The sequence below is a fragment of the Ictidomys tridecemlineatus genome, chromosome 3, assembly GCF_052094955.1.
Source record: "Ictidomys tridecemlineatus isolate mIctTri1 chromosome 3, mIctTri1.hap1, whole genome shotgun sequence".
NCBI lineage: Eukaryota > Metazoa > Chordata > Mammalia > Rodentia > Sciuridae > Ictidomys > Ictidomys tridecemlineatus.
Window position 1 is genome coordinate 107,758,709 of NC_135479.1, and position 288,358 is coordinate 108,047,066.

Below are 288,358 nucleotides of genomic sequence, written 5' to 3' on the forward strand. Positions count from 1 at the left end.
GAAGAGGATTCTCCCACTCAGCCATTATCTCATGCTGCTCCCTCAGCATCTATGGTTCAAAGTTTAAATCACAGGATTTCATCCTAGGTACAAGTGAATAAGGGGAGTATATTTTTTTTTCCCACTTGGATAAGTGGTGCACAATGTGGAAACTATAACCATATAAAGAGGTGGCTCCAGAGATCTGGGGCAGATGTGAATTATAGGTGGCTAAAAAATGTTTTATTATTCTATTGTTTCAGAAGTAGAATTCAGAAATTGATACTCAGAAATCTGGAGGTTCAGATCTTATAAAGAACATCAGGCCAGACCTGAAGTTGCTAATATACTAATATTTTAATATTTACATTTTCTGCATTAAGATCACTTGGGAAATTTCAGAACTAACCAAGCTTATTTCATATATTAAAAATACTAATTTTAAAGTGAAACCTGTTTCATTTTAGTAGAGATATGCTCATTATGTATCCTCAAAGGCTAGAAGAATTCTTGGCACCAGGGCAAAATCAGTTGGCTTTAACGCCAGCAAGAGAGAGAGAGGAGAGAGAGAGAGAGAGAGAGAGAGAGAGAGAGAGAGCGCAAGCAAGCCTCTTGCCAGAATGAAGTTATATTTTTAAAAAATAATAATTTTATCTACTAACAATAGTATCTGCTAATAATAGATTTTATAAAGAGAAAAAACACAAAAGCCCAAAGTCCTCACAAATTTCTAATTCACACACTCAGTAAGTATTATTTGCCAATTTTGGATGATCATATACAAATCTCAAGTTCTTACTATTTTCTCTCACAATTTTTTTATACTACTGTGGAAAGATGGTCACTAATGTCTTCTTCTCCCTCTAGGCTTTGTGAAGTCATGTTTCCAGGGAAAGAATTCAGTTCTGGCATTGTAGTTGCAAGTGAATCTTTATCTTCCAGTAGTGGTTTCTTGGATACTCCAAGGAGCAGCCTGGGAGTTACTTCTTTGATAAAGTCAGCCATCATGTTTTTATTGAAATTATAAAGTTCTATGAAGTGTATGCAAATATCTTTTGTAGGCATATTTACCTCTGGTTATTCCTCAAACACTTGGATTTCATCATTAGCAGGAACCCAACAAAACATGTTTATGCAAAAAGGAAATGTTGTAATTCATGAAGTCTGGGAGGGTGTGAAATAGTTCAGAAGAGATTAAAGAGTCTCATATATTGAAATCAGAGTTTAAGTGCTACCAGAAATCTTTTTGGAGTAAATCTTCCCAAGATAAAGGACTACTGTTCAAAACATAAACAGGAGGACACCATTTAATCCTATTTCTCTAGCCTGGAACAACAGGCCTAATAGTGATCATGCATAAGCCAGTGGTTGCAAGCTTATGTCTGTGAACTGAGAAAGTCATTTTTTTTTTCTAGTTTGTTGGAGAATAGTTTTTAGAGGCAGAGAAAAACCGTGTGGGTGACAGTAACAGAATACCCACTATATGAAAGAATATCAAAGATGAGGAGAATTACTTTGTTACTTTCTTCTTTTTCTCTAATACCTAAGTGCATATAAGTTTGAGGTCAGTTCAAGGAATAATAGTATTATTATTGTTTTTCCCACAAACAACACAAGATTATGACAGGCTTCCTTCTTTATGCTCTCAGAGCACTATTTCAATTATAATATCCAAAGATGGATAAAATTAAGTTCATAGAACTTCTTGTAATGTGTAGCTGTTTACTCCCTACTAACTACATGAAGCCAATCTAATTTAACATTGCATACTAGTAAGGCCCCAAATGAAGTTTAAAAATAGATATTTGGGCTGGCATTGTGGCTTAGTGGAAGAACACTTGGCTAGCATGTGTGAGGCCCTAGGTTCAATTCTCAGCACCACATATAAATAAATGAATAGAATGAAGGTCCATCAACAAATAAAAAAATATTAAAAAAAGAAAAATAAAAAATAGATAAAGCTTTGAATCCTTCTCCCAACTTAAAATAGTATGAAGACTTCTCATGGATGTGTCTTATTAGGCTTCATGTCCTATAATGCAGAAATGGTAGAATGGTGTAAATTTTTCTTTTTCAAAAAAATGTATTAGTGGTTATTTAATTACTAGATATTTTCATGTTTTAGTAACATGAAAGATTGAATAATATTCAAGAGTTAATAATAGGAAACAGGATAATGAGCACTGTTGTAATGAGGACCCTCTCCCTTGTGTGTGCATAAGTGCTTTGTACATAATATATACAAGTCCACTACCTGGGAATTATGTAATCATGTGTATACATATTAGTTTGCTGTTATTGTCCATTACAGACTATGGACTTGAAAAAAGCAGATTCTATTTATTTGATTCATAGACATTTAACCCAAATATATGAAATTTGATCAATACTTGATTATTTCTTGATCTATGAAACCAGCAATTTTCATTTGGATCAAGGAGTTTTTTTTAACTTTATTTATTGATTAATAATGTTTTGGGCTGGGGATGTGGCTCGAGCGGTAGCGCGCTCGCCTGGCGTGCGGCCCGGGTTTGATCCTCAGCACCACATACCAACAAAGATGTTGTGTCCGCCGAGAACTAAAAAATAAATATTAAAAATCCTCTCTCTCTCTCTCTCTCACTCTCTCTTAAAAAAAAAAAAAGTTTCAATTGGAGTCATAGCCTCTTTCCATAAAGTCTTTGCTTTCAGCTATTAGTAATTCCTTTCTCTTTAAAAAAAAAAAAAACAATGTTTTAACATATTTCGAGGTACAGAATGATATTTTAATTCATGTACATACTGGATAATAAGTTGCCACTCATTAGCTAAGAAAGATATCATTTTAATAGATCAAGATTTATACTTTAAAAATGAAACAGAATAGAGAATAGAAAATATCAAAGGGATCATGTTATAAAAATAAATATTGCTTTTGCAGAACTTCTTTTAGTAGCAGATGTATACATCCTATCAGTTAAGACATTGATTTGGATGTTTAACTGAGAACAGATAGTGGTGCCTTAGACATGATAGGTCTCTTCCTTTCATGCAAGTCTGAGCTTGGTTGTCCAAAGCTGAACCATAATGAGGTTCTTAGTCTTTGGTTGTTGTTGTTGTAGTTTTTGGAAACTTATTATAGACTCAGTACCCACGGTCTTTACTGGGAGTTGGTCATATAGAAACTTCTGATTCTCCCATGTCAAAATTCCAGACTCCCAGAATGAAAGTGTCAGTTTGTCATGTATTTGTGCAGTGATACACCCTAATCAACTAGAGACAGTTTTGTGCCAGTTTAGGATATTACCAGTCAAGTTCCTAGGTGCAAACCAAGGACCAACTTTGAAGCAAAACCTTTTCATGTTAGCAGCCTGAGTCCTGCATGTAATCTCTGTTCTGCACACAGATCCTATCCATTCCTCTGTGTACTACCCCTTTAATCAGCTTCCTCTTATGAATGAATATACATGTGTATGGTGAGTTATTATTTTTCTGATTGCCATCATGAACATTTTTTTTTTTGTACCAGGCATTGAACCCAGGGCACTCAACCACTGAGCCACATCCCCAACCCTTTTTCATTCAATATATATATATATATATATATATATATATATATATATATATATATATATATATAGAGACAGTGTCTTACAAGTTGCTTTGGGCCTTGCTAAGTTGCTGAGCCTGGCTTTGAACTCAAGATACTCCTGCCTCAGCCTCTTGAGCCACTGGGATACAGACCATGTGCCATCATGCCAACTCACCATGAATGTTTTTATTCTCCTCAAATAACTTTGGGGGGCACAGTGTATATTTTGGGATGTTGAAAACTGTTCTGGAATTAATTATGATGGACTACTGTGTGTCTACACTGAAAATTACTGTGGTACTCTTTAAATGGGCTCATTCTAAGGGATATGAATAATATCTTTTTAAAATTGTGCCCCTTTTTTTCAGATCTGTTTGAAATTTCCTTATTTGTTCAAATATTCATTTGTTTTCACAGTGCTTGTCTCATAACAATTCTATTATATTCCCCCTAACTGCAGACTAAATGAAGAGTCCCAGTCTAAAATGTTTTGTGGAAAAGAGTATTCATGAAGTCTTAACACTGGTTACACATCATTTTTGAATTTTATATTTTACCCAGGAAGTTTATAAGCAAAATTATTTCATTTTATTTCTCACAACAACTCTCTGTTCATCAGAAACTTGAAGGATAAAAATACATCATAGATTTATTTGTTAATGTAAAAGTTTGTTGAAGGACTTGACAAGAAGTTTGTAATTTACAGAGGTCTTCAAAGTCGGATGCCAGGATAGGTCTCAAACTTCGGACAGAATTTGTGTGAATTGCTTTAGATTGGATTTCTCTCAGGTGGAACAGGGTATCCTGGCTGTAGAAAATGACATAATGTGTTCTGTCATTTATTATTAATTGCTGTATAAAAAACTACCTCAAAACTTGGTTACTTAAAATAACAACCATTTTTTTTTATTTTTTATTTTTTTTTTATTGTTGGTCGTTCAAAACATTACACAGTTCTTAATACATCATCTTTCACAGTTTGATTCAACTGGGTTATGAACTCCCAACTTTACCCCGTATACAGATTGCTGTATCACGTCAGTTACCCTTCCATTGATTGACATATTGCTTTTCTAGTGTCTGATGTATTCTGCTGTCAGTCCTATTCTCTACTATCCCCCCTCCCCTCCCCTCCCCTCCCCTTTTCCCTCTCTACCCCTTCTACTGTAAATCATTTCTTCCATTTGTATTATCTTGTCTTACCCCTCCTTTCCTCTTATATATCATTCTCACTCCCTTTCCCTCCCACCTCTCATCCCTGTTTAATGTAAATCTTCTTCTCAAGCTCTTCGTCCCTACCCTGTCCTTGTTTACTCCCCTTATATCAAAGGGGTCATTTGGTATTTGTTTTTTAACGATTGACTAGCTTCACTTAGCATAATCTGCTCTAATGCCATCCATTTCCCTCCAAATTCTATGATTTTGTCGTTCCTTAATGCAGAGTAATACTCCATTGTGTATAAATGCCACATTTTTTTTATCCATTCATCTATTGAAGGGCATCTAGTTTGGTTCCACAATCTTGCTATCGTGAATTGTGCTGCTATGAACATCGATGCAGCAGTGTCCCTGTAGCATGCTCTTTTTAAGTCTTTAGGGAATAGACCGAGAAGGGGAATAGCTGGGTCAAATGGTGGTTCCATTCCCAGCTTTCCAAGAAATCTCCATACTGCTTTCCAAATTGGCTGCACCAATTTGCAGTCCCACCAGCAATGAACAAGAGTGCCCTTTTCCCCGCATCCTCTCCAGCACTTATTGTTTGACTTCCTAATGGCTGCCAATCTTACTGGAGTGAGATGGTATCTTAAGGTAGTTTTGATTTGCATTTCTCTGACTGCTAGCGATGGTGAGCATTTCTTCATGTACTTACTGATTGATTGTATGTCCTCCTCTGAGAAGTGTCTATTCAGGTCCTTAGCTCATTTAATGATTGGGTTATTTGTTATCTTATTGTCTAATTTTTTGAGTTCTTTGTATATTCTGGTTATTAGGGCTCTATCTGAAGTGTATGGATTAAAGATTTGTTCCCAGGATGTAGGCTCCCTATTTATCTCTCTTATTGTTTCTTTTGCTGAGAAAAAACTTTTTAGTTTGAGTAAGTCCCATTTGTTGATTCTAGTTGTTAACTCTTGTGCTATGGGTGTCCTATTGAGGAATTTGGGGCCCGATCCCACAGTATGTAGATCGTAGCCAACTTTTTCTTCTATCAGATGCCGTGTCTCTGATTTAATATCAAGCTCCTTGATCCATTTTGAGTTAACTTTTGTGCATGGCGAGGGATTCAGATTCATTTTGATACAAATGGATTTCCAGTTTTCCCAGCACCATTTGTTGAAGATGCTATCCTTCCTCCATTGCATGCTTTTAGCCCCTTTATCAAATATAAGGTAGTTGTAGTTTTGTGGATTGGTTACTGTGTCCTCTATTCTGTACCATTGGTCCACCCGCCTGTTTTGGTACCAGTACCATGCTGTTTTTGTTACTATTGCTCTGTAGTATAGTTTGAAGTCCGGTATTGCTATACCACCTGATTCACACTTCCTGCTTAGCATTGTTTTAATAACAACCATTTTATATTACCTTACTATTTCATGGGCTGGGAATTTGGGAGAAGACTGAGGGTGTGATATTTCTTCATGTGACACGACAGAGGTAATTCTGTGCTATTCAATTGACAGCTGGGCTCAGATAGAAGGTTGCTGTCAGTTTCATTCCATCTTGTTGGGAAGAATAAAGATGGATCTTAAGACCTCTCCATCAGAGTAGTCTACCATGTTGGCTCAGAGCTCCAAAAGACCAAACAAAAACTGTCAGTCTTCTCAAATGCTGGGCCAATGCCTTCACATTATTTTGCTTGTACTCTAGTATTTGAGGCCGTCACAAACCAGTCTAGACTTAGGTAAGAAGGACAACCACTACCTCTTAATGTAAAGTGGCGAAGAATGGGGATCATCTTAGATCCATAGCATTTATCCTCAGAGAATTTTGTGGCTTCATTGATGATTTATTTGGGAAGGAATCTTGATACCTATTCTAGCTCTTCAGACATTCAAAAGCAGTCTGAGACTGAACACACTAGGACTTTTCTGGTGGAGACAATGTAAATAGCTAGGACATCTCCTGGACAATTGCTCATATGTTTTTCAGACCACCCATTGCTATTTTTCATTGTTTCATGTAAAAAGTTTTATGACAACCTTGCAGTGAAAATTTAATATGCACATTTTAATTCCTGTTTTTTTTTCTAAATATCTGAGTTAAAAATGAAAAGTTGGGCGGGGATGGGGATGTGGCTCAAGCAGTAACATACACAGGACGCTGGGTTCGATCCTCAGCACCACATAAAAATAAAATAAAGATGTTGTGTCCGCCAAAAACTGAAAAATAAATATTAAAAACTCTCTCTCTCTCTCTCTCTCTCTCTCTCTCTCTCTCTCTCTCTCGCTCTCTCTCTCTCTTCTCTCTCTCTCTCTTAAAAAAAAATGAAAATTTCCAACAGGTAAAAAAAATACTATATCAATGAGTTGCTCTCTCCTTAGCAAGTGAGGAGCTGATTTAACATGTGATCTCTTTGGAGCCCCAGAATGGATGAAGCAAAGGAAGTGTATGCTTTACGTTGGTGAAGAAGGTGAAGCATAAAGATTCAGAATTCAGGAAAATGGAAATAACTCATGAAGAAAGAGAAGGACTTAATTCTATGGTTTTGAGTATAGGAAATATTTCTGAAAGAACATCATTAGAAAGAAAGACAAATTTCATTTACTTACACTTTTAACTGGGACGTTCTCTGGCTGTAGTTGAATATAAAACACTCTGATTTATTTTAGACATTTAACTGCTCCAACTTTCACATTAGATAAATGGGAACATAACCTTCAATTCTCTCTTACTTTAGGGTTTTTGAAAGCTTCAATATCAGTGAATATTTTTTAATTGTTGACCCAACTGGTCTTTGACTATAAAATATACTAAAATATTTTCCAACATTGACTTGTTGGAAAAGGATATTTCATGCTACAAGTACTAATTTGCTTAGTACTTACTGAACACTTACTATGTGCAGAGGCCTTGGACAATTAAGTTGAAACTGGGAAATAACACTATATAGGTCATAAACACTATTATCTTTTTCTATTTATCCTTGTTTGTTTTTAGTTTTGAAATGGAATCAGACTTTAAAAAAAAAATTTATGACCTTCCTCAGGAAGTCTCCTGTTCATTTGAGAGACCTAGACTTCATGACCCATACCTGGGACTAAAATATGCACTTGCCTAAGGTGCCAGAAATACCATCATGCAGTGTTTGTTGGCTTTTAAAAATAAACACTGTCATGTCCGAACAAGTGGAAAATATAGCTACCCCTGCTGTACTTCCAGTTCCCTTCTCTGTTTGCTGTCCAGAAGCTCTGCCTGAGGTTGAAACACTGAATGGTTCTCAGATACGACTAAATGCATTTCTTGCTGTGAAGCAGGATGGAAACTGGATGCTTCTCATGGTCTGAATTTCCTTGTGATATTATTAACTTTTTCAACTTTTTCTCCCAAAGGCCATGATAGAAAGTAAACAAAGAAATAAAGCACATCTTTTGGCATGCAGCAAGTCTGCAGACTTTATTTTCCACTTCTTACACTGTGGGTTTTAAAGAATCTTCTTACACAATACAGTCTTTTTCTGAAAAGTTTTCCTTTATGTATCATCTGAATTTTATTCACTCAAGTTCTACTGCAGTATTCTACTTCATGCTTCATGTACCACTCTTAACAATATTTTTATCTCCTCTGTTCCAAATTCTTAGAGGGCACTGAGTTATTATTTCATATCAGCTTTTGGTAGTTGGTTATCTGGAAAGCAGAGATGCAGAGATGATGTTTTCCAAGGAACATTACAGTACATTTAAAAACAGTTTCTGAGCTAAAAATATGGACACTTTCAGAGATAATTCAGAAGTCTCTTCATCACAAGAATCGTATATATGTTAGGGTTACGATAAAAATAATGGGTTAGTGGTTGAAAATGTTAAAATCTCTATTTGTGTAAAATCTAACAGCAAAGTAATTCAAGGATGGATATTTCATGCTACAAAAGTTAAGGCTGATGTTATGAAATGTTTGAGGATTCTATAGGATGCCTAGTCTCATTTTCATGATTCCTATCCTCAGACCCCCCAAAATAGATTTGGAACTAATTGTAAATTCTGAGAGACTATGAATATTAATTGCAATGATCTATACACTGGTGTGTTAACACAATGTTGGGGATATAAGAAGATAAAGAAAGGGGAAAGAAAGCAAGTTTTCATGGATAAAGTACAGCAGGATAGAAGCAACATCGTTTTCTGAACCCACTTTACATGTTCTCCTGAATTACCCATATCTATAGAAACTAAGTTTCAGAGAGTGTCATAAAGCTCCAGTTCAATTTCAGACATGTAACAACATAAAAGAAATAGCTAATTAAGGAAAGCAGTCATGAGTGTGACCTTATGATTTCTGGAAAGTTGCAAGACTCTTTATCAAATGTAGTTAATATTATTTATTGAAGAATTTAATTTGTTATGAAGCAAGAAAGACTGGGTACCAGCTGCAGTTTCCCAGAGAGAGAATTTAACCAAGGTGACAGTATCCACTTGAATTCCCAAAATATAGATTTAAAAAAAAACTTGTAGATTGTCAAAAGGCCCAAGGATAAGGAGTCAATGATTTTAAAATTTCTTCATATATTTGTTGTGGTAGGTACTATGCTAACTAGGCACTAGAGATTAAAGTAGTAAAGAAAATAAAACTGGTTCCTATCCATTTAATCTTACAGTCTCATGGGAGACGTAGGCACTGAAAATATATAGAGATAGATTACAACTTTAATATAGGATATGAAACAAAAATATTAAAAGCTATCTGAGACTATGAAAGAAAGAGGTATGTTTCTTCTCTTTTTCTATCTAACCAAGGTAAACCAGGGAATATTAATAATGCCAAGAAATACCATAGATACATTGCTTCTCAGGTGCCAAGTCCTAAGACTTCCCCTGGAAGATGCCTTTGTCTAAGGCTCATTTGCAGAATTATTGTGCAAGTGAACAAGATTTGCTGGATGTTGAAGAGCTAACCATGCAATCACTGCATGATGGATTTAAGACTGAAAAGTACATCATTGATAATCACAAAGAAAATCTGAATTTCTCATAGAGAACATGTTCCTAAGATATAAACAATGACTGCAGTGGGGAGTGCTTCCTTCAAAGGGTTTTGTTATTCTCCTACCCCCAAATTACTTCCTGCATACCCATACCCACTCCCTTAGAAGGGATTTAACCTTTAAGGATGTTCTACCACCGAGCTACATACCCAGACCTTATTTTATTTTGCTTTATTATTATTATTATTATTATTATTATTTTCAGACAGGGTCTCATGAAGTTTTTGAGGGCCTCACTAGGTTGTTGAGGCTGCCCTTAAATTTGTAATCTTCCTTCTTCAGCCTCCCACATTGCTGGGATTAGAGATATGTGACACTGCACCTGGCTTTTATTTCTTTTTATTCTGTCAGCAATACTCACTTTCAAGTCTGTTTATCTTTTATGCTTTATTGCCAATGATAAATAACTTTCTAATGATTCTGGTGCATTCAGAAAATATTCGACTTTTTTTTTCTGTTAAAAATATTGTTAAAATTATGACCTCTGTTAAAAGTTAATTTCTAAGACAATTTTAAGATCAACACAGCTGTTAAACTGTTTAAATAGTTATCATCACTCTCTTAAGTTAATCCAAAGTGCTTTTGGGGTTAGAATAGTAGCTTTGTGAATGCTCTGCACCTCTATTTAAAATGTTAAGGCAATAAGTTTGAGGTACTCTGTAATGTAATTAGCACATAGGTTAAAATTTTAAATAAAATAACGTAAAAATATGCATATTTCTCCCCTGATATATGAAGTTTCAAAGCCATCATTACAGCCATTTTTTTTTTAATTCTTCTTTTCAGTGTGTGCAATTAACATTTCCAGCTGAACCGGGAATAGGAAAATGTCTTGGCTAAATTGCTTCTTGTTAACTCACCTTCCATTACAGTGTGTATAGAAACATCTCAGTGTGCCCAATCATCCCCAGGAACAAGAAGCACTTTACTATGTTTTTCATTCATTCTCTTTCAGACTCTTGCTTTGATTATCTTAAGGTGCCTGAACATTGGTTTCAAAGCTGTTTCAAGTATCTTCTAAGTCACTGGGACATAAAAGTAAAGTGTATAATTTCAAGCTTTCTTAAAATGCAACATCCTGATTTTAGAAGTCCCAATAGTTCTTTAGCATAACTGCTATTTATGTGAGGTTCAGACATCTCTAAAATCCACAAATAAACATGGTTAGACTAAGTCATGAAACCATCGAAAATAAGCATTTTGGGTCTCCTTCCTAAGCTATATTTACTGTGCTTCAAGTGTTTACTACTAAAATATTCATCATCAATTGGTGCAGCCAATATTGAAAGCAGTATGGAGATTTCTTGGAAAATTGGGAATGGAACCAGCATTTGACCCAGTTATTCCTCTCACTGGTCTATACCCAAGGGTCTTAAAAACAGCATACTACAGGGACACAGCCACATCAATGTTTATAAGCAGCACAATTCACAATAGCTAAACTGTGGAGCTAACCTAGATGAATGGATAAAAATATGTGGCATATATACACAATGGAATTCTACTCAGCAATTAAAGAGAATAAAATCATGGCATTTTCAGGTAAATGGATGGAGTTAGAGAAGATAATGCTGAGTGAGGTTAGTCAATCCCCCAAAATAAAATGCTGGATGTTTTCTTTGATATAAGGAGGCTGCTTCATAGTGGGATAGGAAGAGGGAGCAAGGGAGGAATAGACAACTCTAGATAAGGCAGAGGGGTTGGAAGGGAGGCGGCATGAGGTTAGAAATGATGGTGGAATGTGATGATCAATATTACCCAAAGTACATGTATGAAGACACAAATTGGTGTGAGTATTCTATGTATACAACCAGAGATATGAAAAATTGTGCTCCATATGTATAATAAGAATTTTAATGCATTCTGCTGTCATATAAATTTGAAAAAATTAAGAATAAAATAAAATAAAATATACATCATGAAAAATGCTATTATACTAATATTTAATGGGAATAATTTTTTTCAATTATACAATTAAGTTTCCTATTTTAATCTATTTTAGCCCACATTCTCCCAGAGCTGTGTGCCACGTATTTGACTTTGCTCAACTTTATCAATCCTGGCTCTACTTGTCTCCCTCTACCATCATTAGCCAGGTGACTTTAGGCAACTCTGTTAACCTCCCTGAACCTCAATTACTTTGTCTGTATGAAGAAGGAGTTAGACTTTAAGTCATCTAAATTCTAATCCAATACTAATGTTCTATGACGAATGGCAGCCTTTCAGTTCACAGTAAAACTCTCTCAGTGCCTGATCCTAAACAATTACTGTACTAAAGTTTATTTGAACAAAATGATCACAGCTTGACTGCATGGTTAGCTGCATGGTAGTATTTTAAGTATAGTTTCATATATCTCAGAAAATTATAAATTAGGGAACTTAGTAAACTGCATTAGTTCATTAAATAAGGTAATTGTTCAATATTCTGAATAGAGGAATTGTATATTTCTCCATGAAACTAATTTCTTAACATGAATGATGGGAGTTACTGGAGAGCCAGTCATTCACCCTCTACTCCAGAGACTGAACATTTGAGCAATATATTAAAGAGATAAATGAGAATTAAATACTGTGGGCACTTCATTGCTCGTAAAACTGTATTTAAGAACTTGCATGGGCCTACAGCTGAAGCTTTATGCATTTCTTAAAAGGTGAACATTATGACTTGCCAATAAGGAAATGTTGGGTTCTTAGAGTTTAACTAGTCAGATACCAGGAAAATGACTTGCAGTGATCTGTCCTATATTGGAGAAAAAAAAAAAAAAAAAACTTTCTCAGTGAGGCTCTAGAGTGAGGCAAGAATGGCATAATGAGAGAGAGCAAATTTACCATGTTACAAATGTAGACATTGCAGCTCTGAGAATGCAATGATTTTTATGATAGTAATATTAAGAAGGAATAAGAAAGCTCTGGTTGGTGCTGAATCTTCACTCCCCCTCTTTCTTGCCCTTATATTATTACTTACCAAGTGTGTCTTATAGGCAGAAGAAAAATACATATTGATGTCTATTTATCAGTTGTCGAGTCAGTCACAACTGTGCACCTAAATGCTCCCTAATTCTATACAAAGAGAACAAAAATCTCACCATAAAATTCCCTTAAGTAATCATATTGTGACTTTAAGATGTATAGGTTGTTGATGTAAAGAGAGCTATACTAAAGGAGAGAGTGCTTGACTTTTTGGGGGGTCATAGTTTATGTAAAATATAAGAACGAATCTATTTTGCAGTAAATTTTCATGTGGGATTTTGCATATCAAAACTCTAATTTGAACTGTAATTGTCTTCTGATAATCATCATTGGGGGATAAGGTGGACCCTCCTGGATCACCATAACACTTTCATCAAAGGCCTCTTTGGATGTGCCCTATCTTTTCCATCTTTTACCCGACTCCAGCAAACAGGTTGGCTGGAAGGCATAAGACCTCTGACCAGGGTTGTGACTAGATCATTCTGAGCTAAGCATAGACCAACGCAGAGCTGCAGTGATTTAACTGCTTGTTGTGCAATTCCCTGAACAAGCCTAGGAATAAGTTCTATGAGGTTCCTTTGGAAAGTACAATAGTTGTTGCCTGAAGCCATACAAGCTGCCGAGAAGGGGAGGACAACATTGCTTACCAGGTGAACAAGCACCCCCCCCCCCCCCCCCGCTTTATCAAACTGAAGATGGGTAACCATTGCAACTGAAGCCAGGCTTTCATGAAATCTCTTTACAACACAGACATTGACTTTATAGAAGTGCCAAGATAAAATGAATTGAAATTCAGTTATATTTCTCAATGAACAATGTTGTAGCACTCTTGCCTCAGAGAAATGTCCCATGAAATATGTGTTTAAAATAAGAGTGGTTTTGTTTATTTAAAAACCTTTCCCTAGAATTTATATATTTTAATATATGTACATGCTGTATTTATGTTTACATATATATATATTATATACATATATATAATATATAACTTATTTAATTAACTACTTTGAAATTCTATAATAAATTAAGCAATATAGCAATCTTGACATTAGTTTATTACTATTATGTCTTACTAGAATATAGAAAGAATACAAGTAGTGTGACCATTAGAAGCAGTAACAATAAGTACAAAGAGAAGAAAGAAAAAAAAAAGAAAACACCCTTATTTATATTAGAATTTTGTCTGGTTTCAATTTTTGCTTTGCTTTTTTTCCTTTAAGAATGTCTTGATTTGCATCATCTTAATAATAATTAAGAATGCCTAAAATAAAGAAACTATGATAAGATGAAAGTAACAGTGTATTTGAGTGCCAAGGAGGATATTTGGAACAGTCTAGATTTTAAAATTGCATTTTAGGGAATAGCTTGGAGTGGCTCACTCTTGCCTGAAGAGGTCCACTTTAACTGAAAGGACCATTAAATTCCTGTTTTCTTGCCGTCAGTGCTCATTATTGCTGCTCAGGTTATATTTTAATATTGTAAACTTTAAAAAGTTTCACTTATATGAAAAATAAAATTGAAAACTAATTTTTTCTGATCATCCTTTTATTTTTATTATAGAATAGAAACAAGTTAGAATGTATAATTTCTTATTTAGCAAACACTAAAAATATGTTAGATATGCAAATAGTTAATAGAAAACAAAATGATTTGATAAAAAGTTATATACTTTTTATGATTTTTCCTTGTAGAGACTAAACAGTTACTTTTTCACAAAAACTACTTTTCTCAGAAAAAAAAAAACTATTGATAACCTAAGGCCCTATCGTAAGTTGACATAAACTATCTATATATTCAAGTTCATATATCATTTGATATGAAACACAGAATCACAAAATGAGATGAAATATCTGATATCCATCAATAATTTTATTGAAGCATCATATCTATTCTTAGACTTACAGGAAGAAAGATTTGTTATTCAACTAATGCAGCTTTATTTGAATGTTATTTTTAAGGAGGTTTTTCTTAATATTTATGCTAAATATTTCTGCTGAGGAATGTAATATTGAAATAGTAAAATTTCCAATGTAATATATTTATTATATTTGAACCCAGATATTATTGTTTCAGGTAGGCAACTACCTGAAGTTTTTTTTTTAATCCAAAATAATTAGGGCAGTGTGAAGGGAGATGAATCTTATCAATACCAATTGGTATCAATTGGGGAAGAAGAGCAGAGGGCTAGCTCTTGAAAAGCATAATATTGATAATGATTCCCTGGAAGCAATAAAAATAACATCAGAATAATTTCCATGGGGCTAGTTCAGATTGATTTAAAACAGCACATCATTCCCTATATCGAAATACAAAAATTTGATCTGGAAAATGCGCAGCACAGCGTATCCAGGGTCAAGAAAGATGACCTAAGGGAAGCAATAGATGGAGATTTCAGTGTTGAAAGAATGAGAATAGAAAGAAGGCTTTGCCATTGCTTTGCTGATATTATTATTTAATAAATATAAAATCTGAGCATGTGTATTTTGAGTTCTATGGGTGGATGATGCAGGCCTTTGCACAAGCTCAGAAGTAACTGAGTACAAATAAATCATTGGCAGCATGTTCATATTGCTTTGACTCCTCTCCTAGCTGATGTCAGTGAACACCTAGGCTCCTTTGCTGAGGAAAAGCAAATTTTCACTTCCTTAACAGGGTTCATGAGTTCAATTGATGATTGTGACAGCTTGATCTACAGCTGACTCACTCATTCTATCCCTTATAGAAAGAGGACCAGGACACTCATAATCAGGTAAATAGAGGAATTGTTAAAAGTCCAAGTTGCTTCCCAATACATTAGAGTTCTATGTTCTATGTAATTCAATATGCTACTATAAAGACAGTAACCATAAGACCTTATATTATACCTGAATGACATTCACAATTATACCATCCAGAGACTATGTAATTTTGGTTTAAATAATTTCAGTACTTGAATTTATTGACTCTGAAGCAGGGTTATCATACTTGAACGACTGGGAATATTTAACAATTCTTCTATATTAGTGCAAACAATATTTCCCTGTAACTTTAATCTTGATTCTAATTTAAATCCTTGAGTCCAAGCAGAACAACTCCAAGTTTGCTGTGGGAAACTATCCCATCACCCAGAATTTACCAATGTAAGTAAGAATCTCCAGTCCTTCAAGCAAGCATTTCGTATGATTGTGCTTCTATCCCTATCAATATCTTTCTTGCTAACATCTAGCAGTTATTGTTTGATTAACACAGGATACTTTGGAGACCTATCATCTCTCTATATGTCTATATTTACATGCAAACATGTGTATGTATATCTATGTACACATATATAATATGTCTAGACTTATTAAATATTGAGTGATATATTAATATATGAAATTATATGTACATATTAACCATGTGATAGATATTATATATAATATTTATATGATTATTGCTGTTGTTTTGTTTGGTGGTTTATTTATTTAACAAAATAAATTTTCAGCAGCAACATTCTATTTGTAGTCCACATCAACTATAATGAATGAACTCCTTTTTCTTTCTTATATTGTCTGTTTCTCATCGATCCATAAAGGTGGCAATGTTTTCCTTAGTAATCGCATAAATAAAATTTTGTCACTTGAACTATATTAACCCTTTTAGACAATGATCATATTAAATTCCTTTATTTCTTCATCTATATTGTCTGAGTCTCAAAAATTCACTCTAATCCTAAATTTTTCTCACCCTGAAAATACATAGTACTTCTATGCTCTACATCATTCAAGGAAAATAGTAAACAGGGCTTTATTGCTTCATTGAAATTATTGTACTAATATGGCCAGTGATTAGACATAAAGGAAATAACAATCACTGTTTTTCTTCCTTTTGAGATGGAAGCATTCCTATCCAATCATCTTTTGTGATCTAAGCTCATTTGACCTAAACCCTTTTCAATCAAGAGTATATTTAATGACCAAATGAAAACATAAAAGAGAAAATATAATTTTTGTGGTACTAGGTTTATATCATAGATTGAATGCATATCCTCCTCCCCAACTCATATATTGAAATTTCAACATCAAGGTGATGGTATTAGGAAGTGGCTCCTTTGAGGTAATTATGTTATAAAGGTGGAGCCCTCATGAATGGAATTAGCGCCTTTATATGAGACCAAGGGAGATGGATTTTCTATACAAGAGAAGACAGAAACTGTAAAGTTTACAAATTTATATGACTAATATACCATCTTTTGTCAAATCAAGCATTAAAACACTATTCCATAATATTACAAGATATTAGACTTTATTATTGAGTAAGGTAGTTATAGCCTTTCAATTATAGGTATGGAACATAGATCATATTTAGATTATACAAAAATTAATTTCAGAAATAATGCATTTAAATAATTTTCTGGAAGGTAAAATTGTTTAAAACGCCAGTAAAATTTAAAAAAAACTAAAAGAATGTTAGACTGATGGGAAGGAGGGAAGCTTTGTAAAAGATGGTTCTAGAAAAATATTTATTAAATTAGTAGAGAAACAAAAGTACACATAGGCTGGGGTTGTGTCTTAGTGGTAGAGCTCTTGTCTAGGATGTGCATGGCCCTAGGTTTGATCCTCAGTGCCACATAAAAATAAATAAATAAAATAAAGGTGTTGTGTCCAACTACAACTAAAAAAATTTTTAAAAAGTACATATAAACCCAAATGACAGTAGAATTAGCAATATAAATATTGAATTTTCAACTACCAGGAAGTAATTAATGAGATAAACCTAGAAGCAATGATAGAAGGCTTTATAAATTTGTGAAAATGGAAAACACTAACTAATTTAGATTATTTTGTAAAGTCATATATTTGTATATTAATGCCATTTAAAGATTACAATAGAACAACTGTTTCATCTATACACCAAAAATAAACAACAATGTAAATTACAATTTACATTAAATATAATACAGTGTATAAATTTATTTCAAATTTGATTTTAAGAATAATCCCTTTTCCCCAGCTATATTGAGATATAACTAACTGGCAAATAAAAATGGTATATATTTATTGTTGTCCATATTCTTTTTTTTCCAGTTTTTAATTTAATTTTATTTTTTTAATTGATTTTATTATTTTTTTAAAATATACGACAACAGTGGAATGCATTACAATCCTTATTACACATATAGAGCACAATTTTTCATATCTCTGTATATAAAGTATGTTCACATTAATTTATGCCATTATAATGTACATTTTTTGCATTACAATTCTTAATACACATATATACCACAATTTTTCCTATCTCTGTTTATATACAAGGTGTGTTGACACCCAATTCAAGTCTTCATAGTGTACTTTGTATAATGATGACTATCACATTCCATCATCCTTGCTAATCCCCTTCCCCCTCCCTTTCCCTCCCACTCCTCTTCCATATCTAGAACTAATCCTCCCATGCTCTCCCTCCCTACCCTACTACGAGTCACCCCCCTTATATCAGAGGAAAACATTTGGCTGTTGTTTTTGGTGGACTGGATGACTTCACTTGGCATTATCTTCTCCAATGACATCCATTTACCTGCAAATGCCATGATTTTGTTCTTTTTTAATGCTGAGTAATATTCCATTGTGTATAAATGCCACATTTTTTTATCCATTCATCCACTGAAGGACATCTAGGTTGGCTCCACAGTTTAGCTATTGTGAATTGTGCTGTTATAAACATTGATGTGGCTGTGTCCCTGTGGTATGCTGTTTTTAAGTCCTTTGGGTATAGTCCAAGAATAGGAATAACTGGATCAAATGGTGGTTCCATTCCCAGATTTCCAAGGAATCTCCATACTGCTTTCCAAATTGGCTGCAGCAATTTGCAGTCCCACCAGCAATGTATGAATGTACCTTTTTCCCCACATCCTTGCCAACACTTGTTGTTGTCTGTCTTCATTATAGCTTCCATTCTGACTGGAATGAGATGATGTCTTAGAGTAGTTTTGATTTGCATTACTCTGATTGCTAGAGATGATGAGCATTTTTTCATATATTTGCTGATTGATTTTATATCCTCTTCTGAGAAGTGTCTGTTCAGGTCACAAAAATATGCCCATTTATTGATTGGATTTTTTGTTTTTTGGTGCTTAGCTCCTTGAGTTCTTTATATACTCTAGAGATTAGTGCTCTATCTGATGTGTGAGAGGTAATAATTTGCTCTCAGGATGTAGGCTTTCTGTTCACTTCACAGATTGTTTGCTTTGCTGAGAAAAAAACTTTTTAGTTTGAATTCATCCTATTTATTGATTCTAGTTTTTAATTCTTATGCTATAGGAGTCTTATTAAGGAAGTTGGGGCCTAATCCCACATGATGAAGATTAGGGCCTACTTTTTCTTCTATTAGACACAGAGCCTCTGGTTTAATTCCTAGGTCCTTGATACATTTTGAGTTAAGTTTTTTGCATGGTGAGAGATAGGGTTTCAAAAAAAAAAAAGAACATGGACAAAAATAAATGTTGGTGAGTATATGGGGGAAAAGGTACACTCATACATTGCTGGTGGGACTGCAAATTGATGCAACCAATCTGGAAGCAGTGTGGAGATCCTTAGAAAACTTGGAATGGAACCACCATTTGACCCTGCTATCCCACTCCTCTGCCTATATCCAAAGGACTTAAAGTCAGCTTACTGTAGTAATGCAGCCACATCAATAATTATAGCAGCTCGATTCACAATAGCTAAACTGTGGAAGCAACCTAGATGCCCTTCAGTAAATGAATGGGTAAATAAAATGTGATGTATATAACACTATGGAATATTACTCAGCATTAAAAGAGAATAAAATTATGGCATTTACAGGTAAATGGATGGAGTTGGGGAGTATCATGCTATGCAAAGTACGCCAATCCCCCAAAACTAAAGCCTGCATGTTCTCTCTGATAAATGAATGCTGATCCATAAGTGGCAGGGGGAATGGGAAAAATTGAGGAACTTTGGGAAAAGGGGAGGGAGGGGCAGGGAGGAGAAATGAGGGCAGGAAAGATGGTGGAATGAGATAGTCATCATTACCGTAGGTATATGCATATGTATGACTGCACATATGGTGCTATGGTACATCATGTACAAAAATGAAAAGTTGGCCTGCAATTGTGTGCAATGAATCAAAATGCCTTCTGCTGTCATATGTACCTAATTAAAATAAATAAATTTTTAAAAAGAATATAATATAGATCAGATCTGAAGATTTTTAATTTATTCTTTAATCATTAGTTATACATTGATTACTGTTTGAAATAATGTTTTGAATATACTGTGTGATTAAAATATATTATTTTAATTAAAAAATGAACAATAAATTCTTCATATCAAATAAAAAAATTAAAATGGTATATATTTAAGTTTTACAGCATGGCATTTCCATACACATAGGGAAATTATTATAGCAGTCAATTCATTGAAAGGGTTCTCAACTCTGATAGGGGATAAAAGCAGACCCACTACCACCACAGTCATCACCTCTATAATTTGTATTCTTAGGTCTAGTCTGGTGAGACCAAATATTTGCACAAATCAGGCAAAGCAACTTTGTTACTCATAGATAGGTAGCAAGAATCAACAGAAACTTAGATTCACAGAAGCCAATTCTCCAAGGCATAATCCAAGGCCTACCCCACATCACCATATCACAGACCAAAGAACACTGCTCTGTTTGGATCATTAAGCCAAAGGTTGCAGGACATTCAGTTTTAGGAAGGTGTAGGACAAACTCCTACAAACGGTTTCTATTTCATTTTAGTATAGTGAATTCTTAGCACATTCTACAATTTTTCTGAAAGCTACAAATTGCAGCAGGGGCCTGGGATGGCCAAAGTCATCCAGGGCCCTGTCCTCCTGCATTACACCTCTCCACAGGATCCTACTTAGCAAAGCTAGTCCATTTCATAAGCACATTGACCCATTTGATTTGGAAGCAGAGTTTTGTCTCCTCAGACATAACATATCAAATGATATAATGTCAGTGCAATACAATTTCAGAATACATTTTACTAGGCCCAGGAAGACCACTACCACAAAATGCATAATCAGGCCTCTCTCGAACTGAGACTCACCCAGGATCCTAGTGATCCAGGTAAGTTGCTAAAGAAAGATCCTTCAGATATTTCCACTATCTGCAGTCAGAGGGCCTCCTTCCAGGTCTCCTCTACTTGGGTTTCTAGAATACCTGAACTATTTATCCAGGTAGCACAGCCAAATGTATTGGCAATAATACACACTTCTCTAAATTGAACTAAAGAATCTAGGGCAATTCTATTGTTTAAATAATTTTCCTGAGGGAGTTGAGGAATATCTGAGTTGCTAAGAGCAGTTGAAATGGAGATGTCAATGTTTGCCATGGTCAGAGATAGGTATTCTTTTTTCATAAGAACTAATATCATGTTTAGTACCAAAAATCTCATAAAGAACTTAAATTTACTCAGAATCAGTTATACCACCTGGCTGTTCATTAGCAAGCCTGAGGTACAGGGTTGGGCTATTGGCCCAATGGCACTTTTCATTTTCATAGGGGATGTGATATTCAGGGGCATCCTAAGCACACCTAATGTGCAATATCCACCACGTACCAACTTTCTAAGTATCAAATAGTTCATCCCATATTTGAGTGAAACCTGGATTGCCCTCATGAGCACATCGCACCTTTTCCTCACTTAGATGTTAATGACACTGATGATCATCAGCTTAGATGCATTAATATCATTGTTGCATGAACTTAATTTCTACCATACAAATATAGGGCTGACAACAGTATGTTCCTTATTTTCATGGTCACCTGGGGATGCTTCTCATTAAAAGTACTACATCACCAAGGTTTTGTTAGTTGTGGTTGGTTTTATGGGTCAATTAAGTTATAACAGGGCACCTCTGGCTCCCTCAAATGCAGTAAATGCCAGATCTCCCTCATTAATTCACAATTCACATTTTGGTGATAGTTACTGTAGCATTAGGAACACTGGCGTAGTTTACCACTGGGCAAACAAGAGAGTCCCTGTGGTCTCTGATAAAATGAGGTCTGGGGTTATAGATTTCAACACTTTGTCAGTTTTCCCATGATGCCCAAAGCTTTACAGAACCTAAGGAAGGCATTATGCATCCTGGCTCTGCTTTAATTGGTGAAGGATCAGCTAACAATTTTGTTTTTTGTGGAGTCTCCTAGTTTCTTGGTGTCCTATCTTAGCCCAATTTTGAACTTACCATTTACATTTGATATTTCAGCTCTGTTGAACCTGACCAGTTTTGTTGGTGGTTTTCTTTTTAGCTCATTGAGCTACTTAAAGAGGAGTATTTTTGAACCTTTGTCGGGCAGTTTGAAGATATCCACTTCTTTAGGGTTGGTTACTGATATCGTGTTCTTTTCATGTCGCCGTTTTTTCCTCAACTATCTGTGATCCTGTGACCTTGAATTGGTGCCTGAATTTTGAGGAGGAAAGACATTCTTTCAGTGTTCATAGAATGACTTCAGCAGGCAAATCCCATCAACACTCAACCCATCCAGGATTTTGGGGGAGGCCAGTTGTGGTGTCCATGCACAATCTTGCTGCTGGAATTTTTGAGCAGACTGGCCTGATGCATAAGCCTGGAGGGGAAGGCCTGGAGCTTAAAGAATGGGAAAGGAGTTTTGTGGATAACATGAAATGGTTCTTACTAACTTCTTTAATGTGTCTTTTCTTATTTCTGTGTTGTAAACATCCATCTGGATTTTTACTATCTTAAAGATATCGTTGCACAAGGATAGTTATTCAAATTGATTTTTCTGTGAGGAGGCACGCACTAGAAACTACTATCTACCACCCTGCCGATGCCATTCCCTTCCAAATAATATCATAAAAGATATTTAATTACATTACATTATAAATATATCGCATTATAATGTTTAGTTCTTAACAGTAGTCAATAGACAATAATCCACGGGCTGGTCTTTTCATTTAAACATAGAATCTCTTAAGAGAGTTGCCTTTTGAAATGCTACAATTCATCAGGTCACTGTTTACAAATTAGTTAGACATATGGCAATATGGGAGAAGCTAGTGCTAATTATATGATACTGATTAAACATACAAGACTTTCAGTTCTAATGAACATTAATTTTATTCTAAAATAGAAGATGATGGAAACAGGAACAATTTTCATGTGTTTATAATGGTAGCAAAATGTTTCAGCATTGCTCATTAAATACCTGAGCCTACTTAATGCTCTTCTTTCAATTGGAGTTTACAATATTAAACTGCAAATGATTTTAGAAAATATAAATCACATGTAGATTTATATTTCTGATTCTAAATTAATGAACTTTAGATAATATTGAAACTATCCTCATCATTGAAGTCTGATTATTTCCTATTTTAACAACAAAATAAGTGTAAACTACCTATTGGAAAACACAAAATGCCATTTGCAATTAAATTAAATTTTGAGAAGAATTGATTTATACTATAATAGATAACTCATGGGAAATTTAATATTGTCATAAATACTGACAGGAGACATAGCTTTGTTGGCTGACAGCTAAGCACAAGCTTGGCTTCAGCTAGAAAAAAGAAATTTATTTTCTCCAAAGAAGTCAGAAAAATTTCATCCCAGCCAAAAACATCATTTTTTTCTTTATCTAACAATAGTTGCAATACAATTGAAGGGCATAGGGTGTATATGCACAGCATTATGCCCATCAATCAGAACAGCTGCTCTTTTCCTAACTTGAACTCTCAGAATATCCAGGTTTCATCATATTCAATTATAGTAGTTTAAAGTTACTGACTATAGGCATGTTTGTTTTTACAAAGCATTTTTGAGTGAAGTGTGACAGTAGTATTTGATATAAAGACATTAAATACAACTTGGTTAATAAAAATCTAAATTGACCCATTCAGATGTGGTTACAAATGCCTCTAATCCCTGTAACTTGGAATACTGAGGCAAGAGAATGGCAAGTTCGAGGCCAGCCTTGGAAACTTAATGAGACCTGTTATAGAATAAAAAATAAAAAGGGTTGGGGATGTAGCTCAGGGATCAAGCAACCCTGGGTTCATTCCCCAGTACCATAAAAAGGAAAAAGCTAAATTAAACAAAAATAATAAATATAAATATTTCTTTCATCTAGACCTTTTATTCCTTCCCTCATGAAATCTTACTTATCATTGTATTTAAGCAGATCTAGAAGTTATATGTATACCTACATATAATTCATAAGGAAGCAAATGAAAATGTGATTGATATAGGAAAATTTTGGTCTCTTAGAAAACTGAGTGATGAAAATAGTTTCATCTTAGAAAACTGTAAGGACAACCAAACAGGAAGATTTTTTAGTTTTACACTAAAAATCTAATGATGTCAAAGCAAAAGAAAATGTGAAGAACAAAGAGAGTGGTAGAAAATAAGAACAATGTTCTTGATGAATAACTTTGCCAGCAAGGAATTGATTACCATTCATTGTAAGGTAAAATCTGATCCTTGGGTCCATTCTAATCTAAGAAGTGGAAGGAAAAAATATATAACTAATTCATATATTCTTTTCTTTCTGGGTTTTATATTCAAAAGTCTCATTAAAGAGAGTATAATAAAGTAATAATTTGCAGATGTGTTGAAAGGAGTAATAGATCCAGCAAGGAATAATAATGGTCTCAGGGACTAGCAACTTTGTTGAACTTTTAGTAAAACTAGGGCTAGTGGAAAAGAGGAAGAAAGAGTGATTTGGAGTGTGATGAGAGGAGAAGTATTCACAAAGACCAGGTTTTAGAAGAACAGAGCCATTGATACAATTGTGGCCATAGTTCAGTGGTAGAGTACTCACCTACAATGCATGATGCCCTGGGCCTGGTATTTGTGTAAATTCTAAGGTTTTATCCAAGAGTAAAGCAGACATAATCATTAGGAATTCATACACACACCTGTAAACAGGTATGAGCACATACATGAACATGCACACACAAAACATTTAATAATGTATTTAAGTAGGAAAAAATGGGAAAAGTAGTTTTAGGTATTTTTTTTCAGAGTAGAAATTAGAAGTTTATTAAAGGACAGCAGAAAAGACTTCTCCCAGAGGAAGAAGGGGACCCAAGAGGTGGAATCCATTGAAGGGCGAATGTGTTCCCCTTTTTATAGTTTTGGTGATGGAATGTAAGGGGGAGGGGTTGGGACACAGGTGGGCCAAACAAGTAATCTGGGCAGGAAGGACTTCATTATCACTTCTTTGGGATGGGCTATAGGTATTTTTGCTATTAGAAAAAATTAAGTCTTAAATATCCTCTATTCTAATAATTACAAGGGAAACCAGTGCTACAGTGGTGGAAGTGGCAGACTCCATGTAAGAAGTTATATGGTGGAAATGACCCATGTCTAGGACAGTACTTGCAATTTCATCCACTTTCATTAATAATAAATTAAGAATAAAACTTTCTTCTGTTCTCTGAAAAGTGAATTGAAAATTAATATGATTGTTTTAGCAAGCTTTTTTGCTGCTATGACTAAAAGACCTGACAAGAACAACTGGAGAAGGAAACGTTTATTTGGGGGATCATGGTTTCAGAAGTTCATAGATAGACAGCTAAGTCAGATTAAGAAAGTTCTGGCAAAGCATCTTTCTGCATCTGTTGCAAATGTCTTTAGCTCAAAACAATCCTTGTGTCAAGATGACAAATTTAAGGTGGGATAGATAAAGATATATACCATCAGGATCATTTTAAAATCTACAGTACAGGGGTGTTGCATATATTGAAATTAACATTTTAGAAATATTTTCATTCTTCAAATCCAATATATAATAGCTGTATACTATTAAACAATAACTACCCTTTACCCTCCCATGTGTCCTTGGTAACCATCATTCTACTTTTTGATCTGTAAATCTATTTTATGTAATTGGAAACATAATAGTATTCACATTTTTGTGACAAGTTTATTTTACTAAACATAATGTCCTTAAAATTAATTCTTATTGTAGAACATGGCAGGATTCTTTTACTTTTACAGGCTGAAAAACATTATATTGTATGCATGTTTCCAATTTTTTATTCACTTATACATTGTTGGATGGTTGGATTGCTTCCACCTCTTAATGCTTGTATATAGGACTATCATGGACACAAGTGTGCATTATCTCTCAGTGATCATGATTTCAATTATGTTGGCTATCAACCAGAAGTAGGATTGTTGAAGCATATGATAACTCCATTTTTAATTTTTAAAGAAAGCTGTATAGTCTTTTCCACAGAAATTGTACCCTACCAGTAGTGCACAACGATACCAATTTATATACATCATCAGCAACACTTGTTATTCTTTGCTTTTTGGATAATAGTCATTCCAGTGGGAGTGAGGTAGCATTTCACTGAGGTTTATATTTGCATTTCTATAACGATTAGGAATGTTGAATATCTTTCCATGTATTTATTGACAATTTGAATATCATCTTTGGAGAAATTGATATTCAAATCTTTTGTCAATTTCTAATGTTCACATACAAAGGCCTATGTATGATAATCTTGGTCTTCTACTTGGCACTCTTGGAATGAATCTTTAAGAAGTTGGGCCTTATGGTAGATTTTAGGTTATAGGGGATCTGCTTCCTGGTCATAATGGGATGCTCAGCTTGCTCCATCCTGCACTCTTGTTATGATATATTGCCTTGTTATAGGGCCAAGTAACCATAGACTGAAATTTTGCAAAATAAACCTTTCCTCTTTTTAAATCCAGTGTCTCAGGTATTTTGTTAAATTAGCAGAAAGCTCTTGCTCACACATACACACATACATACACAAGGACTATTGGACTGTTCTTCACTCTTGATATTAACCTCTTATCAGATCCATGTTTTACAATTATTTTCTCTCACTGCATAGGTCACCTATTTACATGGTTGAATTTTTCCTTTGACTCACAAAGGTTTTTAAACTTGATATGGTCTTCTCAACTTCTGCTTCTTTTGCCTGTGTTTTTGGTGTCTTATTCAATAAATTTTTCTGTAATCTGATATTCTAAAAATTTTCATATATATTTCATTGTAGGTGTTATGTGGTTTTAGGTTTTCCATTTAGGTGTTGTTTATATTGTTTTAATTTTTGTAAATCTTGTAAGATCAGGGTCAAATTTCATTTTTTTTTAATATGGATATCCAGTTTTCTCAACAAAATCCCAGAGACAATTCTTCACTCATTGTGCAATCTTGGTTCCCTTGCCAAACATCATATCACCATATACATGATAATTTATTTCTAGTCTCTGTATGCTATGACATTGGTCTATTTTCTGTTGTTATGTCTGTGGCACACTGTTTTGGTTCCTGTGTTTTCAGGATGTATTTTAAAATAAGAACGTTGAAATTTCAGAAGAATTCCAGAATATTTTTTTTCCATTTTTTGGGAAAATACTACTTCAATTTTGATAAGCAACTATATTGTATCTATATATTGCTTGGAGAGTGTTTTAGTCAGCTTTTTCAATACTGAGACCAAAAGACCTGAGAAGAACCATTTAAAGGAGCAAAAAATTATTTACAGTTTTAGAGGTCTCAATTCATAAATGCTGGCTCTATTTCCTATGTAGCAGAATATCATGGTGAAAGAATGTGGTGGAGGAAAGTGGCTCAGGAGGAAAGTAGCCACCAGAAAGCAGAAAGAGAAAGCTCCACTCACCGAGAACAAAATATATGCTACAAAGACATACCTCACCTCTAATCAGCTACAAAATACCTGCCTACAGTTACTACCCAGTTAATCCTTGTTAGAGGATTAATGAACTGATTAGGTTAAAATTCTCAACTTATCTCTAAATTTCTTGCATTGTCTCACACATGAGCTTTTGGGAGGCACCTCAAGTCAACCAATATGTAGTACAAACATATGAACAAATCTTCTAATCCATGAACATGTCTGTCTGTACGTATGAATATATATTCTTTTCTTTCCATAATATTGCAAGAAAATTTTTCAGTCTTCCATCAGAGAGTATAATACTTACTGGAGAATTTTTATATGATTTTATTATGTTTAAATAGTTTCCTTCCATTCTTAGCTTTCTGTGTGTTTCTATCATGAATGTATATTGGGTTTGTCAAGTGATTTTTTATTCCTGCAACAAATGAGTTTATCATATGGTTTTAATCCTTTCTGATTTCATGTAGTGTATTAAATTGATTGAATTACTAGTATGTTGAACCATCCTTGTAGTCTAGTGATAATTCCCAATTGGTCAAGGTATATATTCTTTTTAATAGGTGGTTGGAAGTTTGGTGGTATTTTATTAAATATTTTTGTATTGATTCCCATCAGGGATTTTGATCTGTGGTTTTTCTTCTGTGTTCATCTGACTTTGCTAACAAACAGGCTAATGTTGGCCTCACAGTATGAACTTGGAAGTACTCTTTCCTCTTCAATTTTATTTTTTGGAAAAATTTCGGGAGAAATTATGTTAATTCTTCCCTGTTAAATGTTTCATACTTTGGGTCTACTTTGGTAGAATACATATGTAGTAAAAGTTTTCAGTGAAGCCATCAGATTCTGAGATTTATTTATTGGAAGGTTTTTTTAAATTACTGAGTTAATCTTATTACTAGTCATTGATCTGAACAAACTAAGTCTTGGTAGGTGATATATTTGTAGGAATTAATATTTTTCTGGAAGTATATGTGTTCACAATATCCTCATTTTTATTTGTGTCATGGTTGAAATGTCTCCATTTCCATTTTTGATTTTAGTTGATTTTTTTTTATATTTCTTCCTCTTTATCTAGTTTTGGGTTTGGTATGATTTAGATATCATTTGACTGTTTCCTTCAAAGTTTCATGTGTTGGGAGCTTGGACCTCAGTATGGCAATGTGAGGGATGGTTTGGAACATTTAAGGGTGGGGTATAGGAGAACATTATTAAATCATCGAGAAGACTGCCCTCAGAAGAAACTGATATAGTTTATATGGGATGTATATTTGTTCTCATGAGAGGGTTGTACAGAAAAACAAGGCTGTCTTCTCACATGCTTCTCTCTGGCTTCCTGTCTTACCATGTATCACTTATGCTAACATGTATCTCTGCTATTATTTCATTTCCCATGATGTGGTATAGCTAGGGTGTCCTCACCAGGGTAGATCTAGTGCTATTTAGACTTTTGATACTCCAAAACCATGAGCTAAATAAATCCCCTTTTTACATTCTCTGTTTTGGGTAATTTATAATTATATAATGGATTAATACAGACTTAATTATCATTTAATATTTTAAAAATTTCATTGATTTTCTTTATTTCCATTTTTTCTAATCTCTGATCTGATCATTATTTTCATCCTTCCTAGTAGCTTTAGATTTAATTTATTCTTCTTTTTGTAAGTTATTGAAGACTTAAGTTTAAACTGTATATTTGAGATCATTCTCTTTTTTAAAAATTATGTACATTTAGAGCCACAAACTTCTTCCCCTTTAGCACTGTTTATGCTATATCCCATAAATTTTGATAAGATATTTTTCATTTGTCTGATGTTCTTGAATTTTGCCTATGACATCTTTTATCCACTCGTGTTTAAGAATGTGTTTTATTGTTTGTGGATTTTCCGGTTTCCTTCTGCTATTGAATTGTAGTTTCATTCCATTGTGATTTCAGAAGTTGTTTTGTATGATTTCAATGTTCTTGAAACTGTAAGACTTGCTTTATCATTGATTTAGTCTGTTTTGTGATGCTACAATAGAATAACACAGACCAGTAAATACATAATATAGAAATACATGGGCTTATACTTCTGGAACCTGAGAACTTCAATATCAAGGTATTTTCATTCGATGAAGTAATTTTGTTTGTTGTTTATCTGCATCATCAAGGGGCAAATGTTTTCTTTCTTTTTAATCATCAAAAGGGAATGAACTCACTATTTTATAATAGGAGTAGTTGTGCCCATAAGTAAAAAGCTCTCATAGCCTAATTGATTCTCGAAAGTCCTCACTTTTAATATTGTTAAACTGGCTATGAAATTTCAAAGAGTTCTGGAGGGGAAAATTTTTCAAACCAAAGCAATGGTCTAACAAGTGGTTGATTCTGGAATATATATATATTTAAGAACAATGTATATTCACTATTTTGGGGTACTGTGACCTGTAAAGGTGTGTCAGATCCAATTGACCTATATTGTTTAAGTCTCTTTTTTCCTTATTGATATTCTGTATTATTTTTCTATTCATTATGTAAAGTAGGGTATTGACATTTCCTTCTTTTATTATGTTGCTGCCTATTTCTTCTTTCAATTCTTTCAAAATTTGCTTCATATCCTTAGGAACTCTGAGGTTCCATGTGCAAATGCTTATAATTATTATATGCTTTGGGTGGATTGGACCTTTTATCTACAATGCTGTCCTTTTATACTACAATTTTTTTTTAATATTTTAAACCTATGTTTCCTGAAGATTTTATAGCCATTTGTTCTTCTCTTTTGGTGACCATTTGCATGAAAAACCATTTCAAAACTTATTTTCAACCTATGTTTATCCTTAAATCTAAATTAGTTTTTCATGGAGAGTCTTATTAAGAGAAATTAAAGATATTTTTATAAAAACTACATCCCACCAATTTGTGTCTTTTTGAAATTAATACTTCAAAATTATAAATATTTTGGAGTATTATATAATTTTTTATAAATTTATATATTGTTATTATTAAAAAGATTGTTAAAAAGATCTACCTCTTCAAACATTTATAATTTCTTCATGGTAAAAACTTTCAAAAGCCTATCTTCTAACTTCTTGGAAATCTACAGTATATTATCTTTATCTATAATCACTTTACTGGGCAATAGAACAACAGACATCATCATTACTCTCTATAGGTAATTTAGAACTTCTTTGGCAACCTTTCCCTATTCTGCCAGTACCCCCACTCTCCCTGGAATTTGGTAACCACCATTGTGCTGTTAAGTTCTATGAAGTCAACCTTTGAATTCCATACATAAGAAAGATAATATGGTGTTTCTATGTTTGGCTTATTTTACTTGACATAATGACCTCCAGTTTAATTCATTTTATTATTTTTATACCAGAATATTATTTTATGGCATAAATATATTATATTGACTTTATTCATTTTTCAATTGGTGTACACTAAATTTTTTTTCCCATTTGTTGACTGTTACACATAGTGCCAAAATAAACATGAAAGTTCAGATGTCTTTAACATACTTAATGATTTCATCTTTTTTGGATGCATACCCATGAAAGGAATGGATGGATCATATTGTAGTTCTATTTTTTCCTTCTTTTAAAATTTTTAAGTAAACTGATCTCTTGCTTGCCCTTGCATATCTTGCATATGTCTGTTGAACCTTATCTCCAAATTGCTGTTTGTCTCTAATTTCAGTTGCATTAAACTCTGTTTTAGTCTTCTAGTGCTCTGAACCAGGCAAAACAGAAACCACACTTTGTAAAGCCCCTAAATAAATGAGAATGTTGGAAGTATGACCTTTTTTTTTTGGTTTCTATACCATGGGAGGCCCTTTGGTGGTCTCTTCCTTCTGGTTGCATGCACTATGCTATGTTGTGGGAGAAGCATGGGCACACCTTCAAAATCCTGACAATTTCTTATTCCTTTCTTTAGAACCTTTTGGTATTACATTGCCCTGGATGCTGTAGCTTCTTAATTGGCCTCCACTGTGAGTACAGATTAATATGGAGGTATTCTGGTCTGTAGATTGTTTTTATATCAGTGTCGGTGAGGGAGGAGGAGGGCCTGGAGTTTCTGAGTCTCCTTTATTACTGACATCATAACTACTAAGGTATAGCTATTTTTTTTTATTAAGCAGACATATAAGCATACAAATATTCTTCTTTTGATCATGTTTTACTCCATCATATTTGTTATATTATTTTTTACTTTTAGGATGGACCTGCGATTAACTTTTTTTTTGACAGAATGACTTCTAATCCAATTATGTAATTATTTTTTGTAACTTATTAAAATTTGTAAACACAGCCTTATGTAGGATTTTAATTTGCTCTATAAATAATAAATATGGCTAAATTTAACATTCAAATTTCATGATTCATGTTCTATTAAATTATAATTTTAAAAGATGCAGTCTGATGCCTAATGAAGATGAAGAGGTCAAACTTTTTTTTTTTCTTTGTCTGGAGGCATCCATGATGGAGCAAAGAAAGAGGCATAAGCTATATTTGAAATATGTATGGGTGTGGTATAATACTAGAACATATGGCCATGAATACACTTATGATCCTTTTTGGAAACAACTGTAGAAGCTGTCAGTCTAGGTCATGTGATCCTAGCTGTCTTCTAAAATCACCTGAAAAATATTGAAAACCATCAGTTCTTCATCCTTGGAATTCTGATTTGATATTATAAAAGTGAAAGATCCAACTATATTAGGGTATTGGAGAATAGGGATAAGGATAGTATTTTAAAATGCCTTGTCAATGTTTGAGTGCTATGACTCCAGGAGAAGCCCCCCATATGACCCTGTTGGGTAATAAAGTATTGCTAGATTAGCAGATATCCTAGCTTCCTATATGCCTTATTTGTAGGGATCAGCCTTTTCTGTGTGCCCATTTGAGAGGTGTGAAATGTTAACTTGATTATATTTCACATAAGATATAAAGATAGAAGGAATAGTATGGCAGAAGACTTGTGACGGATGATATTAAATGTGTAAAGGCAGGAGGAAAGTCTTCATAGTTTGGAAAATCCAGTCTAGAAAACCTGCCTAGCCACAAACAATTAAAAACCTGTGTACGAATACTACCACCTCCTTCAGCACACCTAGGCTCATATATTTTTTCTGGCACCTAGATACCATCCTGGGTACAAAGCTGTGATATGACATTAAATGTGAATTGGCTGCATTTGTACCTGAAACAATCAATCATTCACTATACACAACTGCAAACAGAGGTTCACAAATTGAAAGCTTGTCTAATCATAGCTCCTTTCTCCGGTACATAAGGAGCACAGAAAAGAGATTAGAAAGAAATAGATATTTTATTTATTTATTTATTTATTTTTTGGTGCTGTGGATTGAAGCTAGGGCCTTACATATGCTAATCACATATTCTACTACTGAGTTACACTACTGCCCCTAGCTGTATTTTTATTGTGTTATGTGTACAACATAATTTCACAATTTATGTTTTCAAAGATGATTGCCTTAATTTTATTGAATCTTGGAGTCTGAAATGGTTTTAATTCATCAGGCTGAATATAAAGCTTGTTATATTTGAAGTGCTGGCAACTCGAAAAAAATATTTTGTAAACAAAATATGCCTCACATTCGTCATTTGCTAGTTATAAGTCTTCAACTATACTCATTTGAGTTTCCTTATATGTAAAATGTAAATTACTATGCTTATTTCTAGAATCATTTTGAAAATTAAATGCACTGATATATATATATATATATATATATATATATATATATATATATATATATATATTATTGTAAACACATATTATATGTTGATATATATACACATATATATTATATGTATATAATATATTTATAGTGTTACATATTATACTTTAAATGGTATATGGTATGAAATCTCTAAATTACAGAGCACAGGGAATGACTCAAGTTGCAAACAAACAAACAAACAAACATGCAGTATAATAGTTAATAAATTTTTAGAAATTTCACATTTTCAACTTAGTAAAGTTATAAATCTCAATCATACCACATAATAATAACGCTACAGAGGGATCCACAAAGCATTTTTGTATTTGGGTAATCTTTTCTGCCAGTTCCATATATTGTTTTCCTCTCATAATCTATTTTCAAGACGTATAAAAACTTTGAGTAAGAGAATAAATTTATAGTATTTAGTGCCTTTTGAGCATGTCCACTTGAGCAGAGATAAAAATAAAAGATAACACAGGTTTCATTTATCAAAAATATTGTGAGGGTATTTTTAGCATAATATATGTTTTAATCATTCCTGTTTGACATTCAAGAACTATTTTTTAAACTTTGATTTATTTTATATGGGTTTTGATTTTTAAAGCATAGAAATTCCTTTTTTTTTTTTTTGAGGACAGGGTGAACTGTAAACTTACCACAAAGAATTGCCTTTGGCCCCAAATCCTATAAGTATATCAGATATGGAATTTCAAAAAGCAATTTGTTTTTTTTAGCCATGACTTGACCACTGTTCTTGATTTCAGTTGCAGAAGGTGGCCTCAGCATAGCTGTCAATTACATGGAGCAAAAAAAGGCTCAGACTTTTAGGATTGATGGTATTTTTGTCTTTGTTTCATTCTACAATTAGCATAGAAATATTTTAGTTTTAGGCATTCAGTCTTTATTCCCCATCTCTTCTGTCTTTTATCAAATGAAACTGTCTTCTTTAAAAGGCAAACGGAACATTTGAACAGCTCAAATATCTGCCTTGCTGATTAGTGACACATTGTTCAGCTAGGCACAATGACTATATGCCATGTATGGATTTAGATTTGGATATTTTGAACTTTAGTGCCAAAATGTTTTATGAAGAAGAGTAGTCAAAAGAAAACTATGTCTATCACCTATTTGAAATATTAGCTGCCCCTCCTAGATAAATAACTAATTCACTATAATAATTGTTTTTTTTAGCAAATGAATAAGATGATTTACATTATAAATTAAACCTAAAATGCCTATACAATGCTGATCAACATCTTTCATTTCAGACTTGAAATTGGCCTTAAGTCTCTTTAACAACACACAGAATAACTTTTTAAGAAGAATGCAAACTTTAAATGAGAGCAAGTTATAGCAAGGATTATTACTTCCTCCAGGCAAAAAGCTAATTGTGAATGTGAAGATTTCATCACTCTTAAAAATTCATTGTGACATAGCACTTGAAAAATCATCACCACTTATATCAATAGCCACATGTTTAGTGTCTGTAAATGTGGTATTATATTAGCTAACACATAAATACATAATTATAACATTTCTTAATCTTTGTTTATAGAAGTAAAATGAATTTAGCATGGTTCACTAAGAATTTTTTATTTTTTTTGCAAATAAAAGTTTAGATATGATAAATAAAGAAAATTACATTTACCAATAAATATAGTGCCATGTCAAAGAAATATGAAATCCAGCAATATCAGAAACATAAGGGATGCAAGGATGAGCCCATATAATCTCACCTAATTGACAATTAATTGTAGGTAGAAGGGTGAGGTAAAGTCACAGAATTTCTGGGTAATAGCATAAAATTTTTTTGTTTCACTTGTTTGTATATCTGTTCTTTTACTTTATGTATTTAGTACTGAGAGTGATTAAGAAATAGGATAATAATATTCTCAAGGCATTTGAAAGTGTTCACAATCATTCTCACATCTTTTATACAAGGATAATTGGTAATTTGAATTTTGCGTTATGATTCTCTAGCTTTCCAGATAAAGGAATAATAAAATGATATTATTAAATTGTGTGATGTTAATTTTGTTAAGTTTTGCAAATTTATGCAAGCAATATCATACATGTAGCATTGCTCTGAAACTTAATCATCACTCAACATATTTTTGAGATTCTAACATATTTGATATGTAGGATGTGGCACATTCATTTTTATTACTGTATAGTATTTTACCTATGGAAATATCATCCTTCATTCTTTCATTCTCCTTTCAGTGTAAATTTCAGTTGTTTCCAGTTTCTTCTTACAAATGTTGCTGCTATTATAAGTCTCATACAGTTTTTTGGTTAATAAAGGCAAGAATTTTCTAGGCTATCCACTTGATGTGGATTTTTGTGTCTGGGTGTTTGAACTTACTAAGTTTTAATAGGCAATGTGAAATTGTTTCCCAAAGTGGCTCTATCAGGTTCTTTATTTTCTTGTGGGCAATCAATGAGAGTTCCTGGTTTTCTAAATCCTAGGCTGAACTTGTCATTGTCTGACATCTTAAGTTTCCAGGTGGGTTTGCAAAATGATTTCTCATTGTCATTTTAATTGCCATTGTTTTGAATTCTAATGATGTCCAACTCGTATTACTACTATGTACAGTTTCTCCTCTGTAGAATATCTATGAATTTATTTTACTTATTCTATAAACTTATTTCTCATACATTTGAGTCAGTTATTTATTTGCTACACAAATTATTTGTTTGGTTACATTAGTGGTACATATATTCTCTTTTGAAAAATATCCATTTTGCAAGAATACAACATTCTTACATACAATTTAAAACTTCAAAAATTTTTATATTCAATTTAAAAACAAAGTGATTTATAAAGAAAATGAAATTTTTCTACAGGAAAACCTGCAGTGATATCATAGAGCCATCTTGAAATCATTAATATTAAAATTTTTCTTTTATATATTTTAAGTTATTTACATTTTAAAAAATGCTCAGTGTGTCTTAAACATTTTCAATAATTTATATTTGTAATATTTTTATCACTATATTATATACATAACAGTGGGGTTCATTATGACATAATAATAAATGCATTATAATGTAGTTTGCTTTTCAACAATACCCATATTTTCCCATTCTTTCCCCTTCTCCTTCCCCTGATTCCTTTCCTCTATTTGTCTTCCTTCTGCTTATTTATTGCATTTATAATTGTTGCATTACAGTTACACATTAAAGTGGAATTCATTGTGATGTATTCATATATGCATATAGCATAAGTAGGTCAATTTTATACCATAGTTGTTCCCCTTACCCATACCTCTTTCCTACCCTTTGATCCTTTTCTTTACTAAACTGTTCTTTTTATTTGAATGGCATTCTTTCCTTTTTTTCTTATTTATCTTTGGCTTTTGCAAATGAGAGAAAACATCTGGCTCTTGACTTTCTGAGTCTGGCTTATTTCACAGAGCATGATACTATCAAGTTCAATTCATTTATCAGCAAATGCCATAATTTCATTCATCTTTATGGCTGAGTAACACTCCATTGTGTATTTTTGCCACATTTTAAAAAATCCATTCATCACTGACAATCATCTGTGCTGGTTCCGTAATTTGGCTATTGCAAATTGTAGTGCTACAAACTTTGAAGTGGCTGAATCATTATAATGTAATGATTTTATTTGAATTTTGATAAATACCAAGGAGTGTGCTAACAGGGACATCCCACCATCCCATGTAGTAGTTACATTCCTAGCATTTTGAAGAATCTCCATAGTGCTTTCTAAAGTGATTATTCTAATTTTCAGTCCCATCAACAATGGATAAGTGTACGCCCTGCTACATCTCATCAACATGTATTTTTATTCATATTCTTGATGACTGTTATTCTAACTGGAATGAGATGAAATCTGTATATAGTTTGATTTTCATTTCCCTAACTGATAAGGATGTTGAATCTTTAAAATTTATTTGTTGACCATTTGCATTTTTTCATTTGAGGAATGTCTATTTAGTTCATTTACCCATGTATTGACTGAGTTGTTTTGTTTTTTGGCATTAAGTATTTTGAGTTCTTTATATATTCTAGATATTAATATTCTGACAGAAGAGTAGCAGGCAAAATTTTTTTCCTATTCTTTAGGCTCTCTCTTCACACTTTTTTTTTCTGTAAAGAGACTTAAAAAAGAATGGCTTTATGACATTTGCAAGTAAATGAAAGGACTTGAGACTATCATGCTAAATGAAATAAGCCAGTCCTAAAAAATCAAAGGTCAAATGTTTTCTCTGATACGTGGAAGACAACCCACAATAAGTTGGCGGGGGACAGGGAAAGAATATATTCAGTAGATTAGACAAAGGGTAACAAAGAAAAGGGAGAGGAGATGGGAATGGATCTGAAATAATTTTCCTGTGTACTTGTGAGTGAACCCCACATCATATACATTCATAAGAATGGGGTCTTACCTAGAAAAAGATATATCCCATGCTTGTACAATTATATAAAGATGAATTCTAATATCTTGCGTAACTAAAAGTAACCAATAAAAATACACATTTTACTTGGAAACCATCCCATGTATTGATTCTTAGTTTTATTTATTGAGCTTTATGTTTCCTTAATGTTCCTTAATAAAACATTAAGGAAATCTGTATCCATGCCAATATGTTGGAGTTTTGGCTCTTATTTTCTTCTGGCAGTTGCAATGTTTCTGGTCTAATTTCTTGGTCTTCAAAGTACTTTATGTTCATTTTTGTGAATATTAAGAGACAAGGAACTCAATTTCATTGAAGTCTTCCCAGCACTATTTGTTAAGAGGGCTACCTAGTCTCCAACATATGTTTTTGCAAGAATCAGATGACTGTATCTACATTGATTTGTCTCTGTGTCTTTTATTCTATTGTTCTTCCTTCCATATGGTCTGTTTTTATGCAAATAATATATTATTTTTGTTAATATAGCATGTAGTATAATTTAAATCAGGTATTGTGATCTAGCATCTCTCTTCTTGTTCAGTATTACTTTGGCTATTATGGGTTTTTTTATTCTTTCATATGAATTTTAGGCTTCTTTTTTTTCTCGTTCTGTGAGAAATATCATTAGTATTTTGATGGAGATTACATTGAATCTGTACATCATTTTTGGTTGTATGGACATCTTTATGATGCTAATTCTGCCTATCAAAGAATATGGGAAATCTTTCCTTCTTTTAAGGTCTTTCTCCATTTATTTATTCAGTGCATTGCCATTTTTACTGTAGAGGGCTCTTACCTCCTTGAATAGGTTTATTCCCAAGTATTTTTATTGTATTGTGAATGGAATTAGTTATCTATCTAAGGAATTTCTTTATTGGTATGTATGAAAGCTATTGAGTTTTGTATGTTGTTCATGCTACTTTTCTTAATTTGTATGTCAGTTCTAGAAGTCTTATAGTAGAGTTATGAACTAACTGGGTATAACTGTACTTAGGTGAGACATAGATGGAGGAGTATGTCACTGGGGGAATTTCTTGAGGATTATGTATCTTGGCTCCCTGTCTCCTCCTCCTCTAGCTGCTTCTGTATGCCACGGGGTAAGCATCTTTCTTCCAATACCACACTTCCACCATGATATTCTGCATTACCTTGAACAAAAAGCAATAGAGTTGGCTGACTATGAACTGATCTTGTGAAACTATGAGTCCAAAATAAAGTTATACTCCTCTATGTTGTTCTTCTCATGTATTTAGATCAGAGCAACAAACATGAATAACACAATGTGTTGAAATAGTTTCTATTTTTATTTTTTGTTGATTTTTAATTTCATTCCTTTGTGATCTGATAAAATGGAAAGGGTTATCTTAGTTTTTGGTATTTGCTAAGATTTGCTTTTTCCCTACACCATGGCCTATTATGAAGAATTTCCATGTACAATTGCAACTAACAAGAAAGTGAATTCAATTGTTGATGGATAAAATATTTTATAGATGTACATTTGTTTCATTTGATTAGTAGTATTTTTTAAAATTAGGAGTTAGCTTATGTCTAGATGACTTATCTCTTGGTGAGAGAGTTGTATTATTGTACTGGGGCCTATCTGAGACTTTAAGTCAAGTAGTGTCTGATTTACGCATTTAGGTGCACTGAAATTTGATGCTTAAATATTTACTCTCATTATATATTTTTTGTTGGTTTGTTCCCTTTGCCAGTAAGAAGATTGTGATTAACTTTATCTTGAAGTCAGCTTTGTCAAGTAGGAGAGTAGCTAGTCCTGCTTGCTTTTGTTCTTTATTTGCATAGAATGTCTTTTTCCAAACTTTCACATCCATTCTATGAATGTCTGGGCCTATAAGGTGATTATCTTCTAAATAACATATGGTTGGATCCTGTTATTTTATAATACACTCTGCCAGTCTTTGTCTTTTCACTGGGGAGTTGAGTCATTTACATTCAGAATGATGACTATTAATTTCTACTATTTTGATTTACATCAGACGTGACTTTCCTTTATTTAACTCCTCATTTAGTGCCATTCATATATTTGCTGTCTCTAAAGTTTGGTTTATATTTTAATCTACATATAAATATTTTTAAACTATTTTCTGTAGTTATGGGCTAGAAGTCAAGAATTCTTTTAGTTTATGCTTTTTTAATTATGACATATTTTTATTTCACTTTATTTCTGAAAGATGGCTTTGTAGTATAAGTCAAGGTTTGTTAGAAGACATTACCTTTAAGAACTTGGTATTTATTATTCTGCTTTTAAAGACTGAGCTGAGAGATCTGTGATATTTTGTATTGGTTTACCTCCAAATGTAAACTGTTATTTTCCTCTTGCAAATTTTGAAAGTCTATTCTTGTTCTGTATATTAGACATTTTAATGTAATATGAATTAGAGAGGATCTTTTTATCTTGTCTATTTGGTGTTCTGAATTATTTTGGTATTTAGATTTTGAGAGATAAGAATCTGACCATCGTAGTATTTATTTATTTTACTGAAGTTTCTCTTGCAGAAATGAAAATGCTAATTCTTATTGTTCTGTGATTAATAAATGAACAAAGCTGTCAGAGAATAATGGTTTTTGGTCATCATCAGGCTTACAATGTTTTAAAGTTATGATGTTGATGTGATAAACTTGAGTTTCCTCCACCCAGTAGCAATCTCATAAGTTTAATTATTATTTGATTGTCCTAAATTGCATTTGTAAGAGTCTATAATTTTTAATGTAAATACTTGTCTTTTTTTGCAACTGAAACCCTTAAATCAAGAAAAATAATTTTTAAATTATGAACTTTTGTAAACAAAGTTTTCTTTATTGGATTTTATTTCAGTTAGACAACAGACTACATTTTTAAATTATAGTTGTGAACAACATAGGAAAATAATTGATACCAAAATCCTATTCTGTAAATTGGGCATGTATTATATAATGCTTTGGTTAGGACAGAATATCTTTAGTGAGCTGTCTAATAAAACAAATACTGTTTTGTCACATATCACCTTGATGATCCTGAGAAAAATATTTAATTTTCCATGTTTCATTTCCTAATCTGTATAGTGGGATTAACACAGATATGATTATAGACTGGTTTGAATATTAAATGGCGTGTATGAACAGGAAATTCTGGTGGCATAGAGACTCCAGAGTTGGTTTCAGCATTGTGTCACAGTTAATAGTTTTCAAGCAAAAACACCTGGAATACTTGCACCTCAATAGGAAATGTGTATATAACATTCAATATTCATGTGAAGGACTACTGTTTAGTATTTAAAATCAAGACATTATTTTAAAATGAATATTAGGCATAGTAGAAGTACATAGTTTTAAATAGGTTAATGTGAAAAGAAACATTCCAAAAATCACATTTATATTAATGCATTTAATGAGGCAAAAATATAATCAGTATTGGAAGAATCCATGCTAAATTCCTTATGGTAGTTTCAGAGATGTTAATGAGCAAATAGGACTGGAAATGAGTGCAAATAAACCTTTGGTAATTTTGCACAACATTTTTTTTGTTGTTAAAGTTTGAAATGCTATATATATACTTCTGTACTGATAAATATATAATTTACTAAATTTATATATGTTATATATATTAATATAATTAAACATATGCATTTCATAAATAAAATGTATATACACTATGTGCTTAAATGCATGCATATTAAGAATATATGATTATGTAAGAATATATAAATATCCATACACACACACACACACACACACTCTCTCTCTCTCTTAGATATACACATACACTAAGAAATAAGGACAAAATATTTTACCTTTTTCCAGTTAAACCAAATTGGTGGGAAACAGTAGACAATCTTCTCTTCTTTTCATTTGAAAGGGCATACTTCTGAAATATATTGACTTTATGTTGCTGTATTTGGAAAACATTGTATCAAGTTAAGGAAAATATTCTGTCTATATTCAAATTGATATATTGATTTTTATCAGATTTATACCTTTTATGAATATGGCATAATTATACATCATATTTTTACCCCTTACCCTACTAATATGGGTAATTACTATACTAACAAAATCACTTTATCATAAAAGTTACATGAAAAAACATTTTTAAAATTGTATGACATGCTATCAGTTTTTTTCTTGGTTTTAACTAGAGTTAATTAAGGATTCTTAAGGAAATTAAAATATTTCTTGAAACTTGAGAATGCAAATATTTTATATTAATAAAATGACAATATGGAATGATTTTTAAAAATTCAGTGAATTCATCATTTATGTTCTCCATTTTTCTTATTTCTCATCATTAACTAGGCATAGGCCTAAAATGAAATATATTCTCATCAGTCTTTTACTCACAGGCCACTTTTATCAACTGCTTCCTGTGCTTGTATGCAATATATCAGGATGTGTGAACTTGACACTTTGATCACAAGATATGACTTCTATCCAAATGGTGTCTACTGCAGTCACAGAAACTATATACTAAAATTACAGGGGGGACTCAGATCCTGAGAGCACACCAGAGAGATAATTGAATAAAACATTGTTCACCTTCAAAACAGAAATTCTATTAGCATTCTGGAATGGAGGCCAATAAAAAAAAAAGTATGCAACTTTGTTTAGTTGGTGTCCTGATAAGAATGATAAATCAGTACTATTCTTTCAACAAATTAAAGTTGAGGTGAGGAGAGAAGCATTCTATGAATAATAGGTCTTTTTTTTCTAAACACCTTAGGGATTTTTTAATACTCACTTCTGCAAAGCTTTATTTTATTTGTCATCTACTATATTCCAGGGATATGAAACATTATGGATACAAGGAAGAATAAGATCTGTCCCAGATTTCAAAGAGTTTATAATTGGTCATAATAGACATTTAAACAGATATTAACAATTACTTTTAATAAAAGCTGTGGACTGTTTCCTCTGATTTGAAATGTGACATGTGGACATGAACTGGAGCTATACACTTAGTCTCACGAGAACTGTTTATTAAATATTTAGAAATTTTGCAAGATGCTTTTGGGAGCTTGAAATAGGCTACATTCAGATAATTTATAGGAAAACTTACAGCATATAAGTTGATATATGCTAAAATTTTGCCTACTATTTTCCTCTATCTAGTTATCAGAACATTATTAGCTATAACAGGCCCTCAACTGTTGACGCAGTCTGAATTAGTCTTTGGTATGTATCCAAACAAATGACCTTTTTATTGTTTGATGTACAATGTAATTTTTCAAGATATACTTACATTGTGTATTGTGGGATTTCCTTCCCTCCTCTTCCTCCTCCTCCTCCTCCTCCTCCTCCTCCTCCTCTTCCTCCTCCTCCTCCTCCTCCTCTTCTTCCTCCTCCTCCTCCTCCTCCTTCTCTCTCTCTCTCTCTCTCTCTCTCTCTCTCTCTCTCTCTCTCTCTCTCTCTCTCTCTCTCCTTCTCTCTCTCTCTCTCTTTTTCTTGTATGAGGGATTGAATCCAGAGGCATTTAACCACTGAACTACATCCTAACACCTTTTAATTTATGTTTTTTTTTTTTATTTTGAGACAGGGTCTAACTAAGTTGCTTAGGACTTTGCTAAATTTCTGAGGCTAGCTTTGATCTTGTAATCCTCCTGCCTCAGCCCCCTTCTGAGCCAGTGGGATTATAGGCATGCCCCACAGTGTCCAGTTTGTGGAATGGTAAACTTTATCTAATTAACAAATATAATGTCACTTATGATCAAATATTCTTAAAATATATTTTGAATAATAATTTAGAGAAACCATTGAATGTTAGCTATAAACTGAATGAGTAAGATGAAATAGTCTTGACAATCATGATCTTTTCTATATACTAAGGAGCTTGTCACAATCTCAGATGTTCTTCCATCACTAAAAAAAAAAAAAGTATTGTTGTCAAATATATTAATTATTTTAGAAGCAGTTTAATAAACTATGAGATCTAAAATATGTTGCGAATTATTCATTCTAATAATATGAGCTGTTCTGAACATGTATTTGTCTCCAAATAATTACATTTTTGATCCCATAGCTAGGGTTCAATGATGTTTCAACTTTTTTCAAAGCTAATCACCAGGTGTTGCCGGACTGGCCTGAGGCTTAGTCAGTATCCTATCAGGATATGGCAAGCCATGGCACTGTTTCATGTGGCCTACGTTCTAAAGCTGTACTGACCTCTGGCAACCCATTTTTAGCTGATAAATATTCCCAAATTTCATTGATTCTGTGTCTCCTCTTCAGGATTGCAAGAAAAAATGTAACATGATACAATTCATTGTTTATATATATAAAATTTAAAATTAACTGGCCTACTATGTTTTTATTTTCTAAATGGGGAAATTCTGTTCCTCTCTAAATTTTAGTGTGACCCCCAGAGAGATCACACAATTTTAGAAAGTTTATAAGTTGTTCAGATTTATAATAAAAGGCAGAGGAGAAGATCATATTTTAATCTGATTGTTCTCTGTGGAAAGTTACAGAAGCTTACAGGTTCACCTCTAAAAATTCTATTTAAGAATACATTTCTAGTATACTTTAAGCTTGGAAAAGGGAGGAAATACATTTTAAATTGAAAAACAATCATTTTTTTTTTCTCAGTGAGAATGTACATTGTAATCCGCCCCCACTCCCCAAAAAGGAAGAAGGAAAAATAAAATAGCCCAAAACAGTGGAAATGTATTTGTTAGGAGGAAAATCATAATATGTGATGTTACTTTTTATGAGATCACAATGTAATTCTTAGAGATTTGGCTTATTAACAATCACTTTCAGTATCTGTTAGGCTTGTACCATGAAGTTGGTACTTTGCAGTGATAGATTGCAGGCTTTTGGCTTTGTGCATCCCCATTTGAATTTTATCCTCATTTTCCATTCACTGTGTGACTTTGTACAAGTTACTTAGTATTCTGGGTCACATTTTTGTTAACCCTAAAATAAAGGTAACCATAGCACCTTACTCATAGAGCTGTAGTGGGAAATTAATGTGTATAAAAGCCATAGAACATTGCCTTGCATAGATATGTACTCAATATGCATCAGATGCTATTATTATTATTATTACCTGATAAAGAAATAATATGACTATGAACGAATGTGGAAAATGTTGAAGAATAAATACAAATGTTTATTATGTTAAAACATAGCATACAATGAACATGGTTTATGTTAGTGTTACAGTTTGGATGTGAAATGTCCCCCAAAGGCTCATGTGTCCCCAATGCAGGAGTGTTTGGGGCTTTTAGGAAATAATCGGTTCCTGAGAACTCTGACCTCATCAGTGGATTAATCAATTGGTGGTTGAATGAACTATTGGGAGGTGGTGGAAATTTGAGGTAATGAGCATGGTTGGAGGAAGTAGGTCTCTATAGACATTCCCTGGAAGAGTATGTCTCCTCCTTGGCCTCTCTCTGCTTCCTGCCTGCCATGAACTGAGCAGATTTCCTTTGCCATGTTCTTCCACTATAATGCTGTGCCTTATCTCAGGACAAACCAAAGAAATCAGCTGACAATGGAATGAAACCATGAGCCAAAATAAAGCTTTCCTACTCCAAATTGTCTTTTCCAGGTATTTGTCACTGAAACAAAATGCTAACTAACACAGTATTCATGTGTTGACCCAATGAAATAAACTAGAAGAGTCAGGTAATAAATATCCACACCGGAGCCCTAACAACTTTCCTGGAGTGTAGCTTTTGCACTGGCTAACAATTAATTGATGGAAAGCCCAACGAGCACATAAAAATCTTATTCTTTGGATGATTTTTTGAAATATTTTTTTTGTTTGTTTGGTACTGGGGATTGAACCCAAAGGCATTCAACCACTGAGCAGGTCCCTAGCACTTCCACCCCAACCTGTTTTTTGTTGTTGTTGTTGTTGTTGTTGTTGTTGTTTTCGTTTTACAACAGGGTTTCACTAAGTTATTTAAGGCCTCACTAAGTTGCTTAGGGCCTTGGTAAGTTGCTGAAGCTGGCTTTGAACTTGCTATTCTTTGGCCTCAGTCTCCTGAGATGTTGAGATTATAGGTATATGGCACTGTTCCTGGCTCTTTGGTCAATTTTAAAAGTACTATTTCTTAAAATTGGGTGTAATGTCTTGACAGATCAATACAATCTTTCATATTTAATAATATATTTATAGAAGAAATGGTTTAGAAGTATATACTATAAATAGTTTTATCTATTGAAAGTAACTAGAAAACAAAACCACTCAAAGCACAAGTTATAAATTGATTTAAGAGTAAACGAGAGGGCTTTCAATGGACATTGAAGAGTCACCATTACTCAAAGGAATCGTTTTTTAGAAAGGTAAGGATCAGCTTTTTGATCACAGGTAAATTTCTGACTTCAGCTAGGATGATTTCCACATTAGATCCATTTCTGGTTAGAATATACTATTTCTCCCTTTCTTTCATGGCATGTACACAACATATATTTAAATAGTCTACTTGCTAACAGATTACCAATACTATAGTTTCTATAACAGCAATAATAATGACAGTGAAATTCTTACATGACACGCTTATAAAAAGGGGTCAGTCTGTTTCAAGTCCTCCTCCATTCTTTGGGTAATAATTGGAAATATTTCTCCATGAGTTATGATAAATGACAACTATTGTCTTAAAACTTTTCTCTTCTTCCCCCTCTACCTCTTCCTCCTCTTCCTTCTTCTTCTCCTAGCTCTAGGGATCACACAGGGAAAAAAAAGAGAAGAAAAGAAAAAAAAAAAAAAGAAAGAGGCCTGTTTAATTCTAAACAAAAATTAAATAGATTTTAAATAGATTAGCATTATTTAAAATATGGTACATTATAGCGCTTATGAAAAATCTCAAGTTTTTCTTTAATAATTCTGAGGGTTTTTTTGCTAGTTTCATTCTCTATAATTTCCCTTCTTTCCATGTTAACCTTTCCTTTTCCTCTTTCCCCACCTTGCTTCTGTTCTGTACAAGTTTAACAGCTTTGATGAAGATTTTATTTTTACTGATTTTTTATCATATAACATGCTATAAAAGCACATAAAAGTGAGAAAAAACTGACTTTTGTTCTTTAAAGTAAAAATGTGAAGATTTTTTTTTTTTAACCTGGAAGCACATAAGATTAATTGTCCTTAGGGTCCTTCTTTTGCTACTTATTTTCTCTTTCTTTCTATTAACAAAAACAAATCTGACCCATTCTTTGTTTTTATTTTTTGAGAGAGAGAGAGAGAGAGAGAGAGAGAGAGAGAGAGAGAGAGAGAGAGAATTTTTTTAATATTTGTTTTTTAGTTTTTGGCGGACACAACATCTTTGTTTGTATATGGTGCTGAGGATGGAACCCGGGCCGCATGCATGCCAGACAAGCGCGCTATCACTTGAGCCACATCCCTAGCCCCTTGACCCAATCTTTTAAGAAGCTAATTTTTCATGGATTTAGTCTGGATTTATAGGAGACATGATACATGACAGAATACAGAATATAGCTTTCTAACTTCACAGACATATATAGAGAGATGTATATAGAGATTTACTTTTTGAAAAACATTTCTTGAGTTCCTAGCTATTTCTTCTCCATGCCCCTTTAATCATTATATTGTTCCTTCTTATCTTGAATTCAGTTTCCAGAAGGTTATCCAATGGGGTTTTGTCCTGATGTTTACTGGTGACATTTGAGAGCAGGGTCTTTGAACATGTAATCAAGTTAAGGTGAGTTCAACCAGATATGAGTGGACCTTGAATCCAATGACTGGTATATTTAAAAGAGAAAATAGAAGAATATGGAGATGCAAGCATGCACAGAGGGAAAGATGAATGCAGAAAGCTATAAGCCAAGGAGTGTCAAGGATTGCTGTCAACAATAGATGCTAAGAAGGGGCAAGGAAAGATTCTTTCTATTGTTGTGTTTTGGTATTGGGGATTGAACCCAGGGATATTTTGCCACAGAGTTTCATCCACATCCCTAAAAATTTTTATTTTGAGACAGTATTTTGCTAAATTGTTTCATTATTTGAAATTATATAGATGTTCTTCTTTATAAATATTGATGAATCATTAAATGCCATTTTAAATAAAGATGAATTACAATTAACTTCTAAAATTTTAAAAATAGTATAATGAAGAACACAGTCAATTTCACTTTGATATTATTGCTACATTTGATCAAGTGTGTATTATGTAAGATTAACATTGAAAGAGCATTGGTTATATTTCTTGACTGTCTATTTTATGCTACCATCTATACTAAATATTCCACAGAGATTGTTTCATTTATTCACAGCAACCATGTACGTTACCAGTCATTATTATCCCTTTTTTCTTATTGATGAAGTGACCTCCCAAAATGAGGTTTTGTTTTTCTCTTTAAAGCTAGTTAAATACTATTCATTATCAAATCCCAGTCTTGACTAGCATTAAGCCAGAGTGTTACACATCATACAGGTACTGTGTACTTTTTTCCTTTCACAGTAGGCATTCAATGAACATTAGAAAGTAAGAAGGCATTTTTGGTAATTATTCTTAGAGTTTTTTAAAATAACATTTATTCAAAACCACAGTTTCCTAGAACCACAAGGAAAAAGGGCTGACACTTCTGGAACTATCTGCTTGTCTTAATCACTCCCATGCCCAGCCTTTCCCAAATCTCTTCTAAAGTCCCATGAAAACTTTACAAAGCAATAGTTTTACTGACTTCATCATTTTATTAATAAGGAAAATGAGTCTTAGAGAGACAGAGGGACTTACCCACAAACACTGTGTCAGATTTCACAGAACTGAGATCAATAGAAGTCCTGCTGAGAAGGAGAAGAACCAGTCAACACTTTTTACAGCATAATTAATATGAACCATCTGGGCTTCCCATTTTTCTTCTCACTATAAAGTAGGAAGCCCAGACACGACTAAGCAAACTACCTCACATCTGCAGAAAGGACCATGAACATCTGTGAGCAATGTGCATTTTATGAAATTATGCAGATGTTCTTCATTATAAATACTGTTGAATCATTAAATGCCATTTTAAAATAAAGATGAATTACAGAGGTATTAGCTGATGGTGATAGAGAATGTGCATATCTTGGTTATGTGTAAAACATATTGTCTCCCATGTGTTACTTACTATACTTTATAAAGTACAGATTTTTGAGTCTAATGCAGGTGTAATGAATTTGCATTAAGTGCTGAACGTTTCCTTTCACTTTTTTCCCCCTTTTCATCTAATCATGGGAAAATGAATTGATATTAGAGCTTTGCAATTTGGATTTTGTAAAATTCTTAGGTCCCCTGAAATATATCAAGTTCTTTTATCATCAAGTGATTGTAAATTTCATGAACTTCTTCATGACAAAAATGTGATAGCTAGGATGAGTTATCCCTAAGCCTTGACTGTCAGGTTATCTCCTATGGTCTTACTTTCGGAAATATTATGGGAAAGAGAAGTGTCCAGAATGGGGTTAAAGCTAGAATTGGAAGATTTTGAAAAAAAAATAATAATCAGGGTAAATTGAGTTGTATATCCAGATATAGATTACCTTTAATGCTATCAGTATGTCAAGCAATCAATCTACAACAAGCAATCATTGATTTTCTTAGTTTCTAAGTCACTCATATATACATTAAGCATTGCAAATTTGTCTACACTTCCCTGAATTCTTCTGCCTAGATAATTTGAATAACCCCCTGGAGATCTAATAAGAAAGGAGGCCATTATATCCATGTGCAGTAATCACTTGTGCATCAGGTTATAGAAAATTCAAAAAAGCTCGATGTCATGCTATAGAAATCAGGGCCAATCAAGAAACTGGAGAATTGCCTTGATATCACATGCAAATTTTACCAGTATTACACTTGTAGGTCTTACCAGATCATAATTAGACATTAAGCATACTGAATAAACTTCATTTTTTTGCCTCAATATCTTAGCCCAAAGCTCCAATGCTCAGATCAATGTTTGAAAGTCCAGCTATGAGTAGGCATGAGCCTGCTCTATCTTATCTGAGCACATATCAGAAGCTTCTTCTATGCAAAACAGTAGAGTTCATGCAGAATCATTAGCCTCACATCCTGAGTTAATTTGTGTGATATTTAAACATGCCTGGGTGCAGCAATATAAGTTGAAAAGGGCAATTTACAGGTGTATGGACATCTTTGTGACTGTGGATTAAGAAAAGACTTATTAAACTGGGCCCCAAATAACTAACCATATATTTAAAAATGGTAAATTGGACTATATTAAAATTAACAATTCCTTTCATAATCAAAGTCAGTATTAATTACACAGGACAAGAGATACACATACACCCTTAAAGTAATTTATATCTAGAATTTATGAGAATAATTAACAAAGAAAAAACATGATCAATCCAATAAAAACTAGCAGATAATTTGAAGACACTGTAATAAAAATATACCAATGACCAATAAAGATATGAAAAAGAGTCCAGTCCAATTTCATTAGCAAATAAGAAATTCAAAGCAAGACTTCTAATGTGATAATCACCGAAATGGCTAAAACGGAAAAAGATGAAAATACAAGATGTGAACTTCGAGGAAGATATGGAGCCAATAGAATATTCCTACACTGTTTGGATGTAAAAATTATTACAATGCTTTTAGAAAGCATTAATTAGTATTTGCTAAAGTTGAGTTGTTTATTTCAATGATGAAGCAATTCCATCCTGAAATATATATGTATAAGATATATATATATATATATATCTTATGCATGCGCCATATGTATAACAAAAGACATGAGACTGAATGCTATAGGTAATTGCTTCAAACTAGATATTACTCAGATGCCCATTAAGAGAAGAGTATACAATTAAACTACAGTATATTGGCACAATGGACTACTATTCATAAATCAGAATCAAATGCCTACAACTAATCAATAACCTTGGGTGAATTTTACAGAATACTCTTGAGTCAGAGAAGCCAAGTGCCAAAACCCACATGGTGTATAAATACTTTAATGTATAAACATGAAAGAAACTGAGAAGTATTCACTGTATATCAAGCTACAGAAAATCCAGAAAAAGCTGGAAGTCATGCTATCCCATCCCCATGTAATTTCATTTTTCATGTAGAACTGGATTCTGCCTCTAGTAAATCTTGCATATCACTCTGAGGGCCTTCCTTAACAAGATATAAATAGCTACTACCATTAGGGTAATGCCCCTCTGTTGTCACAATTTCTGTTGGATATGTGGGCCTTGAGATCTACACTAAGCAAGGATTTTCTATGTCCTTTCAAGATTTAGTGAGTTGTACTCTTAGTTTCTCTTAGAATAAGACTAGTTCTTATTTCTTCTCTTTTATTTTAATTTTTTCTTCTCTTGTTTTAGATCAGGTCTCTCTTGTTGCCCAGGCTGTTTTCAAACTCCTGAGCTCAAGAAATCCTCCACCTTAGTATTCTGAATAGCTGGGACTAGAGGTGTATACTACCATACCTGGCTAGTTCTTCTTTCTTGATAAGTTCATTTTAGTCTTATCTAAGCCACCAGTAGCTTATTCTTGCTTTATTTCTCTGCACACACTCAAACTCACCTTTCATATCTCAAACTCCTATAGAAGAGCCTCATCAGCATAAATATATGTCTAAAAAGTTGTTGAGTTAAGTTAGTTTTGGAATATAAATTGTAGTACAGATAAAACAGGTCCCTATGTAATTATTTATATTTATTTTAATCTTATAAATAAAAATGTCACAATTTATAGTTTACCATCTTATGTTTCAATTATATGTTTATGTGTATATGTGTGTGTATGTATGTATATATATATATGAAAGAGAAGTGTCCAGAATGGGGTTTAAGCTAGAATTGGAAGATTTTGTAAAAAAATAATCAGGATACACACACACACACACACACACACACACACACAAAGATGAAGTCAGTGTAAACATATTGACCTCCTTAAATATTGATCACTTCTTTTAAAAAATATATTTCTCTACTGTGTACTAGAACACTGGAACTATTTTCTTCAATCCATTTGTAACTTAGTACCCGTTAATCAGTTTCTCTCTTTCTGTTCATTCTCTCTACTTCCCTAGCCTGTAGCAACCACCATTCTACTCTCAGCTTCTATGAGATCAACTTTTTTAGATGCTACATATGACTGACATCATGCATTCCTTACCTTTCTGTACCTGAATTAATTCACTTCATATAATGACCTACAATTCCATACATTTTATCACAAATGGCAGGTTTTCATCCTTTAAAAAGAGTGAGAATTCATAACTTCTATGACGCCATAGCAGTTATAATATATACTACCTCTAAGCATTTAGAGGTAGTATTCGTAATAATATCTTTTCTTTTATAGTATGAAAAGTAAATATATATAGGGAGAAGTTTCAAAATCTTAGGGGGATTGCTCTTCTAAGTCTTCTTTTATTATTCCCCATATTTTATATATTACAGACACTGAATAGGTTGAAAAATTAATTCTGATAGAGGAACAATTTCATTTCTTCTGGTCACTTATTTCAAACTTGTTTTCTTAGAGACTAAATCCTCAAACTATAACTGGCATATTGGTTATATTCAATAATAATGTCCTTATATTCAGATATTTAAAAAGCACTTATTTGGGGAAATTAATATTTAAGCAAAATCTTATTCTCACATTCATTTCCAGTATTCTCTTTGAACCCCAACTCAAGCTTGATCTGCTATTTCAGGACAAGCAGTAAGGAGGGATGTTGTGATCAATTTTGACCCACTTTGTTCATTTTCTCTCCTTAGCCCCTCTCCTCCAGCCTCTAATTAATGCAGAACTAAACTAGTGAACCATTAGGAGAAAAACAAAGGAAAACATCTCTCTGTTGAGTCAATAACTATAATTGAATATTAGCTGATGAAACCTCTTTTCCTAAGCAGATATTTTAATGCTTGCTCTTCTGTGTTGTAGTATTACTGGGCTCTTTTGAAATCCCCTGCCTTTCACTGTCTCCTGTATGAAAGTAGTCAAATGGTTGATTTTCTATAGGTCACCTTACAGCAGTTACCTTATGAAAATCCATACAATTCCTTTTTTTCTGGGACCCCTTTGTTCTAATCTGTGTTCCTTTTTGGTTGAGTCCTTTTACTCTGTCAGTTCTGGCTGCCTTGTGGTTTCTCCTTGGCCTTTGAGCACTCATATAATCTTGCCCCACCAATCACAGGAATGCATCTTGCTCACATAATGCTCTCCTCTCTTTCTTTGCTGGCTGCAAGAGTCATTATAGGTCTCTAAGCCCTACCTCCTATTTGTGTTTGTAAAGTTCTCCAAAGAGTCCTCTTGACTCTATTCTGGTGACTGCCCTGGAAAAGCTGAAGAGTTTTAAGAGCTCAGTCCATATCCTCTCAGGCAGTAAGATATGAGATTCTCCTCTACCAACAGTCCGCATCTTCAAAAATGTTCCCTTGATTCCTCTTGTATTTGCCTTAAAATGTGGCAGGAGTGAGGGGATCCCCATTCTGTAATGTGGAGATGAAGGAGAAACACTGCCCAATTTTATACTTTTAACAGTTACTCCATAAAAACATCCTTCCCCTACCCTTCTCCCTGTCAAATCCTCGCCATACTTGATATTATTGTTAGTTACTGAGCCTGCTTGTTGCTTTTAATGTAAGGCACTACTATTAAGAGTTTCTTGCATATATACCTCAGAGACATCAGAATTAATGATAGATAAATTCTAAAAATTCCCAGTTGACATCTTATTATCAATCTAATATTTCAAATGCTTATTTAGAACATATATCTCCATTAGTCACTACCCTATGTCATGGTTCTACTGACCAGTGCAGTCCAAAAAGAATATAAGGAAAGCTACACATGTAAGTTTTACATTTTCTGGTACCAGTTTAAAAAATTTAAAAAGATAGAATACAATTTAATGATTATGATATTTAATAATATATACCAAAACAGTTGATAAGTATACACATCAATAAGCATTTCCTATTTTTATTTCTTCTTTAAACTCTGCTAGGTATTTGTTAGAGTTTGGTCATGAGGTGTCCTTCCAAAAGCTCCTGTGTTAACACCAAAATATTCAGAGGTGAACAGATTATGAATAGATTATGAAAGCTGTAACCTAATTAGTTCATCCTAGTTTTAATGGAATCTAGGTGATTCCTATAAGCAGGTTGGGTACGGTTGGAGGAGCTCAGTAACTGTGAGTGTTACCTAGAAGGGTTCATATTCTCTGAAGCCTTTTCCTCACCTTCTCTTTGTTTGTTGGCCACCTTGAGCTGGGTAGATTTCCTCTGCTGTTGCCTTCAGCCAAAGTAGTCCAGCTCATGTCAGTCCCCCTATAATGGAGTCTGCCAACCAAGGACTGAATCTCTGAAATCATAAACCAAAAATAAACTTTTACTCTTTGCTCTTAAAAGGTATTTTGATCACAGCAACCAAAAAATGACTAGCACAGTATATTGAAAAAAAAATCGCCTTTTATTTCTGTAGCTACCTTTCAAGAACCCAATAGCCACATGCCATAGGGGCTACTATATTAGACAGTGCAATCTTAGACTATTCCTCCTGACGGGGAAGAACTGTATCTTATTCATTGCTTCATGATAGGTAACAGGAAGGAAAATCCAATGCTGTAAGTTAGACATTCAGTTGTAACATAAAAGGAAAAGTATACCAGTAATATTGATTAAATATATCTATATAAAAAAAGAAGAGACAAAATGAAATGATACCCTAAATTTATTTCATTTACTTTAGGAAGTACATTTAGAATCAGATTGTACTCGACCTATTACCACAGTGATTTGCATCAGACTTGCCTTTTCCCTCTGACTTTCTAATGCCTACTTGATGATTTTTTCCTACATATTTGTTTAAATATCAATTATTTTTTCAGCTCAAGATGCTAGATGAATATCTAGAAAGTACAATGTGTAATAAGAGATAGGAAAAATATAAAGATAATAACATGAAAACCTTATCAAAAGAATAAAACAAATAAAAATGAACTACTTAACATCACCAATTCTAACCTTAGTAGCAATCTCTAAATAAAAAAAGTAGTCGTTTAAGTGTTATTTATAAATAGTTCGGGATTTACTGTGATACGTCACTGATGAAGGGTTAAGAATGACAAGAGCAAAAATGAATTATACTATTGGACTATGTGTGGGTTAAGTTTGTAGCATTTCAACTTAATCTGCTTTTAAAAGATTGCTTGGCTATACAATGTAACATGTAGAAATTCAGTTACAGTCCTTTAAGACAGTCAAATAAATCCTTGGTTTAATCAAGGATACTATTAAAAACACTGGAAGTTATTATTTTTCTCACTTTTATATAATAATTCATATAGTATTAAGCAATCATGCTGTCATATTTTAGGATTGAGTTTTAGTTTATTATGTCTGTTGTATAATTAAAGAATTGACATCATATTAGAGAAAAAAGTTAAAAGAAGTAATATTTTAATTCCTAATCTATTTCACTGTTTTATCAAATGATTCATTTTTATGCAGATAAAATGGAAGATTGAAAATTGAAAATTAAATTCAGTAGACAGTACAAAATGATGAAAAGCTTTCCTTAACTCCATGTAACTTGGAACAGTCCCATTCATTTCGGACAGCCCCTCCTGTGTAAAGCAGTCATTTAGGAGATGTAATTTAGTTCTGTAAAAACAACTTTTAGATTATAAGTTTCTCTGACCAGAAAATATTGTTGTTTGAAACAAACGTATTTCTGAATCCCTGGGCTAGAGTTGGATTAAGGTTCTTAAGTATGAGACAGCTATGAAATATTTTTGGCATTTGAGAATTTTCCAGACATTGCTTTGGTATTAGGTGAAAGAATGGAAAGGTTTTCTTTCTAAATTTTCAATACTTTACTGATATACTGAAGTAAACTTCAAACACCAAATGGAACACATGCAATAAACAATGACACTTAGTTTTCTAGCCATAGGTTAAACCACCTGCACAGTAAGTCACTAGCACTAATTCTTTTCTAGCTAACTATGTCTGCAAAGATAACTTCTGAGGTGCTGTTATCTTTATTTCTTTGTCCTAGGTTGTTTAACTTGTTACAACTGCAATATATTTTATGTTGCTTTATCTTGAGCTAAGGAAAGGGAGGAAATCACACCATCAAATGTTTTGAGTCAATCACCAGTATGACCTAAATGTTTTCCATATGTTTCAGTATTCTCCATATGGCATTTGTGTCAGGAAGTTGCTAGAAGGAACAAAGAAAATAAAAGCAAAAATCAAGAACAAAAAAACCTTATCATACTTTCATTGCAAGCCTCATTATCTATTTCATGTCTGTTGAAGAGAGAAACTGAAATTTTTCTTGCTGCTCCAAAATGTCTCTCACTAGCAAATTTGCCTGATTAGTCTTTCTGACCATGCCTGACATATGAATTCTCTTGAAGAACATAGTTGCTCTATTACTTTATGTGAAAACTTCTGATTATTTCTCTTTATTTAACTGACCATGACTGAATCCTTCAGCTTCACATGAAAATCTTCAGTTTATTCCACAACTACTATTTCATTTTTACATGCATTACTATCAAAAGTATTCTCTGCTTTCCTGTGTATCTGTTTCTGTTCATGTTTTATGGCACCTCTATTCATCTGTCTTTAAAAATATAATTTCATTTCATTTTGAAATCTATCCTTTGAATAAATAAACATACTATGAATATAACAAATATTGCAAATGCATACAAAAATCACACCACCAAAAACAATGATATAAAGCAATAACATTGTTAAAATTTTCTAAAAATTGTGTTTATATGTCTCTAAGAATATTCAGAGAATGTAATATGACTAGATAGGCAAGGAAAAAAAGTAAGTCGCCTACACAAGGGGGAAAAATAATCACATTCTTCACAAATTTCCATTTTATTTGATGATATATTAAAAGTCAGGTCAATCATGATGTTATGGAATGAGAAATCAATAACAAGAGGTTTCAGAAAATTTACAAACAAATGGAAATCAAACAATATGCTACCATGCATATGTATTAAAGAAGAAATTGATGGGTAAAATAAAAAAAATCTTAGACAAATGAAAATGCATACCCAAAGTTAAAGCTTAAAAGCAGTTTTAAAAGGGAAGTTTATAGCAATATATGTCTGTACCAAATCATCATCATCATCATCATCATCATCATCATCATCATCCTCAAATAAGGAACATAATAACTCAGGAAACTAGAAAAAGAAAGAGCAATTTTAACATTATTAGAAAGAAAAAATAAAAATCAAAACAGAAATCAATGAAATGTATACTATAAAAACAGAAAAAAAATCAACAAAACTTAAGAGTTTCTTAAAAAGATAAGCAAAATTGATAGCACTTTAGCTTGTGGAAGAAAGAGGGAAGACTTAAATAAGTACATTCAGAAATAAAAGGCATGAATTCCAGTTGATGTCACAAAGGATCATAATAGATTACTGTGAATAACTCTGTGTCAACAAATTGGCTAACATTGAAGAAATGAATGCATTTCTAAATGCACAGAAATAAACAAGGTTGAATCAGTAAGAAATAAAATTTGAACTGACTAATAATGTATAAGGACAAAATTAGTAATAAAATCCTGTCAACAATGAACATCTCAGAACTTGATGGTTTTACTGTTAAATTCTCCCAAATAGTTAGAAGTAATACCAATCTTTCTTAAACATTTCCTATGAAATTAAAGAAAAGAGAATACTTGCAAATGGATTTTATGAGGCCGTCAGTTTCCTGACACCAAGCCAAACAAGGATACAATAGAAAATAAAATTATGGGTCAATATATTCTATGAACACAGGTAAGCTAAATACTAAGAAACTAAATTTAACATAACATTAAAAGGATCATTCATCATGAACAAGTGGGATGTAAGAATAGTTCAACGTATGAAAATCAATAACAACAACCACATTAATAGTGTGAAGAACAAAAGCTATATCACTCTCTAAATAGAGGTAGAAACCATGGATAAAATTCACCATCCTTTAATTATAAAAACTCTGAATAAATTAAGTGTAAGCGGAAAGTATCTCAACATAGTCAATACATGACATGACAAACCCACAACTAACATTATTCAGTCATGAAAAGTCTAATATTTTTGGTAAAGATCTTGAACAAAGCAAGAAAGCCCACACTTGCCACTTCTATTTAGCATAATACTGGATTATACTGACCAGAAAAGTTAGGCAAAAGAAAGATATAAAGCCATCCAAATTGGAAAGAAAGATTGTACAATTGTCCCTGCTTGCAAAGTATATTTGATATAAAAAAATTCCTAAAGATTTCACCAAAACCCTGCTATAGCTAATTATATCAGTAAATTTTCAGGATACAATATCAACATGTAAAAAGTACTAGTACTAGTAACAGCAAACTCTCCAAAGTGGAACTAAGAAACAATCCCACGTATACAAGTAAATGAAAATATATCCCATTTTCATAGATTGGAAAATTAATATTTTTAGAATGTCAGTATTAGCCAATGCAAATTATAGGTTCCATGTACTCAATGCCAATACTACTCTAACAAGGCCTGAATATAAATAAAGAATGGACATTATCTCTTGCAGAAAAATAGCCAAATATCTCCATGGAAAACAATTGCTCTTTACTTTCAAAGACAAGATTAGCCTTGCTCCATTCTTTGTCTTCTTGATTAGAATATTAAGATATTCTACCATAAAATTACCCTGCTGTCTGATTATATCCAATTCAACGTCTTGTTTCCTTGAAGCCTTTTCCAAAGCATCTCACACAAGCTCAAATAGTGTAGTGATAACTTGTTATCGAGATAGCCCACGGTTCCCCATGCTGTGAGGTATTGTTCTGGAAAAGAGAGGATATTAAGTGACAGATATTAGAATTTTATTGACAGTCTCTCTTTTTCTAGCAGGAGCTAGAGGGAAAAGAATAAAGTTATCAGACCCCATGAATCATGTCTCAATTTTTTATTTATTTTTTATATTTTTATTCTTACCATATTTCCTATTATTTAAAGTACAAGAGTTCTTTTTGCACTTTGCTTATGATCCTGTGTTTTATGAATTTTTAAATGTTTTCAATAGTGAAGAAGGTGTTATCTGAGATATTACTTTGTAAGTATCTTTGCTTTTTTTCCATTTGTAACCAGAAGTTCACACAAAGCTTCCCCAATCTTTCAACATCTCAAAGATAATACCATTCTTTTTGTGTCTTGTATAAGTCTTTAAGACATTTAGTATTTCCTGACTTGAGCCAAAATAATTTATCTTCTGATCTCCCTGGTATGATACATTTTTTGACTCTTTTACCTACATATTATAATTTAAATTATAGCTCAAATATGAGCTCTTTAAGAATAAAAGACAATATTTTATGATCCTTGTATATTATAGAAAAGCTCAAAGATATTTAGTAAACATGTTGTTTTGGGAAGAATGCATAATAATTAATTTAAAACTATGGAAAAAATAGCAAGGTCAATGCAAACTTTGAAATGATATAAAGATAGCATTTTTTAAAAAAAATAGTTTCCTCTCTTGCTTTCCTATCCCCTACTTTTGATCTTCACAATGTTAATGTCCTGATCAAAAGATACTCCTGTGCTTCCTCATGCTTATGCACAAGCTGTATTAGCACAAATACAAATGCATTCAATGTATTTTTCTGTAATTATCCATAAATGCTAATTATTCACTATATTTATACATATATATTTTTTCAGATGATTCTCATATTCATTCTCATATCATATCACTGATATTTATTTATATGTTCATATGTCAAACAGAGCTAATTTCTAATTAAATACATTTAAATAAATTATATAATACTGAATAATAGGTCAATTGAAGGATACTTAGATTCTTACTTTTTTATTTCATTAATAGCAATAATGTCAGGTATAATATTTCTAGGTTAAATTCCAAACAGCAGTGGAAATTCACTGATGCATGATTAATATATCATCTGTATATGATGTTTCTTAAACTTTTAAGGTACATAAGTGAAAAAAAGAAAATGTTATTGTACTTTGTATTTCCCCAGCCTCCAGGCATCTATTTTAAATTTTACTAATCTTTTATAATTTAATTTAAAATTTACTGAAATTTTTGCATACATTTATGTTAACTGTATTTCTTATGTATGTTGCCTATATTATTAATCTTTTTGCTTTTATAAAATAATTAAATGTATCTCTTTTATTTTTTGGTTTCTAGAGTTCTTGATTGGATATAGTCCAAAGTTCTGTTGTAAAATATTATTATATTATGTTGCAATTTTTATTAGCCTAAAATAGTTTATCTGACATTAGAAAGGATCCCATTCATCCATTTTTTTTCGGATATCCCATTCTTTTCCTCATGCATTGAACTGCCAAGTTTTTTGATTACCAATTTTCTAAAATATACTAACCTTTCTTTGTTGAATATCTTTGCTATTAACAAATCTATTAATCTATTAATAAATCTATTAATAATATCTTTGCTATTAATAAATCAATAGATTTATTACTTTTTTGCTATGTACTGAATACATACATTTATAAATAAAATACACTTTTATTTCTGTGGTTCTATAGTTTCCACAAATTTTTGAACAATATCAAATGTTAAATACGTAAAACTCATTTATTTAGTTAGATATTAATAAAATGAGATCTAATATCATGAGTTTAACCATATTTTTCTTTGTTAAAAGAGCCTCTAAGGTTAGCCATAACAGGGCACACAGCCTGAATATGAAGAAGATGTTGCAAAGAAAGTAAATGCTTGAATAAAAAAGGAAAAGAGAAAAAGAACTGTGTTAATGATCTCCATGTATTTTCTTTTACCTCAGTTTAGGAGAAGATACTATTTCCATTTTATCAATGGACAAAGAAGTTCAAGGCCAGCTGTTTAGACTTTATTTATCCTGTTGCAAACAAATGTACTGGTTTTGAATGAGAATGTCCCCCAAAGTCTCATGTGCATGTAGGTTGGTCTTTTAGGAAACTTTTAAGTCATGAGTGCTCTGAGCTCATCAGTGGATTAATCCATTTGTAGCAGAATGGTTTACTATGAGATGAGACCTAGTTGGAGAAGATGTGTATGGTTTAGATATGAGGTATTCCCCTAAATGCTCATGTGTGAGACAATGCAAGAACATTCAGAAGTGAAATGATTACTTTGTAAGAGTTCTGACCTAATCAGTAGATTAATACACTGGTAAGTATACAGGCAAGTAGAATATGAGTGGAGGAAGTAGGCCACTAGGGTATGACTTTGGGTTTTATACTTTGTCCATGGTAAGCTGAGCACTACCCTCCCTCGCTCCCGCTCTCTCCCTCTCTGCTCTCTGGCTCTTATTTCCTGAGCGGCTTTCCTCCACCATGTCTTTCTACTATTATGTTCTAACTCATATTGAAACCAAAGCTGTGGAATCGACCAACCAAGAACTGGCCCACTGATACCATGAGCCAAAATAAACTTTACCTCTTCTAGGTTGTTCTTTTAAGTTATTTTAACCACAGCGACAAAAAGCCAACTAAAACAAAGTGAAATTCTGTGGTATATCTTCAAAAAGACCTCTCCCTGTCTTTTCCCACTCTTTGGCTGCCATGAAGTGAGCAGCTTTCCTTGTTCTGACCATTACTCAGAGTAAAGGAACTGACCAGCCATGGTTTGAATCTTCTGAAATTGTGAAATAAAACTAATATTTCCTCCTTTAAGTTCTTCTTGTCAGGCATTTTGGTCACAGTGATACCAATACATCAACTCTAGACATGCTAAGCATCTACTTTGTGGGCCTGTTGATGTGAGTTGTTTTGAAATCATATCTTTCCACACAATGAATTTCTTGAGTGTCATGTAGACTTAACTACAATCTGTTTAGCGTTCCTTACAAACTGGTTGGGACAAAAGTACTCTATTTGAGATTTTGTGATATGTAACAAAAAATAGAAAGCAATGTATTTTTAAATTGCCTTCGATGTCATTGTGATGATATGACAGAAAAGATCTGAACATTGTCTCTGATAACCTAATGTATGTGTCAATTCACCAAAATACTAAAAATAACTTAGCATTTAGTATTGACTTTCTATAGGAGTCCAATACCTTCACTAGACTTATTAGAAAAGAATCTCAGATTAACTTATCTGCATAATTAAGTAGACTCCCATCTAAGGACTACAAATATATATTGCATTTTAAAGTAAATTTTAACACTTTTTAAAAATATTTATTTTTCGTTGTAGTTGGACATAATACCTTTATTTTACTTATTTATATGTGGTGCTGAGGATGAAACCCAGGGCCTCACACATGCTAGGCAAGTGCTCTACCACTGAGCCACAATACAAGCCCACAAAATACATTAATACACTTTTAATGTACTTTTTAAATACAGAAAATTGGCTTTTGTCACTCTGGCTATTTTAAAGAATGTATATTATTGTTGGAGTTTGAAACCATTATCTTAGAAGGTATTAAGCCAAATGTCATTTATTTGTATCTGAGCCAATTTCTGAACTGAACACAGAAATGCAATGTCCTCTTCACTGCAGCAAAAGATATTGAAACCCATATAATTTACTGCTTATAAGCTCTAGCTTTGGTGTGAAATATACTTTTCTTTGAATCTGGGACTTAACTCATATTTGAAAATTTACATTTGTAGGAGTTAAATAAATTAGCTTGCTTTTTCATCTTCAAAATATCATAATGCTTCTTACTCATATAATTAAAGGGTTTGCAGTACTGGAGCTTGAACCCAAGGCCTGATACATACTAGGCAAGCATTTTGCCACTTAGTTATATCTCCATCCCTTTTTAATTTTATTTTGAAACTGGGTCTTACTAAGTTATCCAGGGTGATCAGAACATGTTATCTTCCTGACCCAGTTTCCTGAGTTGCTGTGATTACAGGTGTGCACAACTGTGCATGGATTAATATATATTTTTAATAAGCTGTGAGTGTTACAAATATCTTGTTTCTTTGTCCTCCCTTATGGCCTTAGCCAAGGGTGATATGCTAAGTCAATGAAAAACATGCAAATTCAATGGTGTAGAGTCTGACACATGATCTATGTTACTTATAATTAAATATACCAGTTCATTGCAAAATGTACCATAGCCTATTATTTGTTAAAATTTGTCCTTCAGAATTATATATGTCAGTACTTAACACTATGAGGTAAAAATATATTCTAAGTTTAAACATTTTGAGTGATTTAAAATGAATAATGAAAAAAATATAGTTCACCTAAAAACTAGTTGGCTAAGTTTTTGTCTGAATCCACAAATTTATTTCTTATTTCATTGAATTAAAGTTATTTTAAAAATCTTACTAACAAGATGCTGAGAGGTCATTTAACTGCAAACTTGCTAAAAGTCTCCACAATAATAAACAAAAAAGTTGGATGTCATAAGCTCTCTTTGATACAGCTATTTTAAATGACTACAAGCTTAGTGATAATTAATTATATTTCTTGAGACGGCAAACTCATTTTCTATACTGAGAATTGAAAGAAAATCTGATATTTTATAGCAAAATACCAACTGGCATTTGTTGTTTTGTAAGTGTTGCCTGGAATGAGGTACTTGAACAGGATAAAGATAAAAGGAAAATGCCAAAAAAGATGATTTATTTCCCAATTGTTCATGCCTTTCCAATAAACAAACAGCAATGCTACACACTGAAACAATTCATATATTTGAAACAGGAAAACAAACTTGTACTTCTTTGTGATTTGTTTTATTTCTCAATATCTAAGCTTTTCATTTCAGGGTTCAAGCAAATGTGGATATTTTGAATGGCTGGGGCATTCTGCATCTCTCTGGAGCTTGTTATTATTCTTGGTACATAGAATTTACACAATAAGTGTCCAAGGAAGGACCAAGTTATTCTACTGTTAAAATAAGTTTTACCAAAAATTAGATCGTCTAATAGAATAATATGCAAATTTTTCTTAATAGACTCCTAACATTTAAGTTATTTAGTGCTCCCATTTGATCAAAATTAGTTCTAGTATACTTGCCAGAGCAGCAATTTGAAATGAATATTAATTTGAATCAATCTTTGATTTGAACATGACACTCAGTTACTTATTAAGAAAATAAATTTCAAAAAAAAATTCATGTTCTGATTCCTTTTGATTTGATCAGCTTAGATAATTTCCCTTTTATAAAAAATTTTAAACCCTAGAAACTTGCTCTGATCACTTGGAGTTGATGATAGAACTCAAATTAATAACTAGATTTTTTTAGTTCTAATCTAAAGCCTTTTTCATGCAAAGCAGAGATATTATTAATTAGCAATCTGATTTGAGATCCCTTTTCAAGGCACATTTGCTTTAAATCAAATATTCTACTATAAACAAAGCCACAATTATCAATGAAATATAGAAACATCATTGAATTTTCTCAAATTTTAAAATTTATATGTTTTCTGACAAAATTTGTTTTCTATTGTTGAAAACTTACTGAAGACATCAAATGATATGTTACAATACAATAAGAAATTTAAACTTGATCCATAATTTTTTCCTATTTAAAATACTAGATATGTAATATGTTAGTGAATTAATAATAACAAGTAAATATATAAAGCTAAACATTTGAATTTTTTTCTTTTTAATTCCAATGTGCCTCATTTTATCACAAGTGAAATAAATTCTCCTATATTTGAGTGAGATTATTGTTGAACTTCGGATTTATTAGAGCATATTCTAGGTGACTGATGAAGTCAAACAAAGCACAAGGACAAGTTTAAGAAAATGTAAAATCAAAGTTATAATTGCCAAGCTTGCCCATTTCAATTTCCTTCAAAATGTTTTATTATATGGAATTATTACTATTTATGTTTGTTATGCTAATTTCCTTTTCTCAATGAAATATAGAATGCCAAATCACTAATTTATTAATTTTACTTACAGCTTAGATGAGTTTTTCTAGGCATATGGTGGTTCCCTTAGCATGTATTAATTTTGTTCAGAATGTGTTCCCTTTGAAGTTAAAATAATAATGAAGTGTTTGGAGAATAGTACATTGAAAATGCAACCAGAAGCACTTTCTCTGCACTAATGTCATTATTCTCCTTAATGATACGGAATTTGGGAAAATCTTGAGATACAGTAGTATCTCAAGCATAAATTTTTTAAGCATAAATTATCTCATGTTTACAGTGATACCTGTTTGCCCACAACTTTGATATAGCTCTATTTTTAAGAAAGGGCACCAAATCAGGCAGAGATCTTACTTTTTTAACACTTTTAAAAATATTCACCTCTTTTTAATTTAACATTATCATAATAATCCCTCCATATCATTTACACTAGTGGGGTGCTAAAGATAACAAAAGCTACCAGGGACCACTAATGTATTTTTAAATCTATGGAAAAAAAAGACTTATTTATTTTTTTTACAATGTATGTTTAGCTGTTTAAACTTAGTCTTCAGAATGGAATTTGATAACCAGTGTTTCTCTTTCAAAATAATATTTTGTTAAATTTGTTGGAAGTGATGTTCATATTGTAGCCTATGTACATATTTCTATGAATAATACTAACACAGTCTGGCTCTAAGGCTTAGAAGCTAATGTAGAAAATATAATGTTAAAACTCACAAAAATATAAATTGATACAGTGCATGGACAAGAAATATAATCTTGAGGGTTGGACTCCATGTTTTCTTTTCTGTTTTATTCTTTAGTTAATTTCAGTGTCTTTGTCTCAAACTCATATTTTACCCTGAAGAAATTCAGGTTGTATTTGTCCATTTCTATACAACTAGGGAGATGAAGTCAATCCTTTGGTACTGACTTGTTTTTCTCCTATCCAAAAACATGTATTGTCCATACTCTTGAATAGCTTGATAACCCACATTGTTATCTTGCAGACATTTCTGCATTTTATTTTAAGAGTTGGTTTACAATAACATATGGCTTGTTCTTCCTAACTACATAAAGCATTTATACTGCTGCTTTTACAGTTTTACTGCTCCCTGTTTCCCATTATATTGGGGCAAGATATATATTATAAGATTAATATTCTTCATTATTTTTCTAGCGTAATGTTTTATATTCATCAATAGGTTTTTTTTAAAATTATTTTGATACTTTCAAAAGAGGCCAAAGCTGCTGCAGAAATTCTGATGTAACCTGGTATGCTTAGATATATGGCTGCAGGGTCAGAAGTTATTGGAAGCTTCTAAGTTGTGAGTGTGGAGAGAGGGCACATCCTTAGACCTATGTTACTCAGTTTTTCATTGCTGTGACTTGGACCTGAGGTGAGGCAGAACACTATGGCTAAAGGGTAAAGGGTATTACAGCCAAACATTGTTAAGCTTGTGGACACCAGGAAAGAGAGAAAGAGAGAGACTGCTGACTGCAAGGAGCCAAATGCAAAATACAAACCCCACTGGCACACCACTTGTGGCCAACTTCCTTCAGTCACACATCTATTGCCTCTGTACATTCCTCCATTGCCAGTGGGCCCTTTTGGGGACACCTCATATCCAAACCTTAACAGACCTCTTGGGCCATCGTCACCCTGTGCAACCTTCCTTTACAGTCTGTACTTCCCCTGCACTGTTACCATCACCACCTGGAGACATACTTTCATCATTGGGGAGCAATCAAGCAATCCTCTCTTTTAAAAAAGGGAGATTCTTCTTCATTCATGTTGTTTTTTTAATCAGAAAGTCTGGAGATTTTTTGGGTGCCAATTGTTAGACTCCCATTAAAAAATAACCATATTTTCTTTTTTTTTTTACTGTGTTTTCAGTCAAATCATTTCAATTGAATCCAGTTTTGCAAATGTATGCTACCTATTGAGACAATCTCAAAAATGTCCATAACATCCCTTCTAATTACTGAATAATTATTTATATTCTAGTCCATGCCACCAGAACACATACTATGTATTTATGCACGTGCATGTGTGTGAGCGCACTGAATTTTCCTGATACCTGTGAATATTTTTTGCTAGGGAAAACCTCTAGTTGAGTTAAATTAATTGAGCTCAATTTAGTTAAATTAATTTAGTTAAATTTAATTCAATTTAGTGAAATTGAGTTAAATTCAATTTTCTCTCTATATGTATGTGTGTGTATATATATACATGTTTACAAATACATACATATATGTAGAGATACAAATATATAACTGCATTCATTTAAAATGTTACATAATTATGATTCAAAGAGATTTTAAATAACTTGTCCAAGGTCACAAATCACTAAATGTTAATGTCTAAACCTGATATCAAATCTGCCTGTTTCTATGACACTTCTTATTCTAGAGGAGGGCAGTAGGTTGATGACCATTTGATTCTGCAGGGTTGAAACATCAGCAGCGCTTCACAATTTGCAAAGTATTATCATCGATCTGATGCTATCTGGACATCTCAAGAGTACTTCGGTCTAATATTTTCTTTTTCTTTTCTTTTCTTTTTTTTTTTTTGCTTTAAACAAAGGGAAAAATGGAGCTTATAGGGCTATGGAGGGATGCCAGGCTCAGTTAAAGGATTTTAAAGTGATATCCAACACGCCCATGCATATTCTATAGAGATGACAACAATGAAAGGATGCATGTTTGAGAAACTGTGCCACTGTAGTATGTATTAATGAACAAACAGATGAAAAAAAAAAATGGGAAGCTCTAAGTTGTAAAAATCGGTGGTTGTCTTCTTTGCACTGGATTTATTTTGTGCCTTCAACCTACAGTAAGAGAGCTCCACTATGTACAACCAATGAAAGATCTAGTGGACGAGTTTGTTTGGTCCTCCGCATTTATCACTTTCATTTTTAAGGGCTTTCTTCATAAATCATGTTGTACCATGTATTTGCCAAGACCCTATTGTTTTCACTGTGCTGGAAGCATGTTCTAGTCACCCTGTCTTATGATTAGATCTGTATTTTTTCCCAGTTCCACTCTACGTTCTTAATGTAATAAATTTGCCAATGGTACAAACATTGATTGGGTAGCATCCTCATAAGAGAGTTATGCATTTGAAAATAATTTCTAGGAAAAAAACCTTTATCAAAATATGATAATCATAATCATTATAGGTACATTTCTCAGACACTTATGATATTAGGCACTATTCTAAATACTTTGGCATTATCTTCCTTAATTTTTTAAAATCTCTAAGAATTAGGTGTGATTCCCAATTTCTTTGTCTAAATATTCTATGATATTTAAAGATTTTAGTGATTCACAAGTCCATGTAGGAAATTGCAGAGAGATCATTATAAGAGTGATTTCTTAAATATCAAAATCTATACTTGAACTTTTATTCTGAACTTGGGAGACACAATATGATTGGATTGTGACTTTATTCTCCCGATAAAAGCTCATTCTAGCTTTCTAGGAGGTTAAAAATAGCGATTCATGATAATTCAGTGAAACTATAATGTATAGTCTTTTCCTATAAACAGAAACTGTTGTTAAAATGTCAGCTAATTATGTATGAGTTTCAGGTGGTACTGGAAATATGTATTTAAGTTTTACAGACAATAAACAAACAACTGCACCATCAAGTGTCATCACACATTCAGTATAGAAGTATGGCCAGGCACATTACCAGTAGTGGTGGCTATATTTCACCCATAGAAGATCACAACAATAACACAAAGTCACAAAGGCTGAATCTAATCATTCTCTAAACGCAATCTGGCTTATTCCATGATCTTCAACTAGCATAACTATATTCTGTGTACTCAAACACTTATCTGTCATTGAAGATAAACCATTCCTTAGCCTGCACAGTCATTGAGCCTATACAAAATATAGAAACCAGATTAACTTCAATTGCTACAAAGACTCTTTGCAAGTCTTTTTTTAAAATTACTTTTTACATACATGACAATAGTAGAGTTGTTACATTCATTTTTTTTGCATTACAATTCTTAATTCACCTTTATACCACAATTTATCAAATCTCTGTTTGTATATATGGTATGTTGACACCAAATTCACATCTTCATACATGATTGACAAACATATTCTGTTTTACTGGTCATCTGCGTGCACAGATAAATGTAAATGAACTATTCTATCTATATGTCTGAAGTATTTTGTAAGGATAGCCACTTAAGAGCTGTTTCTGCATATGGTGCCCTGACTCTTCTACTTCTCTACAGCATCTCCTAACAAGATACGTAGAATCAACAGTATCTACAGCAAAGCCCTTTAATATCTGGAGTCTTTGAAAACTGGCTGCTCTATGACAATTAGGAGATGCCCTTCCCTTAACTCTTGTTGGCAGTGTCTTTCTGAAACTCTCTCTGGCCCTTTCCTGCCCTATATTGTTCCAGACATCAGACAAGTGGCAGGAGCAACCAGTTTTGGATTCACTTCTCTAAGCCTTAGGAAAACACACTGGCCTCAGGCTGTCATTGCTACCACAATATCTGATCTCTAGGCCACTAGGTTAGTCGCTGCTTTATCACACTTTGTTGTTATTTTTTCAGTGTACCCATCAACCTGTCAAAGCTTGTTTTCCTGTTTCTGACAATCACCGAGCTATGGCCAGAAAACAAATATGCATTGGGATTCTTTTTTTAGGGAAACAAACCCAGTTCTATAGACAAGCTGTTTCTCACACTTGAGATCCATACAAATAGTTTCTGTCAATGCAGCCATTCTTTTGGTTTAGGCAAACAGTTTCTGTTGCACCACAGCTCACAAAGGTTTCTGGGTGCGGTGCACTCTTCTTAAATTTATTGATATATCCTGGCACCAAATGAAAAGCTAAGCTCAGCCTCTGTGACCCTTGGAACAAGTCTGTATTGCAAATAGCCATGGAACTTCAAGCCAGGATTTGGCTTGATGACCTGCTGACACTTCTCAGATGCAGAATGTACGGCTCCTCTTCACTGGGCCTGAGTAAATAGTGCCAAATAAAGGGAGCTTGTCATTTGGTTCTTCAGGCGCTTATCTCTAACTCTTCAGTATATTTGTAAGATTATTACTCTGGGCATGTTCACTGTTTCCTTGTTCAATATTTCAGACTGAAAGAATTCAAATAATATTTCAAGTTAAAGAATAAGGTGACCAGCTATACTTTGTAGCAAATATATTCATATATATATATAATATATATATATATATATATATATATAGTGACTATAAAGATTCTAATTTTGATTGTAACATAAACTAGAAATAATAAATTGTCCATAGCTTGGAAGCAATATTGAAAAATCAAATCACATTTTTTTTTGCAGATCTTCTTCATATTTTAGAATTCAGTACCAAAATCTATTTCTGCAATTTAGATACATTGTAATAATTTTTGATGCAGTTTTTCTAAAGAACGGGACTATTGGGCCAATAAGGTCAACAGCAATTTTCTGAATTCTTCTGATATCTTAAATAATGGAATAACCATCAATGTAGGTGGCTATTCAACCAATGTATAACCATAACTGTGATAAAGAATTTTACCTGTATAAGGCAGTCCTTTGTCATAATTCTCCTGTTTGATGGAAAGTTTATTTTAGAAAGTCAAAAGGCCAAATTGAAATGAAACAAAACAAAAATGGGACATAGGTTTTTTACTCTCTAGGCAAAGGCTGTCTTGTAATGAATATTGGCTCATTTATTCTGTATGTGAATGTTTCAATGTATTTGGATGTGTGTGATTTCATACATGCATATGATTGTGTATGCCTATGATTATGCAATCTGCTCTTTACAGTCCAAAGTTATTCAAACATGCCATCTGCTTCTTAAGCATTTTGGAATAGTGTTACACTGAACACATTATTTCAGTAGTTGCCAAGGGTTTAGAAGTCTTAGATGTCCTTACTGATCATTTGTGTGTGTGTGTGTGTGTGTGTGTGTGTGTGTGTGTGTGATCTTTGCCATATCCCTACATTCTTTTTTGGCAAGTTAATCTCATTTTAATTTATATAAAAATTATTTCTTCCTCTTCTACCTCTTTCTTCTACCCTTGATGTTTAGGAAACAATATAATCTTTCTTAGCATTTAAACTTACACTGTGAAAAATGCTTATACTTTTATTTCTAGGTTGGACAGCTAGCTGTAAGAGCCTTCCTGGCTTCCATCAAAAGTGAGAGTATCCGCAAATTTACTGTAAACTTACTTATTATTTCTTTCTTGCTTATTATTTCATTTCAAGTTGCGTTGTCTACACATTCATTGCACTTTATTCACAGTACACTGCAATGAACTCAGTTTATGCACCATTCTAGATCCTTGAACGTCCTTCCTTCAGGGTATAGTACCACTAGAAAGAGCTTGAACTTCTAACGTTTGAAGTAGGTGGGTCTTGCTGCTCTTTTATTCTCTAAAACTTAAGGGTTCTGCTTTGCTGGTTAATCTCAGGTCCTCCCAATCACAAGCAGAAAGACACTGAAAGACATAAAGTGTGATTCCTGCTCCTCTTGCTTTCCACCTTCAGCTTCAGGGCTTCCCAGAGAGGGCTAAGGCATGAGAACAGCAAGAAGTGTCTGTCACCCATGAGTATGGGCCAGGCTCCTAGGCCTGCAGCTGGCAGGTGAACAGATAGAGCTTGTTGGCCTGCGAAACTCTGAATGTGTTATCCTTGCTGCATTGGCCACTTGCGTACACAGTGCCTGAACACAGCCATGGAGCCTCAATGTGTACTTCACCGTTTTGACTATAAAGACACAGAAGTCTATAGATAATTTGTTCTCCCTCTTTAACTCAGGACAATTGGTTTAGAGATATGATGCCTTCATAAGGCCTTGAAGGTGTCCCTCAAGAAAAGCAGTACAGAATGCTCATCACGATGCTTTAGCTGGTCGGTAAAGCCCTCTGTTACTTTTGTTCTCTCTTCTCTGCCTCATTAACTTTTGCCATCTCCCGCTTCCCTGAAATTGCATTCTCAAATAACATGTTTGCACATAACCTTTGCTGCAGGATCTGCTTTATATTGTTTTGAAAAACAGACTATGCCACCCACATTAATTCCTATATTTTAAGTCTTAATTCCTTTTAAAAAATGCCTTCCAACTCATTTTTATTTTTTTATTTGCCAATTTTTTTGTCCTTGAATTGTTTTCTTTTTATTGTTTTAGAGTTGGTGATTGAAGGCATGCCTTGAACATATTCTGCTATTGAACTCCACCCCAAGCCCCTGGCTCATGAATTCTTTATTTTTTCCTTGTGAACTTTTCCCTCAGAAGTTACTATTTTACTAAAATTTTGTTTTCTTTTATCATGGAACCATGTTAATGATAAATTTATTCTGTTCTGAAAAAATATCTCTATGGAGTACGTTTACTGAATTTTGTGTTTTCTAATTTTACTTTTAAAAATATCATCTATGCTTGTTTATTTTTATTTCTACTAAAATAGAGTTGAGTTTTCTGCTGTGTACCAGGAGATTATAGGGTGAGTCCACATGTGTTCGATAGGCTGTTCAACTCGAGCACCTTCTTTGTGGTCACAGAGAAAATTGCTTCCCATGGAGACTGCTCGTCTGTGTAACTTTTGTGTGTTGCTTTGCCTCTCCTGCGTCTCTGAATTCAGATCTAGGGAAACTCTGCCAAAAGACATTGTATCTTAGGTTTATGCATTTGTGTTAGAGGAGGAGTGCAGCTTTGGCAATGCAGGGTGAACCCCTCAATGATCACAGGATATTTATGAAGACAGTTGATTTCTAAAGTACCCTCCTATCAGGTTCCTTGTCACTCTTTTTGCTTCTCCCCTTCTCCATGGCTTTTGCCTGTTTGTAGCTTCTTTTGCCAGCCCTTATATATATTACAGAATGTGTGAATTACATCTCAAAACACATAGGTATTTGCCATCTGTCATTACAGACTGGCCAACTTAGAGTAGGTGTTTTTGGTATTACATAAAATTACAGGGTACACAATGGCCACTTTTATTCAAAAATAGTAATCTACATTTTAGTAATCATATTATTTAAAAGGGCAGAGATATTAAAATGACTGTATAATAAATTAATCACAGTTAAAATTTATGTTTAACATGATTGTGGGAGCTAATGTTAATATTTGTAGGACACTAAAATAGTGATGGTAACTTCACAGAGGATTACTGTAAAACTTAAAATACTGCATGCCTTCTTTGAAAATTTGAGCACTATCTCTTCTTTACAGATAAAAAATGTAAATCGGAATCTGTGTGTACATATATACAGGAAGCGCAGCCCTATGTGGAAATAATATACATTCAATGACTTTGGAAGGAAATGATTTGTTGGAACGGGGGGCAAGTTTTTCGTTTGTGTTCTTCATCATCATCTTCCCAGACCTCAATACAGTGCTCACATAAAGTAGACCCTCAATAAATGTTTGTTACTAACTAAATTGAATGAATGTTTTTGTTATAACAAAATAATGATACTCCATATTACTTCTGCCTAAAGAAATAGCTGTCTTTGTGATAGAATAATTCTTCATGGATTAATAACTTTAGGAAGATGGAAAATGGTTGGTAAGAAAAACTGATGCATATCTACATCTCAAAAAATTGAAGCTGAAAAAGTAAAGTTTGTTAAAATTTCCTGGTTCTTACAAGGACAATAAATAATTAATATGCATATTTTTTACTTAATATATAAAGACTGAGTTTTTGTATGTTATCATATAGAAGGACAAAAGTAAAATGTAATTTTTCTGTTCATTTTTTCCATTACTGCTGGTTTTCAATGGAGATTTTATAATTACTGAGGTGAGCAGTGCAAACTGGACTTTTTGTGTCTAGAGAATTAAAACAAAATCATGCATTTATTATTAATTTTTTAAAATTTTAGTGGTTCTATTGGCATTTCTCTCTTCATTATTAATTATATTATTTTTTCCACCGAAGGACCATATTGTATTAAAATTGTTCCTTTGTGTACTTGACAATCTAAATACATCTTAAATAAGCTTCATGTTTCTAGTTATGCAGAACCCTTCCTTCCTTTTGGTTGGCAATGTCTTATGTTCAAGTATCTTTTTAATCATTTATATTTTATAAAACCAAATATGTTGACTCCCTTAACTTACTGGTGTGTATCTGTGTGTACATAGTAGCAAGGCATCAAAGTCTCAAGTGCATAATTTATCAAAATGTTCATGTTAAGTCCTTTACCAAATGTCAGTGAACACTATTAAGTGGATAATTCTGTTCTCTTTAAGGGAAGAAAATGCCTTTATCAACTTTCTTTTTAAAAGATACATTATGTTAATTAAGCAGGAAATGGGATCTAATACTATAACCTGTGTTATCTATTTCCTTCAGAAGCTATAAATCACTTGTATCAGAATCTCTGAGAGATTGATTGAAAATGCTTAAGCCAGTTTGGGATGGTGTGTTCCTATAATGCCAGGTGCTCAGGAAGTGGAGGTATGAGGATCACTTGAGCCCAGGAGTTTGAGGCCAGCCTGGACAATATAACAGTCACAATAGGGCCCTGTCTCAAAAAATTTTAAAACTATAAAGCTTATTCCCATCCTCACACTAAATAAACACATGTCAACCTCACATATGCCAAACTCAAAATGAATCAAATGTTGGACACATCAGACATAAACTTTAAAAGAGTTTTAAACATGCTCTTTGAGATAAAAGGAAAAAATCTTGAAATGATAGAAAAATACATTTCAACAGAGAAATAAAAGCTGTAAAAGAGAGCTAAATGGAAGTGTCATAACCAGAAAACACAATATCTGAAGTAAAAATTTATAGTGAATGTGTTCAATAGCAAAAAGTCAGTGAACTTCATGATATCTCAATAATAAAAAAGAATCTAAGCTGTAGAACAGACAGAAAGTATCAAAACATTTAACACTTTTGTTATTTGAGTAAGATAAATGAAGGAATGCATAAAAGTAATTTAAAAAAAATAATAGTCTTGGGCTCAGGATGTAGCACAAGCAGTAGTGTGCTCGCCTGGCATGCACTGGGTGCTGGATTCAATCCTCAATACCACATAAAAAAAATTTAAAAATAAAATAAAAATATTATTTCCACTAAAAAAATACATATTACAAAATAATAGTCTTTCAACTAATTTTATAATAATAGTTTTTCCAACTAATAAAAATATTTGAAATTAGGATGATACATAAATTAACAAATTTCAGGAAAATTAGTGAACACCAAATAAGATCAACTTAAAAGTCACTCTTAGATAAATTACATGGTACATTACTTGTTACAAATCAAAGATAAAGAAATGAAATTTTGCAAAGATCCAAAAGAAAAAAAAAGTGAAAGAAAGAAAGAAAACATGTATTAGAACAACAATTTGAATGACTGAAGCTATCTCATATAAAAAATCACAGACCCTTTGGGAAACAGCATCTATACTGTGTTGAAAAGAAAAGCAATGTCAACTCAGAAAAATTTTATATGCACCAAAAAATCTCCTGGGTAAGTAACCAAAAAAATAAGATATCACAGATAAAGGAAAAATAGGGGCATTAAATGAAAACAGTTATTTTTTTAAGAAAGGTCAGAGAACTTCCTCAGGCTGAAGGAATATTTTCTTTCTTCCAGATAGAACTGTGGAATGTTGCAACTAAAAGAAAAACAGAAATTTAACTATTCAAAAAAAAAATACCAATTTTTCCTCTAAAGTTTTAAATGTGTGTATGTGTCTCGAGAAAAAAAATACTGCTTAGTTGGGTATTAATATGCATAGATACAGAAATGCGATTATTATTAAAAAAGGCATAGAGGTAAAGAGAGCATTATGATAAAGTTCCTACATTTCACCTAAAGTGACAAAATGTTAACTTGTATGAGAAAATTAGATAAGTTTCTTTCAATCTAAAGAATCACCACAACAGGAATAAAACATAGAGCTATTGTTAAATTTAAGTGCAATTCTAAAAATGTTCAAGTAATTTGAAAGAGAAAAAAAGGAGAAAAGAATAACTATGGAGAAAAGAATAATTAGAGAGAAAAATAGAAAACAAAGAGTATAATGATCAACTTAAGCTAATATTACTAATAATTATATTAATGTTAGTCTTCTAAACATATCAGGTAAAAGTATGAGAATAGCTAATGAATGTAAGATGAAACTAAACTGTACACTGCCCTTAAGAAATTGATTTTAAATATCAAGTCTTAGGTAAGTGTGAAGGAATTCATACCCAGAAAACATGGATGGGCTGTGGAAAAGTAGGTCAGTTGTAGAACACTGCGTACCTCATATGAGGACCTGGGCTTAATTGTACAATTCAGGATCGATTAATGCTTCTTGTATCAAATGTGGTATCTTGAGGAGTCAGTAACTGGAAGTTGCTACTTATGCCCCAGGCCATCTTGAGAAAATAGATTTATCCTTCATCTGGAATCTTAACATTGGTAGCCATGGGTGAGTTAACATAAAAGTGGCTGCAGACCATTGCTGTCTGTTTCTCATTTAATGTCCTCAGTGCCTCAGGCAGATGAGTATTCCACCCTACTACAGAATTCTTTGCAGCTCTTAAGTCTTGTTTCAGCAGGCCATTTATTTATTCAATTAATCCAGCATCTGTTGGATTGAATAGCAGGTGAAAAATCCTGGTCTTGAGTCCATTGTTAATGGCATGACCTGTGAAATGGGTACTTTTGTTACTCTCAATTAGCTGTGCTATGTCATAATGGCACTCAGCTGAACTAGTCCCTTAAAAGTTAGTTTTTGATGGGCTCTGTTTCTAGGGAAGGCTTGCGTTAAGTCTGTAACTATGTTCACACAAGTCAAAACATATTTTATCCATTTTGCTAATGGGACAGAATATAGTCTATCTGCCAGAGCTAAAGAGGAAGTCCCTAAATTGCTTTGCCCCTTGGTGGCTTCTAGTCATTGCCAGTAGTGCTGAGAGTAGGCAAGCATTTTGGCAAGCAGCAGCAACATCAGACATCTTAATGGTCAGTCCCCAGCGTGCCACAGCTATCCACATAGTATTCTGGTCTGTATGCTTTGATCTACGATGTAGTCAAGTGGTAGTTTCCTTAGCTGGGGCTACCTCCAGCCATCTTATCTTCACCAGTTGTAGGACCTTGACTGGAGCTCCTCTGTTGCTGGGCTCCATGGTCTGAAGTGCAGCATAAGTGGCTCACAGTTGATTTTCCAACAGTCTGCAACATTCCTCCACCCCTTCCTTAAGTGATCAAACTCCAATGTGGGTCTTTTAACCTTTAATCTACTGCCATAGTCCCTGTCCAAAGCCCTCTGGAGTGACATGGATGATATGCTCAGAAGGTTTTAGTGTGTGTTTAGTGTTCCCAGGGCTTGTTCCTGCTTTGCTGTTCAACCTGATTAAAGGCCTCAGTATGCTGGTCAGCCCAGTCCCATACTGTGTTTCTCCTACACAAATTATTTAGAGGCCCTAATAACTGAGCCAGATAAGGATGAAAGCCCAGCAGAACCCAGTAGTTCCACATATTCTTGTAATTTCTTTACTGTTTTGGGAAGTGGAAATGCCAAATTTTATAACGAATTGAGGTATAACCTTTATACTGAACCTGGAACACCTAAAAAATTCAGATAGACCACAGCCCTGTACTTTATCTGGGTTCATGACCCCTCCCTTCCCTTGCAAAGTAGTCATGAACATGCATGGATACAGCTCTATTGACTGCACAGAAAGATTCAGAAACATCAGTGTAATAAAACATTTTTACCAGCAGAGATCAGAATCATGTTTGTAAATGTTGCACTACCATTGCATGATACACGCTGAGGCTGCAGAGTCATCTTTGAAGTAACTCCATAAACTCCCATTGCCTGCCTCTCCCATCCACAGACAAACAGGCCTTGAATGCTAGGAGCTATCTCCTTGATAATAAAGGCATTAGCAAGGTCAAATATGCAATATATTCCCAATTGAGTGCTAATCTCTTCTAGAATGATGAGTATATTGGGAAAAGCTGCATAAAGTGGAGAGATCCCTTTATTTATTTCTCTGCAACCCACTGTCCTGTGCCAAGTTCCATCTGGTGTTCTTACAGTAACACAGGGGAGTTAAAATTTTTGGTTGAATTATGTTTACTTTAGCCGGTTCATGTATCATCTCCCTTATCTCTTGATGTCCACTGGGAAGCCAATATTGCTTGGTGTAGATCATTCAGCAGGGTTCAGGTAAATTAAAAGGGTGGTGTTTGGCATGCTTCCTTAATATTGACCTTATGGTTGACATATGCTTAATCTCCTGGCAACACAAACAGAACTCCCCTACTTCCATTTGTAGGCATTTAGCCCATAAGATATAAACACTTATAATATATTCAGGAATAGGACCTATGAAATCCTGATAGGTGGTGGGCAGCAGATGTTCAAGTGGCAACATGAGTGTTACTGCCTGAACTCTCAATGTTTTCTCCCTTATCCATCAATATCAGTTAACCTGCATGAGAATTTGTCAGTAGTATCATATGTTAATATACTCTCAGCTTCTGTGTCCACCAGTGTTGTGACTCTATAAAGAGTTTTTTTGAAGACCAAGGTATTTTCAATTCTATATATAGCCTCTAGTCCAGAGACGTGGCTCAGATCCCTGAACCTTGACATTTCTCTTACTCATCCCAGAACCAGGGACTCAAATTCTCTTCAGGAGGGAGCTGTAGGTTCTGCTTTTATTGCACCTCCTAATAACAGAGGCTTGTCTTTGTATCCCTTTATAATAAGAGTGAATTACTCTACATTTCTGATTGTCTCTTTTTTCTTTTCCTTATTGGGAGATAATGATTGAAATCATTCATCTTTTGACAATTGCTTCCATAACTGTACCAGAGAGGAATTAGGTTGTTTATCTATTTTCCTTTCATCTATTTCTGCTGCTAATAAACCTATCCACATCTATTTATGGAAGAGCTGAAGAGTCCCCATTTGGGCTGGGTTTAATGAACTTCTGTTTTCTGCAATAACCTTTCCATTTTCCTTAACTGTTCCTATATTCTGGGAAACTGAGCCTGAGTGTCTAACTCAGCATCTGTGGCTAACTTTAATGCACACAGATGGAGCCTTGCCACTATTGCAGTGACATTCTTTTTTCCATTCCAGGATTCCTGAAGATGCTACTTGCAAAACTTCTAGCACCCATCTTTGCATTTTCAAGGTGTCCCCACCTGTATGTGGTGGTCATCATCTCTCCATTGTGGTGCTGGGGATTGAACCCAGGGCCTTGGGCATGCAAGGCAAGAACTCTACCAACTGAGCTCTATCCCCAGCAGAAGCCACTTCAAACCACATCAAGGCTTGTGGCCAGCTGAAGATTTCCCCTCAATGTTTCATATCTTTTTCTGACTCCAAAGGCAACTCCACATGTTCCTTTTTGGGATCCTGCCTATTCTAATGATTGTTAATCCTAGGATCGCAAAGGCCCCAGCATACTGTTTGCTGATCCCAAAGAAAGAATTTGGTGGCCTCAACATTGTGAGTTTGGATATCTTCTTGCTCAAGTGTTCCTTGGCTACTGCATGTCAGGATAAAATGGAGGGCCACAGTGTGCCTACAGGAAAGGTAAATATGTATAGAATGAATTACATGCCAACTGTGCAGATGGAGGTCTTCAGATGTTTTGTTAGTAGATGACTTGACTTTACAAGGTGCTTCTACTTTGATACCCCACCTAGAGATTGGAGATCAGGGAAGTAACCAGTTTCCATTCTTCTTGTCCCTCCTCCAACACAGTTTTGAGAGTCCTTCTTAGTTCTTCAACAGAAATAACGTCTTCTAGGCATTGACTTGTGCTTAGTCCAATGCCTTGCAAGACACAAACTATAAAAACTTTCTCAAGAAGAAATAAATAGCCTATATCTTTCAAAGTATTGAAATCAATGGAGAAAAATCATCCATCAAAATAAAAAATGAGCACTGGTGATCTCAATAGTAGATTTTTCAAAACTAATAAAGAAATAATAGCTATTCTATATAATGTCTTCCAGAAAATAAAAGAGGGGAAAATATTTCCCGAGTTATTTTTAATGTCCAGAAAATAAACTAATAGCAAAATAAGACAAAGATACATTACTAGAAAAACATAACTTAGTATATATACTAATATTCCTCTTGAAAATGAATTGGGATTCCTCTCATTTTTTAAAAATTAGGATTGGAAATGTTCTTTCTGCTGATTTGTTCATAATACCTGGACATAGTAATGATTGGTAGCCATGTTTACCATTTCTCTCTCCCATTTGTGGATGTTTGTGGGAGATAGAATAACTTTGCTTCATAGGGCAGAGGTTAAAAGTTAAAAAGAGCCCATGTGGGATTCCGTATGTTCATAGTGTTTAGCAATCCTCATATTCTTCCTGGGTTCATTTACAAGTGAAAACATTTTTTTTTCTTTTGTAAGTGAGAGACAAAAACATTGTTATAGGTTATTAAAGTAATTAATTGGGAATCCATTAGGGTGAGGAAGTTGCAACTGTTAGAATTCATTATAAACAGATTGAAACAAAATATTTACAGTAAAAACGTAACTTAATCAGAAAATGCCAAATTACCTCTAGATTTACCAATTGGAAATCACCCCTAACCTCCCACCTGGAACTTTCACTTTAACCAATCAAATATTTTGTTTTGCTTCACAGAAACCTTACAAGATTTTCCTTTATAACCCCTTAGTAGAACTGTGAACCACTTGGAATTTGGCACCATTCCATTTATAAATCTCTGTTTGCTTTACCTTTTAACAATGTAATTTACAAACTTTGACTAACATCATTATTTCACATTGCTTAATGGATCAGTTAATAGGTTATTTGATTTCTGAGATTTTGAGAGCACAGCATTACTTCTGTATATTATATCTCAATAACATAGTGCCATCTTGATTCTGTGTAAAGTTCTCTAATTGCACGTATTCCTTACTGAGTATGAATATTTATGGAGTATTTTCTCCTGGCAATTTTTGAGTCTTTTAACACTAGGATTCTTTGTGATTTTTAAATCATTAATATAAATGACAAATCATATATATCCATTTTAGTACATTTCTTATGCAACAAAAATTATTAAAATAAGTTATTTAGTAAAATTGAAGGATACCAAAATTAACATAATAATTAGTTATGTTTCCTTTTCTAACACAAAGTATTTGACAAGGAAATAAAGAAAACAATTTTATTTACAATAATATCTAAAAAATGAAATAAGATACTTACAAATAAATTTAACCAATATGGTAAAAGATTTATACACTGAAAACTTGAGGACACAATCAAATAGAAAGATCTCCCTGGCTTATACATATAGAATAATGAATATTGGTAAATGTCTACACTAGTCAAAGAAGTCTATAGATTCAGTGTAGTACCTACCACATTTCAATGATATTTTTCAAAAAAATAGAAAATAAAACTAGACTTATATGGAAAAATAAGTTTCCAAATACCTAAAATATTATTGATCAAAAAGAACAAAGCTAGAAGCATTACATCACTTGACTTTACTATATTATGAAGATACAGTAATAAAAACATCATGGTATTGACATAAAAATAGTCACATAGACCAATGGAAAAGAATAAAGAGCCCAGAAATATACCCACACATTTATGATGGTCTTTGTTCATCTTAAACAAAGATCCCAATAACAAACAATAGAGAAATAATAGTCTCCTCAATAAATGATTTTGGGAAAACTACGTATTCATCTTCAGAAAACAGAAACTGGACCCTTGCCATTAAGCATATGAAAAATCATATGGAGCATTTTAGGTTAAAGACAGTTAAAACGGGTGTAAGACAATCATCCTGACTTTCCTTTTGTTTATTAAAAGCAAGAGATGAGATTTCCATGTGAAAGATTCCTCTTGTACCAGGAGAAAAGTGTTATTCTTACATTTTTTAAGGATAGGAAATTGAGACTGAGAAATCTAAATAAACTTATCCAAGTCCCTTTCACATTTTTAACATTTACTAATTAATTTTTAACATTTACTATTCTTTGTCTAACTCAGTGTATAAGTGCAATTCTAATTGTGCCTTAGAGTATTTATTTCTTCATGAAGGCTCTTGGACCTCATAAAATTTGTATCTCAATACATGTGTATGCTTTTCTCCTATCAATCTGTTTCTTGTCAATTTTATTCTTAGGTATAGCTAAAAAACAAACAAACAAACAAAAACAAAAACAAAAACCCAAGAATGTTAAAGTTTTGACACCTCTCCAACATCACAGAATAACTTTATTATTAAAAGGATTTCTATCTTTACTTTTTGAGATAGCATACCATATTTTGCAACAATAAAGCTACTATCATAAACACAAATTTAAACATGGCATTATGTGATTATTTTCTCAAAAAAGCTTTTATTCACTTACATTTTTTCTTTTTATTATAGCAAAGTGTAAATGATGTATTTTGAAGATTTTTTTTATCTAATTGAATTATTATTATTTTATAATGAAACCTAATTTTACCTCATAGAAGGAGTTTAATCATTTTAACTCAGAAAATTACTTTAAAAAGAAAGTTTTGAGGGCTGGGCTTATAGCTCAGTTGTAGAGCACTTGCCTAGCACATGTGAGGCACTGTTCAATCCTTAAAAACACATAAAAATAAAATAAAGGTATGGTTCATCTACTATAAAAATATTTTAAAAAAGAAAGTTTGGACATGGAGTATGAAATTTATGAAAATAATTAATTACGTCATAAAGTAAAAAACATGTTCCCTATATATTTCAATCTCATATATAGTCTTTCACTATAAGTCAATACATCTATTAATATTAAATTTGCTGAAATATCCACTACAGCAAGGAAATATCTTATTTTTTTATGTATTCTCATATTTAAGCATATTTCCGTTACTCAGCAGGTACAATAGGAGCCTTGATAGTTTATTGATTCTAGTTTAATTGACATTTTGTGTTGAATCCTAAATTCTTGCTTTAACTTGCTTCATACCACAGGTGTTAAATATACTGTCTTGTGTGAAGTAACCTGTATTTTTTTTAACTCTATGTCAAAAGATAGCAATCTGTCTTTCCCTTTTGGATCTAGGATGACCTTGTGATTTGCTTTCTTATAATACAAGGTGGCAGAAATGACAATGTGAGTTTTGGATCCTAGGCCTTAAAATGTTTTTGTGACTTCCATTTTCATCTTTTAAATATTGCCATTAGTTACCCTGTTAGGTTCCAGGCTTGCTTACTGGAAGATGAGGAACCACAAGGAAGAGAATTGATTCCTTCTTTAGCAGTTCCCCAATACAAACAGGCAGATATATGAGTGAAACTGTCTTGAAACTTTTAGCCAATCTAAGTAAGACTGATGCTGATGAGACTACTTGTCTGAGTCCAGGTGCAAGCAACAGAGGAATCACTCAGCTGATCAACAGAACTCTGAGAAGTAGTATTTTTCACACTTTAGGTCCCTTTAGGTGATTTCTTATGTAGCAACAGATAACTGATGTAATTGTAGCAGCAAAAATAGGTGGTAGAGAAGTTTGAGAGGAAATAATTTTCTCAATTAAGAAACATAAAGAAAATGAGCTAAAAAGGTACAATCAATAGTACATTTTTCTCTAAGGGAATGCAAAATCCAAGACTAGATAAAAATTTACTTTGTTTTGAATAGTGAGTTGGAATAAACCTAAGGGAGTACACAACATGCCTTTTGTACCACTTTAATTGTTATAAACATTATAGTGATGTAAATGTCATGAAGATAGAATTATATAGAATTATGTATATTTATTTTATAGTATATAATGAGCATTTGTATACTCTTTTATATAGATATGTATGGACAAAGGTGTATATGTTCATATGTGTGAATATGTGTGGATGTATGATAATAATCATACACAAATTTAAGACTATTATTAATATATATATATGGTTTTATATATAAAACCATATATATATATATATATATATATATATATATATATATATATATATATATATATATATGGTTTTCTGGACTCAGAAGCCAAAACCAAATGATTGTGTTTGGGCAAATGTTAAGGTTGAAGTAAGTTTTCAACTTGGTTACATTATAAAGTATATTTTCAACTGTGGGTCATTGTCAAAATACTTGACATTAGTATAAGGGTTGTCCAAATAGGACATTGAGTTTAAGCTCTTTGGCAGATGAAAAGAGAAGAAAATATAAAATACCAGAAAAAAGCAAGTTCTAGAATGGATAGTGTTGACAGCAGTTACTTTGTATTCTGGACTTTTTGTCTTCCAGACACTATTCCAGGTACTTTTAATAAAACTTTCCTACTTGTCCAAAACAATTGAAATACTTATTATTCTATATTACATACCAGAACATTAAAGATCAGTGAAGTTTCATGTTTGTTAAGTGGACAAAATTTCATTAAGTGGAAATGACTCAAGATCACATAAAACACTGAAAGTAAACTACAATTCAGAAATGACAAGGAATTCAGAATATTAAGACAGAATGAGTTGGAGAAAGCAGAAATAACCTCTATTATCTTCAGCTCCATTAAAGTCATTTGAAAATAGAGCCTATTTAGCATTACAGAAATAGTGTCACAGCTGAGAGTACTGAGAGTTTTTTTCAGAAATATGTCAAAAACATAAATTGCGATTCATAAATTTTAAATAATAAGATAATAATATTTCCATTTTTTCATAAAATTTCAGATTTATTTATGGCTTGCCAAATATTCCTTCTGTAATAGTAGATACAGTGCTGGCCTCTGTTTCAGACTAATTTTTATTTTAAAATTGGGGCCGTTGCCAAAATAATAAAAGCGAGCACAGGTATAGAGCTTACTATATGCCAAATATTATCCACGGCATTTAATATATAAAAACTCATTCTCAAAAAGCTCTAAGAGGTCATAACTGCTAATATTTATGTTTTATGATAAGGAAACAAAGTAATAGAAAGGTGAAAAAGTTATCAACTTCAAACTACCAGTGAGTGATGGAACAAAATCATATCCAGAATGCCCTAATAAACAACACAGAATGGATTCTATTCAGTTGGTCAAAATCTAAAGGTGAACTTAACCAGTATTTCCTATGTGGAAACTAAGACTTTTCATAGAACTCTATTTTTCCTTCTATTTCTAGTTAGTCTATTGTATTTTAAATGCTGACCATTATTCATTGAGCTACTCTATTGTCTAGGCTACCATAGCAAAACCCAGCAAACTGCATAGATGGAAACTACATAAATTTATCATCTCATAGTTCTGGAGACTAGAATCAAGATATTTGTTGGACCAAGGTACTAGTGAAACTTCTAGTGGAGGATCCTTCCAGGCCTTTTCAAGTCTGGTAGATCCAAATGTTCCTTGTTTTATAGCAGAAGAACTGTAATCTTTGTCTCTATCTTTACCTGGTTGTTTTCTTTTTGTGTGTCTGTGTCTATTCAGACCCTCTAAAATCCATCTTAGCTTCATTATACCTGTGAAAATCCAATTTTCAAAGAAGACCACATTCACCAACACTGGAATGCAGGGGAGGGGGTGTGGGTATGAGGATTTCAACATCGTTTTTAGAGATGTTAATCAAACTCCAACAACTAATGAAATCCAGGTCTCACTATATTTTCAAAACATAGCTTTCCACCATATTATCAAGAAGTGATATTCTTAAACTTTAAAGGAAAATAGCACTGGTGGTCCACATACTATATGCAATGCTTCCTAAATCATATTAAGTGATTTAAAATCTGGAAGATAATGAAAATTCCTGTTGGGCTTTTAGTCAAATCACCTTTTTCTTTCTCTCCCTCTCTTCCTCGCCCCCTTTCTCTCTCTCTCTCTCTCTCTCTCTCTCTAAAACACACACACACACACACACACACACACACACACACACAGTGGCAGATACATTGCTGGGCATAAGACCAAAAATTGTCAAATGGAAACAAATCATCTCTTTGATTTCCTAGTATAATTATTTCTTGGTAAACTTTATCTATCAGAAATGATGTATGATTCTACAAAATAGTAACAAGACATTTTATTTTTTTAATCATGAATTTTTAGATGAAATAAGTTATTTTAGAATAATAATTGCATGAAAAATAAACTAAAATTAAGTAAGCTTTCCTTCAACATAAATTGATTCTTATGCAAGCATTTGAATTTTTTTAAGTGGGAAAGTAACCTTTATTTTTTTATTTTTTTAGAGCTTCTTAGTTTTATATATATATATATATAATAGTTGGTTTCTTTCTGACAAACTCATACCTCCCTGCATGATCAGTACATGACCCCCCTTTCCTCTTGTCCTCCCTCCCATCCCAAGTTCTCTTTCTTCTACTCAACTTCCTTTCATTCATCTGTTTACTTATGTTAGAGCCAGACCCTTTGGTAGGCTTAATGGGTCATGCCTTTGCTTTAAAAATATTTTTGCCTTTTGTCTTTGTTTCTGACATATTACTTTCATAGCTTTTATTTCATAGTCAGCCCATCCCTCCCTACAGGTACCCATTTCCTCGCCCATACAGGATGTGAGTGACACATTTGACCTTAAAGTATCTGAGAATGGCTTATTTCACTTAGCATGATATTCTCATTTCCATCCATTTATTGGGAAATATCACAATTTCATTCTTTCTTATGGCTGAGTAAAACTCCATTGTGTGTACATGTGTGTATATTTATATTTTTATATATGATTTTGTACAGGGTGAGAGATAGGCATCTAATTTCATTTTTCTTCATCCAGTTTTCTATCCAGTTTTCCTGATGCCACAATGTCTTAATCCATTTATCTATTGATGGGCATCTGGGTTGATTCCCTAATTTAGCTATTGTGAATTGTGCTGCTGTAAACAGTGAGGTTGCTGTATCACTATAGTATTCCAAGTTTAGATCTTTGGGAAAATACCAAGGAGTAGGATATCTAGTTCATATGGTAATTACATTTGATTTCTGAGGAATCTCCATGCTTCTTTCTAGATTGGTTGTACTAGTCTTTAGATCCACCAATAGTGTATAAGTATACCTTATTCCCCACAACCTCATCAGCATATATTATTGCTTTTATTCTTTATTGCCATTCTGATTGAAGGAAGATGATATTTTAGTGCAGTTTTGATTTTCATTTCCCTGATTGCTAGAGATGTTGAATAATTTTTTTTCAAATATTTGTTGGCCATTTCTGTTTTTTCTTCTGGATATTAATCCTATATCAGAAGAGTAGCTGGTAATGATTTTCTCCCATTGTATATTGTGTCTCTTTCTGCTTTTTATCTTCTTTGTTGTGCAGAGATATTTTTTAGTTTGATGTTATTGATTCTTGGTTTTATTTCTTGCTCTTTGGGTGTCCTGTTAAGGAAATTGGTGCTAGCACCTATATGATGAAGTGTTGACCCTATATTTTTTCTAGCAGTTGCAAGGTTTCTGGTCTAATTCCTAAGTCTTTTTTCTACTTTGATTTGAGTTTTGTGCAGGGTAAGAAACAGGAATCTAGTTTTATATTTCTACATACAGTTATCCTGTTTTCCTAGCACCAGTTATTTTATAAAGACTGTCTTTTCTCATAAATATATTTTTGGCAGCTTTATCAAATATCAGGTGGTTGTAGGTACATGGATTTGTCTCTGTGTTTTCTATTCTTTTCCCTCAATCTTTATGTCAATTTTGATGCCAATACCATGGTGATTTTGTTACTATGACCCTGTAACATAGTTTCAGATTGGTGTCATGATGATTCCTGCTTTGTTTTTCTTCCTTAGTATTCTTTTGGCTATTATGGGTCTTTTAATTTTTCAACAGAATTTCAGAATTGATTTTTCTAATTCTGTGGAGGATGTCATTGTTATATGGGATTACATTGAATCAGTATATTGCTTTTGGTTGTACAGCCATTTTGTACAATGTTAATTCGGTTTGTCCAAGAACATGTCTTTCCCTCATGTAAGATTTTCAATTTCTTTCTTCAGTGTTCTATATTTTTTACTGTACCTCCTTGATTTTCCTGATTTCTTACTCTGCTGAAACACTGTTGAAATATAGGAAACTTATTGATAAATGGGTGCTGATCTTGTATCCTGTTGCTTTCCTGAACTAAGTTCTGGAGGTCTTCTGGTGGAGTTTATTTTTGGAGAGGACAGCGTATAGAATCATGTTATTGGCAAATGGATTATTTAATGTCTTCTTTTCCTATTTGTATTCTTTTGATTTTCTTTTCTTGCCTGATCATTCTGGCTAATGTTTCATACTCTGTAATTAATAGCAATGCTGAGAGTGGGAAGGTTTGTCTTCTTTCTGATTTAGAGAAAATGCTTATAGTTTTTCTCCATTCAGTATGATGTTGGCTTTGGGTTTGTCATAAATGACCTTTACCATGTTGCAGTAAGTTTCTTCATTCCTTAGATTCTCTGGTGTTTATAACATGGATCAATGCTGGAACTTTTGTCAAAGACCTTTTCTCTGCATCTGTTGAGATGATCATGTGATTCTTGTTCTTAATTCTGCTTATGTGGTGAAATTACATTTTTTTATTTATGTATGATGAACCAAACTTGCACTCATGCAATGAAACTCAGTTGGTGTTTTTGAATGTGATTTGCTACTATTTTATTTGGAATTTTTGTGTCTATGTTTATCAGGAATATTGGTTTGTAGTTTTCTTTCTTGATGCATCTTTGTTTGCTTTTGGTTTCATAAAATGTATTTGGGAGTGTGCCCTCCCTTTCAATTTCATGGAATATTTTTTTTTTTTATTGGTTGTTCACAACATTACAAAGCTCTTGACATATCATACTTCGAACAATAGTTTCAAGTGAGTTATGAACTCCCATTTTTACCCCAAATACAGATTGCAGAATCACATAGGTTACATATTCACATTTTTACATAATGCCATAATAATTTGAGGAAAATTGGTGTTAGTTCTTTTATAAAGTTTTGGTAGAACTCAGCTGAGAATCCTTCTGGTCCTGGGCTTTGCTTTTCTCTAAGTCTTTTAATTTCTGTTTCAGTTTCATTACTTTATATTGGTCTGTTTAGGTTTTCTATATCTTCCTGTTCAATTTGGGCTGGTCATATATGTCTAGAAATTACTCAATGTCTTCCAATTTTCTAATTTATTGGAGTATAAATTTTTAAGAGAGGTTCTGATAACACTCTGGATTTCTAAAGGGTCTTTGGTTATATCTCCTTTTTCATCTCTGATCATGTTGATTTGGGTCTTCTCACTTTTTTAGTTAGTTTGGCTTAGGGGAGTTCATCTTTTCAAATAACCAGCTTTTCATTCCTTTTCTGATTTTCAATTTCATTGATTTTGGGCTCTGATATTAATTATTTCCCATCTTTTTTTTTAAACAATTAGCCAGGTCAAATTGTCAACTTTGTTGACTTTTTTTTTTTAAGAGAGAGAGAGAGAATTTTAATATTTATTTATTTTTTTTTTAGTTTTTGGCGGACACAACATCTTTGTTTGTATGTGGTGCTGAGGATCAAACCCGGGCCGCACGCATGCCAGGCTAGCGCGCTACCGCTTGAGCCACATCCCCAGCCCCAATTATTTCCCATCTTTTAATGGTTTTGAAGTTAGTTTGTTCTTTTCTTAAGGTCTTAAGGTGAAGCATAAGCTCATTTATTTTAGGTCATTTATTTGAGATTGCTTCATGAATTATATTTATTGATATATGTATGTTGAACAACCTTATGTCCCTGCAATGAAACTCAATAGCACTGGATCATGTGATGATCAACATGTTCACTGATGATCTAGATGTCTGATAGATTCATATAGAATCCTGTAGGTTGTAGATATCTTTATTGATTTTATGTTTTGATGCCATATTAATGATAAGGGTATTATCACCAGTATTGTTTTGTTAGTGTCTGTGATTTAGTGTCATGGAGTTTTTTTTATGTAATTGGGTGTATTGACATTTGAGTATAAATTTTTACCACTGTTATATTTTCTTGTTGGATTGTTTCCTTCACCAGTATGTACTGTCCTTCTTTGTCTCTTTTGCTTGACTTGTGCTTAAAATCTGCTTTGTCATCTATGAGATTAGCTACTCATTCTGGTTTCGAGTGTGTGGATGCATGGCATATTTTTTTCCATCCTCTACATCATTATAAATGGAATAATTTGGGAGAAAATTTTGAGATTTGGTGATATATTTGTTTGCCTATTTCATCATGTTTTTGGAGGTGTTAATTTGTGCATTTATTGAGATGAATTCCCCTTCCTCTTTTATACACATGTCCTTTTCTATGCATTTATCTTATTTGTTTTGGGAATATGATAAGGACAGATGCCAAAGGATGGGATCTGAGCTCCTCTCTGAATGTTCTTCCTTGGGTCTGTGTTGTTGATTTGGAGCTTTTGTCTCCTCAACTCTGAGTTGGAGTAATGTCTGGGCTCAGGTGTGATAGATTTTGTGTGGCATGAGATTCAGTTTCTTAGTTGAGATGTGATTATTTCTCAGCTAGAGGAGTTCTGCTCTGTGACACTGAAGGGCTCCAATCTCTTTCCATTTCCTATTAGAAAGAGTGAGAAGCCAGGAGTGGCACCAATGTCAGCAACAAATATACAGCTTTGTAATAATTTTCAGTTGCTACTGGATGTCTATACTACTAATTCCATCTGTACAGAAATGGTGGGTGTATCACTATTTAACAACAACAGTACAAGAATAAAATACTTTAAATTATATGAGGAATTCAACAGCAGATGTCTACTGTTGTCTCATACTTTAATTGTCATGCCAATTTGAATGGGATGAAAAATATGATCTAATTGTTAGTTTGGAGTTTTGTCTCTGCTACACTTTGTATTGAAGTGTGCCTGAAAATTGAATGTCATTCATTTGAGCAAGGTGTATTCGTTTTGGGCTGAGTTTAATTCAGCAGTAAATTTTCTAACCTGTTATATTTTAGTGTACCCATAGGTTCCCAGAATCTCATAGGATAGGGTGTAATAATTAAGAGTAACAACCATTGCAAAAAATACACAGCATTAAAGTACACATCTATTTCCTACAATGGCATCAATATTAATTACCCTCCCCAAAAAAGAAAAATTTTAAAAAAAGAAATGATGAGGTCAGCAATTGGCAAAAATAAAAACAATAACCATTAAATTAGATGTGGCTTTAAAGCAAACAGCAGGTGTCAACTACGTCATCCATAGCAGCAAAGATTGCACAAGCATTAATGGTGAAGCAGGAGTTTTATAAAACCATTAGTTCTGAAAGTTGGTAAAAATACAGTTAATTTTAATTAGGAGAAAAAAAATTTGTTAGGAAGGTAGAAAAGAATTTACAATTTCAAAAAGTGAACAGAGAGGATGCAGAAAATGTATACCAGCTAATGTTTATAAGGAAAGATAGGGAAAATACAAGAAAGTAATAAAAGAAAATAGGAAAAGGGAACAGTAGAATTTGGCCATTAGTAGGAGAAGAAAAAAAGATAAAGAAGCAAATGAAAACAACACTAAACAAAATAAAAATATGCAAATCAGAAAGACCCTGTCAAAAGACAAGGCCCCCCCCCAAAAAAAAAACTACATTGAAATGCTAAAAATGAGTGGAGGAGGGAAGTATATGTATCCATATCCCTGAACCAATAAGTACATCAAGAATTCACAGACACACACACACACACAAAAACAAACACATTTGTAACAAAAAATGAAGGGGGCCGCACACATGCCAGGCGAGCAGGCTACCACTTGAGCCACATCCCCAGCCCCAGCTTTCTGATTTTTGTAAATCTAGAAAATGGCCTCATTATTCTTATATATGTATTACTATTTTTATATTAAATAAAAATTGATAATGTTTTTATTCTTTAGTTTTTGTGATTTCTTATAATCAAATGTGCACGTAAAGAAGGAAAAATTTTAAAAGTTTTTGGAGTAATCACAACCAATTTTGAATCCTGAACTTGGCAGTTGTTATCTTTGCAGCTTTAGGTAAGTTATATAACTTCTTTTAAGGTTAGTTTTTTGTATTTTAAAAGTAAGGGTAATAATGCAAAATGTTCGTAGATGACAGAATCATTAAATGTGTGTGAACATTTCTTAACCTACCACTCTACCCTTGTCTTTTTTCACCTACCATTGTCAACCTGGATATATATTTTTGTTTTCTAGCAAAGTGATTCACAGGTGTCATAATTTTCTCTATTTATCCAGTTCTGTGTTGCCTATACATTAATTCTATCACACTTGAGGTCCTCAGTAGGTTAAAAATATTAAAGCCTGAATAGATGGATACAAAGCTATTTCCCCCACATATTTCTGCCTCTTGTCTTGGTTCACTTTCTGAAAACTGGAAAAAATCACTATGTCACAGCATGATTTTTTCTCTAGATTTTCAGAAACAAAAGAGAAGCTTCCAGTTTCTTCTCACTTGCTCTCAAATTAATGAGTCTTCATAAACACAGCTAGTATTAAATAAAGTCTATGCTTAGCAGTAAACCTGTGGTACCTGATCCATTTCTATATAAGGGGATGCAAATGTAAAATAGAACAAAGTGGATCTCAAATTCAAGATTATTTTAGCAGTCAAATAGGAAAAAGTTTTAAAGAACTATGTTTAAATCATTTAATTTCCCATCAGGTTTTTTTTAGATAATTAATTCTACACAAACAGGAATGTGAAATTTTGCCACAATGTTGTCATGAAACTTGTAAAATTAATGATGTAAGAAATTACTTCATAAAAACTGTCAAGTAATGATATTTGTTACTAACTCATTAGGAATGACAGTGAAATGTTAAGCTCTAATTCAAATTCCTGGAGAAAACTATATAAAATGTTATTAAGTATTATTGTTTTCCTGAAAAACTTATATGAGTCACTTGCTCCAGATTCTTCAAGAATAGACAGGTTCCTAAAATGTCCTCCTGATGTAATAATCCTGAGGGATTATTTACACTGCATGACACTATATTACATTCATAATATTATATTAAATCTGACATGAAAAATGTTTATTATTCAGCTAATTTATTACTGAGAAACCTACATTTGTAATAAGAAACAGTAATTATAAATATAGTGTGATTAAAATATTTATGTAAGAATAATCTTTTGTTGGTGGAACTAACCAATAAGTATTTAAATTATTTTAAAGAAAAAGATGATTGCTTATTTTCAGATAGTTAGCTAACCAAAAAACTGTAATTAAATAGCAGAAATGTCACTAGAATAGAGGGAAAGGAACAAGGGGAAGGAGAAGAGAAAGGAAAAGGGAAATACTGGGGACTGAATTAGAAGAAATTTTATTACACACTTTTATAATTATGTCAAAATGACTACCATTGTTATGTATAACTAAAAAGAACCAGTAAAAAAACAAAGTAATTTTAAATATTTTTAAATTCACAAGTAAAAATTTTATGTATTCATGGAGTACAACCTGATGTTTTTATACATTGTAGACTGGCTATTCAAGCTAATTAACATATGAATTAACTCACTGCTTATTAATTTTCACTGAGAACAATTAACTGCTGTTTTAGCAATTTTCAAGTATACAAAATATGTTACTAATTATAGTTACTATATTGCACAATATACGTCTTCAACTTAATCCCTGATATATACTATATACACATTGGCTCATTCAAACACACTGTCATAATAAATATTCATGTAAATAAATATTTATGTAAAAATTAAAAATTTGGGATAAAATTTATTGATTTAGTTAGGTGAGAGGAATGGATAATCAGTGACAATTTCCTGGTTTTGATGTGTTTTAATTATGCAGGATGTTACTATGTGGACAGACTGGGTGAAGAGTGTAACAGGACCTCCTTCCACATTTCTTTGCCTTTATATTTAAATCTAAATGTCTTCAAAATAAATGCTCACTTAAAAATGGGATGAATTTGAACTGAAATGACATTTTTCAAGGGAAAAGAGTATTTAAAGGGAAATTGTACTATCACAGAGAAAACAAAGAGTATTAACTATCAATTAACAATGGACAAATTATTTCAGAAACTAAATTTGATTATAAGATTTAGCATAGGACATAAAGGATCAATAGGAATATTAAAGTCCATTCTTCTGTAGGAATCGAAAATTTCTTTTCTGTGTTTACCTGGAGTCTATGGATATAATCACAATCTAGAATTTCATGTGAGAAGCATGAGAGAAGAAATAAAAACTATTTTATTTACAAAAGCATTTGAAAAACATTTTCTAGAAAAAATTTAAAGCAGGATTATGAAACAATTATTTAATTTCCATCTTGTATTGGAATGTCCAGCTTTATCATTCAACAGTATAATATTTTTTCAGGACACTAAGCATCTTAACTCTATTTATGAACTTATAAAACAAGGTAGCCCTTTGTCTAATTTTCCTGATTTGAAAACTAGGGTAATAATATCTTTCAAATTGTTATATTTATATACTGCAGCACTATAAAATATTTGTTATTATTAATTTACAAACTTACATTTAAGTGAAATATCAATTAAAATTATCTGATAAACTATTTATGACAAATACCAGGAATGCACTTTAAAACAATACAAAAAGGTATGAAAAATTTAGAAAAAAGAATTTCAATAAAAAAAAATACTGAAGTATTTACTGGGATATGTATACTGAAGAACATTGTTTTATTCCTAAAGTAAGCAAAACAGTGAAACTTAATCAAACAATGTTGACTCCTGACCTTTATTTAAAATGTATAATAGCTATCATCTAATGAGATACATTAGATGATAGCTATTATAACAGGAATGTTATAATAAATAACATTTAATCTTATTTATTAATGTTATAATAAATAATCCATTTAATCTTTGCTCATCTCTGTATAATAAATATTATTGTAATATTTATTCCATTATGCTTTTATTTAAAATTATAATTTAATAAATAAAAAGCTATATGAACAAATAAAATAAAGTTGCATGATTCATTTGCATAGATTAATTTTTAAAAATTAAGCAATAAAACTTTATGGGAAAACACGGTGTAGTTTTATATTTTAAATTTTTACATTTTCAATATTGCTATTGGTTTAAAATAGCTTTGAAGTTTATCCTGAGTTTGAGATTTTTCAAACCATACCTGGAAACTAGCAAGATTTCCATATTGTGCAGATAGCATAGCTTATCATAGAAGAACAAGCTATTGAAGTAGTTTGTCACTTATATAATATTCCAAACTATTAGCCATGGTAACTTCTAATATGACATTTAATCTTAATTTAGATTTTTTTTCATTATTCCACCATTCTGATTATCCTGGTTAAAAATTTTAGCTCATGGAATTCAGGAAATTCAGCTCATAAACTTGATAGTTACTTGATGTACAAATTCTAATAGTTTTTTTTTTTTTTTGAGCTTTTCAGTTCACTCTGTTTTAAAACGGGAACAGCATTCTTTCACATAGAGGACATTTGGACAGTTTTGGAAACTTATGTAGACATTAATATGGAAGAAGAGTTGGAAAGAATGGCAATTGAACTGCTGAGATAATTCCCATCAGCTGCAGAGCTCAGAACTGGCTTGTGTCCATCTGACGCCTTCTGGTCCTGTGGTCTCACTGAAGGCAGTGTTCTGCATATTATCTTTGATCGAATTATGCTTGAATGATTTTGGCTGAAGATGGAACATTTTCCCACTCTTCAGAACTTCATATTATGCTTGCTACTCAAAATATGAACGTATTCATTTTCCTTTTAAGCATAAGCTAGTAGTGAATTAAAGTTTTGAGTTTAAAATTCACACTATAAATTTTTATTTGTAAGAATGGAAAACATCTATAGTGTCTAGACAGTATAACCCAATGGAATCCAAATTATTTTTTTTTGCTTTTAAATCACTAAATTGAAATAAATCATCATTATAACATATTATATTATTTTAGTCTGCTATAATAAAATACTGTAGACAGGAAAGTTAAAACAATAGAAATTTATTTCTCACAGTTCTGGGTACAAAAATTGAGAACTTAGTATGTAAACATGATTGTTGTCTGGTGAAGATGCCCTCCTTGGCATGGCACATTCTTATTGTGTCCTTACACAGGGCAGATAAAGAAAAGGTAAAAAGGAGGGAGGAAAGGAGAGGTGTGTGTGTGTTGTGTGTGTGTGTGTGTGTGTGTGTGTGTGTGTGTGTATATATATATATATATATATATATATATATATATAGAGAGAGAGAGAGAGAGAGAGAGAGAGAGAGAAAACAAACTCTGTTGCTCTCATAATAAGGGTTATTAATCCCATCATAAGGGCCTCATTCTCATTATTTCATCTCACCTTAATTACTTCCCAAAGGGCCACATCTCCAAACACCATCATATAGGAGAAGAAGCTTTAGCAAACAAATTTCTGGAAACTGTAAACATTCAGTTCATAAGATCTTTATTAGGAATCTTTTTAAAAGACATGTTATATCAAATAACATTGCATTTTCAAGGGTCCAGAAAGGCTCATACCATGAGATAGCTCTCCATTTTATTCACTATTTCATTGAAAATAAATTTTACAGTCTAAATTTTATGTAGTTGTAATTTTTGTTTCCAGAGAATACCTGAAGAGGTGGAAAGTCAAAGTTGTAATTTACAGCAATCAAACTAAGACTCAGAGAGTTGACATGATTTGGTCACCGTGTTTCTGAGAGATGACCACAGCTTTTGTGACACCAGTCTTCATGGTGGCTTCATGAACATTCTAATATTCCTGAATGAATTTTCTTCTTCAATAATAAAATTTTTTCCTCAATTTTTATTTCTCTTTTCAGTTTTACATTCATGAGCATTGAACCAATTTTGTCTAAACACTGAAAATATTAAATTTTTTTACCTTTTACTTTCCAGAAGTCATTATTTTTTTTCCTTTTATTTTTACTAGTGTTCTAAATAGTATTTCTTGAGTGATGACCATATATCTAAAAATTATAAGATTAAGTTTTCTTCTAATTTGCTACAAATGGGCAGATTCTTTAACATATTTCCCAAGATTATTTTCTATTATTATAAACAGTGGGAGGTTTTTTACTATTCTGTGGTGTGTAAATAGAGAAAAATGTGAAAGACTGGTTGAATATTATGTAAGTTCTTATATCTCATTTTAGCAGTTACTTCAGAATTCGTTCAGACTACATATAGTGATATAAATAATTAGCTAATAACCAATATTTATTATTAAAATTTTAGTACTAGATTCTCTGTTGTGAATGACATTGCTTTGGGCTCTGCATATTGCTTTCAGCCTTTGAAAATAATTATGTAGAAATATCAAGTCACAATATACAAATATCATTATAGGTAAGTGAGCAGTCAGCATATTAAAATATATATTAATACATATGTTGTTATAAATAATAAGAGAAATGGAATATATGGCTATATGAACATTTTTTTCAATGGTATGTTAAGACTCTTAGGAGATTACTGTTTCTAACCTATTACTCAAAATGATTAATGGTCATATTGAGTTTCTGCTCTAGTAGTTTTACCTGTATTTTAAAAATTTGTTTGGTGAAACCTCAACCACCATCAGTAGGTGACTCAGGATTAGAAAGAACACACAATCCTGTCATTATTTACATTCCAGAAAACAGATTGAAGGACATAAATTGCCAGCAAGAGGTATCATGCTACCACTATCTTTTCCTTATTTAACTATTACTTATGGATAACATTACCAAATGTTGTATTTAATGTCTTCAATGCTCTAAGATTTATTTAAATTTGATATTGGATCCTTCAAACCTAAAATGATTCTCTGGTTTTTTTTTCAATTTTCAGAGTTTTATTTTTAAAAGGGAATATGTGGCTTAAAATTTCAGATTTCACAAAATTGTTTTAAACTCATCTTCTTTAAGATGGAGTTTGGTTCCTCATTTGTCAGATATTCATGTTTTGTATCTCACCTGCAGAGCTTAGGAGTATACTCTCTTTCAGGGATAGGCTGCAAAGGTAATTTGTTAAATGAATTCAGCTTGAAATTGATCAAAATTGGCCTGGGATACAGCAGGATGTTATTCAACTTGACATGGGTAGAATGGAATGGAGTTGTCAGATCTATGAGCAACATACGAATTTTATGTACACCTTCCAAGTCAATTTATAAACATTAAATAAATCATTTAATGTAATTATGCTGCAATACTTTTTTCACACTGATTTTGATTTGCTGTATATTTAATGTAAAACTATTAATTGAAGAAAGCTAATAACTAATACTATTAATGAAAATATACTATATAATATATTATTATATTACTTTTTGCACATTGATCCCCTTGCATTTAAAAGAAAATATGTTTTGAAAAAACATTAAATAAATTTCTTCTTGAATTTTTTTCTTGCAATGATCAGTGACAGGAACAAAATGATTGTTAGCTAAATCTTTTAATTTATTTTATATGCTATTCTATATATCTTTTAAAATAGTTCCAACTTGAAGATTTGAATTTGAACATGTAAAGTAATGCCAGAATCAAAATTTCAAAGAAGAAAAAATGAGAAATAGAATAAAAAGAAGAAAATAGTTCATTTGTAAAATGGGTAGTTCAGGGATAAATACTAAATATATGCAAAATTATCATTTTATCTATAAACAAAACATTACTTTTGACATTTAGTGGTAATTATTTAGATGGATTTTTAAAAGTCATCTTTGAAAAATAACAATTTTTCTTTCCTCTTATGTTTCATTTTTTCCATAAATATTTAGTTTACATCTACAGTGAGCCAGGCACTGGAATGTTAAGGTGAAAAAAAAAGACAAATACATGTTGCTTTCATATATGTATTTGTTTATTATTACTTTTCATTGATATATGTTATCTCACTTTAAGAACAGACTCTTTCACACATGTACACACATATGGATGAAGTATTTTTAGTATCAAATGACTGTGGTGCTGTTTTCAGAGCTTTTTAATTTGCCTTTTCTTAAATTAAAGTCCACTCCACAATTCTTATTTTAACACATGCAAACTAAGATAGAAATGATCGGATTTTAGGAAATGCAATTTAAAAATATATCACATAATTTTGAATTGTTTTCCAAATTAATTATGATAATTTTATAAACTGGTAAATTGGCAACAATTTAAATTGTCAGACTTTAACTCTTTAATTTTTCCATCTGATGAATATTAAATAGAAACTTGCTGTAGAAAAATTGCATTTCCCCTTATTTAAAAAAGAATAAACATTTAAAAATAAATTTTTTCAACATTTTTATTTATCATTGATTTCTCAGTTTTATCATATATGTCTACACCTTTTTAATATGGCATATCTGTAAAGTATCTATACACGTATTTGACTTGTGTTTCCTTTTTTCTTATTGTATTTTCTTCTATTTGCATTTGGTTGTTAGATTATTCTTTGACCAAGTAATTCTTATAATATCTTTGTTTTTGCATTTCAACAGTAACCTTTTAACATTTTGATGCATATTTATTAAAATTTTAAATTATTTGAGAAGATCTGACACATCACAGTCTTGTATCCTAAAATTGGAGTCTTATATACTAAAATTGGAGTATGTCTAGAGCTAGCCTTTTATGTAGTATTTTCTCTTTTTTTTTAGAATTTTGAAGCTCATTTGTGTGGATCAGATTCACGTACTTCTCAAATTTATTTTTCTTTGAATTGTAATTCTCAGATTATAAATGTGATGCTTTTTTTCATTATGTTTTACTACTTCTTATTAATTATATGAGAGAAAATTATGTGTGGTGACTAGTGACTACTGTGTATATTTGTTGCTTATTTATACCCTTTTTCTAATGGAAAAAGTAACCAGTATGCAAAATCAGCTTCCTGATGTAAGCAGAAAGATGAGAACTCTAAGAAAGAATCACCATGAAATGTAAGAAGTCCAGACACCATAACAGAAAAAAAGAACATCTTGAAATAATCATCAGTAGATTAAATATAGTGTAGAAAAATATTAGGGTGCTTAATGATATGTTAATAAAATTTCTAAAATGTAAATAAATAGAGAAAAAAGAACAAGTGTCAAAAATCAGAATGTAATAGTCACAATATTTTGGACAATTACAAAAAGAAACAGATATGTATGACAGAAGAAGAAAGATAAGAGAGCAGAAAAAAATCTTTTGAGTAATAGCTTAGTAATAATGATTAAGTAATGGAATTTCTATCATTCTTAACTTAATGATTGATACCAAACAATTTAAACAACTAGCTCAGAGAACAATGAGAAAAATAATACAAAAAATTACATCTGTCCATATTATATTCAAACTCAAGAATCCCAAATAGGAAAATTTTGCCAGGAGCTAGAGACTAAAAATATCTTACATTTAAAAAGAAGTAAAAGTTATATCATACTTCTCAATAAATCATTCAAGCAAGAAGAGATTAGAATGAACTGCTGAAAGAGAAATAATACTTGCCAAGATTTCTAGAATATAGCAAAATTTTTGTACTCTGAAAGCAGAGAAGAGATATGGATTATATATTTTAAAATTGTTAAGAGATAGTATTTTAAATCTTCTCATCACAAGAAAATATAAATATTTAAGTGAAGATATTAATTAACCTAATTTGATTATTCTACAATGCATACATGTATAAAAAGTTCACATGCTACGTCTATGATCACTATTTGCTAATCAAAAATAAAACAACATTTTTAATGGAGTATAAATAAAGACTTTTATAGAAAAAAGTAAGGAAATCCATCACTTACAAGTGCCTTGCATAAAATGTAAAAAGAAATTTAGTAGAAAGGAAATAAGACAGTTGACCTGGATCTTGATTTTAAAAAATGAAGTGGGGTGGGGTGGAGTGGGGAGACTATTGGAAAAGGAAAAAAGTTAAAATTATTATTTTTTCTTAATATGAAAGAAAATTATTTAAAATAACAAACAATATGTATCATTATACCACACCTGTGAAATGTACAAATATATTGTATAGTTTTAGCAAATGGATAAGTAAAATCAATGATAACAATGTGATGAGATGGGAGACAGGAACTGAGAATACTTATTTTAAGATACCTGCTTTACAATAAAATAATGAAATATTATTTTAGACAGATTTTATTAGGTAAAATGCATACTGCAAACGCTAACTGGACAATTAAAATTTCTCAAAAATGTAAAATAATTGTGCTGAGAAGAGACAAAATAAAATTATATCATTAATAAATATCAAGAAATCTAGAAATGCAGGGGAGAAATAAAAAGTATATTAAATAGATGATGGTTACAATCACAGTAGATATTTACCCAGTTGTATTACTAGTGACCCTAAATGTGAATGGTCAAATTTTACAATTAAAGACAGAGACTGTCAGAGTGAGATTAAAACAAACACACAAAATCTAAGCCCCCACAACCTGTTGCCTACAAACAGCCACTTTAAATATAAATTTGGACTGTCTGAAAATAAAGGGATAATATAACATACCAAGACAAATCAAAAGACAAAATAGCTATGTTAATTCAGACAAAATTATCTTCAGAACAATGAAAATTATCAGGTATAAAAAGGGATGTTAAATAATGGGAAAGTAGTTATTGCACTAATTAATATCTGTGCATGTAACAGCATATCATTAAAATATATGGATCAAAAACAAAACTGCAGAGAAGTACGTAAATCCACTATGATATTTAGACACTCTACTGATGATCTTTCAATAACTGATAATTAAGCACATTAATAATCAATAAGGATATAGTTGAGTATCAAGAAATTTTTTCTAATTGAAAATAATTATAAATTTCTTTTGTTTTATAATGGTTGCATAACTTTTAAAAAACTTGAATTGAAATAGAAAATTTATCCAGTGCAATGGTAGGGATCATTATGTGGAAGTAGGACCCTTTTAAATAGAAAAATCCTCAGAGAAATGTAAGAATTTAAATGAATTTAATTTAAAATTTAATAGAATTTAAATTTAAATTAAATGTAAGAATTTTTAAATCTCTATATTGCATTATTAGTTATACTAATGGAGTTGAATAAAATTAGACATGAATAATCAAAAATTAATATTTTACACAATGATCTGTATCAATACGTGTTTACTATCTAATACTTTTGTTATTTCCCAAGAATCTTTTCAATTATTTGAAATATTTCATGATGTAAACCAAAGATATATAAAATAATATTCTTGTTTATTTATTTATTTATTTAGGTCCTCCAGAGTGAACCCAGGGAAACTCTATCCCTGAGCTACATTCTCAGCTTTTTTTATTTTATTTTGAGATAGTGTCTCACTATGCCACGAAGGCTGGCCTTGAATTTATAGTCCTCCTGCATCAGCCTCACAAGTAGCAAGGATTACAAGTGTGTGTACCTGCACCTGACTAAAATTTATTTGTAAGTAACAACATTAAGATCGTGATTGTAAAAGCAAAAATATCATATTTTTTCAAAACAAATTGCTTCTCTTCACGTATGTCCATTTACATATTTTCCCATAAATTGAATGAAGATGCATTCCAGTGAGTGTTTCCATTTAAGGAACACTATCATCTCCCTTTGATATTTTAATTTTATTACAGAAACTTTTATCACTAATTTTTTAACATATAGAAGAAAAAGGAACATTTCTGATGTTTTATTTGTTTAGAGATCTGAATGTATTATATATATTTTATATCATAATATTACAAACTCTATTACAGAACTGTGAATTTACATTTATTCAAAATAAAACTAAGAATATTAAAAACAATTTTGGTTGAAAACTGACCTAAAGTGTAAAATATTTTAGAAATATTTAGTTTTATGTAACCTGTTTTGTCTTAAAGTAAAATTAATAATCCTGATACATATATAGATGAAATTCATAATTTAAAAATAAAACTAGAGTATGATAAACACAAAATGCATCAAAATGTTAAATATAGCTTAATATCCACTATATTTTGGTAAATAACCAAAAAGATATATTTATTTATTTTTATTTCTAGGAGAATTATATGAAACATAGTTACTGATATTAAATCAGTTAAAAATTTAATATATTCTAGTATATTTTCAAGAGTAGAACAAGTCTTATAGAACTTTATAATTATATGTAGGATTTTAAAAAAGTAACATATAAAAATAATTTAAATTTTCCTACTTGAATATAATATGTCTTCCTTAACACTATTATAATTATTCTGTACATGATTCGTAATGTTTTTCTAACTATAACTTTGAGATATTTTATTCTGATTTCACTATTAGTAAAATAAGTATTAACTTCAATTTTGAGAGATGAGCATTCACTAAAATTATGAGACATTTTATGTATAACAGTTAATCATCTGCAATCTAGTCTCTAATTAAAGGACAATTATGAAACATTTCTTAGTGCTAATTTTAACTTTTAAGTAAAATTACTAACCTTTACAAATGAACCAATGTAGGAAATCAGCCAGCAAATGTCTTTTCATTTTTGTGGTTATCAATACTTTCTGCATCAATTACTGTGCAAATAATGGAGATTTCAAAAGACATTTTTTATTCTTATTATAATAAAATTTCAGATAACATTCACCAGTATTAAAGTAGCATCATTTAAATAGACATTAATGTAATTCAAGTTGAAGCTGAATTTAAATATTACTCTTCACTCAGAAGTTTCCATTACAGAGCTAGGTTTTACCCTAGGAGGATTATGGTATTACTCATTTCTTCTGTGCTCCACTATAAGGACTCTATTCCAGGCAGGTGTGGTTGAGAGGATTCTTTTCTACAACACAGTGCTAACTCATAAGGTGGTAGTTTACCATAGACACCACAGATAAGAATACTGGAGCACTCAATTGCACCTGCCAAAGCTTACAAAGAGGATGAAGTACCACACAGTGATATCAAGGGCTGCACACTAAGGGAGGAAAAAGAATTTGAAGAATTCACTAAGCAAAGGTAATAAATTTAAAAAAGACCAATAATTATAATAATATCAATCCTTATGGGGGATTACTATTAAGAGTCACTGTTTTTTTTTTTTTTTTTTTGGATCAGGGATTGAACTCAGGTGCACTTAACTACTAAGCCATATCCCCAACCATTTAAAATATTTTAATTAGAGACAAGGTGTCACTGAGTTTCTTAGTGCCTTGCTTTTGTTGAGGCTGACTTTGAACTCTCAATCTTCCTGCCATAGACTCCTGAGCTGCTGGGATTACAGGCATGGTGGCACACAGCTGGTAATCTATTCTTTGACTCTCAATGTCAATCAATAGTCAAAAGTATGAAGGGGCCCAGAGTAGCTGTCAGTTTTAACTTTCACTTTAATGGAATCATCATGTGTTTGTATATAGAAGCATTTCTTTATTTGAAATCAAGAACTTTAGATCACCAGAACATAGATTTGTGATAAAAGAATGCAAATATTTAGCTAGGTGATCATTAGGGATAATCCTGAGTTGTACTGCTCCCATTTTCTGTCCTCAACTCCCAAACTCAATGTAATATGGGCAGTGAATTCCATGAATGGGGGCAGGGGAATTGCTGAATTTCATTTGCTGTTAAATGAGTTTTTTCATCAAATGTAATGATATATAGGGTATCATAATGATGGTTAAGGCATTCTGTAGGACCACAAATGGAGTATTGGCAAAAAATTTGCATGCATGGAAAACAAATCCATATCCAGAGTAAATGACTATTCAAGAAAGAACAACAACTTCTGCCATGATGAAAGCAGTCTGATTGTACTAGGCAGTTGTTATATCAACACTGAATTTGATGAATGGATGTTCAAATTGCACAGTCTATTCAGACCACCATCTCTGCCACATGGCCACTTGGTTCATGAGTGTATTAGACAATGACAAAAATGGTTAAGGAAAAGAGGTTTGTTGAATTTCACAAAATGGATTATCCTAACAACTTGATCATCAAGTCCTTTTCTGAGTTGACTCATTGGTAATTATTAACATGGGATACAAATATCTTCACATTTTTGTTCATTTTAGAGACAGACACTTGTATATCTCTTCTAAAGACCTTGCTTTCACTAATATTCCAATTAAGTTTCTTTTTTAGAGTATTTTTATTTATATATGACAGCAAAATGCATTACAATTCTTATTACACATATAGAGCACAATCATTCAGATCTCTAGTGGTATACAAAGTATATTCACACCAATTTGTGTCTCCATACATGTACTTTGAATAATAATGATCATATAACATTCCACCATCATTTCTAACTCCATGCCCCTTCCCTTCACCTCCAACCCCTCTGCCCTATCTAGAATTCATCTATTCCTCCATGGTCCCCCTCCCTACCCCACTATAAATCAGCCTCTTTATGTCAAAGAAAACATACAGCATTTGGCTTTGGGAATTGGCTAACTTCGATCAGCATTATCTTCTCTAACTCCATCCATTTACTTGCAAATACCATCATTTTATTCTCTTTTATTGCTGAGTAATATTTTATTGTGTATATATGCTACATTTTTTTAATCCATTCATCTATTGAAGGGCATCTAGGTTGGTTCCATACTTTAGCTATTGAGAATTGTGCTGATTATGAACATTGTTGATGTGGCTGTGTCCCTGTAGTATGCTGTTTTTAAGTCCTTTGGGTATTGATCAAGGAGAGGGAGAGCTAGGTCAAATGTTGGTTCCATTCCCAGTATTCCAAGGAATCTCCATACTGCTTTCCATATTGGCTGCACCAAATTTCAGTCCCACCATCAGGCTATGAGTGTACCTTGTTCCTCACATCCTCGCCAACACTTATTATTGTTTGTCTTCATAATAGCTCCCATTCTGAATGGAGTGAGATGAAATTTTAGAGTAGTTTTGATTTGCATTTATCTAATTGCTAGCAATGATGAACATTTTTTATATACTTGTTGATTGATTATATATCATCTTCTGAGAAGTGTCTGTTCACGTCCTTGGCCCATTTGTTGATTGGGTTATTTGTGGGGTTTTTTTGTGCTTAGCTTTTTGAGTTCTTTATATACCCTAGAGTTTAGTGCTGTATCTGATTGTGAGGGGTAAAGATTTGCTCCCAAGATGTAGGCTCTCTATTCACCTCACAGATTGTTTCTTTTGCTGAGAAGAAACTTTTTAGTTTGAGAGCATCCCATTTACTGATTCTTATTTTATTCTTGCATCACAGGAGTCTTATTAAGGAAGTTGGGGCCTAATCCCACATGATGGAGTTTAGGGCCTACTTTTTCTTCTATTAGATGCAGGATCTCTGTTTTTATTCCTAAGTCCTTGATCCATTTTGAATTGAGTTTTTTGCATGGTGAGAAATAGGGGTTTAATTTCATTTTGTTGCATATAGATTTCCTGTTGGGAGCCGGCGACCGCACCCTGAAAATGGCGTTGGCCTCCTGCTTCTGATGACTTAGCGGTTAGAGTTGTTAGAAGTAAACAACTCCTTGTAAGGCTGTGGGGCTGGGCTCTGGCCTGCTTCCGCTGCGCTTCACCTATTAGACTTCTCCACGTGGTGCTAGTTCATTGGCGAGGCTGGGTACTTAAGCTAGGGCAGACCGGCCGCTTGCGCTCTTTCCTTGCTTGTTCCTGTTTTCTCATCATAATTCAAAGGTCCTGAGTAAACTGCTGAAAGAAGAATCCTCGTGTTTCCTTTGCCGGCGAGGGGTCACGACAATTTCCAGTTTTCCAAGCACCATTTTCCAAAGAGGCTATCTTTTCACCAATGCACCTTTGTCTAATATAAGATAATTGTAATTCTCTGGGTTAGTCTTTGTGTCCTCTATTCTGTACCATTGGAAAACCTTTAGAATGAATAAGTGAATTCAGCAAAGTAGCAGGATAAAAAAATCCACATCCATAAATCAAAGGCATTTCTGTACATCAAATCCTCAGAAAGGGAGACGAGGAAAACTACCCCATTTTCAATAGCCTCAAAAAATAAAAAATTAAAAATTAAAAACTTGGGAATCAACTTAACAAAAGAGATGAAAGATCTATATAATGAAAATTATAGAACCGTAAAAAAAGAAGTCAAAGAACACCTTAGAAAATGGAAAGATCTACCTTGCTCTTGGATAGGCAGAATTAATATGATCAAAATGACCACACTTCCAAAAGCACTATATAGATTTAATGCAATTCTGATCAAAATCCCAATGGCATTCCTTATAGAAATATAAAAAGCAATTATGAAATTTACTGGAAAAATAAGAGACCCAGAATAACTAAAGTAATCCTTAGCAGGAAGAGTGAAGCAGGTGGCATCACTATATCAGAACTTAAACTATACTACAGAGCAATAGTAACAAAATCCAATTACTTTTTTTTCAAGTCCTCAAGCATCCAGTCAAGCCATTGTCCATAGCACATAGAATTGGCATACACTTGCACATCAGGCATTCTTTCAAGCAAAATGAATAACTAGGCAACTACATCCACTGATCAAATTTGGCCACAGGGAGAATTTCCCATTTCCTCTATCCTTAAAAGATGTCCGAGAAAAGGGATGCAATGCTGTTCACTATAAAGTGAACAGCTAAGCCTCACTTTTTCTTCTTTTAGTTCAATGATCATTAGGAACTTGACATGTGGGCAGAGGTACAGGATGGAATATAGAAGGTAATGAAGAAGAACCATGAACATTTGGAATACTTTCAGGTAGGGATTGCTTGTACCTTCAGGGCCTGCTCAAGACTTATCTTTTATATATCACTTTCATCTGCTGAGGAAGTACCTCTATGAATACTGAACTTTATGTCTTGGGTCAGTTAGATATTATTCACTTCATAATGGACAGCTCAGGTTGCATGGAAACTTGGTGGCCCAAGATGAAGCATTCAGTCTTGCCTGAGGCCTAGTAGCCATCTGATTTGACACATAACAACACTAACCATGACAACTGGGTGAGTTTAACATACATAAATCAATTAACATGGTACACAATATTAATTGAACAGAAGCAAAGCCCACATAATCATGCAATAGATTTAGACAAATAATTGGCAAAATTCAATATACTTTCATCATAAAAACAATCAACAAATTATGAATGGAAAAGTTTTTTTAAAAGAATTTCTTAAACTGATAAAAGAGCATATATGAAAACTCACTGCTTATTTCATGCTTTAAGTAAAAAATGTGAATGTTCAACCGCCTAAGATCAAGATAATGATATCCATTTTTTCAAATATAAACATTTTACTAAATACTAGACAGAGTGGTTAGACAATAAAAATAATACAAGATTCCATACTAGGACAGAAGCAAAACAATTTCCATTATTTGATGGCATTATCTTTTATATCTATAATATTTTTAAATAAAACAATAAATTATAATTAGAAATGAATTCAGCAAATCAAAGGGTATAAGATCTATGTCTAAATATCATTTGGAAGATATTCCAAATCTATAGACACTAGCAATAAAAATTCCAAAAAGAATTAAGAAAATATTTCATTTCCAAAAGTATCAAAGTAACAATATGTTTTGTATAAAATTAGCAAAAGGAGTGGTAGATTTGTATACAGAAAACAATAAAACATTTTTGAAAAAAATTAAATATGATCTAAATGAATAGAAAAACATCTAATGTACATAGAACTATACCTAATATTGTTAAGAGGCAGTATTTCCCCATTTAATTCACAGATTTAGTGTAATCAGTACCAAAATCCCAGCTGCCTTTATTTTAAAAGTCAATAAGCTTATACTAAAGTTTGAATCAAATATAAGGGAATTTGAACAACTACAACAATATTAAAAGCAAAGAACGAATTTGGAGGACTGACATTTTCTGCATTAAGAATTTATTACAAAGCTGTAATAATCAAGATAATATAATTCTTGTATAATAAATATGCATATAGAGCAATAAGATAAAAGAAAGAGTCCAGAAATAAACTCTTAACAATTGATTTTCAATGGAGATATTAAGAAAATTCAATCAGGAAAAATACTCATTTTAAAACTAATGCAGGGTCAACTGGATATTCACAAGTGAACAAATAAAGTTGAATTCCTAATTCACCTCATATCAAAAAATAAATCAAAATAGAAGAATGGAAGGGTTATCTAGTTTTATGAAATATATAGATATTTATAGGATACGGATAAAATTATAACTTATATGTTAATGATTTAATAAAATTTCATATCTACTCCTTATTAAAATTCTTAGAAACTTCAGTAGGAAGGTAAAAATTTATGTGATGGATAATAAATACTTTCAATTAAATAAATTATACTTAACTATGACAAAAGTAACATAATCCATTTAAATCAGAAATAGGACTGGAATATTTCATGCAGTTAACAAGTTTCACTACTGATAACTTTGTAGTAGGCAGCTATGCTTTTCCTTTATGATATCTCATTTCTTTCTTTTGATAATATCTCCCAATTTGGAAAGCTCAATCAAGATTTCCTATCTCCACAAATCAAGGGTGGAAAACAAATTGAGTCACATCACTAAGATTCTTCATTTTTGGAGCTAGAATTACAAACTATCTAGTGTAATATAAACTGACAAATCACAATGGAGGGACATGAATGCACTATTATTAGGGTCCTGGAACTTACACTCCAAAACCTGTTTTGCATTTACCAATTCCAATTTTACTTCCCCCAAATTCCTTTCAAAATTTAGTGATCTCATACCTTTCTAAATTCTTGATATTGACAGAATATAACCAAGTTAATTACAATAAAAAACAAAACCACCTACTTACCTATAATAGAACTGATGAAAAAAATTTATTATGTCAATTTTGTGGAGGCAATACATTATATAAAGTGTTAATGAATGAACTTTTGCTAGGACTATGTTGATTCTAAAGAGAATGATGAAAAAATTAAATCTTGTTGGAAATTCAAATCCACATACAATCGAATTATTTTAATTCAATTATTTAGTATTTTAAAATGAGAAGTCTCTTTAAATCAATTTGTTATCATTCTTTTTAATTATTAGTAATTTTTAGCCAGGTGTGATGGTACATGTCTGTAATCCTAGCAACTTGGGAGACTCTGTAGGTTGATTGAAAGTTATGGCCAGTTTCAGCAACTTAAGAAGTTCCCATCTCAAAATAAAAATAAAAAGGGCCTAAGATGTAACACAGTGGTAAAGTATCCCTGAGTTCATTCTCCAGAACCACATACACTAAAGTTATTGGTAATATTCAACAACTTATATGGTTAAAAAAATCAAGTCTCTATTTTTCCACCATTTAAAATTATCTATTTTCAATGACTTTACATATTTATTTTCAGGTGTATTTTTATTTTTCTTGTTTTAGTATTATGAAAGACAATTGTTCTGCTACTTTTTAGAGGCTCAGTAAAATTAAATAATTTTAAACCCAGAAAATGATAAATGAAATTAATTTCAAGAACTAATTACATAAGCTCATGCAGGATTTTTTTCTATAAACATAACAGGAGAAAAACATGAACAAGTTACTTACAATGTTGAAGAGTAATATCTTATAAAATGATAATATATTATTGATTCTAGGATAATTAAGATATTACATGTAATTTTTAACATGTATTTTTCATATTTTTCTTGTTTGTAGTAATTAAAGAAAGATACTGCAAAATGGATCATTTAGTTTTGAAAATTATTTGTTAACAGAAGGGATATTGTGTTCTGAGAAATATCACTGATATTGTGTGTGTTCATTACCAGTTATTTATCTTGGCTTTACAAATTGTAGTATAAAGTTTACAAATTTTACAGTATGATATTATACAAATTTATTACATTCAATTAGATAAGTTAGCTAATCCCTATGTTTACTTAGTTCAGTTCCTATATTAAGCAAACTTAAAGCTCACAATGCTTTTTATTTTTCTCACAAATCACTATTCATGAGACTTCTACATCATTGTCTTCTATTTTTTTTAAAGAGAGAATGAGTGTGTGTGTGTGTGTGTGTGTGTGTGTGAGAGAGAGAGAGAGAGAGAGAGAGAGAGAGAGAGAGAGAGAGAAAGAGAGAGAGAGAATTTTTTTTAATATTTATTTTTTAGTTCTTGGCGGACACCACATCTTTGTTTTTATGTCGTGCTGAGGATGGAACCCGGGCCGCACGCATGCCAGTGGAGCACGCTACTGCTTGAGCCACATCCCCAGCCCCTCATTGTCTTCTAAATTGACTGAATATTAAATTTTAGTTAATGTTTTTTAAGGAACATATTAGATATGATCTTTTCTTAATGATTACATAGTTGAAGATATCCAGCTGTTTGATTCATGTTTCTAGAATGTATTTTCCCTTATATAACCCAATTTGTAAAATGTAACAAATTAAGAGAAAAATAAAAAATTATACAGTTAGAATATTTTTTTCAGAAGTTGAACATATGTGGATAATGCTTATTAAGAGAAATAAAAAAGTCCTTAATTAGCAACCCAGAACCCCTCTTACACCTTCCAATAATTACCGACTCATTGCTCTCTAAAGATATCTTGAGTTCCAAAGCTATACATCGGTTTTGCTTTATTTTTGAGCTTCTTGGATTTAGAGTCAGTCATCAGAAAGTCAAGGATTGCATGGTGTTTTGTTTATTTTTGTTTTTTCTTCTTCTTTTTACCATGGAAGCTAGGGAGAGAAAAAAAAAAAGGGCAGGGCTCTTTTGAAAATAAAAGTTAGAACACTCCACTGGAGTAGGGAAGTGAGGCACAACGAAGAAAGGAGGGGAGGGGAAAAGGAAGCACTTGAAAATGAAATTGACCAAACAATATTATTTGCATGAGTGAATATATCACAATGAATCCTGGTATTATGTATAATCATGAACCAATTAAGTATTTAATAAAAATGGAATTAGAGTCACTTGGTATGTAATCTTTTATTCCTGCCTTTTTGTTCTGGATATTATGTTTGTGAGATATGTACATGCTGTTACATTTTGCAAATTCATTCATTCTTATTGCAATACAGTGTTTCATTGCAAGAATATAAAATAATTTACTTAATCATTTAACTGTATTTAAACATTTGTATTGTTACCAGTTTGGGGTTATTATGAATTGTATAGTCAGAATTATTTCTGCATATATCTGTTGATAAACATGTGAGCATTTTCATTGAACAAGAGAATTGTTTGGGTTATGACTGTGCAGATAGTTAGAGGTGACAATACTGAAGATTCTTCAAACTGGATGAACCAATTTACCAGTATTTGCATTTGAATACAAAACTGTAAATAATAATAATAATTATTATTATTACTATTATATTAATTAATACTACTACTAATAATAATCATAATTATTATAGCTACTATCTTGAGGGGATGGTGATGCTTAATTCAATTTTTCATTTGTATCTCCACGATAACTAATGAGGCTTGGAAATCTTTCATATATTTAATACCTACCTTCTTTTGTGAAGTCCCTATATAGTAGTTTTTTTCAGATGTTTAAATTTACTTTAACAGATATGTAACAACATAAAATTGTACAATTTAGTGGAATAACATTATGTTTTGATATATCTACTTTGTTTACCAATATATTTTTCAAGCTTTGTGTAATGTGTAGTTATTTATTGTATTTTTATATAACAGCACACCAGAACTTCTTGCTCCTCTCTAACTATAGCTTAGTATCTATTATTCAATGTATCCCCATCTTTCCTGTTCCCCAGCCTGTGGTAGTTACCAGTCTATTCTCAGCTTCTACAAGATCGCCTTTTTTTTTTTTTTTTTTAAGAATTAACATCATGTGTTCTGTTCCTGGCTTTTTTCACTTAACATTATGATCTCCATTCCAACTGTATTATACCAAATGACAGGATTTAGTCATTTTTTATAACTGAATAGTATCCCATTGTGTTTATGCACCTTGTTTTCTTTATCCATTCATTGGCTGATAGACACTTAATTTGTATTTATTTGTTTGCTATAGTAAATAGTGCTACAATAAACATGGGAGTGTAGCTTTCACTTCAATATGCTGATTTTATTTGTTTGGATATATACCTAACGTGGGAATGTGGATCATATGGCAATTCTATAACAAAGTATAGAGGCTTACTTTTCAACATTACCACACTAGATTTTAAAATAACAATGATAAAACCAATACATGTAAAAATAAATAATTTTTAATTAAAAAAACCTATTACTCAAGATGAAAATATTATGTAGGATTAATAAATTCAATTTTTAATTAAAATTGTATAGATGCCACACTAACAAGGAAAAGTGAGTTGTATTTTAAGATCAAAATATTAAAATATTCTAGATCATCAAGATTCATGATAACTTATGTTCTTATGTACAGTTTCTACAAATTCTGAAAAAGTAATTTTTGTGTCTTAAAATCCTAATATAATTACAATGTTACTAAGTCAATTTATTTTGTATTATTTTTAAATGTTATATTTTCATGAGCATCTTTACTTTCTATAAAACAATTGAAATAGAAATCCTTGAAACTGACTTGTTTTCTTAAATAGAAAAAGAAATTTTAAAAGATTATTGAGTAGGATTCTCTATCAGTTCTCACCCACAACAGAATTGACCTCTATTATTACCTAACTTCACTCTGCTTAAAGATTGCAAAGTAATCAGATATTAAAACCAGATTTCTACTTTTCACTACCACCAACTGGAAATAATTTTTTGGCACTGAGCAAATGAGAACCCGAAACAGCCTGGCATGGAAGTGGAAAGTAAGACGAAAACACAGACTTACTAAACACAGACAACCAGGAGTCAGAAATTTAAAGTTCTAATGCTTCTTGGAACTTACTCTTCGAGCCAAGACACTATGTGCCATCGGTGGGTGTTCATGTCAAGTAACTCAGCTGATTGTCTCTGGCCCCAGCTCCCATTGGGGCACATCCATTGAACTTCTGAAACAATTAACTTTTCATTATTCTATGTTTGACTATCATACAAACATAGAATAAACATGTGACAAAGGTTTTATTCATCAATAAATAAACAGTAGGATAGTAAAACTAGCTCAAAGTTTTGAAGGAAGATTTTTATTGTCAAAGGATTTATGGAAAGAATTTGTTAATGAAAATGAAACTGTTAAATTTCTGATAAGCTTTAAAAGTGAAACTGGAGATATTTGGGCTTATCTTTTCTACCTGACAGAAGCTTATAAGTTAACATTTAATTTCACAGTTTAAGGATTCTAATAAAATAATAAATAGCAAAGTAAAACACAGGTGCATCTTCCTAGATAATTAAATAATTCTTGAGTGAGCCTGTTAAACAATGACATTGAAAGGACATGCAGTAATCTTCCTGCTTTATTTTCAGCTTATGGATATTTTTCTCCCAACAAAAGTAATGGTAAAAGAATCTTGCCACACATAAAATGCTTAAACAAGGTTACTCAAAGACAGAAAGCAATTGATTTTGACTTTCACAATCATGTATCAGGATTGCCAGGACAGGCACAGGGACGTATTGGATACCTGATACCAGCCTTTTATTTTTAAAATATAAACTAAATTATAAATAATAAATATTAAAATAAAAAGAACAAATGTGACTAATATTATACACTTTCAAGCTATCTCTTGATTTATTAAACAATGGTCTGAAGAAAACAGGGCAAATTTATTTTCTTTATTTGATCAGTTTTATTCCAATATTATTTGGCTGATGTATAAGAAAGGTACCCTTGCTTATAATATTGTGTTTAAAAAAAAAACAGAATGTACACAGAATTGTAAAAATGGACTCCAGTAATTATATTATCAATTGTTACTGTATTTATCCATGAACCTACATAATAAAGAAATAATTTTTCAAATAATCAATTGAATTTCTTAGAAGATACATAAAGTTTAGGTCAAATTGGTCATAATTTCTTAAAATGAGAAAAAAAAATTCAGAACTAGTTAAACATAACTTTCTTTGTCTAACACAGATTTTTCCAATCATATAGATGGCATTTTAACCACCTGCTCTTTTAAGTGATGCTATTATCATTAACTACCAAATCTGGGTATGACAGAGCTCTTATTGCCCTCTGTTGCCAAATAGCCCACCTGCTTTTAATTAGTAAAACCATCAATGTATATCTATTGCAGGACACTTTGGCTTTTTTTATGGTAAGTGTTATAAGAACAGAACTTTCATTTAACTCAATCATATTTTTCATTTGCAAATCATAATTATTTTATATATGCATTATATATATAATATATATTCATATATACATATACATATGTTTACAGATATGTATCTGATATCTTGCTATGCAACTAGACGAGAATTTCCTTTGTCAGTTGCAATTTTCTTTGATATTTTAATAGATCCCTTAATAGAAATATTAGTGAGATTTTTCACTTATGAGAGAATTTTTAAGTCTATTTCAGATATTATCTTTGTAATTTTCCTAGTATTTTAAAAAATCTCCAAGCTAATGAATTTGGAAAAGAAAATTAGTTTATTTCAAATATTTTTTCCTGAGTGGTTTGTGTATTGAATATATAGAATTAATAAGTAAATACAACAAATATTTAAGTGAAAACAAACTTTTTTTTAGAGACAAACAGCAATCCCCACTGGATACCCAAGTAATACTGTCTTTTCATGGCAGAATAAGATTTTTTAACATCATTATTACACTTGAAAGTTTTATCAGGTATCGTCACTGACAAAATTAAAAGTAAAGATATTTCTATTAGAGAACAACTTACAGTAAGTGGCTGAGGGTGTAATTTATTTCAGGGACAGAGGTGATGAGGTGTTACATTTTCAGTGTGCTGAAATTCATTAAAACAATCCTTTCTGGGCCTGGTTGGCAGACACCTGTAATCCCTGTGGCTCTGGAGATAGGAAATCACAAGTACAAATCCAGCCTCAGCAACTTTCTCAAAATAAAAATAAAAAGGGCTGGGGATATGGCTCAGTGGTTAAGTGTCTCTGGTTTAATCCCTGGTAAAAACAAACAATCAAATAAATAAACTTAATTATAATCAGTGCAATGATTTTGGGAGCAGGGGTCTTTTGGGACATTGGTTGCGTCACAAGGTTTCTGTTCACATGAAAGGATTAACTCCATTATAAAAAGAGCTTGTGGAAGTGAGTTCAGTCCATTGCCCTTCTGGCATGTGCAAGAAAGTCTTCACCAGATGCTGGTATCTTTACATATGTGTGTGTGTGTGTGTGTGTGTGTGTGTGTGTGTGTGTGTGTGTGTTGTAGTTGGACACAATATTTTATTTATTTATTTTTATTTATTTATTTTTATATGGTGCTATGACTTGCTCACGCTAGGGAAGAGCTCTAGTGCTGAGCCAAATCCCCAGCCCCCAGACATTGGCATCTTAATCTTGAATTTGCCAATCTCCAGAATTATTACAAAAGTGAAATTTTAAAAAAAATAATTATCCATGTATAGTTTCCTGTTATAGCAGCACAGCATGCACTAAAACAAGAGGGTCCCCTGGCCTTTTTGTTATTTTGTCTAGATCAGTGGGAAAACACTTCACTTTTCTGACTGTTATGTTGTACGATTAGAGAAAGGGCAAAATGCCAGCTTTGTTTCTATGATACTGATAAATGTGACAGATAAAAAAAGCAACAATAACAACTATCATAATAGTTTTCATTATTTTTCACTCAAAAATATAACAAAACTTACTGTGCACCTATTTTGGACAGCGTCTTGGTGTATGACAGTGAAGAAAATAAAAATAATCTTTTCAATGAGATTGCATTTAAGATATTGGAGGCAGAGAGTAAGAAATTAAGTAGTCAAAGAAATATTTGTCAGATATAGATAACTGTCATCAATGTCTACTAGAAAAAAATTATTATATTCATGTGAAGTTAATTTAATTTTTTATTTAGTTTGTGGAACAAAGTGAGAGTGCAAACCAGAGGTACCTTGACACTGTCTCAGAGGAGCTAATTTTTTTTTTTTTTTTTTTTTTTTAGTATTTGGGCATGTACTGGATGGCTACATATATAAATACAGCACAGGGAATCTCACCATGGTGTACACCCACAACACTGGGATTCTAATTAGAATAAGATATATTTCATGTTTGTATAAACATAGATTCTAATATCATGTATAATCAAAAGGAATAAATATAAATTTAAAAATAAAGAGGGATCAGGAAAGTGGGGGCCAGCCCTGCACTGGTACTGATTGAATACTCATTAGTTGACAGGTATTAGAAATAAACCTCAGCTATGTAGTCACACAGATAATATTAATAGCCATAGAGTTGGATAAAAGTGCCTGATAGAGAGTAAGCATAGGAAAAAAAAAAAAAAGAGGTCAGAACAAGGAATGGAACCACTATTTGACCCAGTAGTCCCACTTCTCGGTTTATGTCCAAAGGACTTAAAAATCACGGTAGTATTGTGACACAGCCACATCAATGCTTATAGAAGCTGAATTCACAATAGTTAAACTATGAAACCAATCTCGGTGCCCTTCAACAGATGAATGGACAAAGAAATTTGGTATATGTACACAATGGGATATTACTCAATTATTAAGAAGAAAAAAATTATGACATTTGCCAGTAAATGGATGGAATTGGAGAATATCATGCTAAGTAAAATAAGCTTATCCCTAAAAAACAAAGGCTGAATGCTTTCTCAGATATGCAGATGCTAATTCACAATAAGGGGGAGGTGGTTAGAGAAGACTAGAGGTACTTTGGATTAGACAAAGGGGAATGAAGGGAAGGGAGGAAGAAAGGGAATAGAAAAAATAATAGAATGAATTAGACACTACTATACTATGTGCATATTTGGTTGCACAGCCATGTACAACCAGAAAAATGAGAAATCATACTCCATTTATGTATAATATGTCAAAATACATTCTACTATCATGTGTAAGTAAGTGGAACAACAACAACAAAAAAAAGAAGTCAGATCCCAAGGCCAAGTCCCAAACAATTCATAATGAGGAGATAATAGCTGATAGGAAGGACTGTCATGTAAATTAAGAGGAACCCCCAAAACAGTATGTCCTTAAGGCAAAGGGACAAAGTGATTGTGGAAGATTTATAATTTTTTTTATTAGTTATTTAGCAATTGAGTCCAATCCTACAGCCCATTCAAGGTAAACAAAGTATGAATAGATTAGGCAGAGTTTATCTAGAAATGACTAAGATTTTTGTTGTTGATGCATTGTTTTTAAGTAAACACATCCATACTAATATTCAATAACTAATTTTTCCTTATTCAATCATTGTAGCAATCAATGAGGTTTCTGTGCTCATTGAATCTACATGACAAAGAGATGATTAATTTTCAGTGGTTTGTGGGAGGTCCTATAGTTATTAAGTGAATCACAGGGCTCACACAATGATTTCTCACTCCAATTGTTGATTTGATTAGTATACCTAATTGAAGGTATAGACTAATAATTTTGAACTATGGAAACTATCTGCAGATATTTTAAAACATGAGCCTATATCTTATGGTTAGAGTTTCTAATTAATTATATCACTTCATTGATTTAGAATAGATTTTACAAATGTCCATTGTGAAAACCACTTCTTTACAAAAATTATACTCAGATTATTTTAATACTGATACTCAGATTTATTTTAAAGAATCTCATAGATGGGGTTTGTGAATCTTGAGATGTAGCTAGCTTCCTAATTACATCCTAGGTGATGCTCTGTGATACAAAGATTTTAAAACAACAGTGTATAAAACTGAATCTCAAACAATGCTTCATATTAAAATCATCTGTGGGGATTAGAAATATCTTTTTTTTTAGAGAGAGAGAGAAAATTTTTTAATATTTATTTTTCAGTTTTCAGTAACACAACATCTTTATTTTTATTTTTATGTGGTGCTAAGGATCGAACCCAGCGCCCCATTCATTCCAAGCAAGCGCGTTAAGGCTTGAGCCATATCTCCAGCCCTAGAAATATCTTTTATGCACAGTTTATGCCACGTGCCAATTAAGTCAGATCGTGGGGGAATGACAATCAGCCTTTAGTGGTATAAAACTTCCCAGATGATTTCAAAGTGCAGCCAAATTGACAACCGTTGGTATAATGACACAAGCAAAATAAATAAGTAATGCAGGTTATATAAAGTGATTATGATGAAATTATTAGTTTGAAACATGAAACTATTATTTGAACTTTTGATATTTGAAATGACAGTTTCATACATCTTAATTTAAAATAATATAGTGTTTTATGAATATCTTTTCAGAAGAATCTATTTTCTGTTTCTTAAGTATATTGCTCAGATCTTACCTTTATTCTAGAGAGTACAGATAATAATAAAGTTTTATAGGCAGAAAAATAACACCTAAATCTGAATGCAATTTTTGCTTCACATTTATATTTCTTTTATTCTTTTTTTAATCTCGAAGTTTTATAAAATATTTTAAAGTTTTTACATTACCTTTCTCATAAACAGATCAAAATGTTGCACTTTAATATACCTTTGTATTTATCATTTTTTCAGAGTTTGAATTATATTATAGAAGTAAAATTAACTTCTCTGGTTAGTTGAGACATTTTGAGCATTTTCTCTCCTGATTTCAAAACTCACATTCTAAGGCCAAATTAATGGCAAAATAATTGAGCCCAGAGAAACTGAAAATGATGAGAATTAGTTTATCCAAGTGTTACATAAGTTCACCCCTCAGGATCCTTCTGCTGATAAATCTAAAGTTTGTACTCTGCTAAAAACCTGCCCTAAATGTTTTAGAATAATGAAGATGCCTTCATTGTAAGCACCAATGTCTCTCTGCTATAAAATGTCTTGACTCTCTGATAGGTTGGAACAGACACTTTTTTTTTTTAATATGAAGCAAGTAAGGGTTACAGTGTTGTGTGAAAGACAATGTTGATTCAAGTCAAACAATATAAAATTGATAATATTGTAGCATAAACCAGGAGAATTTTTTTGAGCTTTAAAAAATTCCAAAAGAAAATTTAATACTTAAGTAATATAATATATAAACAGAAAAAATGACTGGATTTGGCTATATGACTTCAAAGAAATTTATTAAAAGCTATTTCCATATTTTATGTAAAATCTCATTTTCATTGGCATTAGTGCATCTCTGTAAATATTCACTAGTATACATATATTTGAATATGCATACTTACCGAGATGCCATTTATATTTTAATCGTTTTCCATATGAATTTTGAGATTTGGAAATATAAACAAAAGGAAAAAAAAGAAGGGGAGGAATTCAATTAAATAATGACTAAAATACACAATGTTATTTTGTTTTATCTTTTCCTCTTAAACTGGTTAAGGGATTTCTTTCTGACCTGGTTTCCTTCCTGTTTTTGTTCATTAGTTTAGTTTTCAAATACTTTGGAATCCAGTTTAGCCAAAATTCTGTATTCTCTCTATTACCTCCTTTTTTATTTGAAGTTATTGTTTGTTATTCTTAGTGAGCCAGCTAAACTAGCTCTCAGTCTTATGGAATCAACAGACATCCCAGAAAATTGGGAGTTCAAAAGTAGACCAATGTTTGAAGGTATTAGGATAACCTACAGAAGTCAGCTCAGCCTTTTAGACTGTGTGTTCAGCAGAGATATCAAAATGCCAAAGCCAGACAGTCACAAAAATCAAACTGGTGATACAGAACAATAGTTTTCCTAGATATGAAAATAATGTTCAGGACTCTCCGAGATAATAATGGGAAAATTTCAAGTGATGAGGGCAAACACATGTGTCATTAATAAAGTAAGCCACAACTGGTACCTTTACTTTCTTCACATTGTAAAAAAATCATACCCCTGGGTGATCACATAAGATGGTAATGTGATATCCATCACATGAAGAGGCCTGCTAAAGCAGAGTGCAGGTGCAACTAAAACTCCACCCCCATGTGTCATGACATCAAAACACCAGGCCCCTGCCAACTCTGCAGATGACATAACCACTGTACACCTTTAGCCTTAATGGGAGTCAGCCTGGAATTTCTGTCCCCCACATGTTGCTTCCCTTGTGCTGGAATATAAAATCAAGAGCCTTGTTCATGTCCCAGGTGTGCTTTTATCTGAATCTTTGAACAGCAGAAAAACCCATGGAGTTGGCAACCATAGGAAAAAATGTTTTTAAACAGTTACTTCAGATATGAGGTACCTATGGCAGCTTTGATTTATTTAGTCCAATATGTTTTTCTTTAAAAATATTTGAAATGGGGACTGGCGATGTAGCTCAGTGTTAAAGTGCTTGCTAGCATGTGTGCAACCCTGGGTTCAATTTCTCATACCAAAACCAAAAATGATATTGTCTCTAATTAGTGGCATAATACATGATTGTTCTAAATATTATTCTCTGCAGACACTAGTCTAGGTGTTTTATACTTAGTATCCTACATCATCATCTTAATAATCTTATAATCATGATCTTAATAATCTTATACTGAAGCTATTATTAGCTTCAGTTTTTAGGAGAGGCATTAAGACTCAGAGTCTATATATTTGGCCAAGGGTTAATGGCTAAGGTACAAAATCCAGTTTTGAACAAATGCTTATTTGATTTGAGGGGTTGTGTTTGCATAAAATAGAAAATTTTATGCAATGAGTGTAAGGGTTCCAGACTGAAGATTTTTTACTTAATATAAAAAAATAAAAAGTTAAACTTATGGAGCAATTACATTTTGATTTAAAAAAAAGTCTGAAAAGATCAAATGTTAAATCTGAATCTTTTAAAGATAATAAACAACATATGTGTGTGTTTGTGCATGCACATGTGTGATTATACAGTATAAAATGTTTCACTTGACACATACATCTAATATACATAGTGGCTGATTTGTTATAACCTATAAGACACTTAAATTATATAATATGAGAGGGCCATCAAAATATAAAATTCTGAGGAGATGCTTGTTGTTCATGTTCGCTAATCTGATATGGACACCAGGGCAGAGAGAGAAAATGCTGCCTTTATCTGGATCATAGACATGATTTACTTAGGCTTTGCCAAAGCCTCAAAAAGGTAGCATCTGGATAAAATAAAAATAGCTGTGAGGCTTCATCTGCCTAAAAAGAAAAGCATCTGGAGAGCTGGCAAATGCTATGCCTGTTCCTTCATTGGGAACACATGCCTTTCCTGTATTATTGAGCGTGGAATGTTAAACAAGTTTGAATTTTTCTTGGTTCCCAGAATTATCTGTTATAGCAACATTAACTTGCATAGGTCAAGCAGCTAACTTTGATAGTCAAAATGCATTCTTTTCAAATTATCAAAAGTCCCTTTTTAAAAGTGATTTCATCAGTGCTCATGAAGATGTATCTTGTACATGTTTCAAAGACACATATGTATTTTTGAAGCTAAAGCCATCATTACTCTATGAAAATTAATATAAATACCAACACTATTTATTAATATTTTCAAAAAGGTAGATTCCTTAGATATGTGAGTAGATTTTAAAGTTACTTACAAAGTTTAAAAAAATCAATATAAGAGCATTAAATAGTTTTTTATGGTATTTTTTTCACCTTGAGCTAATATTTAATTTCTCTATTTGGCTAAAGATGGAAACAAAGGTTGCTTCATCTATGGATGTGGAAGAACATGACTTATCCATCCATCTATTCATTCATTTATTTATGCATTAATTTGCTGATTAAGAAAGCAGTATTCATGCCCCATTTGGTTCAAATGTATGATATGTCAAAATCATTGTATTGTCATGAGCAACTAATAAAAAAAGCAGTTACATAATGCCTAATATATTCCAATATTATATTAGAAACAGGAAATTTGTTTTAAAACAAGACCTATAGTAGAGAGTTCTGAAAAGTAATAGTTAAGCTGAGATCTATAGGAGATCAAAGCAACAATTTTAGGTATTGAGGGGTAAAATGAGTCTTTTAAATAATAAAAGACCTGAAGATTTTATGGAGAAGAGAGAAATAGTGAAAATATAACATGATAAGTAGGAGAAAGGCATGGACTGGGATATGAGGTATGTGCTGTGTTATAAGATGAAGTTAGAAAGGTCAGAAAAAAATCATGGTGGCTAATTACAAGCTCAAGTAAGGCATTTGGATTTTATATTGAGAGTCATAAGAAGCTACTGAAGTTCTTAAGCAGAAAAATAAAATTACTTGGTTTATATATTTTAAATGTTGCTATAATTGCTGTGTAGAGAATTAACTCTTTGGATTATGAATTGGCCAAGGAAATATGCTAGAAGCTATTTTAATAATGCAGATGGGATACAATTATGGTGGCAGTAAAGATAAAGTTAAGAGGATGGATTTGAGATATAAATTTTAGAGAGAAATGCCGGACCATTAAGGTAATTGATATTTGGGAAAGAGAGTCTTAGCAATGGTCCTCAAAATTTAGTATTCAGAAATGGGCAAAGATTTATATAGTGTTCAGCATGTTACACAATAGGGAAAGGCCAGGAAGAGAAATGTTAGAAGGGAAGGAAATGGAGCAAGAGCTTCAGTGATACAGTATCCTTAAAGTAAAAATGATCATTCCCAGAAAACATTTAGAGAGGAGTCAGCAGGTTCAAAACTCAGCTCAAAATTAGGAAAGAATAGAGAGAATGACATAAATAAATAGTACTATAAAGTAGTGGCCAAAGAGATGAAAGAAGATGCAGAGAAATAAAGCACCAGAAAATGCAAGAGAAAAGAATAATTTATAAACAATGAGGTGGTTAACTATATCAAATATTTCAGAAATTCAAGATTAAAGATAACCACATAATTAATATTATTTGGCAATGTTCCAAAAAATCCTTGGGGATGGGGTTGTGGCTCAGTAGCAGAGTGCTTGTCTCACACATGTGAGGCACTGGGTTTGATCTTCAGTGCTACATAAAAATAAACAAAATAAAGATAATGTGTCCATCTACAACTAAAAAAATTAAATCCTTATTCCATAGCTTTTATAAATTATTTTCATAAAAATACAGAATTTGACTCTTTCATTTATTTGACTCACTCATTCTAAAATTAATGTCTCAATAGATGTAACAAAATTTCCTTAACTAGGAAGTTTGAAAGAAAACAATAATTCGAAACATCATTAGGGGCTGCTCCTTGGTAGAGCACTTGCCTAGCATGTGTGAGGCACTGGGTTCCATTCTCAGCACCACATATAAATAAATAAAATTCAGTCAAAAACTAATAAAAAAATTATAAATTAGTACAAAAATCTTGCCTTGTGTTTAAGAACACGTTTGTATGATTACCAAGTTTAAGAAGAAATAAACCAAAATGTAGACATTAGAAGAGAAAACCTAGAAACTTAAGAGTGAAATAGTTTCTGTTATATGTGGAAGCTAGACCAAGAATTGAAGAAGAAAGAGGAGGAGGAGAAGTGGGGAGAGAGGAAGAGGAGAAGAAGGAGGAGGAGGAGGAAGAGAAGGAGGAGGAGGGAGGGGAGAGAAAGAAGAAGGAAAAGAAGAACAAGAAGAAAAAGGAAAAGAACAAGAAGAAGAAGGGAAGAAAAAAAGATAGGGAGACATACCTTCAAAATAGAAGAAAAATCAGTGAATCAGGAGAAGGGGCCTGAGGGGGAGGGATGAATAATGGGTACAGGGAATACAAAGAACAATGCAATGAGTGTGATCAAACTTTCCTATATATATCTGGATAAATCACAGTGAATCCTATCTTTTTGTAAGAACACAAGAACTCATTTAAAAAAATATATAAATAAAAAATATCAGTAAAGGAAAGGGAACTGGGGAAGGGGGGAGAGAAGGGTAGGGAGAAGTACTGAAGATTAAATTGATACAAATTATATTCTCTGCCTGTATAATTGTGTCAAAATGAACCCCAATATTGTGCATAGCGAAACCAAACTAATAAAGATAAATATAAAAGAAAAACCTATCCAATTCTTATATAACAATATAATTTGTTAAATAATTTCCTAGCAAACATGTCAAAGAGAAGAAAACTCCCAAGGTACTTTTTTTTTTTAATGTTGCTACACAGGACAAATTAGAAATAGAAAAGACTTCAAATTTCCAAACCCAGGTACACTGAGACAGAAGAAAAGAATCAAAGAATGCAGTTTGGGAGTTAAAGGAAGAGATGACAAATTTACTATTACCAAAAAGTTTTGCTAAAAAGAAAGTAATCCAGTTACCAGTTTAAAGAATTCAGTTTTTAATTCTAGCTGAAATAGTTCATTATTCTGTAACTTTTACCATGTAATGAAAGTAGCAACAGAATTCTAGGTAATCTATTGCAAAATCTCCATTTTTCAAAGTTGTCCATTGAAGACCCCCTTTGATAACTATTACGTAGTGACAGCAAGATTGTGAATTGAACCATAAATCTACAACAATTTAAAACAAAATTTGTAACTGGTAAAGAATAGAGACTGTTACTTTTAGTTCTATATAGTGCTATACATAATTTATAACAACCTTAGGCAGTTGCAACACCTGAAATTAAATAGGAAATAAAATTATTCCCGGAAGGTAGTGGAAGTTGATGTCAGGAATACATTTAGAATGAGTACGCAAATAGTTTATACTATTATCCTGTGTGTTACTTAGCAGCTGTGACCTTATTACAAATCCCTCACACATTTCTCATAATATCACTTTAACCCATTTAGTATGATGCTTCTAGCATTTGCAATATTACTCTTATAAAAATACATTTTATATGAAAAATGTGACTGGTTGCTATTGTAACAATCTATAATATCAAAAAAGAATATACAGGAAGGACTTTCTTTCTTTCTTTCTTTCTTTCTTTCTTTCTTTCTTTCTTTCTTTCTTAATTGTGATGGATTTGTTCATTCAATTGACAAATACAGAAAGTTTCTACAGTATACCAGATACCCTTTTAGATGTGGGAAACTATTAGTGAGAAAAAACATTTACCCACTTTCATAAGTTTATAAAAGATTTACATATTTGTTCATTTATTTTACGTATACATTAAAGAAAAGTTTTGAGTGAGAATAGAATTAGGAAGAATGAAGGTTGATTAAATTTTTATTAGAATCTAATATATTTTTTGTCTTTCTGGTACCTGATATTATATATTAATCCCATGGACTAATACTATATCCATCATATTATAATCAATTTATACTTCATTTCATACGAATCTACCTCTCGATCTTGAATCAATTCAGGACATAACAAGTTTACTATGTCAGGGGCTGTGCTTAGAGGATCAAGGATGAGCATAGCCAATTATTTCCCTGCCCTCTTACATGAATTTCATTGGTCACAAGATAAGAGTATGATTCACCCCCCCACACACACACAGACACAACACACTACACAGTGTGGTTAGTTTTACACACTAAATAAACTTGATGATTAGAAAATAAAAATGTTCTGCATAGCATAATTGTAGATTGTCATCTATCAAATAATTAGCATTTATGTTCTCGGACATTTTAGCAACAAATCAATAGCAGAACTATAATGATTGTTTTGTTGTGAGAGCCATGTTGCTTGATGTCCCTCAATAAGTACTTCATATCCACTTAAATGATAACTTGAGATGACTCAGATAATCCTAACATTTAATTTTCCATGATAAGAAACCCCAAATGTGGTATGTATACCAGAAAATTCTAGATAATTGATTCAAAATCAACTTAAAATTATGAACTGAAAATCATTCTAAGCCTTTTGCTAGATGCCAAGACTATAACTGTGTTACACTCAAATATTTACATATGTGAGGGCTACATATTAAGAGATGGGCACATATTAAGTGAATTCCTAATGTAGTATGAAGAGTTTTGCCTTAATTGCCAACAGGTGTTTTTTTTTTTCTCTGCTGGCACTGAGTGAGATACACTATTTTCCAGGCTGTATTACTGCTCCAAGAAGAGTGATAGTAATTGCTTTTCTATCTCAGTGATATTACACAGCACCAAAAATGTCATCAGGTATAGATATTTTGCCAATAACTCATTCTTCTTTCTCTCCAAGCACAAAATTTGTCATTAAATTTGCTATATTGGTTTTGCAAAATTCTTGGCATAATAAGACTTTCTTGTATGTCTGAGAGGAGCAGTGTTTTTGTGGTTTTGAGCTTTTCTCTTAAAAAAAATTCATCAACTTTATACTGAAAAGCATCATCTTGTCCTCGTGCTTCTGGGAGAATAAAGTTCAATTGATGCATCAGAGATAACTGTACTTTTTAAAAATAATGCAAAATTTCTGTTTGTTTCATGTTACAATTTGACAAAGTTTAATAACAGAAAATTCACAATATCCTGGGGCAAATGGATAACCCCAATAAGAAAATCCACTTTGCAGATGTTTGTCATTATACCTACTCACAATTTTTTTTTTTAAGCTGTTTGCTCAAAACCACGGACTTTTCCTAACTTACTGTATTTTATCTTTAAACCCAATGCAAGTCTCAGAGAAGTCAAAATAATTGCCCAAGGTCACAAAGATAGAGGATGCATTGAAACTCAGGTCCCTAAGCACCAATATAATTTATTTTCACTTTCTAGTATTCTAAGGGGTAAAAATATTTTTTTATCACATCCTAAACATTGCATGAATACTAAGATATGATACTATAGGAAAGACAAGGCTTAGTTTTTTTTTCCAGTAGATGAAATAAGTCACCAAGGTTTTGAAAATAAATTATCTCACCAGGATATAAGAAAGCGATTCTCAGAAGACATTTTCTTTACAAACCATAGTTTATTAAATAATCTTGTTAGCCAGTAAAGGGCTAGAAAAATATCTTGTAACTTATTTTACACAGGCTTGAGTTGAACTCATGCATCTTGTCACTTAGAGGATTCAAGGAACAAATCATTGTAGCTCACTTAGGAAGGAGGGCATGATACTTCAGTGAGAGAATTTGGTTAGTCTTTTAATTGGTATCCTGCAAATACAGACCTGGATAAAGAGTTGAAGAGTTCCTCAGACAGAAATTACTGTACTCAATCAATGTAGGTATGGAGCATTTTTCTACAATTTATCCAACCAGCATATATTGAACTCCTTCATCATCCACAATGATCATACACTTCTGATTTTAAATACACAGGCTGAGCTGCTACTGATTTCACTAATGAACTTTCAGTTCTGATATTCATCATGTTAATTAGTAAAGCTTCCAGTTGATAGCTCAGACCCTTGTAGTGTGTTCAACTGTAACATTATATTATTTATGCTTAAATATTTTAAATCAATCTGATGTAGCAGAACAGTTTTATTTGTCTTTTTTAAATAAAAAAGTAAATTTGAGGGATAAATAGTGAGAGAAGTAGGTCTTTTGAATCATCTTTTGCATATATAATTCTTATTGGGTTAGTTAATTATTTTTTTTGTGTGTGTGTGTCTTTTCCCAACCTGCAAGGGGAGAGGTATATGTGGCTTAAGCATTTAGCCACAAATCAGATATGCTAAGCACTCTTGGGCTTCCTTATTCACTCCTGCAATTTATCTTCCCACCCTCAGATCACAACTAAAAATTAAATTGATGTACAGATATCCAAGTTGTATTTGTAATGTGTAACAAATATTTACTCAGTAAAGTCTATAAAAATTAGGTAGATTTTTTTTCTTCAATTTTAGGTTTAATGGCAAAGGAAATCAAATGTAATAATCTAATTTCTATTAATAGTAAAATAAACCAAAGCTTTTATTATTTTTCTGCTTTTTGTTCCCATAATGTATATTTTCTGCATCCATAAAGTAACTAAAGTATAAATAAAGTTTGTTTTTTTGTGTATGATAAAGATTAGAAACTAAATTTATAATGGTTAATTAATCCACATATACCTTTCTAAATATCTAGAATTAATACTATATAACCTGAAACTCTATTTTCAGGGATTACCATATGATAACAGAAATTTTTAATGATATGATGTTTAATGAATACAGTGTAATTTCTAATCACATATACATAATCTTTATCATCCTAATTTAGACACAGCACCTTTGTAAAGCTGGTGGTTCTCAAAATATGTTCTGAGGACTTTGGGGGATTCATAACACTCCTTCAGTGCAAAGCTAGATGCACTCACATATAAAATCTTATTCAAACCTGAAAAAGATTGATGAGACTGTAATAAAACAACCCTCAAAAATTTTATATATTTGAAAAGACTCTACATTCCAACTAATTTGAAAGAAATACAACTTTGTTTAATTTTAGTGTTCTATCAAAAAGTATCCTCAGGCCTGAAAAGACCTTATATCACCCCTATTTTTTCCAACAACATATCTGTAAGAGGCTGAGTTTTATTTATATGTTTCAACAATAAGAACATGTTCCGACAGTCTGGTTGCATATGCAGATATGAAAATTCAACAGAATTTATTAAGTCAGATAAAAAAAGAGATGTGAAAATAAAACAATTCCACTCTTTCAATATTTTTTGTTATGGTAGTTATTTTTAATAAAGAAGAATTACAGAAACAGTTCCAAGTGTAAAGGGATTGTGTGTCTAGATAGTTTCAAACCACTGAGCTTGGGTATTTCTCTCAGTTGCAAATTTCACAGGTATAATAGGTTTTGTGGGTCTTTATTGCATTAAATGATGCATGTGAAAAGGTTAAATATTTACATAATGACCATATTCATAAACAACTCAATTTATGCTGCTTAAAAGATTGAATTAAATTTTAAAATAATACAAAGAAGAAGATAAAGCCCTCAAAGTGAGTGTATTTGCAAACAAGTACCAGTTTATTATGCATTCAACTGGTTTAAATACATAAATTGTGATGTCAGCAAGAGAGTAAGTACCAGATGCTCTTCCTTCACAGAAACAACTTAATAATCATACACAAGCCAGTTGATTTTGTAAGAAATAAGGAAATCTGTTATGAGATTCTGGCATCACCAGTGAGCCCAAGCCAAGGGTATGGTAACCTAGTTGGAAAATTCATAGCACTACGCTCCCAGCTTGTTTGTCCTTAATATTCAACTGATAATGTATTTAGAAAAACTATCCTTCAAAAATAAAGGAAAAATTAAAACTTTTCTGGTAACCAGAAGGTGTGAGGGCTGGTTACAGGAGGATTGCCCTTATAAGAGAAATCTGAGATTAGTTTTCATTATTTCCCCTACCCCCAGTCTTGGAGATTGAATTCAGAGCCACATGCATACTAGATTCTAGGCATGGGCTCTACCACTGAGCTACACATCCAGTCCATTTTATATATATATATATATATATATATATATATATTGAGACAGGCCTTTCTAAGTTCTAGAGGCTGACCTCAAACTTGCCACCCTCCTGCCTCAGCCTCTCTAGTAGCTGAGATTATAGGAATGTGCCACTTGCCCAGGTAAAAGAAATCTTTGAGTTGAAATGAAGGGGTAATAAACAGCAACACAAAACAGGCTGGGTTGGTGATGGATGTTTGCAGTCCTCACTACAATTTTAGGTAGTGCGCATCGAGACAGGAAGAACACAAATATAAGGCCAGCCTGGAAAACGTAGTTAGAGTATACTTCAAAAGAAAGTAAAATTGGCTCATGTTTTAACAGCTTTGGCACTGCTGTGACTAAAATATCTGACAAAATCCACTTAGTGGAGGAAAAATTGGGGGGGGGGTACATGATTTCAGAGGTCTCAGTCCATAGAGGGCTGACTCCATTGCTCTTGGTCCAAATGAGAGGCTGCACATCATGGGGGAAGTATGCAATGGAGGAAAGCTGCTCTCTTTATGGCAGCAAAGAAATAGAAAGGGAGGGGGAAGGAACTGCAGGGAAGATGCACCCTTGCAGGGAACACCCTGAAGGATGTTATACAGTGATTTTATAAAAGCAATTGATTTACCAAAAAGATATAATAATTGTAAGCATATAGGTGCTAACATTAGAACTTCAAAGTAAAAGAAGCAAAAATTGATGAACTGCAGGGAGAAATAGCAATGGAATAATATTAAGAGATTTCTCCACTTTCAGTTATGAACAGAACAGCCAGGCCAATAAGGAAGCAGAGGACTTAAACAACACTGTAGACAGGATCTAACCAACATGGACAGAACATTCTACCAAATAATAGGGCAGGGAACATTCTGCCAGATTTACCACAAGGTTTTAGATAGATAGCAACACAAGTTTTTACAAATTTAAGAAGTGAAATCATACAATGTATTTTCTTTAGCCACAATGGGAATAATACCAAAATTAATAGAAAACAAGAAAAGCCAAAATGTGGAAATGAAACAACCCACATTTAATGACTATTGGGTCAAAGAAAAAATCACAAGAGAATTTTGAAAATTTCTATGAAAATGAATGACCATGTACTAAAATATATGAAATGCAGCAAAAGCAGTACTAAGAAGAAAGTTTTGATGATAAATTCTTAACCTTAAAAAAATAAAAGAAAGTTCTTAAATCACTGATAATGCTTTACACCTCAAGGAACTAAAATAAAATAAACTAAAATAAAAGTTAGAAGAAGGCAGGAAATAAAGATTAGATCACAGAGCCCTAATATCCAGAATGTACAAAGAACTCAAAAAATTAAACAATAAGATAACAAATAATCCAATCAACAAATGGGCCAAGGACCTGAACAGACACTTCTCAGAGGAGGACATACAATCAATCCACAAGCACATGAGAAAATGCTCAACATCTCTAGCAATCAGAGAAATGCAAATCAAAACCACCCTAAGATACCATTTCACTCCTGTAAGATTGGCAGCCATTATGAAGTCAAACAACAATAAGTGTTGGCGAGGATGTGGGGAAAAGGGCACACTTGTTCACTGCTGGTGGGACTGCAAAATGGTGAGGCCAATTTGGAAAGCAGTATGGAGATTCCTGGGAAAGCTGGGAATGGATCCACCATTTGACCCAGCTATTGCCCTTCTTGGACTATTCCCTGAGGACCTTAAAAGAGCACACTATACGGATACGGCCACATCAATGATTATAGCAGCACAATTCACAATAGCTAGACTGTGGAACCAACCTAGATGCCCTTCAATAGATGAGTGGATAAAAAAATTGTGGCAGCTATACACAATGGAGTATTATGCAGCACTAAGAAACGACAAAATCATAGAATTTGCAGGGAAATGGATGGCATTAGAGCAGATTATGCTAAGTGAAGCTAGACAAGCCCTAAAAAACAAATGTCAAATGTCTTCTTTGATATAAAGAGAGCCACTAAGAATAGAACAGGAAGGAAGAGCATGAGGAAAAGACTAACAGTAAACTAAGACGAATGGGGGGAGAGAAAGGGAGAGAGAAGGGAAAACATATGGAAATGGTAGGAGACCTTCAGTGATACACAAAATAATAAGAGGTTATGAGGGGCAAGGGGGTGGGGGGAAAAAAAGGGGAGAGAATTGAACAACAGCAGAGGAGGTAGAGAGGGATGTTGGGAGGGGAGGGGAGGGGAGGGGGGATAGTAGGGGATAGGAAAGGTAGCAGAATACAACAGTCACTAATATGCCATTATGTAAAAATGTGAGTATGTAACAGAAGTGAGTCTGTATTATGTATTTGGGGAGTTCAAAACCCAATTGAGTCGAATGTATGAAAGATGATATGTCTTGAGCTCTGTAATGTTTTGAACAACCAATAAAAAAAAATTGTTCAAAAAAAAAAAAAAGAAATAAAAGCAATATAAATGTTAAAAAAAAAAGATTAGATCAAAGGTAAATAAAATAGAGAATAATAAAACAATAGAAAAAAATCAATGAAACCCACAATTGTTTTTGAAAAACTACCAAAAATTACAAACTCTTAGCTACCCTGTTTTTCTAACAACAAAAAATAAGACTCAAATAATTGTAATTATAATTGAAAGAAAGAACATTACCACAGATGCCACACAATAAAAATAATTATAAGAAATTATTATGGAAAATTATAGAGCAACAAATTGGATAACTTGGAAGATATGAATAAATTCCTAGAAACACAAAAATTACCCAAACTAAGTCATGAAAAATTTTTAGAAACCTCAACAGACTTATAATAAATAGTAAGGAGATTGAAGCAATAATTTAAAAACCTTTTCAAAAAGACAATCCTGAAAACAAGTGATTTTACTCAAAATTTTTTATCTTTCTAAAAGAAAAGTCTCTCCTTAAAGAGTTTGCCTTGGCCTAGTCTTGACTGGTCATGTTTTCATCCTGCTGCATACCATCATCTTGGGAGAACCCATCAATTCTGCATTTCTATACTCTGCTCTTGTGTAAGATCCCTGTTTCCAGATTCCACTGTCTTCCTTTTTCTGGATTGTTCTGTTTGTATGGGGCATGTACTCTACAAACATTTTTCAAAATGTATCTGTAATAATCTTATTTTAAAATCCCATACATTTGAAATATGCTCTTGTATCTTTACATTCCCTTCAGAGTTTGAATGGCTATAAAATTTGGGGCTGGAAATCATGATTATGTCAAAAGTTGAAGATGATTTTATTCCTGATCTATTCTACTTTGCTTTTTTTTCTCTTATTTTAAAGCATTTTTCTCATTATCATCTTTTTTTTTTTTGGAGTGCTGGGGATTGAACCCAGGGCCTCGTGCATGAGAGATAAGCACTCTACCAACTGAGCTATATCCTCAGCCCATTTTCTTGTTACCTTAATTTCATGTACTTTTTTACAGATCAGTTCCTCTTTTATGTTGCACAAGTATTTGATGGTTTATTTAGATGAGATAATTCATGTGTTTTCATTCTGAAAAAATGTTGAAATATTTTTATTATTTTCTTGTTTCCCTAACTTCCTCTTTCCAGCTTCTAATTCTCTCTCTCTCTCTCTCTCTCTCTCTCTCTCTCTCTCTCTCTCTCTCTCTCTCTCTCTCTCTCTCTCTCTCTCTTCTTGGAGCTCCTTAGCTTTTCAGCTCAACTATTCCATTGAGTTTTTCCTTTCTTCTTTCACTTCTCTAATTTTTCTTTGGCTTCTCTTGGTTTGTAGTTGCCATGAATTCTATGACCTGTTTATCATAGTAATTATTTTTAGTAATTTTCACTTATTTTCCAGTGAACTGTTAATTCTTTTTAAAATGTGTTATTTTATCAAATCTCTGGTGAATTTAATTATTTGGTTATCTTTATAAGGCACTAAGAAGCTAACTATAGCCTCTGTTTGAATTTCATCATCTGTGGTCTTCACTGAGCGGTTGACTGTGTGCTGTACAGTAGAATTGCTGGTATCCATATGCTTGTGATCTTTAGAAAGATCAGAGGCCTTTGAGAATAATTTTACAAATATTTCTAGATAGGATATAATTTTTACTGGTTAAGAGTTAACTGATTTGGAGGGAAGGAGGATTCTGGATATTTTACCATGTCTGTCTGTAGTGAGCTTTGAAAAAAACATAAAAATATTTATTTGTTGTAACTTATGCAGTATTAATCAGTTGGATAGTTCATATTATCTAAGCTACATCACTAGAAATCCAACATTATTTTAACTAAATATGATAAAATTTTATTGTCTAGTCACTAGAGATATAGATCCATGGTGGAGCACTTTCCTAGTATGTGTAAGGCCTTAGGTCTAATCCCCAGTAAAACACACACACACACACACACACACACACACACACACACAAACATACAAAAAATAATATAATGAAATGTTTTAAGAAATTGTTACAAATGATCTGTTTACATAAAAATATTTACCATAATTTTATGTTAAGTCCTCAAAATTTTAGTTTCTGAAATGAATATTATCCATCTGATCCTAAATTGTTACTCTTAGTCAGACCATTACAAAATTTTCCTTAAGTTACAGGTTTCAATAAACTATTTAATTTTGTAATGATTCAAGTCCAGTATTCTCATTTTTTCATCTAGATAAAAATATATATTGGTTCCTCTATAATATCTTCAAGCATATATACTTGAAAATATTGATCTAGAAAGGAAATATAAATTCAACTAATGCAATTGATTTAGTTTTTTTTAATTAGTTAATTGAGTCAATAGATAAATCTTAATTTCATCCCTAATATGACAGGTAATTTGCTGCTTACTAAGTTTTCAGTGAATACAACATGGTGTGACCATTGGGAAGCATAATTCAATTTTGATAGCATGCCCCAGAACAAAAGCCTCTCACAGAAGCATCTCTCCAGGTTAAAAAAAACAAAACAAAAAACCAAAACAAAACTAGTATTAACAACCATACTTAACCAAAAAATATATTTAGAACCTTGCTAAAATATAATTTTTCTTTGTCACATATAGTTTTTTGCATTTTAGTTTTATATTGGTTCTTTTCAGTTATACATGATGGTGGAATCCATTTTGACGTAATTATAAAAGCATGGAATATATCTTGTTCTGATTCAGTCTCCAGTACCTCTTCTTTTCTTTTTCTTCTCCCATTCTCTGCTTTCATCCTTCTATTGATCTTTCTGCCATTTACATATAGTATTTCTTTAAATTCATTTCTTGTGAACATACCTGATGGTGAGATTCCACTGTGTTATATCCATATGTGTACACAAGACAGTTACGTCAGATTCATATATCCCCTGTCCCTTCTCTTCATTCCACTTTGTCTACTCCACCTTTTAGTTTAAAGATGTAACCTAATAAAATACTAAACTTCAGAGAAAAATATATATGCCATTCTTCATCTTGGAATAATTTGTTATGAGACTGCTAAACTCTACATTAAAAAATGCATAGGTGATCTGGGTGAGGTGGAGCATGCCTGTAATCCAAGTGGCTCAGGAGGCTGAAACAGGAGGATCACGAGTTCAAAGCCTCAGCAGCTAAGCAAGGTCCTAAGCAACTCAGAGAGACCCTATCTCTTAATAAAATACAAAAAAAAAAAAAAAGAGCTGGAAATGTGGCTCAGTGGTTAAGCACCCTGAGTTCAATCCCTGGTAAAAAAACAAACAAACAAAACAAAACAAAACATGGGGCCTGGCACTACATTGCACACATGTAATCCCAGTCTCTTTGGAGGCTAAGGCAAGAGCATCACAAATATGAAGCCAGCCTAGGCAACTTAATGAGACCCTGTCTCTAAAATAAATAAATGGTGGTAAGGATGTAAATTAGGGATAGAGCACACCTTGGTTTAATCCATAGTATAATAATAATAATAATAATAATAATAATAATAATAATAATAAATGGGGATTTGAGGAAAAAGAAAGAAGAAAATAAGTCAAAAAGGAGCTAAAACAACATTAAAAAACCTGGTACACTCTATTACAAATTCAAATAGCATATTTTAGTGGTAATTGGTGAAACAGAAATTAAGATGATTGTAATCCAAGTCAATTTTTTCAAAAACTCTAGAGAAAAGAATGCTATGTAGGAAAGAAAGTAAAGAGTTTACAAGCTCTTCAGGTATTATACACTGAACAAAGGGGATTATATAGCCTTATAGTTACAGGAATTTGATTTGGTTGTAAAGACTGTATTTCTCACAGAACATTTGCTGAGAATCAATTCAATAGTTTATTAATGTTAAACCAACTTGTTAAACCAACTTGATTCCAGCATAAATATGAATTATAAAATATGAATATATTGGTATGAGAATCCCAAAGGAAAACAGACTTTCTAGAAGATTTTGGAAAAATTTCAAATAGAGGGTAGTAGTCCTCTGTGATGTTGAAATCTTGAGTTGATTATGAAAGTCAAAAAGTAGGAATATTTATTAAAAGATTAGTGAAAAGCATGTTTAAACTTTCAAAGGGGGTATGGAGTATGCAAATAAGTCCTTAAAGCTGGCTGAGACATGTATACAAGGAAGAGTGATAGGAATTAAAGTTAGAGAAGTGGGCATATTTTGAAGGGGTTTAAATGTAAAACTAAAGACAGTTTTTACCATTGTGCACTCTGGGATTGTCTGGACTGTAAAACAGTCTGTATACACTTTTCATAAAATAACTCTCTTTTTAGAAAGTTACTTTACAGATGCTGGATTGGTATATACACAAATTTCTTACAGAGAATTCAGATTCAATTGGAATTAGCAAGATACAATAACTTTGAGGAGATAGTATTGGGAATGGGAAAGGAATTGTGTGTACCAGAATTTTTCTGAGATATAAATTGGTGATTGAATACTTAGGTGTTTGAACTGACCTAGAGATATGTTTCCTATTTTACTTTATTTATTTCAAAGTTTACTTGGGTATATCTAGAATTGGTCACAGGTGCATTAAAGTGGAATATAATTATTTCTTTGCTATCTTCTGGTACCTAGCTATCTTCAACTCTATTTCTCTCTATTGTGTTGGCAAAGGGCTCTTTCAAACTTCTTAGGTTGCATAAGGTAATTCAATATTCACTAAATTCTCATGGAATTTTGGTTTATAGGATAAAAGCATTCAGCAAACAGAAATTATTAACAGTATCTTTGCACAGTTTTATTGAAATAACTTATCCATATTTATCACACTCCAAATCAATTTCCCTCAAAATTGAAGTTATTACACAAGGACAAACATACACCTTTCTTTTAAAGATAACTCTCTAAAAAGCACTTAGGGAAATAGAAAGTGGAAAGGTATAAGGGTGATTATTTTTAGCAAAATGATGAAAAGAAAATTTCACTGTACATAACTATAGAAACAAAATGTTTCAACCATCTCTACACAAACAATATTCCTTTTATTTATAGTTGGGCTGTTTCTATTTGCTTCCTTTTGTATACAAAGGAAAGAAAAGATTCATTTTACTGAAGTCATATATGCATGTAACACTATTATAAGAATATAAGTTTTTGTATTTTTTAAATAGAGTAGTATCTTCCCAATACTTGGTATTTAAATATACATATTAATTGTAGGAGTGTTCTTGCTGCTTTAAAATTGAAATAGAAAATTATTAATGGTATCCATTTAATTTGCTATTGTGATTAAAACATAATAAAATGTCTCTTATTTTTCAAGTTGTGCTATGCATAAGCTAAGTATATGTCTAAATATTTTGCCTACATAATAGTGTATTTTGCTTTTTTGTCAGTCTTTTTGAGATTTTATCTTCCATATTCCTACCCTTGCCTTGATGTCATATATGATAATATATACAAACCACTAAATTACTTGATTTCTGTTAGCTAGTCCTAAGACAATCACTGGATTCTAAGTGTTTATTTAGAAGACTTGGAGTTACATTACGAGGTTATGTATAATGAAATTAACCATCTTGGGGTGTCTACAATTCTTGGAACATCAATGTTATTAGCCAGATATTAACATTCTTGTAATGATGAAGTCAATTACCTATATATATGATTAAGTATGTTTTTTTTTTCCTCTCTGAGAAGTGATCTGAAATGGAGCAGGGGAAGCCTACCTGATGAATAATATAGGACTATTTTTCTTTACCTAGAAGGCATTAATGTAAATAGAAGTAAGCTCTGTGTAATTGGCAGAAGTCAACCCATTGTTTACAAAAGCAACCTTAAAGAATCAGTATATTGGCATGTGAAAATATTCTAGCCTTATTTTAACAATACTGGGGAGACTTCCCAGGTTAGTCACTGAATATTACAGGATGCATAAGGTCATGAAGCAGAAGTTTCAAACAGAACAGATATTATATTTCATATTTACACTAACTCTATAATGCTACTTTGGTTTTAGGAATTTCTCACATTAATTATTTTTCTCTCTCTCTTTCATACTAAAGCCATCTAAGATTTATAAGTTAAATATGATAGATAGCTGATTCTATGTGCTGCAAAAAATCCCAAATCGCACTGCAAAAACACAATAAAAGATTTTTTTTTCCATTTCTGCAAATTCCAATGCAGATATTTCTACTAAGTAGCTGTTTTCTGTACAATGACTTAGCATACTAAAACTCTTATATGGACTACCAACTCTTCTATATGTGACAACTGAAGAAAAGGAAGAGTGAAGATTATGTTTGGGGAGATTTTTTTCTTAACGTGTTAAATTGGAAAACATGATTGTTTTATGTTATGTTCTTACTGTATTTTGTTGATGAGAACCATTTCTATACTCTGTTTAAATGCAAGTGCACAGGGTAATGTTGGTGCTTACTATGTCTAGAAGTAAAATCTAAAGATCATTTGAACAAATAGCTAACAAGGTAACTGTTTTAAGTCTGAGGTTACAGATTATAAGAAGTATAGTAAATATCTGCAAGTAAGCATGCCCATCGCAAAAAATGAAGCAAAGTGGATAAAGCTTACAATTGCACACAATTTAAAGGAAAGGGCATACACACTCTTTCAGCTATCTTCTGGGCTCTAAATCTTAGAAATTTACTTCAGAAGCATTTTACTTAAAAATATAACCCTTTAGTTTTTTTGAAATTATTTTGTAATGATTTTATAAATTATTTCATAATTCCAGTAAAATTACAAAATTCACAGTAAAATTAAAGAGTATATTTCAAATTATTTTTCATGAATTGGTAGTGCCTAAAAATGAAAAATATTTCACAACTGTAACTTTTATTTTTGACAGTCAATATTTGCATTGGGTTTATCTGTTTTGATATTTGATTTGATTATTGAATCATGGTATTTATGTTTCATGATCAATTGAATATATTTAAATATATCTAAGTTAGATAACTTTTTATGATTTGGATTATCATTACATTCAACATATGACATTGCAGTTTATTAAAGTGCCAAAAAAAAGTAAAAAAGAACTTTAGGGATTATGTAAGAATACCTGTATTCAAATAATTTTATTAAAGTGTCATTAATAAATGTACTCAATGGATTATATATTGAGGTTTCAAATGCAAATACTGAAGAAAAAGATGTAAAACAATCAACATAGTTGTAAAATTTTATACTAGTTTAACATTTTAGCCTAGATATTATTTATAATTTTTTAATCATTGAAAATGTCATTTTTTGTAGTCAACAATACATAAGTACAATTTTAAGTAAGATTTAGGATTGACTGCTGATTTGGGGGGATTAGGTCATTTTTCTGATTATTTTTACCATTTAGATTGGTAAATAAAATATTACAAGAATTTAGCCAATTCTTCTATGTTAGAAATTCTTTGGTCCACTTTTGGTCACATATTTAGACCAGAATTTGATTGCCAGTATCAAAGTCATTTTTCTTCAACAAAATGACATTGGTGACTGGACATAAATAACGCATTCTTTATGATACACTGGTGCACATTTCTATATACGATTACTTGTTTTATTTAGTATAAAATATGTACCAGGAGATTCTCACAAAAGCCCCAAGAAATAATTGATATTCATAAATCATGTGAAAGTGTTAATTATACCCCCAAATCTCTACTAAACTAAGATATTACCACTATCAATTTGCCATTACTCCTTCAAAATACCTGCTCTGTGTCATTTATGTGAATTAGGATCAGGATAATACTACAATAGTCAGATTCATATATAGCAGTAGTTTTATAGAACATATTTTATACATATTACTGTTTATATAACTTGAAAATCTATATCAATTTCTTCTGCAAATAACTTTGCTACTTAGAACCCTCATAAAGGTGTTTTGAAGGTGAAGAGTACTTATTCTCTTATTATCCTTTAATTTCCTTATTTGTTTTTTTCTCCTTGCCAGTGGTCTGAAGAACCCAGATTTTCCGCTCTTCCTTCTCTTTGAAGAAATGTGATTCTTATACCAGTGTCTTTTTTGGCTCTTTTCCTGCCATATCTCTGGTCCTCATTTTCTCTCTCTTTGTGAATAACATTAATCAACTTTTCCCCTCCAGGATTTACTTCTCATTTTTTTCTCCCCCAATCCATTACATATCATTACTTTACTGCTAAGGAAATTATTATAAAATATAAATCTTCTTTAATCATTAATTCATTCCATTACTTATGTGCTCCATAGACCCTTAAAGCCTTTTATATGGAGTTTCACAAGGACAAAGAATACAAATAAGATTTGACTCCAGCCTGTTATACAACCTTACCTATTATCATATCTCTACCTCTGTTCTCTTTGTATTTCATTTAGTTAGAAACCCAAGCAGTTTCCTAAGTGTGACGTGCTTATCTCATTTTTCGCCCTGCTACTCCTGAAAATATTCCATCCCTAAAACTGCTTTCCTCAATTATTTTCCTCCTCTAAGTCAGATGCACATCTTGACTTACCCCCTCACACACAAGTTAGGGGTCACTGGTCTGGAATTTCAAATGCAAACTTCCTTTAGAATCATCTATCATTCTCTTTCTTCTCCTGAGGTTCTCATCTCTGAGACATTTACATGCATATATTTAGAATTTAAAATAAAGAAAATGGTCTGAAAATCTTAAAAACTCATAGTTTCAGAGCAAAATAAAAATGAGGTGAGCAAAGTGGTACACTTTGCTCCTGGATAGTTGAAGTTTTTCATGTGTTATTCTCCTGATTAAAGCTCACTTTTTTTTTTCCTAAAAGTTTTTGTGAGATAAGGGGTTGCCCCACTTCTCACTTTTAATACTATTCATTCTTTAGGAGTCTTGCCCAAAGACATCAGTGAGTTAGTCTGGAAAGAAGATCTTGAAGGTTACTCTTGTTTCAAATATATATGAAACTACCTTTGCTACTTCCTCTCCCATTCCTGTTGAACCACTGAAAAATGTTACAATCCAAGGTAAAAAAATTTTGAGCAACATCATTTTCATACTATTATTCTAAAACGTTTTTTTTTGTGTGATCTTATCAGTAAGTGTTTGTCAGCCTTTTCTTAAGAGAAAAAGATAAGACATACTTTATGACTTAAATGAATGTATAAGTCCAAGAGAAATCAATGATTGAATAGTTTTTCTTGGAAAACAGCTCAATCTAATTACATTTCTACTTGAAACTTTGCTGATTATGAAGATTAGATTTGGTAATATTAAATTTGAAGAACTATGGATAAAACATTAATGTTGTGGTTTAGTCATACATACAGTTAAAACTCAGAATGCATTTGTCAGGAATGAGGGGACACAGGTGGTTTAGAACTACAGATGATAGACTGTTGCTGAATTTTGCCTACAAGCTACTTTTAAAGAATAAGAGAAAGACTAAGAAATCTTCCAGATTATAGTTTTATGAGAAAAAAATGAAGAAATAAGTCCAAACTACGACTGAGTTGGATCCCATACCCCCAAAATAAAACTTTCTGTTCTTTTCTATTATTAGGCATTATTGGGACTATTGATGAAATTTGCATAATATTAGAAAAATTAGATAATCTCCAAAAACTGGTAATATTTTTTCTATCAATAATTCTACTGTGGTTATATAAAATAATATTTCTATTAATTTTTGTTAGAATATACACATTGAAATACTTAAAGGAACATATTTATAAGTTACAAATGTTTCAGAAAATAGTGTATGTATATATATGCAATATATACCTATCTGTGTGGTATATATAGAGGAGGAAAGATAATTTTTTAAAAGTATAAGACAAGAAATATAGACTTGGTACTACTTTTACATCTTTTCTGCACTTTTGAAATAGTTAAAAAAATTTATTTATTTCAAAATAAGGTGTTCAAAATAAGTATATAAAAGGTACATTTATAGGATATAAGAACGTGTTGTAACACTGCTTGAAGAAAATTTAATATTGTTTGTTTCTTGCTACATGTTTTAGTTAAGATTTTAGAAAACATGTTTTACTTTCCTAACTTTCAAAATAATATTTTGTCATACTTATTCTCTATATATGCTATATATATATATGTACATAAATATGTGTATGTAGATGCTGCTGAGATTTTTCTTTTGCAAATAACTTGATTAGTGTCTTTCATCAAAACTCATCTTAGAATTCTCCTTCCCTGTTGGTTAAATGAATCTTTTTGTGTGTGTATCTGAGGAAGTGGGTGTAGAGGGGACTGATATTGACCATCTCACAGAGGTTACTGTAGAAGACCTAAAGTATGACTACTATGCTGAATGGTGAAATTTAAATTTAATTCAGTTTTATCAATATCAGTTGTTTTCGTTTTAAAATGTTGTAGTGGTATGAAATGCTTTTCCCTTAAACTCAACTTTGTTTTGGCAGTACTTCTTACAGTTTAACTGTTGAATTGACTAAAACATATTGTGTTGTAATGAAAGCTTTGAAGGTAGAAATAATTTGTAGTGTGAAAATTAAGCATATCAGTAATAGATCTGGTGTCAGTGGACTAATTCAAGTGGAACAGTTTTTATGTACAATGTAATATATGATGTTTATTGGAATGATTTATGCAAATAGTATGAAATATAATGATGAATATTCAAATTTTAATTGGTGATACATATAATTAGATTAAAAAATAGGTGTGGATTTTAAAATTTATTTTTAATAAAGATATCATAGTGATGTAGAATTGAGTGAGGATGCAGAAATGATGCCCCAAAGGACTGGTAAAGAAAATAAAGACACTTGAAAAAATGTACAGCTAATATGTTGCATCCTAATTGCAAATAATATGTAGTGAATTTGATGTTTTCAAAATGAATTTGATTTCCACAATCTACACACCCAATTTCGTGATAGCACTATTCACAGTAGACAAGAAATGTCAAAACCTAAGTGCCCATCATCTGATAACTAGATGAAAACAATGTGCTACATGTAAACAATTGAATACTATTCTGCCATAAATAAGAACAGAATAATTTCCTTTGTGGCAACAGAGATGGAACTGAAGAGCATAATGTTAAGAGAAATAAGCCAGACACCAAAAGAAAAGTACCATATGATTTGATCCATACGAGGAATCTAAAAAAAAATTAATATCATACAAGTTAAGAATAGAATAGTAGTTTCCAGGGGCTGGAGATAGTAGTGGGATTGGTTTGGAATCAGGAACTTTGGCCAATGAATGAAGAGTTATCGTTAGAGAAGAGCAAAAAGTTCAGATGTGCCATTGCACAACTGGGCAACTTTAGATACCAATCATTTACTGTAGATATCAATAAGTTAGAAGAATTTTAAAATTTTTCACCATAAAGAAAATGACAAATTTTGGGGGAGATAAATATATTTAACCTGATTTAGAGAGTATTAAATGTATGCACATATTTAAATATAAAATGGTTCTCCATTAATATGCATGTTTTATGTTTTAATAAGATACTCTGTTGCTTGAAATAAAAGCATTTGAAAAACTTAAACAGAATTTGAGCTTATAACTTTTCCCAATATTTATTCTCACACCAATAAAGGTTATTTTAGATGAAGAAATAGTAAAATGAATTACTTAAGTTGTTGAAATTTTGTTAGAAATTATGAGGAATGACATTTGAAAGATATGTTTAAAATGTCTTCAATTAGCAACCAAACCATACTGGACAACTCCAGTCATTTCTGGAAATATTGAATGAATTGTTTCAAAAACTAAAATATTGAAATCACTTTTCTTTAGATTGAGAATAAGCATGTGATAAAAGACACACTATCCCTTTTTAATATCTTGGTTTTTCATATGTATTACAACTTGTCAAGAAATATTGTAGATCTGCATCATGAAATAAAATTTGTGACATGATATTTGGATATTTCAACTGTCAAGAAAGAATTTCAGCTACATAAAATTATTTTCTATCATGACAGATGGTACTCATTTTATTGTAAGCCAAAAATTAAGATTTATTGAGATTTCAAAACAAGTGTGTAACATTCTCTTGTAGTTCCATTCCATTGTTTGGTACATATTGAATGCATTTATGCTCAATTTTCTGAAGCAGATGCTTAAAAAGCATCATAGATATAGTTGTTAAAATCTTTCAGTTTATCTGTGCATATGTTATAAATCATCATTAGTTTATGGAACTGTGCAGAAAAATAGAAGACAATGGATTTAAGGGTTTTTGTGTATTTTGTCACTGCACATTGGTTGCATACTAGAGAGTTTTATGAAGACTTCCTCATTCTGTTTACATCCAATCCAAGATTTTCTTGAAACAAAGGAAATCCATGCCAGATATTCAAAAATCAAGACAAATATCTCAATGTGGTTTAGGTATTCTTGTCAATATTACCCTGCATGCAAGTAAGGTCCAGGGAAAGAAAATGTCTGTTTCAGACTTAGTCAATAAGAGATTTTATATTGAAAATTTTAAATTATGGTATAAATCAATAGCAATTTTACTCATTTTTTATTATAGATTAAGGTGTGTATCTTAACTGTAACAGTGTAATTATATAATAGAAATTGGTAACATTAGGTTATTATCTAAATATACTAATAATATTTTGCATCAGAATCCTAGAAACATGATAAATGCACACAAAGCAGTTTTTTATGATATAATATGAGGTATATAAAGTATATAATACCAATTATTTGTATTAATTATATGTTATATTTTATACATATATTTGTAAAAATAGATATCTCAATTCTTGCAATGAACTGGAAAAATTATAAAATTACACATTTCCTTTTGGACATATTGGGTTAAATACAATTAACCAATAAAGTTAATTTTACTTGTTCTTTTGTACTTCTAGAATTGTGGCTCCTGGGCAGGGCAGGGTGATGCATGTTAGTTATCTCAGATACTCCAGAGGCTGAGGCAGAAGAATCACAAGTTCAATGCCAGCCTTGGCAACTTAGTGAGCCCCTGCTTCAAAAGGAAAACTAAAAAGGGCTGAGGATATAAATTTATGGTCACATCCTCAGCACTGCAAACAATCAAATTGTTTACTGGAAAATTCTTTATATAGCTCTCATTATAGTCTATGGCATGGTTATATTTTATGACCAACCTAACTTAATGCTAACTAATGTATTGTGGAAACAAGGTTCTATGGAAACAAAAAGTTAATACTATTTTAATTCCTCCTGCCCTCTCGAAAGGACATGTAGCAATGCTGTTACTGGTTTGGGTAATTTATAGAAGTTCTCTTAGTTTCTTTTCCTGTGCTCTATGGACATGTGAGCATAGTGCTTTGCAGTTTCCTAAATTATGGGTTTGATTGTTTTACATTGTATACCTCTTTACCTTCTCTATTTGAATATGAATAAAATTCTGATTAAAGGCCAATATAAATGTTTACCTTTGAAAAACTAAAAATAGAATTTCATCAAAACATTACAAAAGGGAGCTATTTTTTTCCCAGTTCGTGACAGGAATTGAGAAGTCAGCATGTAGAAAATGAAGTGTTCTGGTGATTGTTAATATTGAGTAAATGAGAATATAATGATTTTAACTTTTCCTAAGAACAGTATGTGGCATGCATAAATGAATAGCTAACTATAAAATTATCTAAATCCTAAAGCTGTACGTAGAGAGAATATCACTGAATAAATATTTGCATTAAACAGTATACAGGAGGGAAGAACATGGCTGCCAGCGAAGAGGCAGCACATACAATGCCTCCGTGGTAAGGGGATCAGAGAGACTCATTAATACACCCACATGTGTCCTGCTGGGAAACTTCAAGCAAATTTCCTCTGAAAGGAGACCTTCCTGGAACTAGTAAGTTTAATAGGAGGTGTCAGATTGTCACAAAATACTGAATCTCGGCAACCCAGAGGAGGGGCACAGTCCCGCCTGGGCCGCCGAATGGCCGCTGCCTACACATTGCAGTGAGCATAGGAGCGGACACTAACTGCCTGGACCCCCGCGGGCGGGCTCTGTGAACCCAAGAGGACCGCTGCCCACACGCTGCAGCGTTCGTGGGAACGGTCGCTGCCTGCCTGGGTCCCCGCGAGCTGGCTCCGTGAATCGCAGCCGGTGCAGGCCACACGCTGCATTGTTCTTGGGAACCATTGCTGCCTGCCTGGATCCCCGCGGGTGGGCCCTGTGAACCCAAGCCGACCGCCGCCCACACGCTGCAGCGAGTTTAGGAGCAAGAGCGGCCTGCCTGGGTCCCCGCGAGCTGGCTCTGTGAATTGCAGCCGGCCGCAGGCCACACGCTGTAGTGAGTTTAGGAGCAGGAGCTGCCTGCCTGGGCCCCCGCAGCCGGCGCTGCCTGCTTGGCTGCTTGGGCCCCCGCAGACCAGCTCTGTGAACCGCCGCTGGCTACCGCCAAGCGGCCGCTGCCTACACCCTTGCAGTGAGTGGGGGAGCAGGCGCTGCCTACCCGGCCCCGAGGGCCCGACTCTGTGAACCTCCTCTGGCGGTTTGGAGCTGCAGACGACCACCTTCCACCTGCCAACCCAGTGCTGCAAACGACCCCTGACCAGCTCTGCAAAAGGCCCGCCCACACAGCGAACAGCAGGAATGGAGACCCGCCCAATCCGGGAGGAAGTACCGCTGCACAGTGATTGACTCCCGCCTACTGAGAGGAGAAACTTGGCCCAGTGGGCATAGCTCCACCCACTGGAAGAGCAGTTAATCGAATTCTAGGACTGCATTTATAAAAATTTTTTTTTTTTGCTGTCTTTTAAATGTTTTTTAATCCATCTTATTTTATTTTATTCTATTTTTTAAATCTCATTTTCCATTTCTACTATTATTATTTTTCTTTAAATCCCTTTTAATCTTCTATTTTTTTCTATCCTTCTTTTCTCCTGTCTTTACATCCCTTTTTAAATTTCTTATTCCCCCTTCCTTGAATTCTACCTGCTTACTCTTATTCTCTTCAGTGACTTCTACCCATCCCTTCTAATACCTTTCCTCCCAAGCTTCAAATATATTTATAGGAGTAAACAATAACTCAGCAGTCAAACAGAACAAGAAACAATATGAACAGCATGAAAAAGCAAGGAAGAAAAGGAGTGCAAACAATGCAGGGCAGCCTAAATATTCAGGAGGATATAGAATCACCAGAAAAATGGTCATATAAAGAACTCATGGAACACCTGAGACAGATGGAACGGAACCTTAAAGAGGATACAAGACAGCAAATTCAAGCAGCGAAAGAACACATTGAGAATGTATTACACAAACAGATAAAGGAAGAAGTTAAGCATCTTTATCAGGAGATAGAGACTATAAAAAAGAATCAAACCATAATCTTAGAAATGAAGGAAACTATAAACCAAATTAAAAACTCAAATGAGAGTATCATTAATAGAGTGGAGCAAGTAGAAGCTAGAACATCAGATAATGAAGACAAAATATATCATCTGGAAAAGAGTCTAGCCATCTCAGATAGGATGGTTAAAAATCATGAGAGAAGCATACAAGAGATATATGATAATATAAAAAAACCAAATTTAAGAATCATTGGGATAGAGGAAGGGATAGAGATTCAAACAAGGGGAATGAGTAATCTACTAGATGAAATAATCACAGAAAATTTTCCAGAAATAAAAAAGGAAACAGATATACAAATTGTAGATGCATATAGGACACCGAACATACAAAATCACAGTAGACCAACGCCAAGACACATTGTTATGAAGATATCCAATATACAGAACAAAGAGAAAATATTAAAAGCTACAAGAGAAAAGAGAAAGATTACATTCAGGGGTAAACCAATAAGGTTAACAACAGACTTCTCAACTCAGACGCTGAAAGCGAGAAGATCCTGAAATAACGTATTTCAAACACTGAAAGACAATGGATGCCAACCAAGAATTCTGTACCCAGCAAAATTAAGCTTCAGATACGACAACGAAATAAAAATCTTTCACGATAAACAAAAACTAAAAGAATTTGCAGCCAGAAAACCAGCGTTGCAAAGCATCTTGAGCAAAACACTTCACGAGGAAGAAACAGAAAACAATAACCAAAGCCAACAGTGGGAAGTACCTCAGTAAAGACAGATGGAAGGGGGAAAACTAATCATGGTGAAACAAACACAATTAAAAAAAAAAAAAAAACGAGATAAATAATCAAATATGGCTGGAAGTACAAACCATATATCAATAGTAACTCTAAACATTAATGGTTTAAACACTCCAATAAAGCGACATAGGCTGGTAACATGGATCAAAAAACAAATCCAACAATATGCTGCCTCCAGGAGACTCACCTGACTGGAAAAGACATACACAGGCTGAAGGTGAAAGGTTGGGAAAAAATATACCACGCACACGCTCCTCGCAAGCAAGCAGGGGTGGTCATCCTCATATCGAATAAAATCGACTTCAAGACTAAGTTAATCCAAAGGGATAAGGAAGGACATTATATACTGTTAAAAGGAACCATTAACAACAAGACATAACAATTATCAATATTTATGCACCAAATAATGGCGCTTCAAAGTTTATAAAACAAATTCTCCTCAAGTTCAAGAATCAAATAGATCACAACACAATAATTATGGGTGACTTCAACACACCTCTCTCACCATTGGACAGATCCTCCAAGAAAAAGTTGAATAAAGAAACTATAGACCTCAATACCACAATCAATAACCTAGACTTAACTGACATATATAGAATATACCAACCATCATCGAATGGATATACTTTTTTCTCAGCAGCACATGGATCCTTCTCAAAAATAGACCATATATTATGCCATAGGGCAACCCTCAATAAATATAAAGGGGTACAGATTATACCATGCATTTTATCTGATCATAATGGATTGAAACTGGAAATTAATGATAAAAGAAGGAAGGGAAAATCCAATATCACATGGAAAATGAACAATATGTTACTGAATGATCAAAGGATTACAGAAGACATAAAGGAGGAAATCAAAAAATTCTTAGAGATAAATGAAAATGCAGACACAACCTATCGGAATCTATGGGACACAATGAAAGGAGTTTTAAGAGGGAAATTCATTGCCTGGAGGTCATTCCTCAAAAAAAGGAAAAACCAACAAATAAATGAGCTCACACTTCATCTCAAAGCCCTAGAAAAGGAAGAGCAAAACAATAGCAAATGCAGCAGAAAGCAAGAAATAAATAAAATCAGAGCGGAAATCAATGAAATTGAAACAAAAGAAACTATCAAAAAAATTAACAAAACTAAAAGTTGGTTCTTTGAAAAAATAAACAAGATTGACAAACCTTTAGCCATGCTAACGAAGAGAAGAAGAGAGAGAACTCAAATTACTAACATAAGGGATGAAAAAGGCAATATCACAACAGACGCCACAGAAATACAGAAGACAATTAGAAACTATTTTGAAAACCTATATTCCAATAAAATAGAAGATAGTGAAGACATCAATAAATTTCTTAAGACATATGATTTGCCCAGACTGAGTCAGGAGGACACACACGATTTGAACAGACCAATATCAATGGATGAAATTGAAGAAGTAATCAAAAGACTACCAACCAAGAAAAGCCCAGGACCGGATGGGTATACAGCGGAGTTTTACAAAACCTTTAAAGAAGAATTAATACCAATACTTTTCAAGTTATTCCAGGAAATAGAAAAAGAGGGAGTCCTTCCAAATTCATTCTATGAGGCCAACATCACATTGATTCCGAAACCTGACAAAGACACATCAAAGAAAGAAAACTACAGACCAATATCTCTGATGAACCTAGATGCAAAAATCCTCAATAAAATTCTGGCGAATCGGATACAAAGACACATCAAAAAAATTGTGCACCATGATCAAGTAGGATTCATCCCTGGGATGCAGGGATGGTTCAATATACGGAAATCAATAAATGTTATTCACCATATCAATAGACTTAAAGATAAGAACCATATGATCATCTCGATAGACGCAGAAAAAGCATTCGACAAAGTACAGAATCCCTCTATGTTCAAAACATTAGAAAAACTAGGGATAACAGGAACTTACCTTGATATTGTAAAAGCTATTTATGCTAAGCCCCAGGCTAGCATCATTCTGAATGGAGAAAAATTGAAGGCATTCCCCTTAAAATCAGGAACAAGACAGGGATGCCCTCTATCACCACTTCTATTCAATATAGTTCTCGAAACACTGGCCAGAGCAATTAGACAAACGAAAGAAATTAAAGGCATAAAAATTGGAAAGGAAGAACTTAAATTATCACTATTTGCAGATGACATGATTCTATACCTAGAAGACCCAAAAGGGTCTACAAAAAAACTACTAGAACTAATAAATGAATTCAGCAAAGTGGCAGGATATAAAATCAACACGCACAAATCAAAGGCATTTCTGTATATCAGCAACAAAACCTCTGAAATGGAAATAAGGAAAACCACTCCATTCACAATATCCTCAAAAAAAAAATAAAATACTTGGGAATCAACCTAACAAAAGAGGTGAAAGATTTATACAATGAAAACTACAGATCCCTAAAAAGAGAAGTAGAAGAAGATCTTAGAAGATGGAAAGATATACCCTGTTCATGGATAGGCAGAACTAACATCATCAAAATGGCGATATTACCAAAAGTCCTCTATAGGTTTAATGCAATGCCAATCAAAATCCCAATGGCATTTCTTGTAGAAATAGATAAAGCAATCATGAAATTCATATGGAAAAATAAAAGACCCAGAATAGCAAAAGCAATTCTAAGCAGGAAGTGTGAATCAGGTGGTATAGCAATACCAGATTTCAAACTATACTACAGAGCAATAGTAACAAAAACAGCATGGTACTGGTACCAAAACAGGCGGGTGGACCAATGGTACAGAATAGAGGATACAGAGACTAATCCACAAAGTTACAACTATCTTATATTCCATAAAGGGGCTAAAAGCATGCAATGGAGGAAGGATAGCATTTTCAACAAATGGTGTTGGGAAAACTGGAAATCCATATGCAACAAAATGAAACTGAATCCCCTCCTCTCATCATGCACAAAAATTAGCTCAAAATGGATCAAGGACCTTGATATCAAATCAGAGACTCTGCGTATGATAGAAGAAAAAGTTGGCTACGATCTACATATTGTGGGATTAGGCTCCAAATTCCTTAACAGGACACCCATAGCACAAGAGTTAATAGCAAGAATCAACAAATGGGACTTACTTAAACTAAAAAGTTTTTTCACAGCAAAAGAAACAATAAGAGAAGTAAATCGGGAGCCTACATCATGGGAACAAATTTTTACCCCTCACACTTCAGATAGAGCCTTAATATCCAGAGTTTACAAAGAACTCAAAAAATTAGACAATAAGACAACAAATAACCCAATCAACAAATGGGCCAAGGACCTGAACAGACACTTCTCAGAGGAGGACATACAATCAATCAACAAATACATGAAAAAATGCTCACCACCTCTAGCAGTCAGAGAAATGCAAATCAAAACTACCCTAAGATACCATCTCACTCCAGTAAAATTGGCAGCCATTATGAAGTCAAATAATAACAAGTGCTGGAGAGGATGTGGGGAAAAGGGTACACTTATACATTGCTGGTGGGACTGCAAATTGGTGAGGCCAATTTGGAAAGCAGTATGGAGATTCCTGGGGAAGCTAGGAATGGAACCACCATTTGACCCAGTTATTGCCCTTCTTGGTCTATTCCCTGAAGACCTTAAAAGAGCGTACTACAGGGATACTGCCACATCGATGTTCACAGCAGCACAATTCACAATAGCTAGACTGTGGAACCAACCCAGATGCCCTTCAATGGATGAATGGATTAAAAAATGTGGCATTTATACACTATGGAGTATTACGCAGCACTAAAAAAATGACAAAATCATGGAATTTGCAGGGAAATGGATGTCATTAGAGCAGATTATGCTCAGTGAAGCTAGCCAATCCCTAAAAAACAAATACCAAATGTCTTCTTTGATATAATGAGAGCAACTAAGAATAGAGTAGGGAGGAAGAGCAGGAAGAAAAGATTGACATTAAACAGAGGCACGAGATGGGAGGGAAAGAGAGAGAAAAGGGTAATTGCATGGAAATGGAAAGAGACCCTCATTGTTATAAAATACTACATAAAAGAGGTTGTGAGGGGAATTGGAAGAAAAATAAGGAGAGAAATGAATTACAGTAGATGGGATAGAAAGAGAAGATGGGGGGAGGGGGATAGTAGAGGATAGGAAAGGTAGCAGAATACATCAGTCACTAGTATGGCATTATGTAAAAATGTGAATGTGTAACCTGTTTGATTCTGCAATCTGTATTTGGGGTAAAAATGGGAGTTCATAACTCACTTGAAACTATTGTTCGAAGTATGATATGTCAAGAGCTTTGTAATGGTGTGAACAACCAATAAAAAAAATGAAAAAATAAAATCCTGTTGAAACCACTGAGATGAAGAACAGCAGGCAACCACTATTAAAAAAAAAACAGTATACAAAGAAATGTTTATAATTTGTGAGACCTTTAAAAGATAATGGCTAAATATTACCCTGGTTTTCATATTATTTGAATGTAAGATTTTCACATTATTTAGCATTTCACAAAAGCAACAGTAATTTGGTTGGTAGGGCAAAATAAAGCAAGAGTGTTTCTCTAATATGGGTAGATTATTCATTAGAGGCAGGAATGAATGGTACTCCCCATCAATGGAAAAGTCTTCTCGCCTTTTATTACCCCTAAGGCACCTTATCTGCTGGTTTACAAGCTAGGTAAGGTGATAACTATATTTTGTTGTTCAAGACATTAATTTCCTCATATATTTCTGTCCATTGTAGTTCTTTGACCCTTCTCAAGTGTTTTGAGACTATTGTAGAAGAACATTTTTAACATCCCAGATTTTTCAAGTACTTACTAGATGAATTCACGAGTGTAATTTAATAAAATAATAATTAAATTTTCAGATATACCATATTCTTGGGGAAGATGACAAGTTTTAACATAAAATAGTATATATTCCTCATGTTCCAGCAGAAATTTGGAATGTGATGGCTAAAATAACAAAAGTGATGATGTCATCAAAATCTTAGTCTTGTGGAAGAAATTTACTAAAATACTTAAACTAATATACATTAATATAAGCAGTGAAATGATTCTTAAAAGGATATAACTTTGTTTAAGGGGACATAAAACGTTTCTGTGAGAAATAAAATTTTAAGAAAAAGATTAGCAGAATTTTACTATATGACAAGTAGTGTTGAGAGTTAGAGATGGAATAGTTTTCTTGACATTGAAAAAGTATTTCCACATATTCTCTGGTGGTCAATTGGGTAGTGGGAGGGTAAGAAGGGAGGTAGATATGTAATACTTTAATAGCAGTTATTGGACTGAAATAGATAAGGCATGAACACTGTCTTGAGTTCCCAAGGAAGAAAAGCCAATAAAACCATCAATGGGTGCTTTTGACTTCTGAATACATTTTAAATTGAAGACTAACTTTCACTTTTTAAAAATTCATAATAATGTCTTCTCAGATCTCTGACATCTAAAGTTAATTCACAGCTCAAGACTCACATTTCAAAAAAAAAAATTACACACATCTCTTTTAAGTCCAGAGACTCCAGACAAAAGATCATTTTACTAAATTTTTGACTTTCTCTGGGAAGAATTTCAAATAAACTAGATTGATTTTTTAATAAAATGCTATCTTATTTCTATTTTCATGAAAAGACTGTTTCTGACATTTTTAAATAATTATTTATTTATTGTGGTTCTGGATTTTAATCTCAGGGCTTTGTTCATGCTAGGCAAGTACTCTACCACTGAATTACATACCCAAACCATGTTTCTGACATAACAAAAATCTTCATTCTCTAGACCCTTAACAGTTGGAAAACACATTAATAAGAAATATATGACAATTCAGTGATCAAAGGTCTGTAATTATCACAAATATAATAAACAGTATGTGAAACAAAGTAATATGAATTTTGAATTAAATTCAAAGTATAGTATCAGCAGAATTATTTTAATAATTTAGATATGTCATTCCTATATGAGACACAAAAGCATACATGTATGACAAATTCCACATGTAGCAACAGAAATGTCTTTTTATACATTTTATGATTTGCATATTTATTTTATTTTATGAAAAAATGTTTTTAGATTAAATGATTAAATGTTATGAGAAATATTTTATTATCTTGCCCTTGATAAATTGAGAATGATTGAACTTCCTCTTAGAAAATATCTGAAGTAACCCTATTGATATTTCTGGAAAAAAAAGTGTTTAGATAAGTAGCTTCATGAATGTGCTTTCCAAATTATTTTAGAATAATGAATATTCAAATATTATTTTATAGATTTTCACTATATGTTTGCAAGTTAATATTTTTTTAAATCAGAGTTATCATAGAATGTATAATGCTCAAAACTATTTTTTTAAATTTTTAATTTCCAATGGTAACTACTTTATTGAGAATGGATATCAGGAATGCTGATGAGAAATACATCTGATACAATTATGAAGCTTTTGGAAATTAAAAGGTCTTAGTTTTTTTTTAAAGCTTTAAACATATTCATATGGAAGACTTTGTTTGCCTTTGATATATCCTTAGTTGTTCTGTCAAAAAAATGGTCAACATGTTTAAAAATAAACATTTTAAACTGTAGTAACCCTCAAATTCATTTTGTAGATAGTAAGGGAGTACATCCTCCTTATGATGCTAAGTCACAGAGGGGGAGGGAATAAGATGTTACTTATAAGGTTTTGCAATCATGGATACAGTTACTTAAATCATTTCTTAAGATGAGAATATGATTAAAATTCTGCAGTTTGTGGCATAATAATTTGAACTGGTGAATATAGCTAAGTGAGAAATTTGAAATTCATATTGTTAAGGAAACCATTGTTTGAGAAGTGAGTTATTTGCACCATTAACCATCTATTCTATTGCCTTGAGAGAAGAGCAACTTTCCCAAGAAAATTATTTTGCATGAAATATGTGAAACAAACACTAAAATTGTTTCTTGGTTTAAAACCTTATCTTCCTGTGTAGAAATCACCACCACCACTCCCCCAAAAAATAGTCAGGTTGACAAAGACAGTATCTGTTTTCACTGAGAGATTAGAAATGATTCTAGGTCTCCACTCCTTCCCTTGTAGTCATGATTTCAGCCTAAGCTAGAGGGTAGATTGTTATCACATTGGAAACTGATCTATTACAGCAAATTTCAGGGGGTTCCTTCTTTTCTCTGTAAGCAAATTTTTCTGTTTTTGTTGCTGAATGACTATCTGATGGCTCATTTGAAGAGCTCCTGATTCTTCAACAACTATTGAGACTTTAGATATTGTATTTTGACACTAAAATATATTAGATAATGATAATAATGTATAGTTCACTTCTGATTGAGGAGCCAAGGATGTCTGTGTATTTGCTAAATTTTGTAATTTCATGATGTTTCTTGGATATTTTTACTTAACATAAAAATTACAGAAATGTGTTATGATTAATTTAAAACATTTCATCCATAAGATATTTGTTACCTCTTGAGGCATTAGGACTATTTGTACAGTTATTCTGTTAGAAATCGTCACTTATCCAATAGCATGACCCTTGCAAGTGGGGAAGTCTTAGTGAAATTGTCCTGTTTGTCTGCAAGTCATGTATATCCCCCATTATAATAGGCTCCTTTTTAATCATAAAAAGAAAAGGCCTGAGAACGTAAGTTACAGTCAAGACTTTCTCTTGATCATTCATAGTTTGTATTAAGATTTTTATGCATTCTTCAATTAACCTAAGAAAAAATTTTTAATGAGAAAAATTTATGGGCCCAAATAGAAACTTAGTTGAATCAGAGAAGGCAGAAATAGTTTGCAATGACAGGAAGTTCTTATTCAATGTTGGTCGTAGTAGCCAGTAGGCTTTTATGATGTAAGTCATTCTGTATATCCTGGGATCTTATTTTATTTCATGTACTTTTGTTACGATTGTTGGATCTACTGCTGTACTAAATGATGAAGTTTTAGCTTAGGGATCATCATATATAGAGCAAGAGAACTTGGAGCTGAACTAGGTTGTATTTCTTACTTACAGGTCTCTCTGTAGAAGCAAAACATTTCCAAATATGCAACAAACACTTTGTAGTTCTTTTCTAACCTTTATTTCTATTAAATCTCAGTGACAAAAAAAAATAGTTCCCATAGAAGATTCCAAGATCTCTTTAGGTGATTGTAAGAAATTTTTATAGGTATGATGTGATAAAGTATTAATATTTGTATCATCTTTTACATATTTACACTCTTGCACAGGGGAGCCCAGAAAGCTGTTTCCTCAATATTCATTTCACTGTGCTCAGCTGCCTAGGCACTAAGATTCCCTGCAGCTATAGTCACGGGGGGCCCAGCTACTGTTCCTATGAGCAGCAGAACTTGGTGTCAGCCATGTGTTGCTGATTATGAGAAATAAAGGATGCTAGAGTTAATGGGTCAGAAAGGCTTCCACTGAGATTTCAATGAAAGGTCTGAGAGGCTAGAAAAAGTGTAGCAGTGTCAGAGCCCCTTTGGACAGCCTCTGAGAGGGCAATGCACTAAGCTGTGAAGGTGAAACCAAAGTGAGAAGGCAGATCTCATGAATTAAGAGATGCCAGTAACATGTACCATCTGCAAAGGGAAGCTGTTGACTGTAGTGAAAACTAAGCTAAGAAAGATACCAGAAGCACGGAAACTGGCCAGGACAAAGGAATAAGACTACACAAATCCTTTGGAGATCACATTTTCCCAATATGTATCCTAGATGCCAGAGGTGGAACTTTAGAACTTGTTTTCCCAGATGGCTTCAAACTTGTTTGAATCCCATCCCTCTCTTTGGAATGGGAATATTTACTCTGTGCCATTGTATATCAGATATAAGTGAATTGCCTTTGATTTTTAAAAGGGCTCACAGACAGCGCCTTTCTTCTATCTCACATGAGACTTTGAGGTTGGACTTTAGGCAATGATAAAACACTTAAGACTATAGGGCTTTTGCTGATGGACCAAATGCATTTTGCATTGTAACATCAACAAGAGTTTTCGGGTCCAGGGGTGGAATGTTTATTTGGGATATGAGGTGTCCATGAAAAACTCTTTGAGTTAATGCAGGAATATTCAGAGGTGAAGTTATTAGACTATAAGAACTGAAACCTAACCAGTCCACCAAGTTTGAATGAACTAATTGGTGTTAACTATAGGTGGGTAGGGTGTGGCTGGAAGAGATGGATCACTGGGATGTGCTCCCAAAAGCTTCAACTTCCTTACCCACCCACCCCCACCCCAATTCCTGGTCACCACGAGTGAAGCAGAATTTTTTCATCATTATGTGCTACCTCATCTTGGGGCCCAACAAAGGAGTCAGCCCACCATGGACTGAACCTTTAAAACTGACCCAAAATAAACTTTTCCTACTCTACATAGTTCTTTGTTGGGTTTTTTGTCTTACTGGGTACATAACCGAATTGAGAGTATTTTCCTTTTATCACATTAAAAAGATTCTGTGATAATCTTATAGCATACAGTTTCTAAAAAGAAGTCAGCTGTATTTTTTACCTTTCTTTTCTTCTATGAAATTGTTGTTTGTATCTGCCTGTCTTGAGTATTTTCTCTATATTTTCTGGTTTGCATAAATTTTAATGTGCTAAGTCTGTACATGAGGTTTTCTGTTAATTGGTAGGTTATATGCTCAGATTCCTTAATATTTTTTTGAGTTCTTGAAACTGGTTTGGTGTCTATCATCTACTTGGAAACATCTTAGCTGTTATTTCTTTAGTTATTTCTTCCATTTCCTCTATTCTCCTTTTAAGAAGTTCTTTAATAAGTTCTGTTATTTCAGTGACATATATATTAGAGTAATTGAGAGTATTTTCTTTCATCACGTTAAAGAGGAAATACTCTTTTTAAAGATGTTAATACTCTTTTTAAAATCTTTTTCCAACTGTGTCAAAAATTTTCTGTATTGGGTCTACTGATAAGGCCTTCAAGTGGATTCTTCATTTTTGTTACTCTATAACTTGCCAAACAATTCCATTTCATTATATTTTCTATCTCTGTGACAAAAAGTATAGCCTTTTTTGATTAGTTACATATACATATATAATTATATATGCACATTATGTATATATAATTTATTGTACCCACTGGAACATTTATTGTGCATAATAATATTATCACTAGACGACACTTCAATGTAGTATTGTATTATCTGAATTTGATTCTGTTGCTGGTTTTCTCCTTTGATGGTGTGTGTGTATGTGTGTGTATGTGTGTGTGTGTGTGTGTGTGTTGTGTGTGTGTGTGCGTGAGTTTTGTTGCTACATGGTATGCCTCATAGGTTTGTAGATGAAAGGTACACATCATGTAAAGAATAGTAATGACTGAAATACATAGCTTAGAAAAGGATGCATGGAGGCTATTGCTGGCCTTTATTATGGGGCTTTGAGCTCATCTAGTCAGGAGAGTTAAAGTGGGTTTGAAGTTATTGTTGCTGGTTACAACATTGGCCTTCAAATTTTTTCTCTTAGAATATTTTTCTCAGTATCTGCTTCAATTTCAATTTAGAATTTATCTTTTTCCCTTTATGATTATAACCTTATTGTTACTCATTTCTTGATTAGTAATTGAAGGGTTTCCCTCATTTTTTAAAAAATTTTTCTGTATAAACTGCAGTTAGTTGTTACTCATCTTTTTCATGTTAAGGGGAGGAGCTAGTGGTGTTCTCTCTTGGTCTGGTTTGGTTTTGGTCTTAGGCAAGTGCTATTGTCCTGGAGATTTTTCTATTCTTTTTGCCTACCTGAAATTGGCCTTTACCTGTTCTTTTAAGACAACTGTGTTTGACATCTTTTCTCCAGGGGTTTACAGCTCTCCCTGAAACTTTCAGAAAATAAGCGGAAGAAGAATCTGGGTGAGGCTTCATTCCTTATCTGCAGTTCCTACCATGACAGAGGTTGTCTCAGGTCTCCTTTTTGTCTGTTTTTCTCAAGGACATTAGGCGAGGTTCATGCATAAAATCCTGTGATGGGATGTAATGGCTCTTTTATCTACAGCTCCCAAAGCTCCTGTCCATGTCTCAACTTCACAACTATCATACCTATCTATCCACATGTGCTTTTTCATAACTCACTAAAATTTTCTTTTACTCACTTCTGGATCATCCTGTATCTTCCCTAGGAAAATACATTCATCACTAGCCATCTATCCTTGTAGATACTTGTATTTTTCCTAGATTTCAAGTTACTTGGTTACCCCATGACCTCAATGCTGTGTTGTGATCATGAAAAGTTGTGATTTTACAGAGCATCTGATGTTTGTTTTTGAAAATGAGAAAAATATTCTTTCTAGGTTTCTATATCCTGAGAGAAAACTGAAAGCCCTCGCAATCTCCTTAGGATACATTGCAGCATACATTTTTTTCTGTAATCTTTTGATGGTTTTAAATAAAGTTTCTACTAAAGTTAAGAACTCACATTTTTGTAAAAGCAGTTCTTAAAAGTATCATGAATTTTCTTGCCTCAAATAATCAATATGTGCTGTTCAATTGGACTAATTCTGCTATGTAGGAAAAATTTGGCTCTGGTAAGGGTTCATATTGAAAGGCTGCATTGACTTGGACAATGGTATATCCTGTATGATTGTTTCCTATTTCACTCTTTATTATATGAACCCCAAATATACAATATTAAATCCATATTTTTTATAGTCTTTCTAATAAATATTTTATGAACACAAAGAGGTCTCAGACCAAGGGTATAGAGATAAAATTTCTCTTCTTCAGGTAGTAAGAAAACTTTTTGCTAGGTTTAAGACATTAAAATGATAAAATATAAATGCGTAAGAGAAAAAATGAACAGGTAGAGGGCATATTTGCTCAGAAATTTGTTTAATTTTTCTTGCTATTGCAAGATGACGAGTATTTTGCCTCTGGATCAGGAGGAAGGCTGTGGAAAACTATCTGCAAAGATTCCCACAAAGATTAGGTAAAACATTGAAAAGTTTACCAGATTGATAGATTAATACTTTTACATCACCCAATTCTGAAGTCTTGACAAACTGTACTTGCATGTTGGATGTAAACATAATGTCTGGGAAATTTATGGTCCTTAGAGGTTTATTCTAGAGATTGGAAACTTAGAGGGATTCCAAAGTAAATATCTGAAACACAATTGCTTATTTTTACTTTCTGTATATAAAGGCACTCTTAAAGAAATCAGAACTGTCAAATATATAGCCTCAGGTGGTACTAGAGATAAAATAATATTTGATTCTATTACAGGTGGAAAACAAGAAATAGCTATTTATTCATAAACTTGAGATCCTAAAACAATATAACCTTACTTCTGGTGTTTTTCAGCTATAAGTACTATAAGAACTGATGTGTTCTTTCTCTATTGACTATTGGTTTAAGTCTTCTTAACTTTGTATTTTATGAGTTCAGCCCTAATAGTTTTGCCAATTCAAGTAGAAAGTTTAGTATATCTTCCAAAAGTTTAGTCTACCATCCAATTTAGTTTCAACTGAATGAAAAACTACAATAACTGAAGGAAGTTTTTGAGAAAAGAGATGAAATAAGAGAAATACTTTGTCCCTGATTGAACTCCAGTGAGCTTTTTAAATGTATGTGACAGAGAATAATCATATTTTAAATAACAGCTTGAATTTCAGTGCTGGAAATTACAAATCCTTTTTGGATTCAATGTAAGTAACACAATTTTTTTCTATAAGTTATTGAGCTAACTTGTGAGTTTTCAATGCAAAATGTTGATTTTTATCACATTTCTAATATTATGACATTTGTCTGCACGTAATTTCTTTCTGGTTTTATATGGACAATCATCCCAATGTATATAATATATTTACTAACATATGTTCCCTTTAAATGTATATTGTTTACATTTTCTATTTCAATTTATATAAATTTATATTCAATATTTCACATATCATACAACTGTATATGTGTATATCTTCTCAGAAGTGTCTATTCAGTTCCTTGGCCCATCTATTGATTGGGTTATTTATTTAGTTAGTTAGTTAGTTTTGGTGTTTAGCTGTTTGCATTCTTTATATACCCTAGAGATTAGTGCTGTATCTGATGTGCGAGTGGTAAAAAAATTTGCTCCCATTCTGTAGGCTCTCTATTCACTTCACTGATTGTTTCTTTCGCTGTGAAGAATGTTTTTAGTTTGACTCCATTCCATTTATTGATTCTTGATTTTAATTCTTGTGCTATAGAAGTCTTATTAAGGAAATCAGGGCCTAATCAGACATGATGGAGATTTGGCCCTACTTTTTCTTCTATTAAGTGCAGGGTCTCTGGTTTAATCCCTAGATCCTTGATCCACTTTAAGTTGAGTTTTGTTTATGGTGAGAAATAGGGGCTTAATTTATTTTGTTGCATATGGATTTCCAGTTTTTCCAGCATCATTTTCTGAAGAGGCTATCTTTTCTCCAATATATGTTTTTAGCGGCTATGTCTAATATAAGGCAACTGTATTTAAGCGGGTTTGTCTCTGTGTCCTCTATTCTGTGTATACAGTATTTTTATCCACTCTCTTTCTTCATATTTTGAATAATACATTTTTTCAATTTTTGACAATTCAATAGGTATAAGGTACATCATTGATTTAATTTGCTTTACCCTATGTTTGAAGGTTGAGGAATTTCTTAAATATTTCTTTTAGTCTCTTGGATTCTCTCTTTCATATCTAGCATTTGTGTATAATATTTGCCCATGTATGTCAAGCGAAAATTCTTATTTTATGTTTATTGTTTTGTAGGAATCCCTTTTTTTCTAAAAATAGTCAAATTTTAGAAAATGGAAATATTTTTTTCATAATGTATACTAAGTCTAAAAACTTTATCCATAATATCATTTATTGAAAGATATGTTTAAATTTGATATTATTATAAATTTTTTTCTAGGAATTTGTGTTTCAAAATGTTAAGAAATGCTTTTTGTTTATATTACACACAAAAAATCATATTTAAAATTAATATTATAATTAAATTTAGATTTATCTTGCCTTTAAGTTGTGATTTCCTTTATGATTCACCTATGTATGCACTATTAAGTAGCAGGTTTTAATTATTTCTATTCTTCCCAATAAAACATAATGAATTAATTATCACTTCACCAACCATTTTTTGCATTACATGCATTCCCTATTTTTCCTTCTTGCACATGTAGGTCTATTACTTAGCTGAGATTTTGTTGGTATATTTATTTGCTTTTGTGATAATATCACAAAATCATTAGTTTTTATTGTATGTGGTAAATAAATTTATTTTTCTTCCTTGTATTCTTTTACCCAACTCCTTAAGACTAATTAACTTGTATATGTAGTTTTATTACTCCACGTGACCTGTGTTATGTAGTTCTTAAAAATCAAAATGAAATATTGATAAGATCATTATTAAATACTTTTGGCATTGTAACATTAATATTACTAAGTGTTTTAAATGTTTCTCCATTTATTTAAAACATTTTCTATGAATTTTATAACAGTTTTAAAGAATTTTTCTGCTTAGATATTTTATACATTCACTTTTGTGTTAATACCTAAATGATTTATCTTTTCTGCTTTTATTAGCACCACAATTCTTTTACTAGAATTGGTAAATAACTATTTAAAGAAATATTATTAAATTTACAAATTAATTTTATTTTTGATAAAGTCATTGTATTTTTTTCTTAGGTTTAAGATATTGAAATATTGACCATATAGTCTATAAATAATAATAGTCTTATAACTAATTGATCCTCTCACTTGTTTCCATAAACCTTTATCAGTAATTCTGCTGTGTTAGACAACAATGGAAGAATATGCTTTCCTTTGTTGTCTTAATGGTTGTTTGTTGCTCTGATTTATTTTAAATTTTTTTTGTGTTTTGTTCTATCTCTTATCTAAAGAAAAAAACACATGAACTTTTTGTATTAGCAGTTATTTATATTTTTAATTAATACAATTTTTGTTTTAGAGCAATTTTTTGTTCATATGAGAATTGAATAGTAAGTAAAGAGTTCATGTATACTTTCTTTCCCTCCAATTGCACAGACTCCCTCAGTGTGGACATCTTGCACCAAGGTGATACATTTGTTAATAACCCACAAGCCTACACTGATATGTCATTATCACCCAAAGGTTCACACATATTTATGAGTTAACTCTTTAGTATTGCAAATTTTGAAAGTGTGTATAACTTTATTTTATTTATTTATTTTTATGTGATGCTGAGGCTTGAACCCAGTTTCTTACACATGCTAGGCAAGTGCTCTACCACTGAGCCATAAACCTAGCCCCATTTTAAGAGTTTTGACAAATGCATAGTTACATGTGTTCACCATTATACTGCCATGCAATGCAGTTTCACTGCCCCAAAACTTCCATGCTCTACCTATTCATATCTCCCTTCCATAAAACTTCTGATGATCACTGATATATTTTCTATCTTCACAGTTTTGCATTTTCCAGAATATTATATAATAGGAGTAACATAGTATGTGGTTGTATTAAGATTATATAGAGAAACAGAATGAATAGGATTCATACAGATACAGAGATATAAATGTGAATATATGATTAGGAATTTGGGGTCTTACAATTGAATTTTTTTTTCTCTCTGCTGGAAATTGAACCCAGGGCCTTGTGTGTGCCATGCAAATGTTCAATATTGAGCTGTACCTTTTACAAAAAGCAGGTTGTGGGATTTCTTGTCCACTTGGATCACATAATTTTGAGGCCAAAAATTCCCACAACCTGTCTTATGCAAGATGGAAATTGAAGGAAGTCAGTTATCTATTTCAGTCCCAACTCCAAGGTCTGATAACAGGGGAACTAATCAAATAAACTGTAGTCTGAAGGCAAGAGAAATTGAGATGAGATGTCTTAGCTCAAGTACTGAGTCATAATAAAAGGGACATTGTATACCTCCAATTTCCACCTTTTGTTCTATTCAAGTCCTCCACGGATCAAGTAAGTTCCAATCATATTAGGGAGAACAGCTTATCCAGTCTATTGGTTCAAATTCTACTCTCATCCAAAAGCTTTCTCATAATCACATCCAAAACATGTTTAATCTGGGTACCATGGCCCATTCAAGTTGACACACCAAAAAAATCTTCACTTCAGTCTTTTCTGATTGACTTTTTTCAGAATAATTTCCATTTAAATTTTCTCTATGCCTCCCATGGCTTGATAAACATATTTCTTTTTAATGTTAAATAATGTTTCACTGTCTGGAGGTACCACAATTTATTCATTCACCTATGGAAGAGCATCTTGATTGCTTTCAAGCTTTGAAAATTTTAATAATGCTAATGTGAAAAAATTTTGTTTTGGTAGATTTATTATATAATAGTATGTTCAGATATATGAGAAGCTTTCAAATTATCTTCTATCATGGCTGTACCACTAGCAAGAAGTAAAGACACTTATTGTTCCAGTCCTCATCAACATTTGAAGTTGTCAGGTTTTGCATTTTGTCTATTCTAACAGGTATGTTCAGTCTCTCTGTCTGCCTGTCTCTATCTTTCTCTCTTTTTAATTCTCAAATACCAAATGACAAGGTGTTGAACATGTTTTCATATACCTAGTTGTCATCTTTTATCCTTCTTGCTAAAGCTTCTGTTACAATATTTACTCATTTTTAATTGGGTGGTTTATTTTCTTCTTATTGATTGTTAAGTATTCATTGTGTATTTTGTGTAGGACACTTTTATCAGATGTATCTATTGCAAATATTTTCTCCCAGTTTGTGTTTTTTTTTTCATTTTCTTGACATTACTTTATAGAGCAAAAGTTTTTAATTTTAATAATTTAATAAAGTACTGATTATCAGTTTTTCTTCTTTCATGTGTCATAAATTTCTTTGATGTTGTATCTAAAATATCATCACCATACCCAGAGACATTTTGATTTTATGCAAAGAATTTTGTAGTTTTACATTTTACATGTAGGGCCTATAGCCAATTTTGAGTGAATTTGTATAACTCATATAACACCTTCGTCCAAATTAATATTTTTTTCCCATGAGAATATCCAATTATCCAGTACCATTTGTTAAAAGACTGTTTTCTCCATAATATTGCTGTTGCTTCCTTGTCAAACCTAAGCAGAATATGTTTTTTGTGCAGCTATTTCTGGTTTCTCTATTCTGTTCAACTGATCTGACTTTTCTCTTGCCAATAACCATACTATCTCAATTATTGTTTCTTCATAGCAAGTCTTGAAATAAAAAATCACCAGTCTTCCCAGAAATATGATATTAGAAATAGGCTTTTTTTGTGTATAAAAATAGTAATGACATCAAACTAGACTGTATATAACCATGATGACTTCTTATCAGAGAAATAGAAAATAAAACTATCAATTTCAAGAGAAAATTGAAAAAATAAAGACTCTGAAGAAACTTTTGGAATTTAAACTATAATTCTGGATATTAACAACTAAAAATGGACAGACTGTGCGGGACCCAGGCTCACAGTAGGTCCAGGTCCACCTGTCCAGGCACACATCGGAGCCCAGCCTCCAGCACAGGACCAGCTCTTCTGACCAGCAGACTACCATGGGAGACCACGCCCAGCCCAGACTGCCCACACCAGCCCACATGGGACCCAGGCTCACAGTAGGCCCAGGTCCACCACTCCACTGTCCAGAGCCTGGCCTTTGGCATAGGACCTCCCCTTCCTATCAGCAGATTACCATGGGAGGTCAAGCACTGCTGCGCAGATCCACCCACACAGGCCTTTGTGGACCCAGGTACACAGTAGGCCTGGGTCCACCCATCTACCTGCAGGTACTCACTCACCTTCAGCACAGGACTCCAGCCTTCAGCACAGGACTGCATCTTCTGACCAGCAGACTACCATGGGAGTCCAGGCCCAGCCCAGATCTGTCCACACTAACTTGTGCAGGATCCAGGTTCAAGGGAGGTCTAAGTTTGCCCCTTAACACCTGAAAGCCTAAGCTTAGCCCACTTCCATCTTGGGACACTGGAATCATCATCATAGCCTTTCCCACGCACTTGTCCCTAACTTTATGACAACAGATGGGGCCTAGAAGCAGCTGCATTGCAACAGCAGGCATCCCAAAGGGAGTATGAGGCCCACCCTTTCAGCCCCATCTCTGTAAGACATTGCTTCCATCTTTGGCACCTTAACTATTATATTGAGTTACCTTGGCTATTGCTATTGAGTTACCTTGGCTATTGCTGTCACCAACTTTAGATGAAATACCATACACTGAGGGACACCTGCAGGGCCTGAAAGCCCAACATCAAGGTGAGGTACAGACAATCTGCACAAGTACTACAAGAATATAGGGGAAAAAACTGTAATATCTCAGATACACACTGCAAGAAAGGAAGATATATAGACAACATAAAAAAATAAAAAACAAGGGAGGAAAGTTCCCTACCCCCAAAACCAGGATACTAAAATAACAGAACCCATGGACAGAAAAGTTGATGAAATTACAGAGAAGGAGTTCAGAAGGTTCATAATTAAAATGATCTGTGAATTAAAGAATGACCTAAATGAGCAAATGCAAGTAAAAATTCATCATGCCAACAAAAAGAGAGCAAATACAAGTATCCAAGATTACTTTGAGAGAGATACTGACTCTGAAAAAAAAAGTCAGAAATCCTTAAAATGAAGGATACAATAAAACAAATATAAAACTTAATAGAAAGCATAACCTACAGACTAGATCACTTGGAAGAAAGAATGTCAGATAATAAAGACAAAGTACATAATTTGGAAAATACAGTTGATCACACAGTAATGATAGTAAGAAACCATGAACATAACATTCAAGAATTATAGGACAGCATCAAAAGACCAAATCTAAGAGTTATTGGGATAGAAGAAGGCAAAGAGTTTCATACCAAAAGAATGCACAATCTCTTCAATTAGGTAATATTAGAAAATTTCCCCAGCATGAAGAACAAATTGGAAAACCAAGTACAAGAGGCTTACAGGACACCAAATATTCAAAAATTACAACAGATCTACACCAAGGCACATTATAATGAAAATGTCTAGCATACAGAATAAGTATAGAATCTTAAAGCAGCAATAGAGAGGAATCAGGTCACATATAGCAGGAGACCAACTTGTATCTCACAGATTTTTCAACCCAAACCCTCAAAGCAGGAGATTGTGGAACAAATATACCAAGAACTGAAAGAAAATAAATGCCAACCAAGAATCATATATCCAGCAAAACTAAGCTTTAGATTTGATGATGAAACTAAAATCTTCCATGGTAAACAAAACTTAAAAGAATGTACAACTAGAAAGCCTGCACTACAGAACATCCTCAGCAAAATATTCCACAAAGAGGAAATGAAAAACAATGATGCAAATCAGCAGAGGGAGATATTACAAAAAAGGGAAAAAATAATCAGAGGATAAACCAAGTCATGTTAAATACCAAAAGTAAAAAAAAAAAATGGCTGGAAATACAAATCAGGTCTCAATAATAGAAATGGCCTAAACTCACTGATCAAGAGACATAGACTAGCAGATTGGATTTAAAAAAGACCCAACAATAGACTCATCTCAAAGGAAAAGTCATCCAGAGAGTGAAGGTGAAGGGTTGGGAAAAATCATACCACTCACATGGACTGCAGAAGCAAGCAGGGGTTTTCATCCTTATATCAAATGAAGTAGACTTCAAACTGAGTCAATCAAAAAGGATAAAGAATTACTCTACATACTACTCAAGGGAACCATACATCAGCAAGACTTAACAACTATAAATATATTTGCCCCAAAGAATGGGGCATCTACATTCATCAAACAAACTCTTCCCAAGTTCAAGAGTCAAATAGACCATAACACAATAATTTGGGGTGACTTTAACACATCTATTTTATTACTAGATAGATCTTCCAAACAAAAGCTGAACAAAGAAACTATAGAGCTAAATAATTTAATCAATAACTTAGACTTAACTGACATATATAGAATATTTATCCTTCAACAAGAGAATACACTTGCTTCTCAGCAGCACATGGATCCTTCTCTAAAATAGACCATATACTATGCCAAAAAGCAGCTCTTAGCAAATATAAAAAAGTAGAGATATTACCCTGCATTCTATAAGATCATAATTAAATGAAATTAGAAATCAATGATAAAATAAGAAATAAAATCCACTCCAACACCTGAAGACTAAATAATATGCCACTGAATGAACAATAGGTTACAGAAGACATCAAGGAGAAGATTACAAAGTTTTCAGAGGTGAGTGAGAACACAAATACAACATGGAAATCTCTGGGACACTATGAAAGCAGTTCTAAGAGGAAAGTTCATTGCATGGAGTTCACTCCTTAAAAGAAAAAAAAATATCAACAAATAAATAACTTTACATTACATCTCAAAGTCCTAGAAAAAGAAGAACAAATCAACACCACAAGCAGCAGAGGACAGGAAGTAATTAAAATCAGAGCTGAAATCGATGAAATTAAAACAAAAGAAACAATTGAAGAAACTGACAGGACAAAAAGTTGGTTTTTTGAAAAAAACAAATAAAATTGATAGACCCTTAGCAATGCTAATGAAGAGAAGGAGAGAGAAAACTCAAATCACTAACACACTAGCATATGTGATGGAAAAGGAAATATCACAACAGACACCACAGAAATACAGAAGATAACTAGAAATTATTTTGAAAATCTGTACTCCAATAAAATAGAAAATATCAAAGACATTGACAAATTTCTAGAATCATATAATTTTCTCAAATTGAATCAGGATGGTATACACAATTTAAACAGATAAATTTCAAGTGACAAAATAGAAGATGCCATCAAAAGTCTACCAACCAAGAAAAGCCCAGGACCGGATGGGTACACAGCCAAGTTCTACAAGACCTTTAAAGAAGATCTAATACCAATTCTCTTCAATTTATTTCAAGAAATAGAAAATGAAGGAGCACTTCCAAACTCATTCTATGAGGCCAATATCATCCTGATTTCAAAACCAGGCAAAGACACATCAAAAAAAGAAAATTTCAGACCAATATCTCTAATGAACCTAGATGCAAAAATTCTCAATAAAGTTCTGTCAAATCAATACAAAAACATATCAAAAAGATCATGCACCACAATCAAATGGGATTCATCCCAGTGATACAAGTTTGTTTCAATGTACAGAAGTCAATAAATGCAATTCATCACATCAATATACTTAAAGAATTATATGACCATCTCAATAGACACAGAAAAATCATTTGACAAAATACAGCTTTATATTCTAAACACTAGAAAAAATTAGAGATAATGGGAACATATCTCAACATCATAAAGGCTATCTATGCTAAGCTGGAGGCCAACATCATACTAAATGTAGAAAAATAGAAGGCATTCCCTTTAAAAACTGGAACATGACAGGGATGCCCTCTCTCACCACTTCTATTTAACATAGTTCTTGAAATGCTGGCCAGAGAAATTAGACAGACAAAATCAATTAAAGGGATACACATAGGAAAAGAAGAAATCAAATTGGCGCTATTTGCTGATGATATGATTATACTTAGAATACCCTAAAAGTTCCACCAGAAAACTTCTAGAACTAGTACATGAATTCAGCAAAGTAGCAGAATATAAAATCAACAGCCATAAATCAAAAAGCATTTCTATATATCAGTGCAAATCCTCAGAAAGGGAAATGAGGAAAACTACCCCCATTTACAATAGAACCAAAAAAAAAAAAAAACAAACCCTTGGGAATCAACTTAATGAAAGAGGTGAAAGATTTATTTAATGAAAATTATAGAACCCTAAAGAAAGAAATCAATGAAGACCTTAGAAGATGGAAAAATTACCTTGCTCTTAGATGGGCAGAATTAATATGATCAAAATGACCATACTTCCAAAAGTACTATACAGATTTAATGCAATTCTGATCAGAATCCCAATGATATTCCTCATATAAATAGAGAAAAACAATCATGATATTCACTGGAAAAATAAGAGACCCAGAATATCAAAAGCAATCCTTGGCAGGAAGAGTCAAGTGCATGGCATCACTATACCAGACCTTAAACTATACTACAGAGCAATAGTAACAAAAACAGCATGGTGTTGGCACCCAAACAGACTGGTAGACCAATGGTACAGAATAGAGGACACATAGACTAACCCACAAAATTACAATTATCTTATATTAGACAAAGGCTCCAAAAACATGCACTGGAGAAAATATAGCCTCTTCAACAAATGGTGCTGGGAAAACTGGAAATCCATATGCAACAAAATGAAATTAAACACCTATCTCTCACCATGCACAAAACTTAACTCAAAATGGATCAATGACTTAGAAATAAAGCCAGAGAACCTGCATCTAATAGAAGAAAAAGTAGGCCCTAATCTCCATCAAGTGTTATTAGGCCCCAATTTCCTTAAAAGACTCCTTTGGCAAAAGAATTAAAGTCAAGAATCAATAAATAGGACGTACTCAAACTAAAAAGTTTCTTATCTGCAAAAGAAACAATCTGTGAGGTGAATATAGAGCCTACATCCTGGGAACAAATTTTTACCCCTCACACATCAGATAGAGCAAAAATATCTAGGGTATATAAAAAACTCAAAAAGCTAAACATCAAAAAGACAAAGAACCCAATCAATAAATGGGCCAAGGACCTGAACAGACACTTCGCAGAAGATGATATACAATCAATCAGCAAATATATGAAAACATATTCATAATCACTATCAATTATAGAAATGCAAATCAAAACTGCTATAAGATTTCATCTCCAGTCAGAACGGCAGCTAATATGTAAACAAACAACAATAAGTGTTGGCCAGGATGTGGGGGAAAGGGTACACTCATGCACTGCTGGTGGGATTGAAAATTGGTGCAGCCAATATGAAAAGCAGTATGGAGATTTCTTAGATAATTAGGAAGAGAATCACCATTTGACCCAGCTGTCCCTCTCCTCAGTCTATACCCAAAGGACTTAAAAACAGCACTCTACAGAAACACAGCCACATCAATGTTTGTAGCAGCACAATTCAAATTAGTTAATCTGTGGCACAAACCTAGATGCCCTTCAATAGATACAAGGATAAAAAAATGTGGCATATATACACAATGGAATATTACTCAGCAATAAAAGTGAATAAAATCATGGCATTTGCAGGTAAATGGATGGAGTTAGAGAAGATAATGCTAAGTGAAGTTTGCCAATCCCCCCCAAAACAAATGATGAATGTTTTTTCTGATATAAGGAGGCTGATTTATAGTTGGATAGGGAGAGTGAGCATGAGAGAAATAGATGAATTCTAGATAGGGCATTGAGGTTGGAGGGGAAGGGAAGGGGCATGGGGTTATTAATGATGGTGGAATGTGATGATCATTACTGTACAAAGTACATGTATGAAGATACAAATTGGTGTGAATATACTTTGTATACAACCAGAGATATGAACAATTGTGCTTTATACGTGTAATATGAATTGTAATGCATTTTGCTGTCATATATAAATAAAAAAATAAAAACAGCCACGTCTAGAAAAAAAAAAAAAGATGAGACCATGGAAATATTCAGACTGTCCTAAGAAGTGAAAATGAGTGTGAGAATATTACAGCAGCCTGATTTCTCTAAACTCTGTCAAAGACCAATGTTACCTAACACTTCCCTTTTTCTTCTCAAGTTGTATTGAAATTGAAAGTATTTTAACCCTTTAAGGGAGATCTGCTGCTTTTCAGTCCCAGAAGGGGAGGATTAGAGTGCAGGAGAATATGTACCAATAGCATTTTTGTCTTCAGTGATCTCTTCATTTTTAGCCAGATCTAGTAATGAAAACTGTAGCTGTCATTTTATTTTATTAGTTTCCTTCTTTGAAAACAATATTACATTAAAATTTTGACAGAAAAAAAAGAAAAAGAACTACAAATGTTTGGATCTAATAACAGTTTATAACAAAATGAGAACTGGATTTTCAAACTAGAACATAAGACAGGATAAAACATATAATCATGAATGATGAAGAATAAGGATAAATATAGAAATGAAACAAATATAGTATTTGATGTAAAAGTTATAGGGATGAAGAAAAAATTTCTAACATATAAGTATTGTTAAAATTCCAGAAGAATGGTATAAATAAGAATTTAATAAGCAGAAATGACATTTTCCCAAATTTGTAAAGATATCAAGCCAAAAATACCAAGTATGCAACATAATATTTTTTCAAAGCCATTGGGATAGGATTGGGTGGTGGTGGTGAGGAAGAGAAAACAGAAGCAAATTCATAAAACAAGCCCCCAAATAGCAAGTAATAATATCTTTCACAAATTAAGTTGAGGCTGTTTTTCTCAGATAAGCATGAAAATAGAAATTAGAACAAGGAAAATAATCAAACAAAAACAACCAGTATCAGTTACCTATGCATCCAGGCAAAAAAAGTTGAAAAATAGAAGAAAATATAACACAAAAAATAGAAAAATGTTAAGGAGAGGAATTAATAAAATAAAGAAACCAAACATAAAATAAAGAGTAAATTAAATGAGAAGTTGATGTTCATAACAGCTGATTAAAATTGAAAAGCATATAGCTACATTGCTCAGTACAAGAGTAGGAATCAAAGAACAAACATAACAGTGACAAGGAGAGATTATATATACTGTAAGTATATTGCAAGCAGTGTTACATCCAAACATATGACAATTGAAGTGAAATTAATAATTCCTAGAAAATGACATCTCAACACTGACATATTAGTCACAGTGAGGTACATAGTCAAAAATCTCCACCAAGATATTTTTAAACCAAACTCAACAAAATATTAACAAAGAAATAAAAAACAATAGAATTGTCTATTTTAAAAAGTAGGATCATTGAACATATTTTTTAAAATTGTAAATCATCCTGTATCCAAATATGAAGAAAAATGCTAAATGAAGAAAATTATTTATTGTACTTAATTTTTTTGTAATCAATGCTTTTATCAAAGTAGAAATAGAATAATCTTCCACAAACTAATGAACTGTACCTTCATGCCTTATGAAAACTTATAGCAAGCATTAAATATCATGGCAAAAAGTTAATCGCTTGTACTCCCAGGTTGCTAATAAAAATGTAGTGATCTTTTTACCTTTTCTATGGAGCTTTGTAATTAGGGGAATGCAACAAGAAACGGATATAAAATGCATTATTAGAAAATAAAAGTTTTGTGCTATGGGAAGAATCGTCTTCTCACTCCACCTAAATTTTCAGTGTTGAACCTTTAACCCCTTGTGCATCAGAACTTGATGATATTTGGTGATAGGTTATTCACAGAGAAAATTAAGTTAAATGAAGTAACTCAAGTAGATCTAGATTCAATATGACTGGTATTCTTGTAAGAAAAGGATATTTGAACACTGACAAGTATAGAAGAAAGTCATGTGAAGACAGAACACCCATTTGAACAATCCAGCCCAGAAGATTGGATTGGGACAGACTGTTTTTTCACAGCCCTCAGAAATGAACCAAACCTCCTAAAACCATTGTCTTGGGTTTAGAGTCTCCAGACATAAGAAAGTACATATCTTATTTTCTTACAGAAGTATAAAAAAAAGTATATTTCTGTCATTTTCTTCACCCAGTTGTGAAAGCCCTAGCAAAATAATACATTCTATAATTATTGTATCAATTGTGTATTGTCTTATAAAATAGGCAACATTCAAGATACTCAACAGATTATCAAGTTTTATAAAGAAGATTAGGATGTTCAATATAAAATGAATAATGATTGAGTAGAAAATAACATTTTTTAAAATATAATAAAAGTTAAATTCTCAAAAATAAATAATAAATATCTGTGAAACTTCCATAAAAGAACTATAGTGTTATTGTAAAAACTACTGAAGGACCCAAAGAAATGCACAAATACTGCACATTCACAAATCAAAACATTCAGCTACGTTTTTTGAACTCATTTTACAAAATACTTGCAGATTCTTTTCAGAAGCTTAAAAGCCAATTTTGTAATTTTGGAGGAAATAACGGACAGGACACTCTTGGGGAAGAGCAAGTTAGAATGATTGCTTTACCAGAAAACAAGATTTGTTTTGAGGCTATAGTAATTAAAGAAAGTGTGATATTGGCAAAAGAATAGTCTAATACCCAAATGGAATAAAATAGTGTACAGAAATTCTCATCTATAGACACAAATGGGACCAAAATATCAAAATAGATCAGTGGAGAAGGGACATCTAAAGAAAGGATTCTGGGTCATCTTCATATCTTTCAAAGTGTCATATAGATAAATGGTCTCTCTCATACACAAGTATCAGTTCTGGTTGGATTGTGGATCTATATGTGGCAGACTAAACTGCAAAGATTTAGAAATACAAAATGAAGGTATATTCTTGGTATTTAGCCAGTAAATTCTTACACAGGACACACACACACACACAAAAAAAAAACTGATATTATTTAGGACTACACAAAATCAATACTTTTGTTCATCAAAATGTTATAGGGCCAAGGCCCATGATGGAGCCAAGGAAGCCATAGGCCTCAGGTACTGGTTATTGTAATTCTACTTAAAGAATTTGAGAGACATATATACTATAGCAGGCAAAACTTGAAGAGACGTGAGAAGTGAGGACAATGTATAACGCAGGAACTGTGCAGACCACTTTGGAAAGAGGACAGTGTGGTGTTCAGAGTTAGAGTTTTTAAGGAAAATTTAAGTCCCCTGTTCCTGCCTCAGTATTTCTTTCTACTCAATTGATTATTTAGCCTTTGGTTAGCCCTCAGCAAACTTTGTTTGTGATAGTCTTGATGCCCTGATTGCCAGGTTGAGTGGGCAGTTGTGACATAGTTTCACTGATAAAGGAGGGTCCTAGTGACGTGGTTACAAAGGATAATGACAACAATATATGGAAGGAGTAATGTCCCTTGAAAGGTTATAATTAACTATTCTAGGGGGAGGTTTTGACAGATCATGCTCCACTTTTCTGAAGTTCCTCTCCTTTAATTAAGGTTCCCATTATTTTATGTAATAGTTCCCTATAAGTAATAGTAATAGTTCCCTACAAAAGATTATAATTATCTACAGCTTGGGGAAGGTTGGACATTCCAATCTCATTCCCCAAATGTTTGTGTGTTTCTAGAAGCTTCCTGGCAGTTTCAGTTTTATGATCCCTGTATTTTCTTAATGCATAGATCTAATGTCTGTCCTTCATTATCCTTTCTGCTTACTCTCTTCCTCTATTTAGAGTGATATAAAATGACAAAATAAGGTGTGTTATATGCCCTTTGTTTTTGTTTTTGTGTGTGTGTGTATATAGGTATATCTATCTATCTCTAATCTATATAAAACAACATTTCCAATGAGCTTTACATTTAGTTTCACTTGGTTATATGTATTGATATTATTTATATATATTTATATGATGTATGTGTATTCACTAATTATATATAGGCAGAAATTTGAACAGATAGAGTAGATATACAAATAAATAAAGAAATGTTACATTTAGCTATGATAAATGTATTAGTCAACTTGGAAATGCAAATTATAGTCATAATATTGTGCAACACCCATTCCATTGGAAGGAATAAAATGAAAAAGATAACAGTTAGTGGTGGAGGAGCAATAGATCAACTAAAATTCTCACTAGTTTTATAGAGGAGGCTACAAAAATTTTGGAGTATGATTAAATATATGCATTCTTTATGAAACAACAATTACATTTCTCATTGATATTCAATGCATATTTGTACCAAAATTTCATGTACAGAAAGTATTCATGGAAGTATTATGATAGCTCTAAATTGGAAACAATTAGAACAATAGAATAACCTTTCATTTAAATGAGACAATAGAGGGTAATGTACATGCATGAAGTACTCTTACAGCAGCAATTTGAATGTTTTACATTGCTGCAGTTAAAAAAAGTATATTATAAAACAATGCATAGTGATTTGCTTCATTTATGTAAAGTTTAAAAGGAAGCAAAACTAATCAGTGTTTCTAGAGGGAGGTAGTTGTCACTACTGGATAGGAAGAATGGAATGATGATTGGAAAGATGCACAATTAGAAAATGGAGTTCTGGGTTGTTGGAAGTGTACATTTCTTAGTCCAGATGATGGTTATATGGATTTGTTCACATTGGAACAATTCATAGTGATATAAATTTAGATTTTCTAAATTATTCTGTAAGTCCACTTAAAATATTGAAAATATTCCAATTATGAGAAGAAAACTATTATTAGGAGAAAAATAGCAAATAAGTGGATTTATTACATTTGAGTTAGAAAGTTTTTCTAAAAACTGGGAATGGAACCACCATTTGACCCAGCTATTCCTGTTCTTGGACTATACTCAAAAGACCTAAAAACAACATACTACAGGGACACAGTCACATCAATGTTTATAGCAGCACAATTCACAATAGCTAGACTGTGGAGCCAACCTAGATGTCCTTCAATGGATGAATGGATAAAAAAAAATGTGGCATTTATGCACAATGGAATATTGCTCAGCACTAAAAAATAACAAGATCATGGCATTTGCAGGGAAATGGATGGCATTAGAGCAGATTATGCTAAGTGAAGTGAGCCAATCAAAAAAAAGCAAAGGCCAAATGTCTTCTCTGATATAAGGGAAGTGACTCAAAATGGGTAGGGAGGAAGAGCATGAGAAGAAAATTACCTCTAAATAGGGAAGAGAGGTGGGAGGGGAAGGGAGGGAGAAGGGGAATTGCACAGAAGATGAAAGGAGACCCTCATCAATATACAGATTACATGTATGAGGATGTGAGGGGAAAAAAAAAGAAGTGTGTCACATTAGATTGGGTAGAGAGAAGTGATGGGAGGGGACGGGAGGGGAAGGGGGATAGGAAGGACAGCAGAATAAAATAGACACTACTAATGCTGTATATACCAATGTGATTCAGCAAACTGTACACTCAGAAAAAGGAGTAATTATACCCCATTTGATCCAAATGTATGATATGTCAAGACCATTGTACAAGATCATTGTACTGTCATGTGTAACTAATTAAAACAAATAAAAAGATCTTTCAAATGGGGAAAAAAGAAAGTTTTTCTAAATTGTAAGATAATAGCCATAAAAAGCTATATTTGACTATGTAATTAGTAAATGTTTAGAGTGAAGATTCCAAAATGAAAGTGAAAACGTAAAAAATTGACTATAAATTAATACTTTCTTGTGGTAAAAGTTGTAGAGCATATTGTATAAATACTCAGATATCTATAAGCTATCAGATATTCATCATAATTTAGATTTTTGTTAAAGCATTAAAATTTATCTCATTTTGTGGATAAATAAAATTCAAAGATCTTTAGGGACTTTTAAGGGTTATGGATGCAGTAAGTGGCAAATTCCATCTTCAAGTTCCTATCTTTAAATTACATATTGTCTCTCATGGCAGTCACTTTTCAATTTTAAGGAGATATAAAAGATTTTGTGAACTTGTTGAAATTCAGATTCTATTTTACTAGACCTGTAATGGGGCTTTTGATCAATATTATTTATTAGCTCCTAGATGATGATAATGATTGCTATTTTATGAACCACACATAGAAGAGCACAATCTTTGAACTCATCACTTCTTTATTGTCCATAATATGTTAAATTTTTTCTGAAGGCATTTGGAAGAATAAAGTTAAATAATTCAATATTTTTTGTCTTTAGTAAGAGATAAAATAATAATAATAAAGTTCTATAATCTATTTGGAATTTTGCTGATGCTACGAAATACATGATTCAAAAAATAATAATAAAAATCTAATACTTTTGGGTAACAAGATTAAGATTATACAGCTTTGCCATGTATATTTCCTTGGAGTAATATCAAAACAAGATCAATTTATACAGATAGGAAATACACAGACAAATATGATCATTTGGTTGTATGTATTGATATATTTAAGACTTTTTGTAAACTATCTTCTTTGCAGAGTAGTGCAACTGTGTGAACATTGATATATTTAAAGCTTTTAGTTCTTAATAAACAATACCATATTCTATATTATACAATATGACTGATTTGCATAAGTTTATTATTATCTGACTCAGCCTCATTTTCAAATGTTTGAACAAGTTCATATTACAATCAGTAAACATTAGAAAATTTAATCTACTGGTAATAGATTTCCCTAAAAAAAGCATGTTTCAGCTGTAATCAAAGGATATTGTAGATATCCTATTATTTCTATCATCTGAATTTTAGTCTAATTTTGCAAAGCTCATTACTGAAATGTGGATGGTTTGCTAATTTGCATTATCAAGAGTTTTCTTAATGTACTAGATTTCTTATCTCATTACTTGTATGTGTAATTTCTAGTTATAAATTGATATAAGCAGCTTAACGTTTAATTAGTGTAAGCAAAATTACAGCCATTCTTAAAGCCAGGCAAAGTATTTATTATCTTCTTACTTTTGCTACTAGATAACAAATATATTTGATATTTCATTTGATATTTGATATTCCAAAGATAATTTGGTAAAATATTAGCTAGAGAAAGAAAATAAAAAGTTGTGACAATATAAGCTCAATGATCAAACAAAATATATGGAGAATAAAATATGAAGCTATTTACTTACAAGATATCTAGAAAAATATTTGTATTAAAAATATTTGGATTAAATAAGTCCATTGTATCAATATGACAATGCTTTAACATATAAAAGGAGATTACTTGCCAATTAAACAAAATTAAGCAAAAGTGTTTAAACATGCTAGATAATTTAGGTTAAACACACATTTGTAAAACTAGATATTATGTTTATTATATATATATATATATTATGATATAACATTGTTTATCTTGAAATTGAATGAAATAAATGAATGTTAACCAGAAGAGATTTCATTTTAACATTTGTCATGAAAGTTATACTAGAGATTGGAACTTTTGACTCAGGGTCAATTAAAAGATATTCAAAGTCAAATGAGCAGGAATATACAGGAAATATTTTAATTGGGAAAAGAAACAGGAGAAAGGCTTCACCTTCAGGTGAAAGGGCAGGTCTGGTTGAGAGAAAAGTTAAAAAAAAATTCCCTATGAATAAAAGAATGACCCAGTCTTTTACTGAGTGGCTAGAAAATTATAATTTATTTATTAAAAAGTTTCTATGGAAAAACTTTTCTTGATTTAAATGAAGATGCACTATATATTAGATACCAACTTTAGTGCAATTGGACTGTGCTGCATTCATAATTTGAATAGGCAAGTGATACCTCCAATTAGAGGAAAATCTTTAAAATTAAAAAAAAATGAAAATATATTGAGACACTATCATTGAGCTTTCCCTGTCTTTCAAATTAAATTTAAATTGGTATATCAGATATTTTCTAAAGAACTATTCAGTATCTAACGGGAAATATGGGAAGACTATAGGAGACAATTAAGAGAAGGGGTAGTAGGAAAGCTGACAAAGAAAATAAGGTACCTAAAATAAGAATTGGCAACATTTCTGATGAGCTTTACATTTAGTCCCACTCCATAGTTTGGCTACGATGTAGATACTAAGTGGTCAAAAGAAGTAGTGAGTGTAAGAACCTGAAGCTTGTGACAATTGTTCCAATGTTTCATGTCTCAACTATATAAGGCAAATGAACTTTCTTATATCTCACCTTGCAACTGCAAAATGTAGTGTTTATAGATTTTAAAAGAAATTACATATTTAGAAAGAAAAAGAAGGAATTTGAAAAGTATTTTGGTTAAGAGCCCCCACCCCCCATTAAAAATCAAACAAACAATGAAAGGCCATTGTTCAAGTTTAATATATTTAATGATCTTCAAGATTAAAAGATTAAAACTCCACTGGCAACTTCTGCAATCAGGTAAAACTATGGGTCATTTTTCATAGTTATTAAATTTAACAATCTAAAAGACAGCATAACTACATAGTTCTAGTTACTTGTAACTGGCAACATTTCCAATTACTTTTATTCTAGTTAATCAAAGGGAATATTGAATGTCTTTTTAAAAAAATGACCAAAAATAAGTGTCAGATTACCATGGTAGTAAGCTGTCTGAGAAAATGGAAAAGCAAACAAATTACATGTATATCACTAATATAGCTTCTTTCCATATGTTCATTCAACATCCCATTTCCAAACACAAGTAAAATATGTTGTTAGAGTTTCCTTTGAATATTTTCGAAATATTGCTTTTCTCAAAAAGTATTTTCATCAGAAGATGGCAGCAAAATCTCATAATCCATAATGTTGACAAGTTTTTTTTTTCCAGGAGTGTAATCAAACTGTTTGGCATATTTATAAAAATCTATTTTATTTTTACTTAAACTGCTAATCTGTTGAAATGTGCTTGATATGAATAATGCATCAGCACAGTGATTTTTGAAGGCAATAGGATGAGAGACACTTTATAATTTGAACAACTCCTCAGCAAAAATAAACAACTTATTTGAGCCTTTAAATTAGTGGAAATAGTTATTTCACATTTTTAACTTTTTTTTTATTTTTGCTTTTTTCAAAGAAGCACTTCAAAAATTCCTACTACAGAGATTACGTAGTTTCTTTTAAAGACTTGTTAATTTAGAACTTATGTAAACATCCATGCATACAACTGAAACTGAATATAACTAAAACAAACCCTTTTTTATTTCCTGAGTTCAAAAAAATGGGAAAAATATCATTTTGTGATAAATATGAATTTTTAGATTTGTTAAAATCTAAAATGTTATTTAAAATTGTCCCTTTTAATAGTTTGTCTTTTAATGATATCTAATATGCTTGTTAGCATATTAATATGCTTGTTAGCTAAGTATAGTTGAGCATGAGGAAAATGGGGTCTGGAAAAAGGTTATTGTTAAAATGTAAGTATATAATGAAAAATTAGTTAAGAACCACATAATGAAAATTTCTATACAGAAAGTTACATTGGGAGAGAAAGAATATGTTTTAAAGTACATTTATTAGCTATTTACTTGTCATGGACACCTATTGATTACATGTTGGTTATTTATATATTGCCTCTCAGTCTTTTCCTTACTCTTCTCTGCTGCATGATGTGAAGCTGGCAAGTCTACAGACCACATATCCAAATGTCTTTTTAATTGACTTCCTCTGAAGAATCTAGTCTCAGGATGACTCCCTCTGAGATCCAAAACTAACCAAACATATCCCCGCACAAAACATCACTGGATACATACAGAGGCTATAAGAATAATGACAGACATTCAGACATAATACCCACTCAGACATCTCTCAGAACTGACACTATGGTATTCAGTAGTAGGAAGCAAACAGCCCTTGGGATTTCCAAACCTAGTCTGAGTATTTCCAGGAGACCAGATGCAACTCGGATGAATCTTAAAAACAAAACTTACCTTTGAAAGATCAGCTTAGATTCCCATGTGAAAGAAATATCTGGTTACTGACTCTGACGAAATGTAAGGATGGGATAATCCTTCAAACTCTGAGAATGTTATTCTAATGGAGAGGTCTTGGTCAGGCATTCATTCAAATCACCCCACTCCTCAGGCCAGCCTCACAACTATATCTGGCTCCTGCTGCATTCTGAGAGTGCCATCAGACTAAATCATTTGAACATCAAATAGTGATAAGATTTATCTTTGATACAAATTAGACCTAAGGCAAAAAGTTGGCAATGGGGAAACTAAAGTAACTAGGATCACTCCACACCCTGGAATAGGGCACTAACACTTTCTCTTATTTATCCAGCTCCAGAAATGTAAGCTGTTTCCTGCTTTAATTAATCCTGAGGTTCCTCCATTCACTATTGTTTCTTTCAACCACCAATATCTGTACTAAATTCCCTGCATTTGAAATACCCAAAGTTTACAACTAGATCCCAATGACCTAATAGGAAAATACAATTAAAACTCAGAGAGATTGCAATTGCAAAAAAACTAAGGATTGTCACTGGTTTGTATTGTTTTGTTTCATTGCTATTTGTTAAGGTTCATCATAATTATACAATTTATTTTTGTACTGCAAGGAAAAATCCTTCAGAAAGAAAAATACTAGAAAACATTTTAATCAACTAAGGCTTTTTACTTTTTACTGTAAGAAGTGCTCTCTCTTATGCTTGAAAAAGATATTTTAAGAGAAGTGGACATTCTATGTTCCTTGAGTTATGAATGCATATGTTTACATAGTCAGGGATTAGCATATTTCAAGATTTAAATGGATCTTGCTCAATTACATTCTGCAAGAAAAATACAGTCTGTGTGTTTGAAAATTCAGGCATTCTAAATTATCTCTGCTCTCCAAAAAAAAAAAAAATAAATAAAGAAAATAAAAATAAAGAAACAAAAATAAAAGGGGAACTTTTTCTTTAGATTCCAGTTAGTTAAGCAGGATTTATGTCTAAAGGAAAATACAAGTTACAAGGTAACATGTTAGCTCTAAGATGACTTCATTGAATATTTTATTAGTTAAAATATTAATGAACTAAAACTTTATAAGGTGCAATATCTAGAATTCATGAGGCAAATAATGTGCCTTAAAGTGGAATTTCAGAATATAAAAACATGGAATCCATGAGAAATATCTAAGAGAGGGCTCTAATCCACTGAATAAGTACAGTAAGAGCAAGGACAAATTCTGGTAAGAGTGAGACCAAGATAAGACTCACAGAATGAGACTTATTAGTTTCAGCATTCAGGAAAACGAAAAGATATGAAGTTGATTGAGGAGACAAGGACTCCTATTTTAATGACAGACTATTCTATTCCAAGAAGCTAAACTAATAAAACAAATCTGCAATATTGTAGGTTATAAATACTTAAGGATGAAAATCATTATTCTTTTATTCAATGAAGAAATCTGAGTATTGAGCATTCTCTTTAAATTTATTCTTACCAAATTAACTCAAGTAATAGTTCAGTAGTAGAATTATTCTTATGAATATTTTTTCTTCTCTATTATGTGCTTAAATGTAATGTGCTTCAACTAGTTCCTGTTTTATAATAATAAAATTTCTATTCAATATTAATGTTTGGAAATTTAATTTTCCCATTGAACTTCAAAATTCTCTACCTACAAAAGAATATAATTTCAATAAATAATTTCTCCTTTTTGACTACATTTCAAAAACTGCTTTTAAATAAATTTTATCCAAAATAGAATAATTTTGGAACATATTGGAGGAATTCAAACAATTGTAGAAAATGAGTAATCAATATGCTAGACTTTTATACTCCTAGTTTTATGCTTTTGAAAATTTCATACCATGGGAAATCAATTTTGCCATAACAAATTGAATGTATTTTATTCATTTTATGCATATTAAACTTGATTTTGTCTTGAAAACAAATAGATTTTTCTTATTATAATCAAAAATCAAGTTCATTTAAATTAAAAAAAAGAAAACTTTTTTTAAAAAGAGATAAGATTGCATTATTTTCCTGAATTAAAAAAGTATATTTAGTTTAAAATAGGGCAAGTGTTATTTCAGCTATGAATATTATTTCCATTCCCATATACAGAGATTAATGCACAAAAATTATAAATAGGTCTTTATCTGACACACACAATAGCTTGATACTAGCTATGTGTCTGTCAACACTGTCAACAGAGATTGTTCACTGTCAACAGAGATTACTAAAACTTTTGAAACATTTCTATTTTTACCAATATGTTTCAAATCTCTGATGTTCTACTGGCCAGTACTATAGTTTGAATGCATCTCCTTTTGTGGAAACTTAACCCTTAATGCAACAGTGTTGGTAAGTGGGACAGGTGATTGAGCTATGAGGACTCTGCTCTTCATGAAATGTTAACACTATTATCATGGTAGTGGGTAGTTTATAAAGGACAAATTTAGTCCCCTGTTCTCACTTTTCACCCTCTCTTTACCCTTTCACCATACCAAGAAGTCCCTCACCAAATGCCAGCCTCCAGAAACATGAGCCAATAAATTGCTTTTCATCATAAAGTGCTCAGTCTGTGGTTTCAGTTATAGCAGCAGAAAATCAAAGCCTCAAATAGCCAATAAGCCTTGTTTCCAAAGTTGCTTGCCATGGGGTAGGGATATGGGGTAGGGTGTGAGGTGGAGTGGGTGAAGAACACATGAATAAAACTAAAATAAAGCATATTGACCTGGAGAACCATATCCTCCTCTCAACCTCTCTCACTCCATCCACAACAATTTTTGAAAATATCTTCAAATTAGCATTTGGGTCCCTTAACAGGATGTTCTGTTTATGAGAAATTGTACCTGAGTTTATAGGTGGTATCTCTGTATATTTACAGGTGAGCATGTTGCATCATATCTTGAGATGTGGGCAATCAAAGTGGACACTCGGGCAAATAAGGAGCCATGACCAGATTAGAAAAGTGCAGACATTGAGGTTGCTCAGTTGCTAAGTCCAACCTCTGCTTTCTGCTCTATCCTGGACCAGGTATAGATATTTAATGGAACATCTCAATAAATGGACAAAGAACCCAAGCAGGCACTTCTCCAAAGAAGAAATATGAACAGTCAACAAATATAGGAAAAAAATGTTCAATCTCTATTAAAATGCAAATTAAAACAACACTGATTTCATCTCACTCTAATCAAAATGGCAATTATCAAGAATACAAGTAACAAAAAATGTTGGCAGGGATGTGGGGAAAAGGGCACATTCATATATTGATTTAAAATCAGCATACTATAGTGACTACATCAATGTTTATAATAGCATAATTCACAAAGGCTAGGCTATGGAGTCAATCTAGGTGCCCTTCAACAAGTGAATGGATAAAGTAAATGTGGTATGTACACAATGGAGTAATACTCAGCCAATAAGTAAGAATGACTTAATGACATTTGCCACTAAATGGATAAAACTGGAGACTATCATACTAAATGAAATAAGCCAATCCTTAAAAAATCAAAAGCCAAATATTTTCTCTGATATGTGGAAGTTATCTCACAATAAGGTGAAGGAGAGGAGAAATTAGAAGTTCAGTGGATTAGACAAAGGGAAGGAGAGGGATAAGAAAGAAAAGACAGTGGAATGAATCTGACATAACTTTTCTATGTACATTTACCATAGTGAATCTCACCATCATGTACATGCACAAGCCTGGGGTCCTCATTAGAGTAAGGTATATCCCGTGCTTGAAAAATTATATCAAAATGGACTCTACTGTCATGTATAAGTAAAAAGAACCAATAAAAAATTGGAAACTCTCTATTATGCACTCTTACATTGCTGCCAAGGAATCTCAGAATTGAAGATTTTTCTTTTTTCTTGTAGTATCATTTTCTATTTTCCTGAAATAAAATGAAACATCTTTTAAAACTGTTTTGTATTTCTAAAACTGTACAAGTAAAATAAACTTGTGAAACCTAGCTTATTTTAAAAATTTCCTTAACTGATTGAATTTAGCTTTGAACAAAAATTTATGGTAAGAATAATTTTTCTTCTAGCTTTCTGTGTTCTTAGATGAATTTAGTTCGTATTCTTTTGAGAGCAAACTACATTTTTTCTTCCATTTTGCATACTCATTTCTTAATCATGTATTTGTTTCAGTTTCCTCACTCAGTATGTTCAAGTTCTGAGATAATCTATATATCTCTGTATGGCTTTAAAGTTAGTGAGAATTTTAAATATTCTACCTTCTTTCCCATATTATCATTTTTGTTATTTGGTTTAATAACCCTGTTGGTTTGTTTTGGTTCTCTATTTTTATGTTTTATGTGTGTTTCCAATACTTTGTGATTTTTGTTTGTAGTACTGCTAACAAGTAGGTAGGTCTGAGTATTGTCTTTTATTACAAAGATGTTCTGCATTTAAATGAAATTTATTTTTGAATAGAAAGACCAATATATAGAGCTACAGTTGTAGTTGAGCTGCCTCCAGTGGCTGTGACCCAACCCACTACATATTAACACACTTCCTATCCCTCTACCTTGCCTTTTGTTCTCCACATACACTATATACTACTTATTTACCTGATTTTTTGTCTTCTTTTCTATTTACAAAAATCTATATTTCATCATCCAGGGGATTTTGCCTGCTTATTCACTTTAATATTCCCATTATCTAGGAGACCACGCAAACAATTATTTATAGATAAAAATGCATTAATCAATGGCTAGCAATTGGGAAAAAGAATATGGAGAGGCACTCTGTGGGGGTATCAACACTTAAAAACCCTGATATTTTCAGGTATATTTTGCACTTGGAAAAACAAAACAGAGAAAATGATTTTTTCTTGGAAGTAGATTCCATGCATGGGTAGACAGGGATGTCAAGCGGCAAAGCTAATTTCTAGACATTCCCTAGAGAGGAACCTCTGTAGCTTCCTGTCCCACATTCTTAACTACCCTGTGGACTCACTGATTTCTAATTTGCAGGTTTATAATTTTCACTCACTTCAGGTTTCAGCAGAAAGATTAGTTCCTATCTCTGCTTTATGTCTCTTCTGAGCCCATGGCTTATGCTCCTTCTTGTTACTGGAAACCTACCAATATCTGATCACTTTCTTCACTGTAATTATTTGTAGTTTGATTGGGTACATTTTAGACCTTAAATATACCTTAAGGGAGAAAAATATATACACAAATTTAAAACAGTTCCTTTTATTATACTAATACAACAAGAAGAAGGCTACAGGCCCTCATTTTACCATTTTACTACCTATTAAATAATTTTTCTGTAAATGTGTTCTTTTTCATGCATTAGTTGATTAGAGTATTTCAACAGTGATACACATAGCTTGCAAAGCAGTCCTCTATAGCAGATAGTACAGAAAATAGTCTTTATATTTTATTAGCAGCAAAATGAAGAATCAGGCTTTCCAACTCAGTTTAACTATGCAGATCTTAATTTTCCAGTAACCTGTAATAACATAATCTAAGAGTAGTTCAGGAGACACACCATTTTAAAAACACCAGCAATTTTTTGAAAATATTTGAGCTATTTTTAAACTGTGTAAAGTTATAAATTATTTTCCATTATTAAGTGTTTAGGTGAGAATATTTAGAAAAAAATAAAGAAAATTATATTCTAAAAGAGCCTCAAATTTTATTTTATTCACGTGGTTATGAGCAAGATAAGATGTGGTCCTAATTTCTTTCACATACCACTCAGAACAGAGTATAAGAAAAGTCATTATTTGATTTGTAAAACTATTTATGCCTATCTGCCTTTTTAAAAATGGAGAATTCTAAGATAATTTTTTCTCTCTAAAACATACCATGATTCCTTTGATACCATGCCAACCAAGAAGTTAAAAGTGATGATGTTATCTACTGACAAATGCCTTGCTGTCTCATATTTAATATTTCCTTTATATAGGGGGTTTGTTTTTTAATCTATCCCTTGGGATAAATCAAGAGATGTTTAGAGAGTGATTGCAAGTGAGTCTCTGAGCTTTCTGGTATGTATCAAGAAAAATATTGAAATCAATGCTGATAAACAAAAATTGGGCATTTATTGCACTTGAAATTTCTAACAACAACAGTAATAATAGTAATTTTATTTTATTAATTAAATGTAAGAAACTAACATTTAGAGTGGGTCAGAAGTATTTAAAGTGTCACAAACCTTGTAAGTGAGAGATCTGGAATATGAGAGCCACTGGGTCTCAGCTGAAAGATTATGTTCTTCCATTTTCTAATAGAACAGTCAATATTTCAAGGTATTAGAAGTTATGAATTCTCTCAATATATGAGAGATCTCATGAGAGAGAATATAATTGTATGAGAGAAGTTAATCATTCACTTATATCTGCTAATAATTCACTTATATCTGCTAATATAGTGGTATAGACATAATTGCTCAATTCTCTTTTTAAATCCTACAGTTGTAATTCTCAGTATCATTTATCATATCTCATGGTGGAAACATCACTTCTGTCCTACTAATGTATTGGTTAATCACTTTTCTCATTATTTCTTCAAAGCCCTATCAAGGTTTTCTTTTAAAAAATTTATAGGTCAAGTATTTAAAATTAAATCTTTACATAGTGATTGACATGAAACACTAATAATCTTTGTGTACTCATCCATCAACAATATTTTCATTATTAAAAAGTATGTATTACATATTTATGCTTCAATTCTAAATTTTGGTTTTAGTAGTTTGTTGCTAATATAAAGGTATGCATTTTGTTTTGTATAAATATGAAAAAAAGATAATCTATGAAATTTTCTCTTTTGCTCAATAATTATAATAACAGGTATCTTAGAATATCATTATAATGATCTCTGGTCTCCATTTTAGCCTAACCCTTCCATTTTGAATCTTTAATTGGTTGGTTACTTTGTTTGTTTGTTTTTAATGTGGAAGTGTATAGGCCTTGGCTGATCTTTAAAGATATATAAGATGTATAAGTAAGAAGAACTGGTTCAGAAACATTAATGGGATATGCTAAAGAGTAATTTAAAATTACCAATGCCATTGGATTTCTGTGAAAATTAAAAGAGAAAAAAAATGTTAAGCAATGCATACCAACTAAATTAATGATAGTTTTCTTTCTGTTTCAATTTAGTAAATTTAGGTATAAGTCACACAATTTTAATCCCTGAAACTCCAGGTGCTGAAGCAGCATGATCACAAATTTGAGGCTAGCCTGGGTAATTTCGTGAGAAACTGTCTCCAAATATAAACAAATAAACAAACAAACAAATGACAGATTATATAGCTCAGTGGTAGAGGACCTTTCTGGTCAACCCCTTGTACTGTTAAATAAATAAATACACAGAATAAGAAGTGTCATTACAAAAATTTCTATGTTTATCAGCAACAGTGAAGGAGAAAAGATTTTCCTTTAAATCTAAAACTATGCTGCAAAATGTACAATGCTTTATTTAAAATAAATGCATTCATATCAAAACTTTTGGAATTATGACAATGACCCAAAGTCAGAATCACTTTAACTTTGAAATAGTCTTACAAAGTAGTAAACTTTTTTTGTAACTAGCATCATAAGCACATTCAGTACTCAAGGAACATTTTTTTTTTGTAGTTTTATAACCTGCTTCTACTATCTCACATCTCAGTCTCTTCTAATCTGACTTCTGTCCACTGCAACACTGAAAACTTAATTATGACTTTACTACTAGGTGCTAAATCCAGTAATTCAGTTATTACATCATTTAATCTGTCAGAATTGGGAGAGGTAATCTGTCATGGCCCTTGTTATGGACTGAAATATCTCCCCTTAAAATTAGTATGACTAATAACACTAAATGTCATGGTATTATTTGGAGATGGAGCTGTTGGAAGGTAATTAGGTTTAAATGAGATCATGATAATGTGGCCCACATAATGGGATTAGGAACCTGATAAAAAGACACACCAGCGATCTTGCCATCTCTCTCTCTTTCTCTGTCCCCTCCTTGGAAGGATACAGTGAGAGCAACTTTCTCCAAGCCAGGAATCACCAGAATCTACCATGTTGTTGCTCCAGTCTCAGATTTCTATCCTTCAAAATGATTAGAAAATAAATTTATATTCTTTAAACTTATATAATTTTGTTATGACAGAAGAAACAAAATAATATAGAAATTAAGTAAGCATCTCTCCATGTTCTTAACAAGAATGAAAGATTTTGACTGCTGTTTATCCTGGGTAGGAAGACAGGTCCCCAGATGGCCTTGTCCCACCCTAATCTCTTACTCTGAAGTTCTTTGTATAGATGAAGAATGTTTTCATAATGTGGTCTCCTGAATAAAGAGGAAGTGTTTAAAAACAACTTGGTCTAGGTCCTCATTCCTCTGAGACCCAGGATGTTCTCAAACTCTTAAAAACTCAGTGAGCTCAGTGGTATCAGAGTGTATCAGCACAAGACAAAGTGCTTATGAGGTCCCTCAGCTGTGGATGCAAAATGGGTCATAGAAGATGAGATTTCATCTTTCCTGGGCAGCTCTCCTGAGCCTTGGGAGACCAGATTACTATCCCAGGCTTCTGTTTTTTCTTGCTGCCTATCTGTGTGAAATAAATTTGCTTTGCCTGACTTGTCTGAGTATTGTTTCTCACTGGACCCCCATGAGGCATACTCTGAGCTCCTGCCACACTTTGCACACTTTGGATCCTTTTCACTCAGGATCTTTGTCAGGGTTGTATTTTTAACTTTCAGGGTTGGTAAGTTTTTCTTTTCCCTCTGGTACATACACGCCCCCACATATACACACACAAAAAAAAAAAAGAAAAAAAAAAGAAAAAAAATAGGGCTTGCTTGTCATTTGCTCTTAGGCTCCCCAAACATATGCTCCTCACCTGTAATGAAAATCACTCACTGCCCACGCGGCATCCTTTTGGGCTTGTGTATCATTGCTGTGGGACAAAGGGAACTGATGCACATATTGATGCCAGGAGCATAATATGTGTCCTAGTGGTGTTTTAGTACTCTCTTGAGATTTTGTCAAAGATTAAACTCCATCATTGGATTGTGTTCCATATTGATACAATTTTCATTATGAAACTTTGTTCTGTCCCCTTCATTCAACATACATCAATCCCCTCATGTACTCTCCTGCTAACTGCTGAAGTGTGTTCACTTCATTATCTACTGTCTTTTCTCACTCAGCAGAACCAGCATTCACCAGGGAATCTAAAGAACATCTACTAGAGTTAGAGAATTTGACAAGATGACAGGATGCAAGCTTAAAATACAAAGGTTAACTAAATATCACGTATATACAAAGTGTCAGCAAACTTTTTTTTTTTTTTCCAAAGGACAAGACTGGAAATATTTAAGATGTGGCAGGCTGTACATCTGTCACATATTCAAGTCTATAATTATTGCATGATAAGAAGACATAGATGATATGTAAATGAATGGGAGAGCTGTATTTTATAAGATTTATTTACATAATAGGCTGTGGGGTCAGATTTGTTTGGTTAACTATAGTCTGCTAATCTGTTATGTGAACATGGATTAGAAGACTTGATAGTATATCTAAACAATTAATTTTTAGGTCTTTTAAATTTCTTTTTTCCCTATGTTGTATTTTTAAATGTAGAGGTCTTACAAAACTTTTGGTAAACTTATTTCTAAAAATTAAATGGTTTCTGATAGTATTATATGTGGAATTATATATCTAAATTAATTTTCTAATATTTATGGCTGCTATAATGTTAATTAATTTCTGCATATTAATCTGTAAATTTGGTAAGTTCCCGTATTAGTTCAAATTTCTTATTTAAGATTCCTAAAGATTTCTATTAAGGTTTCTATTAAAGGAACAAAATAAAACAAATAAAAACAAACAAAAAAAAACCAGTTTCAATTTCCAACAAATTTTCAACAAATCTAAACTTTATGCCTTTTTCTTTTACTTTATTCCAACATATCGGATCTTTAATATAATGTTGAATAAAATGTTCAGGCTGCATATTCAGTATTTGATCATTGAGTATTTAGTCATAGAATTTTAGTTAGAACTCCTTTTCAGAGTGAAGAGGTTCTCACCTATTCCAATATTGCTGAAAATTTTTATTTTTGTCCAAATAAACACTTGCTACTAATTTTTGTTGAATGCTTTTTTATGCCTATATACAATTTTATCCTCTATTCTGTCTGTTAACATAGTTAAAAAGGCTAAAATTGGATTTTAAATTTAAAATTAATTTTGTATTCTTGTTTAAACTCCAAAAGGTTATAATCAATTTTTTAAAATACCTTTTTAGTTGTAGTTGAACACAATACCTTTGTTTTATTTATTTATTTTTATGTGCTGCTGAGGATCGAACCCAGCATCTGGCATGTGCTAGGTGAGCACGTTACCACTGAGCCACAACACCAGCCCTCAATTACTTTTTTAATGACTGATTTCAACATATGCTTTATTGAGGAATTTTGTGTATGTGTTGTTGAGGAATATTGGTCTGTGAAAATTTTTTTATTGTTGTATAAATTTTAGTATTCCAGACTCAAGTTGAAATTGCTGCCATGGCCTCTATTTTCTATAACAGAGGTACAGAGTAGTTCTTTCTTATGTGTTTGATGAAGTATGAAAATTAAGCTACATGGGAATAGAGTTTTTGGTTTGTTTTTTCTTGTAAATATATTTAATTAAAAATTCAGTTCCTCTTATGAATATGATTTCATATTATCTATTTCTTCCTGAGAAAACTTTGTTTTCAACTTTTGTTAAGATTCTCCAATCAATCAGCCATCAGTTATGTTATATGTTTTACATTATATGGTCAAGTGACTTATGAAAAGAAAAATTGTCTTTTACACAGAGAACACATGATGTACTGCATTCATCTTCATGACTCTGAAAACTAACTTGGTCAGACTTGAATGCATTCTGTAATGGAGTCACACTTCAGATCATATATTTGTTTTTCCCAAAAAATATTTTTATTTGGCCCCTTGCATACCAGGTCCTTATACAATTTTATAAATATATATACATATATATGTGTGTATATATATGTATATACACACACAAACATATATATACATATATATGTGTGTATATATGTGTATATACACACACAAACATATATATATACATATATAATATAAAGTATTATTATTTAATATGTTATATATGCTTATGTTTATACACTTTAATACATATTCATAAATTATATGGCTATATGTTTTTTCATATATATATATATATATATATACTTATGCAATATTTCCCTTCTGTAACTTTTTTATTTCTTAATTTTTTAATCACACTGATTGTTCTGGATTTCTTCTTGTATTTCCTTGTTTAGAAAAATAAAATATTTTCCAGCAGCATTTAAACTGCTTGTTCCATCACTGCTGTGGTAACAGAAAGAGACATGTTCTAGATTTTGGTACTCATCCAAAATCTGCTTCATTTTGTTCCAGAACAGAAACTGGTAGTATTTATTTATTTATTTTCCCAATTCAAATATTTATGTGAAGGAATACTTCATGATTTCATGTGGTAAACTCGCATTGAATACTACATGATAAACATTAAATACAATGATATAGTTGACCTTGATTGCACTTTCACATCTGGAATAATGAATGATTTGTATGACATTTTTTACTCAACTTTTCTATTTGAGAACATTGAGATTAGCATATGGTTATAAGAAATAATACAAAGGGATACCACACACTCCATCCTATTTCAGCCAACATTCATGGTTCACCAAATTATAGTATGACATGCAAGAAATAGGCCACATAATTCACCAATATTATTTATTTTCTCAGTTATATAAGCACTTATTTATGTATGCACTTAGTCAATTTTATCAAAGCTGTTAAGTCATATATCCACCGACTCAGAACATACAAAACTTTGCCTTTATCACAAAGATCTTCGCACTGCCTTTTATAACCACACTACTTCCCACTAATGCCTTGTAACCTATAATTTTTCTTCCTATCATCTTTTTTTCACTGCAAGGACATTATTAAAAAGTATGTCATGGGATGAGGATGTGGCTAAGTGGTAGCGCGCTCGCCTGGCATGCGTGCGGCCTGGGTTTGATCCTTAGCACCACATACAAACAAAGATGTTGTGTCCGCGGAAAACTAAAAAATAAATATTAAAAAAATTCTCTCTCTCTCTCTCTCTAAAAAAAAAATAGTATGTCATTCCATGGAAGCTTAAAGTATACTAACTTTGGGAATTGACATATTTTATTCCTAATTTTCTTGTAGTTGATCCAAGTTACTTTGTATATTAGTAATTTATTATTTTATGTTTTTATTTTCAAGTATTCCCTGGTAAATATATGTCACTGATGGTTTAACCATTTCCATTAGAGGATATGTTGACTGTTTCCAGATTTTTCTGTTATAAATAACATTGTAGTGAACATTTATCTACAGGATTTTGTATAAGCATGAACTTCTATTTCTCTGGGACACATGATAAGATTTTAGTTTCTGAGTTATATCATAATTGCATGTGTAGTTTTAAAGGAAATTGGCAGTCATTTCTTCCATGGGTCTGTACCATTTTGCATTTCCCCAGGAGAATTTATTCTATTTTTATGCATCCTAACCAGTGTTTATGTCACTACTTTTTAATAAGCCTTTCTGTTATATTCAGAGTACGATTTTGTTGTAGTTTTAATTTCCATTTCCATGAAACCGACTCATGTTGAATAAGTTTCCATGTACCTATTGTCCATCTTAAAATCCTCTTAAGGGAAAGGTCAGTTTGTCTTTTGCCTATTCTCTGATTGTATTGTTTCTTTTTAATGTTGAATTTCGATACTACTCTTTTGTTATGTATGTGGTTTGCAAACTTTTTCCCAGTCTGCACTTATTTTTAATCTTCTTAAAGGTTCTTAATTTTGATATGGTCCAATTAAAGTAGTCTTTCTCTTTATGTGTCTAAGAACTCTGGCATACTTAGATTCTGAAGACTTTCTCTTATGTTTTTAAAAGTCTTTTTGTTTTACATTTAATATTTAAATTTGTGATTCAAACTTTTAGTTAATTTTTACACAAAGCATGAGAATTTGGTTGACATTCTATCTCCTCCATGAGTTTCCTATGAGGAAACACTATGAGGAAACACTAGTTTCCTCAGTGTTATTTGTGTAAGTGTCTCTCCTTCTTCCAAAAATAATTGCTTTTTTACCTTTGTAAAATCTATTGGGCATGTTTTGTGGTTAAATTCTGTGTTCTGTATTCTGTTCCATTGATTTATGTGTTAATCTCTTTGTCAATACCCTGATTTCTTGATTACTTTAGCCATGTAGTAAGCCTTAATATTGATTAGAATCATTGTTCCTAATTTAGACTTCTATTTCAAGATCATTTTGGATATTTGAGACTTCAGCATTTCCATCCAAATATTGGAATAAGCATGTTTATGTTTCTAAAATCTTTCTAAGGTTTAAATATGAATTACATTTAAACCATAAATGAATCAAGAAAATAGTTTCTCTATGTGAATTCTTCCAGTGTTGAAGATAGCACATTTCTCCATTTATTAAAATCAACATTCATAAGAACTTCTAACTTTAACGTACACAGACTGCATGTTTTATTAAGTTCCATCTATTTCATTTTCTTTGGAGCATTTGTAATTGATATTGTGATGTTAGTTTGTGACTTTATATATTCAGTGTTGGATGATTTTTTAATTAAATAACAATTATGCTTAATATAGTAAAAAATGAAGTTTGAGAACACCAGGAATATCCCCTGCTACAAGGGCTTCAAATGTATCCAATATTGTGTTAGTCAAAACATTAAAATTTTCTTCTAGAGCATTTTTAATTTAGATTGAGTATATGCCTCTATCCATTAAGTTTTGAGTTTAGAAATGATTTATATGCAAATGTATCACAAGATTAAGATCTGGCAAGTGAGGTAAGGAGTACTTCTAGACTCACACCTATGCCATAAATAAATAAATATATATATATATATATATATATATATATATATACACACACACACACACACACACACACATACACACACGCATATATATATATGGCATATATATTATATATATAAATAAGGCATATATATTATATATAATGTATATTACATATATTTTTATTTTTATTTCAGCATTTCAAGTAGAACTGTGTTAGTAGGGTAAGTTTTCTTTATTATCTGGATAATTCAATTGTCCAGGGAATGAAAAGATACTATTTAACCATTATTGGAAACCAGGGTGGAGTTGAGCTTATTTTCCTGCAAGTTTAGAAGGCAGGAATGTGATCATTGAACATTAGCATCATGCTGAAATGGTTCCCTTAGGGTGTCTGGTGCTAGTTTGTTGAAAGATGCTCATTTGCTCTAAAAATATCCCCTTTTGACTGCATTCAAAACAGAAATGTGGATTTAAAAGAGCAGTCATGTTCTTTCTTTTCCAGTTGTCCCAATTACCTTTTTCATTTATATACAGCTACATTAGGACTTCAGCATTTCCATCCAAATTTTATGGAGATGATGTAGCAGATGCTGAATAAAAGACTTTACAGTGAAAACACAACTATATCCTGTGTAGGTTGTTGACAGTTTTATACAAGAAAGTCATTTCCTAGAAGTAAAATATTTCTCTAGCAATAGCTGCAGTAATTTCTGTAATTTGTATCATCTGTCTAATAATATGACACCTTGAATATATAGCCAGAATCAATTCTTGACTCCAATCTGAACACTATGAAAACACTATTCTTGAAAAATTACTAGAATAAGAATCACATCTTCCTGTGTCTTAGTGTCTCCATCTTTAAAGTTGAACTGTGATATATAACATGTTTGTGGATTAATTGATGACTAGTCTATGTGTTTTTCTAAAAAACAGAGAAATTATATTTTGCTAACTTAGATTTTCTTAATACATGTGCACACATACATCCATCCAAATGTACACCTTTGAAGACATAATTTTGATCATTCTTACAGTTCCTATTTTACCATTTCAATGGTTTCGGTTTTCCACTGAATATATGATTGAGTCCCAAGCTGCTTTCTTCAGCAGTGAATACCTATAAGAAACAAGTATGCCCCAGAATGGCTTCCATTAACTGGGTCTCCAAATGAAGTGCTGTATATCAAAGCCTTCGGGCTGGAGACACACTGCAGGGTTCTTTCTCTTGGTAAATGAAGCATGCTTTTTGGAGCACTGTGAATATCCATGAATAGGAGTCTAGGGGAAAATAAAGTGTTGATTGTCTTAATATCTAGTCTAGAAAGAAGAAGTGAACCAGGATGTAAGCTTCAATAAACAGAAATATACTCAAGATATTTAAAAAGAGGGTGGGAGGATTTTATGAGTTAGAATGTCAAACAATATAATCAACTAAAATAGGGTCAGATGATCTCATTTCACTGAATAACTTGTTGGCCAAAGGATATTAACTTCCTTTACAAACTGTTTTCATAATGCAATTAACACACCTGCTTTTTGAAATCATTGGAGAGGTAACTGAAGAAGAGGATGATTAAATATTAGAATAGATATTGGTTTTTATTTTCCCTAAAACCTCTTCTGGTATTTAATGTATGCAAATGTACTTAAAAGTTTCATTTTGTCTCTAGAACTTGGGCTAGAAAAGTAAACAGCACTTTTTTTTACTTAAAATACTCCAGTGCTTCTGTGCTGAGTGTTACTAATAGCTTTGTTGTTCTAATATAATTCTCTAGGTGCTCTTCTTTCCCTTTGTAATCTGCCTTTCATTAATTGAAGCAGATAGTCTTATGATTTGAATTCAGAGGTATATGAGGTGTGAAAATATATTCATATCTATCTGCTAATGAGACTGATTCTGTAGCAAACACACAAGGTCTAGTGCATTAGGTATGTGTTTATATTTCAGAACAGTCCTGTTAGGTAAACTACACAATTTTTACCCATTCTATTATTGTTATTTGAATTATCTAGTTGAAGTTTTTATTTAGAATTGACTTTGGAGGCATTTGACCATTTTAAAAAATATCTATATGTGATCTGTTTTCAAAATCTGAGGGTAGATTTTTTTTAGAAGTGGTTAGAGCTTTCAAAGTGGGACCTAATGTGTAGGTGGAAAGGGTATATGAATATGGAGTACTTTTACTCTGAACTCAGGAGCTCTGCACTTACTGCTTTCCTCTTTGTTGACACAGAGGTAAACAAAAGAGATAACTGAGATGGCAGTCCTCAACTCAAACAGACCCTAGGGATGCTATCAGTAAAATGAAGTCCACCACCTCTTGAAGCTGAGTTGTTCTGAATTATTCTAGCAGATATAAAGGTATGGATTAATACTGCTGTTCATCACTATGATAACAAGAAACAATTATGAATGTAGTTTGTAGAAATTCAAATATCATCTTCCCAGTGCTACTACATTTTGTTCTATTTTCTTCCACTGTCTTGTGTTTGTGGATGTCAAGAACTTCCTTTTCTCATGCCTGTTTCTATGTGTTTGTTTACTAAAATTTTATTCTTGCTCTCTGAATCATGTTCAATTAATTACAACAGTGTTATGGTCCTTTTACAAAAATTCCCAAACTTAAATAACCACCCAGTTATAAAATTCTCTTTACAAATGCATTTTAAATATTTATCAGTTAATTAAATATTCTGACTCTATTGCAATATATTCTCTTCTTGGAACAATGCATCCCATTGTCTTGCAGGCTATGAAATTAATTATAATAAAATAATTATAAGAATTGATTATCACAGATATAGGGCTTCTCTTCCCTCAGGAGTTAAAGCAAATGGCAATATGTAATTGGTTGCATACAGCTTGACAATTTAAAACATCTCCATGCCTTATTATAAAAGCTTAAATAAAAAAGGATATCCCTCAGATTTATGTTTTGTTTGCATTTTCACCTGGCTTAATTGAGGTTTGCAGTCATATCATCTATATGCAAGCAAGTTTCTCCAACATCATTTCATGGCAACACAATTTCCAATTTGAACTCTGTCCAAGAAAGCCTTGCAGAATATAGGCAGTCCTCCGATCTTGTCCTCTGTTCATTTATTAATACTGCAATATTTCAAATTCAAAGTTCTGTTGTGTTTGTAACTCCTTTTCCAAACTTATTTTAATGTTTTTTTAAAATCAGTATCAGTGATTTAATTTTGCTTATACTTACATAATATATGGCATTGATATGGAAATTTTAGGGGGAAAAGATGCTTTTCTACAACAGGTAAGTGTGACAAATAGGACAGAATTATCTCTATTGCCACTTATTTTGACAATATCATTAAAATCTATTTAAGATCATATTTATTTCTGGTGAACCATTTTTATACTGTGGTTTTATAAAAATAACACACGTATCTCCATTCCTGCTTACAACCCCCTAGGTTTTCTTTTGACCATAATGCCAAAACCATTTATATAAATAAATGTATAGGAGGCATTCAAATCCTACTTATCAAAGATGATTAATCTAACTTAATGGTCTAGATTAGGAGTTCAAGAACATTGTCTATAATGGGAGAGATAATAAGTTTTAATTTATTTTTAAATTTATAGTCCATATAGTCTCTGTCTTAACTTTGTCTTAACTAGTCAACTCCTCCTTATAGCACAAAGGCAGCCTTACACAATATGTCAATGAAGGGACATGACTCTGCTTCAGTAGATTTTTACTTATAAAAAATAAATGGCAGTCTACATTTGGCCCATTGACTATAGTTTTCTCACTCTTTGTTTTTAGAGATAAAACTAAGTGTCAATATTTCCTCTAAAATTAAAATAATAGTTATATTTAATTTATTTTAGCTATGTTCATTGGCTCAATAATTAATATTCACTGGATCATAATAATGAGATTAATTGGAATGACTCTCAAAAAATTGTTTATTCTTATTTATTGGGTGACAGTATAGTTTTTGAACAAGACATACATGAAGAATATGTTATATAATCAAGAATTTATCACTTAGTGTTCAAGGCTTTTCTTTTGAATTTTTATTGAAACATCATTACTGTTTGATGCTTTAGAACTTTTAATTATTTTCAGTTAAAAGCTCTCTAATCATACCTCAAAGACAACATTTTTATAAAAGAACACAACTGAACAGAGATGTCGAACCACAGTGTTTTATTACAACAAAATTCCAATGCTTTACAAGTTGATAACTTGTAATGATTTTTAAAAGTAATTTTAGTTATAAATGGACACAATCTTTTATTTGTTTATTAATTTTTTTTATGTGGTGCTAAGGATCAAACCTAGTGTCTCACACGTGCTTCGCAAGTGCTCTACCACTTAGCCACAACGCCAGCCCTTATAACCATTTTTTTAAAAAGCAACGATATAAAACCAAAAATCCAGCAAACTTGTACTTTAATATTTTCAAACAATTACTTTATTTACATATTTACCCCATCATGTATTTATATATGCCCCTTTGTTGTCTACAGAAATGTGAAGAAATATAAATTCCATTTGTCTTAGTCTACTTTGTTTTCCTAAAACAAAACAACTGAGGTTGGGCAACTAATAATATGTTTCTTTGGCTCAAACTTCTGTGGCTGAAGGGTTCAAACACCCTGGCACTGGTGTCCTGGTAAAGGCTTCCTCGCTGCATCACAATATGGTGGGGAACCAGAAAGGCAACTGACCACATGCAGAAGGGGCCTCTGTGTGAGCAAGGAAGTAAGAGACTGGAGAGGAGCCAGGTTTGCTCTTTTTATAACAACTGTGTCTCAAAGAAAGTGCATTAATCCCTTCCAAGGGTGATGCTGTCAGTGACATCATAATCCTTTCCACACACACACACTAGGACCCACCAATTAATGCTTCGGACACCCTGGACATAACCAAACCGAGTATTAAACTTCTAGCATATGAAACTCTGGGAGACAGATTACATACAAATCCTATCACAATGTGACTTACTTCAGAAGGTAGGTTGAAGAAAGAGTTCTCAAAAAAGCTTTAAAAAAGAAAAAAGGAGGACATCTTCTTCTACTTTCTAGACCAAATGAAATGACATAATAAAAAAGCCCTGTGAGAAGGATTTAATTATATAATTTAATTTAAGTCATCCGTTTCTATTTTCTTCAGAAAAAGCCTCCCTGAGGATTGTTATAAAGTCCATTCCCACTGGGCGTGGCGGCACATGCCTGTAATTGCAGTAACTCAGGAAGCTGAGGAAGGAGGATCACTAGTTCAATGCCAGCATCCTCTGCAACTTGATGAGTCCTTGTCTCAAGCCAAAAAAATATAAAGAACTGGGGGATGTAGCTCAGTGGTAGAGTATCCCTAGGTTAAATCCCTGGTATGCCCCCCAAAATAAAGCCTATTTCCTTTCCTCCAGGTAAAAATCAGAAATAAAAATGAGCATGAAACAATAAATATATTTAAAATGTATTTCTTTGCCATATGCCTATAGGGAATGCAAAGTAAACTCACAAATGTATATAGATGTGTGCTTATGTATTAATCCTAAATATAATTAGTTTAGAAAGTAGAATTTTAATATCTAAACATTTCCAAGTATAGTAAAATGGAACCATTTTTTATACTATGAATAATAGAACTGTGTTGACATTCCCAGTAAAATGTTGATGACAGACACCACAAGGTTGGTATTAATGTTTATGAGAAAGCTTTGGCTTTTATTTTACTAGTGGTGTTAAGTAAAATGTCTTCTTGGATTGTATCTACTACACCTATTACACTTTAAACACAATTTTAAAAACATATATAATTTTCCCACCTCCTCCTGAAATAGAGACATACTGTAGAAAAGATAGAACAAAAAACAACCATTAAGTTTCTAAGAAACTATACATAATTTTCTGGATAACTAAAAGAAAGCATTTACCCTAGAGTCAATGACCTAAGAACAAAGGTAGGTAATATCTGCTCTTAATTCATTGGGAGAAAAAAAAAAGTCACATTTTATTTTAAATTCTGAATCCTATTTATAATTCTAACAATTTATTCCTCCCCTTCTTTCCATCTTTCCCTCTTCCTTTCTTCTCCCTTTGATCCTTCTCATCCTCCTTTCCTCTCTTATCTCTCTCTCCTTCCCTGTCTACCACTGTTTTCCTGCTATTTCAGCCACATTCTTTTTTGTTCTCCTTGTAGACAAGAGCAAAATTCCATAAGGTGCGGTAGCTCAAGCCTGTAATCAGAGCTGTTTAGGCGGCTGAGGCCGGAGGATGGCGAGTTCAAAGCCAGCTTCAGCCAAAGCAAGGCATTAAACAACTCAGTGAGACCCTGTCTCTAAATAAAGCACAAAATAGGGCCCAGGATGTGGCTCAATGGTTGAGTGCCTCTGAGTTCAATCTCCAGTACCCCTCTGCTCCAAAAAGTAGCAGAATTCCCAGCCTAGGGTTCCAGGGGTGACAAATACAAGACACCCTACACTGCATAGATGTGATCAAAGCTGCTTTTTACTCATATATTCTCAGTCAGGTGAAGCCGACCAGGTACCCCCACCGAAAAGATACTTGCCATAATAAAGACTCACCCTATAATTATGCTTTTGTCACAAAAATTTTTACAAAAAATTTCAACAAAATGTCAACAGGAATTCCTGCAGTGATCTCTATGTGATTTGAAGCGTCTTCTTTGTTGTAAATGCCAGGTTTGCAGACAAAATATGTGAAACCTCTGTCTAGACTAAAAACATGGGACAAAGAGTAACTGATGTGTTCCCATCTACTTCCACGGTCATGTAGTCATCCACCCCACTGAGTATAAACCTAAAAGAGTTTCCAGCCGGAGGGTCCAGATAGTTTTAGGCATTAGCTGCTTTGGACAGCTACAGCTTAAATAAACCTATTTCCTGAACATTCCTTGGGTGTTCAGCCTAACCTGTCCTATATCATGGGGAAGGAGGACACTGTGCCTTCAGGGCCATGTAATAATTGCATTCAGGAACATAGGTAGAAACTACAGGTTTGGGAGGCAGGTTTGTTGTATCAAGAGGAGGAAGTGGGGGCTGGGTTTGTGGCTCAGTGGTACAGTGCTTGCCTAGCACATGCAAGGCCCTGAGTTCAATCCTCAGCACCACATAAAAATAAATAAAGAAAGATATTGTGTACAACTAAAAAATAAATTTAAAAAAGAAGAGGAAGTGTCCCTGGTTCCCAAAGAAAGATGTGATTGGCTTCTTTGAATTTTACTGTGGGCATGCACATATCTGAAATTCACTATTCTGGAATAATCAGGATTGTTGTTGAGTTATGGGATCTTATCTTCAGGAGCTGAGTGGGGGAAGGTGAAACAGTTCTTAGGTTTGAGTAGATAAAATACCTATAAGACAAGTCAGGTGAATATTTATTACTCGCCAGCAGTAACTATAAGCCAAAGCCTGAGGTTCATGATAAGGCTGATCTTATGGTTCTCGAAAACCATTCAAGGCGAATGGAATCTCATTTGCATGTGTTCCTTTTCATTGTAGCTGAGGGACTCTGAGAGTACTCCACCCTGGGTTTTACATCCTGGGCATGGCTTGGATCACTGAGCTCAAATACTGTAGAACATCCTAATTTGGGAGAAGCAAGAGCACATCCTGGGTTGTTCTGAATATTTTCTCTTTCTTTCAGAATGTTGCATTCTTGGTGGAGTCTGCCTGAAAATTACAAGCAAAATGAGGAAGATAATTGGGTTGGCCAAGGCCATCTGGGAATCTGTCTTATTGAAAGTGTAAAATAGATACACATTAAATGAGATCCTTCAATAACACCACACATCAAAACAGCACATACTATTGAGACTTAACTTTAAGGATTGTATCATACGGATACCTTTGATGCCTTGATATAGATTTAAAATTTTTTAATGATTGAATCTTTTATGGAGTTGGAAAAGTGCTGCTTTGGGAAAAGAAACTGGATTTAGACCAGAAACGAGAATGCCACATTGAAATTGTTATCAAAATAAATTTTAAAGGGACTTTATTACAAAAAATGCCACTCAGGAGACTTGTATGACATTGGCAACACATATCCCTGGGGGTCATGAATAGTATGCATTTAGATTTATTAATGCCTATGGCAACAGAGGCACCCACATGATGGTCCATTTGTCATGCTGTGACTTAAATAGCAGTTCTCTGAATAGCACATTGTGCCTCTCAATTATGCAGGCTTCCTGGAGCCCATAGGCAGAGTAGAAATTCCATCAATTGTGCACCTTTTTCAAGATATCATTATTGTGAAATCTGTGTACAGTGAGTGCCATGATCAATGCCAGAAACATGTTAGGAACTATATTAGAGAATAAAGAATTTTGTCCTGGTGAGGCTTTATATTGTTGTGTCAATACAGGCAATGTCATCCCTGTGCTGCTAGAGAAAATTCAATGTTAAGGTCTTGTTTGGAAAGGCCATGTAACAATTTCTGTCACTCATGCAAGAAAGGATAGATACCATCTCCTGTGCTTCTGCTTCCCTTACTGCTGTCTTAAATGTTTGCTTGACTCCCATAGTTATGGTGTACAGATACATGGTGGCCTGAGGGTACAGAGGCACCCCATTGGTAAAGGCACCCAACGTTCCTTCAGAGGTGAAAAGACTGTTAAAATAAAGACTGAGTAAAACGTATTAGCCAAATCTTCAATCACAAAATTTTTTCTAATTGGAAGGATTCCACAAAGTTAATAACATTGGGTATTGTTAATGGGGCCTTTATTGGTGGGCTCACAATATTAAACTTGTGATAATTTACCATGAGATGCTAGTCTTTCCTATTTAAAAGAAGACAACAGATTGGGCTATTGAGCACAGAAGTGGAGGTAATCATCCCTTTACTCACCTGTTCTTAATAACAAGTTTCAATCCTTGAAGTCTCTGTTTTGATTCACTTTAAGAAGTATTAAGTATATTATGGGTGCCAATGAAAATAGTTTTGCCCACTATATGATATTTTAAGGCAATGTGTGTTACAACATGAGGAATTAGACAAAATAGTATTTCTGACAGTTAAGGTAAATTATATATGGTATGTCTACATCTATGAAATTCATTTTCCCTATGAGTGATATACAGCCAATAAGCCTGGTGATTAGAAGATAAACCCATAGGGGCTTGTAAATGTCAGCATTAAGCAAATCTCAGCCACATATTCTAGATTTTTTGCATTGGAAAAACAACTTTGGACATACCTTTGGACATTTGGCAGTCAAGGAAGCAGGCCTGATAGCAGCAAGGGAAGCAGCATAGGAGGTGGGCAAGTCCTACCCTTGAATGAACGATTGGTCCTGTTAGGTATCCAGGATGCCATGTTTAATTCAACCAGAGTGTTGGACTCCTTTCTTTAAATCACAGACTACACCATCTGCCCCATCACAGGTGACAACAATCATAAAAAATTGTGATTGGTCCAAGCAGCCATTAACTGTTGAGACCTCTAGCTTTATTATTGGTAAGAGGAATTCAAGCACTGTCAAGGTAGGGTGCTCTATTTTCACTACTCTTCTAACTGGAAACCTCAGAGACCACCTTCCAAACCCAAGCAGAATATAACAGTACATCATGCTAGAGTATGGTCACTTATCTTTCTTGGGACAAGAGCATTTTAGGATGGGAAGAAATTGGCAACAATTAGCAAAGACAATACCTCATAGGGCAAAGAGCAAGTCCTCCAGTGATTGGCAGTTCTTTCCCAGGCAACCTTCACCATATCCTGGAGCCAATTTAGTCACTGAGCAGTTAAAATTAGCTAAGAAGTAGCTCATTCAGCAGGGAGCCATTAGTTAACCAAGTGCCCTGTTCATGATTGGGCCATCCTGTTTATAATGCCAGTTATTTCAATTGTCTTTAATTTACCTCAATGAATATGGAAGGATTCTTGCATTTGGATTAGGGGGAATAGGAAAACACTGGAAAGATGATATTGTGCGGGAAGTCATCCGTGAAATGTGTGAGGGCCTTTTCAGCATTGTAGCCAAGGACGGGGTAGATCTGGCATTAGAAACTTCCAGAGTCAGTCCCACTGGGATGGACGGCCCCATGGGAGTGAACTTCCCCTCTGCTCTGTTAGAGAGTCCGGAGTAGTACAAGAGATGGGCTGTGACCCACTAGGAACTGAACAACCTACCTAGGCCCACATTTTCCTGTTTTTTGAAGAACTTTTCATACAATTTCTTTGATTTCTTCCAATATAAATAAAGCAAACACAGGCTACTTTCTTTGTTAGAAGGTAGTCATCTTTGCCTGTCGCTGCCACTTTTTTAAAACTTTCTGTGTTCTGTGGTCATTTCACTGTTCTTAGCTTTTATTTCTCAAGCAGTCTATCCCACTGAAGGGAAACCCATTCCCTCACCTGTGCAGGATGTGAGTGATAATGTTGATAGCAATTTATTAATCCCATATGTTCACAGTCTGGAGGAGAAGGACCCTATGTCACACTGATGTCACATTGAGGTTACATACTGTTACAAGTGAAAATCCAAGGATGGGGTAGGCCGATTTGTTAGTATCAAGAAGGTGAGGTGTCCCTCTTATATCCACCTGAGGATTAACTAACAGGGAACTGAAACCCACTATTCAGGGATAAGCAGGTACTGAACCTAGTCCTCCTGGTAAGTGGGATTGTTTTGCTAGGGGATTTTATTCAGTGGAGCCAAGGCAAGAAGAGGATTTTCACTTAGACTTCTAAGGCCCTGTCAATTTACTAGATGTCAAGGCAGCATATAATATTAATCTTTATGCTCTTTTTTTCTTCCTCCTACCCTCCTTCCTCCCTCCCTTCCTCCTTCTTTCTTCCCTCCTCCCTTCCTTTTCCAGCATTTTCTTCTTTCATATATTTTCTTATATAAATTTATTCAACATACAACCAGAATTCTTATTCTGCAGATGTATAATACAACCATATAGAATATTTAAAACTATCATTCTTCCTAAACATTCTGCACACATAATATACCTGCTACAAAGCTTATTATAGGTTGAATTTTGTCTCCTCAAAATTCATATGCTGAAGTCCCAAACCCTATATTTCAGAATTGACCTTGTTTGTAGATAAGATCCTTATAGAGGTAGTCAAGACAAAATGAGATGAATAGGATGGGCTGTATTGGATACAAATACACATTGAGGGAAGGCGATATGAAGATATGTGCAGAGTGCCATGTGAACATGAAGATGGCCAGCCACTTCAGGCCAAGGAGAGAGACCCGAACACATCCTTCTCTTGTAGTCCTTGAAGAAATTAATTCTGCCAAAATCTTGATCTTGAACTTCCAATCAGAATTGTGAGATAATAAGTCACTGTTATTCTAGCCATCCCATTTGTGATTCTTTGTTACAGCAGTCTGAGAAAATAAATACACAAGTCTAGGTATGAAAAACTGAATACAGTAAAAAACTGCTAAGCTTACATTAATAAGATACTATATATTCAGTAGTAATATATATTTGATATTATAAAATTCTCTTAAAATTATGAATAGTTATGGACAATTTTTAAATGTACGCATGGCTGGAATTATATGTTGTCAATGGATCATCTCAAATATATATTGCCCTCATTTGATTGGACTGAAAATATAAAGAAAACACTGGGTTTATATAGTTATGTAAAATGCTGAAATTTTTAAGCTTTTGTGAATTTTAAGAAAAATTCTGGACTTTGAATATTCTGTCATCAGCATGCTAATTTAAAAATTATCAAATCAAAATATGTCAAAGACTGTATGAAAGCACACCTCCTAAAATACAAATTTTCCACTAGGATATGGTTTTCCTTCCATGACAATCAAATCTGGTAAGTAGCTAGAATTTTCTACGAAGGTGACATTGTCCTTAAAGCATTTTACCCAAGAAATTTAAATTTTAATGTGGTACATTGGAGATACTGGTCTGTTGAAATTCCATATATTTTGGGGTTGAAAGGAACCTCAAAACTTTGTCAGGATGTCAGGGAACTGGTGCTTTGTTCTGAGATTACAAGTGGCATCAATGCAGGTTTTTCCAAATGAGGAGGGGCATGAGAAACATACACTTTAGAAAAATTACTCTGCGTTCAGAGAGATGAACAATTTGTGGAGTGAAGGGAAGGAACTTGCTGAAGAGACTTACTGGTTATTCTCTCCTCCACCCTTGCTTGAATTATTTCTGCATTTTAAATTCATCTTATAACGGGCACTATCAGAAATCTTCCTAAAAGAAAGTTTTACTACTCTATCATTATCCTTTAATATCTTTTTCAGTGGCATCTATTTTTACAAGTAAGGTCAAATGCTTTGAGCTTACCATGAAAGCTTTCTAGAAAAACAAAACAAAACAAAACCCGGATATCTGGTATAGATTCGCCAATATTTTCTATAAGAATATTAACTATATTATTACTGTTACTAGATTCTATTAATCCAAATGGAAGTACACAGTCCCAATCATTATTCTTTTGTAGTTAATCTATTTTTTTCTATTTATGTTAAAAAACTTTTCTTTCCCTTATTATACAATTTATGAATATAAATTCCAGGTTAAATTTATTTTATTTAGGAATCAATTGTCAAATCTCTGAAATTCTTTTTTTAAATTTTTTTTTTAGTTTTAGAGGACACACAATATCTTTATTTATTTTTATGTGATGCTGAGGATCGAACCCTGTGCCTCACGCATGCGAAGCAAACGCTTCACCACTGAGCTACAGCCCCAGTCCAGATCTTGGAAATTCTTACCCATTAGTTCTTCAACTATTTTCTTTCTGGCATTCTATTTGGTCATAATGGAAGACTTATAAAAAGTATGAACTTTCTTATCCTGTTTTCTGTTTGTTAATTTTGTAATGCTATTTTGAGATCACATTAAATCTCGAAGCTAGGTTCTGAATAATTTTATTATTGGTGTCTTTTAGTTTTCAAATTATCTTCAAATACCTGATTTCATGTTTTTAACCTATAAGACATATGAAAATATCTAGTTCCCATGTACAGGAACAATGAGCTTTTAGAATAACATGGTCAGTACTTCAAAGGAGAAGGAATCAGAACGCTGCCCATGATCCAGATTCTTCCCCTTGTACCACTCCCTCATAACTGACAACACCTTCCAACCACAAAAGTAATGCCAATTATGACTTACCACATTGATTATTTGTACATATTTTGGAAATTTATTCAAATAGAATGATTCAATAAATTCCTGACTTCTATTATTTAATATTCTATTTGAGATATGAATCTGTTTTTCCATGTTACTAATTTATTTCTATTGCAAAATTTTGTTGCATTGTATCTTCTATATCCATGCATATTTATAGTATGTTTATCCATTTTATTGTGAATAAGCATTTGGAGTGGCTCCACTTTTAAGACTAGAGCAGAAAATGTTGCTATAAATATTCCATGCATGCATTTTCATGAACATAAAAATATGTTAGTGATGATTTTGTATTGTGTCAACTTAGTTGAGCTGAAATTCTATTTTCTGGAATTGTCTTTCCTGTATAGCTCCAGTTTAGGGTTGGCCACAAGAGAAATTTGGATAAAATTAAAAGGAAGAATGCAGCTATTTCATGGTTGCAGCTCATTTTCAGCTTCCACTTTTCTGAATTCTAGGCCAGGTGTATGTGCATTCTGGGGTGAAGCACACCAGCCAGTTCTGCATAAAAACCTCATCATTGAGCTTGCATTGGTTAGTGTCAGAAAAATATTCTGATCTGTCAGTCCATGCTTCAGATTGTTTAATAAGTTTAGTTTGTCCTTATAGCCTCTAGTTTTTCATTACAATTTCACGTATTGTTGCTAAACCTTAATTCATGTCCATTTTTCTTCCACACCTCCAGGACTCTGATCATAGCCTGGCACCAGATGCAGAAACAAAAGCCTTACATAAAGTATGCAACCAAAGTCTACTCCCATTAAGAAACTGCATACTGCTTGTGTTTATACTTCTTCATCAAATCCAGAATAATTCAGGTATATTCCTGGGGTTGACCTATAATCCTCTATATTCAACTTGTTAGCTAAATCCCAATGTTAAAATATCAATCCAAACTTCTTTTTTTGTTTGCCCTCATTTTAGTGGGTTAACTACTTGGTCACAATATACATTGATTTTTAACTATTTTGTAGGTGCAATAGACAGAAGTCCCTTGCCAGTTACATTTTGCAGATAATTTGTCTCAATATGTTGTTTGTCTTTTACCCTCAATATTGCCATACTGAAAAAAAGATTAATTTTAACAAATTATAATTTCTCCAGATTTTCTACATTGGTTTAATTATTTCTATATTGTAAGAAAACTTTTCCCAATACCAATTTTTTGAAAATATCATCCCATATGATTATCAAGACTCATTTTTCTTATTGGAGCTTAGATCTAAATTGTACTTTAAACAATCTACTGTGTGTAGGTATCAGTCAAGGACAGATTTCCTTGACTGATACCTATATGGATGTGCAACTTGTCTAGTATCATTTATTGAAAAGATGGTCTTTTCCTTGCCACTTTGAAATGGCTCTTTTTTCATAATTCCATTACCAAATGTCCTGGGTTTATTTTGGGGTCATGTTCCTGGTTTTTGAAAAAATACATTCTTACACACTATTCAGAGTAATCAGTGGCACTGTATAACTATTATTGATGTATATGTAGCCATTCTGCTTTCATTTTGAAATATCGATATTCATAATCACCTTTTTATTATGATTTTAAACTGTTTTTTCATTGATGATAGAGAATATATGCTGTGTAACTTCAGTTTTTTGTCACTAGTCACATCTTGATTAATGCCATGACAAAACTTAAATCTTGCTAAATATTGAATATGATCTTGCCATAAATATGTATTTTTTTTTAGTCTGGGGATATATTATCAGCTATGTACACATTTTTAATCACCTTGTTCAAATCTGCAATTTTCCTACTAATTTGTGTTTGTATTTGTTTTTAAGATAGTGGTGTTGAAACACTGGACTATAATTGTGGAATCATTTATTTTTCTCTTGTTCCCAGAAGGTGACTAGAAACACTAGTATTTCCAGACCATTCAGTTTATTCTGACCTAAAGATGTGCTTGAGTTTTTAAAGTGACCAGGATCTATCTCCAATTCCCATTCTCCTTCACTTTGAACTGACAATCTAAAACCAAGGACTTTAGCAGTACCAGAACCGCCTTCTCTACTTTTGGCATGCTCAAATGTTGTTAGTAAGCCAAGTTAATTTTCTCATATACTTGCTTAATTCTTAACTGAAATTACCAGACCACTCAAAGGAAATAGCATCTGCCAAATTCAATGTGAAACTTTTGTCTATTTAGGTTTACTCTCTGATTTTAGTGTGTAATACCTGCAAATTAGAGTGCTTGAAACACACACACACACACACAGAGTTTTCTCAGTAACTCTGATGTCGATTTTATGTAAATTTACTAATTGTTTATTACTCAAAGATGAAATTCTGATTTTTCCTTATTTTAATGTGTTTAATTTGATTTTTATTCTATTTATTTGTACATAGTTAATCTGTGTTACAACCCACATAATGTTTACTGTTTCCCTGAGCTAGGACCGTGAGTCAGATTCGAATATTAAAGGCATGAGAAATTTAAGAAATAAGACAAAACATGAAAATAAGTGAAATAGCGGGATTCCATGGGGACCAGTTCTCATGGAAACTGGCTGTAACTCCCCAAAATGGGGTCCTAGGGTTTTATGTAAATGAATGGGAACAACAATGAGGTTCAGTGTGAAGAACTTCCTGAGGAAATAGGAAGAAGATGTCAGAAACAACTGAACTGGAGTTTAGCAGGTTGGGCCTGCCTCCTCCATCTGTGGGGCTGCTGCATTTGGCACCTAGGGCTGCGGCGTAATGTTATGGGCTGATTTGAAAGCTATGTCAGGCTGACCCCATTCTGCTCAGACATCTCATCCTGTGCAAATTAACTCCCCTAACTGAAGAGTGCTCTCGCACGCATAGAAGCTGACATCCTCACCCATTTGTACCTTGACCACAATGTCTTTAAACTATGGATCCGGTGCTAGCTTACTTCCTGAGTGGGTATGGGAGATGCCAATTCTGAGAACTTGGTAACATTTTATGAAATGTATCTTATGATTGTACTTGCCTCTCCTGCCTGCCTCCTTTGTGTTGTTCTGTTTAAATGGCTCCTCCACTGCATTCAGTGTGTTTGGCTGCAGAGATGTCTGCTTTATGCTCCCTTGGCCCTGGCTAAAATAAATCCTTTGTCTTTTCTTCAAAAACACCTGGAGTTTTATTCGAGATTTTAGAATCTCACCTCAACACTAAGGCAGGGCGTCAGCATAATCAGGTCATTTTCCAACCTGGGAATTTCACCCAGGCGTTCCCAGAAAAGCAGCCTCCTTGCCTTGTGATGGCTCCATATTCATTCATGGCCTCCTCTATGTTGTTTAGTTTCTAAATGCTTTTTTCTTGGATAGTTTTGAAGAATATCTCCACTGCAGATTCCTTTACTTCATTAATTACTTCAACATTTTTAAACATGCATATTTTATAATTTTATAAAATTGTCGTATCATCTCTACTTTTGCCTAGATATTGATTCTTCTATGATTTTATGTAACATTTTTCATGCTGTGCTTTTTACATGTTTTATTAGTTATTCGTGTTGTCCTTTTCATGTTTGTTTTATTTTTTTCCCCCCATCCCATGAGTTCTGATTTGTGAATGAGTCTCTAATGTGAAATTTTGTGTTTCCTTTTTTCAGAAACCAGTTTTGTGGACATTATGTCTGGAATTTGCTCTTTAGGTTTTATTTCAAGTAAAACAGAACAAATCCTAGGCTAATCTTTTTGACAAAAGCCCCAGTTTTCCTAGAATAACACTAATTTAATAAATTCTATTCACTTAAACCAATTCTGTTGGGTGTTGTTGTTGTTATTTGATATCCAATTTTGTGTCCCTAGTAACAGACAGAAGACCTAGAAACTCATATTCTGAGACTGTAAAATCTACCTAGGAAATAAAAAGGACTGGATTTTTTTCATATTTTGGTTAGTCTAGGCAAAACCCTCATGACTTTACCCTGTTTATAAAGACATCCTACATCACTCATTTCATTGTGTCTTCTTCCAGAAATTTAAACTCCACATTGCTATCAATCTTGCACCATTTGATTACTCTTCCCTGGTGTGATGCACCATTTAGCATTACCTCCATGCCAATTTCTAAATGTGCCACAACACTTTTCATTTGATAGATCAGGCAGTCCATATATCATTCAGAAGACTCACTGGTTAGGCTCAACTGATCCTGAATGCTCCATTGTATTTTTTGTTCTTGTGTTTTCTCTCCTTATTATTGTTTAGCTCTTTGGCAAATTTTGTAAAACTGAAGGAAGCTCTCTTCTGATGTCTTTACCAACTATTAAATGCACTGAGAGTAACAGTAATTCTTTTGTTTTCTTTATCTTTCTCATAACACCTTCATTTTAAGACCATATTAACTGCATACCTATTAAAGTGTTATTCATTTATCTAGATGCAAAAGTTGTAGAGATGAAAAAGTTAACTTCACTCAAGAAATTTAGAATCTATTGAAAGAAACAGCAGTATATGCAACTAGCATAGCTGTATGAGAGTTTAAAGTGCTATTGAAGCGGGGAAGGAAGCAATTCATTCTGACTTAGGAAGCTTGGAAATGCTTCATGGAACAGGTGGAGCAGTGTTCAGTAATTACTCTATTGAAAAAAGTAATCTGTTCAATGCATCGACTTGCCACTATAGTTTCTTAGACTATTTTTGCTGGCAAAGTGAGAGTTTTAAGACATTTTTCATCCCCAACTACATCTTGAGACATCTGTGAGTTTTAAAACATTCCTTTTTCTGGCCCATCAACAGTAAATTTACAACCTACAGGTCAGAAACCAAAGCTTTTCAATTTGTAATTGACAAATAGCAGGAAGCATCTCACTTTATCACAGAAACTTTAAAACTTCAAAATGAACCTGGGAAACATGGGGCACATTGCCTTCAATCAGGATCACTTCAGACAGTTCTCCCAAACTCAGTGGGAAAGAAAGAACGAATTTCAGGAGGTCAAAATAATCCTAAAAGCTTCTTTCTTACAATAGCATTCAGCAAGCAATACTGAGTTCCCACAGTCTCAATATGGGACAAATTTGTATCATATGTCAAAACCTTAGAACTAATTTTGAAGCCCACTAAATCTGGTGCTACTTCAGATTGCTGTCTAAAATCTACACACATTTACTTTATTTCCACTCTGTTATACAAAGGTTTTAAACCTATTTTCTTCTCATTAGGAATTTTTACAAGTCAGTAAGGAAAACATTTGTGATGTATAATTATAATATTTGTAGAATATTTTTAACTAATAATAACTAATTTTACTTATTTTTTATATTTTGTATATTTTTATTTAAATTTAATTGATACATAAAAATATTAATAGGATACCATGAAATGTTTCCATACACGTATGTGTTATATGGTATTTAAATAGGTTAAAGATATCTATGTACTTAAATATTTATCATTTCTTAAAAACTTTAAAAATCATTTCTTCTAGCTTTTGAAATGTACTGTATATAATTGTCATTTATAGTTCTACTGTGCAATAGCACACCAGAACCTTTTACTTCTAACTATAATGTAACACACATTGATACAAATTTCTCATCCCTTTCTCTCTCCTTCTTTCCCCAGTCTCTGGTAACCACCATTCTACTATACTTATGTCATTACAAACTTGTGTTTAATCAGACAAATTTACAATTTTTCTTAGTAAGTTCTTTTAATTAATTTATTTATTTTAATTATATGACAACAGAATGCATTTTGTATCACTGTACACAAATGAAGCACAACATTTTATTTCAGTGGCTGTATATGATGTGGTGTCATACCATACATGCAATCATACATGTACCTAGGGTAATGATGACCATCTCATTCTACCATCTTTCCTGCCCCCATGCACCCTCTCCACCCTCCCTCCCCTTTGCCCAGTCACAGTTCTTCCATTTTTCCCATGCCTCTCCCCTCCCCATTATGGATCAGCGACCACTTATCAGAGAGAATATTTGGCCTTAGGATTTTGGGGATTGGCTGACTTCCAACTTCATTCATTTACCGGCAAATGCCACAATTTTATTCTCTTTTAATGCTGAGAAATTTTCCATTGTGTATATATACCATAGTTTCTTTATCCATTCATGTTTTGAGGGGCTCCTAGTTTAGCTATTATGAATTGAGGCTGCTATAAACATTGATGTGGCTGTGTCACTATAGTAGGCTGATTTTAAGTCCTTGGGGTATAGAATGAGGAATGGGATAGCTGGGTTAAATGGTGGTTCCATTCTGAGTTTTCTAAGGAATCTTCATATTGCTTTCCATAGTGGTTTCACCAATTTGTAGTCCCACTAGCAATGTTTGAGTATGCCTTTTCACAGCATCCTCACCAACATTTATTGTTGTCTGTACTCTTGATAACTGACATTCTGACTGGTGTGAGATGAAATCTTAGAGTAGTTTTGATTCGCATTTCTCTAATTACTAGAGATGTTGAACATTTTTTCATATATTTGTTGATCAAATGTGTATCTTCTTTTGAGAGATGTCTGCTCAGCTCCTTAGACCATTTATTGATTGCATTGTTTGTTTTTTTTGGTGTTAAGTTTTTCAAGTTCTTTATATACCCTGGATATTAGTGCTCTATCTGATGTGTGTGTGCATGTGCGTGCCTGCACGAGCATGTGCCAAAGATTTCCTTCCGAAATGTAGGCTCTCCTTCACCTCATTGATTGTTTATTTTGCTGAGAGGAAGCTTTTTAGTATAAGTCCTTCCTATTTATTAATTATTGGTTTTATTTCTTGTGCTTTAGGAATCTTGTTAAGGAAGTTGGGGCCTAATGTGTGATGAAGATTTGGGTCTACTTTTTCCTCTATTAGGCTGAGGATCTTGGGACTAATTCCTAGATCCTTTATACACTTTGAGTTGTGTTTTGTGCATGGTGAGAAATAGGGTTTTATTTTATTTTGCTGCATATGGATTTCCAGTTCTTCCAGCACCATTTGTTGAAAAGGCTATTTTTTCTCCAATGTATGTTTTTATCATCTTTGTATAATATTACATTATGTGGGTTTGTCCCTATGTCTTCTATTCTGCACCATTGGTCTACACATCTATTTTGGTGCAAATGCCATTCCATTTTTGTTACTATAGTTTTGTAGTATAGTTTAAAGTCTGGTATTGTAATTCCTGCTTCACTCTTCTTGCTAAAAATTGCTTTGGCTCTTCTGAGTCTCTATTTTTCCAAATTAATTTCATGATTGTTTTTTCTATTTCCATAAGAAATGATGTTGGGATTTTAACTGCAATTGCATTGAATCTGGATAGCACTTTGGGTAGTGTGGCCATTTTGACAATATTAATTTTGCCTATTCAAGAGCATGGAAAATTCTTTTCATTTTCTAAGGTCTTCTTCAATTTGTTTTTGTTGTTGTTGTTTTTTAGTGTTCTGTAGTTTTCATTGTAGAGGTTTTTCACCTCTTTTGTTAACACATTTTTTTCTTTTTTTTTTTTTTGAGGCTATTGTGAATGGGGTAGTTTTTCTAATTTCTCTTTCAAAGGATTCATCACTGATGCATAGAAATGCATTCTATTTATGGGCATTGATTTTTATATCCTGCTACTCTGCCAAATTCCTTAATTAATTCTACAAGTTTTCTTGTGAGATTTTTTGGATCCTGTAAATATAAAATTATGTTGTCAGCAAATAATGATATTTTGAGTTCTTCTTTTCCTATTTGTATCCCTTTAACTTATTTTGTCTATTTGTTCTGGCTAGATTTTCAAGGACTATGTTGAATAGAAGTGGTGAAAGAGGCCATCTCTGTCTTGTTCCAGCTTTTAGAGGGAATTCTTCCAATTTTCTTCGTTTATAATGATGTTGGCTTTGGGTTGAACATAGATAGCTTTAAATTATTGAGGTATTTTTCTACTATCTCTAGTTTTTCTAGTGTTTTGAACATGAAAGAATGCTGTATTTTGTCAAATGCTTTCTCTGCATCAATTGGTATAATATAATTCTTATCTTAAATCTACTGATGTGATGAATTATATTTATTGACTTCTGTATGTTGAACCAAACTTGTATCTCTGGAATGAATCCTACTTGATCATGGTGCACTAGTTTTTTAAATTTATTTTTGTATGCGATTTGCCAGAATTTTATTGAGAATTTTTGTATCAATGTCCATCAGAGATATTGGTATGACATTTTCTTTCCTTGATGTGTATCTGCCTGGTTTTGTTTTCAAAATGATACTAGCTTCATAGAAAGAGTTTGGAAGGGTTCCTTCCTTTTCTATTTCATGGAATAATTTGAAGAGTATTGGTGTTAATTCTTCCTTGTAGGTCTTATAGAACTCAGCTGTGAATCTCTATAGTCCTGGACTTTTCTCTGTTGGTAGGCTTTAAATGGTGTCTTCTATTTCCTTACTTAAAATTGATATGTTTAAATTTTGTATGTCCTCTTCACTCAGTTTGGGTTGATCATATGCCTCTAGAAATGTGTTGGTGTCTTTGAGGTTCTCTGTTTTATTGGTGTATAAATTTTCAAAATAGTTTCTAATTGTCTTCTGCATTTCAATTGTGTGTGTCATGATATTTTCTTTTTTTAAAAAATAGTTATTATTCAATTTTAGTTGGACACAATATCTTTATTTATTTGTTTGTTTGTTTGTTTGTTTTTATGTGGTGCCAAGGATCAAACCCACCTCACACATACTAGGCGAGTTCCACCCTACCTATAAGGAAGAATTAATATTTGAGAAGGGGTTGTTTGACATACTTAGATGCCCCATTGTTTGGGGCATAGTTACTCATGATTGTTATGTCTTGTTGATGTATGAATCCCTTAAGCTGTATAAAATGTTCTTCTATATCCCTTTTCACTAGCTTTGAAGTCCACTTTATATGAGTTTGAAAATCCCTGCTTGTTTATGAGGTCCACTTGAGTTGTGCTTTTTTTTTCCTCCCATCTTTTCACCTTCAGTCTATGAATATCTTTTCCTATGAGATGTATCTCTTGAAGGCAACATATTGTTATTGTTATTATTATTATTATTTTAATTCGATCTGTCAGTCTATGTCTTTTAATCGATGAGTTTAGGCCGTTCACATTCAGGGTCATTATTGAAATATGATTTGTATTGGGATATTTTGGTTTACTTTTGTTTTTGATTTTGTCATGGTTTCTCCTTTGATTGGCATTTCCTTTAGTGTAGTCCTCCCTTTGCTGATTTTCATTGTTGTTTATCATTTTCTTCTCCTGAAATATTTTTCTGGGAATGCTCTCTAGTGTGTGCTTTCTCACTATAAATTCTTTTATCTTTTGTTTATCATGAAAGATTTTTATTTTGTCATCAAATCTGAAGCTTAATTTTGGTGGATACAAGATTCTTGGTTGACATCCATATTCTATCAGAGTTTGGCATATGTTGTTCCAGGATCTCCTGGCTTTGATGATCTGGGTTGAAAAATCTGCTGAGATATCAATTGGTCTCCCTCTATATGTTGTATGATTTTTCTTTCTTCGGGCCTTTAAGATTCTATTCTTATTCTATATGCTAGGCATTTTCATTATACTGTGCCTTGGTGTAGATCTGTTGTAATTTTGTATGTTTGGTGTTCTGAAAACAGATTGTATTTTATTTTCTAATTCATTCTTCATGTTTGGGAAATTTTCTGGGTTTTTTTATTATCTAACTGAAGAGATTGTGCATTCCTTTAGTTTGAAACTCTGTGTCTTCCTCTATCCCAATAGCTCTTAGGTTTGTTCTTTTGAGGCTATCCCATAATTCTTTGATGTTCTGTTTCTTAACATCATTACTGTGTTGTCAAATTTATTTTCCAGATTATATACTTTGTCTTCATTATCTGATGTTCTATCGCCCAAGTGATCTACTCTGTTTGTGATGCTTTCTATTGAGTTTTTTATTTGGATTATTGTTTCCTTAATTTCAAGGATTTCTGATATTTTTTTCAGAATCTCTATTTCTTTCTTGAAGAAATCTTTGGCTACCTGTATTTTCTCCCTTATCTCTTCGTTGGTGTGATCAATGGTTGCCTATATTTGCTCTCTCACCTCTTTGTTAGTGTGGTCAATGGTTGCTTGTATTTGTTCTCTTCTCTCTTTGTTGGAGAGATAAATTTTTGCCTGCATTTGTTCATTTATGTCATTCTTTAATTCACGGGTCATTTTAATTTTGTACATTCTGAACTTCTTCTCTAACATTCTGTTAACTGTGCTGTCCATGGGTACTGTTATTGTAGTATCTCAGTTTGGGTCACTTTCCTTGTTTTTTATGTTTTCTATGTGTCTTCCTTTCTTTCAGTGTGGATTTGAGGTATATAGTTTCTACCCTAGAGTATTGTAGTATCCTTGCAGATTATCTGTACTTCATTTTGGTGTTGGGTTTCAAGACCCTGCTGGTGTCCAGACCCTACTTGATGCTACTGCAACTAAAGTTGTTGGTGGCAATAGCGTAGGCAACTTAGAAATAGCAGTGGATGTGTTCCAAGATGGTTGCAACATCTTTCAAAGATGGGGCTAAAAGACTGGGCTTTACACTGGTTTTGGAATGCCTGCTCCAAGATATAGCTGCTTCTAGGCCCTGTTTGCTATTGCAAGGTAAAGGTTACTGTGTGAGGAGGGCTATGGTGATGGCTGCAGTGTCCCAAGATGGAAGTGGGTAAGGTATGGTCTCCCAGTTGAGGTAGGCTGCAGACCCTAGCCTATGCTAGACCTGGCTCCCAAGCTGGATGGAGGAAGTAAGCTTGGCCTAGTGTCTGAGCTCCACCAAGTTTCTGCTGGTGGGCAGGATGGACCCTGGCCTACTCTGGGCCTGAGCTCCTACACAGGTCTGTGGAGGCAATCCTGAGTCCAGGACTAACCTCTGGTGGGGGTCTGCTGGTCAGCCTTAGTAAGTTTTAACTGTTAGACATGGTTTCTAATAAAAGAATTACTCAATCTTGTATTATGCTTGGACATATATGTTTGGATAAAGATAATTGTGGTCACAGAAATAGTGATTCATAGAAGTAACAATTTGAAATTTTAAATTAAGCAATACATCCAGAAATATGAGACTTTTGCAACTTTATTCTCTGTTAGAGGCCAACTAGCATGTACCTGCATCTGTCTCCCCTTCTGATTGGTGTGGCATCATCACTGGTCAATCTGTGATCTGTTTGCCTAGGTAACCACAGACAATAGTCCCAATCTTTAGAGTGGAGTCACTGTGTCTTTGTGCATGGGTGGGCCTTCCCCATGGGTGGAGCTATGCTCACCTATTCCTTTGTAATATTACCCTTTGCCCTGTTTAGGATGGAATGGTCCATGGAAATGCCCTTTGGGTGTCCCCTTCTCTCACTGTGCCCTTGGGTGTGGCCTACCTAGATGTCAGTCAACCTACTGACAGCAGACATCATGAAGCTAACTCAGCCTCTTGAAACCTGACCCCTTGCCTCATTCGAATGGCTTCTCCTTAATAAAAGGGGTCAGCGCTCTCTCTCTCTCTCTCTCTCTCTCTCTCTCTCTCTCTCTCTCTCTCTCTCCCACACACACACCACACTTGAGGTCAGAGGAGCCATCACAGTACCCCCAAATAAAAAGGTATTTCTGTTTCTTGTGTGATTATTGCACACAGCCCAGTTCCCTTAGAGTGACCCCTGAGTGTTTTAGTGCATGCAACTCTGCAAGTGGCGTTCCTGGGTGGGCAAAAGGTCTGAGTGTTTATGTCGCTGGGAACACAACAATTTTCAATATATGTAGTTTTATTTTTTAAATATACATTTTGGGATCTAACAATTGCTTTGTTCTTGACATTGCTGTGCTAAGACTCAGTGGTTTATCAGTTCTTTTTATTTTGAATATTTTATACTCTTTGGTACTTGAGTAGCTTCTTGCAAGGTCAAAATAAGACAATATAGTTTAAATGTATATAATTTAAAATATATACTGAACTTGTGAAAATAAAAATTAAACCTGAACTGTATTTTGTCTTGATTTTCCTTTCTATTGTTTATTATAGTTTCTCATCAATATCAGTACAATTTTTATTGCTTTTCTCAGATATTTCAGAGAATAAATGCATAAAGATTTATGGGAAAACAAAATAAATTTGTTTTAATATGAATCTTTCCTTGGTAGGAGTTATGGCATAGTTTGGTTTGAAATAACTATTATGAACTCTCTTCTTTTTGGAATATATTTTTAAAAATTTTTAAATATTCTATTTTTCCTTTTTACTATTTTATATATACTTACTAAATGCCATGTTCACAGACAAAATGCTTATAAATCAAATATATGTATATTTTTCTAATATTATATTAAATGAAATATTTATGGTGTTAAATTATTTTATAATATTTTCTTTATGTAGTCTTCATTAAAATAAATAATTTTGAAATAAAAATTGTATGTACCTCTATAAACAAAAGCAAGAACACATTATTTTCTCAATATTTAAAAGTAGATATTTCACTTTTTTTTTTTTTTTTTAGAGAGAGAGAGTGAGAGAGGAGAGAGAGAGAGAGAGAGAGAGGATTTTTAATATTTATTTTTTAGTTCTCGGCGGACACAACATCTTTGTTGGTATGTGGTGCTGAGGATCGAACCCAGGCCGCACGCATGCCAGGCGAGCGCGCTACCGCTTGAGCCACATCCCCAGCCCTGATATTTCACTCTTATTGATATTAGTAAGATAGTTTGTGACAAAATTTTTTAATTATTTATTTATTTTTTTAAGTTGTAGGTGAACACAGTGCCTTTATTTTATTTTTATGTGCTGCTGAGGATCGATCCCAGTGCCTCACACATGGTAGGCAAGCGCTCTACTGCTGAGCCACTACCCTAGGCCCAAAGCATTTTTAGAAGCCCTCTATTACTCTTCATTGACTGTTGTCCTTTCCATTATGAGGACAATAAGAATTATACTTTAAATGACATCTATGAAATAAATAACAGCTTGATTGATAATACATTTTTATATTTTATCATAATTATGAGTGAATTGTTATTCACTGGGTCTAGGTTTAATAAAGACTTATTGTCTATGGAAAAGACAAATTCTACCTTGTTTGTCTGGTATTTGGGACAGATAAAAATCTGACCTAGCCAAGTCTGGTGGCATACCTGTAATCCCAGTGATTCAGGATTTTGAGGAAGGAGGACCACAAGTTCAAAGACAACCTCAACAATTTAGCAAAACCTGTCTCAAAAAAAAAAAAAAAAAAAAAAAGTAAAACTGACTGGAAATATAGCTCAGTGGTAGAGCACCTTTGGGTTCGATTATCAATACTGAGAGGAAAAATAAAAGAAAAAGAAAAAACCTGGCCAAGATATAAAACTGCCTCACTCCTCCACCCCAGCCCCACCCCTCAAGAACATGGAAGATCAAAATAATAATGGACACAGATTAGGCCAATAGATGTTTTAGAGAAAGCAGTTCCCTGAGAGATAGTGGGGAGAGAACTACTTTATAGGAAAGGGACTGTTTGGGAAAATTCAATGGAAAGGATCTATTCTGTAGAAATCTAGAACATAGGAAAGAAATAATGGGAAAAGAAGCAAATGTGAAAGTATGTGTGAATAGAAAAAGTACTCTATTTGCATTCTTTCCTGTAGTTATCTTCCCCTGAGGCTTGAACACAATCAGATGCTGAATGAGATAATTTGTATGTGCAGATTTATATTTCATATGGGTTCCTATGTAGCTATAGTGTCTTGCCTTTTATCTAGAGAATCTAAATATAGATCTTTTAAATCATATCCTAATTTTTGTTGTTGTTGTTGTTTTCTAAATGAAAAATTAGTTCTTAATCATTTCATGGCAACGGTGCTATTAGAAAAGATTATTTTGCTAACAATTGCAATATACTGAGAAATGATTGCATCAAACTTAATTGTAAAACAATTGAAATTGTATTAATTTTATGAAAAATCATAATGCACCACCATTATTAACAATTAATGCTTAAAGAGACTAAAGAGTCATTACAGCACGAAACACAAGTGTCAAATATTAAAGGGAAAGTGTGACTAAAATTTTAAGAGGTTTTGAAAATGAAAAGTGTGTCGGATAGTCACAAATCCATGAAAGTCTTTGCAAGGATGTGGATCTGTAACTGCTCTCTTTTCTAGTGGGAGTAAAGATAGTTTATCCTTTGATGTTTGAGCTGTGAATGTTAATGGATTTTCAGTATTATGGATAAGTAAATGCTCTGGGTGATGACATTTTATAAATGATTTTTAACTTTAATAATTCAGTTTGCCTCTCCCCTCTCATCCACTAGCATTAGGAAACAGTATAGTTGTTAGCTAGCCCACCAGATTGTATCTGATTTTGAGGAGGTGCCAGCCTGCCCTGGAGTGTCCTCTCAGGGCTCCCAGAGATGAATTTCAGGGCTGTTTTGGAAGATAGTGACCAATATAAAAAAACAAAAACAAAAACTTCAGAGCTTCATTTAAAACAGCCTGACTTATAATTCAGTCTGACTCCTTAAGGGTGTTGTTCTCTTTTTGTTAAGAGATTACATGTTTAAATAATTCTTTAAGCTTCTATTAAATTTCAGAAGTTAAAAACTGAATCTCCAGTTGAGAAATTCACTTTTTTAAAAAATAAAATGTTGAATTACAGTCTGTGAGTACCTTCCTGTGCTATTCTTCCTAATTGCTTGCCTCAAGGACAGTAACGAAGCTCCATGTCAGGTTGCTGAGGGCATAATGAGTGAAGGATGCTGTACATTTGTGCATGTTATGGATGTACTTGTGTTTCCTTTCAAAAATCTGCTTTTATCAAAAGTGTAAATTAAGTACGCCTTCCCCTTTATAGGTTTATTGGGGAATATAAAATATAATTGGCTTTCTTTGGAGTTTTGCATCATTGAAAATAGAATAGTCAAAAGCCTAGGTTTATTTAGATTTTATTGACATCAATGTTTCACATGAGTAGAATTGGAAAGAAAATCAGACTTTTTGGTTAACATAATTGAAACTGTGAGAGTAAGTTATTTTTATACATCTAAAAGTGAAGCAATAATGACAATGGACAATGAAGATCAATATTAAACAGTCAAACTCATTCATGGACAGAATATGAAGACTGATTGTATTTATATAAAGAAAGGTGGTTTAATTTTAACTGAAGTAAAAATAACTATTAATACTGTCAATTTAATGATTGAATGATTATTACTTTTTTTTCTTCTTCTTCTCTTTCTTCCTTTTTATGTGGGGGGAGTACTGGGGATTTAACCCAGGGGTGCTTAACCACTGAGCCACATCTCCATCCCTTTTATTTTTTATTTTGAAATTCTGCTGAGGGTGGCTTTGAAGTTGGGATCCTCCTGTCTCAGACTCTTAGGCAACTGTGATTACAGGAGTATGTCACTGCACCCAGCTATATATTCTTTTAATATCAAGTTTTATGTAATATTTCTAGTTCACATATAGTGTTACCTAAACTATAATATGAGAATAGATGTAAAACTATTTCTGGTCATATATATGTCATACGTTCTTTTTAAAGTATTATTTCTATTACATTTATGTAACAATCCAGATGAATATTTTATACTATCATTTTTTCTTCTTCTTTTATTATTTTGCTAACTCTGTACAATATTCTTGTAATATTAATAAAACGTTCTCTTTAAATGTCACACAGGTTCAGTAGTGAGCAAAATGTTGAACTCTGAAATCTAGTTTTCTTTCTGCCCCTTCTGTTACTGTGGCTTCCATCCACGGCAAACCTAATGAGAGGCTGGATGACATAAATACTGAGGCTGAGGCGTAAAACCCTGTACAATCTTACTTAATCAGAACATGGAGATGAGAACTATTATTTCCAGGATCATATTGAGAAATAAAGATATTTTATGTAAAGCACTTATTGAGCTGCATTCCTTAAAGTGGAGAAAGCAATGGTCCCATAAAACAAATATATTCATGGGTGTGAAAACAGTTGAAAGTAATTTTAAAGATAAATTAATCCAACAACATATTTTGAGTTTTGTGGTTATTTTAAAGATTAATGATTGAAGCTAAGTTCATAAAAGTCTAGGGACTTCAAGTACAGACACATATTAAACTAAAAAAAATGACTACTTATACCTTATCATCACTTATTTTCCATTAGTCCACATTTATGTAATCCATTAATGTACTCATTATATCAAAATTTCATCCTCTGCGGGTACTCAAAACAACATAGAAATTCAATGACTATTTAAAATATATTGGCTACATTTCCCAATCAAAAGAACTAAAATGTAAGTTGTTAAAATACATATGCAAATTATTTGAATTGGTTTATGTTTCGATGCAGTATTTATATATAAATTTTACCCAAAGCATATAATTTCAATAAATGCTTACTTCATATGTTAGACAGAGTTAAAGGACCAAAGCAACCTATCATATTTCAATTATAGAATTATCACATTGCTCTTTTTTACTTACTTTTCCTATAATTTTAGTTCTCCAAGTTATTCTAACACTTGTCTTATGAAGGATGCTGAAAAATTATAACTAGACTAACTTTCATGTCCTTTTATAACCCAGTTACCTAGTTAATTAGAACTTTGCTTGGGATTTTGGAAATTAGAATAAAATCAAAATAAAACCTTTTCAATGGCAGAAAATATATATTATAAAATATAGGCATTATCAGTATCTTCATATCTCTGTACAGAAAACTTTCAATGGGAAAAAAAACAAAGAAAAAAGAAAAGGAAAAAAAACCTGTAGTCCTAGCAATATTTTGCTGTTGTTGTTGTTGCTTCAGTTTGCTGATGTTTAAATTTTCTGCAAATTCAGGTAGTTTATTTTCAAAAGCTACTATATGAATCTTTCTCTAAAGCTATTTTCAATTAGACTCTGTCAAAAGAAAATGAATTATTACTGTCCAAACAGCATTTTAGAAGAATTAACATAAAAGAAATCATCAATGAGCTAAAACAGAATGAAATATATAAAATAATAATCCATATAATATTAGAAAAACCAACATTCAAAAGTTCTCAACTATATTCTAAACATATTAATGATTTAGAACTAGATTTATTCTAAATTATTATTACTCTTAAGTTGGCACTTCAAAAATATTTTAAAATGATCTGAAAATGTAAAACAAATTATTAACTAAATTTGAATTACAAAGAATTATATAATAGAACAAAATGAACATGCACATATCTTTTACGTTGACACCACTGGTTATGGGTGAAGAGTTCTGCTCCCTCATATGTTGAAGTATATAACATTAGAGAAGCACGCAGAGGTAAGCATACAAGGCAGGGTTTATTTAAAAAGGATTAACATAGACTTCTCCCAGCAGGGAGAAGTGGGCCATAGCTGGTATCCTGGGATCCCCAGAAGCAAGGGTGTTTTGCCTTTTTATATGTCCTAGTCTTCCTTTGTTCTCCTGCTCTCTTTCCCTTAACTCTCTCTTTCCTGCATAAGTGGAAATTCTCAGAGGGATGGCTAAAAGGTGAGCAGCAGATGGATGGGGGAAGGGCTGGATGGAGCAGCCCAGGACATATTAATTAACAATTAATTAATTCCCTAACTGGAAAGGACAATTCCTGGGACAGGTTACCTTAGCAACAGGTTGGAGCAGGAGCAGGTTCTTGATAAGGGTGAAGGAAGGGCTCTGAAGGAAATAACATTTCAATCCCTCAGGGGACAGTCTCCAACTTCCTGGACTCACTCAAATTGACCTCCTTGATCAGATCTGACTTGATTTGACACTATCTATACTGACTGCCTGTCTAATTCTGACTTCAATGTCGTATAACAAATAAAATCAAAGAAGCATAAAAGTTATATAATAAGGATAACAGAAAACTATAAAATTACTTTAATAGTATTTAGTTTTTGTCATACTATTACAAAGTGTTTCAGATCAAAAAATTGGAAATATAGGAAATCTTGCTAATAATTATAAGAAAAAAACTAAAACCTTACAGAAATATCATGTACTAATGTGGGCTATATAATTAGTAGATGAATAAATTAAAGCTTAGCAATAATGACAGCATAAATTCAGAAAAAAATTATATGAAAGGAAAATAAGTCAACTAGTATATTTATAATTTGATAGCCATTCAAATTTACGGTAAATTCAAGAATGCTGAACCTCACAGGTTGAAATAGCATTCAAATATTTGAGAAAATGGTGTTCCTACTGATGTCACTTATAAAATGTTAGGTTATTTTTTAGTTGGTTGATTTTGTTTTTTACATTTATATATGATTTGCAGCTTAAGGTTTCTCTGTAATATGCCAAAATACCAAATATGAAATTGAAAACTCATAAAGTTATTTTAAACAAATTGTATATGAAAAATATAAATTAAATCAAATGCAAATAAAAAGAAATATGCAAGATAATAGAATAATGGAAATTGCAACTGAAATCCAACATAATAGGCCACAGAACCCATATATAAAACTTAAGAAGGTTAGTATTTCTAAATCATCTTCTATGATCACCAGATAGTCAATAATCAACAATGAATAGTTCTTTTGCTACTGGATTTAAGTGACCTGTTTTACACAGAGTTTGATATGTCTCTGAAAGAAATAAACTATTTGAACTTTGCTTTCTTTATGAAAAATCATACTTACCCTAGAAATTCTTTTTAAATAAGAATAATCAGATTTAGGAATTGTTATGGTTTGAATATCCCCTCCAAAAATCATATGGCAACTAATTGATATGATCATAACAGTATTAAGAAGTGAGGACTATATGATGTCTTTAGGTCATGAGTGCACTGCCCTCTAGAATGAATTAAGGCCACAATCATGGTCATGAGTTAGTTATAAAGGGGGAGTTGATCTCCCACCCTTTTTCTCTTTGTCTCATGTACTCATCATTCTGTGTTCCACAGTGGAATGATGCAGAATGAAGACTCTTACCAGATGTGACCCCATGATCTTGGACTTAGCAGCCTACAGAAACAAGAAACAAATTATTTTTCTATACAAATTACCCAATCTGTGGTATTCTCCAATAGCAATACAAAATAAAATAAGACAAAAAAAATAGTATCAAGAAGGAAGGCTGTTTGTATTCAAATACTTGAAATGATGGAAATCTCTTTGACACTGGGTAATAGGTAGAGGTTAGAAGAACTTTGAAGTGAATGATGGAAAATTCTGTTCATTATTTATGGAGCTTTAAGGGCAATTCTGGTGAAGGCTCCTAAGAAGAGATAACTAGAAAAGGTTGGAAACTTCTCAGATTATTTAAGTCTTCATGTTCAGAATTCTGTTGAGATCTTAGACAAAATTGAGGATCAACATATTAGAAACAAGAGTAAAGACCATACTTGCACAATCTCAGAGGACTTGGCTTTATCTTGTCTACGCCCTGGAGCTTTAGGAAAGGTAGAAGTTTAATGTAATGAACTAGAATGTAAGACAAAATAAATATCTAGCGAGCAAAGCATTCAGGCTACCAAATGACCGTTCTAACTGCTTATAGTGAGAATTGAGAATGAAGAAATGATTAAAGATGGAAAAAGTAAAACAGAAACATTTGAAAAACTCAGCCTTATCATGTAAAGGGCAGAAAAGGGTGCTTGGGAAAAAAATACCAGGGGTGTGGCCAAGTGAGCACTTGAATAAAGACATTGAGATAGATGAAAGAGAACTTAAGTGCTATTTATTTATTAAATGATGGGAGAAAGATCCCAAAGACATTTCTGAGATGTTTGAGGCTGCCTTTTCCACCACAGTCCCAGAGCTCAAGGAGGGTAGAATGAGATTATAGATGAGTGGGAGCTTTTTCCACAATCTCACTGCCCAGAGCTGCCTCAGGATTTTGCTGCCACCTTAGCCAAGGCTCAAGCAGGCACAGGTTTGACTTGATGGGCTGCTCTGGAATGAGCAAGTGGTTAGACCTGGTGGTATCCACATTGTGCTTACTCTGTAAGTACACAGAATTTAAGAGCTTTGTGGCATGGCTTTCTTCCACATAGATCAAAGGATGTTGCCAGCTACCTGGTAGCCAAAGAAGAGATTTGTTGCAAGGCCAGAGCTCCAACAGAAAGTCACTATTAGACCAATGCCAAGCAGATATGTGAGGTCAGAGGCAGAGGCTATGAATAGCTGCTACTAGGGGAATCCCTGAGGAACTGTAAAAGTGGGGCCATCCTAAAGAACACAGAACTGCAGAGCTACTATTATGCAATGCCAGCTGCGAGGACTGTCACTTGGGCTGAGCCTAGTGGGGCACAGGAACTAGATTCTGCAAGACTTTGGGGGCCTAATCTGGCAAGTGTATCCAAGAAGTGGGTCATAGATTCAAGGAAGATTTTTTTTGAGCCCAAAACCATGGTGTTTTGTTGTTGTTGTTGTTGTGTTTTTATTTACTTGGAATCAGCTACCTCATTACCCTTTTCTCCTTGCTGATTTCTCATGTTTTGATGGGATTATTTATTTTATGAGAGGTACATGGCACTTTGGAAGTAAATAACCTGTTTAATTTCATAGGCAAATGACTGGAGAGAAAATTTATGTAGAGATGACTTGTGCCTTGATCTCACCCATATCTGATTCAGAGAAGACACTGGACTTTGGACTTTTGAGTTGGTACTGGAGCCAGATAAGGCTTTGGCGCTATTTGGATGGAATTCATGCATTTTGTAATTAAGAATAAGATAAAGTTTGGGGTCTAAAGCCAGAATTCTATGGTTAGAACATGTGCCTTTTAATATATTCACATAAACATTAATATGTCAAATATGCTATGTATTTCTCTTGTGAGATATTCTAATTCATTGCTTTTACTTCCACCTTCCATAAAGCATAGACCTAGGCATAATTCAGCCAAGTTCTTTACAACTATATATACTTTCATGGCATATATACATAAACGCAAAAATGTATCATTTGGAGGTAATTGGGGTTACATGGGGTGGTGAGGATGGGCTCCCACCATGGGATTAGTGGCTTGATAATAAGAGAAAGAAATTACAGTTGGCACACCAGCTCCATACTACCATGTGACGCCTTCTACTATGTTATATTTCAGTATGACAAAGTTCACCCAATGCTTGTGCCACATTTTTCGACATCTTAGTATCCAGAAATGTGAGCCAAATGAACCTCTACTTTTTACAAATTATCCAGTTGTATTATTCTCTTACAGCAACAGGAAATATACTAAGACATAAATGATCCTTTAAAAACATATACCACAAATGATTGTTAAATAATATATGAAGGTTAAATGAGGGTAGATTCAGCATAAGAATACTAATTTAGTTTAGATTTTTACTTTTCTCTACATGAGAAATAATTTAGCTTTTCATAATTTATATCTAATAAACAAAGTACTATATATTAATTAAATAATTAGTATTTTGTAATTATCACAATAATTTTACAACAAAGTGACAAATATGGATGATGGGTATTTGATTTATTATACAAGCCACTATTATTTTTTATAATAGGAATTTATTTCCTTTTGTTCTAGATCTTTATTACTTTGTATCATGTGTCATGATATATCATACTTTGACATGAATGTCTTTTAATTTGAAAGTAAATACTATCATATAAATATCCTTTTTATTATATAGAGTGTAAAACTTTACTATTCATTTTTAACTGTTTCTGTAAGTTTTATAGTTACACTCTATAGTTGCATTTCTGTAGCATTTTAATTTTTATTGGTTCATATTAATTACATAGAATGATGGCATTTATTGTGACATATTTGTACATATATAAAAACATAACTTGATCAGTTCCACTATCTAATATTTTTCTCTTTCTTGCTATTTGTATTCTTCATGATTACTATTCTAACTGGAATGAGATGCAATTCCATTGTAGTTTTAAATTGCATATTCTTTTTTTTTTTTTAAGAGAGAGTGAGAGAGGAGAGAGAGAGAGAGAGAATTTTTAATATTTATTTTTTAGTTCTCAGCAGACACAACATCTTTATCAGTATGTGGTGCTGAGGATCGAACCCGGGCCGCATGCACACCAGGCGAGCGCGCTACCACTTGAGCCACATCCCCAGCCCTTAAATTGCATATTCTTAATGCTAAAGATGTTGAATATTTTTTCATAAAACTGCTGGCCACTTGTACTTAATTTTTTTTAATGTTTATTTTATTTATTTATATGTGGTGCTGAACATATAAATAAATATGGGCCAAACACATGCTGCACGAGTGCTCTTCAGCTAAACCACAACCCAAGCCCCGTATTTCTAACAGATGCATAAAACATAAATATTTATACAGTGATGGGGAACCATGTAATGTTTCAATGCATATATATATATGGCATAATCCTTAAATCAATTTAAACATATTTATATTCTCAAACATTGATTTTTAACTAGTTTCACATTTTTAACTATATTTATCATTTCTTTGTGGTTAAAACCTTCAACATTCTTTCCTCTAACTTTCTGCAATGAATTGTACAATTATGTTGTGGTACATGTGGTATATGTATCACGTTTTCTTTAGTCATTTATCAGTTGATGGACACTTAGGTTGTGAAATTTTACTTTAAAAAATTTCTATAAGACACCATATTTTTTCCTAAAAATCATGCTTAATAATGAAAAAAAATGACTACTCCCCATCAACTTCATATATTTTATATAAAAATTGCCACTAATAAAACAAGCACAAATATTAAAATCCCACTAAAAGCAATTTTATAAGTCAGTGAAAAGAAAATTGGTAAAGAGTATATGGATTAGATTTGCTATTTTGTTATTTGTACAAGTCTTCAAATAGAGTTGGGGAAAAATTAAATACAGCAATATTTTTATAGATTCTATTACATGCTTTCTTTTACAACATGCAGATGATGATGAATATAGAATGAAATCCCATTAGGTTGCTATGACTTTTTTTTCTGTTTATAAAGTTCTTCCAAAAATTAAGCTCTTTTAATACCCATATGAAATACCTTATTAAAATCAGAATATAGTAATTATAATTGATTAAGCTTGTTTTTCCATATATTTTAAGAATTAATTCATTTATTCTCATTATATGTTGAAAACCTCATAGAGTAATAAACTTATGCTACTTCTTTTTAAAATACAAGGAAGTTAAGACTAACAATGATTGAATAACTAAAGTCACAACGTTTGCAAGTGGTATAGCCTGAAATCAAAGCCAGTTCAATTAAATTCCCAAAGCCTTAAGTCTTTGTGCTGCTTCAAAAACAAACCAATTTGTACTTGCCAAAAGCCAATGTTCTTTGCTAGTTAGTGATCAGATGGAAGAGAATTTCAATCACCTGAATCCTAGAAAAAAAATCATCTTTATACTATTCTATCTATGATATTTTTGAGAATGATTAATAAGGCAACTACTTTCAAATAGTTGACTTACCTATATTTTATAAAGAATATCATATTTTTACAAATCCCTTGGACAATAAACTAATAGTTTCATAACATCTTTTGTGGTATTTTTGAAATGGCTATATAATCAACTATAACATTTTTTAATTAGCAGTATTGTCATATTTTTTAACATGATAGCTTTGCCTACATTGTGAACAAGAATAGAAAGAATATACATACCCCATTCTTGATGACAAGCTTAGTAGCAAAAGTGGACTTACAAGACCATTGTCAACCAGGTAAGAACTGTATGTAATGTGAAAGAAGCTGAATAATAGGGTTAGAGAAGCGAATAATTGTTCAAATCATTATCTCCTTTTAATTGGAATTTCATCACACAAAAAATTATGAAGATAGCACTCTATGACATTGGAGAACATTAGATTATCTTCAATAAATTGATTTTGATAAACCTCAGAAATCCTAATTTTTTTTGACATCCAACATACCAGCAGAAAGCACTTTGTAGGATGTGAAATGAATGTGATATAGGCTCCATTTTAGTTTCTTTATCATTGTATTCATATGTGCTCAATTTGGAGTTGGTTTGTTTTCTTGCATTTGTTGCTGCTTCTTGCTATCGATCTGACAATCATCTAAAAGCACTGGATTAAACTAACATTTGCATTAATCTGAAATGACATTTTTAAATTAGAGGGATATTTTCAGGTTTTCTACTTTGGGCCCAAGTTTTCTTATGTTTTTATTATATAGGTGTTATTTATCCTAATAGATGATGTTACTTCATTGCCATGTGAAAACTGTATCAAATAGTAAATCACATTAAAAAAAAAAAAACAGAAAAACTGCCAAGGTTATCTCTGAATTTTCATTCATTCAGTTTTTGAGTTCTCATATTGAGTTTTAACATACACACAACAACTGGATATAAACACATGAATACATACATGTGCATGTGTACATGGGCACGCGCGCGTGTACACACAAGAACCAGACCTTTGTGAAGTGCTTGGAAATAAGTGGTTGCAAAGATAAATCCTTGAAAATATTAAGGTACTTTAAGATTAAGATTGGTATTGGTGTGGAAAGATAATCTCACTTGCTTTGAGGTAGAGGAAGGGACAATGCTGTGTAGACTGGCATTAATACAATCCTCTGTGTGATTTAGGAATGGTATGTAGTTGAAATTTAAAAGCTAAATTTCTAAAAAAAAAAAAAAAGAAACGAAAGTAAAAAAAATATTTCCAAACCAAAAGTCCAGACATACACTAAATCAACAGCATCAACAAAAACTGGATAGATGACAGAGTAACCAAAAGCCCAGGTTAGGTCCTTTTTATTTTTACATAAATGAGTGCAATAAAATGTGTTCTGTGTAGAATTCTTAGCTTGCTGCTGGGAACACTCTGAGCATAATGAATTCTATCATCATCTCTTTTGAAAGGACCTAAATTTAGAGTTGTATACATTTCTGCCTTTTCAATGATTTCGTTCAGTGTCAGCTCTTTATTCTCATCATTCTATCCTCTGTTCACCCCCCAACAGTTCAAACTTATCTCCATACCAGTGGGGTTACAAAGAGTCTCCAGAGACTACACAAAATTAACTTGGATGTTCTAAATGCCATTAACCAGGGTACAGCTAAGTTCTTGTGATTCATCGGTGGTGTGCAGCTCTTTTGGAGAACATGATTTTGCTTCCTATGAATGGAGTAGCTTCATGAGCTCTTACTGAACACATTTAAATTAATTCCTTCTGGTTCAGTTCTTCAGTGTATGAAGTATATATGTATGTACCAGTGTCAAATCCTATAGACACACATACACACACACAAATATACACACACCATATATATATTATTTTTACTCTATTTTACTTCATGTTGTTGAGTATTAAGGAAAAGCTGCATTTTAATTGCGTATTTATCATCTCAGGCTGAAAATACCACTAACTGTGTTGTGGAAGGCCATCCTTGCATGTGATTCGGGTTACCTCCCTGGCTGGGGGAGAGGTGCTTAGGCACAGCTGTGTCAGAGCTTTCCCCACCCTTCTCCAGGTCCCAGGGCTTGTCCATTCAGAGGCCTGTCTGGCCAATACCACCAAATTTTTTGTTCCCCAATAAAAGTCCACTCCCTGGAGTGTTCTCTCTCTCTCTCTCTCTCTCTCTCTCTCTCTCTCTCCCTCCCTCCCTCCCTCCTTCCCTCCTCTCCTCCTCTCTCTTCTCTCTCTAGGCTAGCCTCTTCAGTGCTGGAGGCTGGAGCTAGGAGGCGCCCTCCTGGAACTGGTTTAAAGGTAATTAGAGTCTTGTTTCTTTAATTCAAAACTCCCTAGCAGTTTCTCACATCTGAACCTTCATTCATGAAGCTGGCGCAGGTCGCAGGCTAAACTGTGTGGCTCAAACAGGCAATATCTCTTCTCTTACAATTCTGGAAGATAGAAGTCCAAGATCTAGGTGACAGCAGAGTTGTTTGCTGCTGAAGATTCCCTCCTTTCAAAATGACCTTTCCTCTGTGTGTGGAGAGATAGAGGGAGGGAGGGGGGGGGGTATCTCTTATTATCAGCATACCAACTCTATCAGATTATGGCACTGTTTTTATTCAGTGCTTTTCCACTGAATGCCACTGAATACCAGAGTCTTATTTAAGAAAGGATTTTGATGTTTGTTTTTTTTTTTTAACCAAAAATAAAATAATAATTTTTTAAATTAAAACATTGCATGATTCTTACATATAATTAATACATTCCATGGTACCCATGAATATGTTTAATTTTATAGTTTAATGTATCTGCTACAATAAATTCAAAAGATCAAAGTCTATTTATTCTTACATAAGGATTGCAAAATTTGCTGTTCAGTTTTGGGTACTTAGAAGATCTTTCCCACCTACTCAGGTTAGGTGCTGGTTTTCTGATCTCAAAGCTCCTTCAGTGTTAATGTGGTGTTTTACATTTGGGTCTGTCAAACAGAGACAGACACTCACATGAGATTAGGATGGGGAAAGGAAGAGAGAGAGATCATTGTTTCCTAGAGTCAGTTGTGGATAAATATGTGGATGTGCTTTCTTAAGCAGCTTGTGGATGTACTTCCAGAAGTTCGACAGAAAAATTCATGCAGTACATCTTGTACCCAAGGCCATGTCAAAATGTAGGAACTTCACAGTTTTTAAGATCTGTTATGCCTTCATCAGTTATCTTTAACAATCAACTACATCATTTTGTGACCTTTACAGATCCAGCTGTAATAAGCTCCTGATTCTCTATACTAAAATTCTCATTCATTTCCCTAACCAAACTCTGACCAACACAGGATTTTATTCCAGAAGTGACTCCAGAAAATAGAAGCTCAAGTTCTAGAATCTGCAACTTGTTCTCTGTTCTGAAAGATTTGAAGGCAGTAGTACTTGCATTGATAATGGAAAACAAGACTCTGGTATTTAGTGGCATTCACTAGCAAAACACTCTCTTAAACACGCACAGTGAGATGCCTACAATTAAGTACTTGCAGAAGCAAGGTAGTGGGAGACCTCCTGGATCATGAAGTGAACAAGAGGGAAAACAAAGAGTTTAAGAACTCTGGGTTTGGGGTTTGCGTAATTTAAACCCTTGAATAATTTGCATGGAAAAAAAAATTAACAAACATGAAATTTTAAATTCTCAGCTCATGGATAGAGAGTTTTTTCTGATTACCCAGAGAAATCCCTAATTTTCTAAAGTTACAAGGCTGAGTTTTCTGATGCTAGACAAATTTGATCCAACCTTAGGCTAAACATCACTATGTATAAGTTTAATTTATGGCCTCCATAGATATTTTAAATTAAAGCAACCTTGTTGATCAGGAGAGATTTAGACTTGGAATTACAATGTGGACATATGAGTGGGTTCTGATGAATATTATGATCTTGAACTTACCCTTGAGTTTAATTAGCCAAAAGAAGTAGCCATTCTTCCCCAGTCTAAATTAGCTAGTCTTGCTTTATATCCCCATAATAATCTGACCTAACAAATTAGCCTTTCCAGTAGATGCAAATTTTCAATCTAACATTCATTATTTTTGCCCACTTTTGGACTCATAACTAGATTCAAATTCCAACAGACCCAAAAGAATGACTACAAAAATTAACCTGATGGAATGCATCATATACACTGAAGAATGGTAGGTGTTTTTTTGTTTTTTTTTTTTTTTTTCAGATATATCAGCACAGGCCTGATAAATATAAGTGAGAATAATTTCTCAGTGTATTATACCAAGAAAGAAAAATAATTTATTGTTTGAACTGGTTGAATTTATTGATAATGGGACTTTCGTGGTTTGAATGTGTCCCCTAGAGTTGATGTGTTGAAAACTTATTCACTAATTAAGTGTTAATCACCAATTAAGAGAAGTTTGTATTGACTGTTCACTACAAGATAAAGATTAGAGCCAAAGATACTGTCATTGCAAGAGCCATCAGACTTGACTGTGATTATAAAATTCAGTGTTACAGGTATTTGTTAACCATCAGAAACAACTTGAGCTTGATCATTGTAATGGGCAATAAGTCTAGCACTCTAGCAGTAATCAGAATATTTTGACTCATGGAGATCTTTGGTAGTCGATAACTTCAGATTTGAAACAGATGAGCATTTTACTAAAATCAAGTGAGAAAATGTTGTGACTCACCCAATTCCCAGACTTGAGCAAATATTCTGACCTAGATTAAGAAAAGTGATTCAACTTGATTATTGGTTCAATTCTGAGTTTGTGCTTCTATGTTAGCTTTAAAGACACCTACTCCAATTACAACCCTCTGTGGAAAACATGAATGCCTAAAGGAAATTTAGGGTCAATAGTTTGTTTTTTAAAGGAAGTTTCACATTTTGTACATTCTCATCTCTTTCATCTGAAGCTGATATCATTCTTGGAAATTGAAATCCCATCCTCGTTTCCCCTATTGAAGATTAAATACCCAAGAATTGCAGAGGCAAGCATAGAAAGCAAGTTTTATTTAAGAAAGAGAAAGAGGCAGAGATAGCATACTTCTCCAGAGAGAAAGCCTGGGCCCAATGCTGAATGTCCATGGGAGTGGCTGTGTCTTGCTTTTTTATAGATCTTAGATTTCCTCTTCCTCTCTCCTCTTTCTATTCTGCTTATGGACCCAAAGGCAGTAAAAGATCACCCCAGGTGTAATCCTTAGCAAATCCTTGTTGTTGGGAGGAGCTATTCCCTGTTAACAACAGGTTGAGCAGGGAAGTGCAAAAAGGAGTTTGCAAACTCTGTTCTTTTCCTTGATAATTAGCCCTCATCTTTTAGACCCATCATTTATTATCTATGCTGACCTCCTGTCCTTTGCCCCTGTCTCAAAACTACTATCATGGCAATATCTGACTTAAAAAAAAATGGTGTAATTTATAGTTGAGAAGCTATGTGCTTTGTTAAAACCCCAAGGATTATATTACTAAATAAAATAAAAGAAAAATGGGTAATAAAGGAAAAATAGTATTATCTAATGCAACCTTTATAGTACCCTTTTTAAAATTATTTTCGACTGAAATTAATATAGGTTAGCAGCTTTTTTTCCCTCCAGTAATACTACCAGTTTCTGCCTGATTAATATGGGAAATATATTTAGAATTCCAAACACCAAATATTAAAAGATACACATTCTTTGCAAACATATTCAAAATATTTTCTAAAATTAGCCATGATTTTTTGCCATAAAGCAACTCAGTAAACATCAGAGGAATAAAATGATAGAAACTAATCTGTTTGATCATAATAAAAGAAGCTAAAAATCAATAATAAGAGATGATTGAACAAAAATATATTTTTTTTCAAATTTAAAATCACCACACTTGAAAGAATAGCATGGTTCTAGAATAAAGAACAATGCCAATGATTCAGAAATATGCCTCATATCACGCTAATGCAACACCTTATAATACAGTTTGTATAAGGAGAGATGGAATTCTGAAGATAATGAGGTAGGTGCTCATCTAAGAAATTGAGAATAAACAAAAATAAAAGGTGAGTATGAACTTTGGTGTTGTATGATGAAGGATTTTCTTCAGTATGCTTTTATTCTTATTACTTTTTAAATAAAACAGCAAAGACAATACATACTATTTGACTTATTTTTTAATCATATCCCAAAATTTACATGCCTAAGTCTGAGCTACAGCCTACTGATATCTTTGTTATCTTCATTTCAGCAAAATTTAACTCTGTACTTCCAGGCACTCATGACAAAAATTTTAGTGACTAAATTGAGTTCTTTTCTCCTTCTTCATAGTTGATACATAGACAATATTTTCTTTTCTGACTTTTCATAAATACAGAATCTAGTCATTTTTGCAATGCTTACATAAAAAGTAACCAAGTACTAAGAAGAGCATTACCACTAATGTTTCAAATCTGAGTGTAATAACATGGAAGCAAAGCTCCACATACTGTGTGATCTCATTTATATTGAGAAACCAGCCTCTACCTCAGAGCAAAGCCTGTCCAAGGAAGGGGGCGTGACCCTTGTCCTTGGAAAAACCCACAGAGCAGCCTAGGCACATAACCACCCTGCTGAGTTGTTTGTCTACAAATAATAGGAGAGATCTGTGGTGCCAGGTGTCCCTGACTCAGTTAGGCTAGTTGAGGACCCATGGCAACCCTCCTAGCAACTTCCAATCAGCATGAGACAGGGAAAATACCTGGGATGCCAAATGACCCCCCCAGTAGTTTATGGTGGTTGATAACATGTTGGAAAACCATGTAGTTTAGCACATACGCCCCTCCTGGCTTAAACTAATCAGCTCAAACAAATCCCCCTCTTGTACTAACCAATCACTCCTACCCAATTTGTTCCCTCCAGTGAATGTGCTAATCAATGTTAAGAGTTGTTGTTTGACTTTCCTGCGATGTGAAATGTTTTGCTGTGTGATGTTCTGACACATAGAGTATCCCCCCAAAACCTATAAAATCTCACTGAACAAAGGACTTGGACTCACTCCCTGAGACGGCTGTGTCGGAAACAGTTGTGAGTCCAGGCTCCAGCTTGCAATAAAGAATCTTGTGTGATTGATTACATCAGATTCAGCTCCTGGAGGTCTATTGGGGTCCCAGGAATCTAGCATTACAATAAATGTCTTAGAATTTGTCTGTGTAAAAACAAATTAGAATAATGTTTTTTAGTCAGAACAGTAACAGACAGGGTCATGAAGAAACTTTTGGGTTAGAGACATTTTATATGTATTGATAGAGTGTAGGCTATATGAATATACACATTACTGAAAACTCAGCGAACTGTCCTGTTAAGATTTTTTAACTTCACTATATATAATTTTACCCAACACAATGGAAACAAGTGTGTTCCTAATAAGTAGGTTTGCTTTTTATGAGGGACAGCATAAGCATTTTTAAACCTACCATTTGTTGAGCAAATGAGTAAAGATGTGGAGAATAAAGTTAAATTTCTCATTGTGATGGAAAGAATTAAAAAATAGGGAAGGTAGAAAGGCTAGAAGGAAATCTGTATTTCTTTGTATTTCATTGCAACTGGAGTTATCATTACAGACTTATGGTATGCATGCATGCTGTGTGTTTGTGTGTGTGTGTATGTTCTCTATTTCTTACTACCTTTATTTCCTGAAGAAGCCTAAAAACAATCTTTGCCAATGACACTTGAGCATCCAGTTCTTGGTTTCTAAATATAATTCTCCACCAAAATGAACCAAAAAATAGCTGATATGGGTTATGTGTATATGGTAAAATAAAAGCTGAGCCTGGTGATTGTTTATGCACTGAAAATAAGGAAGCACATAAAAGATTATAAATATATGTTCAAAGGACACAGGACTAAGCTTACAGGTACTTCTGCTGGGTAATTTTGGGGAAATTCAAGCAGCACTATTAATATCCAAATAATCATTCACTGAATAAAATATAAATTCACAATATCATACAGGTAGCATAAATATAGAAGTAGTATAAAAAAGAAAGGTATTTTTTATGGTAGAATGGAAACTAATAAGTGTAATAGGAATGTTGAAGTCAGAAAATAATCAAGAAAGCGAAAATATTCAATGATTTCTGGCTGCAAATTCTTTTAACTTTTGTTTATCATGAAAGATTTTTATTTTGTTGTCATACCTGAAGCTTAATTTTGCTGGATACAAAATTTTTGGTTGGCATCCATTGTCTTTCAGTGTTTGAAATACATTGTTCCAGGATCTTCTCCCTTTAAGCATCTGTGATGAAAAATCCGTTGTTAACCTTATTGGTTTACCCCTGAATGTAATCTGCCTCCTTTCTCTTGTAGCTTTTAATATTTTCTCTTTGTTCTGTTTAGGGAGGAAGAGCATGAGAAGAAGATCACCATTAAACAGGGTTGAGAGGGGGGAGGGAAAGAGAGAGAGAAGGGAAATTGCATGGTAAAGGAAGGAGACCCTCATTGTTATACAAAATTACATATAAGAGGAAGTGAGGGGAAAGGGGAAAAAACAAGAGAGAGAAATGAATTACAGTAGATGGGGTAGAGAGAGAAGATGGGAGGAGAGGGGATGGGAGGGGAGGGGGTATAGTAGAGGATAGGAAGGGCACCAGAATACAACAGACATTAGTATGGCAGTATGTAAAAAAGTGGATGTGGAACCGATGTGAATCTGCAATATGTATATGGGGTAAAAATGGGAGTTCATAATCTGCTTGAATCAAATGTATGAAATATGATATGTCAAGAGCTTTGTAATGTTTTGAACAACTAATAATAAAAAAAGAATCAAAAATAAAAGAAAATTTTAAAAAAGCAAAGAAAGAAAAGAAAATATTCAGTGAAACTCTGATGTATTCTTATAGTTCTTTCCAGGAAGTGACTTTTAAAAACAACAATGTCAGAGAGAAACTTGAAAGATACTGCTTGAAGTGATTAATGTCATCATCTATAATGGAAATCATATGCTTTCTGAAATGACGCATGGGGGAGGGTATAATATTTAAGTGGTAACCATGTCCCAAACACATAAGCTAAATGCAGTCATGAAGAAACATCAAAAGAACATAAAGTACGAAATGTTCTACCAACTAACCTACATTCTGCAAAAATATTAAAATGAATAAATAAATGCTGAGAGACTAATCTAAGTTAAAAAATCCTGAAGAGATATGAAAATAAAATGCAATGTGGGATCTCAGATTAGATACTGATGAAAGATACATTAAGTACTCGCTGATCTTAGATAGTTTTGTTATATTATTACATTTTGTTTTTTTAATAATTGTATTGTGATTAAGATTCCTAGGAAATCAATCATTAATTATTTGAAGTAAATATTTTTAAAACTTTCTATTTTTTTCATACCAGGGGTGGAACCTAATGGTGCTAAACTGTTGAGTCACATCCCCAGCACCCCCTTCCTTTTTTTTTTTTTTTTGTATTTCTTTGTTTCATAGAGTCTTGCTAAGTTGTTTGGGCCTCCTGGAGTTGCTGAGGCTGAATTTTCCATTCTCTTGCCTCAGACTCTCTGCTCACTGTGAATAACAGGCATATACCACTGCCTCTGGCAATACTTGCATTTTTATTATCAAACTATTCATATGATAACATACTGTAGAGAATAATAAATGGAGAAAATATTAAAAATTGGTGAGTTAGTTTAAAAAGGTTTTTGTAAGTTCTTTGTATTATTCTTGAAAATTTCCCATAAATTTGAAATCATGTTGTTTTAGAGTGATTCAGAGAACATTATCCTAAAAAATACAGAGATGATTATTAAAAATGGTTTGATGTCATCAAAGTAACCTGATAGATCTGTATAACATTAGATTAGTGGAAATAAGGCAGGTGTGTGAATAACAATCAATTAAAAATAGCAATATGAATAAAACTCATAATGCTTTGAATAGAAACAAATTAAAAGATTATTATGTACAGGTCAAGCTCAGTTAAGAATCTTAAGTATAGAAATGTTTAGTATTTATGTAAAAACATGTATCAAAGTAATAATTGTGAAAATGGATGACAAAACTGATTAAATAAATCAGAATAAACATGTATGTAGAAAGAGGTCTGAGGTTAGAGAATGAAGAAGGAAAGTAAAATAAAAAATAACAAAAAATAAAACCAGTAAGTGGTGTTGCATAATATTATCACTAGTATCTATCATAAATCTATGGGTGTAGTTAATTAAAATTTCTTTGCATTTAAAACAATTTTGAAACATAAAGACAACAAAATGTGCAAATGTGTCTGTTCAATTGAGATAGATTACAAAAATAACAGGTTGAATATTTAACACAGAAGTTCTCCAATGTAGTTTCCTGCCTAAACTCCTCACTCATTCATACCCACTGCTCTGGATCATGAAAGAATAGCAAATAACCTCAATTCAATAAACACAGCACACATACCATGCTATGGATATTTATATGTAAATGCACCTAATAAAATGCATTGTTTCATGTAAGGTGACAAATAAATTGGCATCAAACATATTATTGGAAAATATTTTGGGCTAATAACATAAAATATTTCCTAGGTAATAATGCAAAAACAATGATAAACTGTGGAAAAATATTTAATTTTATTCAGTTTTCCTAAATTTCTTTAGGTGTTTTTTTTTTAATTATTTAATAATAGTTAAGTAGATGTGGTTTCTTCATCTTGAAAATCTCTCAAGCATACTTAGGGGTCATTTTGTTGTCAATTCTAAATTTATTTATATTTTAAATGTATTTTGATAGTTGTAATGCAGTGGAATAGTGTTGGATACATTGTGAAGATCATTGTAAAACAATTTTGCAGGGAAAAGTATGTGGATTCACTGTACCTTGGTGACGTGACAAAAACAAACAAATCACAAACAAATCAGTCATCAATGACATTTTTGTCCTGACCTAGCTTTTGTCAATGTTATAAAAATTGCAGAACATTGGAGATTTGGACCTCATAAGGCTGTGAGCATTCAATTTCTCTTTTGCAGTATATTTCTACCTCATTTTGATGTATTTTAAATGGACTATGTTTCAGTTTCCAACTTCTGGGTATCTTACAAGAGTGAAATTCTCATACAATGTTTTCAAAAGACTCAAACAACTTCAGTGATTATTTAGGCTTCACAGTTTGTGGGATAATAAGTTGGAGTTTATCACTGCCAGAATTTTATATGAGTGAACTTCATTTAAGATTGGAGAGGTCAGTAATTCAAAATGTTCTGTTTCAGTTGGAGAAGAAAAGTAGATAGCAAAGAGAGTCCCTGTAGACTCTGTGATCAAGCAGAAAGCAGAGGATGAAAATTAGGAAGGCTGCAAATCTAAGGAGCAGTAGTAGCATTTCCAAAAAGAGAGAGAAATAAAATAGAAATAAAGGTTGGGAGAAAGGCTGTAGTTTAAAGGTACCCAGGAGAAATTATCCTGGAGTTTTGAGTGATGATCCTTTCATGAGCAGCAGGAGGTTGAGTAATATACTTTCATTGGCCATTGTAACCACAATTACTAGCCTACCTACTTTCTGCATTCCAATAAGAGAAATGATGCTTAGATTATTTTTGTTTGTTTTATTCTAATTGTTACAGAAATCAAAGGGACTCTATACCAATGTTTCTTTGTGTAATAGGCCAAGATAAAGGCATTTAACTGTGATGAATAAATTAGGGTCAGGTAATTTGGTTAGTTGTGTTTTTAGCAAGACATATTGACAAATTGCTTCATCAAGAAGTGGAAATCCACCAGTAACAACCCATATTAATTATTAGGTATCTTGACTCAAGCTATAGAAATCAGTTCAAAAAGAAAACAAAGAATTTATCACTTGGGAATTAAATGCTCTTAACCCTTATAAGGAGAGCCATAAGGGGAGTGGGATGGAGGAGATGACAAACACAGAGAGAAAACAGGATTTTGAATTGGAAAAACACTGGTCAGTGCATTATCTTTGTGTTTTAAGTTATGTTACTTAAGTAGTTTTTATTTCTTTGTTCAAAAATTATATATTTCTACCACTTCTTTCATACTCATAAGTTCTGTCAAACAATGATAGATAACTTTTCGCATTAGTTTAGCATTAGATAACCATTTTAGTTAGCTATTCTATTTCTGTGACCAAAAGATCTGATGAGAACAACTTTAAAGCAGGACATTTTTATTTCAGCTCATGGTTTCAGAGATTTAGTTCATGATGGGCCCAGGCCACAGTTGGCTGACTCCATATCTCTGCATCCAAAGTGAGGCAGAACTTCATGGTGGAATATCATGCTGAAGGAAAGCAGCTCCAGATATGGCAACAAGGGAGCAGACATGGGAACTCAGCACGACACAAAATGTGAGCTCCAAAGGCATGCTTCAGGGATCTGCTTCCTCCAGCTATACCCTACCTGCCCATATTATGCTCAGTTAATTCATGTAGTGGATTAATCCATGTATTAGTTTGCACCACTCATAACCTAATCATTTTGTCTCGGAAAACTTTTACATTGTCTCATAAAATGAACTTTTTAGTAGTTTCTAGGTAATGGAGAATGATTGAGATAACTTTATGATTTAAACTTTAATATAACTTTGCTGCCAATTTACTAGGATCTGTGGGGGTTTGAGATAAATAACTTCTTACTAACATGGGAGGAGAAATTGTATAGCTGTCTTAACCTGAACACTTTCACTGAGGACCCCCAAGATTCAAAGAATAGAACAAATTTTAATTTATCCTTCCTATTTTAAAGTCTTCTAACAGAATATGGCATCGAAAGCTCTTCATTCTTGGTGCTTGAAAACTGAATACCCACAAGCACAAAACTGAAACTTGAACCCTCTCTTACACCCTATATAAAAATCACCTCAAGAAGGAACAAAAACCTTATGGTAAGACTGGACACTTCAAAAATACTAGAGGAAAAAAATTTAAGAAAACACTTCAAAATATTAGTACAGGCATTGATTTTCTGAATAAGACTCCATTTTCACAGGAAACAAAACCCAAAAATTAACAAATGGGATCATATCAAATTAAAAAAAGCTTTCACACAGCAAAAAAAAGCAATCAACAAAACAAAAAGACAACCTACAGAATGGGAGAAAGTATTTACCCACTAGTCAGAGGGTTAATATATAAATAACTAAACATAACAGAAATATAAGTAATTCAATTTAAAAATGGTCAATTTGAATAAATAGTTCTCAACAGAAGAAATATAAATGACAAATAAATTTATTAAAAAGTGCCCAATATCATTAACCATCATGAAAATGCAAATCAAAACTACATCTCATTACTGTTACGTTAGAATGGTTATTATTAAAAAAAACAAATATTAACAAATGCTGGTTAGGATGTAGAGAAAAATGAACATGTATACACTGTTAGTAAGAATGGAAATTAGAATTGAAACTGTGAAAAATATTACAGACTTGCCTCCAAGAACAGAAATAATCAATCAAAAATAAATAAATAAATAAATGAGCTGTTGGAAGATATGTAGAGAAAGGAGAAAAGTGGGAGAGAGGAAGAAAGGAAACCAGTGGAGAGTGAACTGAGGTAAATCAAATTCTATTCATGCATTATTTTGTCAAAATGAAACTACTATGTATAAATATAATTCTCTAATAAAAAGAAAAAAAACTGAAAGTAAAGTTACCATATAGGTATCTTACTTCTGGGTATATATCCAAATAAAATTAAGTCATATACAAAAGAAGTATCTGTATGCCCAGGTTTCTTGTAGTACCTTTTAATAGTTAAGTTGTGAAATCAGCCTAGGTATCCATCAATGGACAAAGAAAATATGTTACATAGACACAATAGAGTATTATTCAACTTTGAAGGAGAAAAAAATCCTGTCATTTGCAGGAATACATGGATTAATACATGGATATTTTGTTAATTGAAATAAATGAGACAGAAAAAGACAAGAATCCATGTTCTCTCTCATATGTGGAAACTAAAAAATGAAGAAGAAGAAGAAGAAGGGGAAGAAGAAGGGGGGAGAGGAGGAGAAGAAAAAGAGGAGGGAGAGGAAGAGGAGGAGGAAGAAGAAGAGGAGGAGAAAGGAGAAGGAGAAAGGAGAAGGAGAGGGGAAGGGAGAAGAGGAGAAAGAGACCAGTAAGTAGAAAAGGGATTACTAGAAATTCGGAAGGACACCAGGAAGTGAGAGAACAAGGATAGGAAAGCATAATAGAAATGATCAATGCATGACTTACACATGTATAAATATATCACAGCAATTTCCATTAATTTGTGCAATTAATATGCATTAATAATAGTAGAAATGTAAAATGAAAAAAAGAAAGTTATCTATACAAAAAGACAAGGGCTACAGAACTATTGAAAACTTTAGTTTTAGAACACCTACCTTGAAGCCACTGATCCGTCTTCTTCTTCTATATGACCAGGAGAAAGTTTTTATTTTTTAAAGAAATAATACATTGTGAGTATTTGAGATGTATATGAGATGCAAAAGATGAATAATTCACAATTGATTAAACATTGTCCTTATTTTTAAGATAGAAAAATTGCATGCAAAATTCATATAATAAAGTTTTATATATATGATATGTAAATATATATAATTTTCATATATAATATAGATCTCATATATAAAGCTTTTTAGGTGAAGATACAGATTCTCTTAGTGCTTGCCTTATTCTTACACATCTTTATAGAATGACATATAAATACATACACATAAAGCTTGGTAACTTGATATTTCCCTAAACAGTGTTCAATGGATTTATTTCAATTTTGGAAAACTTGCCTTTAATTGCATTTTGTGGTTTAAAACTATTTACCTTGTTATTAATTAATAAAATGTAAGCAGTTAAAATATTTCACTATTGTAAAAATGCTACAAAATATTTTTATGAGCTGGGCACCTTGGTAAATGGGAGGCTGGGACAGCGGAATTGCAAGTTTGAAGCTAATCTCACTAACTCAATGAGATCCTGTCTCAAAAAGGATTATTGGTATAGTTCAGTGAGTGCTAAAGTGCCCCATACATAATCTAGATGTGTGTATATAAATGTGTGTATATACTTTTAAGTATATATTTTTTAGATACTTTGAAATATTTTTTTTTCTTTTTGATGGAGGGGGGTATCAGTTCTCTTTTTATTTTTTTGAGTTAGGTTTTTCACTAAATTACTGAGGCTGACCTGCAATCCTCTTGCCTCAGGTCTCCAAGTTGTTGGGATGACTGGTTTTCACAACTGTGTCCCGCCATACTTTCAATTTTTAAAGGCATTATTAAAGCAATGATTATTCTGCAGATAGGTTATCAAAGCATTGATAGTGATAAAGACATAGTAATTGGTTTCTATAAATATCTGTAAAAATTTTGGATTATAGCCATAGGATAGATCCCTTGAGGTACAATTGTGTTGTTCTGATATTGCTAATGGATTCTCACAAAAGATTATATGAAGTTCTTACAAAGGCTTTATGGAAATGTCGTCACACACTTGAAAGACACATACTACCAATATTTTTGTATGTCAAATAATTTCATTTTTTGCAGTTGGTGCTGGTAAGAATTGTTTATAATTTCTGATTTGGAAATAATTTCTAACTTACAGAAAAGTTGTAATAATTTGTGCAATGCAATTGGCAAATGAACTATATAACTTTTACTGTATTTACTTATGGATTTCATTTTACACCCAAGCTTTTTCATTCTCTTTCTCTCTTATCTTCACCCTCTCTACTGAATCATTTGAACATAGATTTTGTAGATCACAAGCTGTCACTTCTAAAGCACACAATGTTTATTTTTTAAGAATACAGATATTCTTTATTTCTGAGAATGTTAAAGTGTTAATTTTGCTTTTCCATATTTTCTAAAGTTTTTTTTTTATATCCTTGACTTTGGTTTTGAGTCATTTATCTTTTCCTTATTAACCCATGAAGTTTACTGTGTGCTGGGAAAAATTATTTTAACAAATTTTGTTTATTATTTTGTCTTTATGAATTTTGGGTTCTTCAGCATATAAAATTTTCAATACATACAAAAATTTCAGTGCTGGTAGTGGAGAAATATTGTCCCATGATGTTTAGTACATTTTATTTAATAAGTTTGGAGAGTCATTGTCTGTGCAGTATGGCATAAGGAAAATATTTTAAAGGGCCAAATTTTATTATGAAAACTCCAGCTTACTTTTTGTAATTCTTCCTATAGCATTTACATGTCAATTTTATGAATCTTACAATATCTATTAAGTGCCTAACATAAACTGAGCACTGTGTGAAACTTTTTAAGAAGAAAAAGATATGGAAAATATCCTCAAAGATCCTTAAAAGGAGAAATGGCAGGCTGTCCTTCACTTTTTCTGCCAACAATGTTAGTCTTTTTACTCTATTCTTAGATACTTGGTATCCTTGCTTTGTTTCCTGATGTGAGACACTGTGGTATACTATCCTGTAAAGATATATTTCCTTTCCATCATCAGAATTATCCACCTCTTCCATACCTTTATTATAATCTGATAGGTGACTACCATCATTAATACCTTAAATCACAGGTTTAGTTCAAAAGCACCATACCATTGATGATTAGAAGATCTCAGGTATGGCTGTATTAGACTCACTCAAGAATTCTCAACAAATCCCTACTGATAAGCCATGCCTTACTGCTACCCAAAGAGAATCCTGAGAAGTTTCTATATATTCCTTATTTTTGAGTTTTAGGGATCACAGTTAAGCTAGTAGATAAATCATTTAAGGAAATGTTCAATGAATCAATTGTAATTACTCCCAATTAACACTAACAGAAATCATGGTTATACAAATAATATTATTCAATAATGAGTTTTGTTTATATAATCGGAGTGTCTAAATACTGTTTTGCATTTATATAATATATTTTGCTTGACTTGAAACATAAAAAAGATAATAAATCATGAATCTTGTTTTACTTTACTACAATCCTTGTGAAAATAAAAAAAGACAAATTTTTCAAAAATTTGGTCTTTTAGAAATATTTTTACTTCTTGCCTATGTCTCTGTGTATCTCCAAGAGAAAAACTCTATTTGGTTAGTATAACTTGCTTTCTCCTTCATCTTTGCATCATCTTTTTTATTAGTGAATTATAGTTACACATAATGTTCAGATTCATTTTGACATAATTGTAAAAGTATGGAATATGATTTATTTCAATCAGCCCTCAGTACTTTGCTTTTCTCTCTAGTCCTCCCTTCCACTATTCACTTTTCTCTACTTTGGAAATAAATATATATATATATATATATATATATATATATATATATATATATACACACACACACACACACACACACACACACACACACACACACATACATATACACACATGCATACACATATACATATATACACATATATACACACACATACATATACATATACATACATACACACATTTTTAAAAATATTTTTTAGTTGTTGATGGACTATTATTTCATTCATTTATTTATATGCACTGCTGAGAATTGAACCTAGTGCCTCATACATGCTAGACAAGCACTCTACCACTGAGCCACAACCCCAGCCCCTATTTATAGTTTTTTTTTATTAGACCTTTATCAATATACATAAAGGTAAAACTCACTCTGGTATATTCATATATGTACATAGAAACTTTTGGTCCTTTCATTCTACCACTCTTCCCTTTAACATTCCTCCTTCATCTTTTTCAGTCCTCTTCCTCTACTGAATTGATCTCTCTCCTATTTTCATGGGATTCCCTTTTTATCCTTATTTTTTCTAGCTTCTGCATATGAGAGAAGGGGCTCAACATCAGACTTTCTGTGGCTGGATTATTTCAATTAGCATGGTGTTCTTTGATTCCATCCATTTACCAACAAATACCATAATTTCACCCTTAATAATGGCTGATTAAGAAGTCCATTGGGTATCTTAATTCATTCATCTATTAACAGTCATCTGGGCTGAGTCAGTAATTTGGCTCTTGTGAATCATACTGCTATAAATATTAATATGACTGTATTACCATAGTATGCTGAGTTTTGAAGTTTATTTGGATAAATTCTGAGGTGTGGGATAGCTCAGTTTTATGGCGATTCCATTCTCACCAACAATGTAGAAACACAGCCTTTCCCCACATTCTTGCCTCTCTTTCATCATCCTGAGCCACCATTTTAAGCAGGCAATTGAATCATACCCACCCAAGTTATCAATGCTAATTTCCCATCTGCAGATTATCATAGTTTTATATAACATCTATAAAATATGTTCTTGGCAACAATCAGAAGAATGCTTGGTTGAATACTTAGGGGTGCAGCCTGGCCAAGTTGACATATCAACAAGAATTTGAAACTTACTTGTCCAGAAAGCAACTCAATGATACATTCTTAGTTTGACTTTTTATATGTTCTTCCCTGACATACCAGTCCTTGTCCCCAGAAGAATATCTTTACATAAAATAGCTGCAAAAACCCTTGTTATAGACTGTGATATGAGAGATCAGGAACAATCAAGTGATAATTGGAATTATGATTATTATCAAATTGAGATAGTATCATAGAGGTCTTAGAAAGATCCTGTTCAAATAAGATTCTGGAAGTGAATTACCCACAGATAAGATGGAAGTAAGGACTCAGTCAAACGGATTCCACTGTGATTGATGGAAGTAATATTGATGATACTAGTGATCCTTAGCATGAAGTAGCATAGACATTACCAAGAATTTCACTAGCGGAACATTTCAATAAGTTTTGATTAATTTCCTGTGCCTGTCATGGTAAATTACCACAAATGTGTTTAAAACAGCACAAATGTATTCTTTCACAGTTCAGAGGGCAGCAGTCAAAATCAAAGCACTTGAGAAGCTGTCGTTTCATCATGGGACCCAGGATAGAGGGTGTTCCAGGTCTCTCTTAGCTTCTGGTGCCTACCAACAACCATGGCCTATAGCTTTCATCTTCACTTCACATTCTCTTTTGTGTATGTCTTACGTCTGTGTGTCTCTCCCAAACAACATTTATGTGTCTCATAAGGACACATTATTTTAGTTAAGGCCCATCAAGTGATGCAGGATAAGTCTTCTCCTAATTCCCTAACTTAATAACACATTTTGTCATATAAATCAATAGTGACAGGCTCAAGGGACTACAATATGGACAAATATGTTTGAGGTAGACTTTTGGCACTCTATAAAGTAGAGGATGAAACATTGTTTTATAATATAATAGTTATATTTGAACATTAGAGGAACAATAGGAATTATAAGGATTGAGTTGAATGACTTGAGATTGGTTTTAGAACATCTAAGAGGAAAAAATATAAGCTATAACAACAAACAGTCAATAAAAGACTGTGAGTTTGAGAATACCATTATGGGAAGATTTAAAGAGACCCTGGTCACCTATAGCCATTTAGCTTCAAAAGATAACAACTGCACATCTTTGTATATCCAAATTTAGGACTCTGGTAAAAATGAAGAAGAATGCTGATATGTAGTATGGGGAGATTTGTGTCACCATAACTGAGAATTATGAATCACCAAATACTAACCAAACAAGAGAAAAAAACTACCTTCTTCCTCTTATTAAGACAACAGTTTTCTCTCACCTAAAAGCCTTTTATGGCAATTTTTCAAAGATGCTGCTAGTCCACCTTAACATTTTTATTTCCAATTTAATTTTGTCTGACAAGCCATAAGTGGATTAGATTGTTAACAAGGCCCAATTTAGGAATAAGCACAACTTCACTATGTTCCCAGGTTGGTCCTAATAGAAACTCTTTATATGAGGGTGATAATATATTCACTGATGAGGGTAAATGAAGACATTCATACAGCTCAGCATGAAATAAACACACAGGCCTATGAAATAGAATAGAGATCATAGAAGTAAAAGCACACATTTATAGCGAACTGCTTGTTCACAAAGGTGCTGAGAATAGACCTTGGAGAATGTACAATAAATGATGCTAGGAAAATTGGATATCCACATGCAGAATGAAACTAGACCCCTATCTCATCAGTTACAAAAATCAACACAAAATAGATTAAAGACTTAAACATAAGATGTGACACTATGAAACTACTGAAAGAAAGCATCATTAAAATGCTTTAGGTCATTGTAGTAGGACAGGATTTTTTTTTTTTTTGTAGAATACCCTAAAAGCACAGGAAACAAAAGAAAAATTATTCAAATGGATTATATCAAACCAAAAAACTTCTGTCCAATAAAGGAAATGTCTGCAAGACAAGCACTCTACCAGACTGAGAAATGTGCAATAAATACATAAAAATAGCTGTTAGGCTGGGGATGGGGCTCAAGGGTAGCATGCCCCCCCCCATACCACATAAATATATGTATCCACAAAAACTTGAAAAACAAACAAATTTATAAAGGTATGATACCTTTTTTATATTTATTTTTTTTTAGTTTTAAGTGGATATAATATCTTTATTTTTTATTTTTATGTGGTATTGAGGATTGAACCCAGCTCCCCATGCATGCCAGGCGAGCATGCTACCACTTGAGCCACATCCCCAGCTCTAAACAGCTGATTTTAAAATGTTTAATACAGCTGGGGATATAGCTCAGTTGGTAGAGTGCTTGTCTTGCAGACATAAGGCCCTGAGGTCAATCCCTAGCACCACACATACACACACACACAAAAAAAAAATGTATAATAGATTGTTTCTTTTGCTGAGAACAGTTTTAGTTTGAATCCATCCCACTTAATGATTCCTGATTTTACTTCTTGAGCTTTAGGGGTCTTGTTAACGAAAAGAAACTATGTGAAAAAAGAGCCTATAGATAAAGCATTAATCTCTAAGATATATAAAGCACTCAAAAAGCTTAACACCAAAAAAAAACCCCTCAATAAATGGGATAAGGAACTGAACAGATACTTGACAGAAGAAGAAATACAATCAGTCAACAAACATATGAAAAAATGTTCAACATCTCCTGCAATTAGAAAAATGCAAATCAAAACTACTCTGAGATTTTGTCTTACTCCAGTCTGAATGGCAATTATCAAGAATAAAGGCAACAATAAATGTTTGCAGGATGTGGGGAAAAGGGTTCAACTATACATTGTTGGTGGAAGCTCAAATTGGAGCAACCACTATGAAAACCAGTATGGAGATTCCTTAGAAAACTCAGAATGGAACCACCATTAGACCCAGCTATCCAACTCCTCAGTTTATCTTAAAGAATTTTAAATCAGCATACTACAGTGATGTGGCCATGTCAATGTTTATAACAGCTCAATTCACAGTAGATAAACTATGGAACCAACCTATGTGCCCCTCAATAGATTAATGGATAAAGAAAATGTGGTATATATATATATATATATATATATATATATTGTTGGATTATTACTCAGCTATAAAGAAGAATGAAATTATGGCATTTGCCAGTAAATGGCTGGATTTGAAGAATAGCATGCTAAGCGAAATAAACCAATCCTCAAAAGACTAAGGATGAATGTTTTTTGTGATATACGGATACTGATTCACAATAAGGGGGTGGTACTAGGGAAGACTTGAGTTACTTTAGATTAGGTAGAGGGAAATGAAGGTAGGTTAGGGGATATGGGCATAGGAAAGATAGTAGAATTAAACAGAGTTATTATTATTATTATTATTATTATTATTATTATTATTATTGAATGACCAATGTGATTTTACAACATGTACACAATCATAAAAATGAGAAATTATACTCTATTTATGTATGATATATAAAAGTGCACGAATGCATTCTACTGTTATGTGTAACTAATTACAATAAAAATAATAACAGATATTTTAAAAAATGTATAATAAATTCAGACAGTTCTCAAAAGAAGTGGTTAGCAGGTCTATGAAAAATACTTGACATCATTAATTATCAGGGAAATTGAAATGACACGACAATGAGATCATCTCACTCCAAATAAGGATGGCTATTCATCAGAAAGGGTAAAAATAACAAGTGCTGATGAGGATATGGAGAAAAGGAAACCCTTATAAACTGTTAGTTGGAATGTAAATTAGTATGTCTAATGCAAAGATAATATAGAAGTTCTGTAAAATTTACATAGAACTACCATAGGATGCTATAGTACCTCCCCTGATGTATATACAAATGAAGTCAAATTATTCTGTCAAAGAGACATCTGAACTCCAACGTTCATTGTGAACGTTGCACCATGGAATACTCTTCTGTCATAAAAAAGAATCAATTCTTATGATTTGTGGCAGTATAGGTGGAACTGGAGATCATTATACTAAGTAAAATAAGCCAGCTGTGGGAAGATAAATAGTGCGATCTCACACATATGAGTAATCTAAGTTAATATCATTGAAGTGAAGAGTAGCATAGTGGTTACCAGAGGCCTGGGACAGTAGTGGGAAGGAGGGACAAGAAATAAAGAAAAGTTGATGAATGGGTATTAAGTTACAGTTAGGAACAAAAAGCTCTGGAGCAGTTTTGCACAATATGCTGATTATAGATACCAATAATGTACTATACATTTAAAAAAAGCTAGAAGAATGGCTTTTAAAAGGCTTTACAGCAAAGGAACAAAAAATATTTGAGAAGATAAATATATCAAAACTAAACACTGCAATGTATATGTTACAATATCGCCTATTAATATGTACAAACTCTATTTTATGTATCAGTTAAAAATAAAATATAAAAGTAAATGTAACAAATGATTTTAAAAATAAAAGAAGCTCAGTATCCCAAGATTGGCAGTAGAAACTGTTCTCCCTTTTATGAATGATATTGTATTTTCTGAACCCAGAGACCAAAGATAGCATTTAATCATAAATTGGGAAGAATAAGAAAAAATATAATGTGAGGATGGAGTGTCTTGACCTACAGGGTCACATTGTTTCTAAAAGTGAGGTATTTAATCAACTAGAGTTTTACTAGTCTACTATAAAAGACATAAACCTACTATCCTTTTATAGAAAACTCTATAGTTTCAAATATCTTTCAAGAAATGGTAACTGAATTATTAAAATGATAGATATGATAGACAGAAAAGATATAAAAGTAGAATATAAATTAATATTAAAGTTACAATTATTTTATTGCCTTGAAATTATTTTATGCTGAAGACATGTACAGATAAGACTAGATATGGAGAGTGCTTCTGCAATCTAATATGTAATGTGACTCTAAAGATTGTATGATTTACACTTCGTACAATTCTGAAGACAAGTCACTTTTTCTGTATCTCCTCTCCCAACATCCCAAGGAGTTTTCTGACATCTGTAACAATGAACCCATAAATCTTCTGTGAATTTAGCTACTGGCTGTTTAAGGAAAAAATTGCTGATAAAAGAATTTACTCTTTCAAAATTTGCAAGTAAAGAAAGGAAACATTTCAAAACTTTACCTTTAGTAACCTTTGAGAATGTTTATTGCTGATAAAAACCTTTTTTTTTTAATCTTAAATTTATAATACATCTTAATCAGGTTTTTAAATCTTCTCAAAAATACATTTAGTACATTCAAAGAAAGGAAAGAGTAATCTAACTATAAGTTCTAGAAAATTTCCTACAAATAAATGCAGTTATACATATTTTAAGTGAGAATTACCTAAGCTTTGAGTAAACACTGATAATTTTCACATTTGAAAACAATCTATATTGCCTGGTATGTTAATTTTTATCATTAATGAGAAGAGTATTGTGCTCTAATTAATTTTATAATTAAAGGGACGGTATTTAACATGTCAAATAATCTAAAATTATGAAAGGGAGATTTCAAATAGAATGTATTATCATAATGCAAATTATCTATCATAAACATAAGCTAACTCGGATCCGTTGATGCTTATTTAAGGTAGACATTTTAATTGCTGGAAAAGAATATCCTCTTTGGGGAGAAACTGAATATTATGAAGTGATGCAGGAAATCAAAGGTAAGTGCATTAATGTTTTCTCTATTAAGAGAGATGCTCCTTAATGTTTGTGCTAGTATCTGTTTCTGAATAGATTTATAATCTGCTGCTGTGATTCTGAGCAATTCTAGTCTACAGGTCTTAGTATCCAGTGAAGGGATGATTGCTCCCAGCTATACAATTATATTTACCTAAATTCAAACTAATATTGCTATATTACAATCAGTGTTCCCCACAGTATTATTGAAAAACAGAATAAAATGTATGTGGTGACTGACTCTCACTAACTATGGCAAGAAAAAGGGCTGGTCTGAAGGAGGTCCAAATATACTTTTCAAACACCAATTTTTTATGCATGTGGAGTACTTCACAGTATTTCCATTAATAAAGACAAAGATGAGTAGAAAAAAACTGATCCATTAACACAGGAAGAGCATCTGCAGATTCGAGTTTTTACTACGTAAGAAGACTAATCTCTTCTTCACTGTAATGTTGATAGGATTTGCTGGCTGTGGGAACTGAGGAACAAAGAGTGCCATGGCTGCGTGGCCCTGCACTTGGGTCAGCAATGGCAGCAGAGTATCCCTGGTGCTTTTTCTCAGTGGAAAAGAATAGGTCTATTTATTTTTTATTTATCTGACAAAGAGAAGTTGCACATTACATGGGGCCATTTTCTAACTAACAAGATTGATATGATAAACAAGCTGTAAATCTTCTTTGTCCTTTTGCTCTCTTTAATTCTTTCTTTTTTTTAACTTCCTTCCATTAAAGAGCTTCCTTTCTTCACTTTGTGTAAATCATGAAAAAAATATAATTAGAGGATATTAAACTATAATTTCATATGTGCCACATAGATTAGGTTGGTTGTACTTTCTTCTCATGTCACCTGGAAATGAGCAGAGACACAGATAATTTACAGAGGTAGCATCTTGTGATGATATCATTATAAACAGAAGATCCATAATTTCCTTCTGCTCAAACTCCTGGGTCAGCTCTATTTATTTTTCATAGTTCTAGTTAATTCCTCTTCCTTCAATCTTTTGACCATGTATCCTATATCCAATGAGTTATTTTGTTCATGATTGATTGATTGATTCATTGATTTTTGTAGAGTTGTGTATTTCCCAATTTTGGTCTAAAGTTCAAAACTCTCAGTTCTAATTTTCACAATAAGAAAAATTAAGAAAAGACCAGGCGGATTGAGAGATTTGGACAGGAGAATTGTGAGTTCAAAGCCAGCCTCAGTAATGGCGAGGCCTTAAACAACTCAGTGAGACTCTGTCTCTAAATAAAATACAAAATAGGGCTGGGGATGTGGTTCAGTTGTGAGTACCCCTGAATTCACTGCCCATACCAAAGGAAAAAAAAAGAAAGGAAGAAAGGGAAAATTATTAGAAGAGTAAAAACTAGATAAACCTTAAAATAGTTAATGTTTTATGTACTATAATATTTATGTATGATAAAATAGAAAAATAATTATTAGCTCATATTATCTATATTTTAAGGTTATTATGTGAAGTAAGACTAATAGGAAACAAACTGCTTTATTTTTAAGAAAACATAAATAAAAATAATAAATAGTATTCTGATATGAAAAAAATTATTAACAATGTTTAAGTTTGCAACACTAATAAAATGCTAAGAAAAGGTGTCAAATATTATAGTAATTTAGAAAATGATTTTTTTTGTGTGTTTATATGTGTGTATACACAGACAAACTCAAACTTATGGAGGAATAAATGGCTAATTTTGGCTTAATTCAGTTTATAATTCACAAGTCATTTCTATTTTCTTGTTAGTAATTTCCATGTAGAAAGCATTTTTAAGATTACACCAAGAACATTTTCTCATTTTTTGATATAGTTAAATCAAAAAGTATAAAAGGGTCTTATAATTTATCCTTGAGTACTAGTTTTTGTATCTATGGAGATGGATGATAGAAATTGCACAGGTACTTAGATATATCCTAGTAGAAACATGGGGTCTCTGGGTCAGAGATTTCACAGTTGTATTTATTCACAACAAAATAAGAGCAAGTAACATTCTAGCACTGGATCCTGTGTTTGGGTTTAATAAAAAAACAGAACCAGTATTGGCTCATGAGTTTATTTAGGCCCAAAATGCCTGTGACTTGCAAACTAGAGATCCAGGAAACATGGTGGTTCAATTCCAGTCTGAGTCCCAAAACCTCAGAAACAGGCAAAGCTATTCTGTAAATCCTAGTTCAAAGTCAAAACAAGACCAAATCCCCTGTTCAAACAGGCCAAGGGGTTGAGTTCCTCTTTCTTCTGATCTTTGTTCTATTTAGGCCATCTGTGGATTGAGTGACATCCCCCACACATATGAGAGGACAATTTATTTTACTGAGTCTACCAATTCAAATACTAGTCTTATCTAGAGAAACCCTCAAAGACATATTCAGAAATACTATTCAGTCTCAAACTGGGCACGAATATCCATATAATTTGTCACATAAAACTAACAATCACAGACTGTGTGCTCAAGGAATTGATTCATTTTAAGTCATCAAATGCATTGGCACATGGTTGTCAATAGAATACCTTAATTGTCCTTTTGATTTGCATGATATTTGTAGCAATTATGCCCCCTATTTCTGATATTAGTAATTTATTTCTACTCACTTTTTTATTTTTTGGTTATCCTGGATAGAAATTTTATTGATCTTTTCACAGAGACATTTTTTATTGCTTACATTTGCTTTATTATTCCTGTATTTCCAATATCATTTTCCCATATTCTATTTTGTTTCATCATAATTTGTTTTTGTTGTTGTTGTTGTTGTTGTTTTTGTTGGTATGTTTGTTTTTCTATATTCCCAGATTGAAAGCTTAGGCCATTTATTTTAGATATTTCTTGTCTTTTATTTCTGAGCTGTTTAGAAGTGTTTTGCTTTCTCTAATAAGCATTGTAGGATCTTCTAGCTATCTTTCTACTGTTAATTTCTTGCTTTATTTTGTTGTAGTCTCAGAATATGCTCTATATGATCCTTATTCTTTTAAGTTTGTTTTGATTAGGCTATGGCTTACCATGTAGTCCATCTTGGTGAATGTTTCTTATGAGATTGAAAAAGCTATTCATTTTTCTGTTTTGAATGAATTTTTCCGTCAATGTCATTAGAGCAAGTTGAATGATTGTCCTATTACAATGATCTATATCCTTACCAATTTTTTTATGAAGTGCACAGTCTTATAGGATTTTTCTTCTAGGAGAATTGACACATTTTGCTGTATATAGTTGCTTTCTTTTTAAAATTAAATATTTAAAAAATTTTCTCTTGACTTTATTCACTTCTTTCTCCCTATTCAAAATTAAACTCCTTTATCCTTGATATTCTTTCTTGTCTTTAGGTCTTATTGATTTATATTTCTTCATCCTTTTATCTTCAACTTAACTTTTATCATTGTATCCAAAGCAGATTTCTTGTAGACAGCATATAGCTGAATCTTGTTTTTCTTATCCACTCACTCTTGACAATTACTGTCTTTTAATTGCTATATTTAGACCATTCACAGTTAAAATGATTATTGACATTGTTAGATTAATATCTATTATACTTGAAACATTTTTATTCAGAGCTCTTATTTTTCTCCCTATTTTCTTCCTTGTTTAATTGTACTTGAGTTATTTATATTATTCTATCTTTCTCTACATATATCAGTTTCATTACTTTCATGCTTAATTTTTGCCCTGTCATTTACAATATGTATTTTAAACTAATATAAATTTATTTTCATGTACCTTATGACCTTTCTCAAGTAGTATAAATAATATTTTTAAGTTGTAAAGAAAATAGGTTTATTTTGGCTCATGATTCTGGTCCAGGGTTAAGGGCTTACATCTGGTGATGATCTTGTTGCTGGAAGATTTCAAACATAGTGCAGAGCATCGCATGGAAAGAGACAGGAGTGCACAAGAGACCTAGTCAAATTGGCTTTTATAGCAGACCTTGTCTGTCTCTTAAAGGTATTCCATCCCCAGACATCTAAAACTTTTCTCCACATTCTTCCAGAAAGTTCTCTCAATTCCGCTCCAATCATCTTTTATTATTTATAAAACTAATCATAATATATCTCTGTGTATATGTGTATGGATTCTGTATGACAAAAAAAATAATATCTTTTACTCTACAAATAGGAATTTTTCCACACAGACCACTGGTTCTCACTCTGGGAGCTATTCAAATATACTTGTATCTTGGTCAGTCTAGAAAGTAATTGATTTCTTTCACAGTTTATAAAGAAAAGGACCAGAAACTACTATGTTTTTTATGAAACATTTTGGATATTAAAATGTGAAAGCAAAGTTATAAATTGGTGTCGTATTGCAACACGAGATTTCCTTGAAAATAAATACTTTATACTTCAAAAGATACTATTAGTGTCAGGGGCGGTGTTGTTACTGCTGTGGCTCAAGCACAAAATACCACAAGTTTAAGGCCATTATGAGAAATTTAAGACCCTGTCTCAAAATAAAATAGAAAAGATTTGGGATATTAGCTCAGTGGTAGAGTTCTAGCCTATCTTGCACAAGGCCCTTGGTTCAATCCCCAGAATCACAAAAACAATGAATGAATATTAAAATGATACCATTAAACATGCATAAAGGCAAACCACAGGATATCAATTATATTGGCAAATAATGTAACTCAAAAGAGACTTGCATTTCAAAAAGAAAAGCATTGCAACCTAATAATAATGAGATGATCAAAACAACTAACATTTAACCAAACAATTTTAAAAATGGTTTCACCAAAGATATAGGAATGGCTAAAAATCTTATAAAAGTTGTTCAACTTTGTTTTTATTGAAAAGTAATTAAAGCATAATGAGGTAAAATCTCACACCAAAAGAGCTATAACAAAAAGTACAGATATAATAAAATATTGGCAAGATTTAGGAGAAAGTGAAACACTCATATATTGTTGATTGAAATGCAAAATAGCTCAGTTTCTTTGGCACATAGTTTAGAAGTTTTTAAAATATTAAACATGCATGTCATTTATGATCCAGCAATTACACCTCTACACAAGAAAAATGGCAGCATAGGCCCCCATAAATACTTAGATGTGATAACTGAGAAGTCTTACTCAAATAGTAAAGAAAGTAAGAACTGTCCATCAAGTGGAAATAGATAAATGTACTGTGGTATATCAGACAATGGAGGAATACTGAGCAATGAAAGAGTGAGGTATTAATACATGCTGCAATGTGGACAAACTTCAAAAACTCATTAATTGAATGAAGCCAGATTTTACAAACCACATATTGTATGATTTATAATACATATTGTATGATTTAAAATGTTCAGAAAATGTAAATCTAGAAACAGAAAGTAGGTTATGAATACGTTAATACAAAAGGCAGTGACTACAAATGACAGATGAGCTCATTTGGGGGTGATGAAGTCATCCAGAATTATACAGCAATGATGATTGCCATATGTAAGTTTACTAAAAATCACTGAAGTTTACACCCCAAATACCCAAAGTTTATCATGTGTAAGTTATTTTTAACAAACCTCTTACTGAGGAGTGGAGGTTTATGCTGAAAATTTGCACGTAGTATAATAATAATAAAACTCCACATGCCCATCAGATATATAGTCGGTATAAAATCATTACTACAAGAAAAATAATCCCCTATCATATTTTCACAATCAGATACAAAATACAAGAGAAATTAACATCTTAGTCCCCTATATATGGCATAGAGAGATTTTGGAGGTACATGCAGCTACAGTCAGCCACATATCTGCTATGTGTAATATGGGACATCTGTGTAGTTCAGTTTATTTTTCTACAAATTGGAGATAATAATGTTCTTCACATTTATTATTGAATATTGGGATGTAAAATATTGACATAAAAAGCTACTTAAATGTAACAGGAAATCAATGCTAATTTTTTTATATTCTTCCAAAATGCAGATTTGTCAATTAGTTCCTAGAAGATTTCTTAGTGTCTTGAAACTGTGATAACAAATTAAGAACAATTGGGTGACTTTAAACAATGGAATTTCTCTGAGAATTTTAGAGACTAAAAGTTCAAACTCAAGTGGTTGGTAGAAGCATGCTTTCCTTGAAAGCTCTAGGGAATGATCTTTTCTCACCTCTTCCAGGATTCTGGTGGTTGCTGGAAATCACTTGCATTCCTTAGTGGACAATCACCACATCTCGGTCTGCGTAATCAGACAGTTTTCTCCCTTCTGAGGCTTTACATTGTTTTTCCTCTATGTCTCATATTTTCTTCTTTTTACGAAAATATCAGTCATTGGAGTAGAGCACGTCCTGATAATTTTTGACCTTATGTTAACTTCATAATATCTGTAAGGACCCAATTTCTAAAGTAAATCATATTTGCAGATAATGAAGGTCAGGAGTAGAATATACTTTTGGGGGAACACATCTCAACCCACAACATAGTTTAAAGAAAAATAGTGACATAATATTTGACTTGAAAAACAAATTTCTCGCATTAAAACCAGTTTCCCAAAAGTAATCCATTGTGATCAAAATGATTTCCTAAAGGCCCTTTGAAAGTTATTCTCAATAAATTTTAAAATATATCAGAGTCATTAAAATTTGCTTTATATCCTTATATATGAACATTTCCTAAGGACTGGATTTTTTTGTTGTTGTTGCTTCACATTTGGAGTTTGCAAAATCTAGTTATATAAAACAATAAATCTTTCTATTGTAATATTTAAATTATTTACATTTACCACAATATCAGTTTTCCAGAAAACATTTAAGAGAGAGGATTTTACAACAATGTAGATATATTTAATTAATAAAATAAAACCTAAGAAGAATCAAAGAGTGTTAAGTTTTACTTGCTTCTAAGATGTTTTACTGTTTGCTAACAAATAAATTGAACATAAATACATGTACAAGACTGTATCATTAACTTAACAGGCAGGAATTTATCATGGTTTAATGTTTTGTATTTAGTTCAATGTAACTTCCATTTAGTTCCTAACATAGCTTTAGTTAACTAATGAAAATAAGGGTTACTGGATGATTTCCATTGAAAATTAATCAGAGAGAAATGATATAGTTTTTAAAATTTTCTTTCAAGATATAAAACATTTAATTTGATTATAGATATGTCTATTTCTACAAACATGTCAGTTTTACACACTTTTCAATATAAACACATTAAGATCAATTTATGTAAGTAATATAACCTAGACAATGATAATTCCTCAAGTATATAAAAATGAGAAAGTTTTAAATAATTAGAAGTATGATGGTATAAAAGCAATCACTCATTGATTTACAATTAATTTAAAAATGTTAACGTATTTCCCTATTTGAAGAAAAGACAACTCATGTACCTTAATTTTTCATTCCTCAAAAGGTCAGCATTTGAAGCCTATGTACACTATCTATTCCATATTTTCTCTAAATATTATTAAACTGACAGCTGACAAACTTTTAAAGTTGTTTGGCATTTATCCATTAAAATATATACCTCTAGTTTTGAAGTGACCATTTTAAATCTGCTAGAAAAAAAGTCTTTGTCTCTCCTGTCTGTTATCATTCTCAACATCACAATCCTCAAGTTTACTGGGAGTTGTCAAATTATGAAGCAATACACATGTAATGAAGCACATTAGGGACAGATGTTTAGAACAAATCACCAGTGGCTTTAGAACTCCAGCTTACCAGACTTTCTCATCACAGCAGCAGACAGACATGTGCACAGGCTTGCCTGCACATACTGCTGAACTCCTAGCTGTTCAAACTGAGCACATTCAAAAAAGACAGCTCTATTTTACCAAAGATAATGTTCAGTTATGGTTTCAATAGATTGTACCAAAATAGTTCTAATACATCTTTTTAATATATAAGGTAGAATGTTATTGATCCAGTAATCTTTCTGGTACATTTTGTAGACTCAAGTAAAAATCAATAGTTTATATTTAAAGAACATTGGTTTTGATGGATTTCTATAAAACATTGATGGGCCAATCTGCAATTCAGTTGTTCAGAGTCCTCCTGCAAAAATCTCTTCCATGCAGAACATTTGCCATTTTTGCTGCTAAATATGTTTTTTTAAACAAATTTTGTGCATATTCGTCATTTTGAATTAAATAAAAGCCATATTATGTAGTAAAATTAAAGACAAAGGAAAAGTAAACAATTGGAGCAAAATAGAATATCAAGAACAAATGTGTGTGTGTGTGGTTTGTGACAAGAGTAGTGCCGGAAATATGCATGCCAATAAATAATTTTGTGATATAGATTTTCATGTAGAAAATTAAAAATAAGCCCGATCCTCTTCCTCTGTTCCTAATATAAGACAGTCACTATTTTGGTAATATCTACTTGAGTTGAAAGTAAGTATAGTTCTGAAACAGCACTTAAATTCCTAGATACATATGCAATAGAAATGCATGTATGTGTGTAATGAGAAGCACATACCAGAATGTTCACAGCTGCTTTATTTTTAAAAGTTCAATAATGAAAACAATACAAATGCCCATTGTTACAACAAAATGTTACTTAGAATGTATTATTTATTTATTTACTTATTAATTTTATTAATAACTAGTAGATACAAAAATGTAATAACACTATGGAGAGGCAGAAGAAAGTGGAAGATATTGGTTATAGTAATAATAGGTTATAAAAGTCAGGAGAGGCATGGCATGCCAAAGTGGGCAACACTGGAGAAAGGCCAAAGGCATAAGAGAGGACCTGTGGGTAAGCTACTTTATTGCACATCAAGAGGGACTTGAACAACAAAAGCAAGGTGGTTTTGCTCATGCATTTGAATGTTATAGTGAAAGGTGTACAAGAAAGGAAACTGGCAGAGACTAATCTTATCATGCTACTAGTACCTGGGAGTCTGGACAAGAAGTTCCCAGCTTGTCACTGTAGATACTGAAGCATGAAATAGGAAATTTAAAAATTTTTGAATATATGTATCAATGTTAAATAGATAAGTCAATGAGCGTGAAATTATATACAGGAACGAAAATCATTACACCTAAAATATATAAAAACATCACACATATGAGAACACAATCTACATGATTCTGTTAATATATAATCCATATTAACCTTCAAAAAAGACATGAGTACTTTTGAAAATAAAGGGAAATTAATGTTTCTGATTCTTATAAGAGTACTTCTAGAATGCAAGAAACATTCTAGGATGTTGATCATATTTTATTTGTTGACTTGGATGTCCTTCCACTTGTGATAATATAATAAACAACAAATTTTAGTGTGATCTTTTATGCACTGTGTTGTCAGTATAAAGGTTTTTAAACACATGTGACATTTTAATATTTTAGGTGCTCTAAAGAGAATAAACATTTTTAAATAGTTGGTTTTATTAACATAGTTCGTATTTTTTTGTCATATGTTGGTTTTCCTACACCTGCTAAATTTAAAATTAAATAATTTATTTTATATTATTAAATGATGTGGGGCTGGGGATGTGGCTCAAGCAGTAGCGTGCTCGCCTGGCATGCGTGCGACCCAGGTTCGATCCTCAGCCCCAATACAAAGAAAGATATTGTGTCTGCCGAAAACTAAACAATAAATACTAAAATTTAAATGATGTATTATTACATGTCTATTTTCTTAATATGAAAATTTAGAACATGATAAAAATATATACACTGTTACAATGATTCTAAAAATTCAGAAATAGTTGCCAATAATAAAATGAAGTAGCTAAGCAATTGATCATAATGGAAATAAATACAAGGAAACACCTTTCATACATATCTATGAAAAGAAATGTGTTTCATGATATTAGAAGGGGTGGTGCATACCTGTAATCCCAGAGGCTCTCAAGATTAAGGCAGATCACAAGGTCAGGGTCAGCCTCAGCAAAGTAGCAAGAAGTTTAACAACTTAACAAGACTCTGTCTCAAAATTTAAAACATAATAATAACAAAGTAAAAAAGTATTGGTATATAGCTCAGTGATAAAGAACCACTGAGTTTAAACCCCGCCCCTAAAACTAAAAATAAATGGAAAAAAAAGAAATAAGAAATTTGTAGCTTGAAATACAGCAAGACCATCTGAGCATTTTATTTGATTCAGGGGACTCTAAAAACGATACCTAAAAGTTTTGCAGTGAGAACTAAATCTACAAACTACGGATGCATGTGATAGACTCTTTCATAGGAATTGTTTGCAATTTAAATGGGCATAAATCTAGTTAAACATTTTAAAATGTGCATGTAAATCTTAGAGATAAAAGGCCTTCATTTCTTGTGAGAACAATGAGTTTTTATTTAAAAATAATCAGAAAAAGATCTGAATTATTAATTAAAGCCATTTTATTTATTCAGGATTTGTCAACATAGTGAAGTATTTACATTAGCTTCATAGAATCACAATGTTGTAAACCTAGAGGATATCTTTTTGTAAAGTCCAAGTTTCTTATTTTTAAATATTTAGAAATTAAAAACTTTTAAAATTGGAGGACAGAGGCATGATAGAAACCACAAACCTGTATTCAGGCCTGGAAACATGAATCTGTTACAGGGAAAGTACCTTGTATACATGAGGGCTTAGGGTTCAACACTCAACAGTACCAAAAAAAAAAAAAAACCCAAAAACAATGTGTATTTATATGATGGAAATCAGATTTACTATTTCTCTCCATGTAGGGTAATCTTACTAAACTGACAAGACACACACATGCATAAACACATGATTTAAAAATTACTAGCAAATTAATTCTAGTCAAATACATTTGAGAAATCTGCATTCTATAGCATCCTCCTAAAAATTAGCCACGGACATTGATAGTGATGAATGAATTACACACTAGGCATTAGTAGGTAGTAAAGAATCACAAAAATTTTATAGTTAAAAAAATAATTAACTCAGATTGATTTTGAGATTATTTATCCACATAATGTATTCTTCCTTTCTCAAAACCTTACCAGAGAAGTGTTGAGGATGAATTCCTTAAATTTAACTGGAGGGGTGAAGATGCAATGGTAGGAAATGTTTTCCCAATCCGCTGGGTAAAAAGATGTTACTTTGCAAGGTGTCATGGCACATACCTGTAGCCTCAGGGACGTGGAAGCTGGGACAGGAAGATTGCAAGTTCAGAGACAGCCTCAGCAGTTTAGCAAAGCCCTTAGTAATTTAGCGAGAGATCTTGTCTCAAACTAAAAAATAAGAAAGATTTTATTCATATCAAGAAGAATGGACATAGAGAATGGGGCATGCTGGCCTAAAAAAATTTGGAGAGAATAATTCACCTCTATATCTACCTAGTAAAATGTGAAAAATTATAAATAATAAAAACATGGAATTAGCTCATATGAAAATATGAAGGTTGAAAAGTCCCAATGTCTATAGTTGTGAAAGCTGAAAACTGAGCTGATGGCACAAATTCCAGTCCCAAGATGTCAAGTGGAAGAATCAAGAGCTTTGTACAGTACAGTCAGGTGTTTTACTTGCCATTTTTGTTCTATTAAGTCCTTAAATTGATTGCACAATATCTGCAGAGAGGACATTCTGTCTAATTATTGAAACATTAATATTATCAAAAACACTCTGATATTCATATCTAGAATAATGTCTGATCAAATGTCTGGGCACCCCATGACCCATTTAACATATAAAATTGATTGTCACAAAGTCTCCCTGTATCTGTCATTATTTCTCTTAGAAAGTATCAACCTTCTGTTACCTTGCTCTAGTTATCAAAGTAAAGATTCAATTTTGAACTTCTTATAATTTTGGAAAGCAGGGGCTTTTCATGGAAGAATTCTTCCATGAGAGAAATATATGATTATGCTTTGCAAAATTAAAAGTGTTAATTAAATCTGTGTGTCCATTCAACAAATTATTACTGATTGTCTATTCTAGGCATAGCTTCTCAGTTACAAAAGAAATATTAAAAAATCAATCCTGTCCTTAAAGAATTCAAACATAGAAAAGGATTTTTGTAGGTGAAATGAATTATATTCATTTAGAATATCATGGACAATAAAAAATATTTCTAGAGGAACATATGTTAAAATTCAAGGAAGAATAACTTCAAGGAGAAAAGATTGGTCCAGGGAACATTTATAGAATAAAGTTTCTTCCCACTGTTTTAAAAGTAGGAAAAAACATCTGGGATGAGAACAGTATATTACATATAGGTACTAGATATTTTTATCCAATACATAAAGACAAAAGAAAAATATTACTACGTATATTTACATAAGAAAAATTTTCTGTCACTTCCATGAAATTTTTATTCCTTACAAAATGCTACAATAAGCAATTTCAGTATTCGTTATGAAAATAAGAAAAACTAAGATTGAAATGGGGGGAAGGGGTTATTTTATTAAGTAGGATGTCACCAGAAAAAAAGCTCATTTAGTTTCAGCTTTTAAATACTATTATATTTAGTGTTCATATTGGGTCCACTTTTGATTTCTCTATCAGGAGAATAAAGTCATGCTGGATTAAAATAAATTTCTATCAGAATATGTCAATATTTTTGAAAAAGAGACAAATTCACTGAATTAGCAAAACAGCACTCACTGAACAAAATTTGTAAAGAATATGGTGAAAATATTTCATTTTTGTTTTTTTTTAGAATTAAAAGTAGCTAAATTCAAAACATATATCCAATTATTCTGTTTCTGATTTCAATGTCTTGCCTTTTTATGAAATAGATATTCTAGCACTATTTTATGAAGAATATGAGAACATATTTTAAATGATATTATGATTAATTAATCACAACTCATTTATAAAGAAGTTGAAGGTGTTATTTTATATGAACTAAAGTTAAATACTAATTAGTATGGTATTATGACCTTCTGAGCAGAGTCTATATTTGAAAAATATTTCAAAGTAATTTTATTTTATATTTGGAAGCCCTAAAAAAGAAAAGAAGAGCTATTATCCACACAATCAAAATCCACTCAGCTAGAAAATATTATGGCTCACTTAGAACAGTTTACCAGAAGAAGGAAAAAACAACTACTAACATTAAGGCTTAATGGGATATCAGTTGTCATAATATTTGCAATAAAATAATGTTTTGTTTATTTGACAATCCACCATTTCAAATTCCAAAATAAATTCAAGAAAGTCTATATGCTGAATTATTAACATGGCTAGGCATCCTAGAACACAAAAATGAAATGAGTTTGAGGTATTCAAAAATTTTTACTTAGACTGTGGTGTGATGATTAACAGTATGATTTTATGGAATTATATAGAACATATATTTTTCAAATAAATTGTGTAGTTGGAATTATGTGTATTCTATTATCTCAGATATTTGAATTGTAATGAAAAGTATATACAATGAATGTCATTATAAAAAACAAAATATGAATCTTTTTAAAAAGTCCAATAATTATTATTACTCGGCTGAACTTACAGAAGAGATATTTTAAACTAGAAAATTTGATTGCTCATTCAAGTTTGCATAGCTATTAGTAGTCAAAGCAAAATAAAATTTCAGGTATATTATCTCAAAATTCCAATTTATCATACCATGATAAATTTCCAATATTACTATTTGAAATTAGGGGGAAGTCTTTTTTTTAGTATTTTGTTCTTTTTTTATGTACATCACAGTAGGTTATATTTTGAAATATTATACATATATGGAATATAACTTCCCATTATTGTGGTTGCATATGATGTAGACTTACACTAGTCATGTATTCATAATGTTCATAGGAAAGTTACGTCCAACTCATTGTACTGTCTTTTCTATTCCCATCCCCTCTCCCTTTCATTCTACTTTGTCTAGTCCAATGAACTTCTATTCTTTTCTGCCCCCATCTTATTGTGTATTAACATCTGCATGTCAGAACATTCTGCCTTTCTTTTTATGGAATTGATTTATTTCATTTAGCATGATGGTCTCCAGATCCATTCATTTATTGGCAAATACCAGAATTTTATTCTTGCTTATGGCTAAGTAATATTCCAATGTGTGTGTATATATCTAACAGATTTTCTTTATCCATTTATCTCTTGATGGGCACCTAGGTTGATTTCATGTTAGCTATTATGAATTTAGCTTTTACAAACATTGATATGGCTGCTTCACTGTAGTATGGTGATTTTAAGTTCCTTGGTATAGACTGAGGAGTGAGATAACTGGGTCAAATGGTGGTTCCATTCTAAGTTTTCTGAGGAATTTTCATAATGTTTTTCAGAGTTGTTGTAGCAATTTGAAGTCCCTTCAGCAATGTATAAGTGCACCTTTTTCCCCACATCCTCACCAACATTCATTATATTACTTGTATTCTTGATAATTGCCATTCTGAGTAGAGTGAGATTAAATCTCAGAGTAGTTTTAATTTTCATTTCTCTACTTACAAGAGATGTTGAACATTTTTTTTCATATATTTGTTGACCATTGTATTTCTTCTTCTGTGAAGTGTCTCTTCAGTTCCTTCTTCCATTTATTGGTTGAGTTATTTTCTTTTTTTGTTTTTAAGTTTTTTGAGTTTTTTTATATATCCTGGAGGTTAATGCTCTGAGGTGCAATGGCAAAGATTTTCTCCCATTGCTCTTAGCAGGAAGTCTTTAAAAATGGACTGGATTGTCACAGATTCTTATCAATAAGAAAGGAGGCATTGAATTTTTCTTCCACATAATTGGACAATATATTAAGCCTATTGAGGCTTCTGAAACGTCTTTCAATTTATGTATTGCATCTCACAGGCTAAACTAATAGTAGGATAAAAAAGAACAGTTTTTAAAGTGCCATATAACTTGAATATAGAAAGTGTGTCTTGGACTATTTAGTCTTGCTATATCCAAATATCTGAGACAGGGTAATTTATAAAGAACATAAGTTTATTTTATTCAGAGTTCTAGAGTTTGGGAAGTCCAGAAACATGACATGGGCTTCTTCTAGGTATCTGTTAAAGACATTTTTGCTACATAATAACATGACAGAGGGGACCACAAGACAAGGCAGAGCAAGCATGCGTGCTTCAAATCTCTCTTCCTCTTCTGATAAAGGCACTAGTCTCATCATGAAGTGCCATTCTCATGACTTTATTTAATCTTAAGTATTTCCCAATAGTCTCACCTTCTAATAATAGTAATATGTAATTTGGCGATTAAGCTTCTAGGATGTAACCTTTGGGAGACTTATTTAAACCATAGCAGAGTGCTAATGGAACACTTGTTCCAATAACTTTATTTTGTTTTATTCTGTATCAGTGATTCAGGAGTATTGTGTTGGCTTTGCATTTCAACATACATGGGATTTCTGTTGCTCAACATACTCCTATAATTACACTGTGCCTCTCTGTGTCAGGAAGAATGGTGGTAATATGAGTGTCCAGAGACAGGAAGATAATACAGTTCAGTTAGAGCATGTGCCTTATGGAGTAGTTATATTAAAGGAAACCAATAAAAATTTTAAATTAGAACAAAATAACTACAGATTCTCAAATCTATCAGAAACATACAAAGCTTTCTGCATCTAATTTTAAAAGAAGTTTTTTTCCAAATAAATTGATGGAAAAAAAAAGACTATTCATCCGCATAATTGATGTACAGGACATGCTCTATAAAACAGAGAAAAAATGGTTAAAGTTATGAGGGAAAAGAAAAGAGACTAGAAAAATAGAAACAGGGGTTAGTACGTAAATAGTAGAAGTTGAAGAAAGAGAATAAAAAATTGACCAAGTAATAGGAGTAAACTTCACTGAAATGAAAAAAGAAACAAAAAAGAATGAACAAAGAGAAAATGAATGAAAAAGAAGGAAAAGAATACTTGGATTTTCCAAGTGAATACACTTACAAATTTCCAAGAAAGTTGATGATACCAAACTAATATTAACAACAAAAATGACAATATTAATAAACATGATTTAATAAACTATTATTTGTAAGGCTTACTATGTTCCAAGCACTGTTTTAAGTGTTCACAGTATATTGATTCATTAAACATTCCCATTAATATTGTAAGTTTAATGCTATTTTAATATTGACTGATCAGTGCCATAGACATAAGCAGTATGCTCAAGTAGCCGAATAAAAAATCATGTTCTTAATATCTACTGACTCTTGGAGCAATATTTTGATATCCTGTGATATATTTCTTACAAACTGGGGCTGCAAGAACCACCAAAGGAAACCAAATTAGATGAACATCACATTTTTAACCACCATGTTGTAAACGAGAAGATAGTTGGGTGAATATTACTCATTCACATAGTTTATAAAAAGATTGTTCATGATATACAGAAACTAAGAATCATTGATTCACTGAGGCATCTGGTCCAAAAAAATATAATCAATCACAACTAAACAACAGAGAGGATATGTATAGAAAAAGATTTTAAAAAAAGAGGAAAGTAGATGCACACAAGCTATTTAAATCACAAAATGCATATTTAAATTTGTCATAAAGTATTTAAAGAAAATTTACATTAATTTTTTTGAGACCAAAAGGACAAATTCTGTGAAAATTTTATGGTTTGCTCAAAAATATGAAAGCAGTCCTATGATATCAAAATTTGAGAAGAAGACAGAAACTGAAAAATTTTTTTGTGAGATAGAAGGAAGAATGAAGAATAAATTATTTTGTTGAACAGATATTGTGTGTGGATAGGGAAAACAGTTTATGCTGTTTTCCAGTGACTACAGGAAAACATGGTTGTGAAACAGAAAATATTTAACACTCGATTAGAAAGTTTATTATTTAATTTCCTGTTTAACAATGTCTAATGGTATAAAAATTATTTTTAAAATATATCTGGGTAACATATGTATTTATTTTTGGTGAAGATTATTGTGATGGTAGAAGTTAAATAGCAGATTAATCAGACACCACATTAGCAGATGATAAAATTAAGTATAAACATTGATATGATTGATTGTATATCATCTTCTGAGAAGTGTCTGTTCAGTTCCTTGGCCCATTTATTGATTAGGTTGTTTGTTTGTTTGGTACTTAGCTTTTTGAGTTTTTTATATACCCTACAGAATGGTGCTTCATCTGATGTGTGAAGGATAAAGATTTGCTCTCAAGAAGTAGGTTCTCAAAGATTGTTTTTTTTGCTGAGAAGAAACTTTTTAGTTTTTTTTTTTAGTTTGAGTACATCCTATTTAGTGATTCTTGATTTTAATTCTTGTGCCAAAGGAGTCTTATTAAGGAGGTTGGGGCCTAATCTGTTATGATGGAGATTAGGGGCTACATTTTCTTCTGTTAGACACAGGGTCTCTTGTTGTATTCTTAAGTTTTTGATCCATTTTGAGTTGAGCTTTGTGCATGGTGAGAAATAGAGATTTAATTTCAGTTTGTTCCATATAAATTTTCAGTTTTCCCAGCACCATTTGTTGAAGAGGCTATCTTTTCTCCAATGCATGTTTTTAGCACCTTTGTCTAATATAATTTTGTGGGTTAGTGTCTATGTCCTCTATTCTGTACCATTGGTCTACCAGTCTGTTTTGGTGCCAGGCTCCTTTTGTTACTAGTGCTCTGTAGTATAGTTTCAGCTTGGTATAGTGATGCCACCTGCTCACTCTTTCTGCTAAGGATTGCTTTAGCTATGCTGGGTCTCTTATTTTTCCAGATAAATTTCAGCATTGATTTTTCTATTTCTATGAAGAATGTCATTGGGATTTTGATCAGAATTTCATTAAATCTGTATAGTGTTTTTGGAAGTATGGTCATTTTGATCATATAAATTCTGCCTATCCAAGAGCAAGGTAGATCTTTCAATCTTCTAAGGTCTTCTTTGATTTTTTTCTTTAGGGTTCTGTAATTTTCATTTTATAGATCTTTCACCTCTTTCATTAAGTTGATTCCATGTTTTAAAGTGAATGCTTTCAATTTTACTTATTTATTTATTTTGATGCTCTTGTAAATAGGGTAGTTTTTCTCATTTCTCTTTCTGAGAATTTGTCACTGATATACAGAAATGCCATTGATTTATGGGTGATGATTTTATATCCTGCTATTTTCTGAATTCATTTATTAGTTCTAGATATTTTTTGGTGTGACTTTTAGGGTCTTTTAGGTATATAATCATATCATCAGCAAATAGTGCCAATTTGAGTTCTTCTTTTCCTATGTGTATCCCTTGAATTTCTTTCATCTGTCTAATTGGTCTGGCCAGTGTTTCAAGAACTGTGTTAAATAGAAGTGGTGAAAAAGTGCCTCCCTTTCTTGTTCCAGTTTTTAAAGGGAATGCCTTCAGTTTTTCTCCATTTAGAATGTTGTTGGTCAACAAATATATGAAAAAATTTTCATCATCGCTAGCAATTAGAGAAATGCAAATCAAAACTACTCTAAGATTTCATCTCACTCCAGTCAGAATGACAGCTATCATGAATACAAACAATTATAAGTGTTAAGGATGTGGGGAAAAAGGTACACTCATACACTGCTGGTAAGACTACAAATCGGGGCAACCAAATTGGAAAGCAGTATGGAGATTTTTTGGAAAATTAGGAATGGAACCACCATTTGACCCAGTTATCCCTCTCTTCAGTCTTTACCCAAAGAACTTAAAAACAGCATAACTACAGGGACAAAGCCACATCAATATTTATAGCAGCATAATTCACAATAGCTAAACTGTGGAACCAACCTAGATGCCCTTCAATAGATGAATGGATTAAAATGTGGCATATATTCACAATTGAATATTATTCAGCAATAAAAGAGAATAAAATCATTGTATTTGAGGTAAATGGATGGAGTTAGAGAAGATAATGCTAAGTGAATTTAGCCAATCCCCCCAAAACAAATGCCAAGTGTTTTTTCTGAGATAAGGAGGCTGATTCATAGTGGGGTAGGGATAGGTAGTATGGAAGGAATGGATGAACGACAGAGGAGTGGAAGGGGAAAAGAGGGGGCATGGGGTTAGAAATTATGGTGGAATGTGATGGACATTATTACCCAAAGCACATGTGTAAAGACATGAATTGGTGTGAATATACTTTGTATACAACAAGAGATATGAACAAATGTGCTCTATATATGTAATATGAATTGTAATGCATTCTGCTGTCATATATAAATAAAAATAATAAAAGAAATAAAACAAAAAATTATATGATAACTGATCATGAATTTAGTGGAACAGAATAGATACTTCACAAATATATCTTTGAGAATTTATTATTTACTTATCAGAACAGAGTAGATGGATTATTTAATAAGGTTGCTTGTTCAACCAGCTAATCATCTGAAAATACAGTATAACAAAAACCCCTGAATGGATTCACATTTTGAAATGATCAAATTTAGTATAGTATTAGTCAAGGTTCTTCAGAGAAATAGAGCAAGTAGAATCTTTATTTAAGGAGTTTTATAGCTGGGCACCATGGCACATGCCTGTAATCCCAGAGGGTGGAGATACTGAGACAGGAAGATTGCAGGTTTAAAGCCAGCCTCAGCAAATTATCAAGGCTACAGCAAATTTTTGAGAAGTAGTTGTCTCAAAATAAAAATTAAAAGGGGTGAGTATGTGGCTCAGTGATTAAGCCTCCTTGGGTTCAATCATCAGTACCTCCCCCCAACAAAAAAAGGAGTTTTACTGTTTTGATTGGCTCCTACTATTAAGCAAGTTCATAGAACAAAATATACAGTGTAGGTGGATACCCTGGAGAGCATGGAGATGAAGCTTAAAGCCAGTCAGCTGAAGAATGTCCCCTTGCTTAGGAAAGTCTGTCTTTGCTTTATTCGGGCTTTCAGTTGACTGGATGAAGCCCACTCACAGTATGGAGAATAAACTTCTTGCTCCAGGTTTACCCATTTAAATGTGGTATCACCTCACACAAGTGACATCCAAGTTGGCACATATAAGTAGCTGTTACAACTATGCAACACAAGGTACTTAAGAAGAGTAGGAGGGTAAACATTGACTAAGACGAATGGGGGGAGAGAAAGGAAGAGAGAAGGGAAAACATATGGAAATGGTAGGAGACCTTCAGTGATACACAAAATAATAAGAGGTTATGAGGGGCAAGGGGGTGGGGGGAAAAAAAGGGGAGAGAATTGAACAACAGCAGAGGAGCTAGAGAGGGATGTTGGGAGGGGAGGGGAGGGGAGGGGGGATAGTAGGGGATAGGAAAGGTAGCAGAATACAACAGTCACTAATATGCCATTATGTAAAAATGTGAGTATGTAACAGAAGTGAGTCTGTATTATGTATTTGGGGAGTTCAAAACCCAATTGAGTCGAATGTATGAAAGATGATATGTCTTGAGCTCTGTAATGTTTTGAACAACCAATAAAAAAAAAAAAAAAAAGAAACCACACATCATTCTTCTGTCTAGAAATTGATGTAATTGGCAGTAAGTGGAGTATTTCCTCTCAGACCATCAGCAGAACACTGCTGAAAGCATATCTTTGATTGTCTGTTCAAAGGTAGGGACAGGGTATTAAAGAGGCAATCCATGAGGCATTGAATAACAGGCACTGAACAATTCTTTCTCCAAAGTTGTTACTGAAAAAGCAGGGAGTTAGTTTTATTGAGTCGTTTACTCTTGAGAAAGCTGCAAAAAAAAAAAAAAAAAAAAAAAAGCTTAATTTTTGTAGTTTGTGGTCACAATAGCTTTCTCCCCTTCTTAGAAAAAAAAAGTGTAGTCATTCTAAGAAACAATGTTTTTTATGTCTAGGTATTGCTCAAAAATATAATGCTTCCTCTAGTTTATCTCCTTTTATGTTCCTAAAATTACATGCTTAAATGAGCAATTCTATGCTTCCCTCATGAATCAAATACCAAGAATATTCATGTTTTTTATTGTTATATTTTAAAAATGTTTTTCTTATATAAAAATTGATTCAAAATTAGAATGAATAATATGTTTACATTTTTTCTAGCCTACCAAAGAGATAAGAAAATAGTACTTGACATTACAATATAATTATTTATAATGTTCACTAAAACATTATAAATGGTATCAAAACTCAGGTATTTTCTAAAGGTAATTAGAGCTTTGTTTAAAAAGACAAACAAACAAACAAACAAACAAAACCTCCTGCTGAAATATTCAGACTCCATGGCTCCCATAAAATTGTTTAAAAAATCATTTACCTTAGCCTTAGAATAACATTCATCTTAAATTTGCTCGAGAATAAGAAGTATACTAGGGATTAAAAATTGTTAAATTGCTAGTTGTAAAGAGAAAGTTATAATTAAGATTTTGTTGAAATACAATAATTTTACATTATAAAATTTTTGAATTTTTAAATTATTACTTTCTCTTTTCAACTACATTTTAGTTATGAGTGTGTGTGTGTGTGTGTGTGTGTGTGTGTGTTAGTTACTGTGATGCAATACAGATCTGTGTGCATTCTAAGCAAGCCCTCCATCACTGACCCTCAGCCCCTGTTTAACTATGTTTAATCCCTTATAAATTTCTTATTCTAGAACAATCTTGAGAGGAACATACTTTTCTGACTAAGACAAATTACTTTGGTAGTTTTTTATGTTATGGTTTAAATATGAGGTGTCCCCCAAAAAGGTCATGTGTGAGACAATGCAAGAGGTTTTAGAGGTGAAATTATTGGGTGTGAAAGTCTTAACCCAATCAATGCATGAATCCTCTGATAGGAATCAACTGGGCAATAAGTGCAGGCAGGTAGGGTGTGGCTGAAGGAGGTGGATCCCTAGGGTTGTGCCTTTATGGTTTATTAATATCAACCAGTCATGGCTTGATGAGCAGAGCTGTCTCTCTGCTTCGTGACCATCATGTCCTTAGCCACTTTCCTCCACTATTCTCTTCTAATGATGTGTTCTGCCTTACTGGAGACCCAAGGAGTGAAACCAGCCTTCTATGGACTTAGATCTCTGAAATCATGACCCCCGAATAGAATTCTTCTTCTCTAATTGTTCTTGTTAGGTCTTTTGGTAGCAGCAAAGAAAATGGTGACTAAAACACTTTATAAATTAAAATATAGATTAATTGGTTGGGATCAATACAAATATTTCTTACCTTATACGTGTGCAAAAAATAGAGGCATTTTATCACTTAGAAATATAAAGTGTACAGAAACAAATATCTCAACTGACTCATCACCCCTTTATGGTTGTTTTGCTGACTTTGGCTATAGCATTCTGCCACAATCCAGCAGCTATGCTAGTTCTGTTATGACATCACCTAGAGTAAATTCTATTTGTTGGACATTTTCCCAAACTTTGAATTAAATTGAACAAATAGATAGCAAACAAGTGAAAAGCAGAGAAAGAATATCAACTTGAAATGTGTCATGTAATATTTCTATGGTTTATCCTTACCTGCCTATTATAGATAGGCATTCATCATTGGTGTTTTGTAACTTTCTGAATTTGCTGCTTCTTTTTTAATGGTGTTCCATCTTCGGCCTACTTCAGTTTTTCTTCCAGAGTTTGTACAGATGGATTCCCCAATGTGTTCTCTGTCTCTTAGTTTCCTGTATGGCTTTTTCTATACAAGTAAGTGTTGCTTATCTCTTAAGATGGGTATACATTCTGAGAAATGAATCATTAGGCAGTTTTACTCTTAGGCAATTTCATCATTTTGCAAATATCAGTGTGGACTAACACAAACTAAAGTGGCTACAATGTCACTAGATTATATAATCTTATGTGATCACCCTCATACATACTATTTGTTTTTAACCAAAATATCTTTATGCTACTCGTGGCTGTACTCTGCATACTACACTTCTGTAGAGGTCTCTCACACTGAAAGGTTGTAAGAGGTACCTTTGCTATTTTAATAAGAAAATCTCTTCAACCAGTTCCTAGAACTTCATACAATCATGGAATATTCTTCACTAGATAATAGCTTCAATTTTCTTTTCCTATTCTTTATTCAATTATTTCAATTTAGATAGATTTTCCAAGTTTCATTTATTTTTTGTCCTGTGCTTAAGCACTGGGATGGAAAATGAAATATATTTGCCTTGCTGCCTGAGCTCAATTATATTCCTTTGACATTAATTAAATTTTATGTGTCAACAAACACATATTATGCTGGGAGCATGCATCTTTATGGTGTCTTTCATAGAGGGTAATTATAAAATGATAAAATTTAAATGAAGCATATTCAATTTAAGTATACAATGTATGGAGAAAAACAGAAGGGAACCTTATTTGTCTCTTTGTTGACTACCTCCTGTGGAGAAAGATGGATGTTTGCTCCAGTATTCAGGTATTCCTGTTTCCAATTTATAATCCCAGTAGTGAGGTGATGAGTACATATTCATTCTATTCATCTCTAATTTCCAAATAAATTATGATGGACAAACATTTATAGAGTGCTTTAGACGTGAAAGAAGAAAAATAATACATATGAAAGGATTTGTTTGGTAGGAGATTTCTGCTTCATTCATAATCTGATTAGGCCAGATTTCACAATGTGATTTTGTAAAAGCACCAAGGTGAGGATTCTATGAATTGCACAATTTAGTATTATAAAGTTGTGAATGCTTCTTTAAGCAGATCTGCAGGTTTAATTCAATGTTTCTCAAAATTTATATAAGAATGTATTTTTATGGAAATTGGAAAACTGGTCATAAATTTGATATAAACACTATGGGTCAAAAATGGCTGAGCAAATCTGAAATAAAAAATAAGTAGAAAGATTTATACATACAGATATAAAGATTATAATAAAATTATATCAATTAAGACAGGTTAGTATGGGTTTTGAAGACAGATAAATGATTGGAGTGTAATTCAAACAAATGTACACATATTCAGTCCTGATTTACTGAATCCAAAAGAAAAGGATTTTTTCATTAAGTTAATAAATATCAATTTGGATACACAATATGGATATGGGAAAAACACTAACCTGTATGTTATGAGATACACAACACACACATACACACACACACACACATTCATTGTGGATGTAGATGTAAATAAAACAACATAACTTCTAGCAATAACAAAATAATGGCCTTGGTTTGAGTATTTTGGAAAAAAAAACATACATGTATGCACAAAACATACAAATATACTAATCATAAAAAGGAAATACTGATAAAATGAACTTCAAAAAACCAAAAACCTTCCAATCACCAAAAAACAAAAGCAAACAAACAAAAACAGGAACATGATTGATTCTGCAAACATAGAACAATGATGGTAGGTGATATCTGCATTATACATATCTGACAAACTCAGAGCCAAATCACATGAAAAAAATAAAAATTCTATTTATTAATATAAGAAAGCAGAAAATAATTTTCACTGAACAAAAGTTTTGACCAAGCACTTTAAAAAAAGTGTCCGTTTTGTAACTTAACATTTAAAAACTGGTCAACATCACTAATCAAGAATAAAATGCAAAATAATGCTTTATATATTTTTAACATAACTCTATGTATCTACTTATTGTTCTGGAAGCAAAAAATTTTCTAGATCAAAATAGACTATTATTAATTACAATAGCCAAATACATTTCCACACTCATTGATTCCCTTTACAGTAATACAATGGCAGCCAGATGATTACAAATGTGCATGCAATAAAAAGGGTGTCTTAAACCATAGGAAAGGAACCCCAACATTATTAGATTGGGAGTTTATGTAGGTTGTTGGATGCCCTCTTCCTATCTTGATGGAAAGAGAAAAATCTTTGTTTAGTAATGTTTCCCAGAGGATTGAAGTGTAAATCCATGTTTCCACTGAACAAAGAGTAAAGCAGCACAGAATGACAATTAGCTCTGTCCTTACAATATGTACATTTTCTTTGCTCAGGAAGCCCTAACCATTAAAGAATTTAATAGAATGCATAATTCACATGAAACATGGATGCACAAACATCAAAATGAATGCATTTAAAAAAGCAAATAAAACAAAATCCAAAACCTACAATTAATCAGCATTGTTACGGATGTGAAGTAATTAAAATTCATATAGTGCTTATGGGACAAAAATGGTTATAATTACTTTGGAGAAATCTTTGGCAGTATCCACTAAATAAATTACAACTTCTAACATACTCAATGGAGAATGTTTATATATGTTGATTAAAAACATGTACTAGAATATTTGTAGGATCATTTTTTACTATTATCAAAATTTGGAAAGAGCTCAAGGGCCTATTAATAGTAGAATGGATAAATACATTGTGCTATATTCATATAATATAATATTTATTATTATTTTATATTTAAAAAAAGGATGCAAACGAATGAATTATTTCCAAAGGTAACAATATAGAGGAATCTCAGAAATATAAGTTTGATGTACAGATACTCATACATGATGGTAGTGCATTAAAAAATATATTTATGATATTATTGCTTATAAAATGAAATATTACGCAGCCATTAATACAAGAAATAAACAGTCATTTAAAATATTTGCAGGATATACACTGTAAACTTCAAACAATTAAATGTGCAGTTGGTGTTATGTGACACCTGAGAATTCAATATGATCTGAGAATTATGTCTGCATGTCATGGATTATCTGTGTTTTTGACAAGCTGTTGCTTGGGAGGATAGATGCAGGACAATATTAACAGGCAGTATGGTAAAATGTTTAGAAATATTGCTTTTAGATCAATAGTACTTAGGTCTAAACTCTGACTTCAACATTTATTTCATCTATGAAGTAACTATTTTCACATATTTTTCAACCTGTTACCTTAACTTTCAATTGCTTGGTTCAAATACAGGTATGATGGGAATAATCCAATTAACTGTCATTAGATTTTGAGGGTAATTGGTAAAACACAGGCTAGAATCTGATACAATGGAAATTGTAAGAATAAGAATAAGAATAAAAATAACTACAGGCTAAGATCCTCTTGTTTGAAATGTTCCAAAGTCTGAGACTTTTAGAGAAATATAGTACCATAAAGTGAAAAAATTCCACACCTCAAGTGACAGGCCATAGCCAAATATAGACACATTAAAAGTATTGTTTAAAGTTACTTTCAGAATATGTATATATGATATATATATATATATATATATCATATATATATATCCTAAATGATGAATTTTATGTTTAGACTTTTTTCCCATCTCCAATATATCTTATTATGTATATGTAAATATTCCAAAATCAGGAAAAATCCAAGATCCAAAATGCTCTCCTTCCTAATCCTTTTGAGTTACCTTGTATTACATCTATTTTAAATATATTCTATATTTTATAAGCTAATTATTATTGCTACTTTAGTAATAATAGTAACTTATTCCTAGGAAATTTAGTGGAGCCAGGAAAAATTAAGGCTCAGGTCCAAAATTAGATAATCAGAGTAGCAGAGCTAAATTTAAGGTGGAATTTTCAACTGTGACATTCTGCTATGACAAGGTAAAGACTTGGGGAAGAGAAAAATCTTGAGACTTGGGACAGGGACTAAAAAACCTTGAACTCTCAGAATCCCCTAAATGCCCTAAAAATACTTAAGTGGCCCACTTCTTTCGCCCTGATGGGAGTTAATATGTCTCTTTAGTTAAAGAAGGTGCATAGGCAATTACTTGTGTCTCTGTCAGAATCTATACCCCTATTCCCTCCTGCCTTGCAAATCAGCAACTAGGACCATTTAATAAACAATTTGGAGGAGAAGTAGTCTTGTTGTGTGGAAAAATGGCCAGTATGATGGACACATGGTTAATAGCAAATGGTTGACTAGTTGATCAGGGTCTTGGAACAAAAAACAAGAACAGACTAGGGACAGAAGGTCTTGGAAGGAGACATGTGGATCCACATATGTGAACACATTTGTATTGCACATTTTGCTTAAGATAAGAAAACTAAAAGCACTTTTCTGCTCTCACACACTCAGAACTCACTACTTCACCATTAGTCAACAAAATATGTAGTTGGGATCAATTCTTGAAGTCAGTTCTTCTGCAGATACTGACTGTTTTGCAATTTAACTCAATTGACACTAACTTCCTGGAGAGAAGGTCAGATCCCACAGGGTGAGGGTTCAGTCTCATAAGATTGCTCCCTACTTCACAAGCCCTAGGCTGCAAATTGTGTTTTTGATCAGTAGTTTTTAAAGCAGAGTTCTCACCATTCCCTGCTAAGTCTTGATTAATTTGCTAGAGTGCTCACAGTAGTTGAGAAATCACTTTACTCAACTTTTCCAATTTATTATGGGGGTATTTTAAAGCATATAAACCAAAAGTCAGTTGAAGAGATACATAGAAGGAGTTCCAGGAATGTCCCAAATGCAGGAGCTTCCATTCCCTTGAAGTTGATATGTACCACCTTCCTGGCACATTGGTTTGTTCTTGCTTACCATCTTTGAAACTCTCTGAACTACATAGTTCAGTGATTTTATTTTATTTATTTTTTGGTACTGGGGACTGAACTCAGGGGCACTTAATCAGTTCAATGATTTTTTTTAATATTTATTTTTTAGTTGTAGTTGGACACAATACCTTTATTTTATTTATTTATTTTTATGTGGTGCTGAGGATCCAACCCAGGGACTGGCAGATGTTAGGCAAGCTCTCTACTGCTAGGCCACAACCCCAGCCCCAGTTCAGTGATTTTTTGATAGAGGCTTCATCCCATAGCCATAATCAACTATGAACTCCATTTCTATCCTTTCTCTCCTCTCTGGATAATAGAAAGAGGGCTGAAAGCTTTCAAGCTTATCATTATGCCTTGATCTTACTGGTGACTAAAAATCCCACCAAGATTGGGAAAAGAAGAAATATTGTCCTAGAAGTATACAAATCTTCAGTGTTCAAGCTTGTTTCTCAAAGAACAAAAGTGCCCCCAATGTATTGTACTTAGGCACATAATATTGAAACTGTTGAGAAACAAAAGCAAACAGGGATTTTAAAAGCTATCTTTAAAGTGTCAAAAAGAAGACTGCCAGCTGACTTTCAAACAGGATAGATGGAAAAAAGAATTAAGTGAAATACTATATTTTAGTGCTGAAAGAAAATATACCCATGTAGTATAGATGTTAAGGGAATACAATAAATAAATGTGAAAATAAAATAAAATCATCTTCAGAGAAGCATGAACTAACAAATTTGTTGTCATAAACGTTTACTAAAATAAACACAGAGAGTGCTTTAGGGAGAAAGATGATGACTCCAGACAGAAACCCCAAAGTTCATGGACAAAGAACAATAGAAACTGAGTTAAATATTTTAGGTTCCTGCTGGGCATGGTGTCACAGGACTGTAATCCCAGCAATGTGGGAGGCTAAGGCAGGAGAATGGAAAGTTCAAAGCCAGGAACGTAGTAAGGCTTTAAACAATGAAGCAAGATCCTGTCTCTCTCTCTCTCTCTCTCTCTCTCTCTCTCTCTCTCTCTCTCTATATATATATATATATATATATATATATATATATATATATATATATATATATAAAAGTGGGGAGTACTGTGGGTGTGGCTCTGTGGTTAAGTGCCCCTGAGTTCAATCCTAAATACCATAAATAAATAAATAAAATAAAATAAAATAAAATCTTATGTTCCATGATCAAAGTTCTTGGAGTCCTTCTCTTTCAGGTAGTGAATTAAAAAATTTAAAAAGCATATTGATAAAGATATTTTTTACTTCTCAGCAGCTCAACCTAGAAGTGACATTTCCAATCACATTGCAATGGTAAGAACAGTCATATAGTCATATAGATTTAAGAAGACTGAGAACTGTAGAGAGCTACCAAAAAGGATAAAACTGCTTCAAAATTACTTCTTAAGCTGACACCATTCATTACATTCACCTGTCCCAAAGTAACACAAAGTAGTTGTGTGAGGATAAAATACATGCTTTTGTTATAAGTCCTAAGATTTAAAATTTTATCTGTTTTACTATTTAGTATCACTTAAGTTGACAAATAACTCATGAAAAAAATTTAAGCACATTTCTCCTTCTGCATAATAGGATGAAAACATTATTTAATTCATTTTTTAAACATTTGAAGGTTTTGTTAGTTGACAAAAGCACCCAATTAAAATGACAATTCTGAGGATTGAATGGTGTACAAACTAGTGAAGAATTTTCATGAATGATGGTGATTATGTCCTCTTTGCTTTTCATGAATTTATAGAAGAGTAGTAGAAGAGGATAAAAACAGATAGGTATCTCTAATGAAAGGAAGAACAAAATGCCATCTACCACAATGGTTCAAATTAATTTAAATTGGGAACTGATTTCCAAGTTGTGTCCAGTAGATGGGGAATGTCAGATCAGGTATGTCAAGTCTGGAACATGCTTCTTATAAACATTTAGTTGTATTTATAAATCCATATAGACAACTATTATCTATTGATTGATTTGGATTCAGTGACAGTTTGTGTGGGATAAATATCTATTTTTTTATGTCAACTTAAATTGAATAATATTTCAGTGTTATCTTTTTTAAAAGTTATTTTTTATCTTTGAAATTAAATAAACTATTTTTATATTTCTATTTAAATTATAAAAATAAGTTATGGCAGGGTAAATCATAAACATGTGATTAATGGGGACTTATCCAAAAGAAAAAACAAAACTATATGTATTTTTTGGTTTGGTAAATTGAATTTTATCAGTGAAGAATGTAATTTCTCTTGTTTAGTTCCAACTTCTTTTTTCAAGTAAAACAAAAACAATTTAAAGTGACTGATGAACCTGTTGTGAAATGAAAGTTGGGCATAGTTTGGGAAAACAATATAGTTAGTTACAATACAATGTAATGTTCTGCCATGCAAGTCTGCTAAGCAATTATTTGCTGGCAGTAAATATCCTTAATCTTTATTAACTTTTATGTTTGGTAATACTAATGTAAAATCTAGTACAAGCAACTTTTTTTCCTGCTAATTTAAAAAAAAAATTAAAAAATTTTTCTAATTACAGTTCTGGGTAACATTTTAAATATAAAAAATTATTGAAATTTCCATTATTTTAGTTTGCAGAAAATATAGATTTAAATAAATACCTGTTTCTGCAACATTTAAGTTTGAGGGAAAATTTTATATTTATTTGATTAGCTCTATCTGGCAACATGTTGCTGATATTAGGAAGAAGCCTCATAATGTATGCTGATTTTAGGAAATAATTGAATGATAACTTTCCAATAGAACATTAGAAGTTGGAGATATTATGTCATAATGAGTGTAAGTTCTGTCATTGCTTATAGTGACTAGCTTTCTAATGACACATTTGCACTGCAAATTTAAAAGGAGCAATTAAATTCTTCAAATATAATTTGATTTGTTTAATATAATTTTTGGTTTGGATTTTTCTAGAATAATATCATTAAGTATATTTTCATATAAAATAAAAAATAATTTTTAAAATATTTTCACTTTTAATTAAAAATTTAAATAAAAGCTTAAAAATATGCTTAACATTAAATCAACTGAAAAGTTACATACAAAGTTAAGAAATAATGTGCAAATTAATATATTTCAAATACATAAAATTAAACCTAAAAAGATATGCATTATTTTTAGCTATGAGATAATTTATTGAATAGAAAAGTTATGCTTGTTTTATTTTTCTTCATTTTCAGGGGTTAGGAAGTACTTCAAATATGGTATGACAATCTTCTAGAATGGTCCAAATTAAATATGTTGTGTAAAATGGGATTTCTCCATTTTATAAGCATCTAAAATATTGTTATCGAACTTCTGTTTTCCTGAAATACATCAATGTAAAAAAACATCAAGGTTTACTATATAACTTTAAATTTTTAGTTCTTTCTGTTTTTTTAATAGAAAAAGTCTAAATATATAAATGTGTTAGAAATAAAATTATAATTTTCATAAATTTAGTCATCAATTTTTCTATAAATTTGAAATCTATTTTTTGAGAATATTTTAAGTTTGCTGATTAAAAATCATGATTTTGAAAAGTTAGTAAGTACCATATGTATTTGAGAATTTTTTTTCAAAGAAAACTGACTAAACAGCAATATGCAAGGGACACGGAACAGAGAGTGACAGGAAGTGCAAGAGGAGTTTACACTCATCTGGTCAAATATTTGAGGCTATTTCTACCTGATTAGTGATAGATATATGTTTTATATAATATATATGTATTTTATGTATTATATATTTTTCTGATTTCTTATTTGTAAGTAAGATGTCTGAATTATATATTCTGTAAGTTTCCTATTAAATTTATTTTGTGCAGAAAAATCATAGAAGTAGTCACTATTCGTTTGGATATAGCACTATATGAATTTACTATTGCTCGTGAGAAACTTTGGGATTTAAAGACACACAACTTAGTAGCTGACTTCTATAGTTCAGAAGTTCAGAGCCCATTATACCACTGAGGCTCTCACAAGATGTGTTCTAACTAGGTGTTGACTATGCTGTTTCTCATTTATAATTAGAGATTTTCTACCAAATTCAGTTGAGTTGATGGTATAAGTCAGTTTCTTTGCATTCCAGAAACAAGGTCCGTGTCTAGTCATTTTCACTCCCAATGCCACCCATGTCCTTACCCTATCTTTGAAGTCAGCAAGGAAAAACTTCCCTCACATCAAAGCCATCTCATGCTTATAATCTCTCTGAATTTGAATCTCCTCACCAGGAAGAGTTCAAACTCTTTTAAGGGCTCACCTGATTAAGTGAATTTCATCAAGGGTAATATTCCTACATTAAGATCATATGATTCGGGGCCTTACTTATAGCTGAAATATCTCATCACAGCACCACCTAGAATGTTGTTGAACTGAACAAGTAACAAAAGGTATGAATTCCCCAGTGGGTTTAGAATCATAGGAGATATTTTAGAATCTTGCCTGCCACAATAGTGAACAAGTCAAATATTATCTTTTCTTTCTTAATGTATGGAATTAAATTTGGGAGAAAAAGTAATGCCCAAATAACAATTTAAGTGTGAAGGGTCATGGAAAATAATGTTCCTACAAGACACTCTCCTCCCCACCACAGAGAAAAATGGAGACATGGTGTGGCTAAGGAGGAGGAAGGGAAATTAGCCAAACATTAAACCTCTCCCAGTACATCTTTCCTAGTAACTGTGGGCCCCATGGGTAAAAGCAAACTTTCATTTCTCTCCTGATTCATCTCCACCATCTCCACCAAAAGCAAACATTCATCCCTTCCCAAACACAATAAATCCTGAAGGAAGGTGGTGGATACTGAAACACTGGGTCCTGAACTTTTTATCCTTTCCCATTGCCTGTTAGTCCTGGAAAGAGAAAAGCAAATAGTGAAGCTCCAGGTAACAATGAGTCCCAGAAGAAAAAGAGAAGCAGCGAACACCTAGTTCTGAGCTTTTCCCAGTGATGATGAGTTTCGGAGTTTTTACAACTTTTTTCCTGACTGTGCAAACTGACACATTCTGCCTCAGCCTCCAATAATTAAACCATCCCCATTGTAAACTGTAAAGGTCAAACCCCTTCTGTAACCAACTGCAATTTTCGTACCCATAAAATAAGTCCTTCAGTGCTTGATTGATTGACTTTGCTGCAGAATAAACAAAAGCCTGCAGATCCCTTTGAGACCTGCCTCTGTCCAGGTTATTCGTGTTTTTATAAAGGTGCCAAAACTGTGTTGGTTATTTTTGCTTACAAAGTTTATATTTAAAAAGAATTAAATAGGATAAGTTTAGGTTGTTTTTGGTGAATTTAACTGAAATCGTCTTACATGGACAATCCAACTGCAATAGCTAAAGCATAATCATTCCATAGGTTTCACTTGAAGACATGTATCTCCCTCAATGTGTCTTTGGTCATCATTTATTCCTTTCTTAACAAGGTATTTGGATGTTGCAACAATGGTTTTTCATGTGCCCTTCCAAAGCCACTTCTTTCATTCTGCCTCATACTTTACTGCCCTTCCCACCTCCCTCAGGATATGAAAATATACAAAAGGTGTCCCTCTCCATTGTTTTCTGGTTGGATTTGATAAGTGGCAGACATCAGCAACAGCTCACAGGTGGCAGGATAGTGATTTGGGGGTACCCATTTTCCTTCCCTGCTAGACTGAAGATTGACAGAACTCTTTGTCCAGGAGACCTGGCATACAGTTTTGGTTCTGTTTCTCTGGGCAATAATTCTTTTCATTCTTTTTCTTCCAGTGTGGGCAAGGTAAGAGCTCCCTGATTTTTCTGATATTGGAATTCTGTTTTTCATTTCTCTTATCTAAATATTGTAAATATCCCCCTTCTCAATTATCCTATTTTAGTGTGGAATGTTTCCCGATGCCCTTATACAAATTATTTTATCACTACAATGTATTCTTTTTTTGCCAAAATACTCCCAAATTTTGTGGTGGCCATGTGCTACAGGAACTATTTGACACTGTAAAACATAACTAGTCACATGGGCATTTCAGGGAAAACA

At 32.6% G+C, this 288,358-nt stretch overlaps 1 long non-coding RNA gene across 2 annotated transcripts; it reads right to left on the reverse strand.

Moving 5' to 3' along the window:
- Window positions 1-42,911: 42,911 nt before the first annotated feature.
- LOC144375860 (uncharacterized) lies at window positions 42,912-181,316 on the reverse strand. 2 transcript variants are annotated; one of them, XR_013435711.1, is made up of 5 exons: window positions 180,999-181,316; window positions 53,678-53,799; window positions 48,202-48,248; window positions 45,999-46,167; window positions 42,912-43,360 (listed from the first exon to the last, which is right to left on the reverse strand). It is a non-coding gene; the product is annotated as an uncharacterized LOC144375860 (long non-coding RNA). The 2 variants fall into 2 exon arrangements; XR_013435712.1 differs by having other exon boundaries at window positions 48,202-48,251.
- Window positions 181,317-288,358: the final 107,042 nt, after the last annotated feature.